Genomic DNA, 288358 nt, shown 5'->3' with positions numbered 1-288358 from the left:
TTGAAAATTGTGCTGAATGATCATATGAAAAATATGACTCTCTGATGTGCCATAATGAATACAAAAACATGGAAGGGCGAGGTATATGACATTATCATTATAAGTCTTCAACGTACCTGGAAATCTTCCTCTTCACATTTATGGAATTTTTCAGTTTTTGATTCTTAATCATAACTGCAAGCTTTGGAAGTGAATTATTTCTCAAATCTATGTGATTAAAGTTTTTTTTTAAAAAAAAATCTTAAGTTCGTATTGTAGAGTTACATTTTTACCTTGCGTTCATATTTTGTACCTATATTCAAACTGGCGTTCCTCCCTGCAGATAATACAGATTAGCAAAAGGTTAGCAAAATACAGTTGTCAATAAGAGGCAGTTTGGTCTAGTGGCTAAGATACCTGGCTAAGAAAATGAGAGACCATGAGTTCAAGTCCCGCTTTGGTCATGAAAGTCATCTTGGTTACTTTGGGTCACATAGCTTTCTCTCAGCCCAACCCACCTCACCGCGAAAATAAAAGGAAAGTGCATTGGATATGTTCTCTGTCTTGAGTTTTTTTAAAGAAATAATAAAGGAAGGAAGGAAGGAAGGAAGGAAGGAAGGAAGGAAGGAAGGAAGGAAGGAAGGAAGGAAGGAAGGAAGGAAGGAAGGAAGGAAGGAAGGAAATGTTAAACTAATTACTTATTTGCTATAGTCCCTAAAGAAAAACCTAGTCTACAATGTGGAAAAGCTGTGAGCCATTATGACTTATACAAAACAATATTCTTTACAACCACTATAGTATAATATAGAAAATATTAATCAGACTTGACTAATAGCTTGAAAGGATAAGTAGCAGCTTTCTGAACACTGTTTCATCCTGGTAAACTATTGTTTTCTTAAAAGGAAAAGAAATCTTTATGACTTTGCAGAAGACAGAGCAATAATAAAGCAACCCTGCATTATTTTGTTTTGCTTTAGATTTCTATTTTAGCAGAATAACAAAAAATTAATTTTTTTAGGAATATTTTTGTTTCAAAGTAGATTTTAGATTTATTTTAGTAAATATTTTTGATTTAGCTTTCCTGTGAGATTTCATATATTTTTTACTCAATCCTTTATTTTCCACACCATTTCAACAGAAGAACAATTCAAGTCTGTGGGTATTTCCTTTTGTTACTTGAGCAAACATAGGCATATAGAAAATGGAGCCATCATCTGTGAAGGTTCCATGCATATAGTTTTCTCCTAACAGCTATCTTCTCTTTTCACAGGCTGCTGTCTGACTTATAGGCACACAAAAAGAAAAATGGTTGCATCTGGTTAAAACAATCCAATATCAGATGATTTTTCAACTCCCCGGCAATGCACCATGCCAAAAAAGTAAATCTGCCAGACCTCCCAAGCACACTAAAAAGTTTCCCTCTCCTGCTCTCACTCTCTCAGCAACATTTTTTTTAAAAAAGGGGCCAGAAAGATAACATCACTAATTACCTCAAAAGAGACCCCTAATTCAGTTACATTTTCAAAGGAAGATGGCCTCATGGGGTTCAGTGTCCTCCTTTAGATTTGCCTTTTGACTATTTGTTTAAAATAAAAGTGTACAAGTGGAATATATTCACTGTAAAAAAAAATGACCTTAAGTTTAAATGTTTGGATCCAATATTGGATTTAAAGGCAGAGAATTTTTTTTTGAAGTGACACTAAAATGTCTGAAACAAGCCACATCACCTGTGATGAAAGGATTAAATTATCTTTAAGGTTCTGAAATTCATACATATAATATGCAATGGGTAAAGGATACATTACTGCAATTAAAGCAAGTTTAATGTCACTGCAATAGTCAGCCTGAATTTTAAGTACATTTTACTTTTTGGGGTGGGGGTGGAAAGAAGGCAGGAATTTATACTGTAGAAAAATTGGATCTATGAATGAATCAATTTGCTTCCTTCTACTATCATTTTAATATCTTGATCTTTTTTTACAAAGAGTCAAATGCTAGTAATTTTCTCATTAAAAACCAACCGAATAAAATCCTCATTCATCTGCAACCATCCAAAATTTTATAGCTTTTTTTTCCAACATAGAGAAAAGTATGTCACATCTTTTCGACTTTTTAGGCCATATTGAAGAAAAGGAGGAATCAAACAGTTAAAGGGGGAAGCATGCAGAAATTTGAAATAAGCATTTTCATTCTGTCACATGCTGCTCTCTCATTTGAATTGTTTCTCTATGACGATGCTTCTCAAATCTTGACTTTGGGCCAGTCACTCTCTCTAAGCCCAACCAACATGATAAGGTTATTGTTGTGGGCAGAATAAGAAGACAAAGGAGTATCAGGTATATTCGCCACTTGAGTTATTTATGAAATAATAATAAAGATGGGATATAAATAAATAAATAAAATTGCCAGAATTCCTCAGCAAGTAGGCAGAATTCTAGGAGTTGAAATCCACACATCTTACAGTTGCCAAAGTTGAGAAACTGCTTTCTGAGAGATTGGCAAATCATCTTTCCCCATTTCATCTTAGGTACAACATATATTTCTAACCTCTGGGCACACAAATATGACACTTTTGCCACCATCTTTGATCCAGGGAACCTAAGTATTTCATTGTGTTTTCTTGGTCTTTTTCTTTCTTTTCATTTCTTGGGTTCTATTTTCAGGTCTCCTGCATCAATGAAATGTATTTATCTGAAGGCATTTCCTAGCTTTACTATACATTGTTATTGTTTTTTGCAACACTAGATTACACTATGTAAAACCCTGAAATGATAACACCTAGAAAATAGATGGATTAAACTCTAATTTGCAGTGCAAATTAGATTATTTCATATCTTTCTAGACTTTTAAACCATTTTTGTTTAAATTCAAAGTCGCCTTCAACTTGTCATCTCTTATTTTGTGGATCTCATCAGGTCCACCCAGCCACTTGGTCCACTTGATGTATTCATCCTTTCTTCATATATTTGTTTTGCAATTCATTCATTCTCTCTATATGACCGCATTGATTTATTTTAAGATATGGATCATTGTGCTAATACATTCAATTATTTTCACTAATATGAATAGCTGCACATAGAACTATAATTTCTCTTCATGTGTGCATGTTTTTCTATACATATATACAATAATTAGTGATTTCTCTGCAAAATTCATTTCATGTATTTGATAGATTACCATTCAGATATGAAATGAGATAATTTCTGATCCATCCTTGAACAAAATATTCAAATTATATCACTATAAAATATTATTGCAAATATAAGATGGCAGCCAACTAGGACTAATTAGAGAAATACTGTAATTAGACTCAATGGCACAAGGTCACTGGGGGATCCAGATATAAGTGAGGAATCATCAGGGAACACCACTATATGGTCTTCTTTAATCCTATATCTATTCCAATTTGCTTCTTAGAAATATATGTATGACATTCTACATGATTTCCTTTTGATTATATCATATTATTTCCATTGCAGAATTCTGCATCCAGTAAAAAATATGTGCACTTCCATATGCACTAAGCTTCTTTGATCAGAATAAATAAAGTAAGATATCTGTAATCCTGTTTTGGAAAGAAAAAAAGAGGCTTCTAGCTGTCATGAAATTTCATTCCAAAATTCTTTCTGATGAAAATGCCATGTTTATTTATTACATACTAATTGATAAGGATAGTTATTGAAACATATATTTGTTGAGAGCAGCAGGAACTCTGCTTTCTTTTATTGCCTTCCCACCGAAATCAATAACTTTCCTTGCAATCATGTAATGTTGCAGATTGAGTTTTCATCAGTGCTACATACTTTCAAAGTAGACTGTCAACTGTGATCAGAGATGCTGTTCACGACAAAGCACAAAACTCAACCTGATACTTTCAAACCTGGGCAGCCAGTCAGCAGGAAGTTCCAGCTGAGGTTCACAGTTCCAAAGTCTGCAACCTCCTAATATTTTCAAGGTTTCATATTATGCACAGGTCAACACATGGTCTGCTTCTTCTAAAGTTCACCAACAGTTTAGCAATGTTTTATGGAGAGAGAGAGAGAGAGAGAGAGAGAGAGAGAGAGAGATTGATTTAAATAAAATTAAAAATCTATCTAATAAAACATTGTTTTATCTCTTTCCCTCACCTCTTTTTCATTCTGAAAAATGGCGTATGGGTACTAAAGAGAAGGTTTAAATTATGATGATGCACACAAACACACACAAATATGACTTTACCTTTTTTCAAAATGAAAATTACTCATATGTTAATTTTAGCCATTAAGGGATATATGCAAAAATAAGGACAGAGGCTGCTACTTTAATATTTTATCATCTATGCAAGTATTTTCTTTGCTCTACATGTTTGACACCATGAAAGATCTCAGAAATGCATCTATAGTGCAATTAAGAACTAATAAGTGGCATCACCTAATGCCTTGGGAGGAGGTAGAGGTACAGGTGGAGAAGGATGGAACATTAAAAAACCTTGACAATTTATTGGGATATTATTTTCCACTTGATTGTTAGTCTGGTACTCATCCATTCTTATCTGGGTATTTCTTGCTGGAGAGGATGTGTTCTGATCTTTTTGTTTCCTTTTTAAGCTTGTCTCTTTTGAATCAAACTATCAAGCAGAAGGCAATACTCTAATCAGTGCTTTTTTTCTTAAAAAAAAAAGGTGCCAGAACTCACACACATCATACAACCCACCCACCTTGCCTACCCTACAAGGTTCTATCCAAAAAAGGTGCCGGAACTCCGTTCTGGGCGTTCTATGAGAGAAAAAAAAGCCTTGACTCTAATCAAGGAATGACAAAGGAGAACACCACACACCAATCAACTCTGGCAGGGCAAGCTACTCAGTGGTGCGATTCAGCCGGTTCACACCGGTTCAGTAGAACGGGTAGCTAATTTTTTGTTGACTTCAGCAAACTGTATGATGCCCTAGCCAGTGCTTCTCAACGTTTGTGTGACGGCGACCCCCGTCACACAAACGTGCCGTGCATGCGTGCCGCTGCCCCATGTGCGGCGCGGCGCCGCCCCCATGCGTGCCGCCCCATGCGTGACGTGCATGCACACCGCCCCATGCGCAGTGCACATGCGCGGCACCGCCCCCATGCACGGTGCGCATGCGCGGCGCGCCCCCATGCACGGCACGCATGCACGGCGGCGCCCCCCAAGGGGGAAAAATGGCGGATCGCCTTGTTTGGCGACCCCCGAGAAATGGTCGATCGACCCCAAATGGGGTCGCGACCCATAGGTTGAGAACCGGTGCCCTAGCCCTTTTTTACAAGGTCCAGAACAGCCTACTGGAAGTGCATGGACACCACTTCCAAAAGTCCGTTCTGAGCTGGGAAGGCTTCCCAGGCCCAGAACAGCCCACTGGAAGTGCATGAACGCCACTTCCAGAAGTCTGTTCTGAGCCAGGGAGGCCTGCCAGGTCCAGAACAGCCCACTGGAAGTGCATGGACACCACTTCTGGAAGTACAATCTGAGCTGGGGAAGCCTGGGGACTTCCAGAAGTGGTGTCCACACACTTCTGGTGGGTCGTTCTGGGCCTGGGAGGCATCCCCGGCTCAGAATGGACTTGGAAGTGCTGTCCATGCAGAGAACTGGTTGTTCAGATATTTGAATCCCACTACTGAAGCTACTGTATATAAACAGGGACTACACCCTGCATTTACAGCACTGATGATGTTACCTATTGAGGTAATGAAATGCCTGCAAACAAACATCCAAGCTCAGAGAACACCAAAGACTACATCTCTCCTAGGTCAATTGTGGAAACTGAACTATGCAAAGTGATGGCTTGGTTTTGAGAACACAGCAGGAAAGAGAAAGAGTATTAAAACATCATGTCTTATTTAGTTTTCTAGCATGTCATCCAAGCAGAAATTTGTTATTTTCTTCAGCTTGATAAAAAGCTTCCTATTGTGATTTAAGTGGAGCAAATGGAAGAAAGACTTCTAGAAGCTGAGACTGCCTTTCATGGAATGCTGCTTGTATCATAAACCAGTGTAATAGCTTCAGATTATGTTGCCTGAACAATTCTATAATACTGTGCAAAATGTACATCTGGAGTGAATATACAGCGTGACATAAAGTCCCTTCAGAGCCTATCAAATAGTTTAAATTAAACAGCTTTATATTGTTTTGTTTTCTTACATATATTTATAAGCCACCCAAATTTATATGGACCCTGGATGGTGCAGTGCACAGTAAAAATCAGAGTAATTAAAATAATATCAGACAGATAACTGTTATGCTTACCCAAACAATACTAGAGGTCAAAATCCTACTGAAATGGTAATAATTTACCTTACTTCCTCATCGCAATGATCACTTGTACTTTTGGAGGTAAGGTGTTCCATAAGGTCTGATGCCTAGTTCATGCCCCATAAGTCTCACTAAGAGAGTAGACCTTAAGTAGTCCTGCTCCGAAAGGTCAGAAAATGTTAATGGGTTGCTAAATGTTATTCTACATTGATAGAATAATTCTGTCAGCAGTCCTGCCAGTTCATTTTGTTCTAGTCATAGCTTCTCAGTCACCTCCAAAGGCCGCCTCATAGAACACATGTTTCTGATCATCCAGGCACAAGTAACAGGGCAAGTAACTGTTACCAAGGCATCCTGATCAAGGGAGATCATAACTGGTGTGCTGAGCAAAAGCAGGAGTTGCAACTCCAGAGGACCTATAAGTCACAAATGAACCCTTTCAGAGGGAATATGATCCTGTCAAGAATAATGATCAGAACTGAAGTTACAGAATTATCCTCATATTTACTGACAAAATTGCCACGCCATCTTGAAAGGATTTAATTTAAGCCTGTTTTGTCCCATTCAAATTCTTATAGCCTTCAGGAACTGATTCAAGACTTCTAAGACCCTGTATTTGTTTTGGCAGTTAAAGTAAGACCAGAGAAAAATTGAGATTGCTACTAAACTGAGTTTAACAGTGTTTGTTCACATCCACTTTTGATTTTCTGTCACCATTTTTCTAGGTATATTCTGCTCCTCAATATACCAAAATTAATGACTGGACACAGGCTCTGGACTATTTCCTGTAGCACTGCTGCATATTCCACATGTTGAGCAGGTCCAAGGTGCCTGATAAATTATTGGGGAATTCTTTAAGTATTCTTTGAAAACCATGTGTATTCATAAACACCTGGAGTGGACTGTGTGAATGGGTCAGCTGCCCTTGAAGAGGTCCAGGCCTCCATGTTCTACAGTTTAACTAGGAAGTAGACTACACCTGCAAAGGTCAGTTAATAATGCCCTACGTATTCAGATCATGTGTCATCTGTTCTATAGTAAAGATCAGGCTATATGTGTTGATGCCACTGATACTGATGACAACCCTCTGAATATGCAGGAGACTATGAACTCACAAGCTACATGAAACCCAACTCAGGAGACATAAGTTCAACACTACCTCAGATGAGATGCAAAAGATTATGCAGAGTGGTCTTTTGGGGGAAGGGATGAACTGTTAGTGAACCAACAACAAACTTGCTTGTAGCCCAATCCTAAGCCCAATCATTTCCAGGCAGAGCTCCTTGTCAGTTCAAGAATGTCCTAAACAATCCTGGTTAATACTCCTCCACAACCTTGTTGTCACTTCTGCTGTTGAAATACAGCCAGGATTATTTTTACCAGGGCTACATCCCCATTATAGCCCAGCCAGGTTTCACTAATTCTCTTTGTCAAACATATCCAAACCAGAAAGAAGACTGCTATGCTAATTAAAACATAAGACTAAGGAAAACCTAAGTAAATATTCTAGGTTCAACAATTATATAATTATGTGGAAATGAAAACAGAGTGGCGTTGTATGTGTTTCTCATAATTATATAATATGGGATTAATTTTATTCTTATTCATGTTCTCACCCTAGACTGTTATGATATAGGAGCACAGAAATGAGAGTACCTGATGTGTCACCTCTGCTTTTGAAAAATATGTTTCTGTGAATAACTATGGATGCAAAATACTCTGAAATAGAAACTTGATTTAAAATTGAGAAATTAGCTAAACATATTAAAGCCATAATTTGAGAACCTTAAGTAAGTTATGTTGTTGTTAATTGCGAAGTCGTGTCCGACCCATCGCGACCCATGGACAACGTTCCTCCAGGTCTTCCTGTCCTTTACCATCTTCTGGAGTCCATTTAAGTTCACGCCTACTGCTTCAGTTCCATCCAGCCATCTCATTCTCTGTCGTCCCCTTCTTCTATTGCCCTCAATCTTTCCAGCATTAGGCCCTTCTCCAGTGAGTCCTTCCTTCTCATTAGGTGACCAAAGTATTTGAGTTTCAGCTTCAGGATCTGGCCTTCTAAAGAGCAGTCGGGGTTGATCTCTTCTAGGACTGACCGGTTTGAATGCCTTGCAGTCCAAGGGACTTGCAGGAGTCTTCTCCAGCACCATAGTTCAAAGGCCTCAATTCTTTGTCGCTCAGCCTTTCTTATGGTCCAACTTTCACATCCATACATTGCAACTGGGAAAACCATGGCCTTTACTATACGCACTTTTGTTGGCTGGGTGATATCTCTTGTTGGCAGGGTGATATTTATTCTTATTCATGTTATGATGTAGGAGCACAGAAATGAGAGTACCTGATTAAAGTTATACTTTAATATAATTTTAAAAAAATCAAAGCTATGCATGTAATATCTTCACAGATTTGCTCCATTGAATCCTGGATGGATGGATGGATGGATAAATGATCATAGGTTTTCCAATTGCATATATAATTGCTCTGTTTTTCATTAAAGGAAGTCATCTTATTAAAGTATAATGCCTTTTATTTTAATACCTTTTGTGTCTTGTCTCAAGATGTTATCTCAAATGATTGTTCTGGCTGTCAGCATACAAATGGTTTGTGACTAATCTTCATATAAATTACCAATGAATTTATTACCAGATTATAGTGGGATCAAGTGAATGAGATGCTGCTAATGTGCAGATGTGTGTGTGGATCAGGTCAACTTTTTGGAGAATTTGCACTGAGAGTTCCATATAAGGGCAAAATATTCATATGATACATAGTATGCAATAGTTTGCAATAGTTATGCAAGCGTTTTGGGATGATTCAGCATTATGAGAGTTTTCATTAATTGAGGGCTGTTTCAAAACATGCTTTTCTTTCCAAACAATACCTTTTTCATCTGAATTATATGCCTATATCTCATTATGCCAAAAAGATGGCACTGTAAATACATGTAACCTAAATTTGACATCCAGAAGCTTCAGAATTACTTGCTTCCCATGGGGACCAAAACATATAGCTTTAATCTACTAAATTCCCTCTCAACATATCAATTGGGCATAAAGCTACATGCATGTGCTACTTTGTCTGAAGGTTGTCTTTCATTTGTTTCTAAACATTGGTGCCAATTGAAGATAAAAAATACAGCAGTGTAAAGGGATGAATCACTATCCTCACACAGCATCTTGTTCAGCAGAATGGAAGAATAGCTACACTATATATATTATATATATTGCTGTGAGGTTTAAAAAGAAATAACCAGAAATGGCCAAAAGTTTTAAATCAGTCTGTTTTCTGGAGAAAAAGGTGGGAGTGAATAGTGGCATTGTAACTCTTTCAGATATATCAAATTAACATGATGGAAGGGGGAGGGGAAGCATTAAGAGGCTCCCTGAGCCTGTCTCATCTTACTGCAGACTATCCTTCTTATTCATCAACCTACTGTATATTACATCAATCTAATGGGGGGGGGGAAGAACATCTGCTGAGGAGATACCTGCTGAAGAGGTTGGTCATATGATGACCCAGCAGTCTAGGTTAATCACAGAGCTGTGCCTGAGGCATTCTTGTCTTTATCTTCATGAATGGCCCATCAGTGCAACAATAAATATGAGAGGGAAGGTTTAAGAAGCAGAGAGTAAGAATAGCTATGGGACATGTAGAGGATAAACAGCTATTAGAAAGCGATTCAGTATGATAACATAGAGGAAGGGCCAATATAAAATGGTGTTAGAAGTAATCAGTTTTAAGAAATAAATGTCACTAGTCACTAGTGTTTTATAGATATCTTACCTGCTGTTTAAATGGTTACAAACACCACTTAAAATTCTGGGAATGGTGGAATTTTAAGGCCAAGAAAATACCTTCTCCAGAGACCTTCTTTCCATACCTAGTTGTATTTTGGAGGAGTGAGTATTGAAGCCAAGTAATAAACTGTCTACAGGACAAAATAAATCAGTCCAAATAAGATGGCATTAGAGAGGATCATCAAATACCTCTGATTTCTACAGATCCCACACTAATGTAGTGGCTGCAGATTCTTTGGATACAATAAATAAAGTGCCTGATTTGCATCCTTTTTTCCTGATCTACTCTCAAATAAAGTATCATTCTGAATGTGCCATCAGGAAAGAAGATCAACTTGTTTTCAAATTGCATATTTCTTAGAAGACATGTCTCTATTTAACTAACTAGTAGGATGTTTATGTACAGTACAATGACAGAAGGAGAAAGTGGAAACTCTACTAGTCAAGCTCAGCTTCTAGTGAAGGGTGGGGACAAAACACAAAGCTTTGTAGTGCTTCAAGTGTCTTTCTTGAGCCTTGCTGATGAATTTTCCATTCTATCTGGAGTGGGTCCTCATAGGCCTTTCCTGTTCTGTCTCTTGTTAAGAGCCAGGTGGTCAAGTTTGGAAGCTGTCTGTCATTTGCTTAGAAATGGGACCCGGCTGTAGCAGACAGAAAATAGGATAACAGTGGGGACAAAAGGCACTGGCAGCTGTGAGTAGCCTTTGGAATTCCACCAATTCCGTGGTCATTCTATTGCTAAAATTCAGCAACACCTGGTTGTGCAGTTGGTAATGGGTCCTCTTGGGAGGTTTGGAAGATTATATTAAATGCAAACAGAAAACAAATTGTTGGTAAACAAAATCTGTGCAACTTTCACTATGGGCAGAAGTTGTATGATAGCATATTATTAAAAACTGAACTAATCTAATCAGACTATTCACACTTTGTATTGTTTCTCAATCTAAAATGTTCAGGCTCCCCATTGCTAATCAATGTGTAACAAAAAGTCTCCATGAGAAGATTCTGAAATATACTGATCTTGAAAAAGAAGCATATTGTTGGTAGACCAGCAATTTTATATTTAAAAATGATCAGTTAATATCAGAGGTTTTAAAACTTCTCTTAATTTTTCATTTGCCTATAAGTCTAGAAGAATATTTATTAGCAATGACTTTCACTCAGGATTACAATAAAGATGGTCCATGTAGAAAGAAAGCTCAGGATAAAGCAAGCTAGTTCAAATTGCAATCCAGTTTTTAACTGCACTGCAAACATGCTTCCATATTTGGCATCTAGCAACATAAATCATTTATATCTGAACTATTCTTTTTGTAGTATTATTATGTGCCATCAAGTTGTTGTCAACTCTTAGCAACCACTTAGACAAATTTTCTCTATGACAATTCTGTCCCTAACTTGGTTTTCAGGTGTATCAACACTGCACTTAATTGCCACTGTAACTGAGTCTAGTATTGATTTGTTTGATGATACAGTGGGGTTTTTTTTTCCTTTTGCTCAGGAGTCTTCTCCAGAATCCAGCATCAATACTCTTCCTATATTGCTTTCAAAGGGAATATCAATACTTGCATGGTTCTGATCTTTGTAGGAATAAACACATTATGGCACTTGAATAACTTTTTTTAGATTTTTTATCCTACTTTTATTTTTTGTATAACTAACACAAGGTGGTGAATATGCCTAATATTCTTACTTCCTCCTATTTTCTCCACAACAACAACCCCGTGGAGTGGATTGGACTGAGAGGGAATGATTGGCCCATGATCATTCAGCTAAATGTCATGACTTAGGCAAGACTAGAACTCACAGTCTCCTGACTTCTAGCCTGGTGTCTTACCCACTGGACCAAACTGGCTGTCTTTTCCAAGGCTTCATGGCTGCTTGCCCAAGTATTGGTCTGCAGCATACTTCTTTATTGCTTGTTCCTTTATTGTTGATGGTTGATCCTAAAAGGCAGAATGTTCAACACTTCAGTATCTTCATTGTTAATTCTAATTCCTGCAATATATTTCACAATAATTCAAGATTATGGGCCTTCTTCTGTTTTTCTCAACATCCCTTCAACATTTAATTGGGTAAAAAAGTTTCAGAGAATTCAAAGGTTTGCATACTTATTTATTAGACATTTTATTTAGTCTTAATGTATGTAGATTTGTTTCCTTTAATGGTCAAATGTGACAATTTAAGTGTTTGGAAATTAATATATCAATAGATTTACGCCAATACAAATTTTTAATCAGGTCTACTTATAAAATTGTATTTTTCAGAAGGAGAAATGTTGAAATTATTCCATGCTATACCCTTTTCAATAAGGATTCTGGACTTCCTATACTTATTCCTTAGGAAAATATTTTTGAATAATTATAAAATATAGAAAAAGTAAACCCAACAAATAGAAAATTACTTTTTTCTTATTCTTTTTTTAGAGCAATGCAGTCACTAGTCCTAAAATGGAGCATTGTGTGCTTTTTTTTTCACAAATGAAAATAGCAATTTGATAATTAAAAGATCTGGATATCAATATATTTTTAAAGTTGCAGATTCATAGGGAATACAGTGTGAACTTTTATTTTTAACTCACTATTTTATATGTTCTATGATTGATATATAGCACACAATAGGTACTATTTTTATAGGACCAATGACTAGAAATTATCTGGGAATATTATAAGAACAACAAGATGCTAACATTTTATTTTATTAAATACTACCTTCCAAATTTTATGTATTTCTCTTTTTTTGTGCTTTAAGAAAAAAAATTCCTTGAGACAAGTCAAATACTATATTTGCCCTATCTCTCACAGCATCTAAGATGTAAAAAAAACCTCCTTCATAGTAGAGTCATTTGTCATCTGATACCTTAGGATAGTTTTTCTCTTCTAATGGTTGTCTAACAATAATTGATATGTTCAGTAGCATAGCACTCAATCATTTTGAATTAGAGCTTTCATTCAGCATAAAATCATTTCTTATATATTAAAAAAGGAAGAATTCTTTTTATGAAACATTCCTTGTATATATTGAAGAAAGATTTTATTGGTCTAGAAGATATCAGATAGAAGCAAACACATGAAAAAATAATCAATATGCAAATTAAGGACATATTTAGGACATACACCATGCCTTGTTGGTTATCTGGAGATTTCATAGATGAATATAGGCCTTTTTGCATGTATTCCACCACTAAGCTATAGCTGCCTCACTGTCCTCAATGATTTGTCAAGCTATTTTAAAGCACCACAAAAACATTTCTAAAGAGAAGTAGACTATATCAGCAGATATTTGTCAGTTTCAGTGAACATCAAAAAAGGACCTGGAGCTGTTTTACACAATCTGCTAACCATTCTTCAGCTTCGTCCCTGAAGTTGGTTCTCTTCAAATTGAATGCTTAATATGTTCATGCAAGTGTATGAAACCACACACATCACTTTTCTTCCTGAGCTCTTCAGTCTGGATATGCTTCCTGTTTTGAAGTTGCAAACCCCAGGGCAGTGACATGCTTAACAGCTTCCTTTGTAGGTGGGCCATCCTTCTACATCTTTACCACAAGGAAAGATAATCTTTTGCTTCATGCAGTGCACAACCATGACATCAAGTTACTGATGTTAGAGGATAATTAGAAAGAGAAATACAAAAATGCAGCCTTCTGTCTCACGGAGTACTTGATCTCGTAAAGGCTTTCATTATTGAATCCAGTCTTCCTGAGCCTGAATGCCCTCCAGGCATGTCAACTTGCAGAAATCTCAGCAACACCACCTGATAATGGAAACTGGGAGCTGAAAGCCATATACAAGTAGTCCTGGACTTACAACCATTCATTTAGAGTTACAATGGCACTCAAAAAAAGTGGCTTATGACCATTTTCCACACTTATGACCATAGCAGCATCTCCACAGTCATGTGATCAAAATTCAGATGCTCAGCAAGATGCTTCTTCCATGGTGTTCTGATTTGACATTCAGTTTAGGAATTACAATTCTAAAATTTAGTTGGGTAAAATTTATTTTAAGATGGATTGACTTAATATACCACTAATAGTAATAATTAATAATCCTATAATAATAATCCTGATAAAGAAAGACACTGTAAGTGGTTCTTTGCCCAGTTATAAACTCTTTAACTTTCATTAAATAAGTTGCAATCTTCTTCAAAGAGAAGCAGGTTTATAGTTTATAAATATCCGTGGATCTAATCCTGCCACTTGACAGGGTTATGACCTTGGCAGCATGGGATCCCTTTACCTGGATTTGCTGATGTGCTTGCCACATGGATTAGTTATAACATGTATTTGTGATCTATGCTCTGCAAATATAATGATTGGATTACTGGAATGTGAGTCTATTCTTCAAAATTAAGAAGAAACTTCAACATTATGCAGCTGTCTGATTTGTAAGTGATACTGATAGATTAGGTAATTATTTCTTAATCAGATTGATCAGTTATCGGTTATCAATTTTTTTGGTCAATGAGCAAATTTATGAATATGATTTAAGCATTCTTATAAAGTGGCTGCTTTATACTCTGAGAGTATCCAGAAACAAAAAATTAGCTAATCTCAAAAGTTAACCAGAGTTGCCCCTGCTTAATATTTAAATGAGGAACAGCTGGCAATTTCAGGGCTGTGAAGTATATCCAAAATACAATGGACAATGACTTCCATTGTTATTGTTATGATTGTTATTGTTATTGCTATTGCTATTGTTTTACAAGAAATGTACATGGATAAAATTGCTTGACATGACTCCATTAAACTGATGAGAATCATCTTCACCATTACCTACTGTATATGTCTCCTGGGATTGTCTAGCTAGCTCCTTTCTTCACAGCTATTCTTCTAAGCTGGATTGCTATTCAAATACCCCAAGCAAAGAGGGCATGATGGGGAAAAAAGAAATAGTATTTTTTAAATAAATAACTAAATGCACCCCAACTTAAAAACAAAGATAACAGTGAAGAACAATGCTAGATGTTTCTTCATTAAACTATAGACTTTCCTCCCTCATTCATAAACACACATACAGTTTTATGCTACACTGATATCACTTTCTCTGATTGTTTTCTATCCTTTTCTCCTCTCTGCACTCATATAAACATATATGGGACTTTGGACACATGGTATTCCATATATTCTGGTAGTAAATATTTTCCATTTGTACTGATAGTCACTAAAATAAAGAAGGCAGTTTGGAGGTACAAGGGGACAAAAAAAAGCAGACAAAAGAATCATTCCAGCCACCCTATTTTCCAACTAAACAATGGATTGCAGCCACCCCTCATAGAGTTATTATTCTATGAATGCTTTTCTATGAATGTTCTGAAACAGTGTTGGAAAAGCAGATTATGCTTGAAGCTAGTACTTTTGCGGGTCTTTAGCTTAATATTTTTTAAAAAATCAATGAAGGAGAAAGCCAAGCAGGCTAATGGAGATAATGTTGATCCATGGGTGCCATGTTGTGGAATTAAGACTATCGTTGTTACAGTGGCTATTCATTCACTTCCCAGATCCTAAATAATGTGAGATCTAAATATGTGGAGAAGTTTCACATAAGATACTTTTGTAAGATTTTATATAGTTTGGTGGAGTAAAACAATAAGGGTCTTACTTGTGATTATTTTATCTATAGAATGCCCTTCACACTGACCTTCGCTAATGACAGTTGATACTACCATTATTTTTTATATCAAGCTATCTTATTTTCCCAGTCATTTTATCATATAATATTCTTTTGAGCTATATTCATTCTGTTTTAATGCTTCTTATCTCTTGTTTAAAATTCCTTTAAGTTCCTTCTATCTATACTTGTCTTATATTTCTTACATTTTGATCTATTGCTGTTATTTATGACAAATATCTTAGATATATCAAGAAGTATTAATAGTCATAATTGCTATAATTATAAGAATAGTGTGGAAAGCCTTCTGTTTGAACAGATTGTTCAATTAAACTAAGAATTCCAACTTTGGATTGAAATGATTGCCTAGCTGAAACTTTCCCATTCCATCTACTTAATATATACAATTGCTGACACTGGGATGTGCAAAAACTTTGGCATGCAAAGAGTCTGTTACACATTCTTCTGATCGTGTCCTGTCCCTTCTTAACTTGCCTCTCTTAGATCAGTTTCTAAACTATGAACTTCTTGAGGCTCAGGTCTGCACTTTGAGCTTTCCAATAGTATATGGTAGATATTTTTATTATAGTTTATTATGGTTTGTCACATAGTCAGGCAGACATTTAGGCAGGATTTAGCATTTTTATCCATTTATCAAGTTATTCCCAAGTATCTGAAATAGGCAGATGCTGTTCTTTGATGGTGTTAAACTTATTGCCACAGAAGGTAAGCTGTTCCAAAATTACCTTTTGCTATTAACTGGTGGTGATTTTTGTCAAAATCAATGGTATTCAAGTGGTCCTCCAGACTACACTCAAAGTGCCTATTACTATTGGTACTATCACTGCTTTCTTTTGCTAGTTATTTCACTTTTATTTGGTCATTGTATTTTATGATTTTCTCCAGTTTTTTCTCTTCTCTTCTGCTGTTTCCAGATGCTGCCACATCCACTATCCAGACTTTTTTGCCTTTTTTATTGACAGATTATTATTATTAGTAGTAGTAGTATAGTATTAGTATATTAATATAGTATTAGTATATTTTAAATAAAATATTAATGATAACAAAGATGAAATGTATTCTTATGCAAATTAATATTATATATAATATAAAAATAAAAGAATGCAATAAGACAAAATACATGAGAATGTTATAATATATAACCAATTCAAGAAAATTTGATAAATTCCAAATAATAGAAATATAGCAAAAGAGAATATGCACTGCTTTGACAAATAGGAACATTTTAAACTTATTTCAATGAATTTCAAACCAAAAGACAATATAAATTATTTGCTGCAATTTGTTTTCAAACTTTATTTGCTTTATCTCGCTGCTAGTTATGGTAAACTTTTTTTATTTCTTCAACTATCCTAAATCAGATCATTTATGTAAAAGTAACTGTCATTCTGTAATCCAAAGTCCAAAATGGCAGGAAGATAGCAGACAAGCATTCAAATCAACTTCAAAAGGCAATGGCAGGGGGGAAAGAAAAAACACCTTACAATTCTCATAACAGTTTGTTTCAATAAAAGCTTACACCTGCAACAAGAGACCTTAGTTATTTGCAGATGCTGATGTCCAAAGCCATAAGCCCAGTGATTTCTCAGATTTAGGTTTTAAAAGCTGACAGGATTGACCTATTGACACCTCTGAACCAGTGACCTTCAGGTGGGAAGAAGCATTGTTAGCAGTGGATGAGTAGATTGTAAGTCTGGATTGTTTTGATGTTTAGAATATCCATTTCATCTTGGAACAAAGAGGGATAACATAAAGATGAACTAGGAGGGAGAACTGACACTGCAATTGAATTGAATTTCGTCTAGAAAAGAGAACCTGAACATTAAAAAATTGAATAATAAATAATTTATCCATCTTATCTTATTCTATTTATTTGTTTATATTTTTGAAAAACTGTATTGTCTGTTAGCTTTATTTCTGAAAACTGTTGGGATTGTGTCCACTGCTTATTGCGACAAGTGTTTTTCATTTCATTTCTGTGAAAAGCAAAATATAGTTCATCATTAGCACTCTGTGCATGGTGCCCCTCCAAATTCAGCAGACCTTCAAACCAGACTGCCACAGACATCCCAGTGGAGGCCATGCTCAACTTGGAAAGTTGAGTTGGTCTATCTCTGTGTCTTGAATCAAAGCACTAAACTGGGCTGCTTCAATCTGGCCAGCTGCTTTGCTCAAATGGAAAGAGGGCACCACATGTGCAACCCCACATTTTAACATCTGGATTGAAGCTGCACAGCACTTAGGAAAACATGGCTTCAATCTAAGACACTGCTTCAAAGAGGCACTTTGATTGAAGCTTCATCAAATCAAACTGCCTCTTCAGAATTTCACCCAGCAGTAACAACCACAGAGCAGGCAATATCAATGTCGCTGCATTTGAAGGTTCCTATTCTCTGTAACATAAAAGAGAATTTCTGATATAGTCCTACAGGATTGATGAAAATACGTTCCATGAAGTTTAACAAAATATGATAAGAAGAATGCAGACCTTGTATCTATTCAGTAGGGCTTCTTCAAGTAGCAATATCTAGATCTATGTCAAAGTCACTATATTTTTATCTGCTAAACATGCTTTTTGCATGTTTTTATGATAATGATACTTTCTGACATAAACATTAATCTTTCCTTTACCACCATTATTCATTCTGCATTATTCATACTCTCCCCCCCCCACACACACACACGCACAATGACCCATTAATGAAATGGTAACAGCAAAGACTAACAACAATATTTACAATGTGGAAACTCCCGGTCCTGCGCGGTAGTGACTGGTCATGGGCTTGTGGACTGCTGCACCACCATGGCTAATTTTTGTCCTGCCTGGAGACCCTAATGGGTCCAAGCTGCCCCGGAGAGGCGGCAAAGAAAGATGGCAGTCATTCCATTCATCTTGGGGAAAGCCTTCTAACCCAACAGGAGAAAGGCTGTATTCACCAATCAGCCCAAGCTACTTGCAACCAAAATCCAAAAGAACTAACCAGCACCACAGTAAACAGCATGCTTGAAACTGGGTGAGGAATCTGATTTTCCTTTTTCTATTCTACACTTAATTTCCTGGAAAAGATCCCCAAGAAGCAAAATATCTCCAAAAGTGAAGGAAGGGGACTTCCTCCCTACCCTTATACTAATGGAAGTGGCGAATTAAAATTTCCATGGAGGATCAAAATATATGGTAGTGAAGTAAATTTGTAAACTTGAAAGCTAAAATTTAACTTTGGACAAGTTTAAGATTGTTGAATGGTTAAGACTCTAATTTTAAAGACCATTGTTCATATTGAAAACTAAATAGATGCTGACACCTAGTGGTGGATGAAGTTTATGACATTTATGATTTCCATAGAGAACTTGCCAAAACCTGGGAAAAGCTAATCTGTGTTTGTGACCTTCAAAGCTTTAATAACAAAGAACAGCTGTGACCCCCCCCCCAAAAAAGACAACAATCTGTGCTGCACATAAAGACAGAATTATAAACTTTAGAAAAAAATCTTTTTTGAACTACAGTATTTGGATTACAAATATCTATTTTACCATGATTCTAAAGCTATTTGCAGAAAAGAAGGAAAACTTCAACTTTTAGCCATCATGGATCAGAGACATGTAGATAGAACACACCAAGAAAACATAAATACCTCTCAGGAGGAGATATATAGTATACTGCAATTAATTCAAACAACAATGAGTTCAAATCACAAAGAAATTCAAAATACATTTGAAAATATAAATCAATCTATTTCTAAGTTAACTCTACAACAAAAAAAACTTCCAGAAAACAACAACAGAGAAGGAGCAGACAAAATAAATAAGTGGACATAAAATTGAAAATAGAGATTCAAAGATGGAACTTAACAAAGCAAGAAAACATGATTTAATCCTAGTGGGGGGAAAAATCACAAGAAATGGAAAAATTCATCTCTTAAGACTACAAAATAAATCTGAGGACAAAAAACCAGATTGGATCAAATGGAATGTAGAGATGTTGAAAACAGCAGAGAGAAGGGAAGAAAGAGAATAAGAGAAACAGAGAAAAAGAAAAAGAAAAAGATTTTCAAGAAACATGGAAAAGCAAATGCCTCATATAAAGACACTTTATTTGATTTACTTCTTATACCTACAGCAACAGTCGTGAATATATGAAAAAACATTGGTTCAGCAAAACACATTGATCAAGAAAGATACTAGTCAAAGGAAAAAAAATCTGAAAATTAAGAAAATAGATGATGGGATCTACCAGAGAGAATCTATTAAAAAGAAACATTTGTTTGAATGTGATTAAAGAAATAGAAAAGATTTTGAATACATATGTCATTCTAAGAGGGATGAATTTCTTAAATAATACTGTATGCTTTCTTTTACCTTTTTTATTTTATTTCTTGATATAAGTAATATAATACTGTTGAAATGGCTTAGATGAAGAAAATGTTTTAGATAATTAAATGTGTTTGAATTTAGGGAAATTATAATGTATAAAAAAGAAAAAATGTTTTGAATAAGAGTTAAAGGATTAGATGACTAGACACATTAAATGGAAGATTTAAAGATTAAATATATTTTTAATTATGGTTAAAAAGAATAAGAAATTTTGGGAATGAATATATATTAGCTTAGGAGAAATATATATTTTAAGTAGTATTTTACTTTTTATGTTTCTTTATTCTTGCTCTCTTTTCTTTTTGTTTACTGTTTTTACCTATTCTTTAAGAAATGTAAAGTGCTGAGATGGTTTATATAGGAAAAATGGATTTAAATCTTTAAATGTAATTAACTGTTGAGAAAATCTTAACCAGCAAGAATACTTTGAACTTTATGGGACAAACAAATCTAAATAAGGACTGTAACAGGATATAAAATGAAGCAACCAGAATGATTAGATAGAAAAGAAATATTATACTGATGTGATCGTTATTTTTAGGAATATTGGGAAAAAGTCATATATGTAACTGTTATTTATCAAAATAATAAGAACTGTATTAAGTCAAGGTTTGCAAAGAAAACATTTTCTTGTACTATGTACTATGTACTATGTGGATTATGGATTATAAAAACCAATTGTTAAAGATTTTTCTTTACAAATGTAAACCCAGCAAACACACAGTTTACCAACTATTAAGTGATTTATGTTTTTTAAAAAATCAATAAAATATATGTAAAAAAAACAACATTTACAATGAAATTCTTTTTATTGTTAGTGGATTTGGATTTTCACCCTGTTTTAATAGTCAAAACCACCTCACCAAACTGGATCTCCTGCTAGTTATATTTACAGTAATGTATTAATGTTTGCTGGTACCATACTGATTACCCAAACTATTCTTTTACAGCTACAACTTCAAACAGTGTTTTCCAGTTAAACCAACAGTGTACTTGTTAATACAAGATAGAAACTAAGAATCAAACTATGTAATCTGTAAAATGTACATAATATAGCTATAACTTTTTAATTTTTTTCTTAAAGAAAACAAATAACTGAAAAAGTAAGCAATCTCCTACATGCCTATATGTACATAGAACTTTAAATAAAATTTTCAGTAAAGGATGTTTGCATTTCATTCAGATTTTCCATGCACAATCTGTGTCTTAAGCAACAAGTTCTAAAGTTACAAGTATCATCATTGTTTTTGTCCACTGAATATTGAATGCCAAATATTTATTTTTTCAATGTTGAAAACAAGTCTATTAGCAATAAGAATGACAGATAGAGAATCTATTTTGTTATCTAGCCAATTTCTGCATAATAAGTATATAATTTAAAAGAATATGGACATCTAAAATATTAAACCCTCTCTTGAAATCAAATAGTATGAATAATGGCTTATTAGAAATCAGGATCTCTGATTACTCATAAAAATGAATTATAAAAATGTTACTTTGGTAAGATAAATCATCAGGACCATTGCAGGTAGGAAGAGAACAATCTTAATTTTTCAGCAGTACAGCCTCTCTGTTAATTAAAAAAAGTTACCAGATATTTGAAAAAAATAAGCCTTAGTTGGCATAATTTTTATTGTTTAATTAAATTTATGTTCCATCCAACTCCTAATAATTTTATATATTATGTAATTGAGTTTTTTTTAATTGAAAATTTTTATACAGTATACAATATCCCAAAACCCACCCACCCCTAACCCTCCCCCCACTTCCCAGAGCTGAGTACAGGATTACAAATTAATTGTTGTTGTTGTTGTTAATTGCGAAGTCGTGTCCGACCCATCGCGACCCCATGGACAACATTCCTCCAGGTCTTCCTGTCCTCTACCATCTTCTGGAGTCCATTTAAATTCACACCTACTGCTTCAGTGACTCCATCCAGCCATCTCATTCTCTGTCGTCCCCTTCTTCTATTGCCCTCAATCTTTCCCAGCATTAGGCTCTTCTCCAGTGAATCCTTCCTTCTCATTAGGTGGCCAAAGTACTTGAGTTTCAACTTCAGGATCTGGCCTTCTAAAGAGCAGTCGGGGTTGATCTCTTCTAGGACCGACCGGTTTGAACGCCTTGCAGTCCAAGGGACTCGCAGGAGTCTTCTCCAGCACCACAGTTCAAAGGCCTCAATTCTTTTGCGCTCAGCCTTTCTTATGGTCCAACTTTCACAGCCATACATTGCAATACAAATTAATAATCAAATTCTAATTAACATTACCCAACTATATAAGTAACCAAATCCATAAAATACTTTAACTCCCATTTAAGATAAATATAAGCAAATTAAAACAAAAAGAATAATATAAACAAGTCAATATTAATTAAACCATAGTAATACCAAATCTAAAATGAGTTATTATACTATCAATACTAATCTAAAATTTACTCATAAACTAGATGAAACTTTTTAATCCCATATTTATTCTGAATATAATCTATCCATCTTCTCCAAACCGAAATATATCTTTCTTGTGTATGATCCTTCAAATAGGCAGAAATTTTTGCCATGTCTGCTAAATTTGACACCTTAAACGTCCATTCTTCTATAGTAGGCAAGGACTCTTTCTTCCAAATTTGCCCTACCAATAACCTTGCTGCTGTTATTAAGTTCAACATGAAATTAATTTTTTTATATGTAATTGAGTTCTAACAAACAATATTCTGGATGAGAAAAAATCCTTGGTAGCTATTATACATCATCTCATAATATTTACAAGTGGCAAAATTATATAATATAAAAGTATGTAAAATAACATTTTCGCATAGTCAGGTATGTTTGTCACTCCAAATTTCCTCGAAGGGAGGACCTGTTTCCTCAAAATAATATATAATATATATAAATTTTATAGAATCACCATGATATGGCAAAGTAATTAAAGTCCAGTTAAATGTGAGTGTTTTTGATGAAGTGCTGATGGGAAGCTAAATCCTGGAGTGAATTCTATTGGCAGAAATTTACAACACCTGCTTAGCCAAACTCATTGGTATTATAGAATAGATACAAATAAGTAATATGAAATTGGAGCTGAGTGATTCAAAATAATTTTAATAATAGTTGACCCATTTAAAGCAGATGAAGGATAAGATAAGTCAGGGATAAACTGAAAAGGCCATGTTAATTGCCTGTGTAACCAGAAACAACATACTTCATCTGCTTCAATCTCCCTATCATTCCCCCCTTTAATTTTCCTAAATGGCTGGTCCTGCTGCTGAAGAGATAAAATATTCAATATTGGAAAAGGTTCAGATGTTCCAGCTAGGTCTAAGCTACATTTTTTTTCTCCAAAATGTCATCTTGATTTGCACTTCTCTTTTTCTCTAATGAACAAACTAAGGGATTACAAAGCAAATCTGGAAACTAAATTTCGTTAATGAAATTATTAGACATGCCAACAAAATAGCAGCTCCTTCAGGGTCATATCCCTGATATGTTGTGTTGGAGATGAGGGGGGAACCCGACAGATGCATATCAGATAAACAATCTTGTCTTTCACTGAGTTTCATTAGTTGGTAACAGTGAAATGAATGTATTAATTACAAACAAAATTATCCTGAAAAAAATACATTTGTTTTCTATTAATGGCATCATCTGATGCCATCAAATATTAAAAAGAAGAAATTCAATTTGATATAAACTTCTACAGTGAAAAAGATATTATAAGTGGCATGAGCCTTTATATTGTGGTAGGTAAATGTGATAAACACACAAGTCTTGTAATTGGTGTAGAGTGGTTAATTGCATTAAGATATTGCCAATTTTCATTGAAGTCCCTCACTTAAAAAGAGATATAACATCCAAAATTAAACAATTTATATAGCTCAGGGTTGAGCCCAATAGATAGAACCTATGCAGTAATAAGATATTGCTACTACAGCAACTACTACTGTTATAGTTATTATTACAGTCTGACAGATATAAGGTACTATAATTAAATTAAGGAAACATAATTCAACTCATTTGAGCTGCTGTGTCATTAGTGCTTGGGACACAATCTTGAGCCCCATACAGTAGTCCTCAGTGTACAACTATTTTTTAGCAACCATTTGAAGTTACAGTGGTGTTGAAAAAAGTTACAACCAGCTCTCACACTTAAGTCAAAGCGCCCACAATTGACTGATTGATTAATCCTTTCATCTTTGCACTTTTAGAAGTGTTTTTGCTCCTTTGCCATACTGATACTGAAATGAGAAGAAAACTACAAGTAAAAGGCACTAAATGTACTTAATAGCCCAAGAAGAAACAGTTTTCAGAAACCATTAACTTATTACAGTCCAATACATTATGGAAAACAAAGTTTCCTATGCTCCAAAACATAATACTGGAAAGTTTTGCAGAGAGAAGCTTATTTATTTATTTATTTATTTTTATCTGCTGACTTTTAATATAACTTCTTTATAAATAAAGCAGGGTTAAACATTATTTTATAATTTTGAAAATTAAATTTACTGCTAAAATTAAATTTACTGTGATGAATGGCTCTGGGAAGAACTTAACGTTTAATACAATAATCTAAAGAATAGAAGAAGTAAATTGAAATCAAAGGGGCTGCTTTTTGTAGACTCAGTATCCAATTTAGTTTGAAGTCTTGCGCATTCAGGTTAACACATAAAGTAGATTTGTACACAGCTATACAGGAAGTATAAATTTACCATGTGATGTTTCTGGGTTGAAACATACTTTTTCAGATAAGGATACCATTGCTCAAATGGTATTTATAAATGTGTTTTATGGGTAACAAATAAAAGGCAGATCACTCAGTTTTAGAACACTAGCTGTGTACCCAAATTTTTCATGAACATCAAAGAAAAACTAGTATTCAATTATCACTGAGTCCAAAGAGGTTGCTCCAACTGATGGAATGGGACAACTCACCACAGCCAACTTACCGCATCTTTTCTTAAGGTGTTTTAGAGTAATTGGTTTGTGTGTTACAGTGATGCTGTGTGGTTGCAATGGTCTGTTGGTTACTTTTGCAATGTTTTTCATGTATTGTTGTCCTTTCCATAGCTTGTGTTGGTTGTGTTATAGTGGGTTGAGTAATCAGGCACTTTTTGATAAAATTCTGTGGTATCCTTTTTTTTTTGTGGAGGGGAGAAGTTGTATAAGTGGTCTAACCCCTATACTACCCAGGTGATAACAAAGAAAGAATATGAACAGTTCCACTTTAATAGCATACCACAATTTCCCATAAACCATTTTGAAACCAACTTCAGCCTTACTTTTGCCAACCACAAAATGCAGAGAATACACGGAAAACAACATGAACCAATGAGGGTTCATTCTTTATTCTTTTCAGTTGACCAACTGGAAATTCAGGTAATCCATAGAATTTATCAAGTCAGCTTTTCCAAATAAATAATCACAAAAGATAAATCAAGTATGTAGCACATTAAAAATAGTGCATATATTATAACCAGAAGAAAAAACAAAAAAGAAGAAAGATTTTGGAAAGCTTTCAGGACTGCTTGCGAAATCATGCAGCTACGGTACTCTGACCAATCCATGATGATTACATGGCAGTGCTTTCAAATTACTAGGATTATATTAGCAAATTAAGCTCATGCAGAGCTTTGCACAAAATAATAATTACAAGCACAAATTTTTGAAAGATCAAGAGTATAAATATTTAGCATTCTTCAATTAGGAAGCAGCAAGGAGCAAAAACAATTATGTTTCTCAGTAGAACAGGGGAATCTGCCCACTATGGCATGCTACCTCAGCTGTCATTTTTATCCAATGTTTTGCTCTGAAACTGGAATATTTATTTTAAAATGTTTGGATGGAGGATCTTTTAGTTAATATCCTTCAGACCCCAGTGAAAATCTGCATTCATAGTTGAGGATCATTTGAGTATATGTTGTGCACAATATCCTAATTTTACATAAGCATATTTTGTCTTTTCAGATGCATGACTAAAACAATTATATATTTTGTGCTGACTCAGTGTATTGTATGTACTGTATTAGTTTATACTTTTCTTACTGCATATTTAATTATACAGCATATCACAGTATGTACTACTAGTTTTATATTAACTTGGATGAGACAATATATAATTATGATGGCCTCTCTGTAATAAACCATTCTATCAAATCATAATTAATTTAGATTTCTTAGCTCTCTGTAAAATTTACTGAACTATAGAGACTGAGAGGAAACAGAGAAACAACATTTTTCAGAATTATTTACCAATACTGTAATACAAATAGCAAAAAAGTACTTTAAAATTTGGGGTTTATTTTTTTACTATTTGCTTGTAGCAAAACATATATAAATTGGTTGTTTAAATATTTTTGCTTGATACCATAAGAGAAATTTTAATAGGTTCAAAGGTGAACTAAGGATGTATATGATGCTGAGCGAAATACTTGTTTCATGTTTTCATATATTAGCATAAGCACCCACTCATCTCCTTGGTTTTGTGATAAGTTGCTTGGAACTTGTCTTTAGCATTATCTCTTTGAGGATACATCTTTCTGCCAATCTCATATATACCTGCAGAAAAACATAAGAACAATCCTGCTGATCAATCCAAGAATGATTCAGCAGTCAGGCTTTAATTTAACTGGAAAGCTATCTAATTCAACTACATTTATAGGTAAAGAACTTCTAAGTATGCTTTCCATTGTTTTATTATTGCTGCAATGAAAAATCAAAGATACCTTTAAAAATCTAAAATGTAGCAGTAAATATAGCAGTAAATCTCTAGAATGTAATCAGTGATTAATATTTATGTTATTTATATGTAAGGGTGTAGGTTTATACATATGGTGTATGTAGAATGTTTAAATGTGTGTTATATATGTGTACACTTTGAGAGCAAACAACTAAATTTCATTTTAATTTGTGCTAATGTGCCCACAGTAAAAAAATGACAATAAAGGTTATCTATTTATCTATCTATCTATCTATCTATCTATCTATCTATCTATCTATCTATCTATCTTAAATGGCAAAACCCATTTAAGTCATCATTGTTTACTGGCTCCTTAGCCCTGATGATGTTTGGAGTTTCCAAACGAAAGCTTGGCAGCTTTTAGTAAAGTCTATTTTTATATTTATACTCTCCTGGTGTTCGTATTTTATTTGTACCATAGACATGCCCAGGAGTCGTATTTTTATGCAAATTTTCCAGCAATCTTCGATCTCCGGGAAGAGTATACTCCAGTTATTTATTGTTAAAACAACATTTAAAACAAAAAAAAACAGTTATATACAAGATTAAAACAACTTAGCTTTCGCTGGTCATCTGCCAGCGTCCTCAGAGTGGGGCTTAGGGGGTGGGAAGTTCTTTTTATCCCCTTGCTGATCCAATTGCCTACTCATTGCCCTCGTTACAGGGCCACTCTTCCTGATTGCCTGTGACTGCCTTAACTGTTCCGCCCTCTCTTTTTTGCATCTAACATTGTATTTTTCTGCTCCGTCATCCTTGTGCTGTCTCCACCTCCCTGCGCTGTTATCATTAACACACTCCTCAATCCCTCCTCTCTGCCCAATGCAAGGTGCCTCCTCCGATTCGGCAATACACGAGTCCTGTTGGGCTGCTGGTCCGCCTGCCGTTTTTGCATTCCATTGCCAGTTCTTATCTCATCTCCCTCCTCCAACTCCCTAGCCTGCCGATTCATACACCCTTTGTTGTCCATTCCTGTCATCCTTCCCCCCCCCCTTCCTTCAACCCTCCCACCTGTTGAGGGCGGAACAGTTAAGGCAGTCACAGGCAATCAGGAAGAGTGGCCCTGTCACGAGGGCAATCAGTAGGCAATTGGATCAGCAAGGGGATAAAAAGAACTTCCCATCCCCTAAGCCCCACTCTGAGGACACTGGCAGAGGACCAGTGAAAGCTACCGGTAAGTTGTTTTAATCTTGTATATAACTGTTTTTATTGTTTTAAATGTTGTTTTAACAATAAATAACTGGAGTATACTCTTCCCGGAGATCGAAGATTGCTGGAAAATTTGCATAAAAATACGACTCCTGGGCATGTCTATGGTACAAATAAAATACGAACACCAGGAGAGTATAAATATAAAAATATACTTTACTAAAAGCTGCCAAGCTTTCGTTTGGAAATTCCAAACATCATCAGGGCTAAGGAGCCAGTAAACAATGATGACTTAAATGGGTTTTGCCGGCATCTGCAGCCGGCTCATGGACCGTGTCACCGGTCCCGGCCGGTTAATTAGTGTTCCAGATGTTTCTTTATTGCTCTCCTTATGCTTCCTTCTATGGTTCTTCCGGATCGTTCCTTCCACTATCTCATTACTGGCATTCATCTCCTCCACCACCCCTTTATCCTTATTTCCTTCCATAGTACTGACCCTCCTCCCCTTTTTGTTTTCATTTTCCACCCTGGGGGCATCTGTTTCTCCTCTATCAGTGTTACAAGCTTCCCTGAGCTCACAGACGCTCCCCCACACACACACTTTTCTCAATCTCTGCTCCACACCCTTTCTTCTCACTCCTCCACTGTCATAAGTAACTTTCATACGGGTGTTGCATATTTGGGGGTCTATGCCCTCCTCCTCCGTCCTGGCAATCTTCGTGTCGACAGTTCTCCACCTTCCATTTGTTTGCTGCGTGATCGGGTGCTTACTCCATCTCTCAATTGTGGATACATATGGTACAACATGGCCACCAGTTTGACTTTGTGAATGTTCGCGTTATGTCTGAGGATGCCACTAAGGGAAGCCGGCTATTGAAAGAGGCGTGGTATTCCAACAAAGATGCGGTGAATCGTCACATTGACTTACATCCAGCACAACAAGCATTGAGGAAATGGGATTTTAAACACCATGCCAATCATTATAAGCGGTCTGAACAATGCTTGTACGGCTGGCTGTAAATGTGATGAGACACCTGGCCTCCATCCTGAACAGATAGATGGAACTTTGGCTAACCCTCGACACTCCAGGGGCACCCCCGTTTCGCCCAATCAACACCAATACCGCTCTAATGAACATCTGAGGAGGCCACCACTGTCAAACACACATAATCATCCACCGATGGAAGACCTCCTCCTTCCCCAATATCACCACGATAGACCCCCACCCCCGGAACTTAACAACAACTGTGGAGAGTGTGGAAGATCCAGCATGAGGAGTCTGCAGCCTGACGCTGTGGGTAGGGGGGAGAAGAAGAACGAAAGCACGGCTCGATTGCCTAGACATACGGTGAAAGGGAGAGACACGGTGTTCTGCCTGGACCCTCTGCAGACAAGGAATACCCCCACCAACAATACAGCCCCCCCCCCAGAACGAACACTTTGAAGTCGCCCCAAAGACGAGCACAGGAGAGGAGAGTGAGAACGCGGGGAATCAGAATGCAGAGATCTGGAGACCTGGTGTCCGCCTGAATACCGTTCCTATCAGCAATAGGGAAGAACATGCGATAGGGAGGAGGGGGGATGATGAATTGAGAGACGGAGTAAGCACCCGATCACGCAGCAAACAAATGGAATGGTGGAGAACTGTCGACACGAAGATTGCCAGGACGGAGGAGGAGGGCATAGACCCCCAAATATGCAACACCCGTATGAAAGTTACTTATGACAGTGGAGGAGTGAGAAGAAAGGGTGTGGAGCAGAGATTGAGAAAAGTGTGTGTGTGGGGGAGCGTCTGTGAGCTCAGGGAAGCTTGTAACACTGATAGAGGAGAAACAGATGCCCCCAGGGTGGAAAATGAAAACAAAAAGGGGAGGAGGGTCAGTACTATGGAAGGAAATAAGGATAAAGGGGTGGTGGAGGAGATGAATGCCAGTAATGAGATAGTGGAAGGAACGATCCGGAAGAACCATAGAAGGAAGCATAAGGAGAGTAATAAAGAAACATCTGGAACACTAATTAACCGGCCGGGACCGGTGACACGGTCCATGAGCCGGCTGCAGATGCCGGCAAAACCCATTTAAGTCATCATTGTTTACTGGCTCCTTAGCCCTGATGATGTTTGGAGTTTCCAAACGAAAGCTTGGCAGCTTTTAGTAAAGTATATTTTTATATTTATACTCTCCTGGTGTTCGTATTTTATTTGTACTATATATATATTATGAAGGTGTCGTCTACGTATCTGAGCCAGAGTGATCAGATCACAAACCCAAACTCTGGCTCAGATACGTAGACGACACCTTCATAATCTGGCCACATGGGAAAGAAAAACTGGACAACTTCCTCACACACCTCAACAGCCTACACCCCAAAATACAGTTCACCATGGAAACAGAAGCTAACAACCAACTTCCCTTCCTGGATGTCTTAGTCTACAAGAAATCCAATGGCTCCCTAGGACACACCATCTACCAGAAGAAAACACACACAAACCGCTATCTGCACGCTCTCTCACACCACCACCCAGCACAGATCAACTCTGTAGCCAAGACACTCATCTCCAGAACAAAACGCTTAGCTGACGAACAACACCTAAAACCCGAACTACACACTCTCACCAATGTACTAACATCCAATGGATTCCATAGAAATAAGATTACAAACCTAATCCAAAAAGAAACCCCCACCAAAATCCAAGACAAAGAACAAGAAAACGGCAAAGCCCTCCTCCCATACATAAAAGGCACCACAGACAGAATCAGTAAGATCCTTCATAAACACAACATCAAAACAGCATTCTGCACAAACAGAAAAATATCCACCATCCTTAGAAACCCCAAAGATAAAATTGAATTAGAAAATCAAGGAGTATACGAAATCCCATGCACCACTTGTCCCACCACATACATCGGACAAACCAACAGAAGAATAAGTGCACGCATTGAAGAACATAAGAACTCAGTCAAAAAAGAGGAACCAACATCTTCCCTGGTCCAACACCTTAAAGCCACAGGACATGAAATTGACTTTAAAAATACCAGAACCATTGCCAAAAGTGAACATTTTAATAACAGAATAATCAGAGAAGCCATCGAGATAGAAAAACGCCCACACAGCATGAACAAGCGAGATGATACCTGAGCCAACCGAGATGATTTGCCTATTTTATTGACGACTCCCTCCCCCCAAAATCTTAAACCCCTCTGCAACTCAGACTAACCTGAGCACAACCAAACAGAACACTCCCCCAGACAATCAGAGCACAGCCAAGCCCCTAACCATTCAGAACACACCTCCACCCAATCAGAACACAGCCAAGCTCCCATCCAATCAGTTCATACCCTCACTGGCAGTTAAAAGGAAGAAACAGCTAAAACCACACATTGCTGCTCAAAGCAAGAAGCTAAAAACACCAGCCTGAAGATGACGAATGTGACTTCGTCGAAACGTTGCCAAGACACTTCCAATTTTACGCGGGAGAAAACCCGAACAACCAAAGACCTATATACAAATACCCGCGAAAACCTCAGAAAACATATATATATATATATATATATATATATATATATATATATATATATATATATATATATATATACATGGTCTCTAATTATGCTAAAAATAGTAATGAGGAGCCTCTTCAAGTAATGAGGAGCCTCAAGAGAAGGGGGACAACTAGAAGCGGTACAGCATACTCACGGACACCTGAGGAGGAAAACAGCATCCCTGGGTGGAGGAATGTGTGCAGGAATGCAGCCGCCAGGGATTGCGCCGATAGACATCCGGACCCGCTTGACACACACCCTCCCTCGAATGCACGCAAACATAGCCAGTCCAGGGAGGATCTAATGGACCATGGAATGGGGCTAGAGAAGATGATAGATGTGAGAGTGGCGAACAGAAACGAGAGTGGTTGGATCCAGGAGGAAGGAAACAGCAACTTCGGAGGGCATCAACACAATAAAGGACGTGGGCCCTTTAAGAAACCAGATGGAGAGAACGGATGGACCGGTAACCAGGTCAAGGAGCCGAGCACAAAGCCGCCTGGCAGCATAAGAAGGACTCCCAGCAATCTTGCATCATGCTCCGATGATGTTGGTAATGTTGACCGACGAAAGACTTAGCTTTTAATTAAACAAGTTTTGTTTTTAGTATTATCCTGGTGTTCGGATTATTTTATAGCATATATATATATATATATATAAAGTCAATCAGATAAAAATAAAGAGCTCTGGGATGTAAGATAAAAGGCTTTTTTTAATTAATTGCTGAGCTTTCGTTAACAACCTGTTGACATCATCAGAGCAAAGGGCTAAATGAGAAGGTGGAGTATGTGCATAAATTTATATAACAGTTTTAAAAAACGGTTGCAGTGAGGCATGTGCATATAACGTGCTTAAAAAGTTCTTAAAGGCATAGAGCAGTCAGTCTCAAGACTATTTTAAAAGTCGCCTTGTCAGCTGTTTGGCGCATAGATCCAGCGAGCCTTTTAGCCAGCCTCTTGGATTGTATAGTTTGTTTGGTGTAGGGTTGCTGTGTGTGTGTGTTTTGTTGGATACGGTTATTTGGAATGTTTGTGTGTGTTCGTTTGTTATGCTTATTAGTTGTGGGTGGTTTTGTGGTGTTTGGGAATTGGGCTGTAATATTTTGTTCCATTGAATGTGATAAGTCATATTTTATTGCAGGGGGGAGTTTTGGTCTTGATCTTAATATTCTGTTGTTACTTAGGTGTTGTGTGTCTATGTTTTGTTGTGTGTGAGTGTCTTGTGAGGTTGCAGGATTTATGTTTTGGATGTTTGTTCCCTGAATGTTGTGGTCAGGGGGGTTGTTGTTTCTGTGTGTGAGAATATCAGAACATGGTGTGTTGGTTGTGTGAGTTGTCATGGTTGTGTTAGAATTATATTCTTTAATTAGGTTTGATGAAAAAGATTGTGTTGTAGAAAGTATATCTATTGTGTTGGTTTGGGGTTTGGTAAGTGGGTGGGGTGGTGTTTTTGTGTTATTATTGGTTGGGTTGAAGTGTTTAGGTATTTTATGTTTTTGTAAATGTCTTTTTAGGGTTTGGTAAGGAGGTAGTAGGTCTATGTGTCTATTAATAGAATGACAGTCTGAAAACCAAGCTTCTTTTAAAAGACAGTCTCCTTTGGTGGAATCATGAGCAATGACTTCTGCTCCTTTAAAGTTGAAAGTGTGGCCATGCTCAGCTATATGGGTCCAGACTTGGGAGCATTGTTCTTGTCTTCTTACTGCCAAAACATGCTCATGTATTCTGATTTTAAGTCTTTTTGATGTTTCTCCCAAGTAGTTACATTGGCATGTGTTGCAGTTGATCTTGTATACGATGGAGGACAAATCACTGGTTGGTAATGGTTCTTTGGGTCGCATCAACTGGGAACGTAATGTTTGGTTGGGTTTATGTGCTATGTTGATATTGTATGGGTCAAGGATCCTGGCGGTTGCTTCTGAGACTCCATTGATGTATGGGAATGTTGCCCAAGTTGTATTAGTTGGAGCATTGTAGTTTGAGTGTGGTGTTTTATCTTTGCAGCAACGTTTGATGAAGCTTGGTGGGTAATTATTTTGTTTGCATATGCTGAGAAGATATGCTTTCTCTTTAGATTTTGCTGTTTCTGTGCTGCAGTGGGTCTTGATTCTTTTAAATAAAGTTCTTAAACAGCTGATTTTATGCAATATAGGGTGATTGCTTTGGTAGTGGAGAATTCTATCAGTGTGAGTGGTTTTGCGATAGACAGTGGTTAATAGGTTGCCATCTGGAAGGCAATGGACCAAGACATCCAGGAAGGGTAAGGTGTCGTTGTCCTCCTCTTCTGCTGTAAATTGGATGCCTGGATGGAATGAATTCAGTTTCTGTAAGAATTTGGTGGTATCACATCGCTTAATGACTGCAAAGGTGTCGTCCACGTATCTAACCCAAAAACTAGGTTGATAACCACATTCTAGATCCTGCAGTACTGCTTCAGCAATGATGCTTGAAATGGGTGACCCCATGGGTGTGCCTTTCACTTGCTCATAAGTTGTGTCTTTGTAAGTAAAATAAGTTTGAAGGCAGAAACCCAGTAATTGTATGTAGTCCTCTGTGCTAGGAGAATTGGGGTGTTGTATTTCTCCTTTTTGCAGAAGATTTCTAAAAATAGAGATGGCTAGATTTTGGGGAATGGATGTGAAGAGGGATACTACATCGAATGAGATCATAATTTCATTGTCTCTAACCTTTAATGTACGTAATTTCATCAAAAAATCCTCAGAGGGTTTTACCGTGGTTAGGGAGTCGCTGATCAGGTGTTTGAGTTTTAAGCTTAACCACTTTGCTAGGTCATAGGTGGGTGTACCTTTGAAAGATACGATAGGTCTTAAAGGAACTCCTACCTTGTGGATTTTGGGGAGTCCATATATACGTGCCATGGCTGTGTCTCTGGGTCGGATGGCTCTGTGGTCTTCGTCTTTTATTCTGTTTTGCCTCTTGAGTCTGTTTAAAGTGTTGTTAAGTCAGTTGGTGAGTGATGTCATGGGATCCTTGTTGGTGATGTGGTATGCAGTTTTGTCATTAAGTAGATCAAGGATTTTATGGTCATAATCATGTTTATTTAAAATTACTGTAGATCTACCTTTATCAGCTGGGATGATGATGATGGATTTGTCTTTTCTTAGACCCTCTAAAGCTCTGCTTTCAGATTTTGGTAATGTGTGGTATATTCTGTGGTTGATAAGTAGTCCTGATATTCGTTGTCTGATGGTGTTTTTAATGTCTTCACTACTTTCGATGCGGTGAATGATTGGTTCAAATGAAGCTGAGAAATCAAGGTGTTTGACATCCTTAAGGTTGGTACCAGCATCACGTTGTAACAATGAGATTTGTTGACTGGTCAAGGTCCTAGATGAAAGGTTGTGTACTAATTTTTCAAGGACTTCTTTCTTGTTTGAGGTGATTAAGCTTTCAGTTTTTCTTTGAAGTGTCTCTGTTTTGCGATGTCGTGTTTTTTGGATTGTGTGGTATATTAAGAGGTTGAGGATGTTGAAATGTTCTTGGGTGAGGATGGATCGGCATTGTTCACGATGGTGCTGGATTCTGGTAGTTTGGGCATCAATGCGTCTGTGATGGTGATTAATTATGGCACGCATGATGCAGCGTTGGAACTGCCAAACTGCTGCATAACCTTCTGGTGATTTAATTTAATTTAATTTAAATGTCCATACCTGGGATTCCAATATTCAAAATTATTAAAGATATATATATATATATATATATATATATATATATATATATATATATATATATATATATATATACTTTTTTTTAGATTGCTAACAAAGAATAAAGGGAGAGCTGGAATAGCTATTTAGAGCTTCTTAACTCTTTCAGCTAGACATATATATATATACAAATCCATCACTACCAGATGGATTTGTAACTGGCTGACAAACTGCACTCAACATGATGAGCCGAGGTGGCGCAGCAGTTAGAGTGCAGTACTGCAGGCCACTTTAGCTGACTGTGTTCAACAGGTCAGCGGTTCAAATCTCACCGGCTCAAGGTTGACTCAGCCTTCCATCCTTCCGAGGTAGGTAAACTGAGGACCCAGATTGTTGGGGGCAATGTAAATATATACATACATTGCTTACTGGTGTACACCGCTTAGAGAGTGCTTGCACTTAAAGCGGTATATAAGTCTCATAAATAAATAATAAATAAACAAGTAGTCCTTAATGGTACTACATCTACATGGAGGGAAGTAAGCAGTGGGATACTACAAGGTTCCATCTTAGGCTTAGTACTCTTCAATATCTTCATAAACAGAACCAAAGAATCAAAATCACATGAAGTATTAGTACCACTTTATAAAGCCTTAGTAAGACCACACTTGGAATACTGCATCCAGTTTTGATCACCACACCTCAAAAAAGATGTTGAGACTTTGGAAAAAATGCAAAGAACAGCAACTAAGATGATTAAGGGCCTGGAGATAAAAATGAAGAATGGTTGCAGGAACTGGATATGGCCAGTCTGGAGAAAAGAAGGACTAGGGGTGACATGATAGCAGTATTCTAGTATTTGAGGGGCTGCCATAAAGAAGAAGGGGTCAATTTATTTTCCAAAGCACCAGAAGACAAGACAAGAAATAATGGATGAAAACTAATCAAGGAGAGAAGCAACTTGGAATTAAGGAGAAACTTCTTAACAGTGAGAACAATTAACCAGTGCAAGGGTATCAAACTGCTGGCCTGTGGGCCAGATGCATCATAGCAAACCGCGCCCACCCCATTGCCAGCAATGGGAAAAAAGTCGTGATACATTGCGACATGTCACATGACGTTGCGAGTTTGACACCCCTGAACCAGTGGAACAGCTTGCCTTCAGAAGTTGTAGGTGCTTCATCACTGGAGGTTTTTAAGAAAAGACTGGACAACCTGAAATGGTATAGGGTCTCCTGCTTGAGCAGGGGGCTGGACTAGAAGACCTCCAAGGTCTCTTCTAGCTCTATTCTGATTGATTGATATTAATATTTTGTTAAAACTCTCAAAAGACAACTGCTTTTTTATTTAACGTTATTTAATGCAATAATGCTATATTCTACTTGTGTTGTAATTGGCAAATAGAACAACATGAAAATGGAGAAAAAGGCCTGAAGGCATATATGTCAAGTAGTGTGTCTACCTGGTATCCATATCTACAATCAAATATCAAATTTTAATATAGAACATTATATGCACAAATTCTCCTCCCAATAGACATCCAAATCAGGAGATTTGTCAAGGAAAAAACTTTTTAAAATGGTCCATTCTTTGATTATATTATATAGGAGTTATAATATCTGAATAAAGACCTTAACTTCTTTATCATGCACACACATAGGATCATATAGTTCTGAAAATCTTATTCATACAAACATGATTTAATAAATAAATACTTGCAGCAGATTCTTTCAGATTGTTGTTGATGATAATGATGATGACTGAAATGGAGAGGGAGCAGGACTGAAAAAATGTATGTATATCAATGTGTTTGTTTCCCTACTAAATAATCAAGAACCTATAAGTGTAACATGAGAACATTTTGGGTCTCCTGTACATTAGCATCACCTGCAAGATACCTTATTTGCACATAGTGATTCTCATATTTTCAAACTGTGTTGATACAGAGAAACAATTATTTTATGAGATCATCATCTATAATACCATAAGATACAAACATGTACCCAAAATCCATGACTGAAAAGCTGTATTTGAAATCAAAGCATGCTAGTCAATTATGTTATTATCAATTATTGTGACTACTCTCATTTTTCTGTTATGAGTTAAAATATTCTGTCTCTCAGAAAGTAAGAGTACAGTTTCAGTAAGTTTGATATAATGACTCTGAAACAAATAACAAAACTTGTCCTTTGTTTGAAAGAGTATTTTCAGTAGAAATTTATTGGTTTTTGCTCAATACAAACATGATCCCAAGTGCTGGGTCTATCTTTAAAAGCTGTATGTGTCTTAGGTCCTGAAAGAATTTCTGCTGCCTGTCTATTTATACACATATGGAAATCATATTATAGGGCTTCTCTCCAGATGCCCTTGTTATCCAAGATAAGAAACATAAGATGCACAGTTAGAGTTTTCTTGGGGTGACATTGATAGAAATGATACTTTATATTTGCAAATATCTAATAATAGAGGGAAATAACATCATGTTGTTCACTTTGCTTCAAAAAACAAGTCTAGGGGTAAAGGAAGATTTGATTAAATATTGGGAAGAAGTTATTGATGGTACAGATTTTCTCACAGTGGTCTAGGCTGCCTTAGAGAACAACAATTTCTCTTCAACAGAAGTCTGCAAGCCAAAACTGAAAAACCACAAATCAGGCATTCTGTAGTACAGGCTTTGCCAATATGTGTGCTTCCTGGTTTGTAGAATTTTGCTCATAAAATTCTCCAAAATATTATGTTGATTGAGGAATTCGAAAGGATGTCTACACATTTAAAGATGCCTAGGCTGGGGAAGATTGCTGTAACAGTTAGTTTTCTGTACTGGCAGTAGATGGGATGAAATTAACTAAGATTTTTGTCTAACTTTATGAGTTTCTAAAACAATCATCTTTCAAAACTGCAACAGGTCAGGATCCCAAAGCAAAACAATGGACAAACTGACACACTGAGAGCTAAAAAACAGGGATAGTTAGAATTCTGTGCCACTTCTTATGCTGAACAACATCATAGAAGTACCTACTACATTTTTTTAATATTTGCACACCCAAGATCAACACCGAAAACTACAACATGAAGTCAGTTGGGTAGAATTATATTACCTTTTATTTCCTGCCTTGTCTTCAACCTGTAACCTCTCTCCAAAACTTTGACAGAATTAGACTGGTCCTTGAAAAAGAAAATAAATATAATCATAGCCTGCCCCATTCAGGGAGATTTTACACTGGATTCATTGGTGTTTCAGAAAAGTTCTTCACTGCAATTTTTATATGATCTGGTTTTTAAAGCAATATCCAAGTATTAAGCCACAGTAGGATATTATATCAGATGTATACATAATCCAACTTTTAAAAATACATCAACAAACACTACAGCTTGTTACAATTTTGCTCTGTGAGCTGAATTTGTTGTCAGTTTGTATTTTTCCCCCAAGTCCAATTCAAGATGCTGGTTTTAACCTTTAAAGCCCTTCATGGCAGAGGATTGGCCTATTTGAGGGATGGCTTTTCCATGGTTATTATAGATTGGACAGAGAAGGATGCTCCATCACCTAGGAATCTATATTTGGTGGGTCCCAGAAGATATGCTTTCTCTGTTGTGGTGCCTACCATATAGAATATTCTTCCCCTATAATGACATTAGTTCCATCCCTTTTTACATTCCAGAAGTCCCTCAAGACCTGGTTATGTCACCAGGCCTGGGGGAGTCCCAGAAAAATCAAAGATATGCTCAGTTGCTTTGCTGTTGAGGTGACCATTTTTATCCTCTCTTCACCTAAGAGTTTGTACATTTGTTTTATACAGCCTATAGTATAAAAATGTAGATATTTTACATTCTTTATACATGTCATTTTTATATTTGTGATTTTCATAAAACTGTCACTTTTGTTGAGATAGGTGGCAATACAAATTTTATTAACAAATAAACTTTCAGAGTATGTCAATATTATGCAAAAACAGTAAGGATATGGTATATATACTGTTGCTATAGAATTTATAGCTCAGGCTACAGAAGGAAGTGTGCAGTTTTACTCATCCTACTTTTGACTTCGCACCAATTAGACTTGCTTGATTATTCCAAAAGATAACAGAGCCCTGGAAACTACCAAGAAATCTCACAACCATGTGCAAGACTGGAAAATTGAAGAAACATTCCAGAAAAAGATATCAGCTAACCATGTCTACACTGTTGCCAATCACAAACACTAACCTTTAACTGAAAACTTTTATTTAGGGATGGATTAGATTAATGATTGGTCCTGGGGTTAACTCTTCTGTCCACAACATTGATTATATTTATGCATATACACACAACTTCAAAGTAGGCAATTTCTTATACAACTTTCATGACAAAAAATGTAAACTATACTTCAGTACTTAAAAGCAAAAGACCATTTCTAATGGTACAGGAGAGAAACTAAAACTTGGGTTTAAATAAAAGCAATTCTATTCTGCAGAAAGTAGTTCCTTTCCACTTATCTGCATAGTTAACTTACAAATGGTCAATCAAATTTGTTGTCTAAGGATGCTGAAAGCTATAAACATTTTCCCAAAATTAGATGGCAGAATAGAACTGAATAATTTATCTCATATTCTAGGTTCTAGAGTTTTTGTTATTTTGGAATTCAAAGTTGGGAATCTGGGGTAGTGAGGTCAACCAAAAACTGTATGCTTAGGGTAGCAGCCTTGGAGAAGCTGCCAGATGTATCCTGTACTGAACAGCTATCCTTTTGTCTTCTTCTTCCTTCTACAGCAATACTATGGACTGGCTGACTGTGATTTTTATCAACCTCAGGAGCACCTCCCTCTTTTCTTGGAACAGATTTTTCCTTTTTTTCCCCCTTTAAAGCAATGTTTTTCACTGCTGGGAGTGAAATCAATTCTAGGAGTTGAAGTCCACACATCTTAAAAGTTGCCAAGTTTGAAAAACACGGCTTTAAAGCATAATAAAATACTAATAAAACATTGAACTCTTTCACAATTAGAAAAGCAATTGAAAGGGGAGTCTGGCAGTCTAGAGAAGCACTCTGGGGGAAAGATAAATAAGTTTGCAAAACTTTAAGCGTGTTTTCTGGGAAATAAAAATAGAGGGAAATATAGCTCACTACATAGCTTAAAAAGGTATACACTCTGTTTCAAAGCTGCAAAGTTTTTGCTGTCTCATGATGTAACCCAGAGACAAAATAAAAAGCCAGTCCTATGAACAATGCACCAGAAAGAGTGATATTCATAGGAGATCATTGCTTGGCCTCTCTAATATCATAATATAGCTTCCCATTTAGACAAATTACCCCCTTGAATCATTAAACATTCTCCCAGACATTAATTCTTAGGTATTCATAGTAAATTTATTTTACTATTTTCATAATATTTTACCATATTATTTTCTAAATAATTAAATTAAATAATTAAAAATACTTTTTAATGACCCTATGATACCTTCATTTGGGGTAAGGCTTAGGGCAACTGGATGGAGCTGAGCATTTACTGGCCGGATGCCCTTCCTGATGCTATGCAGAGTTTTCAGCAAGTATTTTTTTCTTTGCACCTTAGGAGGAAAATCTCTGCCACTACCTAGGATTGAATTCTCAACCTTCTGATGGAGGTGAGTGTCTTCACCACTAGGTTACCACACCACTATTTTATTTTTTTTTTGAAACAATTAAACAACTGTATTACATAAGATGTATAAGAAAATGAATTCACAAGTCTAGCTTCTCTGATTACAATATACTGTCAAGAACTTTTAAAAGTGAAACTGTCTAGGAATGTTAAAAAGCTTGGTTAATCTCCATTAAAATGGACACATGGTGGACTGATTGTATCAGTAATGAAGCCTGATTTTTAATAGTTTGGTTAATGTTGATCATCTCTCATAATCAGCATGAAAAAACTTTTTTAAAAGCCTAACCCTAACCCCAGCCAAATCTTTCTGGAAAATCAAGATATAAAACTGAAACAGAAAAGGGGAAAAACAGAACTGGAAATAACTCACGAATAAATAATAATAATAGACACCAACTATAATTAAATGATTAATTGTGATAATTTAATATTTAACATATTTTAAAAATAACATTCATCTATAAATTCTTTATTAATTATTTTTATTGAAATAATTAAACATTAAGCAAAAGATTCATGCCCAGGTCAGCTTTAACCTACCAGAGCTTAAACTATTACCCATACCATTATGGAATTTTCTATTTTCTTGCCACACAAGTTGGCTGCCAGATAATACTTTTCAGCCCTGTTTCTTGTGATCCTATCAGTTCTTTCCCAGTCTTCCTAAAAAATTGGGGATATAAAATCTGCAATTTCCTCTCACTTCTCATTCTTCGATGAAGTCCCTAAAGCCCTTCTAAAAGCAGCTGCCAAGCTATAAAGTGTTAGTATGACAGAAAGAAAAAATATTAAATATTGAGGGAATAATCATGCTTACTCTTCAGTTTGATTTAATTAATCATACTTAGTTTTCATTTCATTTTGGTGTTCTGCTCCAGCCTGTCATTTAAAGGCTCCATCAAGTTATTATTCTCTGCAAAGGCCCTGAGTTCTGCAAGCTGCTCTAAAGCAGTAGAAATCACATCCTGACAAAGTTCCCTCTGAATAACCTTTTAATTAGAGTTATTCAGATGTCGTCACTACTTTTGGAACATAATATTGTAGTCTGCTGTGCTTCAGAGACATAAGCCAGAGCTATCAGTTCTCTACCATTTGGGCACTCAGCATACTGGTCACTGTTGTGGACTTGTGACAATAGTGTTATTGTTGTTACATAGTAAAAGACAGTGACCTTTCTTTTTTTAAAAAAAAAACTCAAGATGGTACCACAAAGGTCATAGCTGCCATTTTTTTAACTATATCTTGCAGATATACTGAACTCAGTGCAGACATTACCATTAGACAACACTCTATTTTCCTAAAGAAATTAATTATCTTGCATACAGAAAAATATCTATATTGTAAAACCATAAGGAAGGAGTCCCAAGGGTGCTTTTTCACAAGGCAACTGGACTTTCTTTTTTCTCTTTGAAGATGTTTCGCTTCTCATCCAAGAAGCTTCTTCAGGTCTGACTGGATGGTGAGGAATGGAAGGATTTATATTCCTTGCAGACAGCTGGTCATTTGCATTCTTTTAGAGAAGTGGTTCTCAACCTTTTTAATGCCGCGACCCCCAAGCGGTCGTAAGTCGAGGACTACTCAACCGGTCGTAAGTCGAGGACTTTTCAACTGGCGCACCACCGTTTGCAGAATGGGACTTTTGGCGGGCTCAGCAGGGCAGAGACAGCCTGGACAATTCCTATTGGCTTTTGAAAGCCAATAGAATTAGACTCTATTCAAGAGAGTCTATTCTATTGCTTTCAAAAGCCAATAGAATAAAAGGGAGTAGCACAGCTAAGGAAAAGGGAGAAAAAATGGCGGACTGCGTTGTTTGGCGACCCCTGTGAAATGGTCGTTCGACCCCAAATGGGGTCCCGACCCACAGGTTGAGAACCACTGTTTTAGAGAGTTGTTAGTGCTACCTGGAAACTTATCCGTGTTTTCAGGGTCACCTGAGTAGTGCAAATGGGTGTGAAGCTTTCATGGAACGGTTGAACGGACTGTGTTGTAGATTGGAGATAGATGATGTTAAGAGAGGGCTATTCAATTTTGACATAGATGGCCTCTTTGACCCCTCTTTCAAACCAGCAGTCCTCTCTGTCCAGAATCTGGATTTTACTGTCTTTGAAAGAGTGGCCTTTGTCTTTTAATGCAGATGGACTGCTGAATCTTGTCCTAATGGGTTTGTTCTCTTATATTGTGCCATACATTTATGAAGTGGTTGTTTTGTTTCCCCGATGTAGAGATCTGTGCATGGCTCACTGCATTAGAATCTCTATAGACATAAGAGATGTGCCTCACTGACTATCCATATTATACTTTCATGTTCAACTCTATGATTTATTGCACTGTTCATGATACGTTTATAGTTTCTAGTTCAATGTAAGTATATTCTAAAATTCTGGAATATTTCAGAGACATAAAGCTTTCAAATACCTACAGATATAGGGATCCTACAGCTTTGTCCTTCTTGTGTCTTGAGATACACTTTACCCAGCCACCAAAGCTTCCTATCTTTATGACATCATTTCCTATTGGTATCTTTCCTGAAGTGCTTTTATAAACACTGTGTCACAGTCTATTTTAGATGCCATCAATGCTGCGGTCAGTATTTGAATCTTGGGTCTAGCTGTCATTGTGTTACTCCCAAAGCTCTTGACCTATTGTCACTCTTGGGTAATGTGGTAAATTTGGCCACATAACCATGACATAATCAACTGAATGCATGTAGGTGACATAGAGAGCCAGCTAATAGCAGTTTTGGCAAGCTTTTTTCTGCTGTTATTCCCTTGTGCTTATTTCCACACTTCAAGTAACTATAACATGGTATAAGGTTATACCCAAGAAGCCAGCAGCCAACCCATAATTAATTCAGTAATTTAATTTGTTAGTTGTGTGGAGCTGCAATTGTTAAAAAGATAAAATATTTGTGAAAAATAGTCTAAGAAGTAGCTCTGTTCTGTGAAATGCATAGATAATTTCATAGATCTTAAATTTCATTTATCATGGGGTTTAGGCAAAATAATATTGTTATTGATAGGATACTAATGTTTTGAACAAACTTCACACTCAGTAGTCCATTGGTTGAATAAGGGCTTTATAAGAACATAAGGCAACATTTAAAAGATACCAACTGGGGCAGAAATTTGAGAACTATTGTGGAGTCATTTAATACTATAACAGTTCTTTATTTATTTTCTGCTACTTTTCATAATGAATCTAAATACACTTGATTCTATTTAGATTTTAATTATGTTTCAAATGACAGGCTGAGACATTTAAATCAAACTGTAACTAAGCTACAATTAAGGTTCAATTGCTGGATTCATATAATATATTTAACTAGGTCACTTGTTGCATTCATACAACACAGAGAGCTTAATTTTAGCCTTTTTTGTCTCTTATTGCAGATTTGGTAATCCTACAGTCGTTCACTCTCTAACCAAGTTAAGTGTGTTATTGGAATCCAGACTATAGGATTCCCGAGCTACAAATGAGGTCTGAATACTTACAAATGTTTAAATCAGATAGTTGAAAATCTTTTTTTGTTGTTATTTAATATTAATATTACATAGACCCAGTGATTAAGTAGGTGGCAAACAAAGATGTACCTCATTTCTCCCAGTTCTTCCACAAAGAAGAGGGGATGACGTTATTTACCAAAGCACCAGAGGGCAGGACAAGAAACAATGGTTGGAAACTGATCAAAGAGAGAAGCAACATGGAATTAAGGAGAAACTTCCTGATAGTGAAGACAATTAACCAGTGGAATAGCTTGCCCCCAGAAATCCTGAGCACTCCATCACTGGAGATTTTTAGAAAGAGGCTACACAGTCACTTGTCTGAGATGGTATAGGTTCTCCTGCTTGAGCAGGGAGCTGGACTAGAAAACCTCCAAGGTCCCTTTCAGCTTCTATTCTATTCTATTCTATTCTATTCTATTCTATTCTACCAGTAGGCTGCCAAAGAAAAGGGTGCTTACTCTTGCCAGAGATCCAAACTGATTGCTTGCAGAGCTGTTTGGAATGCTGCCAAAGGGTATAAGAAGTCTTAGGGAAAGAGGGGGCAACCTGTCGTCTATTTTATGACTTCACAACAACATCATCTATAATTGGCAATAGATATAATTTGGAGGGGAACATTCTTTTAAGGCTTAAAATAAATACCTTAAACTGTTGGAGAGACTAAAGCCATATATTTTGTATTAAAAGACAAAACCAGAAACCCCAAACCCTACCTTCTTAAATCTGTCTAATCTGATGATATCACTTGCCTTGCTCACAGCTGCCTTCAAATTTGTTTGTTTATTTGTACCCCACCTTATTATATTTACAAATACAAATATGGCTTCTAGAGCAAAACAGTTGATTTCCTCTACCCTAGTTTCTCAGACTTACTTTAATGGGCAAATTTAAAGACTACTCTCCTATTATTTAGCAAGGATATAGAGTAAATAAAGATAGTGCCATGTTCTGAAATTACAGGATTATATTTATAGCCATAACGAGAGAAGCTGAAGTTCTCTCTCTATTACAAGCTGCCAGATCAATCTACATTTCTTGTCATAAATAACTGTGAGAATATGTTACAGTTATTTGCACTGATATGAACATAGATATTTTCTTGCAGAATAACTTGGAATATATCTTCCATTCTATTGATAGGGCAATGCAATTTATTGATATAGTAGGAACAATGGCTTCTTAATATAATATATAAGAGGTTTTCAAGAAAAAGTTGAAATTCTATCATTTTAAAATCATAATTCGGTGCCTTATTTTTCTTACAATCAGAATAAAGTTTTATAAGATGAATTATCAGTTTATAGTGATGATCAGTATTTTAGTTGTTGTTTCCCTAGAATATATAGATAAGACTTGTTTTCCTTTATTCTTACTTTTGACCCCAAAGATGCAGCTCTCTTGCACACTACCTGAATTTAATTCAAACCATTCTGCAAAGTTCTAATATTAATCCTTTCATTTTGGTTTTAAGTTACTGCATATATGGCACAATTGACTTTTTTCAAATATAAATTAGAAACACACTTACAGAAGTAAATCCATTCTCTTCAGTGCAGAATGAAACTGTTTTAAGTGAAGAACAATTACATTATGTCACTTGAAATGTCAGTTCAGTAGAGAATAGTTCAGATTTAATATATTGGGAACTTAATATGAAGGTTTTCATGAGATATCTACAGCATTCCATAGTTTTTCTGATAATGCAATCCACTCCAACTCAGTATTGAAAATTGTAGTTAGTTAGTTAGTTAGTTAGTTACAATATTTATAGCTTATCCCTTTTAAAAATATTTTGTATAAATTGCTTGACTACATTTAGCCCATCCCTCCTTTATCCCTAATATTGTTTCAGAACTGTACCTACATATGATCATCAAATGTAATAAAGGATTTGAAAGGAAATATTGATTTATTTATTTTAACATGTTTTACAATAAGGGAACATTAACAAATAACAAAGTAAATAAACCGGGAAAAGGGAAATTGCATAGTCATTTCTCTTTTTTTTTCATTTTTCTCTTCTTTTAGTCTTTTGCATTTTAGTCATTGTCAGTTCTGTTTTGTTTTTATTTTTCAACAAGCACAAGCAGTATTAAGTAACAATACAAATATACCTTAGTACTAAGTAACCAGCTTAACAACAAAATCTTTACTGTCAACTGTATCTGTTTTTTGATGTCATATTTAATTCTGGACGAAAAAAATGAAATGATATAATTTTGCAACAGGCTTGTGTCTAAATATTTGCTTTTAAATCTACATTATATTGAGATTCTCTGGTGATTATTATATATTAAACACTCCTTTGCTTTCCAATCCGTGTTATTTATTGATTCTCTAAAAAAAGAAAATCTCAACAAGTTGGACTCAGCTGCTGATTCTTCTAACTATAGCTATGGTCTATAATTTCATTGAGTGAACCCAAACAGAAGGTTATTTTTCAAGAAAGGGAAAACAAGATTAAACAGAAGAGAGAATCAAGAATGAAAATATTTTCATTACCAGGGTATTTACATGTCAACAGCTGATAATGATGTGGGCTTTTCTCACAAGGGCTTCAGATACAACAGGAGAAAGAAAGTGTTGCTTGCAGTTTACAAGAATCCAAAGTGATATGTAGAACTGATACATTCCCAAAAATTATCTGCAGCTGATTTACTTATTCTGCTACCATGAGCACCAACCTGATTCTCATGCACAGAAGAAAAGTTGTTTTTAACCATTGAAAACACCTTAGGGGAATAAATAAATAGAAATCAAGGTGCTGTTCAACAAGACTTACTCTTCCTTTGACTCTAATTAAATAATAGAAGTGAATTCCCACATGTAAAAGGAAGATAGAGAGAAAGTGCACTTATTAAAACCAGCTAATTCAAGGCTACAATTAGTAGATTCTGTTTATGATAGAGATGTTTATGATAAAGTTTTTATGTCCATAAGACTATTTTACCCCTAGTTCTCACAGTACATAATTTGTTCCTAGATCAGGAATTATGCCATTAAAGCAGTGTTTCTCCATCTTGGTAACTCTGGGTTGTGTGGACTTCAACTCCCAGCATTCCCCAGCCAGCCATAGCTGGCCGGGGAATAGTGGGAATTGGAGTCCACATATCCTAGGGTTGCCAAGGTTGAGAAACACTGCATTAAAATAAGCAATGTGATGAAGTCTATGCATTAGTGTCTGCGAGAAACTACTGTTCCAATTTGCATTTTAAATCTTTCTATTCATTGGTGATTTTAATAGTGGAAAATAAGCTCTCTAAATCTTAGCCGAGAGAGGCAAAACTGCTTTCAAAAGTATAAGCTGGGATTCTTAAGTGAAGCCTCAATCTGTTTATGCTCCTAAATTGAATCACAAAGATGCAGTTTATGCACAAAGAGTATAGCTCAAAGTAGTTGAATTTGTAAAGTTCTGCAGACATACGAAATAATTATAATTGCTTTTGGAACCATTTTGAATGCTTCTACAACAGCTCCCAGCTTGAGAAAACAAAACAGCCACTTTTGAAAGTTGGAAAATGAAATAGAAGTTTAGAGTCTGGTAAAATGCTCCAGATCCAAGCCATATGCACACTATAAGTCAACTAGAATAGAGCAATTAGAATGTTGAATGAAAAATTGGCAACTCTAAGTTAAATAATTTATGTTCTCATTCTGCCTTCATGTTCTAGCAGCCTTGAGGACAGAGATGATGTGATAGTATTTCCTTTGGTGCTGAAGTAATTGTTCATATAATTAATGTCCATAATGTATATGTGTATGTGCTTGGGGTTTTTATCAAATAATTGGACTGCTTAGAGTTGTCAGTGGTTGAAATGTTATATGACAAAAGAGGAAGGAAGGAAGGAAGGAAGGAAGGAAGGAAGGAAGGAAGGAAGGAAGGAAGGAAGGAAGGAAGGAAGGAAGGAAGGAAGGAAGTTATCAGAAGACTTTGCATCAGTAATAGAAGTATAAAATCTTAGTTTCAAGGTGCCCTCTATACCTTTTCAAATAGCTATCCAATTTAAAAAAAAGTGAAGACATTCTCACCACTTTTTTCAATAATTGATTCAAACATCACATTGTTCTTACCACTGAGGTATTTTTTCCTAACATTTACTTTTTCTTCCTGTGTCTTGAAACTATTACACTATATGTGCATTCTAGAGAACAGCACTTTCCATCTGTATAATACCTATTAACTCATCATCAAGAAGAGATAAAATCTAGTCGTAAGAGAACCAAATACACTATCCTGTCCTCTTCCATCTTTGAAGGAAAAGAAGGAAAAATAGGCAACAAAGCATATTGTTGTATTAGATCCATATATTTGAAAGGAAGTGTGTGTGTGTGTGTGTGTGCACGTGTGTGTGCATGTGTGTGTGTGTGTGTGTGTGTGTGTGTGTGTGTGTGTGTGCATTTGTGCATACTCAAATTTTAAAGAGGGAAAAGCGGGAAGGAAGGAGGTACTGATGAGACCCTTCATTTCAATGCCAGATGCTTCTGTATGTATATAGTATAACTCCTTGTTGTGACTCAAACGTCACTGTTCTGAAGAAGAATGTTACATAGCATCTATAACAGATGAGCAGATACTGCCTAGTTTACATCAGGAAGAATAATTGTTAGAATAATTGAAAATAAAAAATAATGTAGGCAGATATCATGCTTACTTAGAAGCATATAATGTATAGATGATTATTTAGTTCTCATTGAGGAAAAACTCATTAGTTGTGCCTTGTAAAATTATGTGGCCACATTTCTATTCTTTAAGTTTTGTCCAATGGATTTGTATTTTATATTCTCCAGTTAATTTTACTTTAAACATAGATATATATTTTCTTCAGCATCTCTTCAGCCAGGCCTCCTATGGCCTACCCCCTCCTTATATGGTTTGCAAGAAATAATTAGACAGTTTATAGACCTCACAGTACTTTCTGTTATACAACAGGACAGCATGTACTTTATTCTTAGCTTTGGGTTCAAGCTATGAAATACTAAAGTCCTTTTTTTCTCAGAACTGATTTTATAGATCTAGGTTATGGCTTATCTCAAATTGTAGACTACAACAACAATTCCCTTTACAGAGCTTCTCCAACTTTTATGATCAAGTATTTATTTCTTTTCAAATGGTAACTATTTCATTATTCCTTAAAGTTTAGAGACCTGTAGAAAAGATTTCTAAATATTTATTTTTTGAATATGGCTACCCTGATTATAAACATATACTGTACATTCAGTTTACTGACAAATGAGGATTTGCTGGGAAACATCAATGGGCATCAATGGGCATTACACTAAGTATGAATAGGATGTTTTTCAATATTGGATGCTATATATTTGATAACTGGCAACCGAAATTATGAATTGACTCAAATAACTACTCATGAGATGTTTCGAGAAGGTCATGCAGGTTATTGTCTCATGTGGTAATTAAAACTTACACTGTAACAATGAGCTAGTAGTGATTATAAAATGCATGTAAATCAAGTGATATACAAGATTTGGGCTTAAGTGCAGGAGAAATGGCACATCAAAGAACGTCAAGTATTAGGAGGGGAAGGGCAATGATGCTTATAACCTGATGAACAATAACTTGGACTTTTGTTTGGCCTTTAAAACATGAGCTGTTTTAGAATAGTTACATTAACTTTAAAAATTTGAAAGGGGCTGAAGCAAGCACAATTTTGCATTCTTCTGAAAGACAGGCCAATTGGAATGGACTAATTAATTATCTTCAACCTCAGCGGAGAATAACTTCAGAATAACATATGGAAGGAAAATGATTAAAGAATGGCAGATAGAATAACTACAAAACCCAATCAGAGTTGGGTTAGAGTTATTGAAGATGACAGATTTCAAGGAAAATACCGAGGCTCTGGTGCAGCATAGCAAGAATGTAACATGACATAATTGTACAACCCTCAATCCAGCAAAAGGTAGCATCCAGCTCTTGCTTTAAAGTTGGCAACCTGAAGAATTTATCTTACGTATAAAATATAAGGTAAATTGCAAGAAATGAATGCACAATGCATATATGAGAGGATTTTTATTTTATCTATACAAATATTTGCACAAAGATGTGTGATTAGTGACCCTAAATGGAAATTCTGTCTTAAATGTCATTACAGGATTATGAGCATGCTACATCCCTGCTCATGGACCTCACTGATACCAAGTTCCAGCATATCATGGGTAGGTTCACTGTGAGAATATGTGATGAAATCTAGCAAATGGAAACTCCACTAGCTGAAAAAAACAGTTTGTATTCAGCATCAAATGAAGTTCAGGGACTTTTCCAGCAAAAATAGAGAAGACAATATATGTATATATATTAAGTACCCAAACACTGTACCCAAAACACAGGTGTCTTGCTATATTTTAATTCATTTGTACAATTCTGATTCTCAGTGTAGGTTGGAAATTAGAGAAAGTTCAGATTGCTATATTTTCTCCCTTCAGTGTGATAACTGGAGCCAAAATGTGTTCTAATATTCAGTAAAATCTTGTTATTATTTCAAAAACTCAAATATTTCTGATCTATAGGATTTATAGGATTCATAAAAAAACATTTTTTTCATATAAAAAACAGCATCTCCCCAGATGGAAAATGAAATTGATAAAGACCCTTTCCTTCTCACTATTGAAAAAGGAGAAAAAGCAGACAAGTCCATCTTCTGTTTACTATAACAGAAATCCATTCTGGGGTCCATTCTAAGATGTCCATGTAACTTCTTCCACCTTATTTGATGAATTTCCTTCATCATCTCACACCCTTGCTATATTTAGCATTATTAGCATCAACTGAGAAGTACTGCAGTGGAAATCTGTAACCTTTTAACTAGGCAGAGATGCTTTCAAGCAAGAATAATGGGCTATGGATATTGTATTCTCCCTCTTGTATATTCTTCCTGAAAGTCCATTTACCTGCTGTGTAGAAAATAAGATGGAATGAATGATTTGATAACATCTGTCTTTTTTGTGTATTAATTAAGGCCTGTTGTCTGTGGCTCATGCTGTATTATCATATGCAGTATTATTATTGGCAAAGCACTTGTTATAGACTTTATTACATTAATGATGATTATCTAGACTCTTTTTTGCTCTTTTTTGTATGTTGTTATTTTTTCATGCTTATTGAAAGAATAGAATCCTAACCATCTTACACTAATCATAAGTCTCATTTAATAGAAGTTATTATAACTAAAAAACAAGATGGGATATAAAGAACCTCAACACTAGTTTTTTATAACAAAATAAAATCCAGACCTGTCTGAGCAGATGATATTAACTCATTCTGAGAACTAAGCAGGCTTTTTGCTGGCTCTGCAACAGTTTATCTGAAAAAAGAGAAAAACTGTTGGATCTTGTTTGTGGACTAGTTCCCCACTAGCAGGAATGCTTGCATCTTCCAGCTCCTGAATGCAGGCAAGCTATTTCATTTGAAAGCAGTCACTGGAAAAGAAATAAAGCAGCCTTGCATTTTGAATGACGGTCCCTTGCTGAAGTTAAGTCTTTCTGATTTCACACTATTATTTTGCCTCATCTCCTATGCATGCAGGAAGATATGCAAAGGTCTGGAAACAGTCAAAACAGCTCAGATCAAACCTGGCAATGTAATCAGGTGTGCAGTTTGGAGCCTGCACAGGTTAGCACTTCTTTTTCTTTTTCTCCTATTCCAATAATCATGAAACCTGGTCTACAGGTATTAGGAAATGCACCTGATTATAAAATTGGCACTATGGATTATTTCACCTACAGATGCTTTTATATGCAAAATAGTGATGATGTTAAGATGGCTTAGATCATGCATGTCAAACTCACAATGTCACGTGATGTCACGCAACGTATCGCTACTTTTTCCCCATTGCCAGCAATGAGGTGGGTGCGGTTTCGGTGTGATGCATCTGGCCCACGGGCCAGCAGTTTGACATACCTGGCTTAGATCATTACACACACACACACACACATATACGCATGCACACATAGCTTCTCAGACACCATGTCTTTATGAAAGAGAAGGGGAAATGTTATTTATTTATTTTTCTGCCAGAGAAGGAGTAATATCTATGTCTTCCTTGCTGGAATTATTCAAGAATGTTAATTTCAAACTTCAATAAAGTAACTTTTTAAAACAATTTTTCTCTCTCAAGAGATTAAAATTTAATATGTTGCTTTAGGACAGTTTTTACACTAAATGGTATCTAAGCTGAAATAGATCTAAAACAATGTTTATGATGGGGTGTTTTTTATTTCAATTTTGATTACTTCTCTGAATTGTACAGTACATAAGTGTTTGATTTTCAGTTAGCGTGGCTGGAATTATTGCACATTTAAAGAGAAAACATGTCATTTTTCTAAACAGTGCAAATGTTATTTGGAAAGATGAGGTACTATAAAGCAAGAAAGGAACTCTTATGTTTATCCAGGCCATTTTTTAGCAAAAAAATAAAAATAAATCCTTTCCTTGCCTAAAGGCACCTCAGAGATGCTTCCTGGCTGCAAATGTGACTTGTAGAATGTGTTTGCGTTTTCCTGCTAGCAGGACAGTAGTTTTGACTCTTGCTGCTAGAGAAAGAATTGCCATATAAATACTCTAGAGTTTCAATATGCATACAAAATATGAATGTCTGAAAATGGCTTAGATTTTAGGCTGTGATTGTCAAGCAATACAAATGCCCTTATCAGGACAAATTAAATTATTCAGACAATTAATTAATGAAATAATTAAGAACATGCTTTCATGGTAGAATCGCACAGTTGCAAATACTCAAGGGTGTAGTCACTGAAAAAGCATGTAGACCCTTATTCGTCAAAAAAAGCAAACAGAAAGCTAGAATTTGGAGCTATCGGTAAAAGGATAGTAAGAATCTACTTATTTGTGCTTGATTTTGTAAGATTGATGGAAACATACAGTATATGACTTTTTATGGTTTTCTTTTAAATTTAGTTATGTAATTTAAAGAACAATGATCCAAGGGTAGAGAGGAACATGTTGTATTTTACTTTCTCCATGATAAAGTTTCTTCAACACGTTGAAAAATTACTGATTTTTTTTTCCAAATGTTTGGATTTGGAATTTTTGACATAGAATTTTGTAATATTGGTATCCTTTTGAAATGTGGGCTTACAGATTTAATTGTTTTTGGCAGGGCTTTTTTTGTCATAGAATGCCCAGAATGGAGTTCCGGCACCTTTTTTGGATGGAACCTTGTAGGGTAGGCAAGGCGGATTGTATGACGTGTGAGTTCTGGCACCTTTTTTTTTTTTTACAAAAAAAGCACTGGTTATTGGTATATTCTACTCCACATGCCAAATCCTAAACTTAAGTCTCACCAAAAGAATAGAGGAAGCAAAGGAATACTTGAATACAATCCTTCTATTGTAACCATTTGATTATTTTGCCTCCTGTCGTGCTCAGATCACAGATATCTCAGTGATGGGCACTAAATGAAAACTACATAATGTGAACTTGCAAATCCCAACAGGCAATACGGTAATATGAAGCATTATTGTTGCAGATGTCTCCATACTGTTGAAATAATTAATATTTCACAAAAGTCATAAATTTCCTTTTTTTCCCCACTACTAGAGATTTACTAATATATTTCAGGGTAGGAATGTTTATATAACTTAATAAAACTTGTACATCTTCCCTATAGTTTTTTTTTAATATAACAATTGGATATGGAGCAACTCTAGCCTATTGATACTGCAATTTAGATTATACTTTTTAAACCTGAAACAAGAGAAACTACAAACTCTCATAGGGAGTTGAGAAGTTTTCCACCTTTTGCTGATTACATATGATACAGGAATTGGAAATTTTGAAATGTTTCACACAGTCATTCAGGGTTTTGCCTTAATAGAATCATCACCTTAAAAGAAACTTTCCCTCATAGCATCTATGTACTATTAAATTCTTATGTCTGTAACTTTTAATTGGACAAAGCAGCACATTATAAGGTAACAATTTCTGAACCAAGGTACCTCATACGAATAACATATACAAAATGCATGACTCCAGTAGGATTGAAATGTGGTTGCTTCAGTGTTTCAGTGCAAGGATTCAGTAGACCAATACTGCCCTAGCCTCTGAAAGCTAAGTAGATTGGTAGTATCAACAGCTGCTGGAGAGCAGTCAACCACAGTCAAGCTGGCAGAAAGTTGGAATTTGACTCCATTTACACTGATTTTTTTTGCCCTTGGTCATTTTGTTTCTCTATTTAAATATGGAAATATCTTTAAATTGATGACCCAACAGATCACAGGTTACCTAGTTTCTTATATATTTGTCAAATATTTGGCATAGATGTTATTCACAGAATCTTTTAGCATCTTTGCTAGTAACTAAAAGAGCAGAGAAATTTCCAGAATATTAAATATTAATCCATGCTTCTAATAGCTATCTCTTTGGAACATGCTGTAAATGGGTAAGCATATTGTTAATATTCAAACTAACAAAATGGCCATACTTTTATGATATAATCATTTGGGGGAAGCTTATATTTGTTCTGTATATACACAAATATCATAGATCATTGCTCCTTGTTTAGTGGTTGTAACATTTTATTCACATTGAATTAAGATGTAATAATTTCTGGATTATATAAAACAGTGGATTTATTTGGGAACATCACAGTAGTAAAATAGGAAATAATTACTCCTTTGACTGTCCCTCTTGCAAACTAAGTTGCATGGGTTTGGTTTTAAGATATTAAAGCATGATGGAATCTTGGTGAATAGGAGCTTTTCTGCACTGCAGCCTTCAGCTGCTTGTCTCCCATGAATCAATCAGAAATGGAGCTGGCTTTAAAAAGTTCTTTTTGGATTTCACACTTTCCTCCATGTTGGCCACAGTGATGGCCAGATATTCTGCCTAGGTGGCAGTTCACACAGCCCCCTCATTATAAATATCCCTGGTCCCAGGAGCCAATTGCTTCCCATTTCTTTTTGAGGACAAAGCAAGGAATAGAACAGAATGAACAACAGTTTTTGTATAGTTCTTTAAGACTGTAGTCCATTTCACCCAATTGCAAAAACATCAGAGAGTAGCCAGCGCTGCATCACAAATGAACATCAAACAAAGCAATGAGAAAAGTCCAGCTTTTCAGCCCAGCATGACATGGCTATTGAAGGCAGAGAGCTGGGACAGTAAGGGTGACATGAAGTACAAAAATAGACTGGATTGTTCTGCTTATGCCAGCAGAAAGTTAAGAACCAGAAAATTATGGAGCCAGAAAGTTCAGGTGGAATTTCCTTCCCATCAAGCTGGGATGAGCTGAAGATGATGTCACCCATTCCTACCTTCCCAAAATGATCTCTGGCCCATCAGCCCTGAAACAGAATATTGAGAATTGGCTTCATGATGCTACATGGATTGTTTCTCTTTAGGATTCCAGTCAGGCAATTCTGCCCTTTCTTAAGATTCACTTTGTTCTATTCCATCTCTTTTCTCTTTTTATTTCTGCCTCCCTCCAACTTTGGCAATTCCCACTCCATTTTTTTCTTCTAATCTTGCAAATCTTCAGCCTTTGGGATCTGTCAGACCTGAGACAGGTAGTCCTTGACTTATGATTACAAATTTCTGTTACCAAGTGAGAGAGTTGTTAGTGAATTTTGCCCCATTTTACAACCTTTCTTGCCACAGTTGTTAAGTGAATCAATGTAGTTTTTAAGTTAGTAACATAGTTGTTCAGCGAATCTGGCTTCCCCATTGAAAACAGTAGCAAGTCTTAATGGACTTTAAAATAGGAAGTTAATACAACAACCTCCAAACCAATTTTAAAAATAGAATACTTCATGCTGACACAGCCTTACTTAGTTTGTCTCAATCTTAGAGCCCTAATAATGGGAAATATGGCCTCCAACCACCAAAACATTATCAAGCTTGCTTCATACTTTAGATTATGTAATATATTTATACCATTTGGCAAAAAAAAGTACAGGGTTAGAGACAGGAATATGTTTTATATTTAGCCACACATATACATTACATGGGTATGCGTGTATTCCTGAATACAAAATAAAATATTTTGTAATATTCAAAAAAACTCAATCAGACAAAAATATTTCCTGCAGTCTTTTACTCTACAGGAGATCTGCTTACAAAATAAAGGTAAAATTCTTCTCAAAAAATGAGAAGTACTTTTGATAACAAGTTAAAACCTCTCTCTATATATCCTATTGACAAAACACAGAAATATGACAGAAAACTAATCCTAAACTCTGAGTTGTGGAGTTAATTCGGACTTTGTGAAATACATTTTACAAACCCCAAGGAATAAAAGTTAAATATTATTCATTTAGCTTTTTAAAAAGAATGATGCAATAGAAGAGTTTTCTGGACTTAATCAACCAACCCAAGAGTATTTCATATAACCAGATGAGATTCCATAATTTGGGTTAAATTAACTGAGGCAGTTTGGCAGATGATGAAGAAGCTGCATCATGTACAATATTCAGCTCACTGCTCCATATTGAGCACTTTAAAAAATGTTGATTCAACAATAATTTATAGAAACACAACCTCAATGAATGTTACCTTTTAGAACCTGATGTGTCCATCAACGCATAAATTATTTTTTTTGATAATATTTTTTTTTATTAAAAAAGTTTTTATTTTCCATTTATTCATACAAAATACAATTAACCATTGGTACCGCCTACCCATTCCCCCCAGGCTGCGTCCACCCTCTCTAAACCTTCCCTACTTTCCTCCTCTTTCTCTCCTCCCCTCCTACTCTCTTCCCCTCCCCATCTCCTCTAACCATCCTACTTCCTCCCTACTCCTTCCTCCCCTCTCATCCCTCTCACCCACATGAATGCAGCATAGGGGAAATGCCCAAGCATTTGCCATGACTATATTATCATTACCCACCCACTCACCCACCCATCCACCCTCAACCCTCTCCCCCTCGCTTCCCAGAGCAGAGTAGTGTTATTAATAAGAAGGTTAACAATAATAAAAAAGGGAAAAAAGAAAGAAAAAAAAGAAAAAGAACATCATACTTAACCTTTAACTCCCCTTAAATTAAGACATATAAACAAATCTCTACAACAGTTACTATAAAATTTACTCATAAAATAAATGAAACTTTATAGTACCATATTTTTTCTGAATATAATCTATTCATCTTCTCCATACAATAATATATCTTTCTTGTGTATGATCCTTCAAATAAGCAGAATTTTTTGCCATTTCTGCAACGCATAAATTATTATCTGAACTACATCATTTGTAAATTCACCTAGATGGAATTTTCTTATCTTCGCTTTTCTAAAGAAATGTTTAAACATGGCTATTGGTCAAATACAAGCAGTTTTATTTACTGAACATGGCTACAAATATATCATCCCACTGAATAATACTAAAAAATGCTTGGTAGTTCTAAGCTATTTCTGCCATGCTGTTATGTTAACATGCTAAGAGAAAACAGTAAGGACCAAATTATTGTTGAATATATGGTTGCATCATACAGATCAAATTTCTACTGGAAAAGGGCTTCCGTGTTGATGAGAATTTGCTATCAGATGAATTGCATCCATACTAGATAGGATATTTCTTGTATGGTACTGTCAGAGAAAGCTATCAACTGAACCATGAACTTAATAGTGTCAACATTGTGTGGTAAAAAAAAAAATTAAGATATCGTAGCACAGTAGCACAACTAACACTTTTTCAATGTTTTATGTATGTTGCTGAGGGTAGTCCAGATCCTGGGTCTCTCCGCTATTAGTCCAATACTTTAAGTATATTATACTAGCTCTCAAGGTTTTGAACAGGACAGGTCCATCAGCCATACAATCAAAAAACCTGCCTTAAAACAACTTTTTACAGGCTTTAGGAAATAAAAGCATATGGAAACTAAGTTACCTGTATGCTTCTCTCAGTTCTTAACTTCAACATTCCGACTATCTGAAGGTAAAATTATAACTAATCATACGGATCGCTGAAACTGGTTATGAAATTGGATCTGTTGAGAACAACCAATAAGGGGGAAGAAGGAGAAGCTGAGTAAAAAATACCATATGCTCCACACTTTAGTTTTTGCAATATTTGATAAGACTCCTATTCCAAGTGATTTTGATTTAGCTATACCTCATGCCAATGATTAAAATAATCCAACAAACTCCCATTTTTAGTTCATATCCTACAAATTAGACATTATGCCTACACTTGTTTTTTTTATTATTTTTGTTTTTATTATTTGATTTATTTGTTTATGTGCAAGAGAGCCATTTGATAATTAAATGATTCATTTTGTTTCCTTTATGGCTTGTTAAAAATTACTGTTTCTCGTGTACTTTATTTCAAGCTATTTTAATGCTGTGAGAATATAGTCACTTAGTGCTAGCTGAATATCTTCTGGCAGAATAACTGAACCTGAATTTATTCTCTTAGGCATATTGAATTACTTAAATATTAGATTTTGTTTCTGCTGTCTATAATATTAATGGGACATCTGCTAATGAAATGTACATCTTGAATATCACCTGATGGAAGTAGCTGTATATTTAATATTTTTATCAATGCTAAATTGCAATCATTATTTAGTCAGAGCTTTATAACTACTCAAACATAGTTTTGTCATATTTTATTTTTTACCCAGGTTAGTAAGTGATTTCTAAGCTGTTGCAGTAACTAATTAACAATGTGTGATGAGAATTTTTTAATTTATTGTGTAGCCTTTATATTATTAGTAATTGTGTTTTAAAACATTAACATGAATAGTTCAAAACAAGACAGAGCACAAATGCATACTTACTTCACAGCATGCTTGCTAGTACTACCACAAAGAAATGTTGACTGAAAAACAGTGGCAAAGCAATCGATCCTGGCTGCAGCCTAAGAACATTAACCTTAGCAGAAACAGAAGAAAAAGTGACTCACAATGATCTGACCAATATTATAAAAAACAACCTGAATATCCAGCCAAGGTTCCCAAGTCTCTCTCCCAATATGAATTTTTAATCAGGACAAGCAAGATCATCTCTGTGCCAGATCCATCAGACTGAAAAAAATTAAAATCTATTTCACTAAAAGTTGATACAGCTTCATCCCTACTATACTTTTCAACACTTAGGTTAAAAGTGGAATGTTGAATACTGCATATTATTGTTAAAACGGGGCAGGTTCAAAGATAGTTTATTAAGCAAAGGGGTTTTCACCTCCTTTTACAGCTGTTTTGGGTTATTCTCCATGGATACAATTAAGGATGAGAACCAACACTTATTCTCTTTGATGGCTTCAGCAAAAATCATGCTCTGCCAGATTTATTCTTGGATGTTTACTATAGTTGCCTTCAAGCTTTATCCTTTGCACCCATACAGTATAGCAGTTTTGTCATTACTTTCTCATGGATATGGACTGTTAGGAAACCACAATACTGAGTGTCCATTAGATGTTAGTATTTCATATTTCAACTGGGTTGCTGATCAAGCAGCTGGTCAAGTCTGAGAAAACATTCCTCCAACCTGATTGGAATCCAGCAGGTCCCATAAGCCTCTACTGATTGGACAGATCAATCTAATCCAAAATATACTAACATCAAATAGGCTTATGTGTAGCTCATTTATTTATTAGTTAATTTTGAACAAACATGCCTGAATTTAAAGGTTCTTTTGCTCAAATACATGTGTATAGCATTATTGCTTTAGAATACAGTAGTCCTAGTCAAGTAATAGTTAAGGAAGATTAAATCAAGTGTATTCCTGTGAAAGTTTACTCAGATGTTAGTCTCATTGCATTTACTTGAACATATTCCTGTTTAATTATGTATACACAAGAATAAGAATTGTGGGTGGTAAATCTCACTAATTGTATTAGAACTATTTCTAAATAGAATTATATAGGATCCATAGCTTTTATGAATCAGATTGAAATCGCCAGTTGCAATGTAGTCTATAAATTAGATTCATGATTGCATAAAGTTACTCTAAAGTAAAAACACTGGGCAAAAGGTTCTGAAATAAAATCATTGGAGAAAAATATTCTCTGAAGCTAGGAACTCGTTTCATCAAAGCCAGACAGCAACCAATCAAGTTCTTCTTCCATGCAAATTTTAAAGAGTCTGCCCCATAGCAACTTTATGGTCATATCCATTTTCACATCATAACACAAGCAAAAGAAATTAATGATCCCCAGCCAATTTTCAAGCTACTATGAAATGTACACTATATTTAGACCACAATTTAATGCTTTCTTAAAACCCATTGAAATCAATAGGCTTAAGCACACTGAATCTGAATTAGATTGTGGCTTTAAAGTTCATTAATGTTGCCATGGAGAAGAAGAATTCTCCCAGAACCTGAACTGTTGTTGCTAGAGCAGCTAAACTTTATCAGTCATCACCACTTTGGAATCAAACACAGAGGAGTGACTCAAAAGTCGGCTGGAAGTTCTTGAATCAATTGTTTGCTTGTTTGAAATTTTAGATTTAACCTTCACTGCATTTTTAAGGAAGTGAATATTTTCAGTTTACTTTAAGAGGCTCAAATTGCAGCAAAAGCAATCACTCAGTTCAATTTCAATCTATTGCATACATAGAACTTATTTGTGATATAATCCTAATTATGCCTGTCCTTCCTGCATCAGTATTCTTCATTTGGACAAGTAAGACCTAATTCTGTTTATGGTTGCTGTTATTACTTGTAGCTCTGTCAAAGCATTCAAAGATACATTTTAAAAAAGGAGACAGCTTCCCCCCTCCCTTTTTTTCCTGTCTTTTTTATGGGGGGAGAGACTAGATATTGCTGTGGGCTGTGGGTGAATTACATTAATCTTGCAATTTGTTACAACAAGCTAATCATTGCATATTTCCTTTTTAAACAGAATAAATATAATGCTCTAAAGTGCAGAAAACAAATCCTCACATAGTTGGAGTCATCTGTGAATAACTGACATAGAAATAACTGAACACTTTTAGATCTGTTGTTGTCTTCGGCCAAATTGACTCTTTTTTAATATGTATATAATATGTTAATAAATTAACAATAATATTATTGGTTTTCTCAACAGTTCTGTTGTAATATTAGTATTTTTTTAAAAAAAAATTTAAACGTTGAAAAATTTTCCTAATCTGCAAGGCAACTTGACAATCAGGAGGGATAAGATGCGCCCATTTTATTAATCAAAATAGCCATTCTTTAGCTACTTTTTAGCTTCTTTGCAGTACAAATAACATGGGGTTGCTAGAAGTTTCCCTATGAGAAAAAAACCCGAAGCTCTGTCAAATTCACATTCACCTGAGGTTGCACTGCTACAAAGAAAACAAATACTTAGAAACTCCAAGTAAATAACATAATTTAATATAGAACCAAAGAGAAGAAGGCAGGAAATGGTGCCAGAGACAGATCTCAGTGATCCAGTAGAGAGAAATTAACTAAGAAAAACCTTTGAGATCAAGAACCACAATTAGAGTTTATCTATTGATCAGGCACGAGCCAGGAAATGGGATAAGCAAAGGTCATTTACTGGGGTAGAATGGCTATTAACAGGAAAGAAAAGACAGAGGTAATGGTGCAGAGACAAAAGGCAAAACAAAGATTCACAAAAAGGTTCTTTATATGAAGATATACCATGCATATATAATTTAAATAAAGTATTTCAGCCCTGTGAGGAAAACTACCAGCTGCTCTGTGTCTACAATCCCATGTACAAACTTTTGATGGGCAATCTCAAAGCCCCTATTCACTTATCCTTAAACCAGACATGGATTGTCCAATTTTTAAAAAGTAGGAAAGTTTTTAGACTCGGGAGTTAGGGATAATGGGTGTAATGCAAATGTGAAAGTGTGCATGCATGCATTTACACATATATCACAACTGGGCTGGAAAAACATTCTTCACCCTTTCCATCCCCATAACTCTTTTGCCAATTGCTGGTTTCCAGCTGCTAGTGATAGCATAAAACCAAAGGTCTTTTTTTTTTAGTTTTTTATTTATAAAACAGTTAAAACAAAAATGGACATAATGTAACATTCCAGTGTATATATTCCTAACAATTTGTTCCTCATCATACATATAATTCTTAATCTCTATATATACATATTTTTCTATACAATACAGTCTCTAATTTGTTTCTCTATATACTTTTTATATATCTCTGTCTTAACACTAACTTAAAACCCGAACAGTTCTGCTTGATTCACACCAACAATAGCATTTGTCCCAGATTTCAAAGTAATCTGACTCTGTCTTGTCCTTCATTTCCATTGTGAGCCTATCCATATCAGCACACGATAGGATTTTATAAAAAATCTCTTCTTCTGTTGGAATTTCTTTATTCCTCCAGTTTTGTGCATACGCCAATCTAGCAGCCATGAGAATATGTAGCATCAAGTAAAGTATCCCTTTGTGTATTTCTGCATAGTTATGCCTGCTAGGAAGAGTTCTGGTTTTAGCTCTATGTCTATCATTAGTATTTCTTCCAGCCATTTTTTAATCTTGTTCCAAAAGTCACGGGCTTTTGAGCACTCCCACCACATGTGGTAATAGGTCCCTCTTGCCAATTTACATTTCCAGCACGTGGAAGAAATATTTGAATCCATTTTAGCTAATCTTGTGGGTGGGAAATGCCATCTGTAGAACATTTTATAGAGGTTTTCTTTGTAGGAGGTGGCCAAAGTAAGCTTCCTATTTCGTACCCATAGTTCTTTCCAGATATGCAGATCAAAGTTGAGATCAAAATCCCTGCTCCACTTTAACATTGTTTCTTTTACCTGTTCTTCATACATTGCCTGATCTAACAAATAATGATATAGCTTTTTAATTATTTTATCCTCAGTACCTAGTAATATTTTATCCAGCCCTATCGGTTCTATTTTTATGCCTAACTCTTTTTTATCTTTCTAATATCTCACCTGTAGTTGAAGGTGTGCCCACCATTCTAGTTCTATCCCTTCGTCTTGAAGAATTTTCCTGGGCTTCAATTCCCCTTTCTCGTCTAGTACGTTTTTATATGTTATAATCTTCCCTAATTGGATAAACTTTGGATGTACATGCATTTCTAATGATGAGACCCAGCCGGGGATTTGAGTATAGTTCGGTTGCCAGGATAAAACCAAAGGTCTTGAGCAGGGTCAGAGAAGATGGAAGAAGGACTACAGTAATGTTCCACCTTTCTCCAATCATGTCTGTTACATATGTTAGTTTCTTCTCTGGTTTTGCGGGCCACTGTTAGAACCAGGAGAAGCAGCCTTGTAAGAGATGAGAGTCCATATGATACAGTATATAAGCTAAAAGCCTACCTCGTGACATTTTAGCATGCTTCTATTATGGTATACAATGCATGCCATAACTAACAGACACATTTTAAAGCCACTGTTTATATAAATGATAGGTTCTACGTTAAAAGTGTGGGGATGTGAAATAAGGGGCAGGGATTTTTAGTGACCAGATCTAAAGATTTTGGGATTACATATCTCAAGAATGCACAAGCAAATCATATTTTCTCTGTTAGAAATTAAATAAATTTAATCTGATTATTCTGCAATGAATACATAATTATATGTATTGCTTTAATCAGACAATAGCCAAAAAAGTTGTACAGTTCTAACATAATAGTACTAGAATTGTATATCTACATTTACCAATCACAGGATAAACTGTTTCTTATTGCTTGATCACAATTGTTAGTCTGTTCCATATCCAGCTCACATGATATACTGAGCACACATGCTAGAGTTTATAAAACCTCCTGAAAAATTTCCATTGGGAATATACTTTGATTCAGCCCTGAACCAGAATTTGTCATTCTTGCTCTCTAACCTTTAACTTTGAAACTTGCACCCCATTTTGGTAGTGTTTTACTGTAATGTTATCTGGGTCCACTAGAATCAAATAGTATAGGAAATATGATTACAATAATTGTGTTAGAAATAAGTTGCTGTCATGATCAGGTAAAAGCCTCCAAAATGAAACTGATAAAATTGTATCTTTGACCTTTGTGTCAGTTCTAACGAAACACACTTCAAATGCTGTCTATGAATATTAGGATTATTATTTTTGAAATAGAGACTAGTTTATATTTCCTTTTGAGAATTCAGAAGAGCTACCTTGTTTGCAAAAATTTGTAGCCAGAAATAAACTCTGGACTTTTATGAAACAGGCCAAAAGCTTCAACAGAATTAGTGGACTAACTTGGCTAAGACTCTTTGGAAAAGATTATATTCCACAGATTAGATTAATAAAATGTATATATTTTAAACACTATTCTTCTTGTTCTTAACAATTTAATTCTGTTTCATCCCTGGAGAACTTCTAAATATAAAACTCTGAAGATGTATGCAGAATAAAATATCAGAATTAATACTCAGTTGTACTAGTGTAATATAAAAACGGTTTGTATCCTCCCAACTATTTTATGACCTAATTACTAGCATTTTTTGTGTGTCTATGTGCATCTGTTCAAAGCATATTTTACAAGGTACATTTGTAGTTAGATAGGAAGCTTAATTTTACTTTACTGATTTTTTATTATTTAGATCATACACTGTTCTCCTGAAAAAAAAATGCATAATAGAGTGCATTTTATGATTATGCATGACAGCAACAAAATGCATTTTAAAATAAACTGCAGTAAAAAAAATCCATATGAGATACTTTTTATATTCATTAATGAGACATCTCAACCTAATATGAATCCTAGGCCATACAGTAAAGATAAAGACTTTCACAACTGTGCAGCAGTTTCTAAACATAGGACAGGAAAGAAGAGCTTCCTTAATTTTATCCCATTTTCAATAATTATGGGCTCAATTGTTAAGATAACCAATGCAATCATTTGTTCAATGAAATAAAAGTAAATTAACCAGAATGACTTCAATATGTTATAGATATTACTGTCCCTTTCTTAGAATTAAACATTCACTGTATCTAGCACTGTATCTAAATCTCTTTTTTCACTGACCTCTACTATGAACCTTTTACTTGATGTGTTTTAAAATAGCTATTTAAATTAGACAATCAATCATCAAATTAGATGCATGACTATACACATCAAATTCCAGTGTTTATTTTCATTCTGGCACACTCATAGCTATGCAGGTTTGAAGAATGTAACTCAATTGGCATAAGCTTCAGTGTTAAATGGTCATCCCAGAAGATGTCTCTGTGTTGTTTTGAAATGTACTTTTACAAGGCATTTTAATAAAGTTTGTTTGTATTTTCCTTGATGAATAACATATTTGCTAGTGAATTTTCTGGGATGTTTGGTTCATGGTCTTTCCTTTCTTTTCCTTAGAACTCTTTGGTGGTAGCAGCCTGCAGAAACCTTGTGGGACTATCCCATTGTGATCTGACCTGGTTCTGGCTTTGTCCAAGTAATTGTGCTCACAGTAACACTCCTGACCCCAAGAAGTCATTGATAAGCTCCAGCACACAAAGTGCAGAGTTAAAAAAGTTTGAAATTTGAAGTGGAAAAAAAATCTTTTAAGCCACAAGACTGGTATTTATTTATTATTTTAAAATAGCCAACATGTTTCAAGATGGCTTTTTCTACCTCTTTCACAAATCAGATCAATATTTAAAAGAAACAGAGGGCTTATCTGGTATTGTAGTTAAGCATGTAGTGTAAAGAGATAAGTGTGCATTCCTAAGCTTTTCTTAAGAGTGGTGGCACAATTACACTTTTGCCATTTGCTGTGATATTTGATTGATCCTGAGATTTAAGATGAAAGATGGATTTATGCCACTGAGGACTTAAATAAAGTAATAAAGTATTGCTGATAATAAAGGTTAACATAAACAGTGCTGGTTTTGAGAAGTGCTCTAAACTGAAAATAGTTGGTTAATTTGATTAAGCAATATTTCAGCTTCAGTTTCTCAACAATTTCATTTTCTTAGTAAACAGATAAAAAGAGCAATCCTATGCATTTCAGCTCACAAGTTCCCTTGAGTTCAATGAAACTTAGTTGGTGTTTATAGGATTGTAATCTAACTCTGCTTTTAGACATGAAACAACAGAAGATGAAATTATATTGGACACATTTTATGCTATCATAATAGCTTGGCAATACCTCTAAATTACATTGAGAAAATATTGACATTTAAAACTATGTATCACTGTGTCTTGAAAGCTAATAATATGTGTTTGGCTTTGGAATGTTGTATAGTGCAATATTAGTGACAGACAGATCAAATTGACCTCTTTCACTAAGTGAAATTAATGATTTGTTTTTCCACTCTATATATAGAAAATTCTTTTCTTTTTGTGTCAAAATGCAAATATTGAAGAAAGGTCCAAGCCCTGGGATATTGCAATTACAAACCTGGTTATTAAACCATAACATGGGTTCATTCTTTACAATGTGAATGCTAAAAAGCATTTAAACGGTGTCCAAAAATTGATGTAGGTCTTTGGCAAAACATACTGTTCTTTGTGATGACCACTTGGATGATAGTATGGGAAAAAAAAAGTTTAGTCATGCCACATGAAAACATGCCTTCACATTCATATTTCACTGCATTAATTTAAGTAAATGGTGCATTTGGGTTTTCCTAATTAGACGATAATACTTAGCCTAAGAAAAACACCAAACTTTCAATGAAATTACATAGCTAATCTTAATCCCCTCCCTAGAGAAACTGCAAGCTTCAGGAATCACTTTGCACAACGGTTTACTTTGGGGTCCCTTGGAGAGGTCCTGCAGAGAGATCTGTTTTTCATACTACATTCCTCTGCACAAATAAAGCACAGCTTTGTGCTCAATTCTTGAACAGAAAGCATTATTTGTACATGGCCACCAAGCAAAAAATCATCCATAGATGTAAGGTTAAAGGGATAAATGGAGCCAAATCAGGACCTGAAATGAAATAACTCACAATTTCAAGATTAAGTATTTGAGCTTAATCTTTTTTTAAAAAAAAATCAAGCTTTGCTTTTAAAAACTTTTTTATGATATTCTTTCAAAGAACATAAACTTTCCATATTGTTAATAGCTACGATGGCATGTTATATTAAAATCCAAAATTGATATATTCTATACTTTTATCATACTCTTTGGATTTATTAACCCATACGCTACTAGTAATTCTTGAGCAGAGGCAAAAGCACTTAAAATAATAGCTTATTTAAAAGTAAGCCATTATATACTGTATTTTTATTTATGATAATATTTATATCATAATCATTTCTAAAGACTCTGGACAGAATAAAGAATATTATCTTTCAATAATATTGTAATAAATAAAATCTTAACAAGCTATTATTTTAAAATGCTTTGGTCCTTTTTGAACAAAGACTCTACTTTGATGATTTTAACACTGCAACACTATTTTCTTATTTTGCCAATGCTGTTGAGTGTTTTGTATCTCTAATGACTTCATTTTGATTGTTGAAAAAGTGATATAAAACACCATAAATAAATAGATAAAATTCCTCCTTCTAAATAAGTGATGCATGACTTAGACGTGCAGAGGAATGGCATGAAATATGTTATTGTTTTGAAAGTACTTCACATTAATCCCTCCTCTGTGTTGTGGTTTAGGAAGGCATACATATATTTGAAAAGAAAGGCAAGTGGGTGTGTAAAAACATTCTGCTCACAGCCAATTCCACCATTGTCTCAGACTGAAATATTAGGCATCTTAGTGGCTATTTCCCATCCAGACAATTCCAGTGCTCTTTAGTGTGTCCTTGTGAGCCTCTGAACTGAACTATTGTCTTAGCTATGCTAGAAGATGCCATTCCCTCACAAATGCTCAAGTAAGATTTAACCATGAGTTTCTCCACCTGGAAAGAGGGAGACATTCTATCTCCCCAGAAGACCTGGTGTAAATATAGCTGATGAAACACCTGTCTGAAATAAAGTACTGGACAATCATTCTCACTCTGTGGACCTCTTTAACTTTCTGATAAAATATGAAGATGATTTTATAACTATATTTATTTATAACATTGCAAATAAGCCTTACTTGATGTGTGTGAAAGAGCCACTGAAATAAATGTTCGCCTTAAATAATGCTTGTCAAAGGCTCATTCAAATGATCTCATCATTATGGAATTATTGGCATCCTTTAAAAATATTATGAACTACACAAATGCCTATCCAACCACAATTTTTTTTTTTTTGCTTTCCTATAAAACTAATTAAGTGATGATAATTGGGCCTTTATCTCTAAAAAAAAAACCTCTAGAGCTATAGGAGGCACCTGGATTTGATGTGCAAGGAAACCTAAAACCAGCAACAGCTTTTACATTCTGCAGAGAAATGAGATATTTTCTACCTGGCTCCATATCACAGATAAAACACTACGGAACTTTATTTTGACAGCTTTTTCTAGTTTATGTGGATTTCTTAAAATAATGAAATAAATTCATGATGTTTATTTGCAAAAGTCTGACTGATTTTAATGGATCTGGATTGAAATCCTTGATTATAAACATCTTAGCTATAAAACTTAATCACAATGCTGTTAAATAATATTCATTATAAGTTTTTATTATAGATTATAATTTCTGTTTATATAATATTAACTTAATTCTTGTCTCTATGTTTAAAATGATGCTTATTTTTAAGAGAAGTATTCTAATATTTCAGTTTTAAAACTTTAAATATAATGCAGTACTGTATTTGTTTACATTGGAAGAATATAGCAATGGATTAAAAATACACATAAAGTGTAAGAATTGTCAGAGGAATTCCAAAATTGCTAAACAACCAATGTGATTTTTGTATTAAGTAAGCAATAGCATAATTTCAAAACAGATGTAAGTATGAATGTTGCCTCACTGATTCAAATTTGAATTGAAGACAACCAATTGAAATTTTAAGATGATTAATTACAATTAAACTAATTAGAGCTTGCAAATTTTGAAGAAGATAAAACTGGGAATATTTTAAATGTTATAACAGTATTCCATTCATTTATGTAGACACATATGCTATACAAATTGGAATTGCCACCTGGTTGAAGTTGTGTATATATGGTTATGCCCCAGTTGTGTAATTTGTTTTTGTTACTGGATTTGTTGTTGATAATGATGGATATCAAGAGGTAGCATCCTCTCTATACTATTATTACACTCATAGAAGCCACATGAAGGTTTGTATCATCTATAATTTGCAGTCCAGAAACAAATGAACATGCCTCTTAGGCTGAAATATGTGATACATTAATTTGCTAGATGTTCACTGGATTATGCCCATTTTTTAGGATATAGTTTTATTGGATTTTATATCCAAGTATATGTAAAGCTTAAATATCCATTATTAAAATGTTGAAAAAGTATATCCTTGATATATATTTGTAACAGTCTCATGAGGGGTAGGGGAGGGAGAGAGAGAGAGAGAGAGAAGGAACTCAAGGTGGCATGTTTATTTTATTCAAACAGTTATATCAAATACTAAAGCTACAAGTGTTGCAGAGATTGGCTCCTTGGCCATAAGCCTGAGAAATAAATAATGTTCAGTCCAAACTTGCCTTTCAAAATCTTTATTTTGCTTGATGTTTTAATCATGGGAAACTGGCAGTTTCTCATAATTTAACCTCAGGTAGGTGGCTGAATATCTAAAAGTCACTTAGTAGAGAAAAGTTTTTTCTTTACATATTCTCTGTCTCATTATTTCCAGGCAAATGACACTGATTGACAGGTTGTGCAATATTTATTCCATCTAATATTTAAATAATAAACACATAAAACACAAAAACATATACATATTTCATAATGAAGTAGTAAATTGTTGACTCAGCCTTCCATCCTTCCGAAGTAGGTAAAATGACGACCCAGATTGTTGGGGGCAATGTAAATATATATACATTGCTTACTGGTGTACACCGCTTAGAGAGTGCTCGCACTTAAAGCAGTATATAAGTCTCATAAATAAATAAACAAATAAACAAATAAATAAATAAAAATGGGAAAACAAGTAAAACCTGCCTTTCATATTACCAGTAGATGCCATTGCTGTAGGCTTACAACCTTATATTAATTTGTTATTTATTTCTATTCATTTTTTGTAGTACTCGTAATAACAATTGGATGGGGTTTTTTTCTGTTGATTTTCTTTCTTCTTCCTTTAACAATGTTGTATAAAGTTTCATTGTTGTTGTTGTTGTTGCCATTATTTAAAATAGTGAAAACCAGTTTTGTGTATTGGTTAAGGCATCAAGCCTTGGGCCAGTCACTTTCTCTCGACTCTAGGAAAGAGGCAATGGCAAACCACTTCTGAAAAACCTTGCCAAGAAAACTGCAGGAAGTTGTCTGGCTAATCTCTGAGAATTGGGCACAACTGAACTGAAGGAAAATAATTTAAGATATACTGAGGTGGTACTCTGCTGAATCTTTCTATTTTCTCTTAAGCTAATTTCATCAATTAATTATTAAAACCAGTACAACTATTGATTTCTTTTACATCAAAATTGTCAATTTCCTTCCTAGAGCTTTTACTGTGAAATTTATTTTCCACTGTAACATCATAGCTATTGTTGGAGGATTTCTCATTTGAACCCTCTTCAGCCTCTCTGTTACTATTAATGGAATTTGGCTGTGACAATATGTGAATCATTGGGTCATTCTTCATCATATATAATTATAATAATAGGCTTGCACCCATTTCCCTTCCCATCACAATCCCTAAGAGTCATGGTGAAAGTTCCTCTTCTCTTCCTCCCCCTTCTTGCCTGACCCATGGAACTGCCTACCAATTTGCTGGGGGGAGGGGAGTAATTTCCTACCAGATTCCTCAGTTCCTTCAACAATGGCAGAGCTTCTAAAATTCTTTAAAAAAAACTAGGGAAATATTCAAAGATGTATCTGCCTTGAAAATAGCTCATTTTTAACTGTATGGCACAGTCAAACATCAGGAGTTGACCACAAAATGTTTTATGGTATTCTGTATTGTGTTTTATAATATTTACCAAATTTGAATTCTGTGGGAATCATATGTTCTGGACTTCGAATGTATTCTGTAAGTTAGCTCATTTGAGGTAACTAAATTCAAAAATCATTGTCCTATAATGCACCATTTCATCCAGTTAAATATTACAGGAATAAGAGTTCTAGTAGTATAAAGGTTATCACGATTTTAATAGCATGGCATCCACATCCATCTCTTCTTTAAAATTTAGGAAACCATGATTTTCCTTTTAGCCAAAGCATTTCATTTGATATGCAAACCTAGACAGTGTCCTGGGGTCATGTGATCACCTTCTGACAAGCAAAGTCAATGGGGAAACCAGATTCATTTAACTATCATGTTAATAATTTAATAACTGCAGTGATTCATTTAACAACTGTGGCAAAGAAGTCATAAAATGGGACAAAATTCACAATAAATATTTCAGCAACAGAAATTTTGGGCTCTATTGTGGTTGTAAATCGAGGACTACCTATATATGACAAAGGACCAGAAGTGAACATGGCATAGGGTTCCTTCTCCAGTTAAGAAAGATAAACATTCTGCTTAGTTTCACCGCGACATTTTTAACACCTCTTTGCAGTTTCCTGAGAAGCAATTGAATGCTGGGTGATCTTTGCTGCTCTTGTCCTTTAAGCATCCAGACAATGATCTCTGTTGTATAGGGAAACTGGATACACAAAGTAAGGAAGCTCCCTGGACTGAGGTGCATATCCTATGCTTCCTGAGAAGACAGAAGTTTATCAAAGCACACACTTGAGCTTTTGCCCTATAGAGAATGCTGCTTTTCATCTAGCACACCATGATTCTCCATCCCCCAAGGATATTTCTCATTGAGGTTTGAGTGCCATTGCACTAAAATTATCAGTGCCTCCCTTCCAGACCTAGGACCATGTTAACCAGGCATAAAAAAATCATCATCTAACCTGTCTAAGAGGCAGAGGCCTCACCTTTGCAGTGGTGATGCTTAAAATGACCAGGAAGGCTTAATAATGGGAACTGGGGCAGCAATACAAAGTTTCAAAAGAAAGCAAACAAAATTCTATCAAGAGAAGTACTGCTGTTTATTTTACTTGCTTATTTATTCATTTGTAATATTTACATCCCATCTTTTCTCAGGGAATTTAAGGTAGCAGAATCTTCTTCCTGCCATCTATTGACATTTTGGATTTATTTCAACGATGAGCAATGAGAAACAATCACCGGCCAACGGTGATTCAGTAGTTTGGTTCCCATAGCATGCTAAATGCTAAGTCACATTAATAAAGCACAATCATTATCTTGACAAAAAAGCTATGTATGTTACATACAACATGCTAAGACAGTGGTGGGGTCTCCCAAAACACACTGAACTATACCCTATTCCAGTCAAATCTAAAGTAACAGGATCAAGCTTCCCTACAAAGCAATCCTGTTATCTTCTCAGTAAATAAGTCTTCAAATAGATCCTGAGTGATCATCTGTCGGAGAAACATCCTTTTTTGTATGCTTATTCAAAAAATTCAGAGTTATTCTAGAAAAAGTCTGATTTCCTCTGTGCCCAATCTACATGTTATAAAAGTAAGCAAAGGTGAGGACAGAATAAATTACTGGATGCATGTTGCATATTTAATGAGATGGATAAGTGACCAGAATGTCTACATTATTAACTATATTGTTTTATAGTTTTCATTTATTGTCCAATCATGGAGTCTAGGTAGTAACAGAGAGTCAAGTATGTCTTGGGAGGGAGTGTCCTCTCTTTAATTAAGGGTGATACTTCAGAAATGAATATAAAATTAAGACTTTTACTTCCATAAGGAATCTGTACAAATTGACATTTGATGACCCACTCATGTTTCACCAATGGCATCTTAATCAGGGAAGCATTTCTCTTAAATTGCTTTCCCATTCTAGAGAGCACATTTCTGATTTTCGTACACTGATCTAGCCAAGCTGTGTACTCAATTGTTTTTCCTCAGGAATTTATTTTTCATTACCGCTAAAATAGCGGCCAAGGAAAAAGATACTTTCCCATTTTTTGTTCATTTGTTTGGTAAATTGCTAAAAAATATGTTCCTGCCCTTAATACAAACCCCCTAGAGAAGTGCTAGGCAAAACTACCATGATAAGAGTTCAGAAAAGTTGTTGAGGTGTGAGGTTCTGAACATTAAAAATACATTTTAAGCCAAAGTATGTTTCTTATTAGTCTCATATATTGCTGTTTCCATCCATTATATTGCACTATTGGTACTTTTCTATTTATAACTTATAACCACCCTCCTAAAATGTGTAATGTACTGACATCTGCTGTGTGTTTGACCAATATAGCACAATGATTTAAAAAAGAATAAAGCATGTATTTAAAATTAGGCTGGTAGGTTACACATTGCCAGCACACATTAAGATTGTTTAAAGAAGACAATGCTTTAAAGTAAAGTAAGAAACAGTCATTCTGCCCCAAGGATCATATGATCTGATTATACTTATTGCACTATATGAGCCCAGAATTGTGTAGATTGAGATTCTACTTTTATTATTTCATGTGATGAAGGAAGGAAATAATGTGCCGCATCTATTCTATCTTTTAGAGAGAGAATGTAGCATGCAATTGTTCAATAAGATGGATTAGGCAAAGACCATGTCATTATAAATTTTTAGAAGAAATTGATTTTGTACCATGTGTTATGTATAATCCAAATGCCAAATTTGGCCAAGTATTATTTATTTAAAAATCTTAAGTTGCTGTTTGAGATAGAACAGAACTTTTATATTAAAAGGAAGTGATTAAATCTGATTTTATTGCTATGGGAACATTTTTATCACTATAAAATTTTACTGGCTATATACCTTTTCTTCTTCACCCTCCATACAATAATAATAGAAAAGGTATAATGTTGAGAATTTCTTTACACATCTTCAGATAGAACAGTGCCAGAAATTCCAAGGTGGAGAAGCTTCTAGTCTATAGCATAGATAGGCACCTTTACTCTTCCCTGTGACATACACTTTCAGTTGAAATTCTCAAGAATACTGTACTTGTTTTATTAAATACACTCTTTCTTTTTTTATGGCAATTTGAAGTAGGCAATGTAGTGATCCTAAGCATCTCTATTCACTATACCTGGGTTCAGCTTCCCCATTTATCTGAAAATATCTGTCTGTCTGTCTATTGTCTATCTATCTAGCGATCATGTATTAATTAATATGATTTATATCTAGCATATCTATCAAGAGGAAACTCAAGGCTTGTTAACTTATGGATTGCTTGGGTTTCGTTTTTGTTTAAATCAGAAGAGGCACAGATGCCTGCAAACTGAACTATTGGACTCTATCTGCAGGCTTCCATCTGTTTTCTCCAAAATGTCTCCAGCACCTTTATAGGTCCAGAGACATAAAAGGAAGTTAAGAAGATTGACAGCTGATGGGAGGTTGAAGCTAATATTTTGCTTTATGAGTGTGCACACATATGTATACATACACAAGCAGAGAAAGAAATATTTTATTATTCCATACTATTAAGAAAGAGAACTAATTTGGTATAGTGGTTAAAAGTGCTGGGCTAGAAATTGGTGGGGGGGGAGCACTATAAGTTTTAATCCTGCCTTAGGCACAAATCCTAAAGGATAACTTTGGATTGGTCACTTTCCCTTAACCCTAGGAAAAAGGTAATGGCAAACTACTTCTGAGAAATGTTATCAAGAAAATTACATGGACTTATTCATGTGGTAACCAAAGCCAAGACTGACTTGAAGGCATCAAAAACAATAAGCAAAAATACCAAGGGAAGCTTGGTTTGGTGGTGAGAAAGAAATCAGATGGCTTATGGAAGACTTCAGAATAATGCTGTCTTGGAAATATTGACATGTTATATAGAATATTTCCTTTCTTTTATGCATCTTCCCAGACATAGGTTAATATTGTAGTAAAAACAGATGTTTCATGTCATACAAGAAAGAGGATATATGACAAATGAGTTACAATGCTCTATGTCTGAATATTATTGAGAGAACAAAAGCTGGTGCAGGCAATTAAGCCATATATTTTGATTATCTTATAAAATATAGCTGGTTTTGATGTATTGAAAAATCATATTCAAGTTTTAGCTGAATATAATTCTCTTCCTTGTCTTTAAACCAAGCTGACTTCCTAAAGGGACAGCATTTGTCTTGTGTTCCAAATGAGGCCAACTCATTTGTTTTCATCTGTGGTGTTTAATTGGCTTGTTGCAGGCCAGAGATATCCTACAGAACTGTAATGGGTGAACATATAAATAAAGGACAAATAAACTCATCCCAATATCAAAATCTACTCATTTATCCATTAGTTGTAACCAATTTGCATTTGGTCTGATGACAACCAGTCGTTTGGATCCAACCAATCTCTGTGAGTGCAAGAACTTTCAAATTTCTCAACTTTCCAGTTAAAGCTTCCTCTCATTCTCACCCCCTTTGAGATTTCAATCAAATACCTCTGTGAAATCTGCACATTTCACCTGAAGAGATGGATATTACATGTACTTCCTCAAAATATATCTATATTTTAATGAACAACAAAGATGATTAGGGGACTGGAGGCTAAAACATATAAGGAACGGTTGCTGGAATTGGGTATGTCTAATTTAATGAAGAGAAGGACTAGGAGTGACATGATAGCATTGTTCCAATATCTCAGGGGTTGCCACAAAGAAGAGGGGATCAAGCTATTCTCCAAAGTGCCTGAAGGCAGGACAAGAAACAATGGATAGAAGAGAAGCAACCTAGAACAAAGGAGAAACTTCCTGACAGTTAGAACAATTAACCAATGGAACAGCCTGCCTCCAGAAGTGGTGAATGCTCCAACACTGGAAGTTTTTAAGAAGAGACTGGACAGCCATTTGTCTGAAATGGTATAGGGCTTCCTGCCTGAGCAGGGGGGTTGGACTAGATGGTCTCCAAGGTCCCTTCCAACATCATCATCATCATCATCATCATCATTATTATTATGTTGTTGTTGTTTTTGTTGTTAATTAGAACACTTTTTCTATTTACACTTAGTTATTTGTGAATGAAAAGTTTGAAGCTTACATTTTAAGGTGAAATTAAAAGAGCTGAAGGATTCATTTTCCATTAATTTACTCTTTTCACAATTGAATTTTATTCATAAGTAAATAATACATATTTCTCACTGTGCTAAGTAATGTTCAAATGTTGTCCCATAGCCAGAGTCACAGCCTTTGATAAAAGTAACGAAGTGAGATTTGATATAGTTTCCACAATAAATTCCTTTCAATCCTTCCTTGCTTGATTTGGAGTTCTGTTTACCTCTTCAATGAGGAATATGGCTGGAGATAAATGTGCAGAAGAAATGAAGCAGTTGTGTTAAAAAGTTAAAGACGTTACCCTTGAAGGAAAACTGAGAATGTCCTAGCCTTAAATTTTATTTTTGATTGTTTGGAGACATTTATCCTTTACACACTTACAACATGTTTCTCCTCAAAAACCTAGGAGAATGTGGCTAATACTTCTGTTTTAGAAGTATTTGAGTTCTAGGTCCTCAAACTGGCAATAAGCAATTATTAAAGAGAAGTTTATAGTAAAGATAAGGTTTGAGAGTCCTTTTGAATAGTTTTTTTCCCAACCTGATCCTTTTCCACGTGTATTCGAATACAACTTTTGCTATATTTGTATGGGGAAGGATGTGGATTTTCATTGTGTAAACTATTCTTATTGAATGAATTTACAGTCATTTCCACTGATGTACATATGTGTCTTGGGATTCCTTTTTTCTTTTTTCTCCTCATCCTATGTTACGTTATGGAATACTGTAGCCTTCATTCTTTATGTCATTCATTTTTAGATGTACATGTTTATAACAATAATGTGCCATTGCAAGAAGTAAGACTAGATAATGATCAGGTCACATGCACAAATCTATATCAGTGAAGGAAAAGAATCCTAGAGGACTGAAAGAGTATCTGGGGAAACAGACAACATTTTTCTCCCAAAAGAACTTAGTGAGTTTATTAAAAGCATAAGACTTAGTGTGCGACACACTAACTAAATTCTAAATGAATTATTCATGATTATGAATCATCAAAGGAATGATATAAATTGTCCTGTGAAAAAAATAGAAGAATGAATGGCATAGTTCTCATTTCAAGTGGATGTACACAGGAAAATATAAAGCAAACCTCCACCTCTGGAGTAGACACTTTAAGATCTATTAGGGCCTGGTCCTCTGCAAGTTAGTAGTTAGACTGCTGGCTTACTGAATTCCATTAATACAGTTGTTTAAATGATATCTATTCCCTAAAGACATTTATCTTAATTTAACAAAGATTATCTGGGGTCCAATCAAACAGGATGTGACTTCTGATGTATGGATAAATGCACCCACAGTCTAATATTCCAAATAATCAAATGCAATACCCCTGATGAGACAAGATGTGAAAATAAATCCCAATAGCTTCTCTGCTACTTTTCAAAGATGCAACCTTAGAAACAATTGCTTGCAAGAAAGTTTTACTGAAAGTATGAGACTTGATTCAAAAAAGAAAATGCTAATCAGCTCAGCTACACATGCCAAAGATCAGTTGTGAGGTCAATTCTAATGACTGTCCACGTAAACTATCAATCTGCTTACAAATAAGACAGTATCCAAATTTGAAGATCACCCAAGACCTCCAAGGCTCCTTCCAACTCTGTTATTCTGTTATTCTGAACATATTAGCAAAATAATTGTTCGTTTACAAAATGTATACCTGACTATTCTCTACCACTAGATAGTACCTTTTATGGACAATTAGAAACTCGTCTAATTGGATATATTTTAAGATAGAAAAATGACTCTAGGAGTGTTATATGTTACTTTCGATGATTTTTTTAATGTGTATTTAATTCATATTCAGCTGAAGTGTATTCAGCTTTATAGGAAGCTGAAACTACTTCAGCAATAAGCCTCTTTGTGTAGAGCAGGGCTTTTCAACCTTTTCACCCATTGTACCACTTTTAGGATATGGCAACATCCGAGTACTACCAGTCGCCTAGCAAGGTGTCAAAAACTTGATAAAATATAGGTAGTCCTCGACTTACAACAGTTTGCTTAGTGACTGTTCAAAGTTACAATGGCACTGAAAAAAGTGCCCCCCAAGCCACAGCCAAGCAAGACACCTACCTGCCCACCCGGTGGCGCTCTTCCTCCTGTCCGAGGTTTTCATTGTTGTGAGCATTTCTGTTGAGGATTGGCAGTGGGGGTGTTTTTTTTTTATTCCCCCCATCTGCTGGGTGGTTGCAGCAGGTTTTGGTCATTTCACATGACCCTGGGACACTGTGACCATCATTAATATTAATCAGTTGCCAAGCATCTGAATTTAAATCACAAGACCCTGGAGATGCTGCTGATCAGCGCTTCTTCTGGACTCAGCAAAAGTGTCAGGATCAGTGCTGCTTTCCAGCTGATTGGTGCTTCTTCAGGGCTCAGCAGAAGCACCAGGATCAGCACCGAGCTCCAGCTGGAGCCTGGCGCTGATCCTGTCGCTTCCGCTGAGCCCTGACAGCCCTGCAGCTCCAGCCATCTCTCACTCAGGCTTGTGCGGTGCTGCCACTGGTTCAGCTCATTCCCCTCCCCCACTACTTTTCTAGGATGGTTGCATATCACCTGCCAGGTGCTAATGTACCACAGGTGGTACCCATACCCTGGTGTAGAGCCCTCTTACTTGCTTGTGGTGTGTAATATTTTGAACTTCACTGAACTCTAGCGGATTGAGCAATGGTTGCCCTGTCTTTGAACAGGGACCAGTAGAAAGTAGGATAACTTCCTATTCCTACCTTGTGATTTTTATAATGTGAATGTTTACACACATGTGGTTACATCTACTGTTTTATAGATTCACTGAGGAATCATTCAAATAAAATTCATTCTTCCAGTACAGAACTATGGAAATGTTTTTTTCTATTTTTACTCTTTTTATTTTCTTTTTTTTCTTTCTTTTTTTTCTTTTCTTTTCTTTTGTTTTTTTTTTTTTTTTTTTTTTTTTTTTTGCTTGCATAACTTGTACCAATATATGTTCAGAGTTCACTATGACTATTTAGGTAAAAAAAAAAAAATCCCAAAGTATGCAGAACTATATTACATAACATCAGATCTGCATATTGTAAATTCTCTATCCAGGTACTTTTATGAGGCTCTTGTGAGATAATAATGGTATTCGAAGCTGTTTTCAAATTATCTCCTATCCAAGGATAGGCTGTGCTAGTGGGGACCAAAGGAATTAGGTTCTCAGAGTGGAAATTCATTTCTGAGTATTCATTTGCTCAGTGGACAGGTATGCCTTGTCCAAGGCCCTGAATGCAAAACAATTTAATTCTATCTAGGTTCTGTAAGATTCCTGCCTGAACATAATTTATATAATTGAGTGCAGTTCAAATTGCCTTTTACTTTCAGTGACTGACATGACATAGCCACATATATATGCTGGTATTCTTCAACTTGTCCAAATGTTTCCAGCATATTTAAATGCTTGTTTCCCCCTTGGGTATATATTTGCAATTGATTATAGAGTAGATCTCATAAAATATCTGATTAGATGCACATGTATACATCTGGATTGTGCTGTTAATTTTAGTTTCTCTAGGACAAAACCAAAAGGGCATTTAAAAACTTACTAGAGAAGGGACTCATTCTGTAAAAAGACAATCTAAACCTGATGTAGTTCTCCCTCTCAAGAATAACCACCTCTAATTTCCAGACTGTATTTCATTTAGTGTCATTACTTTTAGAGTAAGAAACCATGCTTAAAAAGTTATGTTTATATGTAACATCTTTGCTTCTTCAATTGTTATTGGAAAAAATAATCCAGAGTCTTAAAATAAAGCATGACAAGTTTATAGAAGAAAGAGACAGAGGACTCTAGAAAGGCAAATCATTCTCAAAACTCTTGGTGTAACAAGCATGTTGAAAATAAGAAACGAAAGAGGGGAGGTGATAGGTAGGGAAGATTACATTCTCATGTAGTTTCCTCTTGCTTGAGGTTAATCTGTATAAACCTGGGTTCAGTCTTTTCAAGAGACTGAGTAAAGAGATCACAAAAGGATTAGATAAGGACTGGCAAGTAGGCTTCTTTCTTGTGAAATGGACAAGTTTCAAGAGACCATGTCTGAAAGTGGCAGATGGAAAGACGGGTGATCGACAAACTGCAAAACAAAGGTCAATTAAAATGCATACCGGTAGCCTTAGCCTTGCGTCCTGCCCCACACCTTCCCAAAACAGCCGGCCCAGCCAAACGGATGGCTCAACCTCTTGCCTTTCAATGTGTAAATACCCTTTCCTGGTCCCTTCCCCAACTATCCAGAGGCTTTGGCGTTCCCAGGACAAATTGAAGTTCCTGCATTCTGATTCATTTGGAGTCAGGAAGCTTGAGGGCAACAGAAACGGCTTAGGCGGTTCCTGAAATGAAACAAGCAAAAGAGGCTTTTGTGTCCATTCATTTTTGGAGCCAGAATTACTTTTGAAGTGATAGATTGAGGGACACCTGGCATTTAAGAAGAAACAAAATGCTTGCAACCACACTATCAAAAAAGGTAAATTTCGTTGTCATTTTTACTTAAGATCTGAAATATTCGCTTGGTCGTAGTGACTACAATGACAGAAAGGCCAGTTCTCTTTATTTCAGTGTGCTGATTTTCTTTCCTAGTATTGCTCTGGTTAAAAATAATCTTCTCCCCCAATGCAGGTCATCCAAGGGGAAAAAAAATACTTAAATGGATAAATAAGGCATTCTTACCATACAATTATTTTTTGATTTAGTTAGTCAGCTTATACTTTTTCTCCTCCAAAATATATAATTCATTTAGTTGTTAAAAGGATTCAGGCGTACATTACATTATGGTGCTGCAGAGAACATACCATTCATTTAAAAAAACATTTAAAAAGCAGATACACATTGTTGAAAGGACAATAAGACTTTTTAACTAATTTAAAAATTCTCCATTTCTCTTCCATTTGTATTAATTGTTATATACTTAAATAGCAGAAAGTATGTAATTGACATATTAAGGGTTTAGCATACTCCTTTTCATTGTTGTCCTTAGCGTTTGTTTGTGTGTGACACAAATGAAACTGCAGTTTCCATTATGCCAAAGTATGAAAAATGTAATCCAAATAGCCCAAATTTGCTTATTATATTTGGAACCACTTTACAGGGAATGGCCTGAGACAAATGGATGAATTGTTTCTATAGGTCTTAAGAATGTTTGAACTGTAGCCTCTTTAATTTAATGTGCTATACTTGTAAATATTTAACGGTTGAGGAGGATCCAGTTAAAGTTGAATCCTTGCTTTATCATAACTTAATGGGTACTTACTGGAGAAGTCAACTCCATTGTGTACAACATGGTTTACTTCTTAATTACTGTTGGCTGATGGATTGTTCACATAGGGCTAATTAAAAGAAGCTAGGAAATAATTGGCACATAATCATCATCATTATTACTATTATTATAAAAAATTTAAAACACAGGAAATTGTTGTCCCATGCCTTCATGACTTGCAATATACTGTTATTCAGTACAACAATCTGACTCACCATTATCTGTCAATCTTTGTGATGGAAAGCAGTTAATATTTCCTGAGTCCAGGTTGTTTCAATGAAAAAAAAAGTGATTTTCCCTTCTGGCTGTTTCCTGAACTGCCCAGGAACTTATGGATTACAATATGCCACTTTTTAAGCTTCTTGCATCTCTCATAATTAACAGCACACCTTGCTCTTGCATTTATGATAAAATGTCTCTCACCACAATGAGCAGAATTTCCTAGGATTCAGATCTCAATCCAAAATTAATGCTTTTGCAGGAAAGTCCCAAATGGCTCTTATTCTCATCCTAAATGCAGTAAAGCTTACTTTACTGCAGAAAACCTTTCTTGCCCGTGACCCCCTCAACACATATACACAGAGAGAGATAATTATTCCTTTCACACCCAATATTTCCTAAAATTTCTTGATGCCTTATGTACATTAGCTATATTAAACGAGAAGGTTAGCCAGGTCCTTCAGGAACTCATCATTCTTGGAAATGTCTAGATGATTTACAAAATAATAACTGCCCAACTTGTATTACAAACAGTCTTGAACACTGGATGAGTTTAAAGCCTAAAGATTCAGGCTGTTATCCTAAATTCAGTGGAACACAAATTAGGTAAATTAACATACGATTGTTGTTTAATATACATAAATAAAATCAACTACCAGCCCAGTCCTAATAATTCCTGTCAAACTAATATTACATACAGCGAATAGTACTTATGTCTTCTGTATGGATTTCATTGGATCTGAGTTAGAATCCAGGGTCAAGCCTATGATCACCTAACTGATAGTGAATCCCACTGACCAAAGCTCGGTAGGAATTTCTGGGAAATGGTCTGTGGATTGCTATACTCTCGAGTTTAGCTTTGAATCTGCTTGCCTGAATACAAATGTTATATTTATTTCATCAAAAATTTCACATTTGCACTTTGAATGAGACTCTCGATGAAAAAAAGAAAAGATGCATGTGAAAGGCATACAATTTGAGATTCAGAGAGATGGGTGTTTAAGTGCACCCCCTATCAGGACGGTAGTTGGTTGTTATTATTACTAGTAATATCGTCATTAGAAACTGTTAATCCTGCCGTTACATAAAATTGTTGCCCAGATTTTTAATAAGTGGATGGTAGAAACTCCGAAGAAGTCTATGCCGTCCAGAGTCGCTTTGGATAGCGAGATGGGCGGCATATAAATTTAATAATAAATAAATAAAAATTTAAAAATACCATCCATGGGCTTAAAGAAATCAGCGTAAAACAATAGTGACTAAGGGAAGCCTTTTGATTTCAACATGTCTGCGCCTCACGCAGGCGCCCTTAGGCAGTTCGACGAGGTTCCCGACAAGCGCACGGAGCCTGGCCACCGAACCTTCCTAGTATCCGCTGATCGCTTCTATAAAAGGAAAATCCAGCGAAGCCAGCCGCCCACGAGTCCCTCCTGTTTTCTCTGAAGATCTTTCTTTAGGGACGCCCAGGCAGCCTTTGACTGACCAGATGAGGGCGAAGGAGAGGGAGGGAAGCCAAGGGGGGCGGGCGAGACGGGGAATTCGCCGAAGCGAAAGCGCAACCTCTGCTGTAAGTTGCGGACCTGGTCTGCGCGCCAGGCAGCAAGCAAACGCTGCATAACCACCTTCTCCATTTCTGCCCTGCTCCTGCCTTGGATTGCACGCCAAATCTCATTGGAGGAGTGGTGGAGAGGGAAGGGAGAGGGGGGGGGAAGGAAAGCTTCCATGTGGTGGAGCGCGCTGGGCTTTGCGCTTTTTCTTCCATAGAAGGATTCGCGCGCTTCCGCCGGCACCGTTGACTTTCCTAAGCTTGGGAAGGCAGGAATCTGTAGTTTGTAGAGGTGCTGACATATGCCACAAGGCGCTGCTGCTGTTGCTGCTACTACTGCTGCTGCTACACCTGTGGAAGGAAATGCCTCCCGGGCGAAGCAGCCCCGGCCGGCTTGGGTGGTCAAGGAAAGAACTGGCCCTAACTAGCTAAACACCGCCGACCTCAAAAGAGCAGCAGCGATTCAGAATCACAGCAGGCGCTCCGGCTTGGTTTCCGCTGGGGCCGGACACTGGCACTTTCAGGCCCAAAGGCAGAGCTGCGACAGGGGCCGGAGGGCATTCCTACCCGCAGGCTCCAAAGCGCTGTGGATTAAGGAAGGAATCCGCCCGGGACTAGAAGTCGCAGAGGTTTGTCCCTATGTGCCTGATTCAGAAACCCGCCTTGCTGCGAGGGGAGGCAATTACTGTATTCCTAAAGATTCTTTTTTTTCAATGTCTTTGAATCCACACCATTTGGTGTAGGTGATCATCCGGATCACCATCAGCGATACGAAAGAAGCCAAAAAAAGTGTTTTTCCCTCTCACACACTTGATTTGAGGACTTGAAATTTCAAAGAGATAGTGATCTGAATTTGAGAAATGTAGTATTTTATAGATAGTTTTATAAATAGCTTTATGGGTTCAGGATCGGTATCTATCAGTGAAGTGTCACCATTGATTTTGGGAAAATAATGCTAAGGTAATTTTTAGCCCTTCCATTAAAACATGTAATTTTTCAACCATGCTGTAAGTTTCATGCACTTCTCCTTGAGAGATTTATCTTTGGCAATTCAAGCGATTTTGTCACTATATCAAATATAAGAGAAAGTTAGGTGTCACTCTGCTCATTAGAATTTCTTCTGAATTTTGTTTCTTGATTTTAAAATGCTATCAGCCTAGGCTCTGTGAATATGATCTAAATACTGACTTTTTCAGGTCAGAAAAAACGCCTCACACTTCTCTTTAAAAAATCACAATGTTGTTATTGTTCCAGTATTAAGCATCCTAATTTGAAAATAAATCTCATTAGAAATATTTAATGTCTTTCTGAATAAAACTCTATTATTAGGTTATATCAATCTGACTTTTTTTTTCAGTGTACCAATAGCAACAAACTATTGAACATATCCGTTCTGAAGAGTGTAATCAATGTAGCATTTATTGCAACTACCCACCTATTACTGAACTGGTTTTACCAAAATCCAATAAGCATGCACACTATTAGAATTCTGCTGTTTATTATTTGATGTTAAATATTTCTAACTTTGAGTAAATCAAATTAAATTGATCTTATTGTGTTGGACCAATGAAAAGCCAGTGCCTTTGAATTCAATGAGACTTACTCCCAGGTTTAATGAATAGTTTGTAACAACGGTCCTTGCTCCTCGGCAGCATATACACACAAAAATAACATAGAAATGTATATATATAGCACACACAAAAGTAGATCCATAAATTACTATAAAAATGTGAATGTTCTTGTATATTATGATGTTTCAGTATTATTGAAATCAAACTTGGAAGGCGGACAAGTGAGCCTCCAATTAATTCGTATGCTTCTCAATATAAAGCCAGTAAATTTTCCCATTCAGTTATATAATTATGAAAAGAATGGTTAAGGGACTATGGTAGGCACACTAAAGGTAGAAATAAGTTCCACTGAATTCAAGAATTACTTTGGCATAGGCTTTAATAAGATTAAATTGTCAGGTTATCTTTCTTCAAAAATATAAGTGGTAAAATTTGCACAATAAATATTTACATTGTCTATTTTCTTCTAACACTAAAGGAAATCACTCAAAATTTCCCTATATTCCCTTTCCTAACGATGAGACTTTTTTATATTTAAGAATTGTACTGTCAGGCCAGAATGAACAAAGAAGCGCATTAGGAATCTGGAGGTCTCACACGAGGTTCCCTTTCCGACGTGCATTCCCTTTCCTGCAGCAGCCACATTGAGGCACATAGGCAGGCAGACCGGATGACGTATCTGTCCTTCGGCTGTCGGCAGTCTGGTGCGCGGTGGCTGTTCAGGTGAAGAACGTCAGGTTTACAGGTCGGGAGGAAATCACAGAAAAGCCCCGCCGGAGCAACTTGGAAACAACACCCAGCAGCTCCTTCACTGATCAGCTTTTCTCGATTTTGGAGTGGGATTTCCCAGAAGGGATCCAGCAGTTGAAAACTTGGGGCAGAAACCCAGTCCCAGGCGCGGAGAAAATGGGCGCTAGTTGTGGCCTGTAGCAATCGCCTTGCAAAAAAAAAACCACCTCACTCTGCCCCGCCTCCATTTTCCTGTTTCATTCCCCCTTGCCCTAATTGCCTATATGTTCACACCTGCAAGAGTGCCTTTGAAACCAACTATCTCAACAGCCTATTTTTCAAACAGCTTGTCTAGCGAAAGCAAACAGGACGAATGCCAGAGGGCTTTTCCTTTCTTTTAAAACTGGGGATGGATCTAAAGGTCGCAATGAGAGAGCTGCGTTCTATAACATGATATGCGTGGGAGTTAAGGGCTGCTTTGCTCCGAAGACAGATGCGGCCAGGTCGGCCAGTTCTACTGAGCGACCTGCCTGCATAAGAACGTTCAAAAGGAAAAGCACAACTGTCAGTTCCCGACGACCAGCTTGCAGATGGCCTTGTAACTTTCAATTCGGGGCGCAGCTCTGTTCGAGTGGCCCAGCCCTGCCTCCTTAGTAGCAAGTGAGAGTCAACAAGTTGCAGAGAAGCTCCTGCGTCCCCAAGGCTATTCCTCCCGGCTTCCCTGCGACGGAGCCGATTTCTGGCTTCCATCTCCAGCCCGCCTCCACCGCGCGCTCGAAGAAATCCCTACCCCTCAGGAGATCAGCTTGCAGCGGCAGGGAAAGATTTTCCTTTTATTCCTCCCACCCACACCCACACCCACACCCACACCCACCCCAGCCCCAATTTTCCGCCTAAGTTGCCCCCTGCATTAGCTGCATTTGCAAAGAGATGCCGCTTTTTCCCTGATTTGTGCGTGCGTGTGTGCGCGCGTTTGCCATTCCACCCTTCCACTTCCCTTCGCTCCAAGACCCCCACCCTTGGCTTACGCATATGATTTCCTGGTTGGGGTGTCCTTCTCGTGCAATGTGACTTTGCCATGAACTCGCCCGTGCCCAGATGGCTCCCAAGACTGGGGGGCGCGGTGGGGGGGAGAAGCATCCTGACGAAAGCGGAACTCGCCAGAGCCCATACAAATCAGAAAAGAGCTACTCCAGAAGAGCAGTGAGTAGATACCGGAGCCTGCGGATAAGAAAAGACGCTGCGCTGGCCGCCGCTTGAAACAGAGACGGGAAGGCGGAGGACGCCAAAACCCACCAGGCACAAGCGAATTTAAAACAAGCAGGCGGGATTGGCCGCTGGAGAAGATCTTTCTGCGAGATCCTGGGGCAGCCGCTGCCGAGGTTTGGCGCGGCGGACAGCTGCCCTCGTTAAGCCGCCGCCGGAGCCGTCACCTTCCGAGGGAAGCCGCGGCAGCAGGTGGTGGTGGGCCATGATGGCCACCAGCTTCCAGGAGCCCCCATCCGAGGACACGGTGGCCCTTCTGCACCGGGCCAAGGAGCCGGGCGGCGGCGAGGCGGCGGCCAAAGGCGAATTGAGCCCGGCTTCCAGCAAGGCGCCGTCGTCGATCGGAGCCGCGGTGGCGGCGGCGGAGAAGAGCGACCCGACGCAGAAGCCGCCCTATTCCTACGTGGCGCTGATCGCCATGGCCATCCGCGAGAGCGCCGAGAAGCGCCTGACTCTGTCGGGCATCTACCAGTACATCATTAGCAAGTTCCCCTTCTACGAGAAGAACAAGAAGGGCTGGCAGAACAGCATCCGCCACAACCTCAGCCTCAACGAGTGCTTCATCAAAGTGCCGCGAGAGGGCGGCGGCGAGCGCAAAGGCAACTACTGGACGCTCGACCCGGCCTGCGAGGACATGTTCGAGAAGGGCAACTACCGCCGCCGCCGCCGCATGAAGCGGCCCTTCCGCCCGCCCACAGGCCACTTCCAGCCGGGCAAGAGCCTTTTCGGGGCAGCGGCGGAGGCGGCCGGCTACGGTTACCTCACGGCGCCACCCGCCAAGTACCTGCAGGCGCCTTTCCTCAACGCCGCCGCGGCCGCCGCTTCCTGGTCCTTGGCGCAGCCCGCGCCGCCGCCTCCTCAGGCGCCCTCAGCCGCTTCCTACGGGGCCTGTCAAATGGCGGCCGTGGAGGGCGGCGGCGGCAGCCCGGGAGGCAACGGCGGCGGCAGTCCTGTCAGCGCAGTGAAGGGAATGGGACTTTCGGCCGGGCCCGGCGTGGCCACCGCCGGCGCTGCCTCAGCCTACGGCCCTTACTCGCGCCTTCCCGCCATGGTGAACTCGTACAACGGCATGGGCCACCACCATGCCCACCACCACCCGCACGCCCACCACCACCACCCGCACGCCCACCACCACCATCACCACCACCACCACGCGGCCCAGCAGCTGGGCGCGGCGGCGGTGGCGGCCGCGGCAGCCGCGGCGGCCGCCGCCTCAGCCGGCAGCCCTTCCCCGCAAGCGGCGCCCAACGGAGCCGCCGGCCTGCAGTTCGCCTGCGCACGCCAGCCGCCCGAGCTCGCCATGATGCACTGCTCGTACTGGGACCACGAGAGCAAACACAGCGCCCTGCACCCACGGATAGACCTCTGAGGGAGGCGGACGAGCCTGCATCGCCGGTGCGGGCATACCCGGCAGCCCACAACGAGCCCTTCCCAAGGCTCAGGCGCGGTGGTGTCTTCTGAAGAAAAGCTTGGACCGCCTTTCCTGACCGTTTTCGTATTCACCGATGCCCGGCGCGTGCAGTAACGTTCGGTGGGGAAAGGGAGCCCTCCTAACCCCTCCCCCCCCAAACTCTTGTGCATCTGCAGCTCTAGGGCTCCTCTCCGGGTGCAGGTGAAGGCAGCGCGACGTCCCACCTCCTCCTCCTCCTTGCTTCGAATAGCTCGGCTTTTGGATGTAAATCCTCCCTGTCACTAGTTTTTAGGGGGTTAGGCAATGCAGAGTTTTACTCAATCTCCCTAGTGCAAGCCCTAATAAAACTAAAGCTAAAGTCGCCCCCGGATTTTGTTAGTTGCTTTAGAAACACACTGGCGATACAGCGCGGATCACGACCTTAGAAGACGTCCTTTGCGTGGTTATCCCGAACTTACTTTGCAGAAGCAGGGAGAGTTGGTAGTAAGTAATGTTTTTAAGATCGAAACGTGGGTCTTAATTGCAGAGGCATTTGCTTTGCATTGTGAGCTTAAACGGGGTTAAAATCCAAATCAAAGAAAAACGGGGAAAAAATCATATGTTCACCGCTGCAGATGAGAGGGGTCGAATCAACAACTTTTATCTCCTGCTCAGAACAACCAAACTACCAAACTTTAAAGCCAAAGGCCACGTTTGTTTATTCAGAAAATATATATTAAATTGTATTTGAACTTCAATTAACTATAAAATAGGGTGGCGATGGCTGTAAATTCTATTGAAACGGGCTTCTTAGTTTAACATTTTGGAGTCGTTTATATCAGAAAGATTTCAATTTGGATTTAAGCAGGAATAACTTTGACGCAATTCACAATATTTGTAGATTGATGTTTTTAGAATTGCATCTAATGATTTACATGATCTCTCTGTTCTAAATATGTAAAGCACACCAAATTTATTAGGATTTATTTTCAAAAATTGTTTCCAAGAAGGGCAAAGATTTTCAACATATTTTTGTTAATATAAATTTCATGAAACTTAACACTTTCATTCCACTGTACTGTGGTTTACAGGCAGTTTCAAAAGTTTCCTGGCTGGGTACATGTTAATCTGGGCATTTGAGTATACTGTCTGTTTCAACAAGTTTAGCGATGTTTAAAGTTGAGAGGGAAAGAGGTTTGCATTAATGGGATTAATCTGATTACAATGGATAATTACTGAAAATAACTATTTGAAATCTAGAAGGTGGGATGTTAAAAATGCCTGTATTTTGAATAGATTGGCTAATACTAATACAAATAATGGAAAGCACTAGACTTTCACCGCCTTTTTTTTTTTTTTTTTTTGGCATAGACTTGTCCACTGCGACCCCAATGATGGAGGAGGGGGACAATGCACTTCTTCAAATCTTAATATCACTGTCCAAAATAGTACTTATTTGGGCACTGTATTGTACCAGAAAGACTCCTTCCTGGGCAACGTGTAGCCATGTTGATTTGAAAGGGGAAGGAATTTTAAGAACAAGTTTAAAACAATTGTATATGTATTTTTTTTACAAAAAGAAAATAGTATTTTCTCCAGATAAAGTAAATTTATACTGTATAAACTTTATACTAAAATTATTTGGCTAAAGCAAAGCTATTCTCTATTATTATGAATAGTGGTAATAACAGAGACTGTTTTTTGCAATGATGCTGTTTTATACACACATTTACACACACACACACACACACACACACACACATTCTAGCCTCCACATGGGTGTTGAGACTAATTTTTATCTTTTTTAAAACTGAAACTATTTTGCCTGTAAATCAATTTTCATGGGTGGTCCTCTGCTTTTCTCTTCTTTTATGAAACAAAGTTTCATTATTTGAGCCTGAAAAAGAAGATAAACAGAAAATGTATTAATAGGGAAAGGGGGGAGTCATAGCAGTTTGCTTAAATACTTTTGTAAGCAAGCTGTTTTGACATTGTGCCTTTCTGGGACCAACTTTTTTTAGAATAACTAGCACTTTTATTGTATATCCCTTTGTATAGTCTCCAATAAAATGTTATTTTTTCTCTTTTATGTTTGATTTTCTTTTCTTCCACTATTTATTAAATACTGCAAATCTTTACAAATGTCATTACTTTCTGTGATTAATTTGCTACAAAAACTGCTAACATATAGACTTGAGCAGAAAGTTTTAGGATTTTACTTACATTATTTTCCACTTTCATGGAATTTGGTAATTGTTCAAAACAAAAAGAAAGATACATAAACCTCAGTTATAATAGTATGGTACTAATAATAACTATAATCATCTGAAAATATTAAAATCACTGTCCCATCTAGCAATATTATTTATTTGTGGATTGATTGTGTTAAAGCCATCTTTAGATGGCTGGATCTAAAGCATCTGTGTTTACAATATTAGTAATAGGTAAATTCCTCTGAAATCAATCTTTTTGTTTCCATGTCATAATTATTAGTCCAAGAATACTTATGGTCCAGTTGTCTTAATTACATTTATGCAGAAATATCTCTTATTTGTGAAGCTTTTAGGATCCTTTGCTCACATTACAACAGCTCTTTTCTACCAGTATTTATGTGGAAGCACATCTCATTTAAAATAGTGGCAGGTTACCTGGGAGGATCTAAGTTCAGAGGAGTGTGATCTGGTTTGGTGACTGTTGAAAATGCTGTTAGTGTCAAGCTTGAAAAAATAATTATCATGTCTAAGTTGTTCTAAGCCATGCAAAAAAAAAAAAAAGCACTCCTTGTTGTGAAGATCTTCACTTGCAGAGTTAATCCAGATGGATTTTTCTTTAGTAGTGAACATATGTTGGAGAGACATACTAGTGGCACTTTTATTATAGCATTGTCTTTTTCTTTCTTTTCTTGTAATATACGTACAATTTCAACCTCTTTTACCTATATCACCAAAAGTGTAGGCGATTGTAGGCCAGAGATCTGTACAATATAAGTGTGAAAAATAGCTAATGATCACATTCTTTTTATTTCAGAGAGTAAGGCCATTTTTTTAAAAAAAATATTATGTAAGTATTGTACACTACACATATATAATATCAAATGACTGATAAGAATATTTGCAGCCCTACCCTAAAGAAGCATATTTATTTAGAAATAAATTCCAATGAGTTCAGTGGGACTTATTTACCAAGCTGCTACTTAATTTGGAGATAAACTATATGAGAATGGGACTGTTCCTCCCTAATTCTATGTAGGAAGAGCTATATTTTCAATTATTCCTGTTTGATGATGATAAAAAGTAGATGTTTGGGAGAGGGAGGCTAGAATTGTGCTCTAAGTCTACCACATTCTTTCCAACGGTGTTTTGCATGTGGTACCTTGCAGATTTTAGTCTTATGTTTCCATAAGAGGCAACTTATGCAAATGAAACTCTTGGACAGTGCTTTTTTGGCTATTTCTAATATTATCTTCTAACGGAGTGGCTGGGCTGCTTGCAACATTTTCACCTGTGTTCTAGCTGTGCTCGGTTAACTCTAAGACCTAATGTGGTTTACTTGACCTTTATTGTGTTTTATTAAAGCATAGATTATGATTTACAGTGTTATGGGAAGTCAACCTCACTTTCACACACACCCCCTCCCCTCCCCTCCCCGCGTTTTAGGAAGTCCAAGGAGCGAAGGCAATATAAGACTGACACTTAGCCAGCCTTCTATTTGCCAATGTGTAATTGTCCGAGGTCTTAATATATAGTTTCTATAATATCTACCTAACGTCTAATATAGTCTAAATGAGAGACTCCCAAGTACAGGAGGCACCGGCGGTTGCTTTTTACCGGACGGAAGTTATTAATCTAATCTGGAAAGGCTGTACACTTTCTGTCCCTTTCTCTCCCTCGGTTTAGTCAATGGGGAAAGCCGCAGGCAGCCTCTCCACTCACGCCAAAGGGGGACGCGGAGACAGCCGGACCAGGTCTTCCACCAAGTAAGGCCGGTGCCTTTGGCCAGGAAGGCACTTAATCCCCCCCCCCCCAAAACAAAAACCTCGGAGCTCGAAGAAAGGAACCATGGAAGTGGGCTGAATCTCTTCTGGTTAGTGCTGCGCTTTTCCGGAACGGCCTGTGGCGAGCGAGCGCTGGGGAAGAAGCCAGCCCGGCTGGCTCTTTGCAATAATCGTTCAGTAACCATTTGGTGGCGGTCTAAGTAGAGGGTCGGGGAAAGAGGGAGACGACGTAGCCCCGCACGTGGGACTCTTCCTCAAATCGGCCGTGGGAAGAGCGAGGCATCACTTCTGAAGGAGAGCCGGTTTTGTGGTGTGAAATGAAAAGGCGCGGCGCTGGCTCAGACCTTAAGACCTTCCACAGAAGCGACTCAAGGGGCAGGGAGGACCGACTCCAGCTTTTGGCACTGCGCGGGTCCCGATCCACCTACAAGGAGACTTTCGGGGCAGCGGGAAAAGGTGCCGAGGCAGTGCGCCTTCGTGGAGCTATCACGGAATAGGGTTGTGACCGAGGGACGGAGAATACATTTACCGCCCGCCGCCTGCTAGTCAGAGAGCGCTCCCGCGGCGTTAGGGAATCCGCCTTTCTCCGGGGTGAGTGTTCCGGGTCTCCGCGCTTGTCCTTCACCAGGCCAATTCTCTAGGAGTTGGAGAAGGAGCAGAAATCGTCACAGCTTCGCCTAGTACATCTTAATTCCCAGTGCAGTTTACATTTCCATAGGAAATATAATAGGTGGGAAGAGTCCGAGGCCCCCTCTCCTTCACCAATCCAGGGTTTAGGATTATGTTTCCTAAATCAAACTGAAGACAATTCTCGAAATCCCACGATTTTTTTTTTCTGTCCCGTAGTTGGGTATGTGACTTAAATAACAGAGAAGAGGGTACATATTTTCTGAAATTCCAGAACTTTCTTTTATACGAAGTTTGGCCATCCGCATTTGGGAGTGAGGCCCATTGAATTCAGTTCGGTACTTTGTAATTTACCAAACTGTGGAGCAACAGACATTACCTAACATTTGGAGTAATCAGTCCATCAGGCCCCAATAGGATGGTCTGGGAGCAGTGTGTAATAATATATACACCGCACCTTGCCTTGTATTAATTGAGATTACAAACTCGCGCGTTATTTGAATTCTGCTAAAGCGCCCAGACTAGAAACGCGCACGATTGGATCCAAAGCAAATAAAAATGCAAAGTAAGTGGATGGTGCAATCTATTTTGTTTCGGCTTCTATGCTCTTCTTAACAAACCAAGGGGCACACCAGGCAGGTGTTAAAGATATTGGGTAGCAGGATCCCAGGCATATACAGTATAAAAAGATGGCTATGTGCGTGGATGCGGTAAGTCGCGATAGTAAATCCTAAAATGGGCCATTGAACAATATCTTTTTACACACAAAATAAACTTTCAAGCTGTTTCAGTTGAAATGCTGTTCTCCTTTCTGCTCAGTTCCCCCTCCCCCCGTGAAAATCCTACAGACAGAAATCCTAAACCCATGTTTTAGGAAATAAATCCCGAGGAAAAACAACACGTGGTTCGAAAACCGGTTCGAAAATCAGTTCCCAAATGAACGTAGGTCGCTCAGAGCGTGTGCTCTGGAGCGGGTCTGGCAATGCCTTAGTGGTAACAAAGGCAACTTTTATCCCGGGTGGAAAACGCGCGGGAGACTCTTCTTCTCTCCAAAACTCCTTTTGCCAAGCCTTCAGGGAAGACCCTGAAATGGTGGGAATCCGAGGGATTAACAAATTATCTATGGAACTGATCTTGGAGGCGGAGGAGGGAATGAATGCCCAGGAAAAGTCAGCAGGAGCTTCTAAGGAGCACCTTCTCCCTATATTTTGGAAAACCAAGATACTTTGCCTTCTTATGACTTCGGGAACCGGATGCCTCTGTCTGAGTTGTACCATTTAATCTATTTTCTAATTGCCCAGTTCTTCCTTTGACTTTGCACCTTGTGTCTCTTCCCTTAAAGAGGTGCCAGTGACGTTGTTAGAGATTTGTGTTCAGATGGGTATTGAAAATGAACGAAGATTTCTACAGAAAATCGTTTTTAAAGTCATAGGACCCAGCAATCGAATCGAACCTAAGCGGGGCTAAAATCCAAGAAAATTAAATTCCATGATTAAATGGATCCAAGTTAAAACAGCTTATGTTATGTTCTTCCTTCCTTTAGAATAAGGCACTTCCAGCTTGTCCCTCTTTTAATGTATGCAATGTTTCAGGCAGATATTAGAAAAGTATCCTCATTTCTGTAAAATCCTATTAAATTCAAGAGATTTTTTCCAATTAAATGCATATAGTTTTCAATCTAAACTTACATTTTTATATAGCAACTCTGTGATAAAGTACACTTAATCTAATAATGGCTGGGGAGTGGATGGACAGGGAAAGGACATCCTTGAAAGGAATTTAGTCAGGTACTCAAATCTTATTCAAATGAACTTGGCAGGTCTGGAACCTAACTACTTTACAAATGAAAGAATAAGAGGGAGGAAGCTTAAACAGTTATTAAGATGGTAACATCTCCTCCATCTCCTTGTCTGCTTTTAAACACAGTATACATTGGAAAGAGCTTTCTCTATGAGTTTATGCTACACACACACACACACACACACACACACACACACACACACACACATTCTTCCAATGTATATATATTGTAAGACACAGCACCACATCCTTCCCTTACCTCGATTGAGTAACTCCAAATCATTTTCTACTCCTAGCTACCACAAAGATCCCCAACTTAGGATCTTCATATCAGATGGGTGTCAATTTTCCAAATTCCCAGGAAACATACTAGGAATTAGAGAAATGGACTTTCAATCTATTTTAGGATCTTAGGTTAGGGAAAATTCTGGCTACCAGTTGGACTGTGAAAAGGCTTCCTTTTGTTTAATTCAATATATTTATCCTCTCTATGTCTGGCTTATCACTGGTGAACACTCAGCCATGTAAACCAGGCATAATTACTAGTTCCAGACTTTATGTGCTTTCAATTTTCCTTCAGTATTAGAATAGAAATGAAAGAAGAAACTTTTCTAAACTAAAGTCATACCTATTTATGTTTAGCCCATGTAGATTACTCCTAAGTAAGTGTTAAATGGAACTGAAGATTTTTTTTTTTTTTTGAGGCGTAAATTGCATCCAGTTGGTGCGGGAGTCTTTTCTCCTGAATTTTATTTTTGAGGGTTGTAATTTAAATTTAAGGTTCAGGCAAAAGAAGTCAGAGCACTGCTTTGCCCTTCAGCCAGAAGGAGCCTTTCATCCAAAGGAAACTAGCAAACAGCCATTAATTGGGGACTCTCCCTAAAACTTGAATTGGACTCCCCTCAGGATCCATGCCTGGTTCCATTTCTTGCCTATAGTCTTATGTATTTAGGCCTTATTGAAATATGGGAGGAAATCTTTTTATAGATTTTCATAGGCACTGATATATTTAGAACGTGGCATGCATAGGATCAACCAGCTCAACTGTCTTTTTCTGTATTTAATCCCAGACCAGTTGGTCTTTCACAATTTGAAAAAAAGAAATTCCAGTGTGAACGACATTAAAAAGGTAGTGGAATGAATTCTGGTGGAACAGAAATCCTTCTTAAAAATGCTTTACAATTATGCTTTTCAGAAAAGATAGCTCAGATCAGTGGCATTTCTATCAGATGTTTTATTCAGAAGTTTTCCATTCAGTTTAAGTCTGCCCACAGGATGGCAGCCTGAATCAGTTTCAAATCCATTAATACATTTGTTTGTGGTGGTTTATGGCTCAAACTCTCAGCTGAACTAATAACAAAAATATGACATAAATGAATGCAACCACAGTTAAAAATACAACTGATTTCTTGGATGCCTTTGGATGATTTATAATGCAGTTTTGTACATACTTAAGTAGTATTACTAAACAGATAAAAGCATATGATTTTGACTTTCAAACCTTTGCATACTTACCTGTGGGTAGAACCCATTGAAAATTCTGAGCAGATTTAACAGATTTCCTCTGTTAATAAATGATGTTTTCCTAGGAGTTATTTTCCTAAAGTATATTTTTCTTAGAGAACATCTACATGCAGGAATTATCAGTCTTGTGTAATAATGACCAAAGAGAAAGCTGGAAACATTCATTTCCTTTGAAAAGTAAAATTATCTCCTTCAGTGGTATAAAAGATGAGCAAACTGCCCAATTGTTTCCTCCTGATAGTGCTGTGAAGGGACAAGGCATCAGATGCTTTCAATTCACATAAATGTTTATTATTTAATGGAAGCTTTGTGGTGGCTTCCTCTTCACCCCCAATATTCAGGTCACACTGTGACATTCTTCTGTACACAAATAGCCACCAGTATCCAAATGAACTGTTTGCTAAGACCAAGGAAGGGCCTAGATTAGCTGCTAGATGGTACTTCAGAACAGACCTAAAGGTAATTAAAAGCGGACTAATGTTACTAGCCAATCAACTTTTGTCCTAAATTCATTTTAAATTCATTTATTTATGTATATACTTTATATTACAATTCACTCAGGAAATCTATGTGGCTTATGTAGTGTTCTTATTTCTCCTCTTCCCCCCCAAAGCCCACCCTGTAAGGTGGGTTGGGACAAAATGATAAAGTTGCCCACTAATCCTCCATAACATTGTCAGGGTTTGCCCATCACATTAAGCATATTTGATCATTTACACGTCTTTAAGGCTAAACTCACAAATACGCTAAACCCAAACCACAAAATTACTTCTTGTGGTTGGCGTCCTGGTTTGTAATTACCACTAAGCCTTTGGTCGCCAATGGTACAATGCAAGAAAAAAAAAAACAAGCTCCATGAACTGGCTGCCTATCATGTTTTCTAACAGAGGAGTGAGGACAGGCACTTCTGATGGTAAAGCTAAGGATGTAATCCCTACTGGTAAGATCTGGGGGATTTGCAAACCCTGAGGGTCTGAGTTGTAATTTCACTTGCCCAAAACTCATGCAAAATCCAAATCAAACTGCATTATGTTTGGTGGGATGTCTGAATCCTGACTAGTCATTATTTGTTTACCCATTAGGGATGAGCAAACTATTTTGATTTTCACATCCTCTGACCTTCGAATGCTGAATGCTCTGAGCATTGAATGATCAGAGCACGGCATAAAACATGCCTGTTTTCAAAGTTGTATTCTAAGTATGAAACAAAGCTTGACTGTTTGGTGGGGAGTGATTCTGACAATTCTGGCCACTCATTTTGTAACTTGCAGTCAGACAAATTTTCTTTCCAAACAGCTGTCATCCTAGCCTTCCAGCAGAAAACCCAGCCATATCTTGACTGTGGTCGGTTTAGACTGGGAAGACTAAAAGGAGGCTGGGTTTCAAAAGGAGCATAAGAGTTAATCTCAAAGCCAGACAGAAGAAAAATTTCTTCAGAAACTAGAATTCCCTGAGGTGGATGGATCACAAGTACATTGTGCTGCATTTTATTTTGCCAGCAGGTCATACAAAGAGATATAGGTATGTACATTGGTGTTGTTAGTACTGCTAAGGTTGCATAAATATAAAGGCAAATAGTACAATGTAAGCTTAGTAATCTTTGGTAAAGATGTATATTGGGCATGCACTTGTGTCTTGTTGTAACTTTGATGTTCATAATGAAAAGAAGCATTCCATAAACTAATATTTTTTTTAAGCCAGTTGTTTTGTTTTTTGGCTTTTTTTACTGCTATTTTCTTGAAAAGATTGTAGAACTGGTTTGCCATTTTCTGCTTCTTGGGGCTGAGAGAGAGGCACTAGCCCAAGGTCAGCCAGCTGACTTGTGCCTAAGGCAGGACTAGAACTCATGCTTCTAGCCTGGTGCTTAACCACTAGGCCAAACTGGCTCTCAATTTTATGCTAGCAGCAACCGTACATGCCAGCCAACATATCATGAAATAATAACATTGCTATTGCTTGAATTCTGCCTAGCAGACAGATTGCAAAACCAACAAACAAAAGCAGTGCCAAAATCTTATTGACTAATAATATGCTTTTTAAAAAGTATAAAAACTTCAAGAATGCTTCATTGGGGGAATAGGATAACACAAACAATTTTAAAAAGTTTAATTGTTCTGTTGCTGGAAGTACCCAGATAAATTGAAGAAGCCTCTGTTCTCTTGTTAAATAAAATACAGTAAATATTTTTTTCATTTGGTGAGAGCAGAGAATATTTTATTCTCTATGATGTTTATTTTAATGTTTTTAAAATTATATACTTGACTACATTTTCTGCAGTTTGGATAGAAGTAACACAAAGAGCATGGAGTAACACTGCCAATGGTAATTTCTCTTATAGTCCTAGAATGAAAAACAAGGCAGCCTCTGTTGGGCTTGATTGCTCACTGTTTCCTATTGATGGAGCACTCAAAACATTGTACTTCTTCCCTTTTCCCCTGAAAAGAGCAAAGTGAATTTAAAACATACTTCTAAAATACATATTCTTTATTTGGATTGCTTTTTAATTAATAACATGAAACTGCTTTAACAAAAAGTAAAAGAAATACACAAAGAGAAATAGTATGTTACTTACATAATTCAAATATTATTCAAGTACATATATACAGTATTTCTAACACATTTATGCAACTATCTTTTTTTAACCTACTGTACTTTGTATAAATGAGTCCCATATTTCATTATACTTAGCCATACGAAGTCTATGTATCTACACGCAATCCACCATAGATGGCAAGTACAATCAGGTCTTCAATCCATTGAGTGAAAGGGGACATACATGTATCTTTTCAATATCAGTCTTTTGGCCATAGTAAAGGCACAGAGAATGTTTAGGTTGTCTGGTTCTCAAATTCCGTATACTAAGTATATAGTTCAAGAAAATATTATCTTCTGAAAATTTTAGTTTTTCTCACACAATCATATTTATATAATCCACTACTTTCTCCAGAAACTTAGCACAGGACACTGTAAAAACATATCTTTTAAAGAAGCACTATCCTTATTATATCTCCAATAATATGCTACTTTGGACAGTCCATTTCTATACAAACATAGAGTCCCATAAATTCTAAATATTATTTTTTGTTGTGTAAGTTATAATCTTATAGCGAGGTCCACTGACATTCTTACTATAGAACTTAAGGCACTCTCTTATTGTCTAGGCAATATAGGAACATCTAAATCTTAATTCCACTCATTTCTTATCATCTGCATATCAAATTGATTTATGATAACAAATATCTATAAAAACTAACAGTATAGGGGCTTTTTTAGTTTTAAAGGATTTAACACATTCTTACGTTATCTCAGAAGCTGAAAATGCTGCTGGTCCAAACAATGTTAATAAATGTTGCAGCTGTAAATATTGCCATTGAGTTAGGTATGATATATGGTATTTTTCTCTTAAGACAGAGAATGCTAAAAATTCATTTTTATTATCTATCAGTTGATCCAATGTCAATAACACTTTCTTCCATCCAATTTTTCCATATCATTATATTTTTCTGATTTGTAAAGTTGGGTTTCCCCATAAAGTCAATTTACCATGTGACCCCCCCTTTTTTTCCTTTTCCCATGTATTCCCTTTTTCCCAATAAATTTATTAGACATTACATTCCATAACTTTGTAACTGACATAATTGTTTCTAGAGAATTTTAGTATATGTAGATCCTAATACTGTCCATCCAAACAAAGGTTTTATACTGTATGTATATTCCAAAGTTACACAAATCAGAAAATTAACACCAATTGTTGATTTCCAGTCTAAAATTTAAAAAAAAACATTTAGTATAATATTACAGATGGGATTGTTTTAATCTGGATTTAAAGCAAAAAAAAATATGTTGTGTATGATCCATTGTTGACACAATATATTAAGCTAGAAATCGTTGTTTACAAACCACAATGACTGAGTTTATACAATGAATGCTAAGTCAAAGTCAAAGCAACCAGCATGGTTCAGCGTTGTCATAAGGCAGCCCTTTGTTTCACATTTCTCTTTGAGAAATGAAGACATCTTAACAGAAAGAACTGGTTCCCATCAACTTCATTTCAGGCAGAGTCAATCAAACCTTTTGTTTCATAAACAGGTCTGGTGTCAGTCAGCCACTGTTCTCTCTTGTAAAGGAAAGGTGGATGATACACAAAAGAGAGTGACCTGTGAAAGTGTGGGGCATCTTTGCTGTTGTCCGATGTCCTTGCATGAAGACTGGGCCACACATTGCAATGGGATTAAATGATTATTTAATTATTGCACCAATAATTTGAACTTCTTTTATATTTAAATTCTCTACAACTGTTTTGTTTATGGAGCCAGAATTGATGAGGAAAGTCAAGAAAGACCATCTGTATTTGCCAGTCTGGGGCATTTTTAAAAATTATTATTAAAACCTGATGGGTAGATCAGGAAAAGGCTTGCTATTACTCCAAAATGTGTCCAAGGTGGCTTTCAGCTGGTCCCAATCAGGTCGCTGCACAAGCTTTGCCTAGTGGCTCCCTTTGAAACATGTCAGTGAGATTACCAATGCAAAAAGAGAACAACTGAATCATATTTGGAGGGGAAGGGCAAGCTTGCAAGCAAGGTGGTTATTTCTGAGATGTAATAAAACTAGCTGCAGATGAATCTTCTTGGGAAAATGTGTAGATCATGGCTTTGCTTATTTCCTATTAGGAGAAAAATCAGCTTATAGGTGGAGAAATGGGTGAAAAAACAAGTCATCCTTCCCTAAGTTTTACTGACTGAAATCCAACCATGTGAATTGAGAAATATTTTCTTCCAAGTAAATCTTAGGGGAAAAATCCATCTATATAGCAGGCTGACTTTCAGGTGACTAAATTTTCAGAGGCAGCATAATTTTTGTGACATTGAAAAACAAAATGTCTTCTCCTTGGGTATTGCTGATGATGTAATGGCAGGTCTAAATATCAAGCAGGTCAAATAGCTACCTGAGGGCTCCAAGGGATTAACTGGATCTTTTCTGCTTGATTTACACATCACATTAAGTCAATACTCTTAGGCATGCACAATACCTATAACCCCAACCAGAGTTTCTGCTAGCATATAGTTCAAAAGAGTTTCTATAATCATAGTTTAAAAAACCCCAGAAAATTACTTATAGTATTGTGGTATTAGCCAATCAAGGTGTATTCAATAAATTAACTAATATATAGTTAATGAGATTTTGAATTGGGTCCTAAACTAACAGCACAATCTATATACTTGCCAAGAAGTAAATCTTACTAAACTACTGGGATGTACTCACTCTTAAGTTTAAGGGTATACAATACAAAAATTGCCAACAACTTTTTCTTGTTTTGTAAAAGAGCAATAGAAAAAAGAGATAACTATCTGTGAAACAGCAAAAAGAAACATTACAATGATCTGCCTCCATTACCCCCAGGACATCTTGCTGACTTAATATGAAGGAATACCTCCTGGCTTCAGAAGAGCTGATTTTGGGCTAAGGCAGGGCCTTCCCAGGGTTAACTTGGGCATGGAAATGACATTGATAGCGCATTCCTATTCTCAGTTTCACAGAAACTCATGACTTTGGGACATAGACATATTGCTGTTTGACCCACCAAGGCCAGTATATTTGCTCAAAATGTATCCACTTTCCAGGTTCTGGGAATTGAGACCTCACTGTTGAATCTGCAGCCAGCAGGAGCAAATTACAACTTGGTTTTATTTTCCATTTATTCATTTGGGTCTCTTGAAACAAAGCTGATTACTCCAGCAAATGTAATGGCACAGAGCAGGTAGCTACTTCTGTACAATTTCTGGTTGGGAGTTATGGAAACTATATTCCTTCAATTAAAAATTTGCAAGACTTTATTTCTTCTGATATATAAATATTTTTTCTCAAGAAAACCTCTCCAGAAATAGGAGTCCTTTAAAAGTGGAGCTCAGTTCAGCTGGAGTCTAGGGTTAGTGGCTGTTTTTAACAACACTTACCCATGGTTAACTGAATTAAACTTAATTCTTTGGATATATGGTTAACTTGATTAAACTTAATTTTTTGGATATATATGAGTCACTAGACTATCACCTATCACACAAGGACTGGGTTAAAAATCCAGAAGAGTGTGGTAGCACCATTTCAGACTAAAACATTTTATTCAAAAGTATAAGTTTTTGTGAGCAAAATCAATAAAATGTGTTAGTCTGAAAAAGGGCTACCACCCTCTGATTTTCAGTTACCACAGAGTGACATGGCTTTCCTCTTACAACATACACTGGGTTGGTATAACAGGAGAGGCTAAAATATGATTGGTTAGTTTGTGATTCTATGCACCTTGAAAACATTAGTAATCTTTAGCCCAAGAACTTCTGGGATTCCTGAGCAGAATGCCCTCCTGGCACAACTGAGGAGTTAGGGGTAGTCAGCCTTGGCTCTTTTATGACTCGTGGACTTCAACTCTCAGGAATTCTGGGAATTGAAGTCCATGAGTTATAAAAGAGCCAAGGTTGACTACCCCTGATAGAGCTATGATGCTTATTTCTAGCAGTGTTTATTTCTAGGAGGATGTACAGCAACTGAGTTGATTGGAATTTAACTCTGCAGTGTCAGATATCTCTACACAGAAATCCCATTGAATTTAGCAGGGATTATGCTCAGTGAACATACTGTATCTTAATACCAGCAAATGTCAAAACACTCCAGAAATACCTTGATGATGCTCCACAGTGTTGTTGAGGCATGTTGGATACTATCCATCCACTTAATATCACTTTAATTGTTCTTTGGTCTTTAAGCAGTGACTTTCACTGATTTCCATTGTGAATATATCTTCTACCTAATCTGGAAATCTGCAGCCCATTAGCAAACCTGAAACTAAATATATCCATGGAAAAAGAGAAGTCATCACATTCCTTCAAGGCAGTATATTTGTAAAATTCTGATGCACTGAACAAGTGACTACTTCAGTTCTGACTAAGTCCAAACACATTACACTATGGCTTGACAGAACATTTTACCTCAGCTTTAAATTCTCAGGTCCCAGTTCAGTTGGACTCTAACCTTGTAAGGATGAGCTAAAAAGCTGCCTAGGAGTGTTCAAACTTTCAAGTGTTTATCTCCCCACTCCCAGCTCTTTGCAGGTAAAATGGTACAAACAGCAGATGAAGCAGCAGCTGGAAAATGATGGCAGCAAAAATTCTATGCCCATGATGATGGAGAAAGGTCTATGTGATTGTGGCTTGCTTGCACATAATTGAGCAATCAACCAAAGAGGGTTGGAAGAAGACATCTTGTTATTTTGGTAGTCTGCCCACATATCCCCTTTCTTCTCCTTTCCAAAAAAGAGGGCTGTAATTCAGTAGCCATGGTCTGACCTTCCTAGTCTATATCATGATACAATTGCCTTTCTCCCACCCAGGGATACACTTAAAAAAAGTTGAGATTGTGGCCACAACCAATGCATATGAAAATAGGTGGATCTTTAAGCACACAGCTGTGGACATTATCTTGATTTTTTTCAGACCATACCTAGGGACAGCCCTATTCCATTTGAGAGGAAAAATTGCCCTCATGTCTACCCATGCACAAAGCCTACTTCACACAAAACTAGAGGTCCACAGAAAGTTGATTTGCGGTTCACTGGCTGCATTCACACAACTGGGATAATTAGATCAATTAGACATCCAGGTGCTACATCATCAGAGCAAGGTAAAGTTGATAGATAGCAGTCTTGGCTAGTCTTTGTAGCTTTGTCGGTGTCCTTACAGTTTATTGCATAGTGCCAAGCAATTAACTTAATTCTGTTAACCAATCTGTAGTGTGAACGTTCATCCAGTGTTTTTTCCACCCCCATTTTTAGATCTAATTTCCCTCATGAAAATTATACCTTCCTTTCTGATATCTGTCCTGGTAAATAGTAGCAGATATGGTGATCTGAGAACGAAGGTACATTCCTCTTTCTCCCCCGCTAACCACGATCATCTTCCTTGCCCCATCCCGCTCTTGCCTGCTCTTGGTCACCAAAAGAAACGCGTTTAAGCGGAGAATGGCTCTCTCTCTCTCAGTCTCCTGTTCCACGCCGCAGCCTGCGAAGGAAGAGCCTTGCGCTCGGCGTTGGCTTTAGCAGCTCCTTGGCCCCGAAAACGCTTGTAAGAAACAGCCTTATTCGCGGAGCAGCAGAGGTAAAGCCTCGGGCTATAATCTTGGTGCGCGCGGGCTCGCGGCTGTCGAGGTTTGCCCTTCTCACTCGGCAGTGCTCAGGTGGCGCGGGACATATAGTATTACATTGCGATCAAATTAGAAGTGACAGCTCCGCCCTACAGATCCCTCTAAGGCTGGACCTTGGAGACGAGGGCTGCTGGCCGCAGATCACTCGAGCCGGCCCTCGTAGGGGCCAATGGAGCATGAGGGTGCATCTGAAGGGGATTAAAAGAAAGCACAACTAATGCGGAGCATTGGAAAGGGCTGCGCTTTTGTTTTGTTTTCAGTCATCCGGGCTGGCTAATGATTCCCACCTTTGGAGGCAGTTTCACATGCCGATCCCCTCGATCCTCCTTCTCCTCCATCTCAGCCCCCGAAGGATAAAAGATCCTTGTTTAGGACTGGAACCTTATAGAATCCTAAATCTGCTCTTCTGCGCGAAATAGAAATAAATCCCTTGAATTCATATAGACTCTTGCCTAAGACAAAGCTTTTGAATCCAGAATCAAATTGGTTTCGGCAGAAAATGACTGATTAGCCCTGCTGCATATTACTACTCCTTTCAGTCTCTTATGCAGGTGAATCCTACCCATTTTAATTCAGGAGGAAGTCCAGTTGAATTCAGTAAGGCCTATTCTGAAGTAAGTGTTCCTGGGGTTGAAGCTTTAAAGAACAAAAGTCCTATGTAGTTCTCTGGAAGTAAAACCTGTTTTTTTCTCCTTTTGTTCAGTTGTGTCAGATTTTCAGAGACTGCCTGGACAAGACCCTGCAGTTTTCTTGGCAAGGTTTTTTAAATGTGGTTTGCCATTGACTCCTTCCTTGGGCAAAAAGACTGGCCCAAGCTCACCAAGCTGGCTTTGCACCTAAGATGGGACTAATGGTCTCTGGGTTTCTAGCCTGATGCCTTAATCACTACACCAAACTAGCTCTCTTTAAAAAAAAAAAAAAAAAAGCATGTTTATTATCTGCCAATTAAACTAAAGCAAATTTGGTTTCCAATGTCCACTTAATAGTAGAACTGTTGTTATAGTTGCTGTTGTTATTGATTTTTCACAAATAGGCTTGTGCCATTAAGTTCTCTCTAAGTTTAAAATTTCTAATTTTAAAATTTTGGTCTTCACCTTGGTCAAGTTGGAAGCACTACTTGTGTGAGTAGTAGAAAAGCAAGCAGTCCTGTGGGGATGGTAAAAAAATGTTCATTTTCAGCATCATTTGTGTCTGTATTAAGATGGTTGTGTGAAATCCTAAGTAACAAGCTCCTTTGTTGTTCTCTTTATAGCAATGTGCATTAAACTTAGCAACTTTAAAATGTGTGGGTTTCAACTCCCAGAATTCTCCCAGTCACCTCTTCTGAGCAGGAATCTGATACTGTGTCACCATTTGTTCTATGTTCTACAACAAGTGAAAATTAGTACCAATTTTAGGGATTGCCAATTGTTATCTGTATTGTTATATTTATTTGTGTAATTGTATTACTACTGAGTTTTGTAAATTATAGATTTATGTATTTTTGTTATAGTATTCTCTGATCTAAGGGCTGTAATAATAAAAGTTTTAATCAAATGTTATATATTATCATAATTCAGTAAGTTGAATGGTATCCTATTTTATGTTAATACATTTCACCATTAAAGTTCCTGAATTCAGTTCCCCAAATGGATCTTTACAAGCTTATGAACATTAATAATACTCCTTGAAATATACTCTGAAAGTGATGGTGTGGGAGATCAGAAAATTGGCAGAAGAATGTTAGTATGATTAATTTGAAATCTTGGAATTAATATGAATATATATTAATATGTAATTTTTGTCATTGGTAGCCCAACCAATCTAAAAAAACTAGTAGAGATGAATGAAGCCCCCTTTGACTATGAATCAGTTTCTTTTTCCCATTCCTGTCTTGCTTCTGTCATCTTTGCTACCTTTAAATTCATTTTTTGTTTGTTACTGCATTTTAAAAAATACCTTTTTAACCTGTAGTCACCCAGTATCATTGGGATTTGGGTGACATACAAATTAACTAAATGAAAAAGAAAAACAATTTGAGCTCAGGAGCATGCAATCTGCCTCTAATCAGATCTCAATGAAAGTTTATGCTTAAGTTAACTTGTTTACCTTAAAGGTGGCACAATATTTTGATGATCTGATCTAAGAAAAAAGTATCAACAGTCTTCCATTATAATTCTTTTAAATGGCACATTGATAGTACAACTTAAAAACAAATTTCACTAATCATGCAACACCATCATTTTCTAAGTGTAAATATTCTGCTGTTTAGTTAAAAATAACTAATCAAGAAATGGCTGCAATTGGATATCTCTTTCTCAGAAAAAGCCAATGTAAACTTTTGCTTGATTTGATCAGGCTATAAATATTACAAAATAAATATTCTAATAGAATACCAGAGTGCCGTTTTGGTGTAGTAGTTAAGGCATTGGGTTGGAAACCAGGAGATTGTGAGTTTTAGTCCTGCTTTCCAGCTGTGTGATCTTGAGCCAGTGACTTTCTTTCAGCCCTAGAAATCACACAACAGCAAACCTCTTCTGAAATCTTGCCAAGAAAACTGCAGGGACTTGTCCACGGAGTCACCAGGAGCCAATACTCACTTGAAGGCACTAATAATTAGCTGCCTAAAATATCAGAAATGTTTTGGCCAATATAATGCAAAATCCAGCTCCAGAATTTCCTTTTTGTTAAAGGAAATAGTTTATTGCAACCTTCTTCTACTTGATGTCCTTCAGGTGTCTTGGGTTTCTAATCTCATAATTTTTTTAGGCAGCAAAGAATTGTGAAATTTGCAGTTCAACACATCTGGTTATGGGGGGAAAACAGGCTTACTACCTAAATATGATATACGACTAAGAAAGAAACTGCAACATACTGAATTCTTTGTGATTCTCTAAACATTTATGAGTAGGCCAGATTGTTAATATCTGACCAAAGTTATCACACCTATTCAGTGGTGGGATTCAAATATGTGAACAACTGGTTCTCTGTGTGGATGTTTCTGGAAGTCCATTCTGGGCCTGGGCAACAAAAAATTAGCTACCGGTTCTGCCAAAGTGGTGCGAACTGATTGAATTCCACCACGGCACCTATTCATTCAGTTGAAACCAGTGCTTTTTTTTTCTAAAAAAAAAAAAAAAAGATGCCGGAACTCACACACATCATACAACCCGCCTTGCCTACCCTACAAGGTTCCATACAAAAAAGGTGCCGGAACTCCGTTCTGGGCGTTCTATGAGAAAAAAAGCCCTGGTTGAAACCATGCCTTTTGTATTGAAACACGCATTACCAAATACTTTATTTTATGTATACTAAATTTAGGTAACTACTCTATAATAAGGATCACAGACATGGTTAGAATTCTCACAGTACAGAATATATTTTGCCAACTGGTTCTCTCCAGATGGATTGCAATTGTAATTTTTCAATAGCATGGCACCAGGTTAGACAGATTACACTCAAACAATATAAATGCATTTAAATGCCAAATTTGAAAAATATCTCATCTTTTCTGAAATCCACAGAATTGGGGAGGAGGCTAATTACAGTTTCTAAGGACCTACAATCCAAACTTTTGGAGTGCTTATTTCATTTCATCCAACAAAAACATCTTCATAAAGAGGACAGCATCTACACATAGAGATAGAAACTAGGACCTAACTTTAAAGCAGTGGTTCTCAACCTGTGGGTCGGGACCCCATTTGGGGTCGAACAACAATGCAGTCTGCCATTTTTTCCCTCCTTTTCCTTAGCTGTGCTACTCCTTTTTATTCTATTGGCTTTTGAAAGCCAATAGAATAGACTCTCTTGAATAGAGTCTAATTCTATTGGCTTTCAAAAGCCAATAGGAATTGTCCAGGCTGTCTCTGCCCTGCTGAGCCCGCCAAAAGTCCCATTCTGCAAACGGTGCTGCACCAGTTGAGTAGTCCTCGACTTACGACCGGTTGAGTAGTCCTTGACTTACGACCAGTTGGGGGTCGCGGCATTAAAAGAGAACCACTGCTTTAAAGTTTACTTCTTTACAATATTTCTAGTTGAGTCATGAAATAAAAATGCCAATCAATGCATTACTTTCAAAATTGGCATAAATGAATACTGAAATGGTGGACAAAAAATAGCTAATGAAAACACAAAATATGTATTTAATTGGCAATATTTTAAGTAAGATTTCAAGCCATGATTGCTCCTTCAAGTAGGTTAAAATAGCTCAAAAGATTTAAACATCTTTTAAAATATTTAAAAAATTTAAGATCAGCTTTTTGTCATTAAATTCAAGGAAGAAGTAATGATAATGAATTAAAATAAGGTCAATGGGATGATGTTATGGTTACAGAAACATAGAGCTGTCACAGGATTTAGTATGCTTAAAAGATGAAATTAATAAATCAGAGATCAGATGGAAAGCCACATGTTTTATGCAATGAATAATATCATCTTACCTAGAGACTGCTTGGTAGAACTGAATAATTCAGATTGCTTCTTAAATTTCACATGATTTTTTTAAAACACAAAAGTTGCTATGCCTTATGTTTTTAATATTATCTTTCAGCATCAATGATTATTTCCTTTTCAACTTTTCTCTTCATAAAGCCACTTGAAGAAAAATATTTTTAAATATCATTCAACGAGAGGCACTACATAAATATCTCAATTTGTAAAGGTAAGTGTTTTTCTTATAGCCTCAAGATTATTTGTTTGGTAAAACTAGAGAGCATAAATGAGACATTGCAATCTTTTTGTATTCTAAAAGTTGCCATGAATTATTTTGAGAAGTTGCCTGTTGCTTTGTTCCTTGATATTAATATTAGTTTATTGTAGAGTTGCCTGTTTATATAGTTTAATGTTATGAATAAATAGTATAATTGCTTTCCTTTTAGTATACATTTTTGTTTTAAACAACGATTAATATCTAGACCACAGAGCATTGTTCTGGGTTAAAGAGAAAAGTGTAATTCTGAACTATCTGATTCAAAATAAAAATTGAACATTAAACAGATGCTTCAGTTTTGAATTTAAAACTGTTTCACTTTTGGACTGTTTTACACAGGATGCACATTGCCATTATGTGGGCTTTGAGGTTTTGTTTATAATCATTTTACAAACAAAGGTACAGATCTTTGTCTATAAAAGGCAACTATCAATAGGTGAACTTTGTCTTGCCAACATAGAAATGTGCTGGTAAGCAAAGGATTGGCTGTGGCCTGGGATGCAGCTGTATCTTTTTTTTCAGGCTGTTAAATAGAAAGATGGCTCCCATTTGTTTCACATACCATCAAAAATACTTTTCTTAGATTATCTGCCAGACTCTGCACATTGTTTTGCTTGGATTTTCTTACCACATAATACCTGTCATTTGTTCTGAATTTAACCAAGGGTGACCCTTTTGAAACATGCACACCTGGAGGGTTTTCCGTCTTTTGAATCCATTTGTCTGGCATCAATCTGCGTTTGTTTGTTTAAAGATAGTTATCTCCCCCACCCCCACTCTTTGAGGACCAGACTTGTTAGTAGAGTTAAGAATTCTTGAGATTGGGAATTCAGAAGAAACAGCAGGAAGATACACCAAAAAGATACACTAAAAAAGGAATCTGGAAGAATGTTCAAGGTAAATGAATTAATGCACATTATCATCTAAAGAGCCTTCTCTATAAACTCTTTCCTTATGTGTGAAATGATCTCCCAGAAAAATCACCTGATAAATATGTTCTTATTTCCTTAGGCAATTTAGGAAACCAGTTCATATCTGTTAAATACTTTGGGATCACAAGATTTGTGATATTTTGCTGTTGATTTTTAACTACATTCTGTTTTTTTTAGTTGTATTACATGGATTTGTTTTAAACTCTATTTGCTAATGAAACTGTACGCGGTCCAGGAAACTGATCATTGGGCCTCCGGTCAATATATGTTTATTCTGGCACACTCAACTCAACATTCAGCTCTCACTTCCACAAAACAATGTGGGCAGAAGCACACTCCTATTACAGAAAGTCCTCAACTTACAACAGTTCATTTAGTGACTCTTTGCAGTTACAATGGCACTGAAAAAAGTGACTTATGACCATTTTTCATATGACTGTTGCAGCATCCCTATGTCACATAATCAAAATTAAATGTTTGGCAAGTGACTCTCATGTATGATGGTTGCCGTGTCCCGGGGTCATATGATCACCTTTTGTGACCTTCTGACAAGCAAAGTCAATGGGAAAGCCAGATTCATTTAACAACTATGTTACTAACTTAACAACTGCAGTGATTCACTTAACAACTGTGTCAAGAAAGGTCATAAAACAGGGCAAAATTCACTTCATAAATGTCTCATTTAGCAACAAAAGTTTGGGGCTCAATTGTGGCCATATGTTGAGGGCTATCTGTACTAACCTATTTAGGTTTTTTGACAAACTTTCCTACCAACACATCATGTCACCTCCATTTTAATATTATTCCATTCTTTTTTACAAATTCTGACAAAATATATAAATGTACCTTCTTGCTCCAGCTTGTTATTTATGTAGAACTTGTAATAATTCACTCCATGTTTCTGTCAGGCACATTACCTGGGCAATATAGTCCCTGCTTTGCAGGGTCCTGCATGGTTTAGTGTTCTCTCCACTTCTCTTTAATATCTATATCAGTGATGGCGAACCTTTTAGAGACCGAGTGTCCAAAAACTGGCCCCCGCCCCCACTTCACCCCCTGCCCCACCCCGCTCCACCCCTCATCCCCCACCCTGCCTGCCTGGAGGGCCACTCACTGCCTCCAGGGTGTGCTGCAGATCGCCCAGGCAGTCCAGCAGCGCTATGGCGGTCACGCCCTCTGCCCGTGCCCTGTAGCATCAACTGTGCACAATGGAATGTGAGGCCAGAGTCTTGTCTATGCTGCTTGGCTGCCATGTCCTTGGCTGCGCTGCACTGCTCTGTGTGGGCCATGCTCAGGGGCGACTCCTTCAGGAGGGCTGTTGGAGAGGAGGGGGTCATGGCGGGAGGCAAGGCTGGGCAACAGCACGTGTGCCCACAGAGAGGGCTCCGAGTGCAGCCTCTGGCACCCGTGCCATAGGTTCGCCACCACTGATCTATATGAAGCCTAGTTATCCAATAGCACAATATGCTAATGATATCCAACTTTACATTTCTATCCCTGCCAAATTATGTGATGCTGAGGAAGTCCAGTCTCTGTGTCTGGAGGTGGTGGGGTTGAGGAAATCAGTAGGCTTCAGTTCAGTCCTAGAAAGGCTAGGTTTTGGAGTTGCTCCACCATCCTTACCCTCCCCTCTCCCCCAATTCTGGAGATTTGTCATATCTCATTCTGAATAGTGTATCACTATTGCAAACTGAATCTGTGTGCAATTCAAGGATCTGCCTGGATTTATTTATTTGTTTATTCTGTTTCTATAGCTGCCCATCTTAATCCAATTGACCCATGGACCTTCATGCAATTCTATGTTGTGCACCAATTGTGCATGTTCCTGGACCATAATGTTCTGCACATTGGTAATCTCCTGAGTGGACTACTGCAATGCACTCTACATGATGCTGTCTTTGAAGAGCATCTGGAAGGTATAGCTGGTGCAGAATGCAACCACATAAGACAGTTACATGCAGACCTCGTACAGTACATGTTACATCTCTATTTTGTGTTCTATGCTTCTAAATTCAATTCAAGGTATTGGTTATGTCCTACAAAACTCTTAATATGGGACTGGATTATTTGATGGACTGCCTGCCCCCAGTTACATCCACTCATCACATTAGGTTTGGAAGGAGAGGGACACTCTGGATCCTACCTACTAGGGAGTGATGTTTGGCAGGAACTAAGAAGAGAGCCTTTTCTGCCTTTCCAATGGTGCTGCCCTTGGAAATATTATCTCTCTGGAGATCAGATTGGCCCTGGCCTACTGAACTTTCATAAAGCCTTAAGATATGGTCTTGTCATCAGTCTTAGGGGTCTAGCCATGCAGAATAAATGCAATGACTATGTTGAATCTTGTTGACTGCCTCTGTATCTTGGCTGCCAATTATGTTATATGATTTATTAAGTCTTTGTATGCTTTTACTTTGTATTCTTTTGATTTTATCTGACTACCTAGAGTCATGCATTTGAAATGGACAGCTATAAAGAACTGAATGAATGATTGAGCAAATGAAGGAATGAACGAGTGAATGAATGAATCTCAATGTACTGCAGATGTCTTAAATATAGATTAACAAAACACAAATAAACCATTATACACCATGAAGCAATGACTGATTTCTACATGCTAAGATAATGATTCATTTCCAACAATACATTAAATCACAATCGGTCCAACTATATTTTAGCCTAATTACAATATCATACATCAATTAATATGAAACCCTTACATGAAATTTATCTGAGTGTTAAAGAAATTCAATATATCAGGATGTTCTTTCATGAGCCAAGACATTGCAATAATTCTCAGATCTCCTAGATCTACGGTCACATCCTCTCTTTTTACTTTTTACCCCAAGCTTAAAGAACAAAGGAAGTCCAAAGCTTCATTCAAGGTGCTGAACACCTTTCCTTTACCACTGACAATTTCTGAGCTAGCAAGTTTCCTGAAATTCTTGTTGTGCTTAACGTGTTAGAGAAGTAATTTTCAGTCCATGCTCTGGATTTCACCCTGACCTCAATGAAAAGAGAGTAGAGGGTCAGTTGTGTTTATAGTACATCCCATTAAACAGGAAAATATGTAAAGTTTTCATTCACTGAGATCCGGCTATTGTTAAGCCAAAAATGGTATTTTTGTTTCTAAAATTAAAAAAAAAGGTTGCTGGGGGGGTTTTTTTGCACAATTTTGCTCTTTGACTGCATCTGTTTGGGTCTCCTATGTATTATATAATACGTCCATTATTTTTATTGACATCAAAATGATTGATGAATTCATGATATCAGGACATACTGTATAATTTGGGAGTTTTCAGCAAAACTTTATTGATCCCATTAAAGCTATTTTAGCTATCATGATTATTATTGTTTTCAAAACCTAGCACACATAACTTTCACACATGCCAGTGATTTTTGAATGCTGCTTTAGGGAATTCTTCAGAAATTTTCTGCAAAGGTTTTCAGGTATTCTATATACATCAGTAAAGAAGGGATAAAATGAAATATTGCTCATGTATTGCTAATCTAACTTACTCTGCCACTTGTAATTGTAGAAAACTATTTGAATGATACTTTGCTATGCTTAAGATTATGCTCTTGGTTGAAGGAAGACCACACTGAGGATCCCTCCGAGGCTTTTTTGCATCCTGCTGCATACAAGTGTATGGTATGACCCAGTACTCTATTTTTTTTTTTTTAGTTTGCAAAACACAGACAATGCAACAGCTATAAATATCTCGTGCCCCTTGAGTTATATATATGCCCCATTTTTGTGCTGTGATCTTCACAGCCTGCAAATATTCTGCTGCCAACATTTAATCACATGCTATTGAACAAGAGTTGTAATTGGCTGATTATTTTAGGCAGTGTTGAAAAATCTAAAAAAGGGGAGAGGGGAACCCCTAAACCGCCATATTTCCCAATTATCCCCAGAAAATCCCAATCACTTCTATGATATTATTGTGTCACTTTCCCTTTTGCTGAACATTTTAGCTACCCCCAAATTATCTTCCTCGGTTACTAATATGTACACATTTTCTTTCATATACAATTTTAAAATAGTATCAAATAGATTTTGAACTGGTGCTGCTTCCATGTTACTTTTTTCTCTATATATTTGAAAGTAATGGGAGTCAAGCAACAGTTTTATTCCAAAAAGCACCAATCCAGCTCAACACAAAATACTGCCAGCTTTGGTATCCTCATCTAATTTAGAACCAAGATCCGGGATCTCCATCTTTCACTTGATTTCATATCACTTGTCCTTTCACTGGTTGCTGAGGAAATGGGTCTCCATTTGCCTAGAAACTTCTCTAATAATCATTCTCCATCATTACAATATGCTTCACAAGTCAGAAGGGTAAAGATACTCCATACATGTTTAAAAATACTCTATACATGTTTACAGTCCCTCTTCTTTATGTATACATATTTATTATGGAATTGAAAGGATATTCAACTTTCAGCTTCTCAGAGTTCATAAATAACACTTTAATACTTGTGATCTTTATAAATAACACTTTAATACTTGTATGTGATTAGTGGTGGCTTATTATGACTGGTGGGAAAGGGTTAAGGAAAATAATCCCAGTACGGTACATTGTGAAAAAATTACTCTCCAGCTCAATGTGTACATAAGATCCCTTCTAGGAAATCTTATTATTGGGGATTTTACAGTTAATATTTTTCTGCTGTCTACAGCCACTTACATAGTCTTCCCTCTGGTTCTGTAGGAAAGGGGAGGGGATAGCTTTCCTGAACTCTGGAAAAGTCAGCCAAAGTTTGTTACCAGAAACTAAGAAAAATGCATTAACCAAAATAAAAAAGTAAATAAACACATACCCTGTCTTGCAAGCAATCTAATATTCTTCTTAGAGGAAAAAGGTTATTAAGTACATTTGGGATTCAGTCTAAACTCCATTGAAATAAAGAAAACGGTAGTCAGAACACAAGTCATTCATCTGAATAAAGTTTGTGATGCAGCAGTTCTACATTTTGTGTGAAATACTACAAATAAATCTATAGCCACCAATGCAGTAAAATAAATCTAGATCAGCTTTTCCAAACAGGTTGGATTAATCCCACAGGAGGGATTAATCATTTCCTTTATATCCAATATAAAAATTAGCTGTATGTCGATCAAAGGTCATCTACCAAAACCTGGAGCAAAATCTCTTCAGAGTTTAGAGTATATATTCCACTTAAGTGATCAATCTCATAAATTTGGCTTCAGTGGCACAATCAAAGAAACTGATTTTGTCTAATAAATCAAAATGGTCTAGATCACGGGTGTCAAACTGCTGGCCCATGGGCCAGATGCATCATGGTGAAACCACGCTCACCCCATTGCCAGCAATGGAAAAAAAGTCGTAATACGTCATGACACGTAATGTGATGTTGCGTGTTTGATACCCTGGTCTAGATGCTATATTTCATTGATCAAGAGCAAGGCACCACTTTGCTTCATAAAGTCACTTCAAAGATCTAGTCCAACTCCAACAGAAAATCCAGAGGAGAGAACATAATCTTCAAAGCAACCCAATTATTTTGTGACGTCATTTTCTAAAGGGTCTTCCTTTTTTTAAAGCATCATGAGATAGCAATTGCATCATAAATAATGTTCTATTTTTAATTAAATGCACTTGAATTCTATATGTTTAAATTAGTAAGTTCTATATAAGTTTAAATTAGTAATTGTATAAATATGAACTAATTGTTGTTTCCCCTCTATACTTGTCCACATGTATGTCCACAACATCCAATGTGCATTGTTTATGTCAGCCTTCCCTACCCTAATGCCTTCCAGATGTGTTGGAAGTACAATTGTCAGATTTGGCCAAGCTAGTTTTTCTTCTGAGTACTTAGCATTGTTAGAGTGAAACCACTATTTTACAGACCTAGTGAAGGAAGAAGTTATTCCCATATATTGTTAAATCACCAATTAATGTCCTTACTATTATTTAATGTCATTATGCAAATTTCACAAATTACATCATACATTATAGTGGTACAAATGATCTAATAAAGGGGTAAAATTAACATAAATCTAAGCATCTTATCTGGAGTTCTTCAGATGCTATAGACTTGCCTATTATCTGGGAAGCCTGGATGGAAAGCTGCTGTGTTGTGTCCAAAGTTTGCTAAATGGGGGGGATATGTTTAATCAAAGTTTCTTTGTAATTATTAGCTGAAGCTGCATAAATTCTTTTTCTTGGATAGTGAATAATATGACCTTGGCAACAAAGGTTTGGATGTGATCCAAAGGGCCAGTGAAATGAATAGAGGCATAAAAGTGGGAAAGATTTGGTGTAGTTCCCATTTCTTTTCAAATCAAGCTTCAGCAAAAGAAGCAGAAAAACTTCAAACTGAATCATGGCCATGATAATGTTTGGCTCAAGACCAATTTATATGATCACCTGGCATGGAAAATCCCTCAGCACACACTGTCTTTTAGATTGGGATAATTCAGCTATTTGCATCTTGGACTACATACTGGAAATCTAACATATCACATTTTTAAAAGCATTATTTCAAGTGACCTACTTGAATTTTGTACATGGTGCAGATCCACAAATAGCTAATACAGAGGGAGCTGCATTGTCATGGTCATGTAATCAATAGTAGCCTAAACAGATTACAATTTGGACAGGAGTTTTAAAACAGTAAAAATATTTTTTTCTTTAAAAAAAAAAACCACAAATTCTTCCACCCATGCTGTGCACATTCTTACTACCTATAAGTGGCAAAACAAGCTTCCCTTCAGGTCACCTTCAGTCTCAACTCAGAACTAGTGCCAGCTTTTTCCCACTCTTTTAATTAGCTTCCTGTTCCTCTATCTCTATCTGAGGGCTTGGGAGAATATTGTTCGTTCTTTGCTTCCTATAAACACTCCCTCCTCCATGTTCCCTATCGTTTATTCCTCTTGTTTTTGAGAAGGAGTATCTCTGTATCCTTCCTGTGATCCCTTCCCCTTCTCTATTTATCCCCCTGCTCTCCTGCGTTACCCACCCAGTGGAACTATTATTTAACTACTTATACTTTTCTAATTTGTTTTAAGCACATTCTTTTTTGCCTTTGCTTAAAATCCCTTTTTGTGCTCAAGATATTAACTCTTCCTTTTTTGTCAAATCTCCTTGAGAAAATTTTCTTCAATTGATCTGCTCAGTCTGTATCAATTATAATTACTTTCTCAGTTTCAATCCATTACATTGAGAGAGTACTTTTCTTCTGAATAATGTTCTTATGGCCAAGATCCAGCACCAGTGATGGGATTCAGCCAGTTTGCATCAGTTCGGCAGAACCAGTACCTAATTTTTTGTTGCCCAGGCCCAGAATGGACTTCTGGAAGAACCATTGTTCACATATTTGAATCCCACCACTGTCCAGCACCTTATATCAGTGTTCATCCTTGTAAGTCCGGTAGCTGGATTTTACACACTTAAAATATTGTTACAAAGGTTACAGTCTTATGATATCATTGGCACTGTATTTGAGGACTTTTGAACCATTTATTTTCTCATTCTCTTGCAGTATTGCATGGTGGATTTCAGCCTAAGAATTAACTCAGTATTTATTAGCATATGTGTTTTTTGCATGGAATGTGTGACTGACCTTGGAAAAAGAGGGGAAGAGATGCTGCCTAGGAAACAACCAGAAAATTGAGCCAGTTGTTTAATGATCAGAGAAAGAAGTTTAGGAAGGGCCAAGCAGTTAAAAGTGGCGCAAGAAATTTGAGCTTTCAGATTTGCAAGACTGATCCCAGCACTCCCTGGTAAACTAATAGGAAACTTGCCTAGATGAACTAATTCTACTTTATTATAAGACTACATTAAAAGAATCTTACAAATCTGAAGGCACAAACTTTCTACTGCCACTTTTAACTGCTTGATCCATTAGGCACTGTTAATTAATAGTTTTATCCTGATGAGAATTTTCACACTATAGAAACAAAGATTCATTAATACAACATGACCATTTAGAATACAAATGCCTATTTTTTAAGAATATGTAACAGCCTTAGATTTAACAATGATGATAATTATCAATAGCAATAATATATTCTTTGATGAGTTTAGACTTGAGCTATAAAAAGAAAACTGACTGGTTTATTATGAGCAATCAAGAAAAAAACCCAATCCATTTTCTGTACACCTCACCTAATTTTCTGTTTATTTATTTAATCTTATTTAATCCTTTTAACAGAATAATAGAGTTGGAAGGGCCCTTGGAGGTCTTCAAGTCCAACCTCCTGCTCGAGCAGGAACCCTATGCCTCTGCTTTACTACCTTTCTATTTTATAAGTCACAGACGTTGGTCAGGTTCACAGTACCCAATAATGTACTTGTACAGTTTTGATTCACACAAAAACTGGGGAATTTATGGGATGCATGATTATCCACTCTGTTTTACATCTCAAAATGTGCCAATGAAAGGTAAACCTACTGGTCTTCAATTTTATCTTTTTATGGATTTTTCTATAAAAAGGGGCACAAAAAGTGTGTCTTAAGGGCACACAAGGTATCCCTTTTCACTTTCAGCTCATTAATGAAGAAAGTAAACAAGAAAAATCAGACACACCTACCCAGTGACACCTCCACACTAACCTGTTTTTTTACAACTTTGCAATACCGTAGTTCAGTTTGCATATTGTGTCTGAACTACAAACATCAGGATGAATGATGAATAATCAGGTTTCAGTAACACAAAGCCACTCTTTGCAATCTATTTTATAATGGCACTGCTTATCATTTTATATATATATATATATATATATATATATATATATATATATATATATATAGGTCTTTGGTTGTTCGGGTTTTCTCCCGCGTAAAATTGGAAGTGTCTTGGCGACGTTTCGACGAAGTCCCATTCGTCATCTTCAGGCTGGTGTTTTCAGCTTCGTGCTTCGAGCAGCTCGAAGCACGAAGCTGAAAACACCAGCCTGAAGATGACGAATGGGACTTCGTCGAAACGTCGCCAAGACACTTCCAATTTTACGCGGGAGAAAACCCGAACAACCAAAGACCCATATATATATATATATATATATATATATATATATATATATATATATATATATAGTGAAAATTGAGAACATTACAAGCAAATGGCTTTACATATACACTGAACAGAAAGAATTCCTCTAGTTCCACTGTTGTTGTGATACTGAAACAGGCAATCAGTGATAATATTATAAATCATCTAAAAAGATGTTTAACAGTCATCTAATTGGGCATTAAAGCATAATAATGACATAATAAGCATTTTTAGTTATACATGGAGAACTACATAAATTGCAAATGTTTAACGCAAAACTTCAGCTTCTTGAAATATTTGTACATACAAATTACCTATTGAAAATAAACTGAAAACATATTCATATTAATGCCAAAATTATAGAAGTTGTGACCAGGAGAAAAGCTAGAAAAAATAGCAATATCTCATCTTTTCTTTTGACTTTATTAATAAAATAATAGAATTGCATAGTTCCAGTTCATCATATTATAATTTGTTATGATTCCTTTCATGTTCAGTGCTATGCTTTGGGTTTACTCCTTCTTTAAAAAGTCCCAAGTATATCTTTTGGGAGGAGTCAAAAAAAGAATAAGCCTTAGCAAATTATCACCTTGTGGAGTTATTCCCTTACAGGCATGGTCATCTGTCAAACACACTTACTACACTGTAAATATGGACTCCAGCATGCCCTATTCATAAGATTTACAATTTTGAAAATGCCATTTTGTATGAAGTGTAAATACATGTAATTTTTGTGATACATGACTTGATTATTTTGATATAAGCACTAAGAAAACCTCCTACTTCAGCCGAGCTATGTTTGAGTCACATTTTCTTCATGTTCCTCTGTCCTTGGTAAATCTTTGGACCTATTTTGTGAATGATTGAGTCCTGACTTGCTCTTTTACGCATTTACCAAGAAGGTTCTGCTTCCTGATTCACCTTTGATGGTTGTGCGCCACTCAGTTCTAGCAATAATGTAGGAAATAGAATAAAGCTGGAAGGGACCTTGGAGGTTTTCTAGTCCAGCTCCCTGCTCAAGCAGGAAGACCTATACCATCTCAGACAAGGTATTGAATTCAAGGATATTGAATTCTCATTGATTTTGCAGCTACATGTTCTTGATGTGATGCCAGAAGCCTAAGATTGCCCTTGTGAATGATTATTGTAGACTTGCATTCATAGACCAAGTGTTACAAACCTTTTCTATCACCTGGCATCCTCTTCAACAACACTGTTTTCCAACAAAATCAGTTCATGTACTCAGTTACAAATGATCAAGTATGGCAGAATCAAAGCTAAATTAATCCAACAGTGGTCATGATGTGTGTACAGACATTTTATTGTAATAGGAGGTGGACTGTGATAGCAGCATTAAGCAAATTGTACATCAGTTTATAATGAAATAGGTACATAGAGCCAGACACTATATGAAGACTACTTTTTTCTAAATTGCTCACATTATGGCAGAAATGTGAAATGAGCTCCATGTGGCAGCCGCCAATAAAAGGGGGGAGGGTAGTTTAAGAAGCACTGTGAAAAAGTTCCAGTTATACCTTGGAGCTATATGACAACATACACTAGCTTAATTGAAACAGTGTGAGAGCTTGTGGCCCATTTAAATGAGTACATCCCTGTCATCCTCTCTAAGATGCAGTTTCATACAAAAGGGCATAATCTGTCACCTTTGGATATTTCTTATTTTCTTCTATATACTAACTATTAAAAATAAAATATTTGTCTTCCCTTCCTTGCTCCACTTCTCGTCCTCTGTAAAGGATACGTTAGCAGATGTCACCTGATACCAAGGGGAATATATGGGATGCTGGCCCCTTTGGAGTCTCATGTTTTCCCTTAGTATATTTAATGGCTAAAGATGACTCCACATCTCTCTACCATTCCCTTCACAAAATTTGCCCTTAGCCCAAGGGAGCTGCTCTTGGAGTTAAATTACTCAGAATAAACCACAAGAATAAAAATCAAAGCCAATTTCTTTTTCTTCTTACTTCCTGATTTGACTTGGGCCGGTCACAATCAGATGGTTACTGTCACAGGGGCTCCGATTACTGAAAACGTAGTACATTGAACACAGTAAGATTTCATTTTCAAAAGAGGCTTGCAAGGTAAACCCACTATCTCTGACCTCATGGATTATGTGTGTATTTTGATATGCATAAACCTGTATAAGGGAATTTTGTCCCTGCTCCCTTTTAAGTTATTGCAGTCTTGGGTGTTGAAGTAAAAGCAGTTTGTCCCTCTATTTATAGTATTCTGGCCTCTTATTAAACAAACAAACAAAGGGAAAATATCTCTCATGCCTCTTCCAGGACATCATCACTTTTTCTCTGAACATTTTCAGGTGTTTGGGGAAGCAGACTGTAGCCTTGAAGTCTTGAGATCAGAGTGAACAATATTTTCCTAGCCAATGGCAATACTGTATATTGTACACTCCGAGGAAACAGAAGAGTTAAAGTCTTTCTGAAATCATTTCTGTTCCCTGGATATCTGGGATCATGAAGTTAAATCTTATTCTCACTGTTTGCCTCCATAAAAGGGAAAAGTGATCTAACCATTCATGATTTGGTAACATCCAGGCTTGGTATCTGCAATATATTTGTATGTGAAACAGCTAGGTGATTAAAAGAAAAATGTTTTAAAAACCATACGGCACTGGTACTTTTTTAAAAAAGTGAGTTCCTCATGGATGTGTGTGTCCAATTCAAATTATCATTTACACTTACAATCCCATGTGTGTATCCTGTAATTGGACCTGTTTTGGGGGGGGGGCACGGGCAAATAACAAGTTTGGAAGGGAGGCACAGGTGAGAAACAGAGCCATTTGGTTAGAAGAGCACATGGTAACAGTTTACAAAATGATGTATGGTGTGGTCAACATGAGTAAAAGAGGCCTCTTCCAGCTCTCATAATATTAAAGCTCAGGAGTCTCCAGTGAAATTTATTAGCAGTAGATTTAAGATATACTGTAGACACAGTACCCATAATTCATATATGCAGAAGCACTTATTTATGCAGTTTATTAAATTCTAACTATAGAACTTCTGTTGTTGTTATTACAAGCTGTTTTATAGGATAAATTATTATCCAAAGATAATTTATGGCTTAAAAGTAAGATTACACAAACTAAAGAAGTCATTAAAATTATTGACTATTAATTAAACCATAAATGTTCTCTGCAGTATACAAAAACAACTCATACTTTCGCCCCTAGATGGCACTCATTGCTATTGCTATGATTTAGATTAAGATTCTGCTGTGACATTGTGGATACCGGATACCGTGGAATCAGGGTAAGAAAAAGAAAAATGCTTTATGAACTACTCTAGAAAAGAGCTTTGCTCAGTAATTTAAAAGATAAAATAAGTTTACTGCTGCAAAATTGAAAGCGTAAACTACAATATGCAATCAAGCAAGGAATAAGGTTATTACCTTTAAAGCCCTGCATTGTATGTGTCCAGGTTACTTGAGGAATTGTGTCATCCCAATGGAACAGGGGCCCCCCCCCACCTGTGTCAGCAGAGAAGGCATGCTGCAGATCCTGTCGGAACTCCGGCTTGCAGGTTCCAGAGCCTTCTCTGCCATGGTCCCTTTTTCCAAGGAACCTTGGAGGTCTTCTAGTCCAACTCCCTGCTCTAGCAGGAAACCCTATGCCATTCCAGACAAGTGGCTGTCCAGGCTCTTCTTGAAAGTCTCCAGTGATGGAGCATGCACAACTGAAGCAACTGATAACTTCAGATTACTGCAAAAAGGTGGAAAACAATGATACATTCATCTCTCTCTCTCTCTCTCTCTCTCTCTCTCTCTCTCTCTCTCTCTCTCTCTCTCTCTCTCTCTCCCTCCCTCCCTCCCTCTTTCTCTTTCTCTCTCTCACGCACACATATACACACACATAAAAACAGCTCAAATATGGGAAATCAAGCTATTCCTTTTTTAGTAAGTTTTCTGACAAAATATGGCAGATTTCTTGTGGGTCCAAAAAATGCAATGGACAGGAGACACAAAGGCTGCATGTGACTCACAAATGCTCATCTCTGGACTACAGAACTGTAGCCTTACAGAAAGGCTGTATTTACCACCTTAATTTATGTTAGTATATTCAGAAGTCCTGTTGTTTCCAGTTTAATCTTCTAATTAAATAAGTAATTGAATTGTGTGGGCTGAGCAAATCTCATTCCAAGAAGGAATTCATTGAGAGCCAACAGATCACAGGAAAGGATTTGCAGTATAGGATACAAAATGAAACTTGATCAGCATGTTCAGCAATGGATAAACTAGAGAATTCCCATATAAGATCTGCCTTTCCCCAGGGAGAATTCTTCAGATCTCCATTGCACATTTCTCAAACCACATCTGAAATGCTATTATGCTATCATTATTTTTTTTCCTGAATGGATTTCCTCTTGTAAAACAAAACAAAACACAGAAGACTTGTTGGAAAAGTCTGGGAGGATTGCAATGGGATATCAACTGATGCTTCTAAATTTGCATAAATGAGGCATTGCAGTTACTCATTAAACATCACATATCCAAGCACTGTTGTTAAGTGAGACATTTGTTAAGTGTGTTTTGCCCCATTTCATGACCTTTTTTGCCACTTTTTTGTTAAGTGAATCAATGCAACTGATAAGTTAGTAATTCGGCTGTTAAATGAATCTGGATTCCCCATTGACTTTGCTTGTCAGAAGGTCGTAAAAGGTAATCACATGACCTTGGAACACTGCAGTGGTTATATGTATGAACCAGTTGCCAAGCATCTGAATTTTGATCACATGATCATAGGAATGCTGCAAAGGTTGCAGCTGTGAAAAAAGGTCATAAGTCACTTTTTTCAGTACTGTTGTAACTTTGAACAAATCACTAAAAGAACTGTTGAAAGGCGAGGATTACCGGTCCATGGAGAATAGCTTAGTAATTCAGAATTGCTAGTTTGCCAGAACTAAAAATGTCAACTTGAGAAAGTCTGTGTGCAAACTGCAGATATTCATGAATATATGCAAATATGCATTCTATTAGGTGAAATAATTCCAAAAAATGTATATTATAAAAACACATAGGTTTTGTAAAATGTGCACCAAAATACATACACACTAAAGTGTAGTCTTTAAGGAACTGGTATTTTCAATGAACTAAATCTGATGCATTTACAGAAACAAGTAAATTGGGTTTACAGGTAGTCCTCGACATATGACCACAATTGAGCCCAAAATTTCTGTTGGTGAGACATTTGTTAAGTGAGTTTTGCCCAATTTTATGACCTTTCTTGCTACAGTTGTTAAGTGAATCACTGCAGTTGATAAATTAGTAACCTGGTTGTTAAATGAATTTTGCTTCCCCATTGACTTTGTTTGTCAGGTTGCAAAAATGATCACATGCCCGTGGTATACAACAACAGTCATAAGTATGAACCAGTTGCCAAGCATCTGAATTTTGATCACATGATCATGGGGATGCTTCAAAGGTCGTAGCGTGAAAAATGGTCATAAGTCACTTTTTTTAGTACCATTGTAACTTTGAATGGTCACTAAATGAACTGTTGTAAGTTGAGGACTACCTGTATTTGGTATTGGGTTGTGGAAGACTAGTGGACAAAGAACAGTCAAAGATCTTTACTATTATCCTCACACAACTTTTCCTTTTCTAACTATTCTGTGATATTTTTATATTACTTTGATCTCTACTATCCTATCCTATAGTAGTTTAAATGTTATTTTTACTGTAATTCTGTTAGCTGTTCCGGAAATGCAGGTAGTGAAGCAGAAAAATATAAAGGTATGAGGTAAACAATAATTTCATCTAAGATCATCACCCTCAAGTCTTTAACAGGAGTGAGTCAGTGTACTATTCAGTTTGAGGAAGAATGCAACCTTTTACCATTGTTCTTTAAATAAACCTTTTTTTTTCATGAATGGCTGTTGCCCATGAGTAAGCATCCCATAATCAGTTTGTTTCCAGACACTTTGGGTTATTTTTAGTTTTAAAGTAATGTTACATTTTTGTTGCTTTGTCTTTAGGGCAGTCTTCAGATGGGTGACTGTACAGATCTGTGGATGTTGACCAGGCATTGCTCAGTGACTAAAACTGTTGCTGTAGCATTCTGACTTTTCTACTCCTCCAAGTAGCTAAATTTCTTTCATTTCTAAAGCCCGCTCTGATAGGACAGGTTTCCTTCTGTCCTTTCAGTTTGTGACAGATTTTTGTTTTTAGTATTTCTTGAATCTGCCAGTTCACCAAGTAGTCAAGTATCTTAAGGACTCTTTATCCTAGATTTTTCTCCCACAAACTATTGTTTTATAGATTTATTCTATGCTCCAAATAAATCCACTGAAAGAGCTGATAAGAAGAGTACAAACATCAAAAAATGAATGAAATTGATCTATATGATGTAACAGCATTAATGCAGAATTAGCCTCAAAATAAAGAAAACCTGCAGATTTGGATATAGAATGCCAAAGGTAGGAATTTAAATTCTACAGCATTTTTTTTCATTTACAAGGGAGAAAAAAGTAATTACACAATTACGTAAAAAAATATGTCCTCCTACTTTTCTAATACCATATTATCTATTCAGAATGTTTGGGGGCTTGTTTGTTTGTTTGGCAATTTTCTGTCAGAAATTGCAACGTGTGGGTAATTTTTAGAAAAAATCATATTATCTGCCACCATCACTATTAATGCTAAATGTATTGGAGACACTAGACTGGTTTGTTCCAGAGTGAGCCACATGTTCAGATGGGATTTGACATTTTTATCCGCCTAGTGGTTCCTTCCCAAGGACCTAAGACAGGCAGATGTTGATATTTGATGATGATAATCACAAGATGTAAGTTGTTCCAAGTAAAGCTCCCTTTTGCACTTGACTGATGGTGAATTTGTCAATGCCAATGGTGTTCAAGTGGTCTCCAGTTGTTTTGGGATTGCACCTAAAATGTCTATTATTATTGATACTACCTTTGCTTTCTTTTGCCACAGTCGTTCTATTTGCAGATCTTTGTATTTTGAAATCTTCTCTAGTTCTTTTCTATTCTGCTGTCTTCAAGAACTGCCACGTCCACTATCCAGACTTTTTTGTCTTTCTTATTTACAATTGTTAAGTCTGGGATGTTGTGTGGCAGTTGCCTGTTGATTTGAATTCTAAAGTCCAGAGCACTTTAACTTCTTCATTTCCTATGTCTTTCTGTATTTTATGGTCCCACCAGTTCTTCCTTGCAGGCAAATAGTATTTCTTCTAACGCAGCATTGTTGCTATTTTGTAGTGCCATTGCTTGTAGTCAGTCTGTGCAATCTTCTTGCAGTAGCTAACTAGGTGATCCAGCCTTTTTTTAGCCTCTTTGCAGAGATGGCTGTGGCTGTCTTCTCGATTCTGGCTTGTATGCATCTGTTCATAATGCTTGGCAGAACTAAAAGCCTTGGATAAGAGGACTATAAAAATAATGACAATGTATCTTATCTTCACCTAAACAGTGATGTTGAGAGACTCTTTTTACTGAGGAAAATATGTGGCCATTGTATATTGCAAATGCATAAGACAGCTAAAGAACATCAGACTCTGGAAAAATATCCGAACAACAATGAAGACAATGCATTAAACCATGAGGCTTAGTCAGTACTGGAAAGACCAAATTGCTTCAGAAGAATGAAGAAGAGAAAATAGACACAGCAAGACAAAATGCTACATGGCCAATACATTAAAAAATAGCAGGTAAAGCAAATAACAAGACCTGGCAATGGCTATGAATAGAAAAAATGAAGAAACAGAGAGGCTACTTCTGGCTGCACAACACCAAATGTGTACAAAGACAGAATTGAAAAGACAGGAACAGATAGCAAATGCCACCTCTGCAAAGATGCTGAAGAAAGTTTGTTTGGTTAGCTGATTAGCTGCTGCAAGATTGCACAAAATAATTACAAACAATGACATGAGAAATAGAATGACTGGCAAAAGAAAGGAAAGGTAGTACCAATAGCAATAGGGGTCTTTTATACAATACCAAAACAACTGAAGCAACACTTAAACACCATTGGCATTGACAAAATCACCATCAATTAATTGCAAAAGACAGCTTTACTCAGAACAGATTACATTCAGTGACTATACTTTTAACCCTATCAAACATCAACATCTGCCTATGTCAGGTTCTTGGGAAGGACTTGATAAATGGATAAAAATGCCAAATCAGTCTAAACATCAGACTAAATATGCAATAAACCAATTATTATACACACACACACACACTACCATGGATTATTATTATTTACAAAATGCATACCCTTATTGTATAATACTGGAGGATTGTATGAGTTCATCTATAAATTTTGGCCTGATTCAGGTTTGTCATCTTTTCCAATCTGTTCTATAAAAGAGGGTGTTTTTTTTTTCAGAAAAGCTTCATGAAAAGTTTACTAATCCATTAATATATGAGTTTTGTTTGTATGCTTTCTAATACATACAATTTTTGAAAGTGATTTCCCTTGACATGTATCCTTCTGGGGCACATTTCTCCCTAAATTATGTGATTTAATATGTATTTTAAAAACATGATTGAAAGACATTATGTTATATGATTGGGAAATCTGAATTGATATGTTTGTATTAAAATAAAGACCATGGTAAAACATCTGTTTAAAAGAAAATGTAAAAGAAAATGCACTGCTCAGATGGCCTACAAGATAATGGTTTGCTACAAATGGTTTATTATTTGCCCTATAGCAAAATGATCAGTTATTGTTTCATTTTATTATTACAGATAACAAGAAAATTCTAAGAAAATGTACCATTTTTTAAGCATTTGATATATTTTCTTCTCTTTCTTCAACTTACATTTCTCCTACAATTCCAGACTTTAAACTGAGAGGAAATGGAATAAAAACTGTTCTTTCCCAAACTTAACTACATCTTCTCTAGAGCTCTATCCTTTCTTTAAAATCACTCACATTTTATATCTCCAGTGGTCTGATAGTATCTGCATTTCTGTATATGAGAAATAATATTTCTCCAGTGTATAGTCTATCTCTGATTGATACCTGAAATATTGGAAGTAACTGTCAAACAGCCATATTCATATATTTGCTTACAGAAAGAAGCATATATATATATATATATATATATATATATATATATATATATATATATATATCAAGTTCTAGTTGCATTCACACAAATACTGTTATTTCTAAACATTAATGGTGGCATGGATTAATAGAAATCAAATACTACATTTACCAATAGCCATTTCAAAAATCTTTTTAAATTGAAGAAGGACAAAGGAAATATGCACATTTAAATATGCATAGCAACATTGGTATGCCTGTTAGAAAATACATCATACAGTATTAATAAAAAAAATTAGAAAGCTGCAGAAACGTTGGGATCATTTGCTGTTCTCCTGTGCAAGAGATGAGTCAGTGCTTTAGTCCAGAACATTATGATTCAAACTTGGCTAAATTTAACATGTGTAGATTTCAACTCCCAGAATTCCCAAAATGCTGGCTGGGAAATTCTGGGAGTTGAAGTCCACAATCTTAAAACTGCCAAGTTTGAAAAACAGTGGTCTAGTAATTTTGTTTAGGTAAGGGTGGAATGCTGTAGCTCTGAATAGGCATTTCCTACTTCTCAGCTAATATTACTTAACGTATAAAGATGAAGAAATTCCAGTTGGAACAAATCTAAAGAAAAGCTATAACTAGGAGAATACATCCACCAGCAATTTGTTTTTGGAACAATCTGGTCTCCTATTTCTAATGTGCTGACCTGACAATAGGGCACATTAACATTGTGTTGTGGGTTATCCAAAGGTTAGTTCTGATGTAATGTTGTTTGGTTTCATTATGAATTATGGGTGTGTGCCATTTTAGGACAAGATGCAAATTGCTCTAGAGAACAATGCTCAGGTTGATCTGTGTAGACTAACAAGTTAAACTAAGAACAAAATGTAACAATAATATTTGCTGATTTCCATTACATTGGAATCTTGCCTTTCTTCAAGCTTACAGTAGCACATTCAGTAATGCTACTGTACATTACTGTACATATTTCATGTTTTGAATATGGTAGATTGAGGGAATGGGATTGATCCATAGCCATTACTAAAATTTTCTTCTAATTATGGTTTGTATATGTTTAGAATAAATAAGTACTCCTATTTATCTCTCTCACCTATGACGTCTGTGAGAATGGCTCTGTACCTATATTATAAGATATATAGCATTTCAGTCTTAGATGTTGACGCATTCAATTGAAAGGTTATTGCGCAGTAAAGATGAAAATTTAGCTCAAGCTTTAATCATTCTGTCCCCAGAAATAAACAGCAGTAAATTCACACACAGCCTTTTGTTCTTCCTACATATACAGATACTATGACTGAACAGATGTGAAGCACAGAAAGGCATGTCATTACATAACACTCTGCAAGTCAGTACAGCAAAATAGACTATTTAAAAAAACCCCACAGGAACTTGGCATTTAATTGTACATTCCTATATAAAATACTAATAAAGGAGGAAGCAAATTCCATTGGAAGTCTTCATCTTGTAATCTCACTTGATTTTATTCTTTACCATCCTTTAAATAGCAACTGCTTGAACTTTTAAGAATTGCTTGCATGTGCATGTCACATTAGACACCCACATATACATTGTTTAAAGCTTTTATCATAACTTCTAAAGGTATGCTTATATCCGTTAATGATCAGAAAGATCATAAGTGTTGGAATAAACAGAATAGTTTTTTTAAAAAAAAAACCCAGTGTGACTCATACCTAGCCAATTTTAGTAAAATACACAAAGGAAATATGAAAGTGATGGATTAGGAAGAGCAGGATGAAGTTAGCTTCCTGTATTTTATATCTTCAACAGCCAAATGCATTGCAATTGAATGATTCACCTGTTGGGCCCCTTGTTTTGTTGATAAAGTAAAAGAAAAATAGAAGCAGCAAGAAATATAAAAATTCAGTTATTTAAAATATTTCTGATACAACAAAGAAAATAGGTAAGAATTTGATATAGATTAATGATGAGGTAGAGGCTAGAAAAATGTTATAAATAGAATCAGAAAAAGGAAGAAGTATCATTTTAAAACAGTCAATATGAAACAATATGTTTTATATGTATCTCACATAAATATATTGAAATATTTCATCCCTATTTAAACTATCCTTTTTCATTTCAGTTTTATAATAACATTCATAATGATTTATTGGCAACCTCCCAGCTGAAAGTTCAGATGATTTCCTTCATGTTGCTATTGGGTTTCCCAACTTTGTGATACAATTCCCTAAAACGATCAATAAATTTAGATGACTTCCCCGCAATTAATAGTTAATTGTGATGAAGATTGAGGAATAAATAAATATGCCACTTACTAAAAAATACATAACTTCCATCACACTTTCTTGATTTAGGTGTACTTTTATTAGCAATATCAGTAGAGTAATCTTCTTTAGCTTCTTTCTTACCATCTAACAAAAAATTTCAATTTTGCAAGTTAAAAATGTAAAATGGATAAAATATATTGAACTTCACTAAAAGGTACACTTTATAATAATAATTTCTATAAACACTTCAGAGACTATGGATATACTATGAGATATCATAGTATAGATAGGAGTCACCAGCCCTCAAGAAACCAACTGCCAATCAAAAAATGTTCAGGCTTGCTCAACTGTTTTGTCTGTGTACACCCAAGCTCAGGCTTTTCCAGGCAAAGGGGAAGTGAGTTTTGATAGCATTCATGCTTTATCTATGCAAGTCTAATCAGTTGAAAAAAAGTTTACAATCTCTATTTTGTCCATGATCTCCTGGTAGACTATGAGTCACAATTTGAGAAACTCCAAATTACAGGATAGAACTTTGTGATGTACCATATAATCCCAGGGCACCATACTTGGAAACCATGTCTTCTAGCTCCTGATAGATAGAAAGATGCAGGTAGCCTTCAACTTATGATCACAGTTCAGCCCAAAATTTCTGTTGCAAAATAAGACAGTTGTTAAATGAGTTTTGCCCCACTTGCAACCTTTTTAGCACAGTTGTTAAGCGAACCACTGCAGTTGTTAAGTGAATCATGCAGTTGTTAAGCAAATCTGGCTTTCCCCATTGACTTTGTTTGTTGGAAGTAGGCTGGGAAAGTTACAAATAAGTGGTCACATGACCCTGGGACAGGGCAATTGTCATAAATACACAAATACAGTTGCCAAGTGCCCAAATTTTGATATGATCATAGGGATGTTGCAGTGGTCATTAAGTGTGAAAACAAGTCATAAGTCACTTTTTTCAATGCCGTTGTAACTCCGAACAGTCATTAAATGAATGGTTATGAGGACTACGACATGATACCAAATGTTACTGAGAATGAGTTGTAACTTTGAACCATTTTCCCAAGCTCAAAGGCTTTAAAGAAGTTGTTAGTGAATCTGAATTTGTTACTGATGGTATGCAACATACTATCTACACATACATTCAGATACATGCACAAGCACATTCTCAAGGCGTCACATATCTCTACATAATCAGTGTGTTGGTTATGGCTTCATAAATAATCTTCTAGTTAGCTATTTTCTGTTTGTACTTCAAATACTAGTTGAAATTCTAAACTAAATTATCAGGAGGTGCTTCGTATATTTCAGTGGTGTCAAACTCGCAACGTCACATGACATGTTGCGACGTATCGTGACTTTGTTTCCATTGCCGGCAATGGAAACAAAGTCACGATGGGGGGGTGCCATTTTGGCATGATGCATCTGGCCCGGCAGTTTGATATCCCTGGTATATTTCATTCTCACGTTGATATTTGTAAAGCATATATCTAAAGATAATTTGATAAGTAAACAAAACACAGAGTCCTTAGAATGATAGCTTCAGGGACAAATGTTTGCTGCATGGTTGATCCAGAGATACCTTTTTTCAGTATTAAAAAAAAGAAGCAACTGGCCTGTATAAATATGAGCTCAATTGTTTCTGTATTATCCATGTTAGCCCTGTGAGCCCATCTGCTAAAATTCTACATAGAGTTTATAAAATTCAATGGGATTTAGATAAATATATAAAGTACCTAATAGGATCAAGAACTATAATAGAGGTCTAACTTTAATAATTAGTATAATAAATTATAGGTACTGCAAATAATACATGTAATAACCTTGAGGAGTTGTGTATGGAGATATAACAATCCACTGGAACTATTTAATTACATAGCGACAACAAGAACAATGTGTAGTAGCAGTATTTGTTGTGAATACAAGAGTCATTATAATGTAGCGGCTAAGCTAATAGAATTGAATCAAGGTGTTCCTGACTATAGGAGCTACTGTCACTTCAAACGGATCATATTGTGTCTGAAAACAATGAAGTTACAGCAAACAAACGAAAAAGGATACAGTAGTTGAAAATGTGTTACACATTGCATTAGAGCAGTGTTTCCCAAACTTGACAATTTTAAGGCATGAGGACTTCAACTCCCAGAATTCCACAGCCAGCGTTACTGGCTGTGGAATTCTGGGAGTTGAAGTCCACATGCCTTAAAATTGTCAAGTTTGGGAAACACTGCATTAGAGGTATGGAGTAGCTTGATGTGGGAATGGACTAAGTCTAATCTCCTCAGGACTATGCGTTTTGGGCAGCAGTTTGGCAATTTATAAAAGTAAATTCTTTGAACTGAAGCAATGAGCCAAACTGTGCCCAAGAATGATGTCATCTGAAGGAGTTTTGGCATGTTCCTGAGGGAATAGAATGGTTCACAATGCATTGGAACAATTCGTTCCTAGACTGATGAACTTTGAAAATCTTTACATCACATCTATTTTTCTGACAAACAAAGCAAATTACACTTTGCAATATTTTCTGTTTTGAAAAATAGAGCTGATTTTCTGATTCTGGAATAAGATATGCTGGAAGGGGGGGGGGCCCTGTTGGATCTCAAGAGGAAGAGGGTATTTCACAGGATAGGGGCTGCTACGGAAAAGCTTTGGTTTAGGGCGTTTTCAGGCACTTCTAGTATTTAAGGCCTGAAACAGAATGTAAATCAACAACATTGGTGTTAGTGGTGACATTTAAAAACTTATGGAGTGCTTATTATAATATACAATATTTTAAGTCTTAATTTCTTCAAACTAGTACAGCAAGTAATTTTTTTTTAGCTTTGTTGTTATAAAATCTATTTAGTTCCTTTCTAATTATGTTTTCTACCTATCAAGAAAATTGTGTGTTTCACATAGGGGGTCAGAAGAGTTTATGTAGTTTCTGGATGTTATGTTCTTCTTATTAGGACAACCACTGTTTGCTTATTTATTCCAGCTGTCCTAAGGGCAGACAAAGTACATCTCTCCAATAGGTAACTGGAATATTTCTCCTTTAGTATTTCATCCCAACACTGTGACTAGTTGAAGATTAATGAATTCAGGATTAACTTCCTTCTTCAAATGCCTCCTAATGAGTTATGAACAACTTGCACCTTGCATTGTCTTTTATTATTTTATACATTGATCTAGCAAAGTACTACCCTAATATAGAACTGAAGGACAGAGGTGGGGGAAATTGAAGGGAAGTTTATTGTAAGAAGCACCAGATTCTAACAAAGAACAGCTGTATACAACATCTTCTTAGAATACTATTTTGCTCAGTGTTCCAGCAACAACAAAGCATTCAGTGTACTGAAATATGGTAATTTTAGCTCTCTATCTTGGGAGAGAATACGTTGTGATCAGTTTTGCTATCATGAGACAGCAGCTCACAAGATCAGATGCTGGGTTCCCAAATCACACGACTGGTAAGGTCCCACTGCCAGGACAACAGTGTAACAGACCATTCCTATAGGCCTTTTCATCATTTAGTGATCACAAGTGATAATACATCTTTGTTTTAAACAGGAAAGCTGTTCCTTTACTAGTGGAATACTTATCTTCTGCAAAATGCTGGCCATGCAAGGGAGTAAGAATTGTGATTGGAGAAATATGTTTTCTGTGATATTTTGTGTGGTCTGGATCTAAGAAATTTTAGTCCCTGGACTTCATATACCTATAGAACTCCCTTTCTGAATTGTGAGCTATTTCTGTTATGAAGCATGAAATCAGCATATGATCCACTATTCCATATTTTATGCTTTATAATTGGTCCTCTTCACTGGAGTAAGGGAATTTGTTTGCCAACCTTGAGAAAGAGAGGGGAAAAAACACATTCGGCTTTTCCAAGATATCCTAAATTCACTTAAATCAAATTGCATAATGGCTACTTGTATTGAGCTTTATAAGCAGATTATTATAGTAGAAGACTATGATAAGTTTTTAAATAAAATAATATAATAAACGTGCACATGCTACTGTAGTTGCTCCAACTATAAAGAGACAGAACAACAGAATAGCAGAGTTGGAAGGGACTTTGGAAGTTTTCTACTCCAAATCCCTGCTCAAATAGGAGACATTGTACTTTTCCAGACAAATGGTTGTCTAAGCTCTTTTAAAAAAACTTTCAGAGATGGAGCACCCACAACTTCTGGAGGCAAGTGATTCCATTGATTGTTTTCACTTCAGAAATTTCTTCTTGGTTCTAGACTGGATCTCTCCTTAATAAGTTTCCATCCATTCCTTCTTGTCCTGCCTTCTAGTACTCTGGAAAATAGGTTGATACTCTCTTCCTTGTGATAGCACCTCAAATGCTGGAAGGCTGTTATCAGGTCATCCCAAGTCCTTTTCTTTATTAGACTAGACATCCCCTGTTCCTGCAACTGTTCTTCATATTTTAGCCTCTAGCTCCCATCATTTTTGGTACTCTTCTCTGCACATTTTTTCTAAAAAAAATAAGGAATAAGGAATGATAATAAGGAATGAATTCTGCACTAAGTAGCCTTAGCCCCAAGAGCTATTGGCACATCCATACCTGCCAAAGTGCTGTTTCTGAGTCTGGTTTCTATCACTGCCATAATTGGATGCTTCCTAGGCAATCATGGTCATTTTATGTTTTTATCATGGTTAGATCAGAGTAAAGACATAACTTCTATATTGGAGGTGGGTGGAGTAGACTAACAACAGATACCTCTATTGTGGATTATTCCATTTTTCCTTCTCTTATATAATCCAAATTGTATGGATTAAACTGTTGTGCTCTGAAACTAAATACAAAATAAACCAAAAAGATCTAATGAATCAGTGTCCAAAATGGTTTTGGACTCATTTTGTATGTAAGCATTTTGACTAATTATTGCAATGATAATACTTTTATTATTTACTTTACTTTTATTTTTACTAAATGAGAATCAGATGAAGAAATGGATATGACATACTTAAGTACAATCTGGCCAACCACATTTTAACCTACTGTGATCTATAAACCAAGCCCATTTTGCCAGTTTATTCTTTAATATGTCATATGAACCCAGAAAAAGTGGTGAATCAAATAAAGCCATAGTTTAACTAAGTACAAATAAATATGAATTGGGAACATAGCCAATAAAATAGATTTTATTAAAGGGCTTAAGAAAAGTAGCCAGAATTAAAATTAATCACCAGCTAGATTCTGGAAACACCACAAAAAAAATCTTAAGTTTTCACACCTCTTTGAATAGTGTGAATCCAGGCACACGAGCATTTCCCTTAGGATGTATTTTCTTTGGAATCAGTACATTGACTTCTGAGCTGAATTTACTCAGAATATATTATTACAAATATGTAAGTTCACTTCAATTAATAGTCATATTTCCTTTTCCTCACAACAGATATCACAGGAAATCATTAGCACTCAAGGACTATAGCAATCCAGGTTTTCTGACTTGTATTATGAGTCCCTTCATATAGCCAATCTATGTGTTTACTATGGATTTACAGGCAGCTGTTACATATAAGCTGGGTTGACAAGATCAGAAATGAGGAGGTGATAAACCACTTGGGAAAGCCAAGGGAAATCATCAAAACAATTAAGAAACGAAAATTAGAATATTTCGGACATGTGATGCGATACCCAGAAAAATACGGCATATTCCATTTAATCCTCCAGGGAAAGATAACAGAACTTAATAGCTCATAATCATTCACGAGCTCTTATCTGTTACTACTGATCTACAACAAAATCATGCTTTGACTATACCAGGGGTGTCAAACTCGCAACGTCACATGACATGTCGCAACGTATCACGACTTTTTCCCCATTGCCGGAGCTGGGGTGGGTGCGGTTTCGGTATGATGCATCCAGCCTGTGGGCCAGCAGTTTGATACCCCTGGACTACACCATTTGTCCTCCTTGTCCCATGATGGTTCCCTCTTAGTTCACCCCATGAGTGAGATAGCCTTGCAAATTATCATTAGCTCTATTGGTATAAAAATAACATTTCCCCATTTATCTTTACACTGCTCAATTCATATTCAAGATGAATAAAATCTGATATACTTTGTGACCAATTATCTTGCAGGCAAAATCAGCTGAGCTGTTGTGGGTATAAATGGAGAGGAGTTGGGAGTGTTGATGAGTGTTGGGAATCTTAAGAATGCCCTTTTCCATCTGGTCACTTGCTAGCTTCCCCAGTTGGCCTTCCCCTCTCCCCATCTGCTGTCTCCATTTACAAGTCATCTAGGGAATGCTTTTCATACTCTTCACTTCCTGCTTTTGACACCATCTCCTCTCCAACCAATCATCAAAATAACAAAGGAGAGCAGAGCAGATTTCAGTTACAGTTATTCACTCAGGGAAGAGAGACTATGCTTTGCATTTTCATAACAGTTAATGTAATAACAATTTATTAAATCTACATGGTCCCCCACTCTGTGAATCTAGATAATTTACTATGGTTAAAATATTAAAAAATAAAAATACAAAATAATACAATCAGCACAAGATGAATAACAATGGCAAATAAGCCCAGAGGGGAACACAAAGAAGGGACATCAATCAATTAAAAATTAATCTTTTACCTTAAACCCTGCTTTTCCAGAAATTGAGGGATGTTGACCTAGTCCTAGGCCTTTCTTGATCACATGCTGCTCTCCCTATGTCAGTGATTGCGAACCTTTTAGAGACCGAGTGCCCACAAACCACCCCGCCCCCACCTTGCCCACCACCCTGCGTCCCGCCTATCCGCAGGGCCACCCACCGCTTCCACGGCCCGCCGCAGATCGCCCAGGCGGCCCAGCAGTGCCATGGTGGCCACACCCTCCACCCGTGCCCTGCATTATCATTAATTTTGCCTAAAAATAGAAATATACTTTCAAATATTCTAACAGAAAAACCAGTACTTTAGAACAGGTACAATAAGGGTAAGGTAGGGTCTAACAATGGAGACAAAAAAATAACATGGTAGCATTGTTTTGTCAGTCCAAGGATGAGTCAATAGTCCTTTAATTAATTAATGAAAAGTGTGGAGTTTTCTTTAACTAATTTACTTCTGCTTATGTCCAAATAACATTTTCCTTGCAGAAGAATCATGAAATAAACTGGGCCAAACATAGAGGAAGTTTGTGCATTACAGTATGACACAACGTGGTTTGGTTTATGTACTAAGAGTGATGTATGAATTCAGTCACTGTAGTTTATAACACTTTGTTAACATGGTTTAACTCATATCACTACCTCAAAGAGAAGAGTGGAGAATCGTGTAAGCTATCTTTAGTATGTACTAGACAATTTGTGACCCACAGACCTTTCAGAGAAGCAGAATGATTGCATGTAGGCAAATAGCAGGAGTGGGAGGAACTTGACTTCCTGCTGGCTTCCCCACTTCCTCGTGGAAAGCTAGAGAGAACATGAGAAATCTTCCTTCCCTTTCCTTTCCTAGTAAGTAGGTAGGTGGTTACTGCATTTGGAGGAGGAAGCAAGGGAACATGTGAGTGGCTGACAGTGTGAGCTCAGAGCAACTATCAGACAATGCACTATTTTTCTATTTACTTTCTCTTTATGGGATTCCCACAAGCAAATTCTTTGCTAGGGTGAAGGTGGCAAGGAGCATCAACAATCTTATCAGTACCTCCCAGTTTCCCATGGACTTGTGGAAAGCTGTCAAGCAATACTGAAAATGAGGATAATGTAACCATGACTGGTGGGTGGCACTATACAGCAAGTACTGAAGCAGCGAAGTGGCCAAAAAAAAACAAAAAAACAACCCACTCCCAAATCCCCAGTCTTCATTCCCTTGGGAATAATGGATCCCAGCGGTCTGTAACCCATTGATTCTCAATTTGGTAGCCATTTGAGGTACTTTTCTTAACAAAATTTTGCCCTTTAATGCAGCATTTATCCCAACAGAAGGTTACAAAGTATCAAACAGTCACAAGAGATTTAGTAGTATATGGATTATTACTGGACAAAAATAAATCCTAAACAGAAATAGTTATCTAAATTGTTATATAGATAATGCCAAATTTTATTACATTAGAATAGGCTGCACACTGATGTTAGGAGAGGCAGACATCCGAACTGTGTTCGAAAACAGCATGATAAAGATGGTAGTGAACAGATAATTGAAGTTCTTGTGTATTAAGAGGCATAGAATGAAGAAGAGTCTGAGGAAAAAGTGAAGACAAACTTGGAACCCATAAGAAAAATTCCATAGTCTGTTTAGGAGAATCCAAGGATACAAAATAATATTCAAGCCTTTAAGTCTCCCACCCATCCCACAAAAGTTTATCATGCAGGATGATAAACAAAACAAAAAGAATGAGAAATCGGCACTTCATCATAGTCTTGAAATGAGAGAGGAGATAGCAAATATGCAGACCTTCCAATCAACAGAATCTGAAATTTATATGCTCCACTGGCTTAAAAAGGCATCACCTAGTAATTAGAAGGGATGTGGTCACAAAGAATAAAACCTCATCTTCAATACTGATCTTTTAATGTAGGACTGGTTATAGTATGGTCATTAAAAACACCCAAAGTTTTATTTTAAAAAGTTCTCAGAATGGTATTCAATATGTGTTCCACTATCTCAGGGGCTGCCACAAAGAAAAGGGAGTGAAGCTATTTTCCAAAGCATCTGAAGGCAGGACAAGAAGCAGTGGATGGAAACTAATCAAAGAGAGAAGCAACCTAGAACTAAGGAGAAACTTCCTGACAGTTAGAACAATTAACCAGTGGAACAACCTGCCTCCAGAAATGGTGAATGCTCCAACACTGGAAGTTTTTAAGAAGAGACTGGACAGACATTTGTCTGAAATGGTATAGGGTTTCCTGCCTGAGCAGGGGGTTGGACTAGATGACCTCCAAGGTCCCTTCCAACTTTTTATTATTATTATTATTATTATTATTATTATTATGGATCATCACACAGTCAGCCAGATATTCAGACTGGATTTGGCATTTTGTCTACCTATCGAGTCCTTACCGAGGACCTGGGATAGACAGATGTGGATGTTTGATGGTATTACAGATATCGTTGCAGGACGGATGCAGTTCCTAGTAAGGCCGCCTTTTGCAATTGACTATTGGTGAATTTGTCAATGCCAATAGTATTATTATTATTATCTTTTTTCATGAAGAGTTTTGGAGAATTAAGAAAGTTGCATCTTATACCTTGGTTGGTTTACTGGCTGAGCCATCATTGTTTTTAATAACAATTTAGTGGGTTCAATAAATGTTTTGTTATGTAAGAACCTAAGTTCTGAGTTAATTATACTAATGGTTTGGGAGTTAACAGGGAATTTGGAATTTCAGAGGTTTAAGTAGAATTAGAGGAAAATATTATAAATGTGGTCCCCAGTTTTTTGTCAAATGTAGCATCTTAAGATATAAACATCACCTCTACACTTATATACGTCCTACTGGAAAGGGGAGCCACAGAAGTAAAGACAGTGACCCCAAATTAACAGGTATAGATATCAAATTTCAAAGATGATACTACAAAGGATAGGCCTTAGCATCTATATTTCATATAAACTTTAATCAGTTATATAGAAATTTGACTAAATATGAAAACAGCAAGTAAAACAGTGTAAAACAAAATTAAAATAATAAACAAAAAGGAGACCAGGTTTTAATAAGTCAACATCAAATTTTATCTAAATAAAAGGCTTGTTCTTTTAAAAGTAACAATGATGTTAAATCTGGCAAAATTTAGTAGGCATTTCTCCAAACTGGGGGCTCTTTCTCATAACCTCACTGCCAAGCTCAGTCTTTTACCAGCTACAAATTTAAGGTATACTTTGTAATTATACTCCACTGAGTACACAGGTATATCATTTTGTATGGGATCGAATTCAATGTCTACGTTAATTCAGTGGCTTTGTTCGTGTAACACCCTGAGTCATGAAGTTGCCAGTTACCTCTTTGCGTAGGGGTTAGTTGCGCAACCTCAAAAATGACTGAGTAAACAATAAACATGGTTTTAGCTGGTCGTGGGAACACAGCCAACGCAACCTACTCCCTCCTTTCCGTCCCTCCCTCCCTCCACCCACCACAATCCCAAAAGCTACGTGGTTCCCTCTCGGGCGGAACCGCTTCAGTCCTTCCTCTGCTACAGCCCGAAGCGAAGGACCCAGAACCCTCCTTTCCCCTCCGCAGCGCTCTGCGGTGCGGAGGCATCTGGCTTGCGGCGGACCGAACCTACCAAGCGGAACTTCTCACTCCTGGCGGGTAACAGATCTGGAGAATGCCAGAAGAAAACGAAAGTACGGGTTGCGGAGCCTGACTTCTTTCACGAGCTTCCCCGAGATTGGCTGAGACAAATGAGAAGGCGGAGAGAGCGAGAGCGAGAGCGAGAAGGGGCTGGTGGGAAGCTGTTTCCTAGGTAATGTTCGCCACCGGCGCCACCATTGCTTCCCCCCCACCGCGTGTGCCTGCATCAGAGGAGTAAAAGGCTTCGCTTCCTTAGCCGGACAGCCTCTGTCGCAGCCTGAAGGCTACCTGAAGCCCAGCAGGTAGTACGGGTTACTGGCGACCGGGCTGAACAGGAAAAGCCGCCGCCACCGCGGATTCAAGGAACAGGAAGCGAGTTCGACTGCCGCCTCCAGCCGCGCTTGGCAGGTAAGTGTCTGAAACCAGATGCGGTTGGCCAGAAAGTGAAATCACCCGAGCTGATTTGGCGAGAAGGGCAGCCCGGCGCCTTTTCCTGCCATAGTGCCCGTTGCTGTCCAGCTGGGTTCGTAAGTGGGGAGGGAGCACCACGGGGAAGGCAACTCGGTGCGGAGAAGCTGTCTGCCTGCTGGGCTGCCCTTGGGAATCTCTATCCAGACCACTGACATACATTCTGTAGGTCCAGCAAACCGTCTATAGAGAGACGAGATGTAAGCAAAACAAAGGACTCCCCCCCCCGCCGCCACAAGGCTGTTTTTTTTGTTGAGGTTTTATTCTTTCGTAGATTGAGCTCAAAAAGATTGTGGCGCCATCGGAGGTGTGTACGTACGTGGGTGTATGCATTCCTGCTCTCCTCCTTTTTCTCCTCCCCAAATAATATTTAACTCCCTCGTAAGCATAGTAAGAAGGCAAAAATGTGTGTCTGACATCTTCATTAAAAAAATTGCGAGAGTAGTTTGCTTAATAAGCACAGAGGCAGACGTCTGCTGCCCTCTTTTTCAAGTGATCATGTGAAGTTTAGTCACCTCGCAATCAGTTGGGATGAACAAGAAGGCTAGAAAGAGAGCTGTGGTATGCTTAGCATAACTGCTAATGTTAAAAACCTTGGGCTTTGTAGAAAAGATGTTATCAGTTTTTGGGCATGCCATGTTCTGTAGAGTGCTATTTTTTTATTGCACCATAGCCCTGGAGGGTAAGAATCAACTGCTTCCATTTTAATGATTACAATGAGTTAAAGATTAGTAACATTTATTGTTTTTATTTAGATAATATTATTTGAGAGGATATAGCTTTCATGTTGTGATGTTTGGAACTCTTCTTACAAAAAGTTATTCTCCAGCTGTTTCCAGTTTTTCTCTTTCCAGGAAGAGGCAACAATAGTATGTAATAAAAATACACGGAAATATAGTCTAAAAATCTGGGGTTGGGTAAAAATTGCTGAATTCTCACTAATCTTTTCTGAAATTAGATGAGGATTTATAGTGTTATTTAATTAAGATAAAGATTATTGCTGTGTACAACTGACCCAAACCCGGCCCTTCCTGTTGACAGTTGGTATCTTTCTGGGTAATCCTTTGAAATTCTTAAATGAGGAAGGGGAAGTTGCTTGGGTCAATTATGTTCTCTCTTTCCAAATCCTAAGAGCTCATTGTGATACTTCTCATTACAATCTGAGAGCCTTGAGTAAATTAGTCATTTTTCTCAGTTTGCATATGCTCACTGAATTTAAGATTTTATTGAAATACAAGCCTTGCAGTTATGTATATTGCTTCATTAAAATAGCTTTTGATGATTGTTGGCAACTTTCTTATAGTATATTTATGCATTTGTGTACTTTTTGGGTGGTATTTTAATTAATAGAAAGTAGGTGACCTATTTAAATTCAGATATGGATTCATTGAGAGCAATTTTTCAAAAAGGTGTTTGTTGGCAGTGGTAGAACCAGAGTCCATATTGAGAGTTCTTGTGTTTCTCCTTCTGTCAGCCAATTTATTTTCTTTTCTTCCTCTACTAAGATGGCTATCTGATGAATACTGTAGTGTAGATCACTGTTGTAGGCAGTCTAGGCTGATGGTTTACAGGGGAATTTTTTCACTTTGGTTGTGGGTTTCAGGCTGAGAAAAACCACTCATTAAACATGATTATATTGCAAGTACTTAAGTGCTGTGAAGAATATTACCTTTACCTTGAATACACTAGAATAAAGGCATTTTGTGGCTTGATGAGCTTTTCATGGAGATAATTAGAGACAAATTGATATACAATAGTTTTAATAATACCAGCTATGGTGTCTGGAAAATAGGGAGATAATTGTCATAAAGAATAATGGTAGGTTTTCAGATACACATTCCAGTCTTGCTTGAAAATTCAGAGATGTTTGTGCAGATTCAGAAAACCTTGCTTTTATTAACTTGATTTTGTAAGCCTATTCAAGCATTATGTAAATTGGGAATTTTCACATTTGACTATTTAGATCAGCGGTTCTCAACGTTTGTGTGACGGCAGCGCGCATGCACGGCGGCGCCCCCGGAAGGGAGAAAATGGCGGATCGCCGCCTTTGGTGACCCCCAAAAAATGGTCGATCAACCCCAAATGGGGTCGCGACCCATAGGTTGAGAACCGCTGATTTAGATAGTCTTTCCTGACCAATTTATTTAAATATCATTTGCTTCTATGGTTGGTTTTTGTGGGAAGCTGATGTAATTTGTAAAAGCCAGGCCCCTCTCTTGGTAATTAATTCTACCTTCGAACTGCTCTGTTAAGAGGAAAATAAAAAAAATTCTGTTATTTGGAATTGTGCTTCTGTTGGTGCAACTTAGAAATTACATTTGCCTTTTTTGTAGGCATATCACACAGTGCCTTCTAGTGAATAGGCAATGAGATGCTATTCCAATACTTTTTTTTTCTCATCTTGTAATTATGCATTTGGTTTGTTTCTAGAAAGGTATAGTTAAAAGTTTATGCATTTTAGTCTCCATATTAGTTTCAGCTTATTTATCTAACTGCTCAAAATCATTTTGAATTTTATTGCTTCTAGAATATTTATGTCCTCTGCAAATTTGACACACCTAGTTATTCAAGTAAAAAAAAAACTTTAAAATGGAAAACTGATTTTTATAGCATTTCACTTGATGCCCCTGCTCAATTTTATGATGTACCACTCAAAGTGAACACTTTGAGTATTAATTTTCATACGATAAAGCTCTCAAGCTTGCTAATCAATGTGCCATCTGGTGTAATGTACTTTGATACAGTTAAAATGTATTTATTTGAAGCATTTATATGACTGCCCAATTAAGACACCCTATTCTAAGTGGTATAGAAGCAAGGAAAGAAAAAAAAAACAAATGCAAAAGACGACAGTTACCATTAAAATGTCCTAAATAATAAAATAGTGGCTGGAACTGAAATATACTGTAAGTCTGCAAATTGAGAACTCTGCATATCCTGGCCCAAAAGTCTAGGAAAGGACTAGTTTTAACTGTATTGGTAAATGCATGCTAACTTCTGATTATTGTATTGTACATTGATCTCTATGATCCATTATAAAGTCTTCCTAAATACAAGTGTCATTCTGAATTGTAGTTTGCTGGATCTTTACATTTCCATTTGTTCAGAATAGGAGCACCTGGTACTTCACCAGTAATTGAAGATTTCTGAAGATAATGTACAAGGATTCTGTGATACCATCAATATCGAACAGTGCAATTGTTCTGGTCTTAAGCATTGAAGCTTAAAATAATTTTTTCCACCAGTCTAGAGCTTTAATCCTGTCCTTCCCCATTTCCTTGTAGAAGATACACTTTTTTTGTTGGACTACACTGAACTAAACCAAAAGTTTTCTTTATTACCTGTTAGGTAACTCATTATGTAACCTTTGTTACTTATTCTTTAGAATCTGTTCATTATTCTAAACAGTTCCAAAGTGTGATTGAATTAATTGAAAAGATTATAGTAATCCCTGTTAAACAAAGTGATAAATAATATACAATACTAAAATATTAAAATGATAAATCTCTTAGGCAGCTATAGTAGGGTTTCTGAGTCCCAAGAAAAGAAGCCTGTAGGGACTTTCCAGGAAATGATAGAAGCACTGGGACTACAAAGTGGAAAACATGCAGGATTCTAAACGAAGGCACACACATTCACCTACCTTCTCTCTCAATTTTATTATATCATGCTAAAATGTTTCCTGAGCTTTTCAACCTTGCAATCCAATAATTTTGGAGAAAACTGTAGGCCTGTTGCATTTTCACATGCATATTTTGTTCCTCCACTCTACAAATTGTCAGGAGCAACAAAAAGATGACGAATCTGAGCATGGCATCAATTACTTAGTGTGAGAATAGTAAGAAAACTATGCTCAGATGATATTGTTTGTCTCCATATATATGAGTGAGATAGGTTGTTAAGTTTGATAAGTAAATAAATAATTATAGTATAGAATTATCTTGGAGGAGTATAAAAGAGCTTATTTGAATTTGCATTCTGTGCTTCTCTTTTCTTCCTGAACATTGAGTTATATTTTGCTCTAGGTAATTTTTTATTTGATATATGCAAATGATATATATTTTATATTAAATTTAATCAACTGCTAAGCAAGTAAACCAAATAATTCATACAACCTATCTTATTTAACTATTTATGGGGTTCATTTTAAGCTATAAATAAATAGTTGCCTTTATTTATGTAGCTTATATGCAGCTCCATTTCCCAAGATACAGAGTGGCTTACAATTAATAACATAAAACTAAAAGCACTGAGCTGCCCAGAGTTGTTTGCTGAGGTGGGTGGCTATAGAAATCAAATCAAATCAAATCAAATTAAATTATAAATAAAGAAATAAATAATAGAAAATCAGTAGCATAACCATAATAGCCACAAGGCCATAATGTGTCACCACTTGGAAAGCAAAATATTCAGGCATTCCAAATAATTTTATGAAAAGCTATGTTATCATGGATCTTTGAAAAATATAATAGAGTTTGAGTATCTGAGTTAAAAGACAGAGTGTCATCACAAAGAAAGTTCAAGCACAGAGTTCCTGTAAACATCTCTCTAGATTTGGGATTTTCCACAAATCCTTCCTACTACATCTCACTGTGTGGGCAAGATCATTTCTGAGAAGATTGTCATGAAGATATCCAAGACTGAGCCACAGAGGTTTTAAAGATAATAACTGTTAACTAAACTAACTGGAGTTTCTAAATAGTTTTCAAGAGCAGCTCTGTATAGCATAAATTATAATCATCCTACGCAAGGTGGCCTTATCAAAGCTTCCTGTTCCAAAAATGGCTACAACAGATGTATTTGCTCCTCCAGTCCACAGGCTCTACCTGCTGTTCAAGAACAAGCCATGATACAGGAGAACTCCCATATTACAAAGCCAGAGCCATTGTGAGAAGTGCAACCAAACCAAGTTGAAGGGTCTCTTTGCCACCACTATTCTAACCTCTGTCTTTCTGGTATTCAGTCTAAGCTTCAATCAAGAATTCAGCAAATAGAACTAAGTCTTCATTTATCCCCTTAAACAATTTAGTATAATAATGTTTAAAGATGAGCAAGAAAGTGTATCAGTTTTTCACTTGTTTTTTTTTTCTTTCAAGTTTTTAATAACAGAACAACATCAGAGAAATCTTAAGGCAGAAAATATAAAGAAATGGACTGGAGTCTTGTAAATTTTCTGTGTTTTAATTTGGATTGTCATAAGCAGGTAACAATTAGGAGTATTAGATTCAACAGAAACATGGATCAGGTGGAGACAGATAATTTGAAGCAAATTCTCATTTATCTCTGACATGACCAGGCTTGAATTTTCTCTGGTCTGATCCAGATTTTTTAGCAAGCCTTGATTCGGTCTGTCTCTCTGCAGCCAAAGCATGCTGCAAAAGGCAGTACTTGCAGCAGCCAATTATCCATTCTGGCAAAAAAAGAAAATACTTTTGAAATTGACATAATATTCTATTGTAGGGAAGGAGTGGGCTGTAGGATATTCATTTTCTAATAAGCAATCCTGTTCCACGATTCAGTGATGGCGAATCTTTTGGGCCTGGCATAACAAAAATTTGGAAAATGTCAAACCTGATTCTGCTGGCATGTCATCCTCACCCACCAACAAAAGAGAAACAATTCTCTATCTCCCCACCATCTAGGCCACCCTGAACATTGGCCCTTGACTTCAGCTGTAGCACCACTGTTGCTACTCTAAAAGGCCACCTCTTACTGTTCCCTAAGGCACACAAGCCTTCTCACCTGACTTCTGGAGGATGCATGGGGACACACCCCATTCTTTCATGGCTTCTACAGCTTCCCAAAATCCTGAAAGGATGGATGTGTTTTCAAAAATAGTTGTTAGGTGCCTGGTGACTACTGGTGTCTCATCTTTGACATGCTTAACATAGGTTTGCCATCACCACACCAGTTAGTTTCATTATAGAGTACAGACCATGATGGGTTGCTTCTTGATTTAATGGTTGATTCTGTTTCTTGGTTGCTCCTGCTTCTGTGTCTATCAACAGGTCCCCATTTATAAATGATCAAATTGAACAGATTCCCATCATAAAAGGGGACCCTAAAGAATTGATAGTTGTGCAGGACTTTGGCTTCTGGGGGTTATTTTTATAGGTCCATTGGTTTTTGTTTTATTAGAGATGCTAAGAATTACTACAAGAAATGTAATATGTGTTTAAGTGGAAGACAGTGAAAGGTGTTTCGATATTACACAAATATTGCTTGGGTAGATTGTTATTTCTAACATTTAAAATTTGTAACAATAAAATATATATTATTTGCTTGAATTATCCTAAACTACCTTGTAATTAAGCTACTTACTTCTGGGAGTTCATTTCTATTCCATTGTGCTGTCTGAAGCCAGAACGAGAGAAATCAGATAGGATTTTTGAAGGTAACAGTTATCCTTTAAGTGGGTAAAGGCATCTTTATACCTTCAGAACTACACTTATTATGCTTTTAAATATTTAAGCTAAAGATGGTGACTTTGAAAGTTGGATAACTAGTTGGGTGGTTGTTTTACATTCCCCCTACCTTGTCTATTTAAAAAATATTTTATTATTGTATTTTTATTATAAACTCTTTCACTATTGATTGCAAGGAATGGGCATATAAACACTGAAGGTAGAAGGAGACAATGAATAAGAGTCTTGCAAAGCTATGAGTTGATTGTGGTTTGGCTTTGTTTTATATGAGTTTTTTCCTGCTTGAATGAACTTGTGCTATTGCAGATGTGCATGTAATTATTGAATGGACTTGTATTAAATATTGTAAGTTTATAAGACAGCAGGATGTGTTTAGATCAGGCAACTAATGTTATTTTACAAATTGTCATCACAATGGGTAGAAGTGACAAACGGAAAAGCTGATGATCATAGACTAATTTGAAAAGGTGCTTCATCAATCTTATGGGAAAATAGTGTTTGCAATTTTTATAACTTATTTAAGTTATACTTACAAGGTTACATAGACGTTACATATATTTTACATCTATAGTAAATATACAAATTGTCATATAACCCAGTTATATTTGAGTGTTTGTATTAAATGTTATTAATTACCAGTGATGAAAAATGCCCACAGCAAAAAAAGTTCCTAATGAGCTGAAAGCATCAGTAGATTAAAAGGTGAAAAATAAGATATTTCAGATAATCAATCCAAATTTGTTTATAGCATTAAAATGTTTAGAACCATCTTGAATATGACTTGTTCTTTTCCCCCTCCCTAATTTATTATTTTTGCAAGTACATAAAAAAATGAAGAGATTTGTGAATATTATAAAATTAGTTTAAAATATAAGAAACACTATAAATCTGCATGTTGGAAGTATCTTATATGAATTTTAGGTTTTTTGTCAGTATTAAATGTTAATATTTGGGATTATGCAATAATTAATAACTATAACTGGTAATTCAAATTATAAATTCTACACCAAGATAAAAAAAATGCAATTAAAAAGTTAGATGTTGAAATGCAGGCCACCAGTCCATGAGCTGGCAGAAAAGTGCCAACATAAAGTTTGCTATAATAGCTGTTAAGGTTTAGTCTGCCACAGTAATATGACCTGTTTCAGGTGTTGTCCCTGCAGCTTTAATTCATGGCAAATTAAAGCAGTTGGTGGATTCTGCTGGCTTCATTTGTTCTTTAAATGAGTATGATCTCCTAGAGCAGGGGTGTCAAACTTCTGGCCCGCGGGCCGGATGCATCATATGGAAGCCACGCCGACCCCAGCTCTGGCAATGGAAAAAAAGTCGTGATACATCGCAACATGTCACATGACACGGCAAGTTTGACACCCTGTCCTAGAGCAAAAAAAATAAAAATCACTCTCCTTAATTAGATTGGGATAGGAGGTGAGTTTTCACAAATCTATTGATTAATGATTTTATCCCTCTGCTAAAGTACTTGATGATTAGATGGTCCTTGAAATGGGATAAAATAATAAATGAGAGAGCCTTCTGCTTTATTCATACAGTGCTATGTTATTGTACATATGTTGGGGGAAAATGCTGCACACATGGAAGAGAAATAATGTGTATTTTATATAATATGTCATAATCTAAAATTGTTTTGTACATAAGCAAAGCAATTATAGCTTATTTGGTAGTTTCTGATTCCCCCCCCCCCCTAGTTTTTAGCTGCTCTTGCATAATTCCTCTGTAGATCAGTAAGAAGCTTACGGAGGCACAAAAACAAACAATATGTAAGCCAGAAAATTGAAAAGAAACAATGATGCCTTGTTCATGCTGAACTGCAACCAGTAAGCTACAACAAATCAACATCCCATAGTCTCCTGCCCTAAAAACATGTTTTATTCATTGACTTTCATTAATATAGTGCCCTCAAACCAAACCAAATATACTATGGCTTAGTACAAATTTGTGAATTGAGATACTTCTTTTTTATATAGTTGCTACGCATTATAACTAAAAGAATTCAAATGTAGAGAACTACAGTCCTCTCAATTCTGTCTTCCCATTTTCAATGTGACACAAAAAAGCCAGTGTACATGTTGTACTTACTATAGCCTTCAGCATCGTTACAAAAAAAAAAAAATCATATCCCTGGTTTATGGTTATGATGTCCAATTTATAGTATTTCAGCCAGAAGTAATCTGCATTATACTGAATAATGCGCTTGGTTTGCCTCAAGTCTTTATGAGTAAGCATGTTTTGCTTTAACTAGGCTTTATGCCAATACCATGTAATAGAAAGCTGTTTTTAGTAAAACTTTTTTTTTTTTAAAAAAAATTGGATGAGGAAGGATATAAATACAGTGTGCTTTGTTGGCTGGGTAAAATCATTATTGTCTGAACCAGACTACTATAGAAATGAGGACATATAAACATTTGTAAATTTGGAATCACTGCTTCACCATTGGGATTATATTTGCATTTACTATTTTTTACATTGTTCTTTTTTGAGACAACGTATTAACTATGTTTATCAAAAAAATGCTCAAAATACTTTGAGTAAACATGGCAATGGAATATTTCAGGTTTTCTGTAAGTGCAATTTTATTTAAAAATTTTTTGGAGGTGATTGTACTGTACTGTTCAAACAGGAATCTATTGTTACTGAACTTTGGTGGGGACAGCAGCAATAACAGCAATAGTACTTAGGGTTCAGTAGGCAGTAGCAGTTGCACTCATCTCTGATAAATCAAGGAAATTAAGGACAGGAATTCCTTCAGTTTAATTTCAAGTTAGTTTCGTAATTTGTACAATAGCTAGTTTCTTAAATCCTTAATTCATTGAAAAGCAAGAATAAATTTAGTTTTTTTTTTTTATTAAATCACTTTTCCTTTTCCAGCTCACATGATGCAGTGGTTTAATCAGGTGAAGAAGAAAATTGGGCTTTGGCCCACTGATTGCTTGACCAAGGGCCATACACACCTTTTATTCCCATTGTATATTCACGCTGACATGTGCAAATTCACTATGCCTGCACATGTCTCAATCTTTACCTTATACAGATAGTCCTCAGTTGACAACTCTTCAGAATTACAGTGGCTTTGGAAAGAGTTCTTTATTACCCATAAAGCACTTCTGCTATTGTAAAATCACCCCTCCTCACCATGTAACTGCATTTTGAGCACTTGGCAAACCAGCACACATTTACAACTGATTGTATCATCCCATTGTCATGTGACCACAATTTCCAACATTGTTTGTCATTTTCTGGAAACTGAGAAAAAATGGCCATTGAGTGTGCTGGATTGACTTAACCATGTGGTTTGCTTAATAACTGCAGGAAAAATAGTATTAAATGTCAGCTAATCATTCCAATATAGATAGATACTTTGCATTCAACTTCCCAAATGTATGACTACTCTACATCTCCTTAAAGTAGCTGTGCCTTTAAGGAGTTTTAAACAGTTATTAACATTTACAGTCTGAATCATCTTTGGAGATTAAATCTGAAGTGTTGCACAATCATAATACCATATTCTTGATAATAAAAGTTAACATATTTTCAGTTAATTATGGTTATCGGACTAAACATCAGTGCTATTCTGTTTTTATATTGCTATCCTTGTATTTGAAGCTGTTGAAATAATTAAAAATTGCGAAATTGCATCAATAAAAACAAATTGAAACAATACAAAAGATATTATTTTAAAAGATTATGAAAATAAAATGAACCTAAATAATTCATCCAGGGTTCAGAGAAATAATTGGAAGAGAGTCTTCAACAGGTCCCCAGATAAATCTACTGTTGCTTCAGAGGCAAACATTCCAGAATGCAGCTGCCACCCCATAGATGTCCCACCTGTAAGTAGAGGCAAGATGACTGGCACAATGAACATAGTAGGACTTCCCTTGGTGGTTTTAGTGACTGACCAGGTCTCTACTAGCAAAGATTGCTTTTTGGACACCGTGTAGGTCTTTTTTTGAACCGTAAGGTAAAAGTAATGCATCTTCATAATCGTCACTATCACCACTATCACAGCAAGAATAATGATGTGAACAGTTTAAACATTATGTGGTAAAAACATTAAGGAAAACAATAAGAAAGAAGAAAAGAATCCAGAAAAGAGGTTGGGCCACTAGGAGTTCAAGGGAGAAGAGGTTTGCACACTCTGATAAATTTATAATTGTGGGCCATAAAGGAACAGTTGACATGCTGATCAGCTGTTCAGTGGTTGTGTGGCAGAAACAATGGAGTTGCTAGTATCAATGAGGCCTAGAGGCATTGGAGGCACTCATCAGCTTATCTTTTGAGATGTCAGTATCAGCAGATTCCTGATGGTAACATTTGGTGATGGTGATGCATTTATCAAGTTCTCACTATGGGTAGACTGCATGTTGTGCTGGCCTGCTTAAGAAGTACATTGAAACTGTATCTTCTGTTCTTCATCTCTGCCCTTTCGGACCCACTATATTCTGCCACCGCCTACCTCTACTACCTCAAGCTGACCTTTGCTGTCTTCTTCCTCACATTGCTAAGGCACATCCAGTCAAATAAGCTGCTGGCCTTTTGTGAGGGCCAAGCAGCTGTCTCAACCAGGCACACCTCATCAGCGATGGGAACAAGAAGACACCTGGAGTCAGTGGGGATAGGGATGGCAGGGTACAGTATGGCCCAAACGGCAGAGTTGGGACATAGACAGGTGATGGCAGTTGAAAGGGAAACAAGCATGGCAGGTCAGGAGAAGAGTGATGTCTTTACCTAACAATGGCAACTGAACTACAAGGAACTGCTGCTAAGTGAAGTCATCTGATGTTTTGTCTAATAACTGCTTCACTTAGCAATGAAAATTCAGTCCTCATTAAAGCTGTTAAGCTAGGACTACTTGTATGTATATTTGATGTATTTCCTAAATTTTTCCCAAATAAATGAATTCCCTTGTTATGTATTACCCCGCGTACTGGTAAAGCAAACTGTTACAACTTTTCATTCAGTTTTTAGATTCTCTGGTAATCCTTTCCAGAATTTCTTTTCAAACAGAAGCAATGTTAAAGAATAATGTATCCCAGTTAAAAGGTTTAGTGCACTAATTAAGCCTTGATATCCCAATTAATAGGAAAAGGGCAGCTAACAAAAATGTGTTGCTCTAAGAAAACATTTTACAATAATTGTTAGGGCTGGATTGTGTTTCAAACTCAAGTTATTCAGTTATAAGATGTATCTTTGCTCAAGCTGTTAATGTAGAACATTACAGTGCTCATCCACGTTTCTTCCAATCATGTTATGCTGCCCCTCGCCAAATGAGCAGTTTTGACTCACTTGAGCAAAAAGTGCAAGCATTCTAGCAAATTCTATGTTAATGCCAGACCACAATGTCTAGCATCTGTTTTTTTCCTTTATAGATTTCAATAACCATGTCATTAAAAAAAATAGCTTTCAGAAGCTTGTAAGGTTGTAAGAAATGTAAATTCTTTAAAGATCATCTCTGAATTTGGAGAGAAATCCCACAATCTCTACCCATCTCTCCAGGTTCTGTCAGAGGGCATACACAATTTGAATATGCTGTCACATCATGATAAAATAAAACAAAACATTTCCATATTTTCAATAAGTTCATTGTTTTTGCTAAGGACTTTCCCCATAGACATTAGAGCATGTTTTATACATATAGTTCAAGTTTTCAGACATATTATGTGGGTGTTGCGAGATAGACGTATCTAGAAAGCAGTACACATCTTCTGTGACTATTCTGGAGATAATCTGCTAGATGTAGCAGGAGAATCTGTTCTACAGTTTCTTACTCTGTAAACTCACGCACAATGGTTGCTATAAACTTTTCTGAAATGAGTAGTTTTTGCTTTAGCAAAACAATTTACATTATTGGAGGTGAACTGTTTTGTTTCACTGAAGTGGAACAGACAACTTGAAGTGATGAATTGATTTAGGAGGAGTTGTCACAGAAAGCTTAGCTCAGTCTTCTCCCTTAATATCTCTACTGTGTGCTGAGATGCTGCGGCATCAATGGCTTTTATGTGGATAATCCCACGGCACTTTTGTGAGACTACTCACCCTGGAATCCCCTTGAATGTGCCCTAAAATTCTTTCAGGTTGGCTGCTTTGTTGACCACTGCAAGGTTGTCCACAGCAGACAGTTAAGGGCGTCATTTTGGAAGTATTTCAGCATCCACTAAGAGATTTCTTGAATGGCATATGATAAGCAGTCATTGGGAATACAAAAAATGTCGTGCCACAAGTAAATAACATACTTTGCCTAACAAGTTTATATAACTTTTCCACATATGCCTTGAATGATTGTATGGTTTTTTCAGCTGTGGTTTCCTCTCCCAATGGAATTGGGGTGACCTACTCATAAAATATTGCAAGAATATTGATTGTTTTAACAAGAATGTTCAAGCCTGTTACAGGTTAGGTCTCTTAGATACATTATACTTCATTGTTCTTGAATGGGGGGGGGATTTCTATTTAAATTATAAACAAAATGGATTGCTTGGAAAGTTATATATGAAAATATAGTAAATATTAAGCACTGAAAAATATACAAATGCAGAGTGTAAAAATAGGTTAATAGCATAATAACAGGATGCAATCTTTCTTTTGCTTTCAAGTACCTTGAAGTAGATCTGTTCTGCATCTGTAGAATAAGATGATTTTCTTCTGCCTTAATTATGAATGTATGTCTAAAATAATTCAAGCACACACTCAAGATATATCTATATATGTCTTTCTCTACCTATTTATATACACACACGTATAAACATACACGTTAACCAGAAATCTGAAGAAGCAGCAGAAATGGATATTTCTCTTCACCATATGAGCTCTTTGCAAATTATCTGGTTATTTATATGAATTGCTGCATGTGTTGGACCAACAAATTAGTATACTTGTATGACCATATGATTCTCAACATAAAAAAGAAGTTAAAGCTATTCCCAATCTATTAGTATCTTACTTAAAGACATGTTTTAACTAGTGCAGGAAAGGAATGGGGAACTAAAGAAATTAGGTTACCCACAGACTATTTCAAAATGTTAACAGAAACAGAGAATCAGGAAATTAAGACTGTATGAAATTTCTTGCAAAGAATAGAAAATTGTTACATTCTGAAAATGTGGTTAATAATAAATTTTGCTGAGCTGTGGGTTAAGATCATCAACTAGTACCAAGCTCATTTAAATAGGTTAGATTTTTATCCTGCCTGCAACACCTGTGGCATATAGTATGGAGCCACAAGTCCCTAAGCATCATCATGTTGTAGTGCGCTCTTTTCAGTAATACAGAAAAATCCTACATCCTGAATACCTGTGACTCTGTGTAAGTGGCACGTGTTGATTATGTTGTCCTTCAGTATTTGTTCTGTAAAGCTGTTCCAGAGTGCTCTCTGATCTCTGCACCATTTACAAGACTGCTCGTTCACACATATTAATCAATAATGTTATAGATACAATTTCTGGATTAGTGATTGACATCCATTTATTTTCAGATGCATAGCCTGCCAGGTCCATAATTCAGGGGGTTTGATAAAACAAAATGTAGGCAGTCTTTGACTTACAACAGTTCATTTAGTAACTATTCAAAGTTACAACAGCACTGAAAAAAGTGACATGACTGTTTTCCACACTTACGACCATTGCAGCATCCTCATGGTCACATGATCATACTTCAGATGCTTGGCGATTGATTCATATTTATGACGGTTGCAATGTCTTGGGATAATATGATCAGCTTTTGTGATCTTCTGACAAGCAAAGTTAATGGGGAAGCCAGTTTCACTTAACAATCATGGCACTTAACTGCAGTGATTCACTTAAGAACCATGGCATAACTCAAGGACTACCTGTAACTTTTTTTAAAAAAAAAATATTATTTTAGAAAATTGTTTACCAGCTTAGTCATTCTTGAGATATTTGCATGTGTAGATATAGAATTTCCAGCAAAATGGGTATTGCTTAGAATTCTGGAAGTTGAAATATCAACTATCTGGAAAACAGTTTAAGTTGGGAAGGTTTATTCTAAAACAAACCCAGTTTTGTTACTGTTTATTTAGCACAATATTTATTTTGTGACAAGTTGAGTGTTTCAGAATTCAAGCTGTCTGCAGTTTTAAACCTAACAAGAAGATTCAGTATGGCTTCAGCCCTCTGTCTCTGTCACAACAAATTATCTTCCAGGATGGTGCTCAAAGTGCTAAATTTACCAGTGCTGGAGATTTTGCTGGCTTTACTGCAACACATTAGAAGATAACAAAGTAGGGACATTTATTTATTTGTTAGATTTATGTTCTGCTTGGCCTTCAGGGTCTTTAGGTAGTGTGGCTAGTATTCCATCCTCCCATCTTTCCCAAACAAAACCTTGTGGATTGGTTGGACTGAATGAATTGTGTTACTGACCAGAAGTCATCACAGAAGTAATTTTCTTTGGCTGAGGGTAAACTAGAACATGGATGTCATGACCTGCTTGATGAGTCAGATTTTGAAGTGGAGGAGCAGGGCCTTTACAAGTTCTGACTTGAACTCTCAGACACCAGTTGGCTCTCTAGAATCTAGCAGAGTACCTGACCTGCCATCTTAGCCCTCATACACAAGAAAAGATCAAATGAATAGAACAGAGACATTGAGTGAGGCTTCTCAAAATGACTCAGGAAAAATGGGCCTCCCTGTATCATTCCTTTCTTACTGTGAGATTTATAGCTGCTATAAAGAATTCTGATCTAAGTTCTTACCTTGTAATTGCTGGTACAGGACTGTAAATTCTTACCTTGTAATTGCTGGTACAGGACTGTAAGTTTCCCTTAGCCATTATATCATATTGGCTCTCATTTCTGGATATATGTCAGATTGGGGAAGACAGCAGTACGGCTGTTTCGGCCTAGAAGTAATGACCTGGTATTTCATGTCTTTCACTGTGGATAGTTGGCAAATTCAAGTGTTGCTTTTCTTTTTTTGTCCTTTCTAGTTTTTTTAAAATTATCTTTTATATTCCAAGGAAATAAAGCAATTAGAAAGCTGGAAAAAAATAGAGATGAAGATGATTCCTTTTAATTCCATGTTTATGTTTATGTTTCTTTAAAAGGAAGAAACATAAATCTCACAATTCTTTCCTATATTGTTTTAAGGAGTCAAGAAAGTAGGAGAGAAAAATCACCAACATCCATTTAAAACAGATTAAGTTCAGGGCTTTCAGTTGCAAAGTGGTCTAATACGGAATTTTTTTTCAGAGAATATTTTTGGAATATTGGAATTATTATGTACTAGGTGAGCTCATATAGTATCATGATATAAAGTATACATTGTGTACATTTGCAATTTGCAATTAATTGGAAATGAGCGTAGAGCTAATATATTTGGTGATTCAAATACCTTCTCTTCAAATATGCCTTCTCTTCAAAAATATTTTACTCTTTTTTTTTTTTTTTTTTTTGGAACAGTTCTGTCATCCAGTGCATCTTTTGAAGAAAACCAAGAGAAAAGATGGTTTGCACAAATAAGCTTACATGGCCAGAATTACTTTGAATGAATTCTGAACAGAAAAGCAACAATGTAAGTTATTTTTGTTAAAATTACAATTTCGTAAGCATATGTCCAAAGGAGAGGATTTTGATTGGTTTTTCTCAACATTTTTAAAGATATTTTTTATTTCACCTTTATTATTTTTATAAGTAACTCAACGTGGCAAACATACTTAAATACTCTTTCCTCCACCTATTTTCCATACAACAACAATCCTGGGAGGTGAATTAGGCTAAGTGTGAATGACTGGCCCAAAGTCACCCAGCTGGCTTGCATGGCTAAGGCAAAACTAGAACTCCCACTTTCCTGGTTTCTAGCCTAGTTCCTTAACCACAAGACTAAACTACATTGTAGTACATAATCTTCCCATCTTCAAAAAAGGAAAAAAAAAGGACCCAGGAGATTACAGACCTATCAACCTGACCTCAATACCTGGGAAGATTCTGGAAAAGATAATCAAACAACGAATCAGCGAACACCTAGAGGCAAACAAAGTCATTACTAAAAGCCAACACGGGTTTGTCAAAAAGAGATCATGCCAGACAAATCTTATTGCATTCTTTGACCAAGTGACAAAATTAGTGGATCAGAGGAATGCTGTAGATATAATTTACTTGGACTTCAGTAAGGCATTTGATAAAGTAGATCATACCCTACTACTTGATAAGATAGAAAAATGTGGGTTAGACAGCATCACCACCAGATGGATCCGTAGCTGGCTGACCGGCCATACTCAGCGTGTGGTCCTCAATGGAACCGCATCTACATGGAGGGAAGTGTGTAGTGGGGTGCCCCAAAGCTCTGTTCTGGGCCCAGTGCTCTTCAAAATCTTCATCAACGATTTGGATGAGGGGATAGATGGGGAAATCATCAAATTTGCAGACGACACCAAGCTGGCAGGAATAGCCAACACTCCAGAAGACAGGCTTAGGATACAGAAGGATCTGGACAGACTTGAACACTGGGCGCTATCTAACAAAATGAAATTCAATGGTGAACATTTAGGCAAGAAAAAACAAATGTACAAGTATAGTATAGGAGGTATCTTGCTCAATAGTAACTGTGAGAGGGACTTCGAAGTCCTAGTGGACAATCACTTAAATATGAGCCAGCAGTGTGCTGCAGCTGCCAAAAAGGCCAACACAGTGCTGGGCTGCATTAACAGAGGGATAGAATCAAGATCACGTGAAGTATTAAAACCACTTTACAATGCCTTGGTAAGGCCATACTTGGAATACTGCATCCAGTTTTAGTCACCACAATGTAAAAAAGATGTTGAGACTCTAGAAAGAGTACAGAGAAAAGCAACAAAGATGATTAGGGGACTGGAGGCTAAAGCATATAAGGAAAGGCTGCTGGAATTGGGTATGTCTAGTTTAATGAAGAGAAGGACGAGGGGGGACATGATAGCAGTATTCCAATATCTCAGGGGCTGCCACAAAGAAGAGGGAGTCAAGCTATTTTTCCAAGGCGCCTGAAGGCAGGACAAGAAGCAACGGATGGAAACTAATCAAGGAGAGAAGCAACCTAGAACTAAGGAGAAACTTCCTGACAGTTAGAACAATTAACCAGTGGAACAACCTGCCTCCAGAAGTGGTGAATGCTCCAACACTAAAAGTTTTTAAGAAGAGACTGGAATGCCATTTGTCTGAAATGGTATAGGGTTTCCTGCCTGAGCAGGGGGTTGGACTAGATGACCTCCAAGGTACCTTCCAACTTCATTATTATTATTATTATTATCATTCATCGCACAGTCAGCCAGATGTTCAGCCTGGATTTGGCATTTTGTCTACCTATCGAGTCCTTACCCAGGACCTGGGATAGGCAGATGTGGATGTTTGATGGTATTACAGGTATTATTATTATTATTATTATTATTATTATTATTATTATTATTATTATTATCATCATCATCATCGCACAGTCAGCCAGATGTTCAGACTGGATTTGGCATTTTGTCTACCTATCGAGTCCTTACCCAGGACCTGGGATAGGCAGATTGGATGTTTGATGGTATTACAGATATCGTCGCAGGATGGAAGCAGTTCCTAGTAAGGCCGCCTTTTGCAATTGACTAATAGCGAATTTGTCAATGCCAATGATGCTCAAGTGGTGCTCCAGTTGTTTTGGGATTGCACCCAAGGCACCTATGACTGTTGGTACTACCCTTGCATGCTTTTGCCACAGTATTTCTATTTCTATTTGTAGGTCTTTGTATTTTGTTCTCTTCTCCAGTTCTTTCTCATCTATTCTGCTGTCTCCAGGCACTGCCACGTCCACTATCCAGACTTTTTTGTCTTTCTTATCGACAATTGTTAAGTCTGGGGTGTTATGTTGCAGGTGCTTGTCTGTTTGAATTCTGAAGTCCCAGAGCAGTTTAATTTTATCATTTTCTATGACTTTCTCTATTTTATGATCCCACCAGTTTTTGCTTACAGGCAAATGATATTTTTTGCAGATCTTCCAATGCACCATTGTTGCTACTTTGTCATGCCGCTGCTTGTAATCAGTTTGTGCAATCTTCTTGCAACAGCTTACCAAGTGGTCCACTGTTTCTTCAGCTTCTTTGCATAGGCGGCACTTACTGTCTGTTGCTGTCTTCTCAATTTTGACTTTATATGCATTTGTCCTTAAGGCTTGGTCTTGTGCAGCCAGAATTAGTCCCTCGGTCTCTTTCTTCAATTTTCCTGCTCTTAGCCATTGCCAAGTCTTGTTAATATCTGCTTTCCCAGCTATTTTTTTAATGTATTGGCCATGTAGTGCTTTGTCTTCCCATGCCTCTATTCTGTTCTTCATTTGGTCTTTCTTGTAGGCCAGTTTGGTTTCTCCAATAGTCAGTAAGCCTTCCTGATATACGAATGTCAGTGCATCTTCATCATTGTTTTTTAATTTATTATTATTATTATTATTATTATTATTATTATTATTATTATTATTATTATTATTATTATTATTATTATTATTATTATGTTTCTTCTCATATCATATTTTTAGTCAACTGAGCATCTATGTAACTGAAGTGAAAAAGTGGAAAAGACTGCCCAAACTTGGTTTAAGAAGTAAAGTGTGGAGTTCTTTCATGATGGCTTTACTAGTCAAATTGAGTAGAAAATGTAAATGTAATTATGTGGAGAAATAAATACCAGTTAACAAAAGAGCTCATTCCAAGGATTATTTTCCTGATTTATATATAAAACATTTCTATTTAAATTAAAGTTATGGAACTGGAGTCATTGGGATTCATCCAAACCTGCTTATTATATGAGATACATTAATATATCAAATATATTAAAATATAATCTTGGTATATGTTAGAACACATATAAACAGTTTTTAATTGCTTTCAAAAGCTAGGTGTTGCATTAATCAGTACTGAAATGTTTGTATGATAATTCTTTTATTTTTCAATTATTTGAAAGGGCAGGAAAGCTTGTATAAGAATATAAGACATATCTACTAAATAGGCTATTATTGTCTCTAATGAAGATTATATTATTGCAAGTTTAGACCTGGGAAAGAGCTGAAATTTTCTTTGTTAATGTAACTATAACAATTAAGCAATATCTTGTCTTATATGGGCCCATAAAATTCACTAATATACTTCTCCACAAATCTACTTCCAACTCTACAAACTGGAGATGCTATGTTTGTATGTGCCAGACCAATACATAATTTGTTTTGGCTCAGTGGGTATATGAATCCAGTAGCATTAGGTACAAACTATGCTGGAATTAGTAATTCAGCTATATCTAAAAAATATGGATTCTCCAACTTTAATATAAACAATGATACTGTTAATAACAGAAGTAGCTTACATTTTCCAGCATGATTCTATTTCAAAATTTATTTCACCTGTTTACTACAAGGATGAAATGTGAATGCACACTGACATCTTTGCAAGGCAGAAGTACGATGTAAATATGAGGTAAACATGAGTCACTTTCAATCAACTGGACAACCACTGTTACTGATTTTAAAATCAGCTGAATGCTGATTTTAAAAATATGTTCCAGTGTGCGTTGGCAAAGAAAGGTGAGATGCCAGCTTGCCTTCTAGGTCTGTATGTGTCAGTGGCAAATCTCATATAATGTATTTTTCACACCAATATAAATCTTTTTTTCTATTTTTGAAATTTCATCTTGAGGAATATCATTTAAAACAGGATTTGTCAAGAAATCCACAGGCCTATATAGAAAATTAAAAATGTTACTCATGTCTACTGCAGAACTTTGCTTAAAATTACTTATAAAAATCGCTGTAGCATAGATTGGAAAACTGTTTTGCTAGTTTTATAAGAACAAAGCTATTCAGAGGGTGAAAGCCAACGTCATATAGTAACTGAAACACATGACTTGGATGTTAATAATGAATGAAATATTTGTGGCTCTTTCTATCACATAAAAATCAGAGTTCTTGGCTGATAATTGGTTTATTGTTGAAGTGCTGCATTTTTGCACACTGCACCTAATTTTTATGTAAATAAAATTGGCCAACAAATTCTAATAAGGATTTAAATCCACCTACTGAATGTAACTAGATGATGGCCACATACAGTTTAACAATGATCCTTTATTAGATGAAAACTTCCATGAGTAGGGAGACAGTTTTGATAGAATTATATTATCACTAATGTTGAAACTATCCACTCAAAAAAAAAAAGGATTAAGCACTCTTTCCACTTCTGTTTCAGTCGAAACATCTTCATGCAGCGACATTTTTTTCTAATTCAATGGGAGGTCTTACCATGGAAAAATCAGTTTATCCCTTTGTTTTTACTAGATTTGGGGAAAGCTCTGTGATATATTAATGCTTATTAACTGTGATTAATAGTAAGTATGTATTCCCCAATTACTCTGCCCCTCTCATTGTGGTGGGGATGGTCTTTCTGGGAGGAATGAGCAAAGAATAGAGTATGCCAAGATACATAATCAATAGCTAAGGCTTGAAGGTCATCACACTTGCTCATTTAAACCAAACAGGCACATACAGTATAATGGATAACAGCAATACAATACAAGAAGATGCTTCAAGTAACTTATCTCTTAGACAACAGAAAAAGCATAATTTCAATACAGCAAGGGAGGAGCAATGGTAATCCATTATATTGTATTTTAACCCAAAAAACCCCTCTCCTTGGATAGATGATTAAAGATAAAGTACAGATGGGCCCTTAGGTACAGCATACACAGAGGAAGAGCTAGGATGTTTTGGAGTTCAGTCATGTTTATGATGTGGCTAGATTAAAACTTTCATGGCATCTGGTTGCTGACCTTACCGTACAGGAAAAGAAAATCTGAAGCCCCAAAGAGAAAATTACAATTGATACATGGAACATAAGAAGCATATACATGAAAAAGCTCAACATAATGAAAGATGAAACAAATTGGTTAAACTTTGGCATCTCAGGTATTAGTGAACTGAAATGGACTGGAACTGTGCACTTTCAGAAGATCATACTATTTACTATTAGGACATGAAAAGCTAAGAAAAAGTGGCATTGCTTTCATAGTTAGGAAAAATACAGCAGGTAGTACTTGCTGCATACAGTACATTCATTGTAACTGCAAGAGAAGGAAGGCCAACTTAAAAACAGTTTGGATTGATTAAAAGAAGGCATTTGACTCCCTACCATATGATTGGATAATCAAGTGCCTAAAAATAACAGGAGTCAGTAGAAACATCAGAAGCTTTGTGCAAAGATCAATGGCACAAAAGAAGACACAGCTGCTGGTCAATGATGATAAACTGGAGAAGTTAATATCAAGAGAGGAATCTTCCAAGGAGACTCACTATCACCACTACTTTTTGTCATTGCATTGATTCCTTGTCAACAATACTGAACAAGTCAGTCCATGGCTATCAAGCATCAAAAATCATCAGCCAGACTATCACACGTCTTTTACATGGACAATCTAAAGCTGTAGGGAAAAACACCATCTGAAATAGAATAGCTGCTCAATATTAGCTGTTTATATAACCCAAGATATTGCCATAGAGTTTGGACTGTACAGATGTGCCAACCCTACCATCAGTAGGGGAAAAATAGTAAAGCCTGAAGGAATCAAGATGCCCTATGGAAGTAACTTCAAGAACCTGGATGAGGAAGATCATTATAAATATCTGGGGATCCTTCAAACTTAAAGCATCAAGCATACTGAAGTTAAGGTTAATAGGTGACTGTCGAATGTTGCAAGTACACCAGAGTGCTGAAGACAAAGGGAACTGGAAGAATATATATCTGATGAACAGTCAAGAAGAAACATTGAAGTTAGTGTACCATGAAGGCATATTAAATACGGACAAAGCCTACCAAAAAAAGAACAAATGAAAAATAGAAAAGAGACACGGCAAAGGTTATTACATTGCCAATATACACACACCAAAAAATTAGCAGGCAAAGCAGATAACAATAAGATCTGGCAAAGACCAAGAGCAGGAAAGTTAAAGAAACAGAGAGAGAGATTAATTCTGGCTGCACAACACTAAGCCTAAAGAACAGATGTATACAAGGCCAGAACTGAGAAGACAGCAACAGACAAAAAATGTCATCTCTGCAAAGAAGCTAGTTAGTTGCTGCAAAATGTTTGCACATATTAATTACAAACAATGGCATGACAAGTAATAAAAAGGGTGCATTAGAATATCTGTGAAAAATAGCATTAACTTGCAAGCAAGAATGATTGGATCACAATATACTGTAGATCAGCGGTTCTCAACCTATGGGTCGCGACCCCATTTGGGGTCGAACGACCATTTTGCGGGGGTCGCCAAACAACGCGATCCGCCATTTCCCTCCCTCAGGGCCGCCGCCGCGCATGCGCACCGCGCATGGGGCCGCCGCCGCGCATGCATGCTGCACGTGGGGTGCCACCGTGCATGGGGCGCCGCCACGCATAGGGGCGCGCATGGGGCGCCGCCGCGCATGGGGGCGCCACGCATGCATGCCGCGCATGGCGCCGCCGCGCATGGGGCAGCGCCCCCATGCGTAGCGCGACCGTGTGACCGGGGGTCACCGTATAAAAAGGTTGAGAACCATTGCTGTAGATGAAGTAATACAAAATGAAGAAGCTAAAGTGCTCTGGGACTTTGTAATTCAATCAGATAAGCACCTGCTCCAGAATCTCAGACTTAACTATTGTTGATCAAGAAGACGAAAAAGTTTGGATAGAGGACATAGCAGTACCGGAAATAGCAAAAGAAAAAGAACTGGATAAAAATCACAAAATACAAAGACCTGCGAAAAGAATTAGCATGACTACGGCAAAAGAAGGCAAAAATAGTACCAGTAGGAATCGGCACCTTGGATGAAATCTCAAAACATATGTGGCATCACCTGAACTTGACATTAACAAAATCCCCATCAGTCAATTGCAAAAGGCAGCTTTATGTCAGATAGTTTACATCCTGCACCATTCAAAATCTGCCTATTCCAGATTTTTTATCTACCTCAGCAGGTGGATAAAAATGCAATCTACATTCTTTCAGTTTTTGAAAAATGTAGGAGTTGCACACTGTCTTCTGGATTATAGATAGTCCTCGATTTACAACAGTTTGTTTAGTGACCAAAGTTATAACAGTACTGAAAAAAGTGACATGACCTTTTTTCATACTTACAAACTTTGCAGTATCCCCATGGTTATTTGGATGCTCAACAATTGATTCATGATGGTCATACTGGCCCTAGGGCCATGTCATATCCTTTTGCAACCTTCTGACAAGCGAAGTCAATGGGAAAGTCAGATTCACTTAACAACCATGTTACTACCTTAACAACTGCAGTGATTCACTTAAGACCTGTGGCAAGAAACGTCATAAAATAGGGCAAAATTCACCTAGCAAGTGTCTCGCTTAACAACCAAAATTTTGAGCTCAATTGTGATCGTAAGTCGAGGACTACCTGTATATGATAGATGGAATAAGATAGTGAAATCCAACTTTGTAATATTTACATATAATATGATCATCCACTTCATTCCGGATCATACAAATCAGCTCTTTGAGGTTCATCTTTTTTTTTTTAATTTTTTTTGCTCAGGGACAGGCAGAACTCACATCAACACAGTCATCCTCATAAATAACCTGCATTTGGTGGTGAATTTCAGTTGGGGAGTCTTCTTTGGCTGTGACAATTCAATTGCAGCATCTTTCTTAAATCACACCAAGTTATCACAGGCTTCTATTTTACAAAGAATAGCAACACAAAGAACAGATGCTAAAGAACATGTCACAGCTTCTGGAATATCAGTAGTGACATCTGTTGGTGGGTTGTAGCATTGGAGACACTAATGTTCATTCAACACTCAAGTCTGCGGAGATTCTCCGTCATCCAGGTCATCGTTGCCCCAAAGGTGCTTTTTCAGGAGGCAAATAGACTTTCTTTAGCTATGCATTTTGGGATGAGCACCCTTTGAATGATAAAGGAGTATGAAACAGATTTCAAGAAAACATTGTAGACTATAGGAACCATTTGCGTTTCAGTTTGAGATGTAGACAACACAGACTCATCCCCAACAGTTTGTACCTGTCTTCAACAGTGAAGGGACACAGGGCAGAAAACATCCTGCAGCCAAGAAGACTCCACACACATTTGCACTACTCAGGTGACCCTGAGGACATAGGTAAACATCCAAATGGTCTCAGCGACTCTCTGAAAGAATGCAAATGACCAGCTGTCTGCAAGGAACATAAATCCTTCCATTCCCTAGCATCCAGTCAGAGCTAAAGAAGCTTCTTGGATGAGAAATGAAACATCTTCAAAGAAAAACAAGAAGTCCATTTGCCTCCTGAAAAGCACCTTTGGGACATTCAACCCTCATATTATATTGCGATAGCAGCCTATATTGTGAACTACAGTTCATTGGAAACTTAAGCATAATAATAAATAATATTTTCCAGGAATTCTGGGAGTTGAAGTCCATAAGTCATAAAAGAGCCGAGGTTGCCCACCCCTGCTCTAATCGCTGCTCATGTTAGCTAATTCTAAAGGCATTATATCATTGGTTTTTTTTTTACAGCTAATGAGCTATATTTTTTAGAGTTAATGAGCTATATTTAATGCTTACTGTTAATAGGTTAATTAAAAAGCTAATCAAGGACAGTTTAAAGGGAAAAAGAGAACAATGGCAAAAGCTTCCAATTTTGATTTATTTATTAATCAAATTTATATAGCTGCCTACTGCACTGAAGGCAACCCTCAGTGGCACATAAAAATGGATTACAATCATTGATAAAAATAGCTTCATAAAAATGGAATGCTAATGTTATATATAATATTACAATGTGATAAGATTTTGCTGGTATGCTTATATCTATATTTACACTAAATACTTAATTTGTCTTGGTAGCTGGATTCCTTGGGCACAGTGGCTGCATATGGACATAATATTAAGCTAGTGGTAATGCCTGGCTGACTTTATCAAGATTTAAAAGGTAAGCAGGGGCAGTCCTGATTTGTGTTTGAATGGAAAACCTCCAAGGAATACCAGGAAAAGGGTAAGCTGGAAAGTCAAAAAACTTCTCATAGTAGTAGAAGATAGTAGTAGACCACTTCTGTACATGTACATTTCTGTGAAGTCACCAGGAGCTGACCTTGGCTCAAAAGGAGACGTTAGTGCAGCCTCTTCTAGCATATCTAAAGGGCACCAGACTGGGAAAAGGGCTTGTCTTCTGTGTGAATGAGGCTTGAATCCTTTCTCCTGTCTCTTCTTTTAATTAAGCCATGAGGAAGAGAATAAAAGAATGGTTTTCCTTTTGAACTGAATATAGTTTGCCATATAATTCTATCTGTGACAAATGCTGAGTTAACTAAGTTTAGTTTAAGGAGTTCATTTCAGTTACTTGCTTGAATAATTTCATCTATTTAGCTTGTTTGAGCAGCTGTAAAACTACCTATAGATTGGATAGTTAAAAATGGAAGTCAGTAGTTGCAGACGACTATCTCCATTAGAAGAGAGTGAGTGAGTACTTGAAAAATTAGAATTGTAGGATAGTTCTCAAGCAACAGTAATGTTTGTATTTCCGAATTGTAGGCATTCATTTTATTTTAAAAGATATCTAGAATTTCTTGTAAAATAAATATTTAAATGTAAATATTACAAATAATGTTCCTGCCTCAGAAGTATTATCTTTTCATTCAAAGTAGATGGGGAGAAATAGGCAGGGGAGCCCCTCCAGCATCCCTGCAGTTCCTGTATCAGTCATAAGGATGAATGACTGCAGGCCAGTAACATTGAAATGGGGTCATAAGTAGCTTTTGAGGCAACTGTCATAACTTCATATGATCTCTAAGCAACTACTTGAAAATCGAAGACTACATGTATTTTAAATCACAAAATTGTGTTGTTTTCTAGCTCCAGAAAATTTTTAGGTAGAAATTAACGAAATTTCTATTTTGAATCAAAACATACCATATTAATGGCATATGTTTCTTTCCTATTACGAATCCCTGGAAAATAATTAGAAATTATTGGAGATGCTACCCATTTTAGTTTTGTAGGCTTCCTCCCAATTTACACATATATTGAAGAAAACTCACTTGGTTTTCATATGTAGTTTCTTTGGAGAAACTGTTAAGAGTCTGGGGAACTGGTCATGGCTTGATATGTAGAATATCTTACTGGCATTTTGAACATGCAGTAATTATTATTTTTCATTGCATGGGTAAACTGGGTGAAAACTGCCCCAGGTCACAGTTCGAGGCAGGACATCAAAATCGGGTAGTTCTTATTTACTCCAGTTTGATTTCCTTTCCTTTTATTCAATTAGCATCCCTGAATTATTGTTCCACTTTTCTCCTAACAGCCATTTAGGTATTTGAATTAAGCTTAATATACTCAATACGCCTCTAAGCTCAATACTGTACAATATTTTTCCTTATTTTTATATATTGATTTTATATATACATGGAGTGGGAGCCAAAGAATCGGGTGAACATGAGTCCAAAACAGCTTTACTTAAATAGTGAGGCTAGTCCCTTTATGACCCTGGATTTGTTCTTCATTTACAAATTCTAGATTACTTGAGATTACAGGGACAAAGTACTTAGTAAAGCATGCCAGATTCTTCAGCAGCTTACCTTATCAAAAGAAGACAAGGAAAGCAACTGTCTTTTGCACACCTGGCCAAACAGGATCAGGCATTGTAAATTGTTAAATGGAAGACCATCAAGGAGTAGTAGACTAAAGGCTAAACGACAAAGTTGAAAAATATCCAAGACAATGACAAGCAATTTCTGTGTTGCTGCCAAGAAAAGTTTGTGGTTATGTACTTAACAGTAGTTGAGCACATCTCAAGGGTACCCTTACATGTTCCTAGAATTCATTCATTATGAATGCTTCTACTAGGATTTAATTTATAATTCTGTAGATTTTTGTTTCATTTTTTCAAGCTGATCTGAGGGATGGAAAAAATTTTCAGCTTGCTCCATCTTTATTTTTCTTTTTAGGTCCATGTGGTTATGATATTTAAAATCTATAATGCCTCCTGCCATGGCAGATATCCTGGACATCTGGGCAGTAGATTCACACATAGCAGCTGATAGCTCAATCTCTGTGGATTGCCTGCTTCCCACTGGAATTTACATCAGTCTAGATGTTCCCCGTGATGCCACTATTTGTCATATCAAACAGGTAAAATGTTGCTTAGTTATTTATATATTTTTAATTGAAACATCTTTTCTGAGTATTTTTACTTAGTATTTTTACTAAGTAACATTCTTAATATGAGTTATTAAGACATTTTTAAGACATTTTATGCCCATTGGGGCATAATTTAGTTATTTTCATGAAACATTCAGTAAGTATTGATTATCTAGCTTCTAATCATAGAAGAGGAACAATATAATAAATAATATTTTAAACAGAAAACAATCCCAATGTACTCCTTAGAGAAGAATCAAGAGGTGCTGTGCTGAACCCCCTGTATCTTTAGGACCATGCCTGCTTAGCCAACTCTCTCTTCCATTACCTAAATAATAAATGTACATCTCTGTTTATTTATTTATTTATGAGACTTATATACCGCTTTAAGTGCAAGCACTCTCTAAGTGGTGTACACCAGTAAGCAATGTATATATATATTTACATTGCCCCCAACAATCTGGGTCCTCATTTTACCTACCCCGGAAGGATGGAAGGTTGAGTCAATCTTGAGCCGGTGAGATTTGAACCGCTGACCTGCTGAACACAGTCAGCTAAAGTGGCCTGCAGTACTGCACTCTAACTGCTGTGCCACCTCGGCTGTTTGGTACTGAAAATGGCCGGGCACATTTATTCTATTTGTATGGAAATAAGCCTAATGATTGATTAATAGAGATTATACATTTGGCTTGGAATTGATTTTTGCTTTAATAGTTAGCCAACCCAGCTCAATAGTTTGACAAACTTACCATAGAGATCACAAAAGAAGCAACTTGGAGAAAAAAGGTCTTCCTTACAACTTTCTGGATGAATATATATAATATATATATTTTGTTCCTGAAAGGCTATTCTAGAATACTTATTGTAGTAGAATGAACTAGTTTTCTCTTAAGCTCAATATACCAACACTGAAATTTGATGAATTTGTTGTTCTTTGAAGGCTTGAATCAGCTGGATTTGATTTAAGGATGTTTGTTTATGATAGAGTTTTTGCTTGCAAGAGTAGGAAATGAACTGATGCTGAATTTAAATGGAAAAAAATTACTTTCCAGTGAATCAACTGGAGCATTCTGTTACCACAATTTGGTCTTATTTGCAGCTACTATGGAAACAAGCACACAGCTATCCTCTATTTCATCTTCTTCTGGAGATTGATTCATATATGTTCTCCTGTGTGAACCAAACAGCAGTACGTGAGGAACTGGAGGATGAAACCCGAAGACTCTGTGATATTAGACCATTTCTTCCTGTTCTCCAGTTAATTACAAGAAGCTGTGATCCAGGAGAAAAGTTAGACTCTAAAATAGGTGTTCTCATAGGAAAAGGTAAATGTCCATGTTTTTGTTTTAGGAATAAGGCACTAAAGGCACATTACCTTGAGGTGAATTGAAGCAAGATAATGATATTTTTATTTTACACTAGATAATCCATGACCTTTTGGGTCATCCTTTCAGGGATATTTTCTTACCTAAACAGAGAAATAGAATGACCACTGATGGGCATAAAAACAGTGGGAGCAAGAGTGACTTCCAACTTCCTGTGGGCTTCCCCACTGCTTTTGCTTGTGGAAAGCTGGCAAGGAGTATAGAAAACAACTACTACTTCTCCTTGGCTGGACTGCAGAACTGCCTGTCACTTTGCTGAGGGGATAAATGGAATCATGGACCATGAGAAAAATGGTACTCCACTTCCCATCCCAGCATGTTCCAAGAGTTCCTTCCCTCCAAGGAGGAAAAGGACTTAGCCATCAATCACCAGCACTCTTCAGACAGCCCTACCTCACCAGCAGTCATCTGAGTTCCTCTCTCACCGTCCATCACCATTAAGAGATTTCAGATTTCAACTTTAGTTTCAAAGCAACCAATTGGTTTCTCAGTCTTTGCCATTAGCTATTGGGTATAGGGAGACAGAGAGAGGGCGGAGATATGACTGTCCCATCTTTCCTTTCATAATGCAATCTGTATATTTCTGGAAAGTATAGTCAGAAGACATTGTGGCACTGAAGTGGCCACAACTTTCCAAAATTTCATTCCCACGCAGGTCATGGTCCCACCATTCTGTAAGTAAATAAATTGTAATTTCAAAAATTTACATAATGTCTCTAAATGAATATTAAATTGTAGTCTTAAATAAATATACAAATAGCTTTGTCAGTATTTGCAGAATGATCAACATAGGAATTTGTAGATCAGCATGTATGAAATCTATTTCAATTTTGCATATATGCAGCCATAAATCTGTTATCAGATTTTGAAATCATACTATTATTTGTTTGGGTTTTTAAAGATATATCTTATTTATTTATTGCTGAGAGCTGCATTAAGCCTAGAAAATTTGGAGAGCAGACATGTTCCAACTTGCTTAATAGTTTGAAAATTCTGAACTGGATCGGTTTAAACAATATTGTCCAACTTCTTTAGCTCTCCTTTCCTCCATCCTGTTGCCCTTTATACATGAACACCCTCTTCTCATTTAGCAACTGCAATTCATTTCCTAAATTGGATGTAAAATGGTCGCCAGCTGAACAGCGAAAGATGCGTGAAGATCTCTGGTTTCTGCTGTCCCATTTCAATACACTTCTCTTGTACAGCTGTGCCAGCATTACTCTCACTCTGCATGCATTGTAGTCAGGTGCATGAAATTAGTTATTAGTGCATGCATTAGTCAGAAAATTATTTTTTTTAAATTACCATTGTACTTGCAAACTGTAATTAACCAAAGTAGCTGCTAAATGAGTTGTTATAGCAGAAGTGTAAAATGTACATATTGTATATCAAAAAAAATTACCCTACAAATGATTAAATATGCATTAAAATCAACCTTTGAATAGATATAAAGAAAATAATGTAATTTTATAGTTATGAAAAGCTTTATTCTTCAAGCTTCATGGATTGTAAAAGGTCCTTAGTATGTGGTTGCATAAATGTTCATATATTAAATGGTCTTTAATGATTATAATAATCAGTAAGTATGTACAATAAAATACATCTAGCTTTAATGCTGCTGGTTTTTTTTTAATTAAAAAAAATTCCAGGACTCCATGAATTTGATGCCCTACAGGACCCAGAAATCAAAGAATTCCGGATTAAGATGCGACAAATTAGTGAAGAGAAAATGCAGTCACTGATGGGATTATCTTTGATGAATTGGTTAAAGCACACATATCCACCAGAATTAGGACCAGCAATCCAGGACAACTTCCAGGATAAACTTTATGGTGGGAATATTGTTGTGGCTGTTCATTATGAGAACTCTCAGGTAGGGTTTTTAATCTAATTTGCAAACTTTTCTATCCTTTAAATAATTTTCACTAAATGTGAACGATTTAATGAACATACTTTGTATTTCTGAAAGAGTGATCCCTTTATTGTATTATTCTTTAAAGGCAGCTATTTTTTTTAGAACCAATAACAGTTTTAAAATCTAATGTGATACGGCATTGCAGTTGATTGAGAACAAACGTGATAATTCTATGAGTGAATTTATGTATTTTACATTTTGTTAAGTCCAGAGTCTTTGTTAAGCTGGATGACCTCAATTCTCGATAAATTACATGGATGATTTTGGAGCCTACTCCTTTCATCTCCCTTTTTTTTTTTTTAAATAAATACCATTTTCTGATACCCTCTGAATTAACTGTTAAATTTCACATATTAAGGTTGAACATATTTAAGTATTGCAACTTGAATTATGAAATTACAATATAAATCTATTTTTTTTCTGAATTTGTGTGAATCAAGTATGGCATTTTAAAAAGTGACTAAAGCAGGTGGCATAGGAGGGTCTAATTTCATTCTCAAAAAATCGATGTACTTATATCTGATTGTTGATCTTCTGTTAAAGATTGCTTCTTTCAATTCCAGACTCACCCATTCATATTAACATAGCTGCAGTTGATGTCCTTTCAGTTAAAACAGCAATTTCAAAATGAAAGATAGCATAGATGTATGAATTAAATAATTACTAACAATTGTTTTGTTTCTATATGCATAAAAATAAAAACAGGTATACTATAGTGATCTGAAAGTAAAATTGCATTATTTTTAATATAATTAAAATAATTCTTAAGATTAATCAATATGTTGTTTATAAACCTGCTTGAATCCTACACTCAATTCCTATTGTCATTTTCTTTACAAACAAAAATCTGGTGCATAAAGAAACTAAGAGCATATTAACTTTTTCTTGCCATGTTTTCTGGCTCAAAATTTCCATTTCAGCTGATATTTGCAGGAATTGTAATTTAAGATGAATTTATCAACTGGAAAAATAGCTTTTTTAGAAAAGTTAATTTCAGTCTCATCTCTCCTAGCAAACAGGTGACTCCTCTGAAATATACACTATATATGGAAAACATAGTGGATGACTTTTTTTTTTTGTTTTAATATTTGCTATTTCAGTTTGAGTCCTGGGCTGTGGCAGAAACTTCAGAGAACACAACAGTTTTGAGACAAATACACTTTGAAACTAAGAAAACATTGAATTGATTTTGACAGACTTCTTCATTATAGCTATGATACTCCATCATGAGGTTTGGCTGGTTACCAAAAAGCTGGTACATAAATAAGTTGCCAGGCAAAAAAAATAATAAAACCAAATGAAATGAAAACTGAGCTATGATTTACATTTGTCAATAATTGCTTTTGAATCCTTACATTTTTCTGGAATGAAAGCTCCATATGTCTTTATAAAAGCATTTTGTGAAAGTGGAATAGACACTGCTAGGAGGTTTCTTAAGAGGGAAAACATTTTTCATGCTTTGTTTCAGATCTATGGTGTTGGTATATATCTGGCTAATTTTGAAGTGTCTGAAACATTTGAACTCTAAAATACCTTTAAGAAAATTTAAAAATTACTTTTCATGGAATGTTTTAAAATACTAAAACATAAAGCTTTTGTTTAATTTATTTTTTCTCTGTAGAATCAATTTTTGTTTACTCTTATTCTTATTTGCCATGTAATAACCCTATATTAATTATTTTATAAGGTTTAAATATAATAATGCTATGGTATGCAGAGACTAGAATATAATATTTTCACACATTGCTGAGTTTAATAAGTAGTAACTTTTCCCCCCTGTTATAAGGCAGTTTCTTTAAATTTTATTGGCTTATTTTTAAACTTTTGGAATCATTTGTTGTAAAAATGTGATACGTATTCCTTGCTGCAATAGCACATCATCAGTACAAGCATTTATATATAAATCATTTTGTTTTAATTCTCTGAGTGGTCTTTATTAGTGGATAAATATCTATAAGTCAACTTAATATGTTTTAAAAGAAAAGAACTTAGTTATGTTTATAATTGGGAAGATTCTAGAGAAGGTTATAAAAAGGTTGATCTGAAAGCACATAGAAACAAAGGATACAATGCAATATTTAACTGAAATTCTCATTTTTTTTCCCAGAACAATCTTTATTTCATAATTTTATTTGCTAATTTCCTTAGTAGATTGTGGGAGTGCAGTAGACATATTTTGAATTTAGCGAAGTAATTAATGACAGTGTTGGTAAAGACATACTTAATTGGATATATAGATGATTTCAATCTATCTATATTCAAAGAGAGAACTCAAAGACATTCTTCAAACTGGAATGAATACCAAATGGAGTGCTGTAAGATTCATTTCTTGGCCCTCTGCTCTTCAGTATTTCCCCTAATGATTTTGAAGAACAAAGAGAGAGGAGCTTATAATATAATACAACAATGAGTGAAATAGCTAATATCTTAGAAGATAAAAATAAAATTCAGATTAATCCTGGGTTTGGGAAATGGGCTGAAAATAATAGTAAAATTTAACATGGGCAAATGAAGAGTTCTTAGGAAACAAAAATTAAATACATAGGTACAACAGAGCAAAGAACTGGCTTAGTAAAAAGACATTGAAATAATAATTGAGTTCATAATGTAGTCAGCAGCTTAAAACAGCTTCTATAAATGTAAATTTAGTTTATTGTTTATTGATTAAAGGACCAAATCAAATAAAAAATACAGCATATTGAAATACAGAAATATTCAGTGAAATAATATCATTACCTTAGCAGTTGACCCCAATCTAATCTAGATGGGAAGTCAGATGGCTTTAGCTATCAGTTTTGCCGTTTTTCTTGCTTATAATTTCATAAACAAATTCCTTTTAATGCTTGATAATAATAAATGCTGTTTCTTTTTAACAGGATGTATTTAGTTTTCAAGTGTCTCCTAATATTAACCCTATTAAGTTAAATGAGATGGCAATTCGGAAATGGTTGACTATTCATGGAAAAGAAGATGAAGAAGTTGATCCTTGTGATTATGTATTACAAGTTAATGGAAGACTGGAATATGTTTTTGGGGATCATCCATTAATTCAATTCCAGGTATCATTCTTGCAAAAGAATATGCCAATTTGGGACTTGGAAAAACAAATCATATTGATTTAAACTGTAATAATATTCTTGAATTTTTCTTTTTAATATTAACTTATGTGGTAATACTAGTACACATGGACTTACATATCCCAATCAACATTTTTAAAATCAGAAGAGTTGGGAGCAAATGCTGGATGTGTTGCTTAATTGGTAATTAATAAAGATATAATAAATCTTTTTCCAATTTACTCTTATTTTCTGAAGTCCTTTGACCCTAATTCTATTTTAATATATGGGAGTGCATATTGTGTTTTTGACTGTACACTTGTCACTGCATTTCTGTATACAGAACTGGAATGAGCTAAAACTTAAGGTTAAGTTAAAGTTAATTAAGTGCAGTTAATTAAATTAAGTCATCTATATTTAATAATTCCGTACTTCCATTAGAACTTTTACAGGAGCCGCAGGGCTCACATTCTGTGCTCTGGAAGGAGCACAAACTCCCTTGGGACTCTGCACATTCCTATTTGAAATGCTCTATGTAATTTTGAACTTTCAGATAATCATATGATTTTCTTTTTCAGTATATCCATCGTTGTGTAATAAACAGAGCTCTTCCTCAGCTGACACTTATTGAATGCAGCACAATTAAAACAATGTATGAACAGGAAATGATCGCTATAGAAACAGCAGTAAATCGAAAATCAAACAATCTTCCTCTTCCTCTACCACCCAAAAAATCACGTGTGAGTTTTCATGTATATATGTGAACAGGATGTTACCATGGGGGGGCTATTATTGCTTTAGACCTAGGGGAAAAGTCATTCAGAGAATGCTGGCTGCTATCCAGAGATTTTCAAACTATAATACTGGAGTGCCTCCTTAAAATAAAATATATTTGTGTCCTTCATGAATAAAACTAAATCATAAATAATAAGTGACCATGACTACAAAACTACTTCAGCTGTCATAGTTTTGATGGCTACACCCATGATTTAGTCAAGGCTCAGAAGTTGTTCAGGACTTTGCTCTCTGCTTTGCTTGTACAAGCTCATTTTAGGCTTGTTCAGGTAAGACAAGAGGGAATCTTGACAGCGATCCCAGTTTGCCTGAATAAGCCTGATCATTTTTTTTAACCCACAATGTGAGAACTTTTGCAGTAAACAGAATTTATGGCTTTAGTTTAATGTTTCTGTTCTAATCTGCTGAAATGATATTTACAAAATAGAAATGATTCTGAAAAGAATCCTAGCAGGTAGTTTTGCATTTTCTCCTGTTCCTGAATTGGAGGGATGAATTACTGCATTAATGCCAGACTTCTTCCTGGGCTCCCTGGGACAAATGATATCTGATTTGGGCTTATTGCCTGTAGATTTTCTGCAGTTACTCAGAGCTTCCAGAGTGGATCTTCCTTTCCTTAACACCTGGAACTTCTGTCCAGTGTTGGATAGGCACTTCCATTCTATCCAAAACCATTCCTATCAGATGCTCTGCAAATTAAAATTGTACTACTTGTGTACAGATTTTGAAATGTGTATGTATATATGCATTGCTTAAAGAGAACGAAAATCACATAGTGCTGTTTTCTTTCTACCACAGGTGACTCAAAGTGTCTGGGAGATTGGCCAGCCTTTCAAAATTTTGCTAGTAAATGGTAGTAAATTGGATGCAGAAGAAACTGCCAAAGTAAGTAACTATTTTCCAGTACAAGAGATACATTGCCTGTTCATCCCAGTACATTTTGTATATTATGATCATACTTGAATTATTATTTAATTTATGAGCATAACTATCAGATAAAATTTGATATAATTTATCAGTGTGTTATTTGATATTTAATGTTCCATGTTACTCAGTTTACAAACTATGGACAATTCAAATTCAGTCATACATAAACATTTTTTCTGTGGTGAGTATAAAAGGAAATGAACCATCATTTCCTATGAAACTAAAAAAATCTTCCTTTTAAAATAATTGTTTTAGTGTTAAATGCCATTATATTAATGTTCAGTAGCTTAGAGATGAATTGTTCTGAACAATATAAACAGAGTGATGCCCAAGTACAACATATAAACGTGTTATATTTAATTACCACAGAGCCATATAGGGTGTATTTTATGGCATGCTTATTGATTTTTGTAACTCTGCTCAATTTGTATGAGTAGATTTACAAAGCAGTTACTTTTTAATTCACTCTTGTGCTCCTTGGTCTCTCAGTAGCTTTCTGTAGTGTTCACCATGGTATCTTTCTGAGATAGTTCTGCAGGCAAGGAATTGGGGACATCATTCCAGGGTGGTTCTCTTCCTTTCTCCAGGACTGGTTCCAGTAAGTGCTGGTTGGGTAGAGGGATGTTCTCTCGGCTCCACTTTTGTGGAATGCCTTAGGGTTCTACTCTTTTTCCCCCTAATTTCAACATCTGCATGAAAGCGGTAGATGATGTGAACCCAGTTATATCTTTTGACCCCCAGGCCAGCAAATGAGGCTGTTGAGGTTCTCAGTGTCTCTAGGCAGTCTGGGTTTGGCTAGGGAGGGACCATCTCCAGCTCATCCCATCACGACCAAGTGGCTATGACCTTGTGGGTCACTAAGAAGTAGGGATATTTCATTTCTGACCTTGGAGGGGGTTGCTTTTCCCGATTCAAGAGTGGTGTGCAGTCTGTGCATCTTGCTGGAATCACAGCTCCTGCTTCATTAGCACAAATGCCACAGAGAGTTCAAAGATATCTAAGAAGGATGTATTGTCTTCATCACAATCCCAACAGTGGTCATCAACAAATGCAGTCATGCTACCTAAGGTCTATAACAGTGTTTCCCAAACTTGACAATTTTAAGGCATGTGGACTTCAATTCCCAGAATTTCACAGCCAGCGTTGCTGGCTGTGGAATTCTGGGAGTTGAAGTCCTCATGCCTTAAAATTGTCAAGTTTGGGAAACACTGGTCTATAACAAGCCTGAATCCTAACTAGAAAGGATCCAGATAATCTGTTTCTTCCAGCCCCTTCTGGAGCTGTAAGCTTTTCTCAACAACCCTCCCTAAGTAGAGTTTCCCTCATCTCGTGCAGAGAAGCATTCACCACTGCCTTTACCTAATCCTTAATACTTCCCAGGACAGTTTAATCAACTAGGAGATAAGGGGATTTAAACCATAGATAGGTGAATTCACAGTTCTATTTCCATTACACACTTATTGTAATGGAATTACACTTAGAAAGTTCTGATAGAATTTGAGATACTTTTAAAGTTATAATTTTTTTCTTTATCTATATATAAGCAAACTACGAAGTGTGGTACTTTTGATAAAACACTAACATAAGCAGAATAGTTATAATAAGATTCTAATGAAATGGAATTTAATCAGACATACAGACAGTCCTTGACCACAATTGATCCCAAAATTTCCATTGCTAAGTAAGATAGTTGTTAAGTGAGTTTTGTCCCAATTTATGACCTTTGTGCCACAGTTATTCTGTCAGTAAGGTGGGATTTACATTTACATTTGTACATTTACAAATGTACAAATGTAAATTTACATTTACAATGTTAAGTAAATTTGACTTATCCATTGACTTTGCTTGTCAGAAGGTCGCAAAAGGTGATCACATGGTCCCAGGACACTGCAATTGTCATAAATAAATCTTTGTAAGTTGTGAGCACAACTGTACAAGACTTGAACAGGAAGAATTAACATATTGTATTAAATATTGACATATGAATAGAAATGAAGATCCAATCAGTGTCTGTTAGTGTTACCTGAAGCACAATCTAATCCAGTTATCTGGGAAACGTTTGAGTCTGTTGGCCCTGATGAAATAGAACTGTGAATTCACCTATCTATGGTTTAAATCCCCTTATCTCCTAGTTGATTAAACTGTCCTGGGAAGTATTAAGGATACTGCACGAGATGAGGGAAACTCTACTTAGGGAGGGTTGTTGAGAAAAGCTTACAGCTCCAGAAGGGGCTGGAAGAAACAGATTATCTGGATCCTTTCTAGTTAGGATTCAGGCTTGTTATAGACCAGTGTTTCCCAAACTTGACAATTTTAAGGCATGAGAACTTCAACTCCCAGAATTTGCGCTTGTGTGTATGTGTGTGCGAGTGTATCAGCAAGACATGAGAAGCTTTTGAAATTGTATTATTTTATGTATATATCCTGCTTTTATTATTTTTATAAACTACTCAAATGGGCAAACCTACCTAATACTCTTCCTATTTAAGTATAATCTATATCGGTTCATTTCCTGGTTGTGATAATGCCAAATGTAAATTAACAACTGCATAAATAAATTTGTCTCCTTACAGCAGAATTGTTTAAACTATATTGCATACAGCATACAGTAATATCATTAAGAGCAATTGCACGAAAGCCACTTTTTCATGTTTTTTTCAAGTACATACTTGTATTTTAATAATCCTTGGTATTATTTGTGTAGTTGGTACAATATTTTAAAGTACTTTTCTATCATGTATCTTGTAGGTTCATATCAGGGCTGGCCTCTTTCATGGCAATGAACTCCTTTGTAAACCTATTGTAAGCTCAGAAATAGCAGGGAGAAATGACCATGTTTGGAATGAACCCTTGGAATTTGACATCAATGTCTGTGACTTGCCGAGAATGGCTAGATTGTGCTTTGTGGTTTATGCTGTTATGGATAAAATGAAAAATAAAAAATCAGCCAAGGCACTGAATCCATCCAAATACCAGACCATGAGGAAAGCTGGAAAAGTGGTAATGAATGCATTTAATTTCTTCTTCACATTCCGGTTTGCAGCAGGGAATGCTACTTCATGTATATCTGTGTGGCTGTAGATATTGCAGGTTTCTATCTCACTCTATATATGCAAAGATATTTAAACTCCTGAAAAGCTGTTTCAAATTAACCATTGTTTCTTGTAACCCGGTCTACCTCACAGGGTGGTTACTGTGAAGATAAAATAATCTTCCCATGTGCAGTGATGGAAACTGTCAAAGACAGGATATGCAGGTTGACCTTGACCTAGGACCATTTATTTGGTCAGCAATGGTTCCAAGTTAGAATGATTCTGAACAAATTATAGTTATGACTGGTCCATGGAGTTCCAAGTCCTCCCAGCACCCTCGCAGTCACATTATCGCAATTTGGGTGCTTAGCAACCCCTTCACACAATCAGTTGCCAAGCATCCCACAACTATGTGATCGCAACCTTTTTTTGACATTCTGCAGATTGTCAGTGGGGAAGCCATCAGGGAAGATTGCAGGTTGCTGGGGAAAGTTTCCCCCACCCATACACTCTCCCCCCACCTGGTAGCAGCCACTTACCTGCCCGAGGAACTGGGACTTGCAACTTCCTTCCAGCTTCCTCATTGGCTTTGGTTGTGGGTAGTCATCAGGGAGTTCCCTTGCATAACAGCCATAGTATTCCGTTAACAATGGCAAACAGGACTATAGGAATTGCTGCCACTAAGTCATGCAGTCACATTTTACGACCACATTGCTTAGTGGTGGAAATTCTGGTTCCAGTTCAAGGACTACCTTGTAACCGAAATAAGAATATGGTGTTTGAGGTTTCAGGTAGTTTCAACACTTCACATTTTGTTTAGAATTCTCTAGAGCTTCCCTAATATTTTCTGTAATAAACATTAATCTTAGCATTTTTATGTTTGTTTTATGCACTAAAATGTTTTTATAGTCTGCAAAGACAAAGGCATTTCATCCTACAAAGATAAATTATTGGGCTGATTAAATTTAAAACAAATGTTAAACTGTTATAGCATGTTAATGAAGTATAAAATTTAACTATAATCAACTTGAATATATTTATTATTTGAATCATTCATCTTTAAGTTCACTCCAGCAAATAGTTCTGTATATTTTTTGTAAATGTTTATGTATTTATTTACACTTGCATCTTTTTCTGTCAGGGAGTTCTCTGTTTACGCTCATTAGTTTTTTAGCCTCATAACTGTTTACAGTAGGTAACATTGGGAGAATAGGGCTGGTCAATGAGTGGGAAAATAAGTTTGCTATAGTTTGTGCCTGATGTTCTTTCCCAATATGGTTCAAGCTATATGGCTCTTGAATGGCTTCTGAGATCCTCTCACCATCAGCAACATAATTAGTAGCATTTTTTCCTATTAATTGTACCTTTGGATTTGTTTGTCTCAGTGTCACTGTCACCGTACCCTTTTTGTTTTAATTTTCAAATTATTTGATTTATCTTTGCAGCATTATCCTGTGGCATGGGTCAATACTATGGTATTTGATTTTAAAGGACAGTTGAAAACTGGAGACCTTCTCTTGCACAGCTGGTCATCATTTCCTGGTGAGACTGAAGTTGCTATATGGGCTTCATAAGCTCCCTTGATTTCAGAGTGGCTGATTTGCTGGGACTGCCTACAACAGCTACTCTGGAATGAAAGGCATGCAGTATGGATTACGATTAAGGCAATATTAGAGAACAGGATGGTGATCTGTAATGTATAGTTATAAAAAAAAGAAGACTGTTGATAATGAAATACTGACAGGAAAGATAATGAATCCCAAATAGAGACCTCTTTTCTTAAGGTGTAATCTTTCCCATCTACTTGGCTAACAGTAGTAGAAACTTTCTCTGTTAAGAGATGGATGTTTTATGGTGGCTATGTTAATACTTAACCTTTGCAAGGGAAGGGGTAGTTGCTGTGTCGTTCTCAAGAAAAGATGTGCTACATTTACTGTAGTTCACATTCTGAACTACCTTTTGGAAATTAGATCTAAAGCACTACTCTGCTCTAGTAAACTTCACGAGTTTGACATGCCTGTCTTAAAGGTTCCATCCTCATTGAAATAGTTTAGAATTTGTTTTTTGTCATTGTATTTTGTTTAAGAGTAAGATGAAGAATGGAGAAATATATATATGTATGGAATAAATATGCTACCTATGTTTATTTTAATACAGGCATACAAAACATTTTAAGGCAGATAACATTGCAATTTTGAAATATCTCATTCTAATTGTAACACAAGTGACTCAGCCTAAAAAAAAAAAACACTGTGAAATAGAGGAGTAACTATTTTGACTTTGCACCACTTACAGTAATGTCATACAGAACATTTGGACATTGGAACATTTCCAGTGAAGTCAGAATAAAATATTTTATGGTCAGAATATTTCATCCTTGAACTGTTCTATTCACTTGTGTTTAGAATATTTACATTTCCATCTAACTTCCAATTACTTTAGAATTTCCATTAGTTTATGTGGAAATATATTGGGTCTCTGTTTTTTTGAAGGTTGTTCAATGATTTGCTGGCCCTCATAGAAGCAACTCAGTTAAAGTAATCTACCTCTGATTATAAAGTATATTTAGCAGTGGAAACACAGTCATGAAGATCTTGAAATATGTTTCTGTATTTACAGATGTAATGCCCTTAAATTAAACAAAATGTGTAGTTAAACAAAATATGTATTATTCTGGTTATCTAGATGAACTTGAAGAAATGTTGAATCCAATGGGAACAGTACAGACTAACCCATACACTGAAAATGCAACAACTTTGCAAATCAGATTTCAAGAATATTCAAAATGTCCTATTTATTACCCCCCTTTTGATAAGGTAAGATGTCATTTAATTTTTGCCTATGCTTTCACTTCCACACCAGCGCCCCAAAATACACAAGCCCAATATACCTCTTTGTCCAATTGTATTGTTACCAGGAAACTTATCACATAGCTAAAGAACTCACAAAAAAGCTTGGACATCTCACAGAGGTGAGCAAATGTTCTATCAACTCCCCACTATAATGACTCCAGAAAATCAAAGACCTAATATAGAAGGTAAGATGATGGTTTCATTCAATGTCACAACATTCCTTACATCCATAGATTCAGAACTGGGGGGGGGGATCCTGAGAGCAGTACTATACAACACACCCAAAATAACCAAGTACACTAAGATTACCATACCCAGAACCATAAACCTGATCAACCTCTGCCTCACTACCTATTTTCAGTACAGTTGAAATTATATATCAATAAATCACAGGAACACTCATGAGACCACCACTTCTAAGGACTCATAGCAAAGTCTGCAGTGCAGCGTCTAGAAATCAAAGCACTCCCATGCATACAACCAAAAGTATGAATCTGATATGTGGACAACAGCTTTGTCATAATAAAAAAGAAAAGCTAAAGAAGACATAAAGCAATCTACAACATCTTCAAAGAAATAAAATTCATATGGAAAAAAGGATAACAACAATGCAGGGCCTTTTATGGGTGACCTCGTTAGCAGAAGAAATGGCGGCAAATTAGAAAAACAACTTTAAGGGAGAAACCACCCACATTTATTTAGTGATCCACTACCAAAGTAACAACTCAACCTCCCATGAGCGCAAAAGCACTGCAGCAACCCAGAACACCAGAAAAAGGACACAGATCATCTAAACAATATCTTCTAACAAAAAGGATACCTACACAACTTTATCAAAAAGTACCTGACTATTCAACCCTACATTAAAACCACATAGCATCAGGAGCACACAAATCAACTAAATTCCTCTACATCATCTTCGGTAAAACAAAAGACCCAATAGCCCAAGGAAAAGAAAAGATAGGAGTTATCTGCAACATACAGAATAAAATCTGTACCATCAACTATGCAGGAAAGAAAGAAGAATAGTAGAGTGCACCCATGAACATCAACTAGCAGTCAGAAAACATAATGAAAAATCCTTAATTTCACAGCACACCAACAGATTTAATCATAGTTTCAGCTGGGAAACTTAGCATCCTAGACCAAACTAAATCCAAAACTGATAGGAAAATTCCTGGAAGCTTGCCACTCAAATCAGCCATCAACAAGCACATAGACCACATTACACCATTCAAGAGACAATTTAAAAAAGCTTTAAAAAAAGACCAAAACATCACCTAACCAGCAATCAATACTCAAATAAACAGAAATTAACACAAGGATTAATACCAGGCAATCAAGCAGTAAACAACAGCCTAATGAAAGAAATACCAAGAAGAAAACAACACCCCCATCAACTCTGACAGGGCAAGCCACTGTATATAAACAGCAAACTCCACTCTCTTCTAGCACTGAAGATCTTATCTAACAAAATGATCTGCAAGAAAACAACCAAACTCAGAGATAACATGGACTCAATAGTCACTTCAGTTTTAAATATGTGAGATAGTCTTCAAAACTTAGGTTGAATATAAGTTCTTTCTGTGTATATAGGTAAGCAAAGTTTCTACCAGAAATCTTCAGCTCTGAATGCTGCAGATACGCTACTGTGTGGCTGCAGAATCTATGTATGTTTCAATATGAGGGAATACATGATATGAGACTTAAAAACCCAATCCACTTTTTTATTAAATATTAAATAGGCATGCCATCCAAAAAATAGGTCCCAGCCTTCCAAATGAAGTATTTCTGTATTTGTTAAATTCACCCAGTCGCTAATCAATGTCAATACTACAGCATCATAATACAATTTCATATTTGGTACCTTGAGTCCACCTCTCTCACGAAAATCTTGCATTATTTTAAGTTTCACCCTTGGTTTTTTCCCTGCCCAAACAAATTTATTAATACCTTTTTGCCATTCATCTAAATTACGTTCGTTCTTTAAGATAGGTAACATTTGAAACAAAAAAATAAACTTTGGCAGGACATTCATTTTAATAACTGCAATTCTGCCCATAAGGGATAACTGTAAATTATTCCAGTTTTTTAAATCCTTCTGTACCTACTCTTTGCTAAGAGTGTGGAGAAAGTATTATAAAAGTGACTTCAAAATACCATTATGGGCTATACCTCGGCATGCCATAGAAGGTATAAGGAAAGGGGTAAATATGGACAAGGTCTCTTACGTACAGTTATTAAGATGGGATGGCCAAGACTGGCAGTTAAAATCTTTGGAAGAATTAACACATGAAAACTTAACTTATTCATGGTTCCAATATAGACAAATAGTGGATAGATGGAAGATGGATTGTAAAATGGGCTGGCTTAGAGAAGATGAAATTTTTTTAAAACAAGTAAGAGATCAAAGGCCAACCCATATTAAGAGAGTTTATGGGGTTTTAGTGGAATTAGATTCAGAACTTGAACTAGTTAAAGATTGTATGATTAAATGGGCACAGAATATTGGTGAAACGATTTCAATGGATACTTGGGAACTTATTTGGATAAGAAATGTTAAATTCACACAAGCGCAAAATTTAAGAGAGAATTTTTATAAGATGTTTTATAGATGGCACCTTGACCCAAAGAAAATGTCCATTATGTACCCTAATCTACAGCCGAAATGCTGGAGATGTGGATATTTGGATGCTACCTATTACCATATTTGGTGGACGTGTAAGCATATAAAAGCTTTTTGGATTAAGATATGGTGGAATATTCAAAGAATTTTTAAAAGGAGGGTAAAATTTACTCCGCAATTATTTTTACTAGGTATTGTTATTGACTGTGATGCTAAGGAGGTTATATTGATGTTAAATTTGATTACAGCCGCTAGGTTGTTAATAGGACAATATTGGAAGAAGGAATCTTTGCCTACTTTACAAGAATGGTTTCATAAAGTTTCGTATTTGGCAGAAATGGCAAAGATTTCGGCTTTCTTAAAGGAGCAATCTCAAGAAAATTTTTTTGCGGTATGGGAAAAATGGATAAATTTTATACAACATAATTTGGATATGGAAAAATATTATTTAGCCTTTTTATAATTTGTAATGATTGTTTTTTCTTTCTTTCTTTCTTCTTTTTCTTTTTTATATATATACATTTTTTATGTATTATTATTCATATATTTTTTTTTATATATATATATATATGCTTTATTCTTCGTCTACTTTCTTCTTTCTTCTTTCTCTCTCTCTTTTCTCTTTTTATTTTTTTTTTTTTTCTTTTTTAGTATATATTATTCATTTTAAAGTTTATGTTATCTATATTATTATTATATATATTATTATTGTGATTTTTATTATTATTATTAATTATTTTATAAATTGCAAATGTTATTTTTAAAATATTTGTTAAATAATCCTATATTCAGTTCTGGGAAGTCGGGGGGGGGTGGGGTGGTTGGGGAGGGGGGGGTGGATTTTTATTTGTAAAACTTTTGAAAAATTTCAATAAAAAAAAAAAAAAAATATGAGGGAATACATGTAAATCAGCTGTTAACATGTAAAATGTGGTGCAGATCATTTGAATCTTTAGTATCTTTGGACAGAAAGTATATTTTGTTCCTCCCACATGTAGGGGGATATAAACATACATTTTAAATTGTCCATAGAAGTAGCTGAAAAATTAAATAATGCTATAGGTACAACTTGGAAACTTTAAATTGACAAGTTGCATAAATGGTTGTCTAAAGCAGCAGTCCCCAATCTTTCCAGTGTTGTAGCCTGGCCGGGGGGGGGTAGGGGGGGCATGGAGAGAGGATGCTTCTGTGTGAGTGGTTGGCATATGCACAGCTCTATTTTCTATAAGCACAAATGGAACGTTGTGCACGCTCTGGATTGGATATTAGTATGGAATTTGGGCCAATTCGATGCCTATTTTCATTCTTCATTCTTTCACTCTTTCTGTTACCAACTACTGCTAGAAATACTGAATTGAGAGTTTGAAATCATGAGGAATTTCAGATTACAATTCTTTTTGTCATAACCTTTCCCCAGTAGAACCTTGCATTTCACACATCTCGGGTTGAATCTTTGGCATCTCTAAATAGATCTGGGTAAAAATTCCTGGGTCTAAGGTACAGTTTTTTGCAAAGATATTGAACTAATGGGCAAATCCAGTATAAGCTTCCTTTTCCTTTAATTAAAAATGACTGCATGATTCCAGCTAGCATAAATCTGAAATGTTCACAAATGTGTAATTTCAAGGTCTGAATTCTTCTTTTAGTATTTCAGTTTTGTTACACAGTTGTGTTTATTGTTGGTACAGTGAATTTTCTTACAATGAAACAATGGAACCTGATTCATGTTAAGATAGGATAGTATAAAATGTAGATTTTGTATCTGAACAAGGACAGAAAGAGCAATGTAAATAACATTCATTTTCTTGCATGCACATGCCATTTATCAGGCTGCACAGAAACCAGTTCTTTACTCTTTAATTCTAATATTGTCTGGCCTAGTTCAGTTGTGTATGTGCGGGCAGTAAATTTTAAATTTAAACTTAAATTTCTTAACATGAGTTACATTTTCTGCAGATACTTGAAAAAGCAGCTGAGATTGCAAGGAACAGTGATTGCTCTGGCATGGCAGTAAGTATCAAAGATGAAATAATTGCCATTCTCCATTTAAAACAGAATGTATTTATTTTATGTATTTGCTTTACCATGTGCTAAATACTAGTATTCAGAAATAATTTAGTTAAATCATGATATTCTTTCAAAATTATGTTTCTAGTAAAATGCATAAAAACACAGCTCATTAGCAGCCCACTAAATATTGTGAAGTGTACCAGAAATTGTGAATATATCTGAAAATGAGAGTAAATTAATTCTTATAAGTATGAATAGTTTTATCGTGATTTTCTGTAGATTTAATATTTAGAATTATTAAAGCTTTTAATAGTGCAAGATAGTCAACATTTATTGTCTCAGTAGAATGTTTTGATTTAAATATTTATTCTATACTTACTGTTCTGAAAGCACTATGTTTTGATTGTTGCAGCTTTTTGGATTAATAACATTATTAGTAGATAATAGTCTATATGTGTTTTATATGGAGTAGTCAGAAAAGAAATGATTTTAAATCAATCAAATTTGAACAAAGTACTGCACTCTAATTTCCTGATATATGAATGAATTATAGTCTTTTGCAGGCACATTTACATTCCTTGCTCCTTTCTTCCCCTCTTATTTTTATTACCCTTAAATTTTTATTTTATTTAGCTTTTTATTATCCATAGCTTTCTAAGTCAGTTGAGCCATTGGAATTGGAATTGGCTGAAATTTGGATATCATGTTTTGAAGTTGGTTTATTTAAATAAACATAGCTTGAATACAAGATAACATGGCAAATTGTGGGAAATAAGAGCCTAAGTCAGTGATGGCCAACCTTTTAGAGACCGAGTGCCCCAAACCCGCTCTGCCCCACTCCAGCCCCCTGCCCCGCCCCACTTGCCCGCAGGGCCACCCAACTCCTCCACGGCCCACCACAGCAGATCGCCCAGGCAGTCCAGCAGCATTGTGGTGGCCACACCCTCTGCCTGCAGCCCGCAGCATCATCTGCATGTGATGGGGCGCGAGGGCAATCTTGTCCCCGCTGCCCAGCTGCCAAGTCCTTCGCTGTGCTGCTTCGGGAGGGCCGCGCCTGGGGGCGACTCTCCTCTGGGGGGCTGCTGATGAGGGACTGGGGCAATAGTGCACGTGCCCACAGAGAGGGCTCTGGGTGCCCCCTTCTGGCACATGTGCCATAGGTTCGCCACCACTGGCCTAAGTGGATGCTTCTACATTCCTTTTTACCACATTGGATATGCCACAACAGCTCAAGAGAAGACTTAGTGTACTAATCACAATTTACTACAGGTTCATGATAGTAAGAATAAATTTAGCACAGCATTGGAAAGGAGATAAATTACCAAAGATATCAGACTGGAAATTTAAACTTGGAGAATATGCAGTAATGGCAAAATGCAGCAAAGCAAGTATAAATATCAATAAGTAGCAGTGCTGGATGGGGAATTATGGGAGTTGAAATCCACACAACTTAAAGTTGTCAAAGTTTAGAAATACTGACCTAGACTACAGTTCTTAAAGGGAAAAAACTAAAACATTAAAATCAAACATAACCCCCCCCCAAAATCAGATGTCTATAAATATTGTACATTAGTCTACTTATGTAAAAGGCAAGTTAGAAATTAATGTTTATAAATTTTCAGTAGAGTTTTTTTACTCTTTATTGGGTTTATTTATATTGTATGTTTGAATATTGTACTGTGGGAAAATGATCTCTAAAATGTTTCTATTTTTAAAACAGTGCTCAAATGTAAATATCAAAAGTTCTGTTGGATGTTGACTTCATATGGTATTCTTCACTCTCCTTTAATCTGTACATTTACCTTTAAATAATATAATGTTTTGCTTTTATCTATTTTTTGAATTTTAAATTCAAATTCACTTCAGCAGAAATATTACCCAAATGAAATAGTAAAATAGCAATACTGCCCCCTAGTGGTCTTTCTTGAGAGGTGCATATTTCATGAACTACAATTTTGGCGTTTGTGATGTATATAAAACTTGTAAAATGAATGTGATTTGATAAACAATTACACTAAAACAAGAATGTGTATATTATGACCTCATGGCATTTGCAGCAGTACAAGGACAGAAACGCTTGTTTTGATACATACGTAAAATTTACAGAATGTATGCTTGAACATTTATCAACATGCAACCTTTTAGGGTCGTGGTGGCAAAAAGTTCTTCATTGAGCTAAAGGAGATCATGGAAAGGGATCCCTTATCCCAGCTGTGTGAAAATGAAATCGATCTCATTTGGACATTACGATTTGACTGCCGTGAAAATTTTCCACAATCCCTGCCAAAACTGTTGCTATCTGTGAAATGGAACAAGCTTGAAGATGTTGCTCAGGTAAGATATATAGTAAGCTATGTGGAGCAATAGTAATACCAGGGACAAAGTGAGTGATTTTACTTAGGAATGCAGATTATAATTTAAATGAGATATTGTTAATTGAAAAAATGTAGACATGCCAATGATTTTTTTACAAAGCTGACATGCTACAAAGTAAAGGCCTAAATCTAGCATCTTACTTATTTGCAGCCAGACCTTGAGCCCTGCAAAAGTCTTCTGGTAAGGAATAGGGAAGCTTATTCATCTTGTGGTAGACAGGGTTTTGTGATTTGCTGTGGCTAACCTGGAAGCCAGTCAGTGAATAGACAAGTCATAATTAACGTAATTAATTAACACCAGAGGTCCTCTTTGAGGGAGATGAGTGGTTTAGAAACATGAAATATAAGTAAAATAAATAATTGCTGTTTGCTCTATGCTATCAAAATTCAAAAAGACACAGTTGTTTATCCCTAAGGGTGCCATCTTGATTCTGTATTTTACTTACTAGTGTTTTTATATGAGCCTACTATTTGAGATAATGTCCAACTAAATCTATATCTTGTTTTGGTAAAATTGTTAGTTTTTTGAAAGATTACTCATACTTCTTTTTTAAGCAAGAGTGTATTTTATGAGCAGCAGCAATCAGGCATTCTTATAGAAAGGTGTTATTACAAGAACACATAGTAGTGTACAAATCATTAGCCTATTTCTGAATTCCAATGGGATCGACATATTTTCAATAGTAAACAAGGTGACAAACAAGCAATCTCAATTACTTTCTGTAAATTACTGTAAATTACTTTCTGTATAATTACCATCGCTGAATAATGCATTTATATTTTGGCTGATACAGTGGCAGTTCTTATAAGCTTTACAGGAAAAGGTTCTAATTTAATTTTTATTAATTCGATTAAAAATGAAATTGTTATTGTAAGCTGCTTTATCAGTATTTTTTCATTTGTAAATTCTGTCCATTTTCTCAATTTTTGCATTCTTTTAAAATCAGGTATTTGGGGGGTGAGAGTGGGGAAGATACATCATTGTTTCTACACAAACATGGGTAATGTTCCCTCTTCCAAATCAGTCTTGAGAAATTGTAGCATAATAAAATGTAGATATGTCAGAACAATTCCTAAAAATAGTTTATTTATGCTTCATCATATGCAACAAAACACAGTAGCAACAGTAGTCAAATCTGGATATTGTGATAAAGTGGCATTGTGTTCCTTTTTGTTATCCCTTTTGTCCTAACTTTTAATTTATTAACACTTTTAGTACTTGAATAGTGTTTACCCCAGTGTTCATACTAAGATTTTTAGATACTGTTCTTTGGACCAGCTGCAGAAATCTGATTGATTGTTGATTGATTAATTGATGTGCCATCAAGTTGTTTTCAACTTCCAGTGACCATATAGCTATATTCTCTCCATGATGATTTATCCCAAAACTGGCCTTTCAGATTTTCCAGTAATGCAAAAAAATCCATTTAAAATATTATTGCTCTGACATTAGTTATAATTTAAAAAATAATTTACAACATCTAGTTGTATAAGATAATGCCATAGAGAACACTAGTTGTCTGTTAATATTTTATACAAGCAAAATTGTATATGGTATCAACTTTACTACGTGCAAAAATGTTTTAAATTTGTTAAATTGTGGGTAGAAGATGGGACAAAAAAAGCTAAAAGTGGCATAGTTCATTAATTTATGAAATAAGGAGAAAGATTCCTAGATGCTGCAATTTTCCCATTAAAATGAAATGTTACATTTTTTTAATGTGTGTACTTTTGCTCTGAATCAATATCATTGACTCTTCTGCAGAAGTATTGTTTTTTGGGGTTTTGGTTTAAGAAAGGAAAGGAAAGCTTTGAGCCCAGATGTGATAAGTCCCCTTGTTGGCCTCTGACCAACACTCTTAGATCAGCCAGTACCCACCTGGGATGTTGATCTAGCTGGTCAGCATTTCCCTCCTTATTCAAGCCCAGAGAAAGAATGTAAACAAGAATTGGCTATATTTTTGGAATCTTCTTGGCTCCTTCTCAGGTCATTGAGCTCTTGTTTCCTCTAAGGGTCATATCACTTAACTTTTTCTAGTTCAATAACCTCTGCCTTTAATTTTAAGTTTTTTTAAGCAGTCATAATCCTAGTGACAACAGAATAATATTCCATATGTTGCGCACATTTTTGAATGCTTGGATTCTGTTATCTGATATTATAGAGATGAAGCCAAATATACACAATATTAAATTCCATGTTTTCTGCAACGAAGGGCTCACGTTAGAGCTCTTCAGTGCTCTGCACGTTGAGTTCAAGTGTGAATTCAGGGCTAATCACTGCTCAAAGGATGGTGTCATTTGCACTTTTAAAATGGGGCAGCTAATTTTAATGTTAGCTTTTAATCTGTTTTTTATTCATATTTCCATATTTTAGCAATTATGAACTGCTTAGCATTCAGTTGAATGGATAGGTAGGGAACCAAATAAGATACAATAGATCATAGGTTAATAATATAGTACTGTTAATTTTACAAAAATAACCAGTTCTTGTTAAATTAATTGCCAAATAGCATTTGCATCTGTTTCTAGAATCTGCAAATAAACAGAACTGAGCTAATTTGTGTCCAGATTAAGGAGATTATATAAATGTAACTGACACAAATCTTTTTAGCTTATTCTTTTAAGTATCCTGAATGTCTTCTTTAATATCTCATTTGGATTTGATTTATGTCAACAACCACTACCCCTTTGTTACTCCGCAGATCTCCCTGATTCTTCTACCTTCTGCCACAGGAGGTCTTTATTCTGCCACAGATAGAGAAATAATGAAAAGCCTTCAAAGCTCCCCTTTTACAGCATTAGAAGGAAAAGAAACAAATGAAATTATTGACATTTTCACCAACTGGCTAGAAATAGGAATATTAAAGAGTCAGTAGAGTTTGTGCTACCATCCTCCTCATTAGTTTGAAGTATATTGCAAGCAGAGAAATGGAATCTTAACTGGTGTCTCCCACTATATTACAGCGAGGGGAAAAAATATTTGACTCCCTGCTGATTTTGTACATTTGCCAACTGACAAAGAAATGATCAGTCTATAATTTTAATGGTAGGTTTATTTTAAGAGTGAGAGACAAAATAACAAAAAAGAATCCAGAAAAATGCATTTCAAAAAAGTTATAAATTGATTTGTATTTTAATGAGTGAAACATGACTTAGTACTTGATGGTAAAACCTTTGTTGGCAATCACGGAGGTCAGACGTTTCTTGTAGTTGGCCACCAGGCTTGCACACATCTCAGGAGGGATTTTGTCTCACTCCTCTTTGCAGATCTTCTCCAAGTCATTAAGGTTTCGAGGCTGATGTTTGACAGCTTGAACCTTCAGCTCCCTCCACAGATTTTGTATGGGATTAAGGTCTGGAGACTGGCTAGGCCACTCCTTTGTTGCCTTGGCCATGTATTTTGGGTCATTGCCATGCTGGAATATCCATCCACAAACCATTTTCAATACCTTGGCTGAGAGAAGGCGGTTTTCACCCAAGATTTGACGGTACATGGCCCCATCCATCGTCCCTTTGATGTAGTGAAGTTGTCCTGTCCCCTTAGCAGAAAAGCAGCCCCAAAGCATAATGTTTCCATCTCCATGTTTGATGGTGGGGATGGTGTTCTTGAGATCATAGGCAGCATTCCTCCTCCTCCAAACACAGCAAGTTGAGTTGATGCCAAAGAGCTCAATTTTGGTTTCAGCTGACCACAACACTTTCACTCGGTTCTCCTCTGAATCATTCAGATGTTCATTGGCAAACTTCAGACGGGTCTGTACATATGCTTTATGAGCAGGGTGACCTTGCGGGCACTGCAGGATTTCAGTCCTTCACGGAGTAGTGTGTTACCAATTGTTTTCTTGGTGACTATGGTCCCAACTGCCTTGAGATCATTGACAAGATCCTCTCGTGTAGTTCTGGGCTGATTCCTCACCGTTCTCATGATCATTGAAACTCCTCAAGGTGAGATCTTGCATGAAGCCCCAGACCGAGGGAGATTGACAGTTATTTTGTGTTTTTTCCATTTGTGAATAATCACACCAACTGTTAACACCTTCCTACCAAGCTGCTAGGCAAGCGATGGCAAACCTTTTAGAGACCGAGTGCCCAAACTGCAACCCAAAACCCACTTATGTACCGTTGGGTGCTGGGTGGGCGTGGCCAATTGGGTGGGTGTGGCTTTGGTGGTAACGGCAGGCTGAGTGGGACTAAAAAGTCCAATCAATCAATTCCAACTTTGCGAGATCTTTTTTCTCACGCAAGAAGTTGAAATTGATTGATTGATTGGACCTTTTTTTTTGCATACAGTGGCAGAGATCTAAAGCGAAAAGGTTTTATAAAACTCAGCTGAAGGCCTAGGACTGGGGCGACGGCACGTGTGCCCACAGAGAGGGCTCTGTGTGCCACCTGTGGCACGCGTGCCATAGGTTCAGCACCATGGTCTAGGCGATAGTCTTGTAGCCCATTTCAGCCTTGTGTAGGTCTACAGTCTTCTCCCTGACATACCTGGACAGCTCTTTGGTCTTGGCCATGGTGAAGAGTTTGGAATCTGATTGATTGATTGCTTCTGTGGACAGGTGTCTTTTATACAGGTAACAAGCTGAGATTAGGAGCACTCCCTTTAACAGAGTGCTCCTAATCTCAGCTCATTACCTGTATAAAAGACACCTGGAAGCCATAAATCTTGCTGATTGATAGGGGATCAAATACTTATTTCACTCATTAAAATGCAAATCAATTTATATCTTTTTTGAAATGCGATTTCTGGATTTTTTTGTTGTTATTCTGCCTCTCACTGTTAAAATAAATCTACCATTACAATTATAGACTGATCATTTCTTTGTCAGTGGGCAAAAATCAGCAGGGGATAAAATACTTTTCTCTCACACTGTATGTATTATATCTCTGTTGAATATGTTTCCTTTTGTGTGTGTGAAGAGGCAATACTTATTTATTAACTGACTAAATCTTGTTTTTTATATTTATATTCTGCCTCTCCTCCAAGAATTCAAAGCAACTCAAATGGGATTTCATTTTATTTTATCCCCCCAAAAAACCTCATGAAGTAGATTGAACCAATTCCTTTTCTCTCTCTCTGTCCAAAGTCATTCAATGGCTAAGATGCAGAAACTTGGGTCCAGTAGTCCAACTCTATTCTTGAATGAATTCTGTTCATAAATATTTTAGTTATTGAATTCTGCATATATTATGTTTATTTTCTGAACAGCTTCAGGCTCTTCTTCAGATATGGTCAAAACTGCCACCTAGAGAAGCATTAGAATTATTAGATTTCAATTATCCTGATCAATATGTAAGAGAATATGCTGTGGGCTGTTTACGACAAATGAGGTAAGTAGTACGGTTACTTTATCCTAGTAATTGTCTCACTAGTTGTATCTCAACAAGAAAATCCTGTGACTTTTACCCTGAGTGAAATAAATTCTCTAACTCAGGAAACAATTCCAGCTGTGGGCCAGGCTAAAATCCCAGTTTACTGATGATATCAGTAAGATCAGGCTGGGTGGTCCTCCTTTGGGAAGTGGTATCTAGTCAAGAGAGGATAAGTCTCCCTTTTCTCACTGGGGCAAATGCTATAGCATTGGAAAGACACAGATGTTTTCAAAATGCCAATTTAGAAAGCATCCAACTAATGTCCTATGGAAGTGAATCGTTGCAAATTTAGGATTATGTCATGTGAAACATACAGGAATTTACACTTGAGCAGATGTGCAACAGATTTGGTATGTGTGTTTATATAATAGGTTTTCCAAGAATCTGTTTATTTGTTTAATTTTAGTTAAAGCATAGATTTATGTATTCAATCAAGATTCTTTTCAGAAAAATCTTAACTATTATCAGTTCTGGATGTTGTTGGATTTTGTGGCCTTGACTTTTCTGTACAGTGCTGTATAAGATTAATAGCATTTCTTCTTTATTTCCAAGGCTAAATTGTTAACAGAATATTTTGATATCCTCAAAATGTAAACAAGGTGTTTTTTTCTATAAAACTTGTCTAAGTTTGATATAGTATATAGTAATTCCAGAGGATTGTTTCTACTGAGCATTTGGCATATTGTAAATTATTTCATTACTTTTTCTGTTTTGTGTGTGCAGATATCATTCAGGAGAGGATTTGCATTCAGCATGTTATACAGAATGTCAATTTTTGCAGGCATCTTCCTTGCTAAGCAATATATAAAACAGAAAAAATGTTTAAATAATCTCAGTTGACGAGAGTAATAAGTGCTGAAGGCAGAAAAGCCATAGTTACCAGTACCCTCTCTAACGTTGTGGCATTATATAGTGTACTAATCACATTGTTATTGTGCTCTAGAGGGTGTCTTGAGGAAAATGTCGGCAGCCATATTGGATGACTGAGTTTAGTGATCTTTTACTTCAGTGCATATAGTAATTCTTTTTACATATGAATGGACAAAATATATTTTCTCTGTTGATATAAACTTTATAATTTCCACTTCAAATTAAAATCTTTATTTGTAATTTCATTTGAAATTAAAACAGATGCATTATTTTCTTACCTCTAATCAAGAAAATTGGAAGGTGGAATGTTTGAACTTTCCTATTGATCTTTTAGCCAAAATTCATGTAACTAATGCTAAAGAGATAAAGATGTAGATAGCCTATGACACTTGAGGAAGTTGACAGTATCTTTAGGGATGAGCCCAGACACCTGTAAATTATAACCTTTTCCTTATGCATCCAGGCAGGGCACAAAGATATGAGCTCAGTAGATGGTGTGGGCATCTTTGACAGAGGGGTTCCGTTGCCTGCCTTGAAGGAGATGATAGTGTATCTCCTCCTCAAAAAGCAATCCTTTGGTCTGAACATCTCAGAAAATTATCAGCAAGTCTCCAACTTGCCATTTCTTGGTAAGATTGTTAATAAGGTGATTAGTTTTCAACTACAGAGGATCTTGGACGAGACAGATTATCTTTTTTAATGGAATCAGGCCAGAGCATGGGGCAAAAATTGGTTGTTCTTGTGAATGATATGCAACAGAATTGTTTTACCAGATCTCTTTGTTAGTCCTGTTATCCTCTGAAGACCTGGCTGTTCTCCAGGCTTTTGGGTTAAGCAATTAGGTAAGCTCTGTTGGTGGTGTGGTTTTGTTTTAGTGGTTATTGTTTAACAGAGGCATCATGAATTTGTATTATTATGGTGGTTTTTAATTTTTGTGAACTTCCCAAAATCACTGCTGTAAAGTGTTTAAATAAATATATTTGTATGGTATTCTTTTGGACCCCCTACAAAGACTGGAGATTGGAGGCATTCTTTTGTACCCCTCCCCCCACGTTACATAAATAGAAGGCTACTAATAGATTCTTCCAGGAGGTTTGTATTGGACAGATCAAAACTGAATGGAGCAGATAGTCCTGGAGATAGCTTGGTGTTGAAATCAGCATATTGAATTGTACACACAATAGGAAGTCACTGCAGAGTCGAGTCACAGGTGTTCATGTTGAGCATGGCACTGCATTCTAGACTAATTAAAGCCACTTCACATGGAACACATTGCGGTAGTTCAGTCAGTGAAGGTACATGATAAGGGCATGAATAACTCCTTGTTTTAGATTTGAGTACTGCTAGAGCAGGGGTGTCAAACTGCCGGCCTGCGGGCTGGATGCGTCAGCGGGAAACCGTGCCCACCCCATTGCTGGCAATGGGGAAAAAGCTCCGATACGTTACGTGACGCTGCGAGTTTGATATGTCTGAGTAGAGGATCAATTGAAAAACTCCTAGATTTTATAGCCTTCTGGCAACAGCCATAGATCCACAAGGACAGAATACAAAATACAGAATAGCAGAGTTGGAAGGGACATTGGAGTAGGAAACCCTATACCAGGAGTGTCCAACCTTGTCATTTTGTTCCTTTGGGGGCAACGCCACCCTTATAAGAGACCCACCTGAAGAAAATATTGGGGACACTTTCCACACCCATTCAGGGAGAAAAGTTCTGTTTGAGTGGCTTACCCCCAGGTACCTGATTGATTCGATGGAATTTTAGAGGGGTTATTTCTGATGCTCTGGTGCACAGTTCAGCTGAGAGCCTGATTGCAGTTTGGAATGAACATATTCCTGTGTGGATTCTGTGTTCATGGATCCTGTAGAATCCAAGAGATGAAACCATGTAAGCAGTGGTGGGATTCAGATATGTGAACAACCGGTTCTCTGTGTGGATGTCACTTCTAGATGTCCATTCTGGGCCTGGGCAACAAAAAATTAACTACTGGTTCTGCCAAAGAATGCCACCACTGCATGTAAGAGACATCTAATGACTTAACCCTAACCAGAAGGATTGGCTGTAGGTTTTTGTGTCCCTGGATCTGTAGAGTAGCACTCCCCCAATCAGAGATTCAAGATTCAAATTCAAGATCTTCTTGAATTTGCATCAGCTATGCTCAGTAAGGAGATAATAACTGGCTAAGGAGCCAGTTATATATATCCAGATCCACTTTATATATCGTGTATCTTGGACTGGGAGGTCCTGCCCATGGTCATTCAGCTTTTGAAAAAGGAGATTAGGGAGAAGTTGTATTCAGTCGCTTCAGCCTGACCTTTTACCATTCCTTTCATTATTTCATGTTTCTCCTGCTTTATTTCATCTTCTACTATATACTTTAAAGATTGCCCTTCTACAACACTTCCCATCTATTCTACCTAGACAATTATGCAGTCCTTGCTGAGGAATCCCCTCTATCAGAAGATGTACAGCAGCATAAGAGAACCCAACAGCAACTATTTTCTGTAATAGGCCACCTCCTCTAGGATAGTTTGCCCTCTGAAGCATGAATGGCTCTCACAACCATGGCATTAGGGAAATTGACAAAAACATGGCACTTTTTGACCTGTCTTTTGACCACTTCTTAATTTTCAAAATGTTTAGTTTTGTGTTTTGTTCTTAATTTAAGTTTTAGATTTTTATCTTATTTTAACATTTAATTTTTAAAAAGGTACCTATATTCTTTTGGTTTTAGGCAGTTGAATACATCTTACAAATCAGTAAATATATAAATACATACTGATTTATTATTGATTTTAATTTAGTTTATTATATTCTGTATTGGGAACATTTTATAGAAGACAATGTAGAAATGGTATAAAATTGAGAATGCATTTATCCAGAATTCTATTAGTTTATCTACTTTTTTAAACCTATTTTTAGTGATGAAGAACTTGCTCAGTATCTCCTGCAGCTTGTGCAAGTCCTGAAATATGAAGCTTTTCTTGACTGTGCCCTCTCCAGATTCCTATTAGAGAAAGCCCTGGCAAATAGAAGGATAGGACAAATGTTGTTTTGGCATTTGAGGTAAGACTGAGAATGACTTGTTATACAAAACGCCTGTAGCAAATAAGTATGGAGGGCAGTTTCTGTTCATTCTGAGTGTTATATTTCATTATTCTCTTTTATATCATATGTGTATAATTTATGTTTTCAATATCCAATTAAATTGAATTGGTTAAAGGTAGATGACAATTAAAAAATGTTTTCATTGTGATTTCTTTTCAAACAGAGAAAATGGTTTATTTTTAGTAAACCAGTAATACGTCTATGGTAAATAAGTGAATTCCAAATAGATATACAATATACAATTCTTGAATACAAGCATATAAATAAGAATCAATAAAATGCATTTAAACATAAATGCATAAACATAGTCAGCTGGATAAACCAACTATAATTGAATGATCAACCAAACTTGGGAAGAAATAGCTAAGAGTTGCTTAAAGGAAGATTTCTGTATTCTGTAAAGCAATTTTTTTGTGACATTGATCTCATAACAGCTGGAGATAAAGGGAGTGAAAGTGCTTGACCATAAATGATAACAATTCTTGCTGAGCGTCAGCATAAAGCAGGTAGTACAGTATGATCCAGTGTTTCAATATGATCTCGTTTGAATAGAGACACTGTAGGACTGTTAACCTAAATGTCTAGCATGCTGGATAAATAGAGCAAATCAAAAACATATTTCTAGGCAAAACTGATAAGTCTTTTTGTATCTTTATGTCCTTGGCATATTGCCTAAGGTTGGTGAACGTGCATTCATAGCCCATCTGGGTAATTGTGGCTCATGAAAATTGAAGTGGATAGCCAAGATTAGCGAAGACAGAATGGCTGGAAGAAAAACTAGCTTAAGTCAGTAAGAAAATGTATGAATCCAAGTATATATTTCAATTTTTAAGTAACTGGCTTCACGGTGCAGCATTGCATTAGGAATATAGTAGGAAAATTGGAAAATGGAACTTTAAAATTGGCTTTGTATCAAGGGGAAGGGAATGGGTTTTAGAGACTCAACTAAACTCTAAAAAGGAGTTGAATATGAATCTCAGCCAAGAAGAGTTTAGACACTGCAGGTACAAACTGAGCTCCTTTGGAGCTTATCAAACTAATTTTACTCTTTTCATATCTTACATCCCACAATGAATTCATCAAGGGAGTTTATAAAGCTTGTGAGAGATGGTGCCCATGAAGGGGAAGCTGCTGTGACAGACTACAGTGAGAATAGTAAGGGTTTAGTCTGCAAGTATATTGCATTATATATAAGATTGCATAAATGTTACTTTGATAATAATCAAGTTCTATCTGTATGGTTTTTCCATATATTTATTTTTTTCCCAAGTATATGTTTAGAAGCAGAACCACATCATTTCTTTACGCAGTTTCTTTGTAATTTATCAAGTATTTCATTAAAGATATTATATATCTTCCTTGTCCCTTTTAAAGTTGACTCAGTTCTGTTCTTCAAAAGCAGCAAATTAACTTGGGAAAAGCTTTGCTTACGTCTTGGAATTAGGTGAACTTTTTATTTACTACTTGAAGTGAGGACCAGTCTTGGATTTACTTATTTTATACATTTGTGATAGAATGTATCAGAGGATTCTTTGTTCCTCATAAAAAACACAATCATACAAGATTGTTTTACATCCTAAGGGACAGGTGTCAAACTCGCCGCATCACATGACATGTCGTGATGTATTGTGACTTTTTTTGTATTGCTGGAGCTGGGATGGGTGTGGTCTCTGTACGATGCAACTGGCCTGCGGGCCGGCAGTTTGACACCCCTGTCCTAAGGCCTTATTTGTTAATCTTTAGATCCATCCATTGAATCAACATCTGAAAAACCATTGATCCAGCTGAAGGATCCTCCAGATTGTTCTTCAAATATTCCTGCCCACAATTAATGAGTCAAAACAGCAATAATCAGGCTTTTAAACTGCAGCAAATTGGTGCCTTCAAAATGCCTTCTTCTCCATTACCTTTTGATTTCTAAAGCTGCAGTTTCAAAAGTCATGTTTCCACTCCTTTTGATACTTCCATAGTCTGGAGCTCTGAAGTTATGTTGGACTTTCACTCCTGTAAATCAGCCATGTGTAGTGAGATTATAGTATCTGAAGCCCAATTCATAAAATGCTTATCATTCAAAAAGCTGCTGTAATCAATAGGTTCAGACCTCTCTTGAAATGGAATACTCAAGAAGAGGTTCTTCTAATGGCCATCTTCTGATTTTGGCAGAGCTCTCCTCAAGCTGACCTTTTGTTTAACCTTTAAGAACATCAGAAACTTGCACATAAGACCAAATTTCTTTTCTCACATTGTTTCCTGAATTTTGCAACAAGAAATTTTGACTCTTCTCTATGTATGTTCCTTTTTAGAAGATGGGGAATTTAAAAGACAGAGGATTTAACTTGGGGGATTAGATTGACTTCTGCTGCAAAAAGATTGAGTATTTTACTTAGTATATACTTTCCATGTGCAAGGATGTACTTGGCTTGGCAACTGTTGTAGAGCAATGATAACATAATTGGGGTTTTAAGGGCTGCACATTTAACCATCTACCTTCTGCATATATAAGTATGACTTTAAAATACATGGTTATACATTTATACATATATGTCTTGTAGATCAGAAATGCATATATCTGCAGTCTCTTTGCAGTTTGGCGTGATATTGGAAGCTTATTGTCGTGGAAGCATCACTCACATGAAAGTTCTTTCCAAACAGGTACTACTTATTTTAAATCCTTCCCCTGAGTTTATTTGCACGAAGACAACATGATGTAAGATGCTTTTATAGGCCAGGCCTTTTTGAAAAGGAACCTAACAAAGCCACAGTAGTCTTATTACCGACAGTAGAAATAACCAGTAATTGTTGCTTAATCAGTTGTGAAATGCTGTTCACAATATTCATTGGGAAACTGGCAAAATAATACTTTTAGAGGTTTGGTTTTTTTTCAATTTCAAATATCTATTCCAGGTTGAAGCACTGAATAAGATGAAGACTTTGAATAGCTTAATCAAGCTGAATGCCATGAAGCAAAGTAAAGCCAAAGGGAAGGATGCAATGCATACCTGTTTAAAACAAAGAGCATACAGAGAGGCTCTTTCCCATCTCCAGTCCCCTCTGAATCCATCTGTTTTACTTTCAGAACTTTGGTAAGATGACCTGCTTTCATTCCTCCATATACCCTGTACTATAAGTGGTAGTATAAAAAAAAAGCAGAAGGACCATTCACAAAAGAGATATGTTTCTGTATGGAGAAGATGGATAGAATATATTCAAAGAAGTATGGAACAACAAAGTTTCATTTATTTTATGAATAATGGATTTGTATTAAATTATGAATTCAAGTTTGCAGAGAGTTAAGGGTTATTAGGATTCCGGTTATTGTATAAGTAGTAAATTTAACTTGACTATGTTTAGTTTTCTTTTCTTCTTCTTCTTCTTTTTGTAACCCTGTACTGAGCTCTGGGAAGTCGGGGGGAAAAGGGGGAGGGGGGAGGGGAGAGTATGGGTAGTATGTTCAATAGTTCAGATTTTGGTGATAGAGGATTGCTCGGGCATTTTCCCTCAGACCGCATCCGATTGAGAAGAAGAGGAGAGGGATAAGTAAGTAGAAAGATGGAGGAGAGAGGGAGGGGAGGAGAGGAGGAGGTAGAAGGAAGGGGGAAGTGAAGAGATGAGAGGGGGATGCGGTCTGGGGGAAATGGGTGAGCAATGTCGGAATTTGTGTGTTGTATTTTAACTTCTTATGTATCTGAATTTTTTTTCTTATGATTGTAATGAAAATAAAATAATAAAAATTAAAAAAAAAGAAATTTAAAAAAAAAAGCAGAAGGCTCCAATTCTTTAACCTCTCTGCTTTTTATTGCTCAGTAGACATGACCATGCATAAGGCAGCATTTCTACATGTGGCTGACATTCTTTTTCTCCCTCTTAGCCATGTAAGCAAATCTCTGTTATCCTAAGGTTAAGATGCCAGTTCTTGGAGTGAAGATTGGATTAATCTTTAAACTGTTAAATGTTTAGCATTTCCAATAATAATGGCTTAAGTTAAGAATGTTATCACTAATTGTGTTATCAAAATATGCACAATAATAGCTTATGTGACAACTTTTTAAACACAAAACCCAGTAAAATTTGGGAGAAAGAGAGAGATTTTCAAAGTAAATATGCATCTCTAGTTCAGGTGTTGTATTAGTGGCCACTAGATAGGGATCCAAGAATTATTTAAGAAATGTGCCAATTTGCAAGTGTTAACTGATATTGAAGCAACAAAATTAAAGTTTTGAAAAGCATTTGACCAGTTTCTAAAATTCCATTATGGAATAATCTTCCATCAGACTTATTCCTTCCCAATGCATTTTTGTGGCTCATTAAACTTTTAACTGAACTCACCAAAAATGTTATTACCTTTGTTCTAGTATAGAGAAATGTAAATATATGGACTCAAAAATGAAGCCTTTATGGATAGTATACAGTAACAAAGCGTTCGGTGGTGACTTGGTGGGAATCATTTTTAAAAATGGAGATGGTAAGTACACATAAAATTTCATTTTCTGTTGTTGGCATTTTAATGTTAGAGGTGTGGTGGAATATTGCCATTATTTCAGGCAATTTATATTGAAATTCAGTCTGAGAAATATTTTTTTACAAATCCAAATATGCTTTATAGATGTTTGAAAAGTTTCTATGTACATAAGTCCTCAACTTATGACCATAATTGAGCCCAAAATCTCTGTTGTTGAGAGAGATAGTTGTTAAGTGAATTTTGCCCATTTTGCAATCTTTCTTCCATATTTGTTAAATGAATCACTGTGGTTGTTAAGTTAGTAACATGGCTATTAAGTGAATCTCGCTTTCCCATTGACTTTACTTGCCAGAAGGTTGCAAAAGGTGATCAGATGATTCTTGGACACTGCAACCGTCATAAATATGATCTGTTGCTAAGCGTCCGGATTTTAATTATGGGACCAAGGGGATCCTATAAGTCGTGAGTGTGCAAAACAGTCATAGGCAACATACAACCAGCCTACAAACCTCTCAGAATCTAAATCAACTATATAGCCAACCAGAGATAGCACCAACCCTCAACCAACCCACGCAGGCTCCCACCACCAACAGTTCACTTCCCAATGACGCTGACCTGATGTAACTTCCCCGTTACAAGACCCATCACAAGTATCACTGATAACTCACACCTGACCCATCACAAGACTTCACTTGACACACCCACACCTGAAGCCCTTCTAAACAGAAGAATACTGACATTGACATCCCCTAAACTCCGCTGAAGATGTTACCTAGCCTTGTAGTGAAATGTTCAGAAACCAATCCACAAGCTCAGAGAAGGAATCTTCTACATTCAAGCTACAGATACTCGCCACTATTGCATGTCACTTTTTTAAGTGCAGTTGTAACTTTGAATGGTCACTAAACAAACTTTTGTAAGTCAAGGACTATCTAATATTGCACATTTTTCAATTATTTTATACAATCTTATCTATCAATTTTTGTTACAGATCTACGACAAGACATGTTGACTCTTCAGATGTTACGTTTAATGGATTTACTTTGGAAAGAAGCTGGGCTAGACCTTCGGTAAGAGGGCTTTTAGTTAGTGGATTTTCTTCTAGTGTTGTTTAGATTGTTACTGTTACTATTATCTTTAAATAGTATTTATTTGAAGACATACAAAATGATTCAAAGTTATCTGCACAACTTCAGTTAATTTCTAAAAAATACTTGCTTATACTTACAATAGAAGCATATATTATCATTTTTAAAGAACAAATCCTATGTAAGTGTGCTAGTTTAATTTGATAAATAAGGATTTTCAACAATACCAAAAATGTTGCATCCTCAATTATTTGCTGCCCTATAGAGCAGGGGTCCTCAACCTTGGCAACTTTAGACCTGTGGACTTCAAAGCTGGCTGAGGAATTCTGGGAGTTGAATTCCACAGGTCTTAAAGTTGCCAAGGTTGGAGACCTCTGCTATAGAGGATAATAAAAAGAAGTCATTAACCAAGATACTTTGGTTTTTAATAAAATGTCAGCTACAAGGATATTTCATTATCTACCATAGTATACTGTTCTCTTTTTTTAGCCCAGCATGTATTCTTGAGCTATTTATTTATTTATTTTCCAGTCTGAGGGTTGGACTAGAAGACTTCCAAAGTCGCTTCTAACTCTGTTTCTTTTTTTATATATTTTTTATTTTTGCTGTTACTTGAAAACTACCTAAAGGTCCCCCAGCTTTAATTTGCAACATGCAAGAATATTGATATTCTTGATAAATTTGATATTAAAATATTTTAAATGTAAGAATTTCAGTTTATTTTCCTAACTGGATATGTACATTATTTTTTTCATTATAGAATTAAATAGAAAAATCTCTGTTGTTATTATTCTCTACAGTCATCTGAACAAATAAGGTTTGGTGATTGTGTGCTGCTAATTAGGAATAAAAGGTCATTACTCTAATTTCATTCTGTCTTCAATGACAAAACTTCCTAACTTGGGTCTTGACCACAAATCATCACAGTAACAATTTATCAAACATTTTAGATATTAGATGTTTGATCTAGTACAAGGTGCTCAGTTGGGGAAGTCTGACTTACATTTTCAGTACAGTATTAACTTGTTCTTTTATTCCAATATGAAGTGCATTCAGACACCAGTGAAATAATCTGACTTTTAGTGACTTTAAGGTAGTCATGGAGAAAGATAGGATAAAGGAAATATTAAGCTAATCTTCCCCTAGTCAAAGATATAATGTTCTATTATGGTAACTCCCTACACATCTTAAAGATGCAATCAAGAGAAAGGTTATTTATTTCTAGTTTTTCCATGTACAAGCTTTTATCATGGAATAGCTCTGGTTTCTATGGATGTATATTGCTAGAAGGTGCCTTAGTTATTTTCTTTACCTCTTCATCACTGGAGGTTTTTAAGAAGAGATTGGATAGTCACTTGTCTGAAACGGGTCCCCAACCCCAGTCTGTGGAAAGGCACCGGCCCTTGGCATGTCAGAAACCCAGCCACACAAACAAGCAAAGTCCCATTCGCGAGATGCAGGCAGCACATGAAGTCACACCCCCTCTGGTCTGCAGAAGAAACTTTCTCCACAGAACCGGTCCCTGGTGCCCCCAAAAGGCTGAGGCCCGCTAGACTAGAAAACTTCCCAAATCCCTTCCAGCTCTATTCTGATTGATTGTCCCTCATTTATGTTGGCGAAGGCCAGACTTAAATGCCTATAGTAAAATTTAAGCAAATCTGTTGAAATGTATTAATACTATAATATTTGATGTACAGCATGAAACATGAGATACTTAATATTGCACGTGGATTTCCTGAAAGAATTCGTTACTGTCTCCCACCTTATTATTAAATCCCAGAAATGTGGAAGGTCGTGAGTATAATTAGCAATCCCAGTCTCCCTCTATAACTTTTCAAATCCCTGCTTAAAATAAAGTCATTTTTCTATGAGCATCATACTAATTCCTGTTGGAATACCAAAAATGGCAACAGAATAATTGATATTTTGTGATGCCATTTTGGTGGTGGGAATATGATGAAGCTCTTTATACCTCAGTTTCCAAGTTGCCAGTCAGTAAATAAATAAATAAATAAATAAATAAGACTGAATTAATTAACCATTAGCAAGGAAAAAGAATAAAAGGCCTATTTATTGATGCCTTTACTAGTGATATAAAAATGGTACTAATTGCGTTATTCATATATCCTTCAGCATGACTATACTGACTCGTGCTCGTGTTGTTACCCAGTTTGATTTCTAAATGCTACTCTCTAAGGAACTCCTGTGCTTTCCCTGCAGCCTGTGTTTTTCTACTTGGACCCCTTATTCTCTCTCAGCCCAACTCAGCTTTCACGGGGTAGTTGTTGTGAAGAAAATAGGAGGAGGTATTAGGGATGTTCACCACCTTGAGGTTCATATATAAGAAAGGCAGAATTAACAACAGCAGTAACAACTTCATAAGATTATATTTTTTTCTTTGTTAATGCTTAATGTATTTACTTAGTCCTTGTTTAAATGGGCAGTTGCGCAACACTTGAAACGCTAATTTGCCTTTTCTCAACAGTAGATGTAAAAGAAACAGAAAATCATTTTTTAAATAATAGATATTATATTCCTAACACACCAGATGGTAATCTGGAGCTCATCTCTTAAATACTTTTAGTTTAACAAACAGAATGAACTTCAGGCATATGGTAATCACTTACACAGATAAGAACAATATATTTCAACAAGTGACCCAGCAAAGAAATAAGCTATTTGTGAGAAAATGTTCTACAATTATGCCTCTGATAGCAGAATAAATTAAATACAAAAGATTCATTTAGGAACTATATTACTCAGAAAACATGTGGTTATGTGTTCAGAAGTCAGTTACTGATTTACCATTTTGAAATATATATATATATATATATATATATATCCCCCCTGATTTTATAAATAAGCACTGTAATTTTTACCAATCTCTTGGGAAGTGTTGGGCCAGAGTGGGAAAAAAGGATTAAAATGAATTGTAGCAGAAAACTTTATGCATGCTTTTAAATACATTTTTGACAGTGCTAAAAGCTACAAAGGAAATTTAAGCCAATATTGATGTAATTAAATTGCAGAATGGATGAGAACTTAAAAGATCTTAACAGCTAAGTTCATGCTGTAAATTTCCTCATTGTTTTCTTTAAAATCCTCAAATAAGAATTTTCACTTATTTTTTAATTGTCACTTTGAATTCAATTCCAATTTCCATAGAGTAGAGGCGGACAGCACAGCATGCCTGTTCATTAGAATACTCAGTAGACTCAATTTTCAAGAAGAACTTTAAATATATGTATTTAGTTAAACATTCTTGAAAGTGCTCAGAATTTGATGTTCTTATGCAAGATCTTGTATTAGAAGATTTCCTGATTTTGGAAATCTGATATGGCAATTTCTGCTGAAATCTTATGAGATTTCTATTGGAGAGGACAGAAAGTTGCCAATCCTTGCCATAGATAAGCAGTATACAGCGTGATTAAAAATGTGATAGTTTATGTTAGAAAAAAAGAATATGCCAAGAATCTTGTCTAGGAATCTATAAGAAGTACATGTTTGGCTACTCCACTCAGACAAATAAGATCCAAAACCTATATTTGTTAGGATCAACAACAACAACAACAAAAACACATTACTAAAGGTTACATAAATCAGTTTTCTAGAACTTTTCATCAACCTAGGTGGATTGTGGATTGAAAAGAACCAGAAAAAATAAAAATGTGGGCCAAATATTTAATTAGTAACTGCAAATGATCAGACCTCTACATAAATGTATTTTTCTGGAAACTTCATGCATTTTTCCTTTTTTAAAAATTGCATTTGGCCAACATTCAATTGTCGTACTTTGAAATAAGGGAGATAGCACCATCTGTTGTTCAAGTACTAGAAATTCAGAACAATGCTTTCTTTTTCTTTTCTTTTTTATTAAATACTGATTTTGGACAACATATTGATTTAAACTCTCTTTGAAGAAGATAAAAGGAGATAAAAATAATTTAAATAAATAAAAATATTCTGACTTAATTATAAACTCATATTTTTTCCAGACTGTTGCCTTATGGCTGTTTAGCAACTGGAGATTATTCTGGTTTAATTGAGGTGGTTTCAGCTTCTGAAACAATTGCAGACATTCAACTCAACAGTAGTAATGTTGCTGCAGCTGCTGCATTCAACAAAGATGCTCTGTTAAATTGGCTTAAAGAATACAATACTGGGTATGTAGAAAATTCTTAATTATTTTATTCCTGTTTTTTAGCATCCTTTCAGTTTTTTGATCAGATTAGTGACATTTGAGAAAGTCACTAATAAAGGAGTTGTGACAAACTAATTGGTCTTCAGTGGTGCCTCTGCCCAGGGACTTAAATAACAAATATCTTGTAATTTTGCAATCATCCTTGCTACCTTTCCATTTGTGTAGGGGAACAGAATGTTGTTAAAGAGTCTTACTGCCAGGTATTCACGCAGGTTTCACAAATACATTAAACCGTTGCACGATATTCCATAAGCAAATACATCTATATTTTCATGTAATACCTTCTACACCTGCAGAATGTGTGTGTGTGTGTGTGTGTGTGTGTGTGTGTGTGTGTGTGTGTGTAAGAGAGAGAGGGGGGGTGTAATTTCTAGTGTGAAACAATTCTAGCAGCTGTTATCATGTACAAGGCCAATACTTTATAAAAATTACTAAATATTTAGTGATATTTAATTTAAAAAATAGTCTGGAAGGAAAAGTTCATACTGTTATAAATCAACTTCCAGAATTGTTTGCAACATTGTTGCCATGTATGAAAGAAAAATCCATCTTGATTATTGCATTTTCAACTATGGTTTTAGTGAAAGAATTTGCTACAATCATATCATTTTAATATTCTCACCACACTTATGATTTTCTATAATATTAGATTTTTTTAATATTAGCATTTTTAAATGTTAATGTTCCTTACAATTGCATTCTTTGATATACATGTAATACTTGCTTAATTTCGATTTATTCAGTGACCATTCAAAGTTACAACAGCACTGAATAAAAGGACTTACAGCTGTTCCTCAAAGTTCTGGTCATGGCCACTTCCCTCGCAGTCACCTGAACAAAATTTATGGCCATCTTTTGATTGTCCACCTACCCACTGCAACCAACTGCTCCCTCTATCTGGCCTTCTCTACCATTGCACTATGAACCACTTCTGCACCACCCAGAACCATCTTTTGCAACTTGAGCCTTCTCTCGTGTGCTCAGTGAGGGCTTTCATGATAAGATGGCAGGGTGCAAAAGAAGGCCCCTGCTGTACCAACACATGTTATTTTTTTATGTGTGAACTTCATTGCAGCACTCTACAGTGTTCTTGCAGAAAAGCAGATCTGTAGGCAGTTCAGATGATACATGTTTTAGGGCGTAAAAATACACATTTTCTTGCTAGCAGCTTAACAGTGTAGAGTCATACAATTGTTGTATCAAATAACAATAAAGAAAATAGTCCTTAAATCACTTCAATGATAGTTGCATGATGTGAGGATGTAATTAATGAGGAATTGGTGGGAAGTAATTCCAAAAGTTCCTTCTGCATTTGCCATTTCATTTTGCAAGATGTTTTCTTAATAATGCTCTTGGCATTATTTTGGTAAATAAACTAAATGAGATTCAGCTCTGTAATTTAAGCAGCTCTTTAAAAAATATAGTATAAATTTTTAAATATCTGGTTCAAGTCTATTTATAAACACTATTATCTTTTTAATTCAGAGAAGATTTGGATCAAGCCATTGAGGCATTCACTTTGTCTTGTGCTGGCTACTGTGTAGCTACTTATGTCCTGGGCATTGGAGACAGACACAGTGACAATATCATGGTTAGGAAGAATGGTCAGGTAAGAGTCAAGATATTAATGGGGAAATGTTTGTTTGGAATATTCCAGTAGAGATATTCACTCCCAGCTCAGAATGGTGATTCCTGTGATTTTGTTGGGGAAAAGTTTTTTCACAGCATACTGTTACCTTCATCATTCCCATAAAATGTATATCATTCTAAAACTATTAAAACCTTTCTTATATAATGTTTTCTAACAAATATAACATTTCTACATAATAGGAAAATGAAGTCATAACTTAAAAAAAATTAAATAGGCTTTTGAGTATGTTTATGCCTTAGGAGCATAGAACTTCCTTTGCTTTGCAAATCTCCTTTGATAGGTGACAATAGCTTCCACCTTGGATATGTGTGAAGTACTGTGTATTGACCTAATAAAAGAGTCATTGCAGTAGAGTGAGACCTACCCTTTTCTGCTCAGGCCATTTTTCTTCTCTTGCCTTCCTTGCACTAGATGCCATTCACAAGTAATCCCAAGTTGTGTTCCTGATGCAGCAATTTTCTCTCTGTGAGTAAATTGCTAGCAAGTGTTTTGATTTTTTCCCCATCCTACTTGGCAAATATTAAATTGTTGTTTAATTCAAGATTTAACTCAAAATTGTTAGTGGGATTATCTTTTTTCAGGCAGTTATAAAGTAGCAAGCAAATCTTTGCCAAACATATATCTGAGAATACCTGCCTAAATATAGATCCTTTCCTGGATGAATATTTCTAACTTCCATATGGACATTAAGAACTGAAGATTAAATATCTCACTAGACCAGAAACTCACCTTGTTCCTAATTCTCTTTTTCCTTTCCATCAACTGACCCAATAGCCACTGCATTTCCTCAAGTCAGACTTCCTCTCCCTGCCAAGGAGAAGGAATTTAATCATTTAGGTGGTTTAATTAAAAAGATATAAATTATTAGTTGAAAACTTGCAATTATTCATCATAATTGAAGAGATGCAGTTGTATTTCATTGCAGAAGAATTTAAAAATAAGATGATAGTGTTTTGTTATGAATAATATGAATATTTCCCCAGATATAATGTTGTTCTGTTTTCCAGCTGTTTCATATAGATTTTGGTCATATTCTTGGAAACTTCAAATCCAAATTTGGAATTAAAAGAGAACGAGTCCCTTTCATCCTTACATATGATTTTATTCATGTCATCCAGCAGGGAAAAACTGGAAACACTGAAAAATTTGGCCGGTAAGTACTAAACCTGTTAGAATAATTTAGTTCTGGTTTAGTCTTAGATCCCTATGTGACAGAATCAAATTGATGCTATACTAATTTTTAGATAGCTGTCCAGTGGGTGGGAGATGGGAGATTAAGCAGGGTTAGACCTGGTTAGTATATAGGAAACCTCCACATTGTAGGATAGGAGTGGAAAATCTAGGAAGGCAATAAAATAACTCTTGTGGCCAAAAAAACCCAACAACCGGTAAAAGAACATATTCAGGTCATCATAAACCATCAAGCTTAACTTGGGAAAGTAGATTTTACATAATGTCTAGCTTTATATATGAAAGAAAACAAATAATATGATAGACATTATAGGAAAAGTAGGCATTTGTAGGCATTCTTCTGTACATAGTTCTATTTTGCTTGTTCTCATTCGTCTAATATATCAGATTATCAGAATTTGAACTACTATTGAATTTTAAGAGAATTCTTGGAGAGAGTGTCTGTCTATATGTCTGTATGTGTATGGACACATGTGCATACATACAATCTATTGTTTTCCCATATAAAATCTTTTTCGCTGATCACAAAGCCATATATTTGAATACTTTTGAAATAAATAAAGTCTCCTTTTTTAAAAAAAAACAAGGAAAATGGTTTTTTTTTTTTTTACTTATTAGAAAACCTGTTGAAGTATTCCCATGAATACCTTAAGAACATAAATAAAAGTTGTATTTGGGACTCAGTGTTAAATGTAATAGATAAATTTGAGAATCACTTTTTAAAACAATATCCAGTTGTTTCGGTTGGGGGAATAATGCCTTTAAATTTATATAGAATAATCAATAGTGGTAATACTAGAAAACATTGTTTCTTCTCTTGGGGAATAGTTTAGAAAAAAACTGAATAACTGATACACAGGGTTGCATGAATTCATTCCTGACATCAGACACTGATGTAATCATATTTCTGATTCTGAGAACTTTTATCTATGGTTTACTCACTTGTTCCATGTCTGTATGAATATTTGTCACTCTAATTTGGATTATAATACACAACTTCATTCTGTCAAATAACTAGAATTATCATGATGTTATACATACTGTTGCTAAGTAAAAATAAAGCAAACTATTTGCAAATAAGTACTTTTCAGAATAAATAACCTGTACATCTTTTTTTCAAACAGTTGCAAAATAAGAACAAGTGATGGTATAAACATCAACTCTCAGTGATGAATCTATTTTGTTCATCACTGTCTTAAACCAGACCAGGTCACCTGTCCAGTCTGTCTATTTTTATTGTCCTGATTTACAGTGTCTGTTTTTTGAATGCTAATGTTAAGGTTTCGCCAATACTGTGAAGAAGCATACTTGATTCTGCGAAGACATGGCAACCTATTTATCACCTTGTTTGCACTAATGTTAACAGCTGGGCTTCCAGAGCTAACTTCTGTTAAAGACATCCAATATCTAAAGGTACATCTCTAATAGTTTAGTGATATGGGGGGAACATGTTCAACTCCTTACTTGTTGATGAAACACATTTGTTAGTTTTCAGTCAGATCTTATGTTTTCCAAGAAAACTGGATATAGATTAAATAAATAATTGACAATTTAGTCAGATAATATTGTACATTTTTTCTAAATTCTCTCCAAGCTTTTTGAGAGTAATTATCTAACGTATTTTTATTATTTCTCATACAAGATGAACTTCTGCATCTAACCTAGGCAACAGTATTAATTCCAACTAGTAGCATCTTCCTAAAATCTCAGGCAGAGACCTTCAACAGCCCTGCCACAATATCCACCTCAATTCCCTAACCTAACCCAAGTTACTATATTATTGCAAGGCTGTTCCTATCATGCTTTTTCATTGATCGTGATGGCTAAACCAGACAGGAGTTTGAATTCAGCAGTATCTGGAAAACATCATGTTGCCCATTCTTTCTCTTTAGAGACTCTTTATCTTATTTCTTGGACAATATGTGTGACAACATAGATACAGTATATGCACTTTTCTAATAGCTTCCACCGAGCAAATACACAAGTATACATAATATAATTTTGCTTGTTTTTTCCATCTGAACCCTGAATAATTCTTTAATAAACAGTGCAAAAATAATTTTCCAAAAAGTGAACATCACTTTTAACACTCTCATATAAAAAATGGTGAAGTAAATGGATTTTCTAGCTTAAATCACATGCTTTAGAAGGAGCTCTATATGTGGAGCTTTTCAACTTCCTTTTTACAGAACTGATTCTTCCATGAAGGAATATTTTATTGTTAATTTTCATTTATAAATATGCAATTGATGTTTGTTCAGAGCAGCATCTTCAAACTTTCAACTTTATCTTGATATTATGTAAAAATTATTATGTGATAATTTTTAGAAATTTTTTTTCTACCATAAAATTTCTGACCTTTTGTCTCTGAATCCTGTACTCTGCTTAATCTTCAGATTTATGGGGTAAAGTGGACAAGCCCCTTGATATAATTTTTTGGTAAAGGAAGGGTAAGATCATAATATTGTGAATTTGAAATGGTGAGAGGTCCTTGTGCATTTTGTAAAATGTCTTCTTACCAATTCATTCATAATTCAAGCACAGATTAATAGAACTTTCCCAGAGATGAGTTTAGGAAGAAATCTTTGAATTAGTGAAGGACTTAGGGATTATACTTTGTAAATTAATAACTTTTGATTATAAGAGAATCAAAATGCCAGTATAATTCCTGAACTGCTATGATTATCATCATAGCTTTCTGTTGAATTGTTTGTTGTAACACAAATTCCTTTCATCTAAAGTAAAAAATGCTAGCATTATCTCATATTCTTGTTGAGTTCTGCAAACCATAGGAATTAACTGCAGAACAACAGATTTGGTCAACAGTCTGCAAAATGATTTGAAAGTATAGAGCATAAAAGACAAATAACATGTTTTTGTTACTTTTCTCAGGACTCTCTTGCCTTAGGAAAGAGTGATGAGGAAGCATTAAAACAGTTTAAGCAGAAATTTGATGAAGCACTCAGAGAAAGTTGGACTACAAAAGTAAACTGGATGGCACACACAGTTCGGAAGGATTACAGATCCTAAATGGTGGATGAATTTGCACTAATCTTAGAAGTTATCCTGACAATAAAGCTTTAAAGGAGAAAAAAAACCCAAACTATTTAAAAAGATACCCAAGAACTTGCCTAAAGATTCCTGATTGTTTTGCACTCTGCTTTGGGAATGCTTCAACGAGATTTTGCAGAATCAGTAATCACTTCTGCTTACTTTGCACACTGGAAGTGACTAGTAAACTTTTATATTGTTTTGATACAGTGTAAATATTTGTGACTTTTTCTTGCTTAGACTCAAATTCTGATGAGATGATTAGAGATTTTTTGACGAACTGGTACTAAACTCCACTAGAGGTTTTGAGACCACCTTTAATTTTGCTTCAACTTTAAATGCATCAATATATCTATATTTTTACCTGCTTAAAGATTCATTCTACTGTACATAACAGCACCCATAATATTTCACAACAAATAGCTGCTTATTGGTTTCTACTGCTGCCAGAAAACTCTATATACTTAATAATGGGAAAATGTAAAAAGATTATGCCTTTTATTATAATGTTGTATAATATGTTCAATGTAATGTTTTAAATTTTATGTGGAGGAATTATGTTTAAAAGAATTTTCTGTTGTTGGAAAATTCTACAAAATCTACTGCTGAACCTCTTTTTTTAAAAAAAAACCACAGCATTTGAAATGTTAGACAAATGTCAATAAAAGAAGTTAGCCTTTCGGTTTTCCAGTGATATCTGTTAACAGATAGTTTGTCCACCCCATGTAATATATTAAAGTGTAAAAACATGAATAAATATGAATCAAAATCTCCTTACAAGGTTTATATCTCTCCAAAAACCTGAGTTTTAAAAAGGAATTTAAAAATGAAGACAAATCTACCCAATGCTATACTTAGTGACAAAACATTAAAAAGGAAAAACAGATGAATTAAAACATAAAATATGTATGAATGATCCTGATTCTTTTGCACCTTGCTTTGGAGAGCTTCAGCAAGCTTTTGTAAAATTAGTATTCGAATTCTGATTAGAATTCTGATTATAATTATTATAATTATCTGATTCTGCATGTTGTGATACTCTGTCATAAAACTGTTTTCCCAGGATGTTTGTATTCAGCCTTGAAATGATTGTGGTTGAAAAAACTGGGTATACTTTAATTTATAAAATGAGGTACCATGCTTTAAGGTGCTTAAAAGAACAGTTCAAATTAAAAGTGCAATAGAATTTTTTGGGTTTAAAGATGTAACATGAAATATTTTGGAAAAAAATGGCAAAATGTATTTGTAACAGGCTCTTGCTCACCAAAGAACGTAGTAGCTGTTAATTTCTGTGGTGGTTGAGTGAGCATATAATCAAAATAGTGATTTTAAGTAGGAATTGCATTTTAAACTATTATATTTTGTCAAATGTTTCTGTTTCTCTAAACAACATTGTGAATAATGAATGTGGTTCATTTAAAATCTTGTTAAAATGTTAAGTGTCAACTACTGATAATACAAGTGTGAAGCTAAATTACAAAATGTATTGTAGTAACAAGCTTTCATTATGAAGTGATTGTTACAGACGTTTCCCATTCATTTTCATTATTGAAAGGTCAATTTTTTTTAGTTTTCATTTTCAGTTCATTGCTTTAAATGATCTTATTTCTATTAATTTTAAAATGCATATTTTGCTGCCTATGACTATGGAATGTTTTAAATCATATGAGCTTTTAATATATTATACTAGTGTTTTCCATCTATTTCACCCCATCCCCAGCTTTGTGCCTGCTGAATTTCAGACCCAAATAAAGTCAGTTTTATAAGCCATTTATATATATTCTGGCTTGGGTATCAATGGGAGATTGTCTGCTCTTCTCTCATTTGTAACCCTTTTACAATAAAGTTAGCTCAGACAAAGTTTTCTATTCTATATAGTTCATTTAATTCCTGACAATTTTATTACTCTTTTACCTTCCTCTCTTTAACTCATACAGCCCACTGCTGTGTATGTTAGGTGTTTATCCAGCAGAAACAGAAATAATGCAAGTTAAAACAATGAGTAATAAATTTTTCATTTGGAATTCATCAATTGAATTTATTTGGTTTTCTAATTGGAATGAATGAGATGTATTCATTCTTTTAGATATTAAAATGAATGTGCATCTGCGTGTCTAGCAACTGTGCTTTTCTGAAGCGTCTTTGTTTTGAGACATTTGATATTTGTCATATAACTAACATTGTCTTTTACGTGGCATTATAAAATTGTTAATATCCTTTCAATCAATTATTATGAGTGATAATGGATTATTACAAATAGTAAATACAAAGATTCTCTCCAGTTGAACTCAGCTCCTGGTGCATACATTGAAATATCCATGCAATTTTCATAGCAGCAAGGTGGAAGTGCTTTGTCTGCCCCTTTCCCTGGATGCTGGATGTTTGCACTAGTTGCATTTAGTTGACACTAAGTGACAATAGTGGTCCTCATCTTTTTACTTACAACTTCACAAACAACAGCTCCTTTGGATTTCTCTTTTTTTCATTGTCCTTCCAAACACAAAAGGCATCTAGGTATCAGTTTATTTATATTTTATTAATTCAAAAAGGAGATGCAAAATAATGTATTAACTACTGAATCGTTGTGCTGATTTCTCATGCAAGCCATCAAAGAATGGAGTCATACATGGAGAATGATACACCAATTGCACAGAGAAATTCAGAAAATGTATAAAGGTGTAATTAGATAGTTAATGTAAGATGTGGAAAGAGGCAAAGAATATAAAAAAGATTTGTCTTTGCTTTACTGACTATGGGAGGGTGGTGGTTTGTATATATTATAACAATATCAAATATACTAAGGTTATGGTTAGGCCACAATAGTTAATTATTCTTCCAAGTAACTTTTACAATGAATGATAATTACTGAATTTGGAAAACTAATGACTCAGAATGGGAAAATTCATGAGAAAAGGATGCATGTTATGCCTGCATATTTTACTTATATGTGAACTTATAGAAATGGCAATGTTAGAAGCAATGTCAACTAGAATAGGCAGTCAAACACATTCTGAGGTGCATAGGTTACAGTTTTATGTATAGACTGCCCTAATTTGTCACAATTCTGGACAGGTAAAAAACTGCACCAATACAAGAAAGATACCCATTGCTTAAAAAAGAGAGTCTGGAAGAAAACAGAGAGAGACCCAAAACATCAAGATAAGAGGTCTAGCAACTACTTTCATTCAGGGCCTGAGAGAAGAGCCTGGTTTTAAAGGCTTCTTTAAATAAAGCAAGAAGGGAACCTGTACACATTCTGGGAAGAATGATGTTCCAGAAAGTATCACCTTGACAAAAGTGCCCTGCTTCTTGTGTCCAATTGACTGGAACTGATCACAAAGGAAACAAATTGCTGGAATACTATGCTCCCCACTCCTAATCCCTACAGGCCACCCAGAAGTCAGTGCTACCACAAGGGTCTGAATGCTGTCCTTTTGTTAGCCCAAAGGTTAAATCTTAGAAAAGCACATTCTGAAAATAAAAATGAAAAATCCTGATTAATGTTAAATCCTAAAATGTAACATCAACTAGAATCTAGCATGCAAAGTGAAGTTTGATATGACAGCAAAGCACTGAAGTGGTAGACAATTTGCTTTGGCTTGACAGAAAAAATGACAGGATACTGAACAGGTAAAAAAATTAATCTTCAGCATCTGTGATGAATTTAGGATGATGAGAATAAATATATTTGTGTTCCATCCACAGAGTAGTTGAAGCAATAAACTTTCCAGGGTACAGTTCTAAAGGTTGAGCACTGAGAAAAAATGAAAGAAGGATACTTTCCAGAAGCAGATTTTGATATGGTTACTAAGAACATTAACTATTTGGTTTTGGACCAAATGCCTTCTTAAAGCAATAATCAGCAAGCAAAATTTCACAAATTATTGTATGATGAATGGGATGATAAGGTAACTGAAAAAGGGAAGGACAACAAACAAGGATGGATGTCCTTGTGTTATTATTGAAGACTGATTGAGATATTGAATGTTTGTCCATACAGTCATTAGCAGATAAGCCTGACTCAGTTACAACTAATTTACTATGGGAACTCACTATTAGGTTCAAATGGCTGGTTTCATTATTGGGAGTTTTAGAACTCCAGCTTTTCATTCTACTTTTAGAATCAAATTATTTATTGGCCAAGTGTGATTGGACATACAAGGAATTTGTCTCCAGTACATAAGCTCTCAGTATACTGTACATACAAGCAACAGGTGATAAATTACATGATTATAATCATAAATATAACAGTGATGGTCATAGGATACTAAATAAGCAGTCAACATAAATTATACTAGGATACTAAGTAAAATATAAATCATAAGGTACAAGCAGCAAAGTTATAGTCATAAGAAGATAAGGAATAGGTAATAGGAAGGATGAGAAAGATAATAGTAATACTGTTCTATTAGGTAGTTTGACAGTATAGTGGGAATTAATTGTTTAGCAGAATGATGGCATAGGGGGAAAAAACTCCTTGTGTCTAGTTGTTTTGGCGTGCAATGCCATATAGTGTTGTCTTGAGGAAGAAGTTGAAACAGTTTATGTCCAGGATGTGAGGGGTCTATAGATATTTTCACAGCTCTCTTTCTTGCTTGTGCAGTATACAGGTCTTCAATAGTAGTCCGTAGTAATTGTTTTTTCTGCAGTTCTCATTATCCGCTGAAATCTGTGTCTGTCTTGTTTGGTTGCAGTGCCAGGTCAGACAGTTATAGAGGTGCAAATGACATACTCAATAATTCCTTTGTAGAACTGTATCAGCAGCTCCTTGGGCAGTCTGGACTTTCTGAGTTGACGCAGGAAGAACATTCTTTATTGTGCTTTTTTGATGACATTTTTGATGTTAGGTGTCCATTTTAAGTCTTGAGATATTGTAGAATCTAGAAACTTGAAGGTCTCGACTGTTGATACTGTGTTGTCAAGTATTGTAAGAGGTGGTAGAATAGGAGGTCTTCTCCTAAAATCTACTATCACTTCTACAGTTTTGAATGTGTTCAGTTCAAGATTGTTCCGGCCACAGCACATGACTAGTTGCTCAACTTCCCGTCTGTATGCAGATTTGTCGCTGACATGAACAAGACCAATCACTGTTGTATCATCTGCAAACTTTAGCTCTTTAACAGAGGGATCCTTTGAGATGCAGTCGTTGGTATAAAGAAAGAAGAGGAGAGAGTATTTTACTGAGTGTAAGCTCTACCCTGAAAATAAGCCCTAGTTTTGGTGCAAAGCACACACCTAAAAAATCAAGCTAGGGTGGGGGGGAGGATGGAACTGCCCCATGCACCCCACATCCACTTACCTTGCAGCCAGGCCTCTCCTCACTGGCCCACTTCTGCGGCATTCCCAGGCCTGGATTTTGCAGTCAATGGCCTTTCCAGAAGGTCACTGCAGCTGAGAACCAAGCTATGGATTCAATCCATAGCTCAGTTCTCAGTTGCAGTGGCCTTCAAGAAAGGCTTTGACTGCAAAATGCAGGCAAGAGCTCCATTCTCAGCTGCAGAATGAAGCTGCTCCTTCGTCCCCAGAAGTGGGCCAGCTGGGCAGGGCTATCGGTGCCAGATGTGAATGGAAAAGACACACACACACCGAAAAATAAGGCCTGGTGCCTCTTTTGGAGGCAAAAAAAAAGGTCTGGGTCTTATTTTCAGGGAAACATGATAACAGCATCATCTGCCAAGGTACTTGCTTGGTAGGCAAATTGCAAGCAATCTAACAGCAGATCCATAATGGTTTTCAGGTGGTCCAGCACTAACCTTTCAAAGGTTTTCAAAACTACGGATGTCAGAGCAACCGGTCTGTAGTTGTTCAGCTTCTTGATGGAGGATTTCTTCAGCACTGGGATGGTAGTAGAGCATTTAAAGCAAGAAGGAACTTAACACATCTCTAGTGATTTATTAAAGATGCGGGTGAAGATGGGGACCAGTTTGTAAGCACAAGCTTTCAAGCAAGAAGGAGTTATCTTGTCTGGACCTGGTGTTTTTCAAGGCTTTTGTCTGTGAAATAGAGCTCCCACATCTTTTTCTGTAATCACCCAAGATGGGGGTCCCAAAGGGATAGGGTCAGTTGTAGGAGGCTTGGCTGTTGGTGTATCTGAGATGGAGATGGTGGTGATAGTTGACAGTGGTTTCCTCTCAAACCTACAGTAAAACTCATTCAGATCATCTGCCAGTTGTCAATTCTCTTCAGCATGGAGACGAGGTTTGCTGTAACCAGTGATATTTTTAAGAGTTTTCCACACATTTGCTGGTTTGTTTGTTGAGAGCTGATTCCTTGTTAATACAATTCTGGCCTGATCGTACAGCATTCTATCTCCTTTCCTGTAAGTTTCCTCTTTTCCTACTTGATTTCTTAGAAAATTTTCCACTAGTTTAATCTCATTAGTCTTGTAAGACAAGTGATGCAATAATTCTGATTATACTATATGAAGCAGAACACATAAAAGACAATAGTGTGATTCCCACAAAAATGTTTTATAATTTAATAAAATGTATACATGCAACAGACTGATTAGGACTACCAGTTTCATCGATCCAAGAAACATTATACATCTGACAATTTACATCAAGAAAGAATGAATATTAAAGAAATATTTCTCAGTAGACATTCCAGAACATTGAAGCTTTGAATTGATATAAACAGGATGAATAAACCAAAAGCATAAAATATATACATTTAGGATAAAGTTGCTGAGAGTTGGGGAGGGGGGGGTATAAATTTAATAAATTATTAATGCAATCTTTTAATAATATTTTAAGAGTATCTTTATATCCACTACTTTCTAACTATTATCTGTGTAATTTTTCTGAAAAGATCCACAAGCATGAGCCAGCAGGAATTCATGTCCTTACTGTTTTATTTTTTTCCCTTTGGTATGGATTAATTCTACAACAACACAGAAAATATATAAACTCATGAAGGGTATTGTTTCAGAGACAACTGGATCTAAAGAATGATGTTGTAGGGCACAAGTGGGCAAACTTTTGACCACTAAGAGCATTTAAAATGAGTGAAGATAAATACTATTTTCATGTTTTTTCCCCCTTAGGTTTGAAGGATAGTATGAAAACTCAGTCCAGGTTTACACTATGTTTTTATGACTTCCTTTATCATATTAAATAGATAGTATCCCCTCTCCATAGATATGCTTGTAATAAAAAAGGCCATATGCTCCTGCTGTGTGTTCCGTCTCTTGGTGCCTGTTAACCATTCTCTCAGCACGCTATTTCCTGCTCTTTTCCTGTCTACAGACTTTAATGCTCCTGTGTTCAATTAGCTGATATTCCCAGATGCAGATTAAGTGCCATTTTTTGTGGTAAGCTTAGAAAAGCTATATTGAAGTTTGCACTATAAATGGAATCAAAAGTTCATGGTTACTTGCATATATAGCTTTATAAAATGGAGCTATGAGATAGCTTCCTTAACTTATAACCATATATGTATGAGAATTACTAATGCATCCATGTGCATCACTGGAGCTAAATCAGCCCTAGGAAGCAAAAACAATAGAACAGGGGTATCAAACTGTTGGCCCGTGGGCCGGATGCATCATAGCAAAACCGCGTCCAGCCCATTGCCGGCAATGGCAAAAAAGTCATGATACGTCATGACACATCACATGACATTGTGAGTTTGACACCCCTGCAGTAGAAGATTCTAAATGGCAAAAATTATAAGTAACTGCCTCTATGTATAATCAAGATCCGATGTAGCATATACTTAGCTTTTAACGAAACACATTAATGGTTAGCATAATTAGGCCTACTCAACTGATCTGTTATTCTATATTTGTTTTCTTTTTCCCATTCCCAACACAAAAAGAATTAGAAGATCCAAATTTAACAAAAATCACTTTATTCAGAACCAGATTTAGACCAGGCACGACCTTAAGCTATGGGAATAGTTTCTGGCAAGTATTAACAGAGAACAAAGTTATGTAACAACTGAAGTAGGTAAGGAAACGTGCTCTCTCTCCCCCGTCCAGTTTCGCATCACTGGGGCCCCCTGAAAAGGGCTGAAAGTCGCCCCGAAGAGGCGACCAGCAAGGAGGGGCATTTGCTGGATTGCAAGAGAGCCGCAACTCTCCCGTTAGACCTGGCAATCCCTCCAAACCGATGGACGAAAGGACCGGCCATAGAAATATGGCTCGTCCCTAGGCTGCAGACAGCCGAAGCCACACTTACCATTTGGCAACTTCAAAGCAGTGTGGAAAGGACTGGGTGAAATCTACTTCTCTTACATCCTAATTTCTCTTTTGTACCTATTTAAGCTGCTAAAGTACTTTCCCCCCTGTGGAGAGGGAAGGGAGATCTTAGCCCTTCTTCTAGAAACAGTGGCGATTGAATATACAGGGGAGCTTTTTTTGAAAACATTGAAAAAATAATTGGATCCCAATTGGAACTTTATTTCTTAAAGCTTATGGACTGAAAGATTTTTTAATTTTTATTTTTCATTATTTATTCCTGTTGAAAATCTGGGTTTTTTTCCTATAAATAAGAAGAAAAGCTGAAAAGATTAAAATAACTCTGGGACTCAAAGGGAAACTTTAAAAGGTAGAGGCGACACCGTGTGGTCAAACTTGGTATTTTAATCTGTTATTTTTCAGAGGCTTGGCTGATAGCCCAGAGAAATAGATAAGACACATAACCTTGAAAATTTTGAAACAACAGCTGTGAAAGGCTTTGTGTTTCTTACCCCCCAAAAAAAACTTTTCCTTTCTTTTGGACTTCCTAATTGTAAAGGCTTTACTTTAAAATATCAATATGGAAGAGGATCAGGAACAAAATCTCCTTATGGATAAAGATCAACAAATTCTCTCTATGTTGAAAACAATAATTCAAACTCTCAACACAGCCAATGAAAAATTAAGAAGCTATGGGAAGGAACAAAAAGACAGCCCAGATATGAAAGCCCAAATTTTGGCCACAACTAAAGAATCATCTATACAAAATATAATAGGAAAAAATAAAACATTCAAATACAATGATAGAAGAATCAACTACTCAACAAATATTGACATTTGAAAATCCAGAAAAGACACCAACAACTTGGAAAAAGGAAAAGGTTTCCTATATAAATCAGAAGGAATTGGAGGATCCAGAAAAAGAACAGTTGGATGAGAAGATAAACAACTCAGAACAACCATGTCAATACGGAAAAATAAAGAGACGACCCACCAGATCTACAAGCCCTCTCAAAAAAATGGTGACCGGACAGATTCGCCAACACCAAATAATATATAGGACATTACAAGAAGATTGGCTTGATGGCCCAAAAACAAGGACATGGAAGACGATTTGGCAAAGGAAAAAAGCTAGAATAAGACTGAAGAAGAATGGAGTTTCGACCATCTTATCAAAATTTAAAACAGAATATACTTAAATAGATAAGATGTGCATGTTGAACAAAAGAAAAGTTTTTGGTCATTAAAACTTAGCAGTATAAATACTAATAGCTAAATTTGAATTTCAATTTGTGTATAAAAGTTATGTAAAGGTGAAAAGGATGTAGATAAGCTAAAAACTTATTGATGAAAGTAATAAACAGGCCTATATGGAACATCAATAACAAAAATTATTAGTTTAAGCATGAGATAGCAGACACAAAGAGGAAGAGAGATGAAGCATTAAATACTGAAATAAAAAGAAATTATATTATTACTTTAAAAAATCAAAAACTAGCAGAAAGGAAGGATATTATATTGTATTATAAATTTGTTGATATAGAGCAGTGATGGCGAATCTTTTAGAGACCAAGTGCCCAAAAACTGGCCCCACCTCACCCCCGCTCCACTCCCTGCCCCACCCCCACCCTGCCTGCCCACAGGCCCACTCACCACCTCCAGGGCCTGCTGCAGATCGCCCAGGCAGCCCAGCAACACCATGGCGGCCATGCCCTCTGCCCGTGCTCTGCAGCATCATGTGCATGATGGGGTGTGAGGGCAGAGTCTTGTCTACGCTGCCTGGCTGTCATGTCCTTGGCTGTGCTGATCCACGTGGGCCACATTCGGGGCGACTCTCCTCCAGGGGGGCTGTTGGTGAGGAGGGGGTCACAAGGGAAGGCAAGGCTGGGACAACAGCACGTGTGCCCACAGAGAAGGCTCCGAGTACCGCCTCTGGCACCCGTGCCATAGGTTCGCCACCACTGATATAGAAGGTGAGAAGTAAAATAGATAAGATGTGTATTTTGAATATTAGATTTTGTGAGGAATGGTGATAGAGGAATTGGAGGTATATTAAAAAACTTGGGAATGATAAATATTAAATGTTAAATTTAAATGTTAGTGGAAATTAAAACTGGAAAAATTTATTAGGTCATTGATTGTCTAAAAGATTGTATGTTAAAACAACTAGAATATATATAAACTAAAACTATTGATATATGTAAGAAAGTTATTTTTTATGTGATTGATAGAACAAAACTTGTTTTAAATCTATAAATATACAGTATATATGAAGGGAAAAAGAGAGGAAATATTTATGGTAGCAATTTGAAATCTGTACTAATGATATTTGTATGTAATTGAATTACTACTACCTAGCCGCCACATTGCTTTTCAAATATGTGAATGTAATACTAGAAAATCAATAAAATTTGTAGAAAAAGAAAAAAAGAAACGTGTGCCGTGCCATGTCCTTAATTATTTGATAGAGGTACCACTGATGAGTTTATGCTAATATATCTACAATGCATAATATATCCCCCAATTTGATGCATTATACTAATTTTGCAGGCAGGAATTTAAGAGGTACATGATATATTCCTTCATGATCTCAAAGACTTAAGTGCAGAGATCCTGCTTTGTAAGTTCAATACAGAATACAAGATTGAACATTATAATAAGATCTCATATGGCACAGAATGTAATACCTTGCTCTTGTATCCCAATGTTAGGGTTTTTAAAAACACAGAAATCGGAATAATACTTTGCAGTTATCTTAAACTGAAATTTGGTTTCCTTGTTAAATATAAGCTACTTCAACACCACAGTACTGGACATAGTAATCTGAGTGGTTCCTCACTGAATTTGATAAGACACTTGTCTCTTAGTAACCCCCTATGAAACAAAGAACTTAATTTTTCTCTAGGCATAAACAGTTGGATACAGAAAGCAGAGAAATGGAAATGCTGGAATGATTTCAATCTGCTTGATAGGAATGAAATTTAGAGAAACACCTTTTTCTTTTTGCATACTTAACAAACCTGTGCTTTATTTGAGGCACATAAAATGTGTGACACTTCACATTAGAAAGCAGGTGCTATATCCCTTGAGGTGTCTGGAAGTGCAGTCCTTGTCTGAAAATGGTATTTTTGTTCTTAATGACTGAGTTCAGTTCTTTAACAACACTCCATTCTTAGGGGAAATGGTCCTTGCTATACTGTACAGGTAGTCCTCAACTTACAACAATTCATTTAGTGATTGTTTAAAGTTACAATGGCACTGAAAAGAATGACTTATGACCATTTATCACAGTTATGACCTTTGTAGCATCCCCATGAACATGTGTCCCAAGGTCATGTGATCATTTTTTGCAAAGCAGTCAATGAAGAAGTCAGTTTTACTTAACAACTGTGTTACTAACTTATCAACTGTGGTGATTCACTTAACAACTGTGGAAAGAAAGGTCGTAAAATGGAGCAAAATTCACTTAACAAATGTCTCACTTAACAACAGAAATTTTGGGCTCAATTGTGGTCATAAGTCAAGGACTACCTGTACTCTCCAGTCATGAAAATGTCATGATGGTAAAAATCTCTATTGCTTTAAATGATCTGATATTTGCAGATTGGTATTAAAATGGTTTGTTAGATTCCGAAATCAGGCAAAATCTTTTAATATTTGCTGGCATCCACATTGCAAATTGCTTTTTAAAAGTTACTTCTGAACAGATTGTTTATAATTGCACTGACATTTCCTCACAGGCAGGGAGACTTATTCACAAATCAGTACCATCAGAGCGTTTGCGTGTAAGGTATTTTAGACTAACATCTGCTGAAATTAGCACAGCTGCTTAAGAGTACATGCCATTCTCAACTATTTCAAGAGAAATGAATTCTATGTATCTGCGATGCTGCCCCATCCCTTTGATCTGAGGTTAATCAAGTTAAATCCCAATATTTCAATTTTTTTACATATGGTTTTCCCTTTAAAATGTGATGCCTTTTTCAAATTTTGAATAAGCATACATACAAGATTATTGTTTTATACCTTATTATATGCACTTACATAGCTAACAATGTTGCAGGGGCATGAAAAAATACTTTCAAATTTATTTCAAACCAAAACTCTCAATAAAGGGACGTTAAAGTACTCTATGCTTGCAGATTACTAGTGAAAATCTATGCTTGCAGATTACTAGTGAAAATCATACTGTATCTGTTAAAGAAAAGAAAGGAAATACATAGTAATGGGTCAGAGGAAGTTTATCTAACATCAGGAAGAAAATAAGTGCTTTATAAAAGACTAGAAACTTTATGGACTTTTTGCTAAAAATGAAAAAAAAGTGAAGTACAGTAATAATTTTCAGATTTTATGATGTAAATAAAGGGTTAAACATGAAAGAGAAAGGATCTGGCAATATAATGTTAAAAAGGGAGAGGGATATTTGTAGTTGCTGCAAAGAAGATAAGAAATTGCTTCTTTAATTGTCTTTTTTCCTTTTTTAGTAAATGTTTGTTTATTTTTTCTAACTTTTCTATATACAGTGTATATTTACACATTTACCTTTTCTATATAACAAAATCTTAACTTAAAAGTTTTATATACACACATATAGGTGGCACAATGGCTCAGTGGTTAAGACACTGGACTTGCCAGCTGGAAAGCCAGCAGCCCAGGTTCAAGACCTGACAGCCATGTGATGGGGTGAGCTCCCATAATTTCCCCAGCTCCCGCCAACCTAGCAGTTCAAAAGCATGCAAATGTGAGTAGATAAATAGGTATCATTTCAGTGGGAATGTAACAGAACTCCATGATGTCATGCTGGACACATGACTCCCTGTAGTTAGCAATGACTAGTGGAGTAAAATCCACAGGACTCCTTTAAACACACACACACACACACACACACACACACACACACACACATTTATATTAAATCTCTCCCTGAGATTTAATTGGATCCAGCATTGGATTAGATTTATATATCTGGGTAAAGGGACTTTAAGGAAGAGAGGGTGTATACCAATGAGCTTAAGTGAAATTTTACAGTCCAGAACTATTTGTAGTATGCACCTTGTACTTTTGTTTAAACTAGGATCTTACACCTTGTGATGACAGCTCCATGTGGCATCTCTAATGTAATCCCAATAAGAAAAAAAAGTCCTATGAAAATAAATAAGGTGTGGGAGAAATTACATAAGGTTGATAAAGACTTTTGCACTTAAAAAAAAAAGTCATAAAATGAGTCAGAGCACAGAAACGTGCACCTAGGTAACTAGATTTCTTCTCAAACCCAGCAGAGTAATCTTCCTTTTCTCTTGCTGTTTGAAGAATAGAATAAAACCCCCGGGACTGCAACTGCTGGAAAGCTTTGCCTTAGCACTTCTTTGCGGGTGGGAGAGGGAGAGATGAAGTGCAGACATGCTCAGTAGCTGATGTCTCCTCCACAGCAACAGTGTCTACAATATTAAGAGGTTGTTTGCTTCAGAAGCACGGTGAGAAAGCCATCTTTGCTAACGACTGATAGAGAGAACCTGGACTAAATCATCAAGCAACAATGTAAGTAAATCTTGATTAAATGGGGGAAGGAAGCTTCAGAACGGACGGAGGGCTCAAGAGAGCGGGTGTTGTCAAAGTGGCGCTCGGGCGCTATCCGGCACCTATGGTGCTGAAAATCTCAAAACACTCTTCTTATATATGGGCGTGTTCCTCATTCTAGCAGAGCACTGGAAATCCCCAGTGATTTGGGATTTCTCCTAAGACTTTTTGCTTGTAATGTTATACATTTCCTTCTTACAAGAGATTTTATTTATAAATATATACATAATGCCCAGAAAGTCCATGAAGGTAATGAAAAGTTACTATTTGGGTCCCTATATAGTCAGATTAACCCATCCCCCCTTCCATAAATGGATTTACAATTAATGACTAGAAAGGGTGCTGTGGAACAGATAACCTGTACATGAAAGAGAAGAAAACAATAAATGGATCTCTATCAGAAAATCCATCAATAAATGAGCGAGCCCATATTAGATTGTCCCTACTGGTACTCAAAATCTTGAACATCAGATTTGATGTCTTGCAAAATGGTTATATGGTAGCTTCATTTTCAGCACTGGATCACCTTGGCATCACATGATGTGCAAAACCATTTGTCAACTGCCTCTTGTGAATTTAAAGGAAGCAAATCAATCAATCAATCAGAAGACATTTTATTATGCAGATATCTGGCCCAATGGACTGGAAGTAATGAACCCACTCCCTGCCTCCAATTAAGAAATCCAGAATTCAGTGGTAAAATACATTCTTTCAATCCATAGCATTTTAATCCTTCCTTAATCTTTTTAATAAAGGACCGTAATTGCTCTTGGTATTGCTCTTGCTCCAGCCTTCATTAGAAGTTAGATAGACTCTTGTTCTGATTAATAGTGGAGATTTACCAGTTTATTTTATTATTTGTCCAAATAGCTAATATATTTATTTTATTCTTCAATGAAAGCTTCACCTACTGTAGCATTTTATAGTAGGATATGTTGAAATTGAGTTAATCTCAACATTCTTTTGATCTGAGGATTTAAAGAGATAACTCCAGGCTTCTGATTTCTCTTCAGGGAGTAGCAAAATTACAGACGAATTCAAACTTTTGTATTTATTTTGCCTATTCCTTTTGTATAGATTCATGGGAGTCTGTGAAAAAAAATCAAGGGAAGAATAAGCCACAAATTAATATTCTGGGAATTTATGTTTTGGAATTCTGAACCCTGTTATAAGTTGTAATATTATGTTTCTAATATTTTCCTAAATAAAATGAAAGTGACCAAATGTGAATCAAAAAGTTTCCTAATACTTAGGCTGCTCCAAGCTCTTGAGTTGGTTTAGATTTTAATTAGTTATGGATGGATGGATAGATAGATAGATAGATAGATAGATAGATAGATAGATAGACAGACAGACAGACAGACAGACAGACAGATATTTTGAAAGGAGATATATTATTGAACAAAATGGTTATTTTAGTAATTGAAATGTTTAAAAGGATAAAATAGACATATTTATGTGATATTTCACATAAATTGTATGTGATATTTCTATTTATATCCCATTTTATTATGTCAAGAATAGTCAAAACTGCCAACAAAAGGGAGAAAACACCAATATATAATAATTTACAGTTTAAAAATATTAGTTAATCACAACAAAAGCAATCAATACAATTTAAAAGTCATGGCTGAAGATGTTATTGAGGCTTCTCATAAAGATGCAGATAATATGGACAACTGAGAATAATAATGAAAATGTCTTACACACTTGTCTCACAATTTGGCCTATGAAACTGCAGGCATCATTATGAGAACTTTTCCTGCTAAACTTATAGCCTGGACAGTTTCATACAAATTAGGTGGTCTCTCAGGTAGACAGGTCTTTAGATTAACCCAAATCTTTTATTGTGTTTGGAAAATAACTGGCAAATCAATTACTTGGCAGGGAATTGATAGCCAATACAAGGAAAGTTCACATGTGAGCCTATATTTCACAATGTTAATTGCTTTTGTGCATATGTTTGCCCAAGCTAGTTTCCAGCATTCAGAAGCTAAAAGTAGCAGCAGATAGTAAATATTTATATTTAAATCTCAAGAGCCAATTATTCTAGCCCTATTACATCTATGTCAGGAAAAAAAAGTTACGTTCAATTATTGTTTCACTTTAATGCAAAGCTTACAAAGTGGTACTGTGTAATTTCTTTCTTTGTAAAACAGTATGCATTGAGTTGCTCAGCATGTTTTATACAACGTCTTTAGTATCTTCACAATATGTGCTATGTATGTTCATTATTATGGTTCTCAGGTAGCCAAGACAAGCAATTAATTCCATGTGACTGAAAGACTCGTTCCATTGATCCAAGAAGCCAAATGCAAATAACAGCATATTTCTTCCCTTACAGTAGCTTTCTGAACAACTAGAGGCTTGGAAGTCTATTTATATTTGTTTCATCTTTGAATCTCTGAGCAAAGTGTTTTAACTGTACATCTGTCTTTTCCAGATTCTGCTGGGTTTAATGTAATCCCCTGTACCTTTCCAGCAATTATGAACTTGTTCTGCAGTTCTTGCTATTGATGTTGTTGCCTAGCTCTGTGTATGTAAGACAGGATGACGTCAAATACTTTTGTTTGTGTGAATGTTCTGTAGTGATTAAGGCACCCATTTCCTGCTGTAGAATTACATAAACTCTACTAACATTTCAGCTAGATTTAACTTGTTTTGTCTGTATTCCAGTATGACCATATTAAATCAATAGAAAAAAATATGCTATTGATCCTCTGTAGCTTCAACTGTCTATACCCAATGCCAGGATTATGACAGTCTATATTGCTAATGGAACCCTTCCTAAGTAAAAATCCTGACGATTTCTTGCATTCATTGTTGTTAGTACTACCAATACTACTAAAATAGTACTCCTTTAATTTGTTGTACAGCAGTGGTTCTCAACCTGTGGGTCGGTACCCCATTTGGGGTCGAACGACCATTTCACGGGGGTCACCAAACAACGCAGTCCGCCATTTTTTCCCCCTTTTCCTTAGCCGTGCTACTCCCTTTTATTCTATTGGCTTTTGAAAGCCAATAGAATAGACTCTCTTGAATAGAGTCTAATTCTATTGGCTTTCAAAAGCCAATAGGAATTGTCCAGGCTGTCTCTGCTCTGCTGAGCCTGCCAAAAGTCCCATTCTGCAAACGATGCTGCACCAGTTGAGTAGTCCTCGACTTACGACTGGTTGAGTAGTCCTCGACTTACGACCGGTTGGGGGTCGCGGCATTAAAAAGGTTAAGAACCACTGTTCTACAGTATTTTAAATCAGTGGTTCTCAGCCTGTAATCCAGCACTCCCAATTCTATGACTGATTATGTGCCATCAAGTCATTGTTAGTGACCACATAGATTTTCTCTTTGACAATCTCCCTAACCTGGTCTTTCAGATCTACCAATAGTGCACTCATTGCCTTGTTGCTGGTCATCCTTTTCTTGTTTCTCCTTCTACCTTTCCCACTATTGGATCCTTCTCTAGAACAGGGGTCCCCAACCCCCAGTCCGTGGACCAGTACTGGAACTAGGCATAACAGCAACCGGTCCGCACAAACAAGTGAAACTCCATCCACAAGATGTAGGCAGCACACAAAACCACACACCCTCCATTCTGTGGAAAAACCTCTCTCCATGAACCGGTCCCTGGTGCCCAAAAGGTTGGGGACCTCTGCTCTAGAAAGCTAAGTATTCACATAGTGTCCGAGGTAGAAAAAAATGAGCCTGTTCTGTTCATTCTGAATTCTGTTCTTTCTGAACCATTAGTTTCCAATTGCTTACTCCGTGTATAGGCAGTTCTCATTTAGTGACATTTGGAACCAGCACCTTAGTCATTAAATGAAGCAGTTGCTAAGTGAAATTGTGACTGTGTTTTTTTATCTTACTTTCCTTTTCTTTACAGAAGGTCATAAATGTGGATATTGGTCAAAAGTTTCTTTACCATCATCGTCATCACTGCAAAGCAATTCACTAAACAAAGACTACTTGTATTTCTTATACTAAGCACTATTTTATTAATATACTAGATCTTTAATGTGAATAAAAATGGGACATAACAGCATTTCTATTTATTAGAATTATTTATTCTATTATTCTAGCTACATAAACCTTTCTGTGATATTCTATTCCCTTACTTAGCTCAGCTGATGTCTGTCTGTCGATGTATCTATCTATTCCTCTACCCCAATAATCAATCCCCAAAACAACTTATATTCCATACCCATTTATCATGCTTAGTCTTCAATGGGCTGGATGTGCTAAATAGCAAATTCTTCAGTATCAAAAACCTGGTTTATTATAAACCATATTTTTTAAAGTCAAAGAAAGAAGTAAACAGAACCTTTACAACTTTTGTAAGTCAAAATCATCTGGAAATGTTAGCATCAAAGAACTGTATAGGAAATGTCTCTGTGTAAATGACTAAGATAGGTAAGCTAGAGCACAGTTCACTGTGCCACATCACTTCTGTCTCACTCGGTGGCATCATGGGTTATAATCATGCACAAACTGTGTGTTATGAGTGCTTTCAAGGCAATGAATCACGAATTGAATGCAAACTTTCATTACTGGTATTCTACTTTTCTGTTATGTGAAGGACTCATGTTGTTTTACACTATTACTCTTGGATAACAACGACATCTGATTTGGTGACATGGGTTGCATAGGTTTTCAACTTCTGCAATCAGGCAATTAGCCTGATCATAGCAGCATCAAAGCCATTCCCTATAGCAGCAGTTCTCAACCTATGGGTCACGACTCCATTTGGGGTCGATCGACCATTTCACGGGGGTTGCCAAGCAAGGCTGTCTGCCATTTTTTCCCCTTTTCCGGCGGGTGCCTTACCTCCCTTGGTCTGGGCCAGCTGGTGGCCCAGCCGGTGGTCAGCCTGCTCCATCTCTGCCACTTGCCAGCTATGCCTCAGCCGGCACAGGGGGCGACACCACGCATGCGCAGTGCTCCCGGGCAGGGAAAGTCCTCGACTTACGACCGGTTGGGTAGTCCTCGATTTACAACCGGTTTAGTCCTTGACTTACGATCTGTTGGGGTTGCGGCATTAAAAAGGTTGAGAACCACTGCCCTATAGTTTCTTCACAGAAAAGAATCCTTTTAATGATTTAATTCAGGGGGTCTTCAAACGTGGCCCTTTTATGACTTGTGGACTTCAGCTCCCATGAATTCCTCAGCCAGCATGCCTGATTGAGGAATTCTGGGAGTTGAAGTCCACAAGTCATAAAAGGGCCACGTTTGAAGAACCCTGATTTAATCCATGTGTAGTAAGTAATGAATTATTCATCACATGGATTGTTTATGTTTATCAACTAATTTGCAAGAGACGATAAGCCTAGACTGCTGGAGGTTTACTTTATTTTTTACATAGACATTGAACAAGACTCATTAGTAAGTTTCTTGTCTCCAGATGTTTCAGAGTTGTACTTCCAATCAACATCAGTCTGCATGGTCAATAATAAGAAATGCTGGGAGCAGGGATGTCTGCATGGTATAATCAAAAAAGTCAAATGTCTTTGCCTATTTTTTATGTGCATTGCATGTGTGATGCATGTAAATGTGCAGTGCTTTGATTGGACCTTCATGGCTACCAATCTTGATGTTTTTGTCCATATTCTGCAGACATCTCTGGATGAAAGCAAACATATGAAGGGCCATAAGAATATGTCTTTCATTTCATACAGTTATACATTCTTTTATTTTTTTTTAAAAAATGCCAATACCAGCCACTCCCTTGCCTTATCATTCCCAGTGGTGTACATTTAAGAACTATAATGCAAACATGAGAAAAATGATACATTTATCTGATAAACTGAAAATTGGAGGAAAACAATACATGAAAAATTGAAGGAAGCAGTACATTAATTTAAACAATATCAATTGGCTGGAATATAAATGTATCCTTTGACTTGGAAAAAAAGATGCTCAAATGGAATCTAATGTAATGGAATGTAGATTTGCAAGCATCCTTCCTCAGCATTGTCTATTTAAATTATGTATATAATGAATTTTATGAAGTACAATTATTAAAATAATTTGGTTTGAGTTGTATTTTCCTTTTTTTCTTAAGATATTGGCCATCCAAGGGTTAATTATGTGAATGGTTTTTTTTTTAAAGAAGAGCTAGTGGCTTATCATACGTTTACACTTTTTCCATACCATGCAAAATGTGTGGCTGACAAGTCTTTGGTGTAAATATATTCACTGCTTATATCCACACTTTTGGTTTACAGGACTGTATTTTTAAGGATAGTGTTACAGACTTTATACAAATTTTGCAGGCAACTTTATACTTTTTCACTGAACAATTCAAACTTGATCATTATGAAGTTTTTAACAGGGGAAGTGATTTTGTCATAAATTCCAAAATGTTCAGAACCAATGTAACATTCTTTGTCTTTGTTCACACATTACACTAAGTTATCATTTGCTTAACCATGGTTAGTGATTAAATCTTAATACTCTGGATTCACACAACATATTAAACCATGGACTATGTGATCCATATATTTTACTGGAATATATGTGAACCCCATGTTTTGCTATATGTCCCACTCCCACACGCCACCAATTATCTTTAAATTGTATTGGTGTTGTTTTGATTACGAATAAAATCTGGTTAGACTATATTATATTTAGTTCTGATGCACAACATATTCAATAAACATATATTTTGTTATTTCCTTGATGCATCCATATCATTTAGTCATTGCCAATGTTAATTAAAACTTTTGAGTAAATGATCATAAGAAATATATATTGCATGCTTAGGATTCCAGATTCAATTCTCAAGATCACTAGGCAGAATTGAAAAGACTTCCTGCCTGAAACCTTAGAAATTTGCTGCCTATTAATGTTGACAATATAAACTAGATTAGTAATCATTTCATTCATCTGAAGCAGCTTTCTATGCTTTTCTATGTTCATTTTCTTTCCTGCTTAATCCTTCTCTGTCTGCCACACCCCACAGTCCATAGTTTACTTAGTGTTGCTTAGCATTTAACAAGCCTGAAAGCTTGATTCCAAGTAGCATTTCTCAGGTTGGCATTAGATTTTAGGATTCATCATTTTTCTAAGCCTACCTTTAATTCTAAGTATACTGCTAAATTAAAACCATAAATATATCATCAAATGTAAGACAGGTAGTCCTCGACTTACAACAGTTCATTTAATGACCATTCAAAGTTACAACAGTACTGAAAAAGGTGACTTATGACCGTTTTTCATAGTTATGACCTTTGCAGCATCATGATCATGTGATCAAAATTCATACTTATTGCCATTGCAATGTGAAAGAGAGAGAGAGAGAGAGAGAGAGAGAGAGAGAGAGAGAGAGAGAGAGAGAGAGAGAGAGAGAGAGAGAGAGAGAGAGAGAGAGAGGGGGGGGGGGATTTATTACATTTACCATGTTTTGATAGTGAAAAGGACCATGGAGGGCAATGGAAAAAAAACAGTTGGTGAAACTCATTTGTGTCCTATTGACTATTTTGGCCATCTTCTTGTATATATTATAGAAAAGAGGCTGAGAGAGATGGCTGTGGGGAGATATAATGGGAGATAGGGGACATCTATCTGAATGGAAGATGTGACACATTATTGACCCCAAAGTAGTGACAGGGATGTGACTATGGTTATCTGAGAAACTCTGATGGCTTCCAGGGACATAATTGAACATGAAACCCTTGGAGATAAAAAGTACTGTGGGCTTGCTACCCAATTCTAGCCTCCTGGTTGCTTCCTCTCTATACACTTTTTTTCTATAGCTTTGCAGAGGGACAATTCTCATGATGGATTTGTAAGCAAGGCAGGAGAGGAAAATGGACATAAGCTTAAGAGTAGAGTGTGACATTACTGAACAAGATGGGTTTCAGAACTGGAAACCCTTAAAGGAGCTAGAACAAAAAATAAAGACATCTCCGTTAAAGGTATAATATTGGCTGATTTCTACTTTCTGATTTCTACGGTCATCTCCAGTTCCTTTCCAAGGTGTCAGTTCTGCTTCTAGTCCAGGAGTTTCCCCTCAGAGCAACATGACCAGCAATCGGAGACTGCAGCAGACCCAGGCTCAAGTGAATGAGGTGAGCTTCACCCAAGACATCTTTGTAGATTTTATTATGATGATTTTTAAATTTGGAACATAGGAGGGATAAAACATGGAAGTGAATCAGGTCACAGTTTATAGAAACATAGAAACATGGTTAAGTTTATGGTTTTATGGTCATGTAATAATTGTTAAACATATGCATTCTGGCACTGTGGAACTTAAAGGTAACTGCAGCAAAATACTCAACATGTATGTAAAGGTAATCTAGAAATAAGAACACCAGTCAAGTAGTACTAATTCATTAATGATTAGGACAGTGATGGCGAACCTTTTAGAGACTGAGTACCCAAACTGCAATTCAAAACCCACTTATGTATCGTTGGGTGCCGGATGGGCGTGGCCCATTGGGTGGGTGTGGCCCATTGGGTGGGCATGGCTTCGGTGTTAACTAAAAAATTCAATCAATCAATTCCAACTTTGCAAGTTCTTTTTTTTTTCCTGCGAGAAGTTGAAATTGATTCATTGATTGAACTTTTTTTTTTTTAACACGGCGGCAGAGGCCTGAAGCGAAAAGATTTTATAAAACACAGCTGAAGTCCTAGGACTGGGGGGATGTCAGGTGTGCCCGCAGAGAAGGCTCTGCGTGCCGCCTGTGGCACGCGTGCCATAGGTTCGCCACCATGAATCTAGGAGTTCAGCTTGATAAGTACTATTTGTGCAATTAAAAGAAGAGAGAATTTAAGACTCAAGGTACAGATACATCTATTGTTTTCCTTAGACGAAAATTCTCTATTGTACAAGAAAATGCTCTAAACAGCTGACTCACTATCAAGAAGTGGGAACACAGAAATATCCTGCCACTGTTTATCACATGCTCCATGATCAATCAGAAATATGAAGAATCTTTTTCTGCAATGGTCTTTTCTGAAAAATACTTAAGTGATTTTGGAGAATACAGTGTCCTTGAAACAAATATCTTAAGAAGGTATTTGGAGATTAGTACAGATTAGTACAGAAAATTGTATATTACTTGGATGAATCACTGGCTAGTTTAGTGCATCATGTGAAACAATTTTTCCCTCAGTTCTGATGTAACACGTAAATAATTCAAGCCATTGCAGCTAAGAAATCATGGTTTATTATTTACTGTATTGTCAGCTCAATTAAACTGCAATAGTTCATTAATCATAGTTAATTATCATGGTTTATCACAATGCATGAATCCAGAAATAAATAGTGACATACTGTAGTACTTCAATACAATCCTACTGAACCAATTCTTTAGATGGCACTAAATGCTCACACCACAGAATCTAGTGCTGCATTTATTCAAACGTTGCATTAATTGTCTGTAAGAACTTTTGGCAAAAACAGTCATAAGGCATTGTTAGCACATTAAGAAATGTTATAGTGAATGTAGTCAAAGATGATTTGCTGTGTGACTTGAAAATTGTGTTGCCTATAAGAATCTTCAATTGTCCAGAATTTAGGACACCCATGCAACATCATTTACAAAACTGGTTTTGCAAAGCTGTGTTATATAGTAAAGGACACTGGAAAAGCAATGCCAAACAGACATAGGAAGTGGCTATGGATAGATTTTAAAAATGAAAAAAATGGATCCACTTAATCTGTTTAGGGGCAAATATTTTTAGATCCCTACAAATATTCAATGTAACCCTTATAGTAACATCAGCTCAGATCAAGTAGCCTGTTGTTTTTCACAAGGCAATGTTTCCATGAATTCTTATCAGCAACATTTGTTATTGTGTCATTTCAAAACAATAATATTACCTCATCTTCCTTCCATGAAATGAGAATAGTGTTTTGCTATGGAGATTTGAAAATCCAATTGGCTATTCATTTCAATAGAGGGAAATTCATTTTGGGAAGATGCCATTTTTTAAAAGTTTAATAACTGAGCACATTTTACTCTCATTTAGAAAATAGTTTCTTGGTTTAAACTTGATCTTCCCATCTTCTCAAGAATTAAATAGAAACTCAGATTATTTCACTTATTGATCAAAATGTGAAAATGCCCTCATTACTTTATAAGACCCAATTTCCATGTATTTCCCCATCTTAGTACAAAAAGTAATTATTTGACCTTAATCTTTTCTTTTTCCATTCAGAAAATGTTCTTAATTTAATATAAAAAGTGTCCTAAAATAATGTGATCATTTCCTCTGTTCAGTAGTCCTCCCCTGCTCATAGTAAATTAACAGAAGGACAACGGGAAGGTGCCTTCCTACCCTGTCTCTGAAGTTCCTGCTCCTTTAGCTCCTGTTTCCCGAAATCTCTCTTATCACATACAATTAATTCTTAGCCTTTTGGACCCTGCACAAATTAGGCAATGCCAACAAACATATTCTCACTTCTTGCTGCATACATTTAATGTCTGCATCTAGAACTGTGTTTCTCAACCTTTTTAATGCCGCGACCCCCAACCGGTTGTAAGTCGAGGACTACTCAACCGGTTGTAAGTCGAGGACTACTCAACTGGTGCAGCACCGTTTGCAGAATGGGACTTTTGGCGGGCTCAGCAGGGCAGAGACAGCCTGGACAATTCCTATTGGCTTTTGAAAGTCAATAGAATTAGACTCTATTCAAGAGAGTCTATTCTATTGGCTTTCAAAAGCCAATAGAATAAAAGGGAGTAGCACAGCTAAGAAAAAGGGGGAAAAAATGGCGGACTGCGTTGTTTGGCGACTCCCGTGAAATGGTTGTTCGACCCCAAATGGGGTCCCGACCCACAGGTTGAGAACTACTGATCTAGAAAATATGTTATAAAAGACATCAGCATTATTATTATTAATAATAATAATAATAATAATAATAATAATAATAAAGTTAGAAGGGATCTTGGAGGTCATCTAGTCCAATCCCTTGCTCAGTCAGGAAACCTGATACCATTTCAGACAAATGGCTGTCTAGTCTCTTCTTAAAAACTTCCAGTGTTGGAGAATTCACGGCTTCTGGAGACAGATTGTTCCACTGATTAATTGTTCTGTCAACCTTAGTCCTAGGTTGCTTCTCTCTTTGGTTAGTGTCCCTCTGTTGCTTCTTGTCCTGCCGCTTTGGAGGATAGCTTGACTCCCTCTTTCTTGTGGCAACCCCTGAGATATTGGAACACTGCTATCATGTCCCCCCTCGTCCTTCTCTTCATTAAACTAGACATACCCAATTCTAGCAACCGTTCCTTATATATTTTAGCTTCCAGTCCCCTAGTCATCTTTGTTGCTCTTCTCTGTACTCTTTCTAGAGTCTCAATATCTTTTTTACATCGTGGTGACCAAAACTGGATGCAGTATTCCAAGTGTGGCCTTACCAAGGCATTGTAAAGTGGTATTAACACTTCACGTGATCTTGATTCTATCCCTGTTAATGCAGCCTAGCACTGTGTTGGCCTTTTTGGCAGTTGCAGCACACTACTGACTCATATTTAAGTGACTGTCCACTTTGTTCAGTATAAACTTATGACAACCTTTGAAATTTAAATAAAACTGTCTTGTATACTTTTTTCAATAAGCAGGTTGTGCTTTGTTTTAGAATTATCCTGCCTTCCTTCAACAGATGTTGAAAAAGTGATTCTACTTCATTATTTTGTAAGTAGGTTTCCTAAACACTGTACCATTTTCAGGTGGTAGACATCATGCGGGTCAACGTAGACAAAGTACTAAAAAGAGATCAGAAGCTTTCAGAACTTGATAACCGAGCAGATGCTTTGCAAGCAGAGGCCTCACAATTTGAAACCAGTGCAGCTAAGCTGAAGAGGAAATACTGGTGGAAAAACTGTAAGGTATACTTGTCTACTCTATGATACAATGTAATCTTAGTCCAAGGGAAATAAGGGCAAACATCAGCCTTAATTCAGTTAAAATGAAAACGTATATACCCCTAATCAGGAATTTTGGAATTTGGTAATAATGTATGAGTTGAGATTATAATATTGTATAGATAAAAAACAGTTTATTCAAAATATTGTAATTAAACCTTCCATGTAAAATAGATTGTTTATTTCTTACAAAATAAATGATGGCAGATGTAGGAAAAGTTAGCAAACAAACTCTGTATTTTTACCTCCTTTCCTTGTTTAGCAAAATTTAATTCACATATCTGCATGTAATATGCCTCCTATTGATTAGATGGATATTGTAAACATTTTCAGTTACTGGGTCTTTTTTCATTATGTTTTTCTCTCTTCAGTAATGAAAAATACATCAGGCTATGTTTAATCTCTAAACAGACTACTATAGACAGTTTGGGCTTACCTAACATAATATTATACTCAGAACAAACATTATGTTTCTTTTTCTTTCATACAAGGACTTGCTTCCAGGTTTCTTTGTACAAAAACAATTTTCTAACATTATTGTTTTTCCTCTATACACATTCTTTCTACTATAAAACCTACCTGAGAGCAACAGCATCTAGGACTGAGGGCTGCAGTGCTTTGATTCCAGTAAACAGGGCAAAGTGGTGCCATGGTACAGAAAATAAGGTGTTCCACTTCCCATTGAATTGAAGTGCAACCTCATTTTCTTTTTCAGAGCTATACAAAGGAACTTTTAAGAGCTTAGCACTCCTTTGTATCGTACAGCTATAGCTGCGGCAGATTTGGCTTCTATTATCCAACCATCCTATCACATTCATTGAAGTTTGAGGGGCATCATTTTTTTCATTGTTAATCCAGACTTGTTTTCCTACCGTTTTTCTTTTACTGCTATGCCAACAATGGGTTCTGTTTTTTTCCACTGTCCTCTGCCTTCCATGAATTTTTGAATTATCTTTAAATCTTTCCAAAGTAATTCAGAAACACTTTAATACAATTTGATACCTTGAATTCATATAAAGTTCAGCTTGAAAATTCACCCCAAGGGGCTGATTCAATCAATCTTTTTTTAATAGATTAAATCGCCCCTTCTAAACATTGTCATATAAGCAGGACACAGCAGTAGTCTTTCCATTCAAATAAAAGTAAAGTTACCTTTTAATAGCAAGTTTGAGGTTAATTATTTTGTTTTCTTTTCTAGATGATGATTATCCTGGGTGTAATTTGTGCAATCATTCTTATCATAATTATAAGTGAGTAACAGAAATCTTCATCTTGACAGACTTCATTTCATTTTATAATGATCAGTCAACACTTCTGTATAAATGACTGATCAGAGCATTTACAAATTTTCTTGGCATTGTCTCCTTCCCCACTTCTATAAAGAGAATTACAAAACATTGTATCACACAGTTATAAAACAACTTGATTTTAAAAGGACACATGCTGTAAGTGCTTATTTTGCTGAACAGAAAGTGTCTCTGTAGATGGCAGACTTGTTTGGACTGCGATTAAAAGAGAAGTAGGGGCTGATAAAAGCCAGATAAGATTCATCCAAGAAATACAAGGGCTCTAGACAGTTTTTTAAAAATCCCAGAAGATGACAATGGTAAACCACTTCTAAAGAAAACCTTTTTTAAAGGGGAAATCATTTTTATGACTAGCAAGGTGGAAAACATTTGCATAAGGTAGTCTAATCTTGGTTTCCTTAAAGTCACCAACAAAGTCCTTCTGAACCCAGTCAAAGCATGATCAGATATTACATCAGCCGAATGCTGTAAAATAGAGACCAGTCATTATGATTATAGCATGAGCACTATACTGGATGGCTAAAGGATGTTAAGATTTCATTATCAGAAGAGATATCACTGGCTAGCAAGGATCTGCTTCATATAATATATTAAATGTGTCTGTTGACATCTCTTGTATGAAAATAGGTTGGCAAATACTACTGCATGGTCTTGTACCTTAACTCACAAATAGTCCTTGACTTACAACAATTTGTTTAGTGACCATTCAAAGTTACAATGGCAGTGAAAAATGTGACTTTTGACCGTTTTTCACACTTGCAGCGTCCCCATGGTCACATGGTCAAACGTCAGATCCTTGGCAATTGATTCATAGTTGTGACGGTTGATGTCCCAGGATCATATGATCATATTTGCCACCTTCTGACAAGCAATGTCTATAGGGAAGCCAGATTCACTTAACAACCATGTTACCAACTTAACAGCTGCAATGATTCACTTAACAGCAGTGGCAAGAAAGGTTGTAAAATGGGGCAAAACTCACTGAACAACTGTCTTTTAGCAAGAAAAATTTGGACTCAATTGTGGTCATAAGTTGAGAACTACTTGTACTGATCTGCCATGCTGAGAACTCTTTACACTCATTTTAGTTAGAAGCAAATGGCAAATGTCTTGTATCAATGTGACCTTTTTCCTTATGGTCAGCATTTCAGCAGAGTGGATTAATTAACCTGATTTCCTCTGAACTTTTTTTTTAATTACTGATTTATTTTTTCTTTTACATTGTGAAAGTCAAATCATTTAATGTGAAGACATGGTAGCTTTGGAACAAGTTACCTCCATTTCTTACTTGACTGAATATTGGTAATACAGAATCAGTGGAGAGACTAAACTAATTTCTTGATTTAAAAAGAACCTAAATTATTAGTTCGCTCCAATTCAAAGCACATCATTCAGTGCATCATGTCCAAACAAATCTCAGAAAGAAAGAAAAAGCTTACATTGGTTTTCTGAAGTTTACTCATTTGTTCAGTTTTTAAAGTAGTGGCTGGGATTTAATTCTCCAGGATTTATTGTAGAAATAGAATTTGCTAAGTATATTATCTCTATAGATGAAAATCAAGCACCATATTGGGGGCATGAATCATGAAGCAGAGGCGAGTCATGGCTGCCAATTTTAGTAAATTTCTTGGGATTTATTGAATGAGGTAGTTATCCAATTTAAGAGATTTGTTTTAAAGCTGGAGAATGGAAATGACTTTTATTTTTCTGTTATCCATTGTTACTAAAAGACATGTTATTGTGCATGTGTCTGCTTATCCGACAAATCTCATTTCTCCAGTTGGCAGACATATGGAAGATTAACAATATTTTCATTCTTTTTTCTTCCAGTTTATTTCTGCACCTGAATACTAAGATCAAATGGCTTGGTGTGGCTACACTCATCTTTTCGATAATTCCACAAATGAAATTGAAATTTAATTTTTACATCTTGGGGCTGGTTGCTTGCAACTATGTGTAAGGACTGTTTGTTTAGGGTTCACTTTTCAGGGTTTTTGTTTTGTTTTGTTTTGTTTGGGAGAAGGTGCTGTTCTTAGAAAAAAAAAGTGTGCCAGTTAAAATACTGCCAACCAATTTCACACATCTTACTATGTCTTAAATTATGAGAATGCTGATCTTTAAAAGTACTCATTCAAAAAAAATCACCAGTATAAAAATAAAAGGGATGTTGCAAATAGGCTTTAACTGAAAGGATATTAAGTAATGGCAAGTTGTTTTCAAAATTAAATATCTTTTATACCATAAAAACCTGATTCATAAGAGCTGATCTTTATAACAGCAGTTTAAAATAGATTCATAGCAATATCTGGGGCTATAATAAGAAAAAGCTTGTATCCTCCCCATTCCTCAAGTTAAAGACAAATAATAATAATTTTAAAACTCATAACAGATTTTTAAGGCAAGGGTTCACAAAATCTGGCAATATTCCGAGATATGAGTGGCTTAGGAAATAAACTTACACTGTGAAATCCATGGCAGACATCATTGTTAACTTTTGAAGCAGCTTGAGAGTTCATGACTAAGTTCCTAAGGTCACTCAATAATATTTATATGCAAGCAAAGACTTGATTTACCCTTTTCCACATCTTCCATTAGACCTGTGGTCAGCATGTGGTATTCTTGAGTAGCTGCTGAAGCTCCAGTGTCTAGTGAGAACTCACCACTGACACCTGACTTGCTTCTATATTGTTTTCTGGCATTCAGTGTTAGATACGTAGGTTAGCAACCCATCATTTACTTTTTACAAAATAGCCTCCAAGATCTTGCTGAACTACAGCTCCCAGCATCCCTCATTACTGTCCATCCAGTTGCTAGGAATTGCATTTTTATAATCCCCTGGACCACAGATCTTTACTATTGACTCTAGAATCGTACCAGACAATTAGGATCAAATCCAGCAATATAAGATCCAACAGAATACTTTGCCAAGACTCTCCCTCTGTCAGAGCCATTTGGAGCCATTTGTAGGTACACACATAGTCTATATTCATTTTATTAAAATGATCAATGGATCAATGTTTATACACATGATGATATTTAAAGGCATATCTAATTATAAAAATAGAGTAAGATATTGTAATTAATTCAGGCTGATGAGAAGCTGTTTTCAATTATGCTTTATGTTTTGATATTGTTTATTATAGAAAACTTCAGATACTTGCAATCTTAATTACACAGAAATACACTGTACTCACTGTTGCTCCTGTTTTGGTCTGAGATTAACGGCACAAAGAACATATGTACCGATGAAGAAACATTTCTTTAAAAATGTCTTTACAAGGTATAATTGTGATACAGAACTTCTATTCTAGCTCTTTTTTTTTTTCAAGCCAATGTGTCTTTAATGGTTGGTTATACAACTGTAATTAGCCAGCTGTTAAACTAAAATATCTAGATTTACAATGCAATATAGCTAGGTTCAGGACGTGGGACAAGAAAAGTTGGTATTTGACGCAAAAATCCTTTAATACTCTTATTTCCTCCCTTACTCTAGAAAATCATTTTGCCCTAGCTGTGCTTTGTAAGACATAGTAAAATCTGTATTTTTTGAAGTGTTGCTGAACTGCCACTCTCAGCATCTCATATCACTGCTCATACTGGTAGTTATGTACATCTGGAAGGTATAAATTCCAACTGCTCTATAGTCTGACAACACCAGAGTTGGAAAAAGCAGTGCCGGGTGAAATGGGCTGCACGGCTCAGGACTGCGTGGCTTCCAGGTTGGCCTTGTGGATGAAGTATTACACAATCTTGCATTCGACAGAATGGCATAGCTTCAAATTAAATCCTAAACTTCTGCTTAAACCAAAGTATCTAAAACTATGGGGACAGTGGTATTATCATCTTCATGCAGATTCTTGTAAAAGCTGTATTTTGTCATTTTTGCAAATTGTATGAGGCCTAAGCACTTTCCTAGCTAGTTTCGTCTCAAGATCTGTTGCATTCCTGAATTTGTGAAACTTTATTTCAGAACTTCATTCATTGTGGAGCCAATTACATTTTTTCATTAAAATGTCTTAGCACAATAGTGCATTTGCACGTGTCATATTCACTGCTTTGTTATTCTGAATCTGTAAACAACTGCACCCAAATAATAACTTTACATTCACATTTGCAGAAAGATGCTATATTTAGCTCTGTATTGTATAGATGTTGCGTTGTCTTTCTTTCATTTAGGAATTCATTGAAACATGCAATTCAACCTGGAATTTTAACTTTTGCATGAATCTATATTTTAGACCCTTTTTAAGGCTTCAAGTGTAGGTCTGTAAGAGGGCTCTACTTCAGGACAAATCTCTCAGAAGGATTCTTCAAATGGTGAGGAAATTCAGACACTGAGCCCATACCCCACCTCACCTTATGCTGTGCCTGTCTAGAAGAGATGGGTGAAACTTTAAACGATACCTTCTTTCCACTACTGGTGCAAGAGGATCTCACTCTTTGATATTATCTGGTGGTACTCCAGACTTTTATAACCCAACTTCATGCAATCAAGTTTATTGAAGATGTGGAACAAGGAGTGGGTAGCAATGAAGGAACTAACAGAATCATATAAACTGAAATGTAGCTGTGTCAGTTACATTTTTTTCCTTAATTTCTTTTCAAAGTAGGATTTCATAAGCTCCTGTCTCTAATTCTTAAAAATAATTTACAGCAATTACCACTGTATAAAAGCATATTAATACAATGGGTTGGATCCAGACTTAGTTAAAATAAACCCTTTATAAACAAAAAGCTTATTAGGCATGACAAGTTCTATTGATTTTAGCGGATCTACTCTAAGATTCAATTAATGTACAGAAATATACATGGTGTGGTGAGTGGCAAACTAATTTAATAATAATAATAGTAATAATAATAATATAATAAAAATAATATAAAAATAAAAGCTGAAAATATCTGAAAGCTCTGCTCACACTATTTGATGTAGAGCGATCTACTTAGGACAATATCAGAACTTGATAGTGGCTGTTCTTTTTTACATTTGATTTTTTCCCCAGCATATTTTTCTCCTGCCATTCATTACAAAACCTCCAAATTATCAAGCATTTATTTCTTTTTCTTTGTTAAAAAAAAAAGGTCCACAACTTTAAACATAAAAGATACTGAAATCTCTCTCTGCAGTTGCAGTTTCCTACTGATACGACATTTAAAAAGCTCCATCTGTGAATGAAAAAGCAAAACCATGGCAGTCCAATTACATGTGGCTTTGTGAGTGTTAAACCTAGTTATGAGGCGGTGAATCACCAAAGCAGTAACCTCATTCTGTCATGGATTTAAAAATTTAGTTTAGAAGGAAAAAATTACTATGCCTTAATTGAAAGAAGTCCCATCATTAACAACCACATTTAGGTAACTGGTGGCTCAACAATGGAGGAGAAACACAAACGATTATAAGCTTCTAAGTCCTCTAGGTAGAACTCTTCCATCAGCTAAAATGTTAATAGACACAGGATAGAGAAGCAAGGAAGGAAGCCTTAGAATTAGGCCAGTTGTGGCTGAAATATCTGCCCTTTTTAAAATCTATTTTCTTGCTTCCTTCCCATCCTGGTTTTTATTAACATCTTCCTGTTGAAGAGTTTTGGAAAACAAGCTTTTGGTCCATGTTTTACTTTGCACAGGTATTTTATTTGATTTAAAAGTTAAATACAGATATCCAAGAAAAGAATTGAATGCATCCTTTCCTACTTGCATTATCCTAAGCTATAAAGAATATGGACATATTAAATTACTATTTAATGATCACAGTACTAAAGATTCCTATAATAGGATTTTTGATGTTTTATATGCTTTCATACTTGGAAGAAGAACCACCTTCCTTTGACCTCTGGTGTTCATGCAGAATATTATAGCAAAGCTAAATATGAGAATATTCATCTTCACGCCAAAGCATGGCAATTAACATAAGTAGAAAACGTAACATATAAAGAAACAAACTATGTCTTCTCTGTCCTTTGTTTTTGTTTTTTTTTGTATTTGCCTCACAAAGTTTTCTACAAAATTCAAAATGCTTCCATATCTTTGTATGCTTCTCAGATGGTTTCTAATAATTAACTGAACTATGGTTTTGAATTTCTGTAAAACATTTGAGCTGTTTTTCTTTAAAGTCCATCTATGAAAGAGAAAATTTACAATCAATTTTCACTGACATTAATTTAAGATTAGTAATAAAGCAGAGCATGGAGAATCATATAAATCTCTGGAAGATCACTTGACCGTTCTATAGTCTAGATCTGATGAAAACAGGAAGAATTGTCATAAACTCTCAAATCTTTTAACAGGGATCTCAGTGAATTTGAATGAAGCCATCACCAGATAACGAAAAAGGTAGTTAATGGGACATGGCTAATAACTTAGTGGAAAGTACAGAAACATTTCTACTAGAAGCATGTCAAATTTTGACAATTTTTTTATTTAAAGGTTATTCAGGTTTTTATAGCTATTTAAAAATCTTAAAGTAACTATAATTATCATCACATTTGAGCAATACTTAACTAGTTTCTGCCTTTCCAAAAATTTAGTTTTTTCTCTGGTACTCAAACATCTTTAATATTGTCTTCATAGTCTTACTGTTGGTATATGTTTTATATAGATAGTTTCATCAGTAAAGAAGAATATTTGTAACTCAGGTTGAAATAGGAGTCCTTGGTGCTCTCTGAGCTTGGTTGTTTTCTTGCAGACATTTCATTACTTGAACTACCGTGTTTTCCCCAAAATAAGATCCAACTGGAAAATAAGCCCTAGTATGATTTTTCAGGATACTCGTAATACAAGCCCCACTCCAATAATAAGCCCCCAGTTAATATCATTAGCCAAACGCATTTAGTACCGTACTTCCCTGAACATAAGACCTAACCGGAAAATAAGCCCTAATGCATCTTTTGGCACAAAAATTTATATAAGACCCAGTCTTATTTTCGGAGAAACACGGTAGGTAAAATCAATAGTGCTAGAAAAGAGAGGGGAGGCTTGGTCTCACTTTATATTCTAGTTACTTGCTCTATCAATGTTGGGGGGGGGGGTAATGTTATAAGTTCCTTGGTTGGGTTGTTTACTGTTGGTTTGTTGGCAGTTCCTTGATCCTTATTTATTGATTGTTGGTCTGATGATAACCTATGCTCATCTGGGTGCTGATTGCTGGTGGGAAGGTGTTTTGGTCTTTTTATTCCCTTTTGATTTGTTGTCTCTTTTGCATAGCATGTAGATATTGTCTATATGTCTATTGGTGGTTAATTTTTCAGAATGCCAGGTTTCTAGAAATTTCCTAGTATTTTTGGACTTAACTTGGTCTTGTATGGTCAGTTTCCCAGTTGAAACTATGGTTAAGTCTGTCCATGCTGTGAAATTAGTTTTCATCATGTCTTCTGACTGCTAGTTGGTATTCATGGATGTGTTCTGCCAGTCTTCTGCCTGTTTGTCCTATGTAGTAGTTGTTGTATATTGTAGATCACTTCTGTTTTTTATTCTGGGGCTGCTGGGCCTTTTGGTTTACTTAGGGTGTTTTGAAGGATTTTAGTTGGCTCATGTGCTATATTGATTCCATGAGAGCAAACCGCACTACTTACTAGCACTGATGATGTTACATTTTTATTACAGCTCACATCATTCCCTCATATTTGTTGCTTATGCTAGCTATTAAAGTGAAGTACATCCAGGTTTTAAAAACCTGCATATTATAGTAGTTAAAGGGTGATGTAGTTAATAGAACTGTAGATGGAACAAGCAAAAGAAAGTGCCATGAATTATTTTTTGTTTTTATCAAAAAACTTAAAAAGGCATTGGGAATGCTTAAGGATTCAAGAATTTTTCTTATAAAGGGCCTCTGTAGATTACTTCTGTAGATTATCTAGCTGGGCGGTAACTTACTATACAAGTAAATATGTGTACACATATGCAACTTCATGACACCAACTTCCTTTAATTTAATTAGTGAAGGAAGTATTTAGATAATTAAAGTTTGCATCTCTTGTAGACATCCAGATTATACTCCTGGCAATATCCATGTCTTTATCATTATTTCCAAAGGAAAATGAATTTCTGGATAAAGCTGACATGGTAACATCAACAAAAATACAAAGCAAAATTACATGGCACGGAGAGTCATCACATTACAACTTTTGCATAACCGAGGTGCCAGCAAGTCCAGAAACTACACCCAACTATCCTAGATTACTAGATTACTCCTAAAGATTCATATGGCAGAAAAGAGAAAAGTAAACATATAATTAGTTTTTTAATGATAGTAGAATTAAAAAAGAGCTCCACAAAAATATTTACTGAAGCAGTTAAAACACTGGTTTTCTGAACCTTTTAGAAATATTCTGTATAAATTGTTCTTATTCAGGCACCATTTAATGTTATACTCTTCTTCCTTAACATTGTGCAAAAAACCTTCAATTTTAAAAAAAGTTGTAGAAATGTTTTACAAATACATGTTCCTAAAGATACGTTTGTTAGAATATTTTTCTTTTCACCTTTTCTTAAAAATCAAAACAAATTATTTAAAGAGGTTCTTCCTGATTTGCTGAGAATAAATTCCATCCATAATCGGAAGCAAAAATATGAAAGAAACAAAGGGTTTTGGAAAGAAGCAACAGGATCCTTGTATTTTGTAGTATGCCCTAACATTTTAACATTAATGGTATTGTACATCTGTTTGTAATAAGATATGGCAAACAATTCTCTTTTCTCCTTTTTGTGTCTTGACATAAAATACAAAAAAAGGAAGATTTGGAATTAGTAAAGACTCAAATGGACTTATCAGAAAAAATAAGTTATTCCTCATTTTGGTCTCTCTTACACTGTGTTCACTTGTGTGCACAGCCACCCATCAAAACAAGGATAAAATAGCATAAGAGCATTTCAACCTCTCAGAACAATCTAAAGCAGGCCTTAAAGTGGCTGCTTTGGAAAAATGGGACTAACCATCATTAAGTAAGAAGTTGCTGAATTCGCATATATGAAAAAGTTTCAGGCAATTTCAAGTCTCAACAAACAATGGATTTTAATACATTACAATTTTAATAGTTAAAAAACCTATGATCTGTCTCATGTAACTGTATGTTATAACTATATCACTCTAACATATCTGCACAGCCAACCTATGCCTCTTTCTCCCTCTTGCCTCACCTCAATTTAAATCCTTCAATTAATGTAGCCACATGTATGCATCTGAAGTGAACTGCAGCTCATGAAAGCTTATGCTTTTGAATAAAATTTGTTAGTCGAAAAAGTTGATACCAGCCCTTCAAATGTTTCTGATTCTTTTTAAAAAAACATCCAATATACTGAGCCAATACCAAATAGCTGGCAGCGGCTGGCAAAATGCCACAAAACTGTATTGCAGTATCTCATTCTGTTTTTTTTTTTTTTTTTTTTTTTTTTACAATTTCCCCCCTATTAGGCATAGGGCACATCGTAGCAAATTAGCTGATTTTTTCCTGATCTCAAAAAGCTAAACAAGGTTAGAGCAGGTTAGGATTTGGACAGACCACTGAACACCCCAGAAATGTAGGCTACATAGATAATTCAAGAAAATCAAGTCAGTCATTTCCACATTGTTAAAACATCAAGATGTCACGAAGTGATCAAATGCACAGTACTGTAGTCTGAAAGAACTTCTCGCTTCTATCAGGAAAAACAGCAGTAATCTGAGAGTACTTCCCTAGCAATTACGCAATCGCCCTAATTTACGCAGATGAAAACAACATACCAAACATTTATCCTTTCATTGGGTGACATGAGAAAAGGAAAATCAATTTTTCCCCTCATGAACGCGCTACCAGAGCCAATTTCGCAGGCTAGTTTAGCGTTATGTGAACTTCATATCCGAGTTTATCTTTATCGTGTCATGTGAACTGAGTGAATACGGATAAAGCGTGTCATGGGAAACCCACTCATTCCAGTCACAATACTTTTCCCTCAAATGCGTTCTGACAACCTATCCCAACACTTCCAAAGCATGACGCAAACAATTTCGCACCCTCTCTGCCACACTCTTCGGGTGCATCTTTCCCTCAAGCAATGGGAGAAGATTCGAACTGACAAGCGAAGGAAACACCATCCGCCAAAGCAAGCCAGCTAAAAGGTTCCGCAGCTTCTCCCCGAAAGAAACATGGAATCACACGTGAAGATTATACAACGGGACTGACTCCCGGCGCGACCAATAGTGGCCATTTCAGAGGTGCGCCCGCCCACTCTTTGGAGTGTCAAACTTTTCCTTTAGCCAATCGCCGCCTGCCGAGCTGGTTTCTCAAATCGGGACACGTTTCTGAAGGTGTGAAACCTGAGCTCGGCGGTGCCTGAAAGGAGGGCAGGCGGAGGGTGGTCGCCGAAAGGGGGCGCTCGTAGAGCAGGGCCAGTAGAGGCGAGGCAGAATAGCGGCTGTTTCTGTCCCCTTTTTCTTCTTTCTCCTCCTCTTCCTCCGAGTGTCTCTACGCTGAGGGAAGACTCGGAAATCGGCAGTTTTAAGTTGTACAACCTGCAGTCTCTGCCGCCTGGTTGGTGGGCCGACTGGCCCTCCTTTCGCTGCCAGCGCCGATATTGGAAGTAGGTGAGGAGGTGATCAGAGCAGGGAGAGAAGCGGGCCAGCCCCGACCGGATTTCCCTCCCTCCGCGAAAATCGAGAGGCGGGAAGCGTAGCCGAGTGTGAAGGTCTTTGGGGAGCGATGGGGCCGAGAGGGGTGGGCGGATGCCCGGTTTGATTGGGCGGAGGAGGATCTTTATTCTCAGTATGAGTCATAGATGCCTAGGAAAATAAAGTTACGGTTTGTTTAAAAACTAGTGTATGAAACAAAACAAAGTGAGTTGTGGAATGGATGAAAGCAAGAGAAAGGTTAGGGCGGTGGAAATCGGAGCACCCAACTAATTGGAAGAGTATATGGTTTTTATGTAATCTAGAGAGGCCAACACTATTATCCTCTCTATTGGAATATCTTAGATGATTTTGTTGTTTTATTGGGTGTAAGATATGTGTGTTTAATACTTTAACTGGAGATATGTACCATTGAATTTAATGGGATTTTGCTAGACATATACAAGATTGTGTCAGTCACTTGACGCAACCAAGTGGATTCTACTCAGGCATCTATTCAACTGGGTCACTGACCTAATTGATGTGTAATGCTTAAATTAAATTGTCATGTCTTAACACCGTACTGAATGCATTTGGTGTAGGCAAACTCGCAGATAGATTTTGGAGGCCTAGCCAGGTGCTATTTGAGCATTAAATGCTAGGAGAGAAAAAATAGTAGGTCAGTAGAAGAGAGTGAGAATAGAATAGTTGTTTGGATGTGTACTGCATTTACATTTTCAGTCATGAATGTCTTTTATAACTTAAAACTAATTGCTACAGTGAAATGTTTCTTTAATGAGTTAATGGTAATTCATTATTTCCCTTTGGGAGTTGACTCTTCAGTTTTTACCCCAAAGCAACCCTGCAAAGATATTCAGAGGATCAAAATGACAAAAGACATGTTAAACTTATAGGTTACACAAGCTTCATGTATAGGGATGTATTGGGCATGTGTGACACCTCTGCAAATCTATGAGACAGTTTTGGCAGAGAAAGAGAGAGAGAGAGAGTGGGTGAGAGGGAGAAAGAGTGTGTGTGTGTAGGACTGGGTCAAAACTCCCAATGAGCTTCAGTACTTAGTATAGTGACTAGTCTTGTTTGCACGGATCAGTTTCTGGCATGCCGCGGACTGGTATTGGGCCACGGACCGGAGGTTGGGGACTCCTGGTCTACATGATAGAGGCTTGTAGGTGGAGGTGGGACTCTAGCTTGCTAAAACATTAGCTTCAAAACCAGTGTGGAGAAGCAGGTTGTTGCCTGTTAAGAAATTGATACATATTTGTACATGCTAGAAGCTAATAAACTCTATACTGCTCACTTCTAATATTCACTAATATTAGAAGTGAGGCACTAATATTGAGCCCTGCTCTACATGGGGCTACTCTTGAAGAGTATTTGGAAGCTATAACTGGTGCATGAAGAGTATTCGGAAGCTACAACTGGTGTAGAATGTGGTGGCATAGGCAGTTCTTGCTGTCCTTAGGTTGGGCCAGGTTACATCACTGTTCTGCGAGCTGCCCATTTGCTTCTGGATGCAGTTCAGGGTGTTGGTTATCACCTTTAAAGTCCTTTGTGGCATGGGTCCAGGTTATCTGACGAACCATCTCACCCCAATCCATACCAGTAAAAGGGACATGCTGTAGACCCTATTAGTCAAGGAATTTCAGCTGGTGGAGTCCAGGACAAGAGCCTTTTGCCCTTTGGAGCATCATACTCCCAGAGGTGAGATCGGCACCTCCATAAGGTTCTGAAAAAATGGCTCTGCCAGTTGCTTGGGCCCCCAACAGGGGTGCATCATTCTGAGGTGGCTGTTTGTTTAAGACCCCATCTGCCTCCCCATCTTTTAATTGTTCTCAATATTGTTATTGTTTATTGTTTTATTAGTTTAATGTCTCAGTTTAACATTTGTTAACATTTGCCTCTAAATGAGATGAGTGGCACTTAAAAAAAATCAATAAACTTGAGTTACAACAATGGTAACTCTTTCCATCCCGGACAGCTGGAAAGGCCACTCCTTATTTTTCATATATTTCTAGCAAGAAAGACATCTTTCCTGACACTTTTCTTATCCAACAATTAGTTCACTAACAAAAAGAATAACTACTAAATTTATTGCTATTATAGAAATAGTTGAAAGGGAAGCATTAATGTAGAATTTATTAAACATGCTATAACAATTAACTGGCTTGTTTTTTAATATGCATGTGTGGATTTTAAAACCATACAGATATCTTTTTCGTTTCTTGTAGTGACACTCTCTCCACAAAGATTCTGCAGTAAATGTGAGCAATAAAATGTGACTTTTTTTTTCTCTGACCCACTGTAGAGAGGATTGTGATTCATTTGGATTCATTCACTAATAATGCCAGCTGTTGAATTACTATAAATTCTATAGTAATCTACTATATACTATGAATTATTTGTTTCAGTGCTATTGTTACTTGACAAACAAGATAAATAAGAATATAGAGAACAAAAACAAACTGTTTTGTTTGGTTTTTTTTCTTTTCTTAGGTTTATAAAATAATATTTCAAGTTTGAACACTGGAAAACATTGTCGTGTTGATATGGAATGGAAAACATTACTGTAGTATTGCATAACTGATTACCTAAGGTCAAAATTCTTTGAACTTTGCTCTGAAAAACCTTGGATTCTTTGGCATTTATGTAGCACTTATTGGCGTTAAAATTGTTTAGAATGAGCAACTATTTGAAAACAGCAAATGATAAAATCATAGCAGAAACCATGGATATTCAAATGGAGAATGAACAAAATTTGGATATTCTTCAGGAAGATATTGAGATGAATGGGGAAATGAGTACAAATGATACCAATGAAAATGATTCTAGTGGGCATGATTACCACAGCAATGAGGGTGAAGAAAATGATAAAGAAACAGCTATGATTATGGAATCTTTTGATTACTATAAAAGGTATTACTCTGATCCCAAATAATTGTCTTGATGCTGTGAATATGTGTAGTAATTATTATATGTAATTTGCATTGGTATAATTGTGGATGTTCCATATCTAAATGCTCATACTGAGACAAAAATTATGTCTGACCTTAAAATGAACAAGGATTAATAATGGTGCCAATTTAAATTTTAATTGTGATTAAAAATGGAAGAATTTGCTTTAAAGAGCCTGCCAATTTTTATCTGTGATTAAGTATGCACTTTTTTATATTAAAAAAAATTGATGTATTGGACAATCAGACTAATCTTTTTTAAATATACAGCACTCACTACTGTTCAGTGACAATTCAGTTTTCCCTGCTATGCTGAATTAATTGCAGAATTCAGTATAGGGTTTTTTACTGACTTTCTGACTTAATGAGTACATTATTTTTGCAGAAAGAAAGTAATTAGCCTAATCATAAAAAACTTAGAACATAAAAAACTTAGAAGACATAAATGGAGAATTAGTATATTTCATATTTTTGAGAGTCATTATTGTAAAAATAAAATACACTTAAGCAGTCTGGAGAACAATATGTTTATATCACCTTGCACTGTTTTATAAATCAATAAACCTTAAAAGCTACATTAAACTTGAATTATTTTCATTTACAACATCTAGAAGCGAACAATCTTCTAAATCCAAAACTCGGAAGGAGTTGATAAAAACTTTGCAAGAGCTAAAAGGATATCTTCCTCCTCATAAAAAGATCAAAGGCAAATCAAGTATCCTGGCAACTTTAAAATATGCACTTAGGAGCATTAAGCAAATTAAAGGTAACTATATTAACTATTCATATTCATATTTCAGAAATTAAAAACATGCAGAAGCTACAACAGGAAGAGAAGCTATAATAAAAGAGGCTGTGAACTACAGTAATGCTTTTTCTCCACAATCTTGATATGATTGCTATAACTTCGTTTTTAATGTCAAAACCTAAACATCAGTTCATATAAATATACACTATTGAATAAAATTATACGATGAAAGTTCATATTAATCTATTATTCCTCACTGTCTGTTGTTACACATACGTATAATACAGACACATACATACTGACAACTGTCACATGAAAGTACAGTAGTGCCAAGAGTTTCAATGTGTATTTCACAGTACTACTTGATTAATGGAAGAAGATAGGATATATATAAGATTGATATGGATTCTATTAAAATGAATTTAACTCCAAGATAGATTTACATTAATTAGCTATTTTTTCCAACTTAACTATTTTCCTGAACTTAATATATGAAGTTTGCATTCCAAAATTATAATAGATTACCAACAGATGGCAGTATTGGCTTTTGAGAAGCTCTGATATACTGTATTCTTTAGTATCTTTTCTTTCACTTCAGTTTGTGGGAGATGCTGTAAAAAAAGATTGAGTTGCTATTCATAAAATGGAAGCAACATGCCATGATTAAATTTTAAACTGCTGAAGGAGTCACTTCAATTTAAATTCATCACCAAATCCAGGTTGTTTTAAAGTGATAACTATTAAGATAAATACTATATGTTGCTGGGCCAAAAATATAGAGATACCAGGAGGAGCGGAATTGTGTAATCAATGTAGAGAATCTATGTCCAATAAGCAACCAATAAGTTTCTCATGAGGAAGATAGATGAATCTTCCTGATTGAAGGACCATCGGTTAAAGCAAAATTGTTATAAAATTTAGCAGTTCAAAACATTTGTGGATCACATTATCACATGATGTTCTTCAGTACCAAAACATTTGTGCAAGAAGGGTTTCTTGTCTGCTTATGGCAGAAATGACTATTTCAAGAGGTGAAGTTTGCTAGCAATACTTGTCCAGGGAGTCTACACAGAAGAAAAAAAAATCATGCTATGAAAATGAAGGTGAGGAATGTCTCCACAGGATTGTGTTAGTCATTAAAACATGGGCCCACAATTGCGACCTAGGAATCAAGCATCATTCCATGGAATATCAGAAAGTTACAACGTATATATATGTGTGTACTGTATGTATATATCTGTGTGTGTGTGTGTGTGTGTGTGTGTGTGTGTGTGTGTGTGTGTTTGTAAATAAATAAACTCAGGTGTTAGCAGAAAAAGTCTTGGTTACATATTTTTGGAACACAAGTAGATTCACATGATTTCCTTGATGCCTTTATCAGTATCAACTCAGCGTGTTACTTTGAACTCAGAACTTTGAAACAACAATTACAAAAAAAAATTGGAAGTCCAAAAAGGAAATTCTGGTGCAACATGACAATAACAGGCTCACACATCATAAGCTACTCAAGTGGCAATTATGAAGATGAATTTCACTATCTTATTCCATTTGCCATACAGACTAGGCCTGACACCATGTGACTTTCACCTTTTCCCAAAATTGAAGGAGTATTTTTTGGTCATTTGACTTGGGTTTAGAAATGGTATGAACTTTCAGGATTTGGTTGAAGAGGCAAAAAGTCGAGTTCTTTGTGATGACTTTAAATAGCTTTTCTTTTGTTGGCAGAAGTGTATAGCAAATGATTATGTGAAGAAGTAAACACAGATAACAAAAGAGTTCATTTCCAAGAGCATTTTCCTGTTGAATTAATTAAAACATTCCTATTTACATTAAAGCTATGGAGGTGGAAATGAAAGTATTTTCATTTAACTCTTACATGTTCCATTATTTCAAAGAAATTTCTTGAAAAGTTGCTGTTGTTTGTGAAAAATTAAGATCACTGCATAGTTAACAACCTGCCTCCATCCACTCCTTCATAACTCAAATGAAAACATAAGACCCAAGTGGGAATGAATCTACAGACAGCTTCAATATATCCCTACCAGCTCCATTTCTGTTCTTGTTTATGAAAGTTCCTTAAATATCTTTCTGAATACAAGAGGAATTATTCAGTCTCTCAGGATTAAGCTATGCAAAATAAAAAACTTGTTTTACTGAAATGTAGAGCTTACAAACTGATCACATTCCATGTCTGTTTCATGCAGAATATCAAGATTTAATTGAAGAAGAGTTTTCATTGAATGGTGGAAGAAAATGAATAAAGGCATAGTTAATGTAAATGAAAAATAAAATTGTTAAAATTGCTTTACAATCCAAGTGCAAAAGCTAAAAAGAGACAATATTAAAGCACTTAGGAAAAAGCGTTTTTACATTTTCAAGGTTTTTCTATATTCCCCTGTGGAAGTAAGTATACTCCTTCCATAGGAGAATAAGTAAAACATATATTAAAGTAAGTATATTTGAAAGCTTATACAAGAATAAGAATATAAGAATATTTGAAAGCTTACACAAGAATCAAATTGAAATGATAAGTAATGTAGCACAAGGCTTGCTTATGTGACAAAATGACTAGTGGCCTCATGGAGATTCACTGGTAATATGACCACACAAAATTTTTAAATGGAAAAGGGGTTCCATTAATTTCCCAATCCCATCTTTCTGAAATTTTAAACTCTGTATTTCCTGTCAAGGTACTAAATGAATGGATTTTACCATCAGGTTCCAAGAAGTTTTTACATGTGACAAACTCATCTTTTTAAATTTAAGTGTTTATTGTATTACTCTGAATGAGTAAGTAAGGAAAAAATGTAAAAGCTTTAATACTGTGATATGATAATTACAATTTTAAGAGGGGACAAAATTCAAAAATCATTATAAAAAGAAATAAAAAAGAACATTGCTCAGAAAACTTATTTCTTGCCCCTTAGTTAAAAAAACAAAAAATTCAAAACACTAACTCAAATTTCATAATTAATAAATTAATTAGGAAGTATACTTCTAGCTGAATCAGTATATTAAGCTTATAAAATTGTTCATTTAAAAATACGATTAAATATCAGCCTAAATAAAAAATAAAAGAGTATTTAAAAAGCTGCTTGAATTGTACACATTGTTTTTTTCTGTAGCCAATGAAGAATATTACCAGTTGACAATGATTAATGAAAATTATCTCTGTGATCTTGATATATTATCCTGTACTGTGGAAGATGTTAAAAACATTACTGCAGAGTACACCATGAAGAATGCAGTAAGTATTCCCACCACAACAAATGTGCAAATTATCTTCTTTAATTCAAATAGAGAAGTTTAGCAGTTCTTTTTAATAGTTAAAAGCATCTATAGCAGGGGTGTCAAACTGCCGGCCAGCGGCCGGTTGCATCATGCAGAGGCCGCACCCACCCCAGCTCCAGGAATGCAAAAAAAAGTCGCGATATGTTGCAGTCACGTGATGCAGCAAGTTTGACACCCATGGTCTATTGTATTTAAATTATTTCTGTATCTAGTACCAACATCCCTCACATAAAGGAAAGCCATTGAGATTCTGGACTTAAACCAGGGAGATGCTGATTCCCACTGATAGTGAACCTTATGTTCACTGAGTAAATCCAATGTTGTTACACACACACACACACACACACACACACACACACACACATACACATGTTTACACATGCACACCATTACTTATGCAAATTCAGGCAACTGTCTTATATGAATTTTACTGATTTTTAGAAAACCGTTTTGCTGTTCTTCCTCATAGAGAGTTTGATTCTGGAATTTTTTGAAAAATGCTGGCCCTCTTTGATTACTGAGGCATGCCATAATTTGATTTAAAATGATTTATTGAATAAAGTACAATTATCTTAATTTGCCCAAAGTAATGATATATGTCCCTAAAAAAGATCTTAATTTGATTCAGATATCTGAACTATCCAAACTTAACTCAGAATATATCTAGATCTGAAGCATACCGTTAAGAGTCAAAAGTAAGCCATAATATATTCATTCATTTATTCATTTACTCATTTTCTTGTTACCCAAAAATTGTTAATTTTGCCATTAGTTTAACATATTTGTAGCTCACAGCATTTGTGTTTCTTTTCATTTTGTCAACCTAAAATGTGTTTCATTGAATATATATCATGTTTTAGGATATGTTTGCTGTAGCTGTTTCTTTGGCTACTGGGAAAATTTTGTACATCTCTGATCAGGCTGCCTGTATCCTCCATTGTAAGAAAGATTTATTTAAAAATGCCAAATTTGTGGAGCTTCTGGCACCTCAGGATGTCAGTGTTTTCTATAGCTCAACTATACCATATAGATTGCCATCTTGGAGTATTTGCAATGGAGTTGGTAAGTCAGTTGAATTCTTCAATTGTGCCTACATTAATATGTTTTACCTATACTTTTATATTTCTTTTAAAAAATAATTACAATTGTGTTGGTTCATGAAATATCTAGAGCCATAATTGTGTATTTCTTTTTTACAAATACTCTTTTGAGCTTTTCTGATTTTTTTTTTTTCTCCTTATAATGAAACCACTTCTCTTGGCAAATTCTGATCACTGTTTCATTGCTGTATTTTTAAAGTGCAGTAGACAAGCTGAGTTGGCCCATGGCTGTGAAATCACAGGGATATCAGGGCTATAATCTAGATTAGGAGATGGAAAATATCCCAGAAGAAGGTAGTGCCAAATGAGTTCCACAGGAACAAAGAATCTGTATGGTCTTATCCATACCATTAGTAGGAATTAACTTTTATTTGAAAGAAACTCTTGCTTTTGTTAATCATTTCTTTGCCCAAAGAAATCTTAGTTCTTTAGTCTCTTAATTCAGGGATGCCCAGCCCCTGGGCTGCAACCCAGTACCACACAAGCGGGAACCGGGCCATACAAGTGGTGGACAAGCAGGCAAACGCACGAAAGTCCCATTTGTGCAAGTGGCAGGCACACAATCCCACCACTTGTGCAGAACTATTTCCTCTCTTACCACCGCCCTATGCTGGTCGAAAGAGCCAAAAAGATTGTGATTGCTGTCTTATTTAGAATGTTATGTGTTCTGTGGCTAGCTTTAATTTTTCAGATTAAAGCAATTCTTCACATAATAACTCCATATAGTTAAAAGCTGTTCTTGCCTACTCCTGTCAGAGTTTAAGAGGGAAACTTTTAAAATCTTAAATTATGAATTATTTGAAAATAGTAATCAATTTCAGTTTCCCAAATGATGTACAGGGACTCCTCAATTTACAACAGTTCATTTAATGACTGTTCAAAATTACAACAGTACTGAAAAAAATGACTTATGACTGTTTTTCACACTTAAACCATTGCAGCATCCCCATGGTCATGTGAACAAAATTTGGATGCTTGGCAACTGACACATATTTATGACAGTTGCAATATCCCAGGGGTCATGTGACCACCTTTTGAGAACTTCTGACAAGCAAAGTCAGATTCATTTAATAACCATGTTACTAACTTAACTATAGTGATTCACTTAACAATTGTGGCAAGAAAGGTCATAAAATGGGGCAAAATTCACTTAAGAAATGTTTCATTTAGCAACAAAAATTTGGGGCTCAATTGTGATTGCAAGACAGGGACTACCTATAATAAATTTAAAACTGATAATTGTAAAACTATTGTATCTGCAAAATTTTCTCCATTGAGGAAAGTTTTCACAATGTTGGGACTTGAACTCATGTCTATAGCAGTGCTATATGGGAACATTTTCCTGCTTTCCTTTTGTTAAATGTGATTATATTAGTTGTAATGTGAAACTGAAAATACTTTGTCTTGTAGTATTTATTCTTTATTCTTTTGCCATGCATATGCGAGCCTAGAGAATCTTTGTCATACCTTATCTAACAGTGAAATGATAGAGTCCATTTTGACAGATAAAAAATAATTATGTCATTGGTAGATTTTAAAGTTTATTGTAGCAGCCAAATATTTGCAAGTAATCTCTGTGATTGCTATTAATTTGAAAAGGGATACATGCTTATCATAATTTCATTTTCAAATTTAATTGATTCTTTAGTAACTGAATTTGTTTTATCTTTATGTTTGTACTTGCACTGCCAAGACCATCATCTTTATATCTGTGGGATACAGAATTCAATTCCCTTGGGCCTAATACATAGGGGGGAAATACAGATTATAAACATGCATACAAGGGCTGTACAAATGATTTGGATAGGTCACTTCACAAAGCAACTGTAGCTTCCAGCCTAATTTGTTATGTGAAATGGCAGGTGATACTTTGAAAGCTTGGCATAACCATTTCAGTGATCTCTTCACATTGTCTAAAACAGTGTTTCTCAACCTTGACAATTTAAAATTGTCAAGGTTGAGAAACACTGGTCTAAAACATACTTTCCACTCTGGTTGGTGCAAGTTTCTCCCAACCCTCACTTAGAATTGTTCTGCCAGCAATTCAGCATTAACTTTCTGTTTTACCAGAATAAGTATCAAAGGAACACAGAGTTTTGTAGCTTATCAAATCTTTTAAATATTTTTATAGAGTCTGCTAACCAAGAGTTCATGAAGGAAAAATCTTTCTTCTGCCGCTTCAGGTAATACAAATTATGATAACCAATAGTCAGTATTTTGTGGGGACTTGGACTCAGGCACACCCTTGTATTTTCTCATAGAAAAGTTGCTACTTTTCCAATCCTTGCCTTTGATCATCACTGATTACTATTCAGAAGACATAAATGAAACATTTTAATAAAAAATATGAAATTTCCCCATTTGAATGGAAAAAAAGATACCGTACATTCATTTCTGAAAATCCCCAAAACTATAACATATTTAATCATCTATAACAATATAACAACTGAACTATGCTTTTTTTCAAATTTTTAGTGCAGGAAAAGCGAATATAAATGGGAATCACAACCACCCATTTCGTATGACCCCATACCTTATTAAGATACAAGGTGCGGAAGATCAGCTTTGTTGTGTGTTGCTTGCAGAAAAGGTACATTCTGGTTATGAAGGTAATTTGTTTTCTTTTCAAAGCAAAAAAGGACATAGTATTTTACAAAAACCACTCATCTTTTGAGGAGGCTATCATTGAAAACATAGGGAAGTTTCCATGTAAAAAGCCATTGTACTTTGTAGAAAAGGTGACTCAGAAGATAATTAGTTTAAAGTAACCTCTGTTACTAATCATGTTTACTTTGAAGTGAAATTATTGGTATTAATATTATAGTAATTTATAATGCCTCCTATTTTTCCCATTCCTCCTGTTACAGTATCTATGTACCTATTGGAAAATAGAGCTAATTGGTTTCAACTGGATTTATAAGTATGAATAGAACTGCTGGCTTTACTTCCATATTGCATTTATTTGTTCTTATCTTTATACTTTATATACAGTTTAACTGCCCATGTGGCATCTAAGGCAGCTGACAATTTCATGTGTTTGTTTATGGTTAAATTATAATAAAAACAGTTACATCCACTATTAAATTAACTCACTCTGAAAAGTTCTGGCTAAAGACAAAGGTCATTATTTTCCTAAAAGTGAACAGAATGGAGCTGAGCATTATTTCTTTTTTTTTCTTTTTTTTAAAACAGGTTTTATTGATTTTTCCAAGTGCTTAGGAAACAACGTGATGATGGGGTAATCAATAATCCAATAACAAACAAAGTCATACATATATTCCTTAGGTTAACTCCTTAAAGGTTCCCTCTCTATTTCTCTTAATTAATATAACATATTAAAGTTAATACATTTCTAAATAGAGCTCAATCAATCAATACATTTATCAATAACATTTTACTTATACAGATCCATGTCCTGTTTTTAAGCTTTACATAATTCCAATTATCATATTCCAATTAGCCTTAAATGACCATATTATTTACACTTCAGGTAGCCCTAATTTCCCTCATTTCATTACATAATAATTATGATATCTAAAATAAACATATTGTTCCAAAAGTTACTTTCTTACTTTTCCCAGATCTATTCTATTTCTTATACTAATAGCTCCTCATTTCACAAATCCATTTCCTTATTCTCATTCCATTACAAAATAGTTATCGTATCTAAAATAGCCATATTATTCCAAAAATTACATTCTTACTCTATTTCACAAATATATTCTATTTCTTATCCTAGTAACTCCCCAATTACTAATAAAGTATCTTCCATTGTCTCGAGCATTATGTCTGAGGTATTCTAGCTTGGGAACAACATGAGAAACATGTTTCCTCTATATTAGACAATTCATTCTTTATTAGTATACTTTCTGGTTAAAATAGTTTTGACAATTTTAAGAATGACTATTCCTATATTTTGTTTTTGTGTTATGATCATTTGGTTGCTTGGTTGCTTTATTGTACACCACTATGGTCCATTTGGAGGTAAATTTGTCCTGTCAAGAGTAATGCAGCCTTATCCAGAACAGACTGAACCCAAATCCTAGAGCCTGTTTTCTACTTATCAAGAAAGCTCTATCTAGTCTGAATTTAATTTTAGCTTGCTAATGCTTATCTACTCCATTATCAAATTTAGTATCAGCCAATTTGACTTCAAATTAAATGGTATGGAATAATATATTTTGATGTCATAAGTATATCATTCATTGTAAAGATTTCTTTAAATGGCTTCATACTGAAATTGTATGGAAAAAGATGGGGCTCCATATAAGCCCATAGTCCTGTTGCTTAGCTATTGAACAGTAGTCCTCTAGCATTATCTAGCAAGAAAGATTGTTAACAGTCATAAAACTGTCAAAGCCCAATCCCTCCTGACAGTCCATAACACTTGCTGATAGTATTGATAGAAGTTGACAGGTCTAAGAATTTAAATAAATATCAGTTTATGTAGTTTATTATTACATAAACTGATATTTATATATATATCATCCACCAAGACAAGGAAAGCAGTTTCAATCCCATATCCCAACTGAACCTGGTTGAAATGGATCTAGATAATCAGTATTCTACAGTTATGTCCAGAGTGCAGGACTACACATCTGGAGTAAGGCAGATGTAGAATGATTATTAACTGCCTTCACTACTGTGGAATTTAACTACAAATGGGTTTCAGTCTCTGCTTGAGTCTCAAAATTTCCTTGTGCTCAAACTATTGAACATTTTGAGATCAAACTGATCCCTCAGCTTCCCAATAAGCAAGGGACTTTTTGCAAGGGAGAAGGTTTCGTTGAATGATTTTGTCTACTACCCATATCATTTTAATTAATAATACTGCTAACAATTTGCAGGAAAATTTGAAGGGCTTTCAATAAACCATTTGAATATATCAGTCATGTAGGACAAACTATTTTAGCCAGTTCACTACTCCTTCAGAGGGTTATACTAGTGCCCAAACTGAAGGCGATCAAAGAATATTGCCAGTAAACTTACACAGCACTCCTCTGCCTTTAAGAATACCAACTTTACTCTAACAGACTACTAGATTGAGAATATGCTAAATTCCATTTGTGTAGTCAGATACTAATTGGGAAAGTCCATGGTTGTTGATTGAAAATGTTGAACTGCTCTTGATTGGAATAATTCATTGTGGACATTGAACTCCACCAAGATGAGAAGACTGATACAACCCAATGCTTCTTTCAAAGTGCCCACAATATCTTAGAAATGGGAAATATTAGGCAACAGATTGGGCAATGGAACAAAACAATCCTAAGTGAACCAGGCACATAAGTATAAATTGGTCAGCTGTTGCATAGAAAATTGAGTCAGCAAGATGGAATTCCCATAGATTCCTACACCACAGACACTTACCATGCCACTGTAGATCTAAGTAACCTTGGAAACAGATCTGAAGGGAAAAATGTTTCTCCTTCGGGTAATAGATGACTTCTAAGTCAGCATTTACATTCAGAGATTAAATCTTCAATGAGATAAGTCTTTTAATAGCAAGTAACCTGACATTTAAAACAGGGTTTTAGGTAGGAGGGAGGATGGGGAAGCCTTTTTTATTGTTATCACTATGACTTTTTTTTGATAAATTGTTCCCGTATAATAGTCATGCTGAAAGCTCCTAGCATGTGTACATTTGATAGCAATCTTGACTAAACAGCATGTATGAAAATATATAACTTGCTGACTCTTCCCAAAATCTCATCCCCCCTCCCCACCACCACATACCACAATGAAGCCAGCACAGTCAAGACTGACAAACAAACCTATTTCCTCACTAGCCTTATCTCAGAGGCTCTTTTGGTCCTAGACACAACTCAGTTCCATTCATCTCCACACCCAACTGGAGGCCTGTTTTTCTGCTTTCCTCTGTTTTCCTCCGCCCATGGCTCATTTGCTTCCTGTTCACCTTCTTTGTTGATTTAAAGAGGGGAAATAAAGTTTGTGTTGGAAATAAAGATTTTGTTTATCCTTTCCTGTTATATTCTAAATACTATCCAGTAAAAATAGGCTTAGCTAATCTCAATAAAATAACTAGATTCAAGGATTTAAGTGCTTTAATTATATTTATTTTAATAGTATTTTAATGTCATAAATTCAAATAACTGTAATTTGTTTATTTCTCTTAAGTGATTAGTCTTAAATCTGTATTTAAAATACAAAAGCACCACAGAATTAAAACAAACCAGACCCACCATTTGATAGGTCATCTTGCTTTTAGTACCAGTAGATGTGAAGAAGTTGAACGCTCCAAAAATTATCTGTTTCTTTAGTGTATTCTGTTTACATACATTTTTTATTTCTATTAAATATGTTTTTTCTTTCAGCACCTAGAATTCCTTCAAATAAAAGGATCTTTACAACCATCCATTCACCAAGTTGCTTATTCCAAGAAGTAGATGAAAGGTGAACTAAAACTATCATGTTTAATGTTTTAATATATGTTTTGCTGCACTGTTTATGAAAATAATAATGAAAACAGGTAATATATTATATATTATAATAATGCATTCATTTATGTTGGCTTTTGTCAGATTATGAAGAGGAAAGATCTGCATAAAATTAAATTAAATATAATTGCTGTTTCAGAATGATTTTATTCCTCTTTTCTCTCCATTACTAATAGCAGAAATTCGTCATTAAGTTCTAAATGAAAACTTGCATTATAAAGATTAAAGCAGTGGTCCCCAACCATTGCGGCTTGGCAGCCGCCGGGGGAGAGAGTGGAACTGAGTCTTGTGAGCAGCGGCTGGTGTGCAGGGAGCACCGCGTGAAATGCAACTTGCACAAGTTGAGCACGTGCGTGTGCAGCATGCCAGCCTGCCGCTCTCATGGTTCAGTTGCAAATAGGCCACGGCCTGGCAGTGGGCCACAGCCCAGAGGTTGTGGATTAAAGGACAGCATGGCTATTTCATACTGCTACCTGAGTTCTATAAACTTCTATATTATATAAATAACTTTTATAAAGAGATATACTATTTTTCCCACTGTTTTGCCAATTTAAGTGTGACATAAATTCCAGATATACCTATTTTCATTTTATTTCGATTGAAATTAAATTGATATATTGCATGTATAAAATGTGTTCTGTTCTATTTTTATTCAAATTTGTTTTTAAGAGCTGTGCCTCTGTTGGGATATTTACCTCAGGACTTAATTGGAACTCCTATTTTACTACATCTTCATCCAAGTGACAGGCCTTTAATGCTAACAATTCACAAAAAAAGTACGTTCTTTTACTTTTGCTTTTCATGAAGGGTGGGAAGCAATCAATGAAGAAAACCAATGTAATAGAGCATAAGGATCGTTCATGGAGCTTTAAGAAATATTTAAATGATTGATCTTCTGATTAAATTTTGGTTAATTACGCCACTCCACTCTCTTCTGTCTTGTTTATTTTTAGATTCAAGTATCTGGGCAAAACTAACATTTTGTCTATATTAATGCACATTATAGGTGACAGAGAATAGATGTACAGTAATTAGACCCATTGATATAAAACCTTGATTATGAAACCTAAAAAACATGATCCATAAAGAATTCAAAATTGAGATGTGTATGTGTATGAATTAAGATTTGAGATCATCCTCAGTCTCAAAGGAAATGTTTTCTGTACCCACACAGAAATGTTTACAGAGAGGAGTATCTGTGAATCAATATGCCAGATCTTCAGAGAATGTGACAGCTTTAACACTATGAAGAACAGTGCTTTATGAAGCACTTTTTTAAATGCCATACACAGCCTTATTTTCAAATATGGCTTTAGCAAAATAACTTCTATGCAGTGGTAGGATTCAGCCAGATCGGGAGAACCGGTAGCTAATTTTTTGTTGACCGGTGAATCAGCTGAAGCCCTAGCCCAGTGGTGGTGAATCTATGGCACGCGTGCCAGAGGTAGCACTCAGAGCCCTCTCTGTGGGCACGTGTGCTGTGCCCTAGAGATGACCAGGGACTGGCCCTACCGCCCTGGCCCCACCCACCCAGTCTGCCATGACCACTGTGGCCACACCCACCTGGCACCCGGTGATAAATAAGTGGGTTTTGGGTTGCAGTTTGGGCACTGGGTCTCTAAAGTTTTGCCATCACTGCCCTAGCCCTTTTTCGCAAAGCCCAGAATGGACCACTGGAAATGCATGGATGCCACATCTGGAAGTCCATTTTGGGCCTCGGAGGCCCAGGCCCAGAACAAACTTCTGGAAGCGACGTCCATGCAGAGAACCGGTTGTTTACGTATTTGAATCCCACCACTGCATATATGTATATTAATATCTAATTGTGGTTAGTTGTATCCTTGCAGTAACCTTCAGTTCCTCAATAGCCTCACTCTAATCTGTTTTGGAGTTATGAAAATTTCAAATATTTGACCATTTAAAATATTATAAATGTTGAATTTAATACAGCCTCTGACTGTTCCAAGTGGTACAGTCAGTCTAAAATTTAGAATCTTGAATTTAGAAATACTTTGTAAATATTGTGCCTATTTTCAGCAATGCAAAGAGAAAATAAGTAAATTTTACATTTTCATGTCAGCAGTTCTTTTCATCTCCAACTGATCTAAAACCAAATTAGATTATTCATGCTGAAACTCAAGTTCAAAGAGTTGTTTCCATCAAACTGTTAGTAACTGTTAGTAACAAGCAAGTCATTTCTCCTGTAATATTTATAAGTTATATAGTTTTATAGTGATTTTCAAAAATCAATTTTCTCTATTTCTTTATTATTAAAGTTTGCATGAATTTTTTTTACAGTACTTCAGCATGGCGGACAACCATTTGATTATTCACCAATCAGATTCTGTACTAGAAATGGTGAATACGTAACTCTGGATACAAGCTGGTCCAGTTTCATCAATCCTTGGAGTCGAAAGATTTCATTTATAATTGGAAGACACAAAGTTAGAACGTAAGACATTAGAACGTAATTAATTAGTATCAATAAAACAACTCATGAGACAAATTGTTTGCAAGAGGTCTCCTTACATTAGAATGCCCCAAAATCTAATTTTACAATTAAAGAGATCCTCTATATAAATGGATAATTCTCCCCCCCCCCCCATTCTTCCTTCTGTAAGAACAGATGTGAAATTCTCAGTGCCAGATTGGATAGGAAGCTATTTACATATATAGCTTGCCTAAATTTTTAAAAGAGAATAACAATAAATAACAAAATAAAACCCTAGTTATAGGCAAGGGATTATTTATTTATTTATTTTCATGTTGTGGTGTGGTACCAATCTATATTATGTCTTCTATGTGTAAAAGCTGATACTAGGAAAGGCCGGTCCAAATCAGTAAGACAGTGAAAAATAATAAGTTCCCCTTATCCCCTTCTCTTGAAGGGGGAATTAGTCTAGATTAGTCTATTTTAGAAAAAAACTGTTGTCAGTTGTATGATTGGCATCTTACACTGTTTTGCCCATATTTCCATCATGGATGCCATTGCAGACTGTATCCAATGGTTATACAATATAATATTCCTTCAAATCAACATATTCAGTGTTATAGCGAAATCTTCCTACCACTAATTCTTTTTCCTGTTAATAGTGATAAGAATACACTTCATTAATTCTGGAGGAGCTATGTGAAAAGCAATGTTTTACACTATGACTCCTATGTAAAGAGGCTTTAATGATTTCCCTATGGGAATTGAATTATGTAATTGAACATGCTTGTTTGTTCTGCAATGAAGTCTAACCATTTTGCACAAACTAGGTCAATTTTGAAATTATTGTTTGGATGTCCTGTGCAAGGTTTCTCAGCTTTCTTTTTTCAGGGATATGTGATATATGGGTAGTTTATGACTAAACTTGGAGTCTTGGATATTCTAGCTTATGTTCATTTAGTAATCATGAATATTTTTTGGAAAGTCAAAATGTCAAATTAAGGTAGTGGTACCAACTTGCATGCGTATTTTAGAAATTATTTATTTAATGATCAGGGAGTTAACAACTGCATTTAAAGTTGCATGTGTTGAATACTAAATGTTTATAGGAAACTTACAAGTGTCCCAGATCTTCCAAGTCTTGTCAAGAGTTGCTTCAGAATACATAAATAAAATCATGTTTGGAGACTGTAAGCCTAAATATTTTATCAATGTTTGATTTAAATGTGTATAGATGCCATAGAAAAAAAACAAACTATATGTAACTGAAAGCAATACACTTATCATTATATATTATTAATGATTTTTAGGAGCACTTTGAATAAAGATGTATTTGCACCTCAACACACAGAAGAAAAAATGCAACATCCTAATACTGAAGAAATTACAGGACAAATACATAAACTATTACTACAAGTATGATATTTATTTATTATATATTTATACACAGTTATACATACACACATGTGGGAAGCAGACAATCTTGGATTACAGCAGCAGTTTGGACCAGAATTGCCATCGCTAAGCAATGCACTTGTAAAGCGTGAAGTCACATGACCATGTTACATAGTGATGATGGTCTCAGTAGTCCTTATTGACATTGTAACTCCAAGACTCATATGGGCTTATGGAAAAAGCAGGAGGGCAGGTAGAGACTATGGACAAATAGGTTTGTGCTGCAAGTGGTGGGCAGGTAGAGGTGATCCCCAAGATCTCACATTCTCTAATGGGGCTCCTCAGCAGAAAAAGTGATGGGAGTGATTTATGGGCATGATGTGCAACCTTCTGTGCTGATTTCCACATTTACTTTGCTTGTGGGAAGCCAGGAAGGAAAGTTGCAAATGGTGACTATGTAACACAGCTCACTGCAACATCATGATTGCAAGCCAAGCACCTGACCATCCAGATTGAATTCATGTGGCTGCAGGGAAGCTGTGATAGTCAAAACTTCAAGGACTGGTCATTAGTCCATTTTTTTTAGGACCACTGTAACTTTGAACAGTTATTGAACAAATGGATGTAAGCTGAGGATTACCTATACATACACAGACACAAACACAAAATACATGAACTGTGTAACTAGTACTTTCAAAATATTGATAATTTTGCAAATAGAACTTTGCTTTTGGTGTTTTTAAATATCATTATTGTGTGCTGAACCCACCTCACATGGTTATTGTTGTGAGAAAATAGGAGGAGGAAGGTGTGTTGACTTTGTTCCCCATCTTGAATTATTTATGAAAATAATAAAGGAGGGATGCAAATAAATAAGGTGTGCAAATAAATAAGGTGTGTGACTAGCAGTGTCCTTCATTATTGCAATATATATCTATTTTTAGCCTATATATAATAGTGGCTCTAGTGGCTATGGAAGTTTGGGCAGCAATGGATCACATGAGCACCTAAGGAGTGTGGCTTCATCCAGTGACAGCAATGGGAACAATGAAGATACTCAGAAAATACAGAAACGTGTAAGTTTGACATTGTGTTCTATTAATGTTTTCAGTCTAATGAGAAAAAGATAGTGGTGTTTTTTCTCATAAATTTGAGCCACTTAAACAATTTCTAATTAATTATTCCAAATAAGCATGCATCAAGTATGGTTCAAAGACTGTTTGTTTCATTTTGATTCCAGATTTCTTCTCAAAATATTTGTAAAAATGAAAGTGTGGACAGAAATCATGCCTACTTTGATTCTAAATTAAAGCTTGAAAATCAGAAGAAATCTTACAGAGGTATAAAGCAAAATCAATTTAAAGAAATTACTATCAGTTATTTTAGCTATATCTTCAATTATTTTAACTATATCTTTGGTCAAATGCACTCAGTCCAACCCTTTAACAGTAGTCATTTTGTGTGGTATTTCCTATGTGCTTAGATAGCAATAACATTTAAGTTTACATACTACCCCATAACACTTTACAGCACTCTCTGGGCAGATTTCAATGTAGAAGCTTTATCTGCATATTGTCCCCAACAGTCTGGCTCCTCTTTTTACCTGTCTTGGTAGGATGGAAGGCTGAGTCAATCTTGAGTCCCGTCAGCATTGAACTCGCAGCTGTGGGCAGTTTGCCTGCAGTACTGCACTTTAACTGCTGCACAACCAAATCTTGAGTTGCCTATGTTCTTAGGCTTGGTTTTATCAGTTTCCTGTCTTTGGAATGTTTGATTATGGGAGAAAAACTAAATATACCTTTGTATTATTTTTATTTTTATGATGCTTAGAGAAACACACTGACTACCGTGATCATACCAATAGTATCGCTCAATTGTTTGAAAATGATGGCATTGGGACTGCTTGTCAAAGGAGTCTAATTGCAAAAGAATCAACTTGGAGAGAACAAATGATATATTCATATCAACAGATAAATTGTTTAGATAATGTTATCAGGTAAACAATATTATATTTCACTGAATAACTGTTATGTATGTGTATGCACATTTTAAAGTGACTGTTTTTATAAACTTAAAGTTACTTTTTCTTGTAGATACTTGGAAAGTTGCTGTGCAGCTGATACTGTGCAGAAAATGACTCACCCTACACCATATACTGATGTAGCATATAGAGAGAAAATGAATGCTAATACAACAAAAGCGTCCACAGGTATTGGAGAGATTGTTTATGAATTTCACAGAGAAGTCTTATGCACATTTATCTTCAACTAATGTTACTTCTTATCCAAGTGTATTTAGTATTGCAGCTTCCATTTGGGCAACATTCAGTCTTATAATATGGTCTTTCCTAAGCTGAGCCTTACAACGCATGTAAAGTAGTCACTTTAAGAAAGTCAATCTTTTCTTCTTCATCCATGATCATATTTAGACTATGAGTTTCCCAGCCAGAACCAGCAACAGTGAAGCAGGGAAACTTGTGATACATTCATGTTATTGGTAATTATCTGTGTTCTGTATTATTAGGTTTCTCAAAGACCAAAGAGAGTAGTAGAAAAGAAGAACAGAATAATTTTCAACAACCAAAATTTGACCATTTTGATTTAATCCAGTCTTAGAAATAGATTTACTATTTATACCAGCATTTAATACAGCACATATATGAACAAATTAGATTACAGTGCACAGGCATTTAAATAATCTAAATATTGAAATGAAGAGGAAAATAATTCCTGTTCTTGTGCTCATTCAGAAACATTTCTTCAAAAACGTATTGCAGGGAATATTTGCTTCCATTATAGATAAAGTACTTGGATGTTAAATTGAATAACAGTTCTAATATTTTATTCCTCTTCCTCAGCCTAAATCTGTATAACCCAGAAGGAATGGCAATTCAATGCTTTAGTCTTGAGGACAGTGATGGAGACTTTTATCAGTAAAAACATATTTACAAACTCATGAAATAAAAAAGTGAAGCACATATAGTTTAAAAAATTCTAGAATGCTGAAAAACTACACTGTATAAAACCTTTCCTAAAGGTTTTTGACTTCTCAGAAGTTTGCTGCTTCTCAGTCTAGTAGATCTGGACAGTTTCACTTGACATCATATTTGATTTATTTGAAAAATTTGCATTTATTCTTTTTATTCTTTTCTCTTTGTGTATTTGGTGTGTTTATGTTGTTACTGAAAAGAAAGGGGACAGTCAAAAACTTACATAGGTCCTGCAGTGTTGGAAACATCTGATACATCCAATGCTTCAGCTCTTATGGATGCTCATTTAACTTCTTTGACTTTTCCTGGACAACCTGAAAGTGTAATATCTTTTGTCAGTCAATGCAGCCACAGCAGCACCATAGTTCATGTTGGAGATAAAAAAACACAGCCTGAATTAGGTATAGTACCACCACTTTTGTTATGAGACAGAATATGATTCTATATTCTTTAGAATAAATGTAGGAAGTTTATTTAGAAATTTAATTGTAATAATTATATGCTCTCTTTCCTGTATAAATGGAACAAACTTGGACAGACTACTATAGACATTTACACTTAACATGTTAACAACATTAAAAAATTCCTATATGTCTGTATTCAACTTTTTTTTTTTAGAAATTATAGAAGACAATCCATCTGGGATAAAATCCACAGAGAATCAAACTATTGTTCTACATTCTAACCGTTCACAAAAGAACAAAGGAAAAGCAATATTTAAGAAATTAGGTCTTACAAAGGATAGCCTTGCAATACATACTCAAAAAGAAGAGTGGAGTTTTTTGAATAAGTGTAAAGAAGTAAAAAGGTTCCATATTTTTAAGTGTGCTTGCAATTGCTACTTTCAAAAAAGACCCAAAGGATGCCCAGCGGAACATGGTATGCTTTTTAAATAATTACTGTTAATTTGTTTAAGACTTTGTGCATAGTTCAGTACAAATGTAGATATGTGTTATATTATGTGCTTCTTCCAAAGGTCAATACTGGATTTCAGACCTATGAGCCTGGCTAGGGAATTGAAGTCCACATATCAAAGTTGCCAAATTTAAAAAACACTGTTAGCCAAACAAATGAGAGATTAAGTTATCATTTTCAATCTACAAGTAGTGTGATTTGTCACTTTGAATGCAAAACAAGGAGTATGATTTCTTCCTATATTTATTGTATTTATGCAGATTTCAGATTTAAAATCGCTTCTGGAAATGGAAGAATTAGAAATGTGTTATAACAAGGCATTTAAATAGAACAAAATTTGTTAAAGCTTAAAATATTTCAGGACCTGCCAAGACTTTTTTTTTAAAAAGCCTACTAAATTTTTCACCTCTGCAGCTAGCAGAGATTCTTCAAGTCAAAAGGTGTGACTTCTAAGACAGGGGTCCCCAGCCCCAGGGCTATGGACCAGCACCGGTCCACGGTGCACCAGAAACCAGGCCGCACAAATGAGCAAAACTCTTGTCTGCCCATGCCTCCCTGGTCCACAGAAAAAAACTCTCTCCAGAACTGGTCTATGGTACCAAAAAGGTTTGGGGCTACTGTACTAGGAAGAGACAGTTTGGTGTGCTGGTTAAAGAGTTAGTCTAAAAACTAAATGACTGTGAGTTCTAGTCCCGCCTTAGGCATAAAAAACTGGTTGGGTGACGTTGGGCCAATCACTCTCTCTCAGCCCAATTCCCTTCACAAGATTCTTGTTGTGGGGAAAATAGGAGAAGGAGGGAGTTTTGATATGTTTGCTCCTTTGAATTGTATATGAAAAAGTCGCTGGATAGAAATAATTTTTAAAAAAGAATAGAGTCAAAACAGATGTTCAGACACAATTAAATAACTTCTCACTTTTTCTAGATATGTGTGGATTACACCATGATCCTCGGATAGCTTTTTCTTTGAAGAAAATTGGAAGGATCAAGAAATCTAAACAAAAACGACACAAGCAACATGATTCTTCAAACAGTATAACGTCTGGTACCAAACCCTTGCATGAATTTCTTCTGCTTAGCCCAAATAATGCAGCTTCTTCTCCATCAAATCATTCACAAGCAAGTTATCCAACTGTGCCTGTTTCGACAGTTATGCCCACCATTTTTCCATCTACAGGAATCACACCAGCAGTTCCTGAAGTTTCCCTATCTTGTTTTAATGAAACACAGGATTTCAAAAAACATTGTCCTCTGCCATTAAGTGAGTTTGTTCCACCCTTAATGACTCCAGTAGTAGCACTTGTTCTCCCTAACCATGTATGTCCTCAGACAAATAATAGTATTCCTCAGACTTCTTGTCTTGAGCCACCTGGTTTTTCTGTTCAGTCTTCTTCCTCTTCAGAAACTTTGCTTACAACACCTCCTTCATTTGCTGCTTCAAACAAGTTCCCTCCTGAGGTAGATTTTTCAGCACAACCACTTTGTTATAATTCTCTAGCAAATAGTGAAAAGAACCCTGTTGTAGAATGCCAAAATAAGCTGTCCCGTTCTTGTACACCAGAGTCCTTGGGTCTACAAGATCAGTCCTCATCAATGTTGTACCAGTCACGGTGTAGTTCTCCTTTACAGTTGAATCTTCTGCAATTAGAAGAAATGCCAAAAACATTGAGAAATGGAAGTATTGCTGTAGAGGGAAATTATGGGACTTTAACTGATGGAGAGATTACAAATAAACAATTAAGCAGAGATAATAAAAGAAAAGCATCATGTGCAGTAAGCATTATTTATATTTATCTATTATGCATGTGAAAAATTATTTAGAAATTGTCACTTAATTCTATTTATTTAATACAGATATTCCTTGATTACAACCATAGTTGAGCCCAAAATTTCTGTTGCTAAGCAAAACAATTGTTAAGTGAATTTTGCTTCATTTTATGACATTTCTTGCCACAGTTGTTAAGTGAATCCTTGCAGTTGTTAAGTTAGTAACATGTTTGTTAAATGAATCTAGATTCCCCGTTGACTTTGCTTGTTAGAAGGTTGCGAAAGGTCATCACATGACCCCAGGACTCAGCCACCATCATAAATACATGCCAGTTGCCAAGCATCCAAATTTTGATCATGTGATTGTGGAGACGCTGGTTATAAAGCTTTTTTCAGTGTTGTTGTAACTTCAAAAGGTCACTAAACAAATGATTGTAAGGCAAAGATTTCCTGCAGTGCACAGTATCTACAGTTACAGCTACAAACTATTTTTTTTAAAAACTAATAGTTTTAAAGGTATATGATCAAAGCACAAACTTGCAGTGTAAAAGCTACTGTATCGCATTTTTAATAGAGATTTTTATACTAGAAAATATGAACAGTTTTCAGTACATTTACACAAAAAAAGCTCACTTTTCTTATTTGTCTGTGGAGCCTGTATTGCAGACAATTACATATTTCAGGGGACTGTACATCATGTAGCCCAAGTCTCTGCTTATTGTAAAAAATCTAGAGCAATACCACAGGCTGTCCCAAAGTTGCTTTTCAAAAGGCAATTGGATTTTTTTTCCTAGAAAATGTTTCATTTCTTAATCCAAAAAGCTTCTTCAATCTGAGAATCTCCATAGACAATAGCACAGGTTGCTGCATGATTTCTCTTAAGGAGCTCCAGCAAAAGACAGCCCATGATTCCTGTAGAAAGTATGGAATGTACATTATTATGAATTAGATTAAATTCCTAACTTTAATATGACTTTTTGCCCATAGCATTGTTTTAACTGTAATAGTTGGTTTTTTTTAAAAAAAAGAAGGCACAGTATCTCTCTTCCACTAATATAATTGCTATGTGAACCCTATGTAATAAGCTTACTCCTCATCTTATTGATAAATATTCTTCCTTAAATATTTAAAGTTATACTGTTTTATTTTTGTTTGTTAAGGTTAACACACAAATGGAAATTCAGAATACTGATACATTGTCTTTATCTACTGATCTACTTGATTTACTTCAAGAAGACACAAATTCAGTCACCGGATCAGGAAGTTTTGCTTTAGCAGCTGCTGAATCTTTAGAATCTGGATCAAATGGATGTGATATGTCAATCTATGGAGCAGGTAAGGTGGCACGTGCAGGTATTCTGGAGGTAGTTACATGGAAAATCAAGTTTAATGAGTAAAAGTGTTGTTTTTGCCTTTTGTAGGATGTAGTGAGACAAGTCAAATCAGCAAGTATATTGGAAGTATTAACTCCTCAGAAAATAATCATAAAACAAAATGTTCACAAATGGAAGAAGAGGTACAGTTCATTAAATGTGTCATCCAGGATCCTCTTTGGCTAGTGATGGCAAATGCAGATGATACTGTTATGATGACTTACCAGATTCCATCACGGTAATTTTAGTTTTGATTTTGATTAAAGTTGCACAATATCTAAACTAAATAAGATTTCTGATCTCAAACAGCCATTGTCTATTGTTCATGTGAAAATGTATGTTTATTTCAATGGCATCTACAGGTTGTTGCTACTTTTGCCAGAATGACCCCTTTCTCCCTACTTGGCCCCACAGCCACTACTGGTTAAATTCCCTTAAACCAAATTTTACTTTTATAAAGGATTCATTTATTTTTTACTGATTCATAGTATTGTTGAGTTGGAATAAGCCATTTAGATCACTGAGTCCAAATTAAGCATTTGTGATAAATAATTGTTTAGCTTCTCTTGGACTACATTCAGTGAAGGAGAGCTCACCATTCCTTCAGTAATTAATTTCACTGTCAAATTTGTTTTCCTGTTAAGAATTATTTGGTAATGTTCAGTCAGAATTTGCATTCCTGCAAGTTAAAATAATTATACTGTGTCCTGCACTCTAGAATGATGGAGAACATGACTTGATCTTTGTAATATCTGTTTAAGAACTTTTAAATATTTCTCCCTTCAGTTAGCTTTTCCTTAATGCTAAAAATATAATACCCAGTTCCTCCAGATGGCTGTTTAGAATACCCTTCTTTGAAACTGTTCCTAAAATTACAGAAGGTACATAAAATACCCTGAGAACCTGACTAATATAGTAGAAATCTCATTTACCATGATTGGAAACTCCACAACCGTCATTTATAGCTATATGACTAACATCACATAAAAATAGAGCTTTTTAATACAATATAGAGTTAAACATTATAATAGCAAACTTTAACTGATGCAATTAAAATCACATTTACCTTTTTTAGCATCCACATCATGATGCTGACACATTCAGTTTATGATCAGCCACAATTCTAATTTTTTTTTCACACATAGTATCAAACTAGGTTTCTCCCTTGTTTGAATCTTTTTTCCCCCAAGGGAAATAACTTTGCATTTCTCTATATCATATTTCATTATGTTGGCTATTCTTATCTTTCTACAGTAGTTAGTATCCCATCCAATATTATGTTATCTGCATATTTAAAAATATTCACTTCTTTGTTCATCAGTTTTTAGAATAGGTGTTCATAGTAAGCAAAATCAAATTGCCTCTGGTTCATTTTTACCAAAGCCATGAATTTTATATGAGCACTATTTCTTGTTCTGACTTTCTCATGCATTAGTGATGTTGAATACTCAAGCAGCAGAGACATGACATTTGACATTTTCTTTATTTCCTTTGAAACAAAGGACATGCAGATCTATCTGATAATCTAAAAATTATGGTATAAGTGTTTCATCCACAGCCATATTGGCAGCATCCATGGAGAACTAAGTGGATGTCTCTGAAGTTTTTAATCAGTAATTAGAAAAAGAAAACCTTTAGCCTTCTCTACAATTTAGTGGTTTCTGTACCATTAGAATTACATGTGTTCATCTTCTGCTCTGTTATATAAGCCAACAAACAACATCCATAGTGGCCTTTTTTCATTGTGCCATCCAAACAGAAGCAATTGTTTTAGCCTATCACTATCCTAAAAAAATAAATATTTTTCATTGGCAGTAATTGGGTCTCTTTCAGTAGACAGTTAGAACAGTTAACCAATGGAACAACTTGACTCCAGAAGCTGTGAATGCTCCAGCACTGGAAGTTTTTAAGAAGAGACTGGACAGCCATTTGCCTGAAATGGTACAGGGTTTCCTACCTGAGCAGAGGGCTGGACTAAAAGATCTCCAAGGTCCCTTCCAACTCTGTTATTCTATTCTATTCTATTCTATTCTATTCTATTTTTTCAGTATATCTATATATGTTGGAAAGTTTGATATGGAATCCTATCTACCACACAACATGAGTCATTCAGAGATCAAGTAAATAGAGAATTTCTTAACAATTGATTATACCCTGTTTTGTGCACAGTTCCTATTTGCCCTCATTACATCAGCAAAATATAGAATTGCATTCTTGCTCAAATAGGCATAATAAAAATTCACATGAATGTATACATCAAATAGTAAAATATACAGTCTAAAATTAAATTGTTTCTGTAACATTTGCCTGCGATTATTTGTAATGTTTATGTATTTTGGCTATTTGAAGGCTGAAATGAAACTGTTTATTTTGTATATGCTTATTTTAGACAATTGGAAACTGTTTTGAAAAATGACAAATTGAAACTGAAACAAATGCAGATGTTCCAACCAATATTTACAGAGAAGCAAAAAAGGGAGTTACTTGAAGTTCATCCATGGATTCAAAAAGGTGAACTCCCTCAGGCTCTTGCAAATTTGGTATGTTTTAGAGATTTTTTTTTATTTTAAGTATAAAAAGTATTTTATTTATGGTTAGTATAATAAAGATAGGTAGGTTACACTAGCATTGGAACATTTGAGTATACCACATTTACTTCTCTATAAATCTGTAAGACCACCCATCTAACCAATGATATTCTCAGCATGGAACATACCATAAAAAACATCAGCAACAGTAAAACAAACAAACAAAACAACAGATTGAGGTTCTTTCATTTAAAACACAAAGCACTTACAGCATATATCCATGCTACTTCCTAAATTATCAACTTGGCTCCAATGCCTGAGGGAAGAGCCACTTCTTCACCACCTTCCAAAAGTCTTATAAGGTTGGAATTATCTATATCTCTGAGGGATGCTGTTCCATGGGGCAGGTGCCATAACAGAGAAAGCCTACTTCCTAGGACTCAGTAGGTATTTCCCCCTTACCGATAAGACCCGTCATTTGCTCTCTTTGTCCAATCTTGACAGACAGCTGTAAACCCTTGGGGGAAGTTGATGTTACACATAATCCGATGCCAAGCAGATGACCAGCTCCTTGAACTGTACATTGAACTGTTGGGAGGCAACACAACTCCCATCACAGTGGTGTTCTATGGGCATACCATGGTACACCTAAAACTGTTTCTGTGCTACATTCTTGATTACCTGAAGTTTCAAATGCCTTTCAAGGGCACCTTATAGATTATGTTGCAATAATCCAATCAGAAGGAGACTAATAGTAGAATTTAATCTCAGTATATTCAATTCAGGTTACTCCAGCCAATTGTTTTAATGTACGCTCTCTTATGGACACGATCAAATACTTCTAAGAAAAAAATATTAAAGTGGAAGATTGCAGTTGATGAAGGTTCCAGTTGATTAAAAGTTATAATTCACTTTTTCTTTTGAAGGTTTGTATTAATTGTGAAGAAGGTAGCTGATCTTACATACAAAACGAAGGATAAATCAATGAAATGGAGCTTAATGAATGAGGTTGTGAGAATAGTTCACCCATTCTGAACCCATTCAACAGTGAAAATGTGTAATCCATGAAGAGAATTTCAAAATCATCTGCTTTCAGCTGAGGCAATGCATCATTTTGTCTCAAAGGTTAAGTTTGTTTCTTGTGAAATGAATCTCATATGCCAAACAAATTGATTTTTTTTGTTCTAAAGAAAGGTCATTTGTTAATAATCTCTCTTTATGGGAACATGTCTTTCTATTATTGTGAGCAATTTCTGAAAATGATTTTTTGTTTGCATTTAATAAAATCTTTTCAATTTTAAATGTTTACATTTAAAGTTGTGGTTTATTAACATTATAGAGAATGCTACTAAAACCTCACTGGATTCCATAAGAAATATAAAAATAGTATGTCATCCTAACATTTCTTCCCTGTCTCTATTTTTTTCTGTAATAGGAACTATATATTTAAGATGTTTAAAAATATCTTAAATGATGTTGAAATTAATAGTTAATAGATTTTACAAGTGTTTCAGTTGTAAAACAAATCCACTGTTAACCATTAAATATATTTTAAGTTACTGCTATATTTTAAATGAAATAACAGTAGCTTATTCTTTCTCTGATCTCCACATCTGAGGGAGAAACAATTTCAGGTCAGAAAATAATACCATTGTGTTTGTAACTGTTGCATTTCATATTTAGTAAATATTATAATTTGTTCCATTGTCCTCATCTTAGAATTCATTTGTCACTCTTGTTTTAGAAACATACTTCTATATAATAATAAAAATATGCTAATGCCTTAGAATTAATTTTTATGTCCTTTCTTTTAAGTCATGTGTCACTTCAGAGTCATATTCTGTGCTAAAATCATTTCCCAGCAAGGAGAGTCTAGTCTTAACATTGACAATAATTCCTCTAAGATAATAGCATAATATATATTTATTGTAAAGGAATGTCACACAGTAAATCCGATTACACTAATCATTCTTAATTGCCTTCCTTTGCTTTGTGTGATACCCTTGAGTAGTTTTAACCATCTGGATTACATTCAGTATGCTCTCTCTCCTGATTCTTTAGTCACAGAATGAACAGCAGTATCATCTTTTTTGTGCGTGTGAAGAATTACTGTCTTGTCTAACTCTGTTGCAATGTTTAGTCCGCCTGTGTGTGTGTGTGTGTGTGTGTATAATTTTGAATCTTCTGTTTCAAAAGTTAAATCCAAAGATTCTGCAATAGAGTGATGTCCCAGTATTATTTCTGAATAACAAAAGATTATTTCCAGAGTCAGTTAACTACCCATTGAAAGAAATCCAACTGTTCACTTGTTAACTTCTCTTCACCTGGGCTTCCAAAATCCATTAAAGGTGACAACCAACACTATTAACTGTTTCCAGAAGCACAGTGGCAAGGTATGTAGTGGTGTTGCATGCCTCAAGTGGCCGCACTAACTATCTATTCTGGCATATTCTGAAACTTCCAAATGCTCTTCAAGGGCAGTCCCACGTAGAGTGTGTTGCCAGATGGGATGTCATGGTGGCATGAATGATAGGAAGTAGGGCTTTTTGGTGCAGGAAAGGTGCACAACCTGAAAGGTGCATAGCTCCTGCTTATAGGCCTTCTTTGAGCAGGAGCTATGAGTCCAGGAGAACCACAAGATTGCACATTGGGTCTGTCTGAGGCAGTGCCACTTCATTAAGAACCAATAATGTAAGAATCCTGGCACCACAAGGTTGAAAAACCCAAAGCTATACAGACTTGCTTCAGTAGATCCAAAGTGTATTGTGCATCATCCAGACTCCCACAGCCCAGGTATAATTCTAATTATGATATCACTTAGGTGATTCTGGGGTGAAATATGAGTATTATCAACCTACTGGTGATACTTATGCCAAACTATTGGATTGTGTCAACCAACAACTTTGTGTAAATGTTAAGCAAGAGGAATGAAGAAACCAAACCCTAATTTTTCCTTAGTTCTACATTGCTTCTCTCCTTGATTAGTTTCCATCCATTGTTTCTTGTCTTGCCTTCTGGTGCTTTGGAAAATAGGTTGATCCCGTCTTCTTTGTGGCAGCCTCTCAAATATTGGAACACGGCTATCATGTCATCTCTAGTCCTACATTTCACTAGACAAGACATACCCAATTCCTGCAACCGTTTTTGAAATGTTTTAGCCTCTAGCGTTCCTAATCATCTTTGTTGCTCTTTTCTGCATTCTTTCCAGAGTTTTAAAATCGGTTTTATAATATGGTAACCAAACTGGATGCAGTATTCTAAGTGTGGTCTTATTAAGGCTTTATAAAGCTGTACTAATACGTAACGTGATCTTGGTTCTATCCCTCTGTTAATGCAACCCAGGATTGCATTGGTTTTTTTGGCTGCCGTACACTGCTGGTTCATATTTAAGTGATTGTCCACTAGGACTCCAAGATCCATCTCACAGTTATTGCTATTGAGTCAGGTTTCACCTAATTTGTATCTGTACACTTAGTTTTTCTTGTCTAAGTGTAAAACCTTACTATTCTCTACACTTAATTTCATTTTGTTAAATACTGAATGTTTTGTTAGATATTCAATAGTATTTCAGTGCTTTGATTCTTTAATACATATAAATTACTTTTAGGCACATGATTGTTTGGTGTGGCAACTAAGTATGTAGCCAGTACTAAACCAAATTATTAAAGTCTACTGCCAGCTCCAAATCCTGAAGAGAATAATATATAGTACCGGAGATTATCAAAATTCTGAAAAATTGTATTTCCATCCTCTAGATGTCACTCTTTATTTACATTTAAATATATTTAAATTTACAGAGATTTTAACTATGTTGGAATTCAACTTCGATTAAAAATTAAAAGTTGCATTTGCCATACTGCAGTCAGTTAAAGCCAGATATAGAAATATTGTATTGGGCTCTTCTACTAAAAATAAAATCACATTGAAAAGCAAAACCAATTAAGCAACTAAAGAGCATGTCTGTTGGATCTGCCACTCTTCCTATAAACATTACTGAATCTGCACATATCTGTATAGATGTAATTACTAATTCTACTACATGGATATCAGAAGAAACTGATAGAGGGAAACCTAATAAAAGTTTCAATACTCTATTTGAATGATTTCTAACTATATATTACTAAAATTCCTTTGTCTGTCACTGGAGTAGCTTTAATCATGCATCATAAAGCAAAACTTTTGAATCAATCTACCTCAAATGGGCTAACTTACCGAATGTGTCCAGAACCCATGACTCAAATAGAATTTGGGAAATTTATAAAACATTTTATGACATCAAAATTACCATAAAGGATTTTGTAACATTAAACATTTTCTGTGGTCAACTCTGATGACTATACAATTGAACATGGGCTATTTTCAAGACATAAATATCTTTGACTATTTCTCTAATTATTCTCTGAATTTTTAACAACTTTATAAGTTCTGATATTGTTGAAGGCATTGAGGAATCTGGTAAGGAAATATCTCTGAAAAAATGAGGTCACTGTAAATTTCAATATCCATAAGGGAAATAAAAATTGATAGATTGTTGAGGAGAAAGAGGATGTCTATAGTGATGATGAAATAGATGATAGATGATAGATAGCTAGATAGACAGACATGCATACTCAACGCTTCCAGCTTTGGAATAAACAGGCATCCCTACTTCTATATTCCCAACGATTTTTGTTTAATATGTTTTATAGAATATTACCTCAAATTCATATGTGTTTTAATTATTTCTAAGTCTAATTCCCATAAGGGTATACATGTGCTCCTGTTTCTGAAACACTACTTTTAAAAATCATTACATTTCATATTTTATTTTTGAAGTATTTACAAAAAACTATGAAAGACATTGCAGACATACTATAGTTGAGGACAATGCATTTCATACGAAACTATGAAATTTATTTTCAGGCGAAAAAGGTGAATATCTAATACATACTCTATGATACCATATCAATTATTTATATGTATATTTAAGAGGTATGGTATATTTGATTTGTGGCTTGAGTGGGTTTGGAGAGCACCCTAGGTTCTTCAGGTATAATTCTAATTATGATATCTACACCTTTTTCTCAATATAGATTTTTCCTAGTCCTATTCTCTAGTCTATACAGTATAAAAGAGTGTTTCTCAATCTTGGCAACTTGAAAAGATATGAACTTCAACTTCCAGAATTCCCCACCAAGCAAGGCTGGCTGGGGAATTCTGGGTGTTCAAATCCACACCTCTTTAAGTCGACATGATTGAGAAACACTACTATAAAACATGTATTTAAGATCAATGACAGCCATGTAAACTGTATTCCAAAAACATATTAAAATATATTGTGGTTTTCTGAAATCTAAGTGTGAAATCTTTAATCAAATTCCCTAATCATGATTGATTATAACCTAAATTATCTTAGCTATCATTCAGTATGTTGTCAAAATCCACTCCAATAAAGAAGCTCTTTTTCACCCTTCTGGACATGCAAAAGCTTCTTTGGGTGCACAAAATTGCTAGGGGGAAAATGAACCTTATCCATAAATAATATATCCATAATTAAGTAATTAATTAAGTCACATAATTAAGTCACAACAATCTTTTTTCTATTATTTTCAAAAGCCAATCTTTTTTTTAACCAACCAAGAAGTGTAAGATTGCTGGATATCTGGGTTTGGTAGAACCTGATAAATTGATTATCTGGAACATAATTAGGCTAGTTCCATATTTGAAAACTATCTTTTGCATACTAAATTCCTTTCAAAGTTTATTTCTGAGCCAAATGAAAAGAAAAAAATGGTCTGTAAATAATAATACCAATACCTGTGATTTATTTTAGCCATTTTAAACCATCCTTACCTGATGTAAAGATGCATCAGATCTAATTATTTGGACTATGTGGAGGCATCTACTGGTTTGCCTTCAGCAAATGATGTAGTGCACCCCCATTTCATAATCATAGCATTGTCCTGAATTCTGTGTTTACCCCTTCACAACATGACATTTCAGTGTCCTGTGTTTCCCATTTTGCTGAAAGTCTGAGCATTCATTGAGCTGCTTCATTTTAGTGAAAAGCAGGGATTGCCCTTTTAGAATTCATTGCTCTTTTTCTCATGTTTTGACTTCAATTCTAATCATATGTTATACTTAAGCAGTATAAAATGATGAAACAATGTGGCTAACATGTCAAGGCTATGAGTTATAACTTGTTTCAATAACTTTTTATTTTTGAAGTATGCCCTAAAATGTTTTTCTTTCAACCGTGAGTTGCATTTGCTCGCTCAGCTGATATTTAAGCAGCAGTAACTGCAGTGGATGTTGAGCGGAGAGTTGTAAATGGTATGTGAATACTGAGCAGATGGCTTTGGTTGGCACCATCCAGATTTTCCATTCCGAAATTGCCTGCAGAAAGAAGATCACAAAATTAATTGCTGCTACTTGTGATTCTCAAAAGTGACACTGGGGGAGGAGATTCACAACAGTCTACATATATATATATATATATTTAGGAAGAACTGTGGAAAAATGGGGGAGGGTAAATAATGTTTTAGATGCATACAATGGAGATAAAATGATGCTATAGAATTTCTATTTCAATAGGGTTCAAGTAATCCAATCCAATAGATTATATTTTCTATCCTTTTTTTCATCCAAATTAAAAAAGGCAATCAGAAAAAAAATTAAAAAATGATTAATAAACCCTTGTTTATGTGGAAGTCACTCTTTCAGTTCTTTCTTTTCTGGCAGAACTGCTGATAAAAATTCAGACTTAAGGCTTGATTTCATTTCTTTCTAAACACATTATGCGGTAACATGGCAAACTAGTGAAAAGGCGCAGTATAAAAAACATGCTGAGACTTTCCCCAAAGCAGCAGCTGGAGCCACGTACGCTGCAGTTGCTTTCTGAGACGGTTTTGTTCCATCTCTATTATCTCTCTGCACTGCTTGCTGGTTTTGTGCACTGAAGGCCATATGTTCCATCTGCTCTACCCAGACATTCTGTTGGCAAGGGGAATGGATGCATATCCAGGCATCTGATTCTCATCTCAACAGAAACCTGAGTTTCACTGAAATTCCCCTTCTCTGCAAGAAAAAAAAAAAAAGAACTGTTTATGGTTTTGTTTTGCAAGCTGGTAGGCCTGTTGTAAAAAAAAATGCATTTAAATGTCATAAGGAAGCAGTCCCTGATATATACACAAAAGACAGCACTGAAGTACAATGGCAATTTAATTTCTAGGGCCTGGTTACTTCAGGCAAATAGATCCTGATCAGAACATGTTTCCCTTATACCGTAAAAGTACTTTAGTACTTTATTGACTGAAATTCCAAACAAGTTTTTAGCAAATCCGGCGGGGGGGGGGGGAATCTATTTCCTCAGACTTTCTATTTCTCTAGCCTTTCAGATGGGTTGAAAAGGCCGGGTCTATTAGCTGCATTTGCCCCAGATTAAAGAAGATTGGATGAAAAAACTGTGAAATCTAAAATTTTATCTAGTTTTTCTCATGCTCTCTGGGATCTGTTTTTCACTTCTCAGTCTATACCCTACTTGGATATTCAAATGATTTATCATCCAAAGACTAGAATTCATGAAATAATCTCATGCATAGTTGTGAACTATTTTTTTCTATATGCCATAAAAGTTTAAAAATTATTCCAGTGTGCTAGAAAGATTAAATCAACCCCATCCCAACCTGCCTCCAATAAATATTACAGCATGCTTGGAAAATAATTTAAATGTGAAAAGATAATCAGAATAATTTTTTTATCAAATGAAATATCTACAAACAAAATGACTACAAAGTTCAATTGAGCTGGATGCAATCTTTGGCATCTTTACATATAAACACTGCAGTAGAGATCCATTGTCTTGCAGTCCAAAAGATCTGCTTTTGTCACCTTATTTAGGCTGCAGAAAACCTGTGAACTTTATGGTGTTAACTTTTGCTCCATTAGGTTGACAGCAGTATATTTACAGGTAAGGTTCTTTGTTGTATGCGTTTGACATGATCAAAGGATCCAAATGTTGAGGAAGTCATTGAACAATTATATTGTGTGTAGCCTTTGAAGGATTCTAGACCTAGGAAGATTCTGTAATTAAAACCAGACACAGCTGTCTTCCAAAATGCCATAAAACCTAGTATCTAAAGTCTGTATACTTTAGAGGTGATCTGTTATATTGGAGACATTTGATTTAAAATGTTTTCTAAAGAGTTAGTATAAGTTTTACTGACAGTATATTGTCTTGCAAATATAAAGCATTAACACATAATTTAAAAAATATTTTTAATACTTCAATTCATTATATATAAATCACTTTCATTTAGCTGCTGCCAGAATTTTGATGAAGTTATCATGAGTAGAAGATGGTTTCCTTGTACTTGTTTAATGACCTATGCAGCAATAAGAATACCTGTGTAAAAAGATCTTCTCTCATTGTCTCCCCAGAACAATCTAGTGAGATAACTTGGGCTGAGATATTGGAGA

At 36.0% G+C, this 288358-nt stretch overlaps 4 protein-coding genes and 1 long non-coding RNA gene across 13 annotated transcripts; 4 read left to right on the top strand and 1 right to left on the bottom strand.

The window, feature by feature from the left end:
- The first annotated feature begins 86924 nt into the window (after window positions 1-86924).
- FOXL2 (forkhead box L2) lies at window positions 86925-90029 on the top strand. Its single transcript, XM_039344670.1, has one exon. The coding sequence runs from the start codon at window positions 86947-86949 to the stop codon at window positions 88108-88110; it is 1164 nt and encodes a 387-aa protein (XP_039200604.1). The 5' UTR covers window positions 86925-86946; the 3' UTR covers window positions 88111-90029.
- A 7814-nt stretch (window positions 90030-97843) lies between these two features.
- Window positions 97844-140517, bottom strand: LOC120308510. The gene is made up of 4 exons (XR_005556861.1): window positions 140418-140517; window positions 130261-130356; window positions 102746-102910; window positions 97844-100739 (listed from the first exon to the last, which is right to left on the bottom strand). It is a non-coding gene; the product is annotated as an uncharacterized LOC120308510 (long non-coding RNA).
- On the top strand, window positions 140292-216556 carry PIK3CB (phosphatidylinositol-4,5-bisphosphate 3-kinase catalytic subunit beta). 5 transcript variants are annotated; one of them, XM_039344665.1, is made up of 25 exons: window positions 140292-140833; window positions 156752-156863; window positions 166178-166262; window positions 168277-168460; window positions 169569-169794; window positions 171504-171727; window positions 174646-174828; window positions 175404-175565; window positions 176419-176505; window positions 179296-179547; window positions 181025-181121; window positions 182265-182395; window positions 187014-187067; window positions 189213-189401; window positions 194652-194773; window positions 198609-198752; window positions 201347-201446; window positions 201699-201877; window positions 203147-203256; window positions 204245-204323; window positions 208337-208504; window positions 210028-210151; window positions 211201-211346; window positions 212665-212797; window positions 214277-216556. In XM_039344665.1, exons 4-25 carry the CDS (start codon window positions 168308-168310, stop codon window positions 214412-214414), a joined length of 3201 nt encoding a protein of 1066 aa, XP_039200599.1. In that variant the 5' UTR covers window positions 140292-140833; window positions 156752-156863; window positions 166178-166262; window positions 168277-168307; the 3' UTR covers window positions 214415-216556. The 5 variants fall into 5 exon arrangements, with proteins under 5 accessions (XP_039200599.1, XP_039200601.1, XP_039200600.1 ...); XM_039344666.1 differs by lacking the exon at window positions 140292-140833 and adding an exon at window positions 141555-141575; XM_039344667.1 differs by lacking the exon at window positions 156752-156863.
- An 11476-nt stretch (window positions 216557-228032) lies between these two features.
- Window positions 228033-245458, top strand: LOC120308462 (vesicle-associated membrane protein 2-like). The gene is made up of 5 exons (XM_039344545.1): window positions 228033-228152; window positions 236151-236254; window positions 239861-240019; window positions 241254-241305; window positions 243193-245458. The coding sequence occupies exons 2-5, from the start codon at window positions 236207-236209 to the stop codon at window positions 243207-243209; spliced, it is 276 nt and encodes a 91-aa protein (XP_039200479.1). The 5' UTR covers window positions 228033-228152; window positions 236151-236206; the 3' UTR covers window positions 243210-245458.
- A 5308-nt stretch (window positions 245459-250766) lies between these two features.
- LOC120308506 (period circadian protein homolog 2-like) lies at window positions 250767-281203 on the top strand. Of its 5 annotated transcripts, XM_039344662.1 has the most exons (23): window positions 250768-251914; window positions 253419-253657; window positions 254450-254869; window positions 255519-255673; window positions 258781-258902; window positions 259807-260008; window positions 262178-262229; window positions 262522-262655; window positions 266382-266460; window positions 267174-267280; window positions 268803-268956; window positions 270246-270351; window positions 271275-271406; window positions 271571-271670; window positions 272161-272326; window positions 272424-272539; window positions 273520-273720; window positions 273938-274198; window positions 275159-276006; window positions 277161-277335; window positions 277422-277611; window positions 279763-279913; window positions 280828-281203. In XM_039344662.1, the coding sequence occupies exons 3-23, from the start codon at window positions 254634-254636 to the stop codon at window positions 280855-280857; spliced, it is 3717 nt and encodes a 1238-aa protein (XP_039200596.1). In that variant the 5' UTR covers window positions 250768-251914; window positions 253419-253657; window positions 254450-254633; the 3' UTR covers window positions 280858-281203. The 5 variants fall into 5 exon arrangements, with proteins under 5 accessions (XP_039200597.1, XP_039200596.1, XP_039200595.1 ...); XM_039344663.1 differs by lacking the exon at window positions 253419-253657 and having other exon boundaries at window positions 250767-251914; window positions 262522-262595; XM_039344661.1 differs by lacking the exon at window positions 253419-253657 and having other exon boundaries at window positions 250768-251910.
- The last annotated feature ends 7155 nt before the right edge of the window (window positions 281204-288358 follow it).

The sequence above is a fragment of the Crotalus tigris genome, unplaced genomic scaffold (assembly GCF_016545835.1).
Source record: "Crotalus tigris isolate CLP2741 ecotype Arizona unplaced genomic scaffold, ASM1654583v1 scf7180000017933.3771270, whole genome shotgun sequence".
NCBI lineage: Eukaryota > Metazoa > Chordata > Lepidosauria > Squamata > Viperidae > Crotalus > Crotalus tigris.
Note: the sequence above shows the minus strand (reverse complement) of the source record. Positions and strands in the feature narration are given on the sequence as shown.

Excerpts from the sequence above, each read along its gene's own strand:
- FOXL2 (XM_039344670.1), top strand. The coding sequence starts at position 86,947 with ATGATGGCCACCAGCTTCCAGGAGCCCCCATCCGAGGACACGGTGGCC.
- PIK3CB (XM_039344667.1), top strand. The coding sequence starts at position 168,308 with ATGCCTCCTGCCATGGCAGATATCCTGGACATCTGGGCAGTAGATTCA. Across the intron at positions 201,878-203,146 it reads GTTTTACTTTCAGAACTTTG|TATAGAGAAATGTAAATATA; the intron begins GTAAGATGACCT and ends CCTTTGTTCTAG. Across the intron at positions 210,152-211,200 it reads TGGTTAGGAAGAATGGTCAG|CTGTTTCATATAGATTTTGG; the intron begins GTAAGAGTCAAG and ends TCTGTTTTCCAG.
- LOC120308462 (XM_039344545.1), top strand. The coding sequence starts at position 236,207 with ATGACCAGCAATCGGAGACTGCAGCAGACCCAGGCTCAAGTGAATGAG. Across the intron at positions 236,255-239,860 it reads CCCAGGCTCAAGTGAATGAG|GTGGTAGACATCATGCGGGT; the intron begins GTGAGCTTCACC and ends TACCATTTTCAG. Across the intron at positions 240,020-241,253 it reads ACTGGTGGAAAAACTGTAAG|ATGATGATTATCCTGGGTGT; the intron begins GTATACTTGTCT and ends TTTCTTTTCTAG.
- LOC120308506 (XM_039344661.1), top strand. The coding sequence starts at position 254,634 with ATGAGCAACTATTTGAAAACAGCAAATGATAAAATCATAGCAGAAACC. Across the intron at positions 267,281-268,802 it reads GCTAACAATTCACAAAAAAA|TACTTCAGCATGGCGGACAA; the intron begins GTACGTTCTTTT and ends TTTTTTTTACAG. Across the intron at positions 271,407-271,570 it reads CTCAGAAAATACAGAAACGT|ATTTCTTCTCAAAATATTTG; the intron begins GTAAGTTTGACA and ends TTTTGATTCCAG.